Source organism: Chlorocebus sabaeus, chromosome 5 (genome assembly GCF_047675955.1).
Source record: "Chlorocebus sabaeus isolate Y175 chromosome 5, mChlSab1.0.hap1, whole genome shotgun sequence".
Taxonomy (NCBI): Eukaryota; Metazoa; Chordata; class Mammalia; order Primates; family Cercopithecidae; genus Chlorocebus; species Chlorocebus sabaeus.
In genome coordinates, this window is record NC_132908.1 from 28,250,261 (window position 1) to 28,491,284 (window position 241,024).

The following is a 241,024-nucleotide window of genomic DNA, read 5'->3' on the forward strand; positions in this document are numbered from 1 at the left end:
GGTGATCTGCTCGCCTCGGCCTCTCAAAGTGCTGGGGTTACAGGCGTGAGACTTTTTTTTTTTTTAAATACAGAGTCTTGTTCTGTTACCCAGGCTGGAGTGCAGTGGTGTGAATTTTAAATTTTTTTGTAGAGATGAGGTCTTGCTATATTGCTGGTCTTGAACTCCTAGCTTCAAGTGATCCTCCCACCTCAGCCCCACAAAGTGCTGGGAATATAGACATGAGCCACTGCACCCAGCCTGGTTACATAACTTCCATGTGCCTCAGTTTCTTCATCTGCAAAATGGGGCTAGAATACTTTCTTCATAGGATTTCTTTGAAGAGTCAGTGAGTGAACACATGCTAATCACTTAGAACCATGTCTAGCCCAGAGTAAATTCTCAATCAGTGTCAGTTTTTATTATGTATTATTATTATTACTGTAAAATACAGTATGTCATTATACTATGTATTGATTATTTGTTGTACATTTTCAATTTTTAAGAATTAGGCACTTTTAGTTATATTTTCAGTATTTTCTGTTTTTACCTTAATCTATCATTTCTGATTTTACCTTAATCAGGGATGTGGTATGCATCATTTCTGCCTTTTTGTGGCATGAAACTGGAATGGTATTTGTGAAATGTGTTTTAGTGCTTAAAAAGCTATGTTTCATTCTTTTTTTTTTTTGAGACAGAGTGTCGCTCTTTGCCCAGGCTGGAGTGCAGTGGTGCAATCTCGGCTCACTGCAACCTCTGCCTCCCAAGCTCAAGCCATTCTAGTGCCTCAGCCTCCCAAGTAGCTGGGATTACTTACAGGCATGTGCCACCACGCCTGGCTAACTTTTGTATTTTTAGTGGAGACGGGGATTCACCGTGTTGAGCTGGTCTCAAACTCCTAGCCTCAAGTGATCCATCCGCCTTGACCTCCCAAAGTGCTGGGATTACAGGCGTGAGCCACCACACACAGCCTATTCATCTTTTTTTTTTTAAAGACAGGATCTTGCTCTGTTGCCCAGGCTGGAGTGCAGGAGTGCAGTACATCATAGCTCACTGCAGTCTTGAACTCCTGGGCTCAAGCCATCCTCCTGCCCTCGACCCTCCAAGTAGCTGGCACTACAGGCATGACATACATCTATTTTTTATTTATTTAATTAATTTATTATTATTAAACTTCAAGTTGTAGGGTACATGTGCACAACGTGCAGGTTTGCTACATATGTATACTTGTGCCATGTTGGTGTGCTGCACCCATCAACTCGTCATTTACATCAGGTATAACTCCCAATGCAATCCCTCCCCCCTCCCCCCTCCCCATGATAGGCCCCAGTGTGTGATGTTCCCCTTCCCGAGTCCAAGTGATCTCATTGTTCAGTTCCCACCTACGAGTGAGAACATGCGGTGTTTGGTTTTCTGTTCTTGTGATAGTTTGCTAAGAATGATGGTTTCCAGCTGCATCCATGTCCCTACAAAGGACACAAACTCATCCTTTTTTATGGCTGCATAGTATTCCATGGTGTATATGTGCCACATTTTCTTAATCCAATCTGTCACTGATGGACATTTGGGTTGATTCCAAGTCTTTGCTATTGTGAATAGTGCTGCAATAAGCATACGTGTGCATGTGTCCTTATAGCAGCATAATTTATAATCCTTTGGGTATATACCCAGTAATGGGATGGCTGGGTCATATGGTACATCTAGTTCTAGATCCTTGAGGAATCGCCATACTGTTTTCCATAATGGTTGAACTAGTTTACAATCCCACCAACAGTGTAAAAGTGTTCCTATTTCTCCACATCCTCTCCAGCACCTGTTGTTTCCTGACTTTTGAATGATCGCCATTCTAACTGGTGTGAGATGGTATCTCATTGTGGTTTTGATTTGCATTTCTCTGATGGCCAGTGATGATGAGCATTTTTTCATGTGTCTGTTGGCTGTATGAATGTCTTCTTTTGAGAAATGTCTGTTCATATCCTTTGCCCACTTTTGGATGGGGTTGTTTGTTTTTTTCTTGTAAATTTGTTTGAGTTCTTTGTAGGTTCTGGATATTAGCCCTTTGTCAGATGAGTAGATTGCAAAAATTTTCTCCCATTCTGTAGGTTGCCTGCTCACTCTGATGGTAGTTTCTTTTGCTGTGCAGAAGCTCTTTAGTTTGATGAGATCCCATTTGTCAATTTTGGCTTTTGCTGCCGTTGCTTTTGGTGTTTTAGACATGAAGTCTTTGCCCATGCCTATGTCCTGAATGGTACTACCTAGGTTTTCCTCTAGACATACATCTATTAATGCTACCTTATTAGCTGTGTCGTTCAGATCAACCAGTTAATTTGCATATCTGTAACTACATCTGAATTTGTGCTCTCTATCTTTTTTTTTTTTTTGAGACTGAGTCTTGCTTTGTTCACCAGGCTGGAGTGCAGTGACCTCAGTTCACTGCAACCTCCGCCTCCCGGGTTCAAGTGATTCTCCCGCCTCAGCCTCCCAAGTAGCTGGGACTATAGATGCGTGCCGCCACACCCAGCTAATTTTTGTATTTTTAGTAGAGACAGGGTTTCACCACGTTGGCCAGGCTGGTCCTGACCACAAGTGATCTGCCCACCATGGCCTCCCAAAGTGCTAGGATTATAGGCGTGAGCTACCACACCCAGCCTGTCCTCTCTTTTCTACTTTCTAAATCTTCGCAATATCTACTTCTCCTTTTTGTGTTTGAATTGGGTATTTATTATTCCAACCTCTTCTCAAATTCCTGTTTGTTTTTAGGCTTAGTGCCTTACCTCTGAGATCTTCCCACTCTACCCTCCAAATCATTTTCATCGTCAAGATTCTGCAAAAAGATATTCAACCCGTGGCTCTGCTAGCCCCCTGGTGAGCCCTGTATCAAGTCACACTTCCCGTTGCTCTGTCTGTGAGCAGGAAGTGCCTGAAACCAGATGTTCTTTCTAGACATGGTCAAGATTCAGCCTCCTCACCTTTCCCTGTCCCTTTGGTCAACTTTGCTTTTCTTTCTTTTTTTTAAAGACAGGGTCTTGCTCTGTCACCCAGGCTGGAGTGCAGTGGTGTGATCATAGCTCACTGCAGCCTTGATCTTCCAGAGTGTGGGTGATCCTCCTGTCAGGCCTCTGAGCCCAAGCTAAGCCATCATATCCCCTGTGACCTGCACGTATACATCCAGATGGACTGAAGCAAGTGAAGAATCACAAAAGAAGTGAAAATGGCCAGTTTCTGCCTTAATTGATGACATTCCACCATTGTGATTTGTTCCTGCCCCATCTTAACTGAGTGATTAACCTTGTGAAATTCCTTCTCCTGGCTCAGAAGCTCCCCCACTGAGCACCTTGTGACCCTCACACCTGCCTGCAAGAGAAAAACCCCCTTTGACTGTAATTTTCCACTACCCACCCAAATCCTATAAAACGGCCCCACCCCTATCTCCCTTCACTGACTCTCTTTTCAGACTCAGCCCAGACTCAGCCTGCCTGCACCCAGGTGAAATAAACAGCTTTATTGCTCACACAAAGCCTGTTTGGTGGTCTCTTCACACGGATGCCCGTGACATTTGGTGCTGTGACTCGGATCAGGGGACCTCCCTTGGGAGATTAATACCCTGTCCTCCTGCTCTTTGCTCCATCAGAAAGATCCACCTACGACCTCGGGTCCTCAGACCAACCAGCCCAAGGAACATCTCACCAATTATAAATCAGGTAAGTTGCCTCTTTTTACTCTCTTCTCCAACCTCTCTCACTATCCCTCAATCTCTTTTTCCTTTCAATCTTGGCACCATCCTTCAATCTCTCCCTTCTTTTAATTTCACTTTCTTTCCTTTTCTGGTAGAGACAGAGGAGACATGTTTTATCCATGAACCCAAGACTCCGGCACCGGTCACGGACTCAGGAAGACAGTCTTCCCTTGGTGTTTAATCACTGTGGTGACGCCTGCTTGATCATTCACCCACGTTTCAGAGGTGTCTGATCACTGCGGGGATGCCTGCCTTGATCCTTCACCCTTAGTGGCAAACACCACTTTCCTGGGGGGCAAGCAGCCCCCAATGCTTTCTCTTCATGTCTCTACCCTTTCTTTTTCTGGGCTTGCTTCCTTCACTATGGGCAACCTTCCACCCTCCATTTCTCCCTCTTCTCCTTTAGCCTGTGTTCTCAAAAACCTAAAACTTCTTCAACTCACACCTGACCTAAAATCTAAACACCTTATTTTCTTCTGCAACACCACTTGGTCCCAATACAAACTTGATAATGGCTCTAAATGGCCAGAAAACGGCACTTTTGATTTCTCCATCCTACAAGACCTAGATAATTGTTGTTGAAAAATGGGCAAATGGTCTGAGGTGCATTACATCCAGGCATTTTTCACACTTTGTTCCCTCTCTAGTCTCTGTTCCCAATGCAATTCCTCCCAAGTCCTCCTTCTTCTCCTCCCGCCTATCCCCAGTCCCAACCCCAAGCGTCACTGAGTCTTTACAATCTTCATTTTCTACAGACCCATCTGACCTCTCCCCTGCTCCCCAGGCTGCTCCTCGCCAGACTGAGCCAGGTCCCAATTCTTCCTCAGCCTCTGCTCCTCCACCTTATAATCTTTCTATCACATCTCCTCCTCACACTTGCTCCGGCTTACAGTTTCGTTCCGTGACTAGCTCTTCCCCATCTGCCCAACAATTTCCTCTTAGAGAGGTGGCTGGAGCTGAAGGCATAGTCAGGGTATATGTTCCTCTTTCTCTATCAGACCTCTCTCAGATGAATCAGTGTTTAGGCTCTTTCTCATCAGACCCCACTAAATATATACAGGAATTCCGATATCTAACTCTGTCCTACAGTTTAACCTGGAGCGATTTAAATGTCATCCTAACTTCTACCGTCTCCCCAGATGAATGGGAAAAAGTTTTTTCTCTGGCCCAATCTCATGCTGACAACCATCGGCTCCACGAGCCAGACCTCCAGGAAGGCATTAGAGCAGTTCCCCGAGAGGATCCCCAATGGAACTATCAGGCAGATTCCCCAGGTATAGCTAGGCAAGATTACATGATTTCCTGTCTAGTTGAAGGGCTTAAAAAGGCAGCTTACAAAACTGTTAATTATGACAAACTTAAAGAAACTACCCAAGGTAAAGACAAAAACCCAGCCCAGTTCATGGCCCATTTGGCAACAACCCTTAGATGCTTTACAGCCCTAGACCCTGAAGGGTCAGAAGGCCATCTTATTCTCAGCATGCATTCTATCACCCAGTCCAGCCCCAACATTAAATAAAGCTCCAAAAATTAAATTCCAGCCCTCAAACCCCACAACAGGACTTAATTAACCTTGCCTTCAAGGTGTACAATAATACAGTAGAGGCAACCTAGTAGCAACATATTTCTGAATTGCAATTGCTTGCCTCCACTGTGAGAGAAACCCCAGCCATATCTCCAGCACACAAGAACTTCAAAATGCCTAAGCCACAGCGGTCAGGCTTTCCTTCAGGACTTCCTCCCCCAGGATCTTACTTCCAGTGCCAGAAATCTGGCCACTGGGCCAAGGAATGCCTGCAGCCTGGGATTCCTCCTAAGCCATGTCCCATCTGTGCGGGACCCCACTGGAAATCGGACTGTCCAACTCACCCGGCTGCCACTCCCAGAGCACTGGAACTCTGGCCCAAGACTTTCTGACTAAATCCTTTCCAGATATTCTTGGCTTAGTGGCTGAAGACTGACGCTGCCCGATTGCCTTGGAAGATTCCTGGACCATCACAGACCGTAACTCTTACGGTAGAGGCAAGTCCATCCCCTTCTTAATCAACACAGAGGCTAGCAACTCCACATTACCTTCCTTTCAAAGGCCTGTTTCCTTTGCCTCCATAACTGTTGTGGGTATTGATGGCCAGGCTTCTAAACTCCCCAACTCTGGTGCCAACTGGGACAATATTCTTTAATGCACTGCTTTTTAGTTTTCCCCACCTGCCCAGTTCCCTGATTAGGTCAAGGCATTTTAACTAAATTATCTGCTTCCCTGACTATTCCTATGCTACAGCCACACCTCATTGCCACCCTTTTCCCCAGTTCAAAGCCTCCTTGGCATCTTTCCCTTGTATCTCCCCACCATAATCCACAAGTATGGGACACCTCTACTCCCTCCTTGGCAACACAGATCATACAACCCTTACCATCCCATTAAATCCTAATCACCCTTACCCTGCTCCTCAATGCCAATATCCCATCCCACAGCATGCTTTAAAAGGATTAAAGCCTGTTATCACTCACTTGTTACAGCATGGCCTTTTAAAGGCTATAAACTCTCCTTGCAATTCTCCCGTTGTACCTGTCCAAAAACTGGACAAGTATTACAAGTTAGTTCAGGATCTGCACCTTATCAACCAAATTATTTTGCTTATCCATCCCATGGTGCCAAACCCATATACTTTCCTATCCTCGATACCTCCCTCCACAACCCCTCCACAACCCATTATTCTCTTCTGGATCTCAGACTTGCTTCCTTTACTATTCCTTTGCACTCTTCATCCCAGCCTCTCTTCGCTTTCACTTGGACTGATCCTGACACCCATCAGACTCAGGAAATTACCTGGGCTGTACTGCCGCAAGGCTTCATGGACAGCCCCCATTACTTCAGTCAAGCCCAAATTTCTTCCTTATTCTATATGTATCTTGGCATAATTCTTCATAAAAACACACGAACTCTCCCTGCTGGTCATGTCCGGCTAATCTCCCAAACCCCAACTCCTTTTACAAAACAACAACTCCTTTCCTTCCTGGGCATGGTTAGCTACTCTGCCTTTGGATACCTAGTTTTACCATCCTGACTAAACCATTATATAAACTCACAAAATAAACCTAGCTGACTCCCATAAATCCTAAATCCTTTCCCCACTCCCCTTACCATTCCTTAAAAAACAGCCTAAAGCTGCTCCCACACTAGGTCTCCCTAACTCATCTCAACCCTTTTTCATTACATACAGCCGAAGTGCAGGGCTGTGTGGTCAAAATTCTTACACAAGAGCCGGACTGTGCCCTGTAGCCTTTCTGTCCAAACAACTTGACCTTCCTGTTTTAGGCTGGCCATCATGTCTCCATGCAGTGGCTGCTGCTGCTTTAATGCTTTTAGAGACCCTCAAAATCACCAACTATACTCAACTGACTCTCTACAGTTCTCATAGCTTCCAAAATCTATTTTCTTCCTCACATCTGATGCATATACTTTATGCTCCCTGGCTCTTTCAGCTGTAATCACTCTTTGTTAAGTCTCCAACAATTACCATTGTTCCTGGCCCGGACTTCAATCCAGCCTTCCACATTATTCCTGATACCAAACCTGACCCCCAAGACTGTATCCTCTGACCCACCTAACGTTCACTCCATTTCCCCTTATTTCCTTCTTTTCTGTTCTTCACCCTGATCACACTCGGTTTATTGATGGCAGTTCCACCAGGCCGAATTGTCATTCACCAGTGAAGGCAGGCTATGCTATAGTATCTTCCACATCTATCATTGAGGCTACCACTCTGCCCCCCTCCACTACCTCTCAGCAAGCTGAACTCATTGCCTTACCTCGAGCCCTCACTCTTGCAAAGGGACTATGTGTCAATATTTATACTGACTCTAAATATGCCTTTCATATCCTGCACCACCATGCTGTTATATGGGCAGAAAGAGGTTTCATCACTACGCAAGTGTCCTCCATCATTAATGCCTCTTTAATAAAAACTCTTCTCAAGGACACTTTACTTCCAAAGGAAGCTGGAGTTGTTCACTGCAAGGGCCATCAAAAGGCATCAGATCCTACTGCTTAGGGCAATGCTTATGCTGATAAGGTAGCTAAGGAAGCAGCTAGCTTCCGATTTCTGTCCCTCATGGCCAGTTTTTCTCCTTCTCATTGGTCACTCTTACCTACTCCCCCACTAAAACGTCCACCTATCAATCTTTTCCCACACAAGGCAAATGGTTCTTATACCAAGGAAAATATCTCCTTCCAGCCTCACAGGCCCATTCTATTCTGTAGTCATTTCATAACCTCTTCCATGTAGGTTACAAGCCACTAGCCTGCCTCTTAGAACCTCTCATTTCCTTTCCATTGTGGAACTCTATCCTCAAGAAAAATCACTTCTCAGTGTTCCATCTGCTATTCTACTACTCCTCAGGGATTGTTCAGGCCCCTTCCCTTCCCTACACATCAAGCTCGGGGATTTGGCCCTGCCCAGGACTGGCAAATTGACTTTAGTCACATGCCCCGAGTCAGAAAACTAAAATATCTCTTGGTCTGGGTAGACACTTTCACTGGATGTGTAGAGGCCTTTCCCACAGGGTCTGAGAAGGCCACCATGGTCATTTCTTCCCTTCTGTCAGACATAATTCCTTGGTTTGGCCTTCCCACCTCTATACAGTTCTATAACGGACCAGCCTTTACTAGTCAAATCACCCAAGCAGTTTCTCAGGCTCTTGGTATTCAGTGGAATCTTCATACCCCTTACCATCTTCAATCTTCAGGAAATGTAGAATGGACTAATGGTCTTTTAAAGACACACCTCACCAAGATCAGCCTCCAACTTGAAAAGGAGTGGACAGTACTTTTACCTCTTGCCCTTCTCATAATTAGAGCCTGTCCTTGAGATGCTACAGGGTACAGTCCATTTGAACTTTTATACGGACACACTTTCTTGCTCTACCCCAACCTTGTCCTAGACACCAGCCCTCTAGGTGACTATCTTCCAGTCCTCCAGTAAGCTAGACAGGAAATTCACCAGGCTGCTAATCTTCTCTTGCCTACTCCAGATTCCCAGCCATGTGAAGACCCCTTAGCTGGACGATCAGTTTTTGTTAAGAACCTGACCCCTCAGACTCTACAACCTCGAAGGACTGGACCCTACTTAGTCATCTATAGTACCCCAACTACCATCCGCCTGCAGGATCCCCCCCACTGCGTTCGCCATTCCAGAATGAAGCTGTGTCCATTGGACAGCCAGCCTAACCTCTCTTCTTCCTCCTGGAAGTCACAAGTACTCTCCCCTACTTCCCTTAAACTCACTCGCATTTCTGAAGAACAGTAATAACCCTCATGAGTCTAATACATCCCTTCATTCTATTAAGTCTATTCATGCTTACCCTACTTTTTGCAACAGGGCTTTACACAGTCACCCCCACTACTTGAACTGTGCCCCAAAAACTTGTCATCTCTACTAACTTCTGTCTAGTCATACTCCTATTCACCATTCTCAACTACTCATAAATGCCCTGCTCTTGTTTACACTGCCGGTTTACATTGTTTCTCCAAGCCATCAAGCTGATATCTCCTGGTGCTATCCCCAAATCGCCACTCTTAACTCCCTCTTAGAGTGGACAGACGATCTTTGCTGGCAGGGCACCCTCCAATACTTTCACCCTGATGAAGTTCTATTCTTTACTTTTATACTCACTCTTATTCTCATTCCCATTTTTATGCCACCCTCTACCTCTCCCCAGCTATCTCCACCACACTATCAATCTCACTCACTCTCTCCGAGCCATTTCTAACCTTCCTTAGTGAACAATTGCTGGCTTCACATTTCCCTTTCTTCCTGTACCTACACAGCTGTCCCACCTTACATACAGACTGGGCAACATCTCCTGTCTCCCTACACCTCCAAACTTCTTTTAATAGCCTTCACCTTTACCCTCCTGAAGAACTTCTTTACTTTCTAGACAGGTCCAGCAAGACCTCTCCAGACATTTCACATCAGCAAGCTGCTGCCCTCCTCCGAACTTAAAAAACCTTTCTTATATCAACTCTACTCCCCCCACATTGGGACCCCTCACAACACAAACTACTATTCCTGTGGCCGCTCCTTTATGTATCTCTAGGCAAAGACCCACTGAAATTCCCTTGGGTAACCTTTCACCTTCTTGATGTTCCTTCACTCTTCATCTCCAAAGCCCAACTACACACACCACTGAAATAATTGGAGCCTTCCAGCTCTGTATTACAGATAAGCCCTCTATCAATACAGGCAAACTTAAAAACATTAGCAGTTATTTTTGCTTAGGAAGACACTTACCCTGTATTTCACTCCATCCTTGGCTACTTTCCCCTTGCTCATCAGACTCTCCTCCCAGGCCCTCTTCTTGTTTATTTATACCCAGAGCCATAAATAACAGTGAAAGATTGCTCGTAGACACTCAACGTTTTCTCATACACCATGAAAATTGAACCTGCCCCTCTACGCAGTTACCCCATCAGTCCCCATTACAAGCTCTGATGTCTGCCGCCCTGGCTGGATCCCTAGGAGTCTGGGAACAAGACACCTCTTTTAGTACTCTTTCTCATCTTTTTACTTTGCATTTCCAGTTTTGCCTCACATAAGGTCTCTTCTTCCTCTGTGGATCCTCTGCCTACACGTGTCTACCTGCTAATTGGACAGGCACATGCACACTAGTTTTCCTTACTCCCCAAATTCAATTTGCAAGTGGGACCAAAGAGCTTCCTGTTCCCCTCATGACACTGACATGACAAGAGTTATTCCACTAATTCCCTTGCTGATCAGTTTAGGACTTTCTGCCTCCATTATTGCTCTCGGTACTGGAATAGCAGGCATTTCAACCTCTGTCACGACCTTCTGTAGCCTCTCTAATGACTTCTCTGCTAGCATCACAGACATATCACAAACTTTATCAGTCCTTTAGGCCCAAGTTGACTCTTTAGCTGCAGTTGTCCTCCAAAACTGCTGAGGCCTTTACTTACTCACTGCTGAAAATGGAGGACTCTGTATATTTTTAAATGAAGAGTGTTGTTTTTACCTAAATCAATCTGGCCTGGTGTATGACAACATAAAAAAACTCAAGGATAGAGCCCAAAAACTCTTCAACCAGGCAAGTAATTATGTCAAACCTCCTTGGGCACTCTCTAATTGGATGTCCTGGGTCTTCCCAATTCTTAGTCTTTTAATACCTATTTTTCTCCTTCTCTTATTCGGACCTTGTGTCTTCTGTTTAGTTTCTCAGTTCATCCAAAACTGTATCCAGGCCATCACCAATCATTCTATACAACAAATGCTCCTTCTAACAACCCCACAATATCACCCCTTACCATAAAATCCTCCTTTAGTTGAATCTCTCCCACTCTAGGTTCCCACACCGCCCCTAATCCCACTAGAAGCAGCTCTGAGAAACATTGCTCATTATCTCTCCATACCACCACCAAAAATTTTCACTGCCCCAACACTTCACCACTATTTTGTTTTCTTCTTATTAATATAAGAAGACAGGAACATCAGGCCTCTGAGCCCAAACTAAGCCATCATATCTCCTGTGACCTGCACTTATACATCCAGATGGCCTGAAGCAATTGAAGATCCACAAAAGAAGTGAACATAGCCTTAACTGATGACATTACACCATTGTGATTTGTTCCTGCCCCACCCTAACTGATACATATATTCTTCCCCACCCTTAAGAAGGTATTTTGTAATATTCTCCCCCTCCCTTAAGAAGGTACTTTGTAATATTCTCCCCCAGCCTTAAGAATGTACTTTGTCGCCTATCCCAAACCTATAAGAACTAATGATAATCCCACCACCCTTTGCTGACTCTCTTTTCAGACTCAGTACACCTGCACCTAGGTGAAATAAACAGCTTTATCGCTTGCACAAAGCCTGTTTGGTGGTCTCTTCACAGGGATGCCCATGACACCTCCCACCTCAGCCTCCCAAGTAGCTAGGACTACAAGTGTGCGCTACCACACCCGGTTAATTTTTGTATTTTTAGTAGAGATGAGGTTTCACCATGTTGGCCAGGCTTATCTCAAACTCCTGACCTCAAGTGATCTGTGTGCCTCGGCCTCCCAATGTGCTGGGATTACAGGTGTGCGTCATCGCACCTGGCCATTGGCTCCAGTTCTATTTTGCAATGGTTCTCATCTTTTCCTATCCTTAGACTAAGTTTTTGAGGGCAAAAGATATTATGGAACCACCCACTATAGCTTATGTAGGCTTACTTGGCATTTTTATGACCAGGGAAAGGGGTTTTCAATTTGGGCTAAAGAGCTAGGAGCTAGATCAATAATATCTTCAGTCCTTCTCTCCATTCTTTCTTTTTTTCTTTATTACCTCTGCTTTACTCCCAAAACTAGTGGAAGGCATTCTTTGTCTTTTATCTTTCTTTTTTCTTTTTTTTTTTTCTTTTGAGATGGAGTCTTGCTCTATTGCCAGGCTGGAGTGCAATGGCACAATCTTGGCTCACTGCAACCTCTGCCTCCTGGGTTCAAGCAATTCTCCTGCCTCAGCCTCCTGAGTAGCTGGGATTACAGGCGCCCGCCACCACGTCCGGCTAATTTTTGTATTTTTTAGTAGAAACAGGGTTTCACCATATTGGCCAGGATGGTCTTGATCTCTTGACCTTGTGATCCGCCCACCTCGGCATCCTAAAATGTTGGAATTACAGGCATGAGCCACCGCGCCCTGGCAGCATTCTTTGTCTTGTCCACAGCTGAAGTTTCCATTATTTATTCAACCCACCTTCATTAAACTCCTTTTAATGTAGCACATACCATGCTCAATCTTGGGAATATGCATTTGGATAATTCAAAATTGTTGCCTTCAAAAAGCTGTAGTGAGAGAGATTACCTCATAAACAATAAGATCACAATGTGAGGACTGCTAATAGAGCTATGTGTAACAGAGCTTGGGGCTAAGCAGGAAAATTAGGGCATGCTCCTCAGAAGAGGTTCCAACTTGAGTTGGCCCTTGGAGAGCAAGTAGGAGTTTCTAAGGAAAACAAAAAGAAGCAGAAGGATGGTATTCCAGACATGCCCAGTAGTAAATTGTACTATTAGTTTGATGCAAACGTCTGTGGTTTTGGCCATTACTTTAATTACATTTGTACCAACCAAATACTTATCTGAAACTGCGTGACAAATGACCCTAAGCTTAGAAGTTTAAAACAACAGTAATCATTTCTTATCTCCCATGATTTCTTTTCTTAAATTTTAAAAAATTTTTGGCCGGGTGCAGTGGCTCAAATCTGTAATCCCAGCATCACAGTAGTAAAAATAACTGCGGTGGTTCCAGGTTTTACATCACACTGGGAAGAGAAAAAGAATCTTTGTCCTGAGATCCACTTTGATTAGTCGCATGCCCACACTTGAACCAACCACTTATGTCAGGGCGATAGAATACTCGCATTGTCTTAGTGTAGTTCACATGCTCCACCCTCAGACCTGGGGGCAAAGTCAGTTTTTCCCCCAACACGTAGTCCTCCAAGTGGAAATTGAGAGTCGCTGGGAAGGGGGAAACTGGATGCTAGGGAGATAACCACAAGTGTCCAACACAAAATCAATTGTGATGTGGTTCATCTAAGCACCATTCAGCGAGCCCCAGCCAGAGAAGATGTTGGGTCCTGGGATAAAGCCATGAGCAGGACATAGTCACTGCTCTCGAGGCAGCCATTTTTTATCACCCCCCAAGAATGTAAGTTCCTTAAAGGTAGGGAGGTTTCCTCTCTTGTTCACATCCATTTCCCCAAGCCTGGAGCAGCACCTGGCACATAGCTATTACCTGTTGAATGAAGAGTCTAGTGGAAAGATGGGCATAATCTCCAAGTCATCACGCCATATAGAGTTTAATGCTAGCTCTAGGGACTTTGAGGGGCCGGGGGTGTGATCCACCCTTTTACTTCTCCTCCTTCTCCTCTTTCTTCTGGTTGTGGCTCCCCCACTGTGAGAGATTGAGAGGAAATAATTGGAGGGATGGCAGGGGTTCCACATGCCTGGTGTCCATTTGTGGTTGGAAATGCCCTGACTCTCCCTAGACTCCAAGCTGGGTACATCTTTTGCTTGTGGTCCCCAGCAGCTGAAGTACAGCTGAGGTGTTCCTGGGGGTGCTATTTAGCTTTCCCATGGCTCTCTCCTCTGCTGAGGGCCACTTGGAGTGAGGGATGCCTGCCTCCCCTCAGGGCTTTGCTTTTCCCTTTCTCCAACCTCTGTGTTGCTTCCTGTGGAACCAGGAAGCCCCTGTCTCCCTCAATTTCGCTGCCTTATTTAAGGCACATAAAACTTTTCTGGAGGAAAGCTCTTGTTGAATCTGCAGCCTCTCCCCAAATCCCTAGGCCTGTAAAAGTCTGAATAGAGAGACCCTGAGCTGAGTGTGACAGTAATGATACTTATATCAGGTCAAGGATGCCTAAGGACCATGGCTACTTTGTCAAATTGTATAAGATGTTTCATCCAGAGCATGTTTAGAGTAATGATAATGATATTGTGGCAGAGAGAGCTGGTTGCCCCCATGTACTTTTCTCTTCTTCCTTTAGTAATGCAACCTCGTTAATTAGCACATAGATACTTAGGATAACACTACATTTCCCAGTTGCCATTGCAGTTGTGTGTGGCCGTGTGACTAATTCCTGTGAGATGTGAGAGGAAATGATGTGTGTAACATTTGGTCTCACTTTTAAAGGAAAGGGGCCTTCCCACCATTTTTTTTCTTTGTTATGAGACAGAGTCTCACTCTGTCACCCAGGCTGGAGTGCAGTGGCATGCTCTTGGCTCACTGCAACCTCTGCCTCCCAGGTTCAAGTGATTCTCCTGTCTCAGCCTCCTGAGTAGTTGGGACTACAAGTGCCTGCCACAATGGCTGGCTAATTTTTGTATTTTTAGTAGAAGCGGGGTTTCACCATATTGGCCAGGCTGGTCTTGAACTCCTGACCTCATGTGATCCACCCACCTTGGCCTCCCAAAATGTTGGGATTACAAATGTGAGCCACTGTGCCCTGCTTTTTTTCTTTTTTTTCCCCGATACAGATTCTTGCTCTGTCACCCAGGCTGGAGTGAAGTGGTGCAATCATGGTTCACTGCAGCCTGGACCTCCCAGGCTCAGGTGATCCTCCCACCTCAGCCTCCCAAGTAGCAGGGACCACAGGCACACACCATCATGCCCAGCTAATTTTTTTTTTTTGTAATTTTTATAGAGACAAGGTTTTGCCATGTTAGTGGGCTGGTCTTGAACTCCTGGGCTCAAGTGATCTGCCTGCCTCGGCCTTCTAAAGTGCTGGGATTACAGATGTAAGCCACCGTGCCTGGCCTCAATTCTTTCTTTTTCTTTTTCTTTTTTTTTGAGTACAGTGGCTTGATCTCGGCTCACTGCAACCTCTGCCTCCTGGGTTCAAGTGATTCTCCTGCCTCAGCCTCCCGACTAGCTGGAATTGCAGGTATGTGCCACCACACCCAGCAAATTTTTGTATTTTTAGTAGAGACGGAGTTTCACCATGTTGGTTAGGCTGGTCTTGAACTCCTGACCTCAGGTAATCCGCCTGCCTTGGCCTCCCAAAGTGCTGGGATTACAGGTGTGAGCCACCACTCCCTGCCAGGCACCACTTCTTTTTATCCTTCCTGTTAGCCCGAGGGTGGACTTGGCGGTGGGCTGTCTTTGACCAGGCAGATGAGGACAAAACCCTCAGGATGACAGAGCAACCTGCTGGAGGGAGCCTGGATCTCCAACACCATGGAGCCTCTGTAACCTCCAAATGCTGATGCTGGGGCTGTCACAGGACAGTCTAGGTTAAGCCTCTGTGATTTTGGGTCTTATTACAGCAGTTGAACCTTATTCTCCACCAATACGAATAATCATCTTTGTGGGGAGGGGGGCACATCTTACATGCCTGGCACTGTGCTAAGCTTTTCACATGCATTATTTAATTTAACCCTTACAAAAACTGTTAAGTCACACATCAGTTAGGGCCTTTTGGGGAAAAACAACAGAACAAGTAGAACATGAGATTTACTGAGTACCAAGTAGCCTAATCCAGGAATTAGTGGTTTTGTTTCCTGCCCTGCTCGGGTCAGGCCCCGAGCAACTTCTGCTTTCAAGGTTTGGAGGCAAGAGCAACTATTTTAGAGATGGTGAAATGGCTGTCCCTGCCCTGCAAGTCACCTCCGGCCAACCATGCTCTTTGTGTGACCTCGGTGGAAACACCTGGTACTCACAAAGCCTGCGGCAGAACAATTTCCTTGGCCTGCCAGACATTTGGCCCACTGCGTGTGCAACTGAGGTGGCAGGGGAAGCATCCAGAATGCTTCCCACTGAGCCACAGGCAGCTTTCAGCCACCAACCTCTGTGTGTCATCGAGGGTGTGCTAGCCAGGTCATCCATCAACCCAGCGCGGCTGGTAGAATGATTCCAGAGAATGTTGACTACATGCACTTTGACATCTACTATTATCTCATTTAACTATCACAATCACCCCAAGATGTTAGTACAATTATTGCCCCATTTTCCAGATGAGGACAGTGAGGTTCAGAGAGTAAGTTGTTCAAGGGCATACTTACAGACTTAGGATATTTTTATTTATTTATTTATTTATTTATTTAAGATGAGACCTTGCTCTGTTGCCCAGGCTGGCGGGCAGTGGCGTGATCTTGGCTCATTGCAATCTCCGCCTCCTGGGTTCAAGTGATTCTCTTGCCTCAGCCTCCTGAGTAGCTGGGATTACAGGCATGTCCACCATGCCCAGCTAATTTTTGTATTTTTAGTAGAGACAGGATTTCGCTATATTGCCCAGGCTGTTTTCAAACTTCTGACTTCAGGTGATCCACCTGCCTTGGCCTCCCAAAGTGCTGGGATTACAGGTGTGAGCCACCGTGCCTGGCATAGACCTAGGATTTTAGTGCCCTTAGTCTGACTCCAGACACAAAGGCTTAAGCAGATGGCTGAGGATGACATTCAGGTGGAACTTCTCTTCCTTTTTTTTTTTTTTTTTTTTAAGACAGTATCTCCCTGGGGGTTGCCCATGCTGGAGTGCAGTGGTGCAATCATAGCTCACTGCAGCCTCAGTCTCCTGGGCTCAAGTGATTCTCCCACCTCAGCCTCCTGGGTAGCTGGGATTGTCTCACGTGTCCATGTGAAGAGACTACTGAACAGGCTTTGTGTGAGCAACAAGGCTGTTTATTTCACCTGGGTGCAAATGGGCTGAGTCCGAAAAGAGAGTCAGCAAAGGGTGGTGGATTATCATTAGCTCTTATAGGTTTTGGGATAGACAGTGGAGTTAGGAGCAATGTTTTGTGGGCAGGGGGCGGATCTCACAAAGTTCATTTTCCAGGGTGGGGAGAATTACAAAGAACCTTCTTAAGGGTGGAGGAGATTACAAAGTACATTGATCAATTAGGATGGGGCAGAAACAAATCACAATGGTGGAATGTCATCAGTTAAGGCCATTTTCACTTCTTTCGTGGATCTTCAGTTGCTTCAGGTCATCTGGATGTATATGTGCAGGTCACAGGGGATATGATGGCTTAGCTTGGGCTCAGAGGCCTGACAGGATCACAGGAACTTTTCTTGACAGTCCAGTGGCATGGAAAAACAATATTTTGTTCTTGTTCTCACAACTTTCTCAGGAGGGCAGATCCTGTAGCAAGTTTCTTCGAGTGTGATGAGCAAAGCAAATTGGAGGAGCTCAGACAGAGATAAGTTGTCTGTGTAGACAAGGAAAGCAATTTGGAGAGGTGGGACCGGGAGATTTTGTTGGGAAGAAAGAAACTGTGACCCTGGGTGCTGTGCAGGAAAGGGAAAGATGAAGACCTGATACCTTCATTCTCTTGAGAGCAAAGCTGGAAAATGTTGAGGAACGTGGCAAAGAAGGTTTGCGAAGTTGAGTATACAGAGTCATGTGATGCAAAACCCACTTGTTTGAAGGAGCTGGGGCAGTGAGCCTGCAGGTCCCTGAGGGAAGAGTGATCCCATCAGAGGGAACAGCCAGTGCCATGGCCTTCAGGTGGCGGCGTGCCTGGCAGGTTTCAGGAACGACAAGGAGGCCAGGGTGACTGCCGTCCCAGAAAATGAGATAAATTCAGAGAGTTAAGGGTTGGGGCTGGATGACAGGTCATGCAGGTCATTGTAGGTTGTAGAAAGGACTGGCTTTTACTATCAGTAACATGGAAGCCTTCGCAAGGCTTTGAGCAGAGGAGTGGCATGATATGTCTTGTGTTTTGAAACAATCCCTCTGTCTGCTGTACGGAAAATTGACTTTGGCTGGGTGCGGTGGCTCATGCCTGTAATCCAAGCACTTTGAGAAGCTGAGGTGGGAGGACAGCTTGAGGCTAGGAGTTTGAGACCAGGCTGGGCAACTTGGTGAGACCCCATCTCTACAAAAAGATTGAAAAATTTATTAGCTGGACATGGTAGTGTGTGCCTGTAGTACCAGCTGTTTAGGAGGCTGAGGTGGGAGGATCGTTTGAACCCAGGAGTTGGAAAAAAAAGGCAGTCAAAGGACTGAGCTCTGAGATCCTTCTGAAGAGGTTGGGAGAAGAGGAGAATCAGCAAGAGAAACTGGGAAGGAGGGTCCAGGGCAGTAGGCGGGAACCAGGAGCGTGTGGGGTCAGAGGACAGATGTAGAAATCGGTTACAGGAAGCGAGGGCTGAGTGTCAGAAGCTGCCGCTGAGTCACTCAACATGAAGACAGAACTGATCACTGGAGGCACACAGGCAGCCTTGGTGACCTTGATAAAAATAGCTTAGGTGGAGTAGTTGCCGGGCTGGGGCCCAGGCTTGGTTGAAATGGGGTTAAGGGAGGATATGAGTAGTAGAATAGGGTGCAGCCAACACAGACAACTATTTTGGAGAAGTTTTGCAAAAGGGAAGTAAAAAATGGGTGGTGATTGATGAGGGGAGTGGAATCAAAGAAAGGCTTGTTTGCTTTTTCAGTAGGAGAAATGTATTGTTTCTGATGGGAACACCAGATTTCTATGTATGTATTTTGTATTATTTCTGAGGGTCTTATATACTTATTCCAGAGCCAACGCTGTACTTTTACCTACTGTGGCTTTAGAATATTGCTTTGATAGGGCACTGGTTATGGAATAACATGACATCGTAAGGTATGTCCCATTGCTTTATAGGCTGTTGCTGTGTGTTTTCTAGTCCAGTCAATTTTTGAATCAGCACGTCAAATTCTAGAAAAATTCTACTGGGTGAGATTACAATGAATTTGAGTAATTAAATGGAGAACCGACATCTGTACTGACATCTGTGGTCTTGTTATCCAGTTATCCATGAAGATGACATCTCTCTCTCTCTCTCTCTCTTTTTTTTTTTTGAGATGGAGTGTTGCTCTGTTGCCCAGGCTGGAGTGCAGTGGCATAATCTCAGTTCACCGAAACCTCTGCCTCCCGGGTACAAGCAATTCTCATGCCTCAGCCTCCCGAGTAGCTGGGATTATAGGCATGCACCGTGAAGCCCAGCTAATTTTTGTATTTTTTGTAGAGATGGGATTTCACCATGTTGACCAGGCTGGTCTCAAACTCCTGGCCTCAAGTGATCCACCCACTTCGGACTCCCAAAATGCTGGGATTACAGGCGTGAGTCACTGCACCTGGTCAATTATCTTTTTTTTTTGGACAAAATCTCGCTCTGTTGCCCAGACTGGAGTGCAGTGGCATGATCTCAGCTCACTGCAACCTCTACCTCCTGGGTTCAAGCGATTCTCCTGTCTCAGCCACCCGAGTAGCTAGGACTATAGGTGCACGCCACCATGCCTGGCTAAGTTTTGTATTGTTTAGCAGAGACAGGGTTTCACCATATTGGTCAGTCTGGTCTTGAACTCCTGGCCTTAGGTGATCCACCTGCCTCGGCCTCCCAAAGTGCTAGGATTACAGGTGACAGCCACCACGCCCAGCCGGCCAATTATCATTAGTAATGCCAACTAACTCACAGCTTAAGTGTGGGTATCAGAAGAGATCATATCTATGACAGTGAGTTCTAAAGCACTAGGCAAATGGTGTTGCTTTTACCCTTGAATACCCCACAAGTTGCATTATGTTCTATTTAGGTTGATTTGATGTTAGGAACACTGGTTCACTTAAAATCATTTCAAGTTAGGGATATTTTGCTGTTATGATTTGATGATAGGCTTCACCACTTCATGATTGTACTTTCTGCCCCCTAAAGTTAGATGTGGACTGGTGACTTGTTTGACTGATTAAATGTGAGCAGAATGGTATGTGTCACAGTCAGGTAGAGACATTTAAGAGGCTAAGTGTGGTGGCTCACGCTTGTAATCCCAGCACTTTGGGAGGCTGAGGTGGGAGGATCACTTGAGGTCAGGAGTTCAAGACCAGCCTGGCCAATATGTTGAAACTCCATCTCTACTAAAAATACAAAAAAACTAGCTGGGTGTGGTGGGGTGAGCTTGTAATCCCAGCTACTTGGAAAGCTGAGGCAGGAGAATCTCTTGAACCTGGGAGGCAGAGGTTGCAGTGAAGTGAGATTGTGCCATTGAACTACGGCCTGGGCAACAAGAGTGAAAACTCTCTCTCAAAAAAAAAAAAAAAAAAAAAAAAAAAAAGAAACATTTAAGAGCCTCATTGCATGGCTTTCTGTGTCATTGTTCTTCCAGAAGATTGGACGCCAGCACAGAGGCTCACACTTGTAATCCTAGACTTTGGGAGGCCAAGGCAGGAGGATCACTAGAGCCTCATTTCGAGAGCAGCCTGGGCAACAAAGTGAGACTCTGTCTCTAAAATTAAAAAAAAAAAAAAAAAAAGACTGGAATTCTGGGATAACACATGGAGGATAGCTGCCTAGAAATTTCTCAGACCTGCAGTGAATTTTGGACAAAGGAGAAGTGAACTTTTGTATTAGGTACTGAGACTTTGGTATTGCTTGTTACTGCAGTATAAACTAGCCTATCCTTACTGATATGGAAATCCACAATCCAGATTGAAAACTCATGTGAATCAGAGGCAGCTGCAGGTCACCTTTGTGCGTCTCTCTTCTGGGGATTATACTGTCTCTCAAGCAGAGTGTCTTCATCTCTGCAAGTTGAGTCTGATCTTTTCTCACTAATAACTAGCTTTTCTTGCTTATAATTTTAGTTTATACAAATCCTCTCCAGCCCTAAATCCGCATCCCAAGATTTCAGCCTCAGTTCCCACTGCTAACTGGGTGTCTTCCTTTCAGTCTTGGTTTTTAGTCCAGATTCATAAAGGAGGGAACCTGAATGGGTCCAGTTTATCTTTTTCATTCCATGTCACCTCATTCCTTCATTCAATTACTAATTTTTTCCAAATTTTATTGTAGCAAAATATATATAACATACAATTTACCATTTCAACCATTTTTTTTTCTTCTGTTTTTGAGACAGAGTCTTGCTGTGTCATCCAGGCTGGAGTGCAGTGGCATGGCTCACTGCAACTTCAGCCACCCGGGTTCAAGTGATTCTCCTGCCTCAGCCTCCCAAGTAACTGGGATTACAGGTGCACACCACCATGCCCAGCTAATTTTTGTATTTTTAGTAGAGATGAGGTTTCACCATGTTGGCCAGGCTGGTCATGAACTCCTGACCTCAAATGATCGGCCTGCCTCGGCCTCTCGAAGTGCTGGGATTACAGGTGTGAGTACGTCTGACCCATTTCAATCTTTTTGTTTTTTTAGACGAGTCTCTCTCTGTCTCCAGGCTGGAGTGCAATGGCACGATCTCGGCTCACTGCAACCTCCACCTCCTGGGTTCAAGTGATTCTCCTGCCTCAGCCTCCTGAGTAGCTGGGACTACAGGCACACACCACCACGCCCAGCTGATTTTTGTATTTTTAGTAGAGATGGAGTGTCACCATGTTGGCCAGGATGGTCTTGGTCTCTTGACCTCATGATCCACCTGCCTTGGCCTCCCAAAGGGCTGGGATTACAGGCATGAGCCACCGTGTCCGGTCTCAACTACTTTTATATTGAGACAGGGTCTTGTTCTGTCACTCAGGCTGGAGTGCAGTGGTGCAAGCATGGCTCACTGCAGCCTTAACCTCCCAGGCTCAAGCAATTCTCCTGCCTTAGCCTCCCAAGTAACTGGGACTACAGGTGTGCACCACCATGCTTAGCTAATTTTTAAAGTTTTTGTAGAGATGGAGTCTCACTATGTTGCTCACGATGACCTCAAACTCCAGGGCTCAAGTGGTCCTCCTGCTTCAGCCTCCCAAAATGCTGAGATTACAGGCATAAGCCACCATGCCCTGTCTTGTCTTAAGTATTTGCAAGTGTATAGTTAGTGGAATTAAATTTGAGTATATTTAGTGGAATTAATTAAGTACATTAATATTATTGTGTAACAAACACTATCATCTATTTCCAGAACTGTTTTTATTTTGCAAAACTAAAACTTGATACCCATTAAACCATAATTTTGCATTCTCTCCTCCTTCTAGCCCCTGGCAAACACCATTCTACTTTTGGTCTTCATGAATATAACTACGTTAGGTACCTCATTAAGTGGAATCATATGGTTATTTGTCTGTTGGTAAATGGCTTCACTTAGCATAATGTTCACTCATGCCTTCTTTAATGTCTTTCAGAAATGTTTTTGTAGTTTTAATTATATAAGACTTTAACATTCTGGTGGAGGTTAACTCCTAAGTATTTTATTCTTTTTGATATTTTTGTAAGTGAAATTGTTTTCATTTACTTTCTTTTCTTTTTTTTTTTTAGAGACATGTTTTTGTTCTGTCACCCAGGCTGGAGTGCAGTGGTGTGATCATACTTCACTCCTGCCTTGAACTCCTAGGCTCAAGTGATCCTCCCACTTCACCCTCCTCAGTAGCTGAAATTACAGGTGTTCCTTTATATATGTGTGTCCAAAAACATAAACTAATAATTTTAAAAAGTGTTTGTCTCTTAAATAATATATTAAAAAAAGTGGAGTTATACACCATTATTGCATTAGTCATAGCTTTTATAATCGCCCTTATATTTACCTTTATTGCAATCTTTTTACTTCAAATGGCTTTGAAGCTGTCTAGTGTCCTTTCATTTAAATCTGCCGGACTCCCTTTACCATTTCTTGCAGAGTAGGTCTAGTGGTAATGGATTATCTTAGCTTTTGCTTATGTGTAATGTCTTAATTTCTCCTTCACTTTTGAAGGGCAATCTTGCCAGATACAGGATTCTTGGTTGACAGTTTTTTTTTTTTTTTTTTAAACACTTTGAATATATCAGCCTACTGTCTTCTAGTCTTCAAAGTTTCTGATAATCTTATTGAGTCTCTCTAGTAGGTGACAAGTTGCCTCTCTCTTGCTTCTTTCAAGATTCTCTGTCTTTCAACAGTTTGATTATAATGTATCTCAGTGAGGGTCTCTTTGAATTCATCTTACTTGTGGGTACGTTGAGTTTCTTGGATGTTTACCGTCATGACTTTACCAAATTTGGGTTTTTTGGCCATTATTGTTTCAAATATCTTCTTTGCCCCTTTCTCTCCTCCTCTGAGACACTCACAATGCATATGCTGGTCTCTCCAATGGTGTCCCACAGGTCCTTTTAAGAGGTGAAGCCAGCTGGACTTCTGGGTCGGGTGGGGACTTGGAGAACTTTTCTGTTTAGCTAGAGGATTGTAAATGCACCAATCAGCACTCTGCAAGAATGTACCAATGAGCACTCTGTGTCTAGCTAAAAAATTGTAAATGCACCAATCAGCACTCTGTAAAAACACAGCAATCAGTGCTCTGTGTCTAGCTAAAGGATTGTAAACGCACCAATCAGCACTCTGTAAAAGGGACCAATCAGCACTCTGTAAAATGGACCAATCAGTGCTCTGTAAAATGGATCAGTCAGGAGGATGTGGGCAGGGCCAGATAAGGGAATAAAAGCTGGTCACCCCAGCCAGCAGCGGCAATCTGCTCAGGTTTCCTTCCACCCTGTGGAAGCTTAGTTCTTTTGCTCTTCACAATAAATCTCGCTTTTGCTCACTCTTTGGGTCCACACTGCCTTTATGAGCTGTAATACTCACTGCAAGGGTCTGCAGCTTCACTCCTGAAGTCAGCGAGACCACAAACTCATCAGAAGGAAGAAACTCTGGACACATCTGAACATGTGAAGGAACAAACTCTGGACACACCACCTTTAAGAGCTGTAACACTCACAACGAAGGTCCGCAGTTTCATTCTTGAAGTCAGTGAGACCAAGAACCCACCGGAAAGAATAAATTCCGGACACACTTTAGGTTCTGTTCACTTTTTTCTAATCCTTTTCTCTTTTTGTTCTTCAGATGTAATAATTTCCATGGTCTTATCTTCAAGTTTGCTGATTTGTTCTTCTGCCTACTCAAATCTACCTTTGAATCTCTTTAGTGAGTTTTTCATTTCAGTTGTACTTTTTAGCTCCAGAAATCTCTTTTGGCTTCCTTTTAGGTTTTATATCTCTTTATTGCAATTTCTATTTTGTTCACACATTGTTTTATTGACTTTCTGTTTGTCTTCCTTTAGTTCTTTGGGTATCTTTAGTACAGTCATTTTAAAGTCTTTGTTGAGTAGGTCTACTATCTGGTATTTTTCCTGGGTGGTTCCTATCAGTTTATTGTTTTCCTTTGAATGGGACACAGTTTTCTTTTAACTTGTATGCCTTACGATTTTGTTGTTGTTGTTGAAAACTAGGCACTTGAATCTAAGAATGTGGTAAGTCTGGAAATCAGTCTCCCCCTTCCTGAGAGTTTTCTGTTATTTTCTGGTATTATTGTATTTCTTGGTTGTGGTAAACTGTCTCTGTGCCAGGAATCAGCCTAGGTATAAACTTAAGGTCTTCTCAGGTCTTTTCTGTGCCTTTCCCTGGGCTTGTGTGGTGACTTTCTAAGTTTCTCTGTAAATTCAGTTGCTTTTGAATGTCCTAGTCTTTAAATATTTGGCTACCAAATGGGGAAAAAGAGAAAAATGAAGGGAGAAAAAGGCTCTGGCCCTTTAAGTCCCTGGACGTTGCTTCAGCCAGAGGAGGAAGGGCTTGCAATGATGGGGAGGGGCTAGTCCAGCAATGGCTGGCGCCTCCGTGTTTGCACCTCTGATATCAGAGGCAGCAATCAACAATCAGGGCACCCATCTCTGATATTTGGAGGATGGCATCTGATTGCACATCCTGGCTCCTATAAGCCATATAAGCTGCTCCTGGAACGCATGCACAGCTGCCTGCCAAGGGCTGGGGGCTGGGGGATGGGTAACAGTTACTGTGCTGGGAGCAGCCACAATTTACCATTCGAGTCTTCCTCAGGAAGTTGTGAGCCTTGAATAGACTCCAGAAATCCAAAATAGTTACATTGGACAGATTCTGTCACTGTAATTGCAGTCTAGGTGAGGAGATGGAATCCTGGTGCCTCCTACTCTGCCATCTTCCCAGAATTCTCTCTCTCATCCAATTAATTTGTATTGACTGTCTACTATGAACCAGGTACTATCTGTCCCCTGGGGATAGATTTATGAGCAAGACAGACAAGAATCTCTTCTCTCACAGATCTTATTTTGGGGAGTCAGATAACAGACAACTAAGGCTGGGCAAGGTGGCTCACACCTGTAATCCTCACGCTTTGGGAGGCGGAGGTAGGAGATCTGCTTAAGGACAGGAGTTCAAGACCAGCCTGGCCAACATAGTGAGACCCCTGCCTCAAAAAAATAGACAACTAAAATAGATAATATAATTTCATGTAATGATAAGTGCTATAAAAAAAATTTGAGTATCTGTAGCAGACACTGCAGTTGTTCCATCCATGTCCTGTCAGCATTTAACACTCTCATGTGAGCTGGCTTGGTTCCTGCTGACAGCACCTGCAACTACTCACCTGAGGGCTGTCTCTCGCTTCTCAGAGATAAGGATGGCAGAGTAGGAGGCACCAGGATTTCATCTCCCCACCTAGACCGCAATTGGCAGAAACTGTCTAATGTAACTATTTTGGATTTCTGGAGTCTATTCAAAAGCTCACAACTTCCAGAGGAAGACCTGGATGGTAAATTGTGGTTAATTTTGGTCAATCTCAGCTCTCAGCACTGTTACTCAGCTCCCAGCCCCCAGCCCTTGGCAGGCAGCTGTACATGCGTTCCAGGACCTGCTCATGTGGCTTTCAGGAGCCAGGATGTGCAGTCAGACTTCTGGGTGCAGGACAAGCTGGCAGCATCAGAGAATTGAGACAGCCCTAGAGAGCTGAAATAACACATACTGATACGAGTTGTGGATAAGAATCTCGTTTCCTTCCTCCGCAGGCAGGTAGCTCTGAGGCACGTTCTGCACTGGCTTCCGGAGTTCCTTAGTGTCTTGAGTGCCAGTTATCTACAGTGGTAATTTATTTATTTTTTTTGATGGAGCTGGAGTACAGTAGTGCAATCTCAGCTCACTGCAACCTCCACCTCCCGGGTTCGAGCAGTTCTCCTGCCTCAGCCTCCCGAGTAACTGGGGCTACAGGGGTGCGCCACCACGCCCAGCTAATTTTTGTATTTTTAGCAGAGACAGGTTTTGCCATGTTGGCCAGGCTGGTCTCGAACTCTTGACGTCAGGTGATCCACCTGTCTCAGTCTCCCAAAGTGCTGGGATTACAAACGTGAGCCACCATGCCCGGCCAGTAATTTAATTACATGTCTTTTATAAGCTCTTTCTTTCTTTCTTTCTTTTTTTTTTTGAGACAATATCTCACTGGAGTGCAGTAGTATGATCATGGCTCACTGCAGCCTCCAACACTTGGGCTCAAAATGTCCAAGGGACATTTTGCAAAGAGTGTTTTCAGGGATACAGTTTGATCTCCTACACCTGTTTGATACCTATTAATGTTTAATTAATTAATTAATTAAAAAAATTTAAGAGATGGGGTCTTATTATGTAGCCCAGGCTAGAGTACAGTGTATAGTGGCATGATTGTAGCTCACTGCAACCTCGACCCCTTGGGTGCAAGAGATCCTCCTGCCTCAGCTTCCTGAGTAGCTGGGTCTACAGGTGCACAGCATCACACTAGCTAATTAAAAAAAATTTTTTTAAGAGACGGAATCTTCCTATGTTGCCTAGGCTGGTCTTGAACTCCTGGGCTCAAGCGATCCTCCCACCGTGGACTCCCAAAGTGCTGGGATTACAGGCAATGAACCGTTATGCCTGGCATTCGCTCCTTTTCCTCACTTTCCCGCCAGTGTTTCCGGGATCACCTTCCAGATAAATTACTTACACATGAAGCCTTGTCTCAGAGTCCACTTATAGGGGAAACCAAGCTAAGATTTTATCAAGAGTGGGGATGGGGGACAGGTGGGAGGGAATAGCCAACAGCCTGTAGATATGTCCCCACCCACAGTCACCAGGTCAGGTGCACACTCGGTGGTGGCTCATTGAGAAAGCCTCTGCAGGTTGGACAGCCAGTCTGAGATCTTGCCTATGTTTTTACAGAGAGTGGATCCTTGGCCACTGTTCAGGGCAAGGAGGGGCCTCCCTGTCTGAGTTCGAGCAGCCCCCATCGTGGCCGGAGTGTGAAAACTTTTCCCAAAGCAAACCCAGCTGATCCACTGAACTCCTCCCCCAGCACCCTGGTTGGTATCTTTTCATCTTGGGCTCATGACTTAGTTCTTCCTTTCCCCGGCCTCTTTACCTGCTAACAAATACAGGTAACCTGTTGTTTTAAATTATCTATTGGTTTTTTTTTTTATGGTTATAAAAGTCTTTTTTTTTTTTTGTATAAAGGTCTTTTTTTTTTTTCTCTCTTTGAGACAGGGTCTTGCTCTGTTGCCCAGGCTGGAGTGCAGTGTTGAGGTCATAGCTCACTGCAGCCTCAAACTCCTGGGCTCAGGTGATCCTCTTGTCTTGGCCTCCCAAAGCACTGGGATCACAGGCATGAGCCACTGCACCTGGCCTGTATAAATTTTTTAAGTACAAATAATATAGAAAAGAAAATTAAAGTCATTTTATAGAAGATTGACTACAACCACAGATTCCTCCCATTGGGAGGTGGGATCTGTGTCCCCTTTGCTTGAACGTGGATGAGCTCTGTGACTGCCTGATCAATGGAATGTGTGGTACAGATGACTTGGTGCCAGTTTCTAGATCCAGACCTTAGTAGTCTGGAAATTTCTGCTTCCTGTCTGTTGAAACATTTGCTCTTGAAACCCAGCCACCACGCTGTGAGAAGCCCAAGCCACATGGAGAGGGCACATGGGGGTGCCCAGGTGATAGCCCCAACTGAGCTCCTCGCCCACAGCCAACTGCCAGCTGTGGGAGTGACCCATTTTGGGAGCCCAGCCCAGTTGAGCTTTGGATTACTCTAGCCCTGGTCATGATCTGACTGCAATCATGTGAGACCCTGCTGAGAACTGCTGAGGCCAGGCGATTCACAGATACACGAGAGATTATAATACGCTGCTGTTTTTAACTACTAAGTTTTGGAGTAACTCACTTTGCAGCAATAGATACTGGAACATACCTGTAATCCTTCCATCTTGGAGATAACGACTATTAACATTTGGTTTTCCTGCATATATATATATATATATATATATGATTTTTTTTGTATGTATGTACTTATTTATTTAATTTTAATTTTTTATTTTTCGAAATTGAGTCAAGCTGTATTGCCCAGGCTGGAGTGCAATGGTGCAATCTCAGCTCACTGCAACCTCTGCCTCCCAGGTTCAAGAGATTCTCCTGCCTCAGCCTCCCAAGTAACTAGGATTACAGGTGCCCGCCACCACACCTGGCTAATTTTTGTATTTTTAGTAGAGATGGGGTTTCACCATGTTTTGGCAGGCTGGTCTTGAACTCCTGACCTCCGGTGATCCTCCCACCTCGGCCTCCCAAAGTGCTGGGATTACAGGTGTGAGCCACCACGCCCTGCCTATATATATATTTAGAGACAGGGTCTGGTTCTGTTTTCCAGGCTGGAGTGCAGTGGTGCAATCATAGCTCACTGCAGCCTTGACCTCCTTGGCTCAAGCGATCCTCCCACCTCAGCCTCTTGAATAGCTGGGACCACAGGTTGCACCATTACGCCCAGCTAATTTTTATTTGAGACGGAGTCTCGCTCTGTCGCCCAGGCTGGAGTACAGTGGCCCGATCTCAGCTCACTGCAAGCTCCGCCTTCCTGGTTTAAGCCATTCTCCTGCCTCAGCCTCCCCAGTAGCTGGGACTATAGGCGCCCGCCACCTCGCCTGGCTAGTTTTTTTTCTTAATTTTTAGTAGAGACGGGGTTCACCGTGTTAGCCAGGATGGTCTCAATCTCCTGACCTCGTGATCCGCCCGTCTCGGCCTCCCAAAGTGCTGGGATTACAGGCTTGAGCCACCGCGCCCGGCCTCGCCCAGCTAATTTTTAAAATTTTTTTTGTAAAGTCAGGGTCTTGCTGTGTTGCCCAGGCTGGTCTTGACTTCCTGAGCTCAAATGATCCCCCTGCCTTGGCCTCCCAAAGTGCTGAGATTACAAGCAGGAGTCATCATACCTGGCTAGATATAAAAATTATAAACAGATAATTTTTAACCAAATGTACATAATTTTAATTGCTTTTTTTTTTTTTTCCCCAGCCAGCAAGCATTTTTTTCCATCTAGTTATCAGGAAAGTAGAACTAGAGGCAAAAGAAAATGTGTTGAATGGTGAAACCTTGTCTCTACTGAAAATACAAAAAATTAGCTGGGCGTGGTGGCACACGCCTGTAATCCCAGCTACTCGGGAGGCTGAGGCAGGAGAATCACTTGAACCCGGGAGGCAGAGGTTGCAGTGAGCCGAGATCACACCACTGCACTCCAGCCTGGGTGACAGAGGAAGACTGTCTCAAAAAACAAACAAACAAACAAACAAACAAAAAACAAAGAAAATGTGTTGAGAAAGAGTGAAAAAAATCGTTGGCTTGAGAATCACATTGGCGGTCACATAAAGGTGAGGTTTGTGTTCCGTGTGGGTGGAAGGATACCTATTTTCCTGTGCCTTTGAAAACAGAATTAAAAGTGACAGACACAGGGGAGGGTAAGGATATATGACAGAGTGAAGTATCATTGAACCATTCCTCTGTTGTTGAATATTCAGGTCTTTTTTTTTTTTTAACCTTTCACTATTAACAATAATGCTGCAACGAACAAGCTTGCATATATATATATATATATATATATATATATATATCTTTCTTTTTTTTTGGAGATAAAGTCTTGCTCTGTCACCTAGGCTGGAGTGCAGTGGCACCATCTCTGCCTACTGCAACTTCCACCTCCAGGGTTCAAGCGATTCTTCTGCCTCAGCCTCCCAGGTGGGATTATAGGTGCCTGCCACCGTGCCTGGCTAATTCTTTTGTCCTTTTAGTAGAGATGAGGTTTCACCATGTTGGGCAGGCTGGTTTCAATTGCTGACCTCAAGTAATCCACCCGCCTTGGCCTCCCAAAATGCTAGGATTATAGGCATGAGCCACCGAGCCCAGCCAAGCTTGTACATATACTTTTGACTATACTTCTTCACTATTTCTTAGGATAAATTACTAGTAGTGAAAATTCTTGGGTGAAGAGCTTGAGGCCTTTTTAAAACACACACACACACACACACACACACACAAAATAAGCTGGATGCAGTGGCTCACACCTGTAATCTCAGCACTTTGGGAGGCTGAGGAAGGAGAATCACTTGAGTCCAGGAGGTTGAGAACAACCTGAACAACATAGCAAGATCTTGTCTCTACAAAAAATAAAAAAAAAAAATTAGCTGGCCATGGCATGTGCCTGTAGTCCCAGCTACTCAGAAGGCTGAGGTAGGAGTATCACTTGAGCCCAGGAGGTTAATTGAAGCTGCAGTGAGCTGTGATTATACCACTGCACTCCAGCCTGGGAAGCAGAGCTACACTCTGTCTCTAAAAAAAGCACAAAATAATACTTAAAAAGCACAAGGTGTGCCTGTACTTGAGTTGTCCTTGTTGATGGCTACAAATGAGGACAGCTCTGACTGAAGGGTGCTCCCATTTCCATGGACTGAAGGAGGGACATTTTGCAAAGTGTGTTTCCAGGAAGACACAGAGTTTGACCTCCTACACTTGTTTGATTGGTATTAATGTTTGCTTATTTATTTATTTATTTATGTTGAGACAGGGTCTCACTCTGCCACCTGGGCTGGAGTGCAGTGGCATTATTAAGGCTCACTGCAGTCTCAAACCCCTGGGCTCAAACAATCCTCCTGCCTCAGCCTCCTGAGTAGCTAGGACTACAGGCATGTGCCACCATGCCTGGCTAATTTTTTAAATGTATTTTTTTTGTAGAGATGGGGTCTTGCTATATTGCCCAGGCTGGAGTGCAGTGGTGTGATCATAGCTCACTACAGCCTGGACCTCAGGCTTAAGTAATTCTCCCGCCTCAGCCTCTCGAGTAGCAGAGGATACAGGTGCGCGCCACCGTGCCCAGCTAATTAAAAATATTTTTTTGTAGAGACAGGGTCTCTCTATGTTGTCCAGGCTGGTTTCAAACTCCCAGGCTCAAGCAATCCTCTTGCCTTGGCCTCCCAAAGTGCTGGCATTACAGGCGTGAGCAACTGCACCTGGCCCGTATTAATGTTTAGAACATGAATTCCAGGAGGCAGGCTAAGTCTATTCAGCTTGTTCATAAGCTTTGGTCAACCCAAGAAACGAGTGTGTGACAAATGGCACCTTTTGGATAGTGGTAGTGACTTTGATGGTTTGAGCCAGGAAGCTGCGGAGGAAGGGTGGGCAGGCTGTGGGCAGTCCTGGGAGGACTGGGAGGAAGACCAGGCAGGGCTGTGTGCTCACTGAGCCTCCGCCCTCTTCCTTTCAATCTCCGATAGACTTCTGCCTCCTACTTCTCCTTTTCTGCCCTTCCTTGCTTTGGCGGCTTCCTTGGGGTTCCTCAGTGGCGCCTGCAACCCCCGGTTCACCTCCTTCCAGGTTCTGGCTCCTTCCAGCCATGGCTCTCAGAGTCCTTCTGTTAACAGGTGCATGGGGGTGGGGCGGGGGACTCTGGGTGGGGAGGAGGGGAACTTTTGGGTCTGTCATAAAGAGAGGGCCCAGAGTATGTAGGATTCAGTCTGGGGAGAGGCAAAGGGGATTTGGGGAAGGAGAAAGGGTTCAAGAAGAAGCAGGGAGAACAGCTAGACCCAGACAGGCTGGCCAGGGAAGCCTGGATGAATGACCACATTCATGGACTGTACAAGGCTGCTTGGTTGGTCCCCTTGCTTCACAGATGAGGAGACGGAGGCCCAGAGAGGAGAAGTGACATGGCCCAGGGTGCACAGCAAGTGTGAGACCCCCTTCCTGAGTACTTCCTCCTGGATCCCCTCTCACCATCTCCACTTTGCCTCCGGTTCCATTTTCCAAGGACCCGGGTACAAATGTTTGTTGAATGACTGATGAATCAAAACGATTTGAGTTTGTTTCCTTTTATGCTTGTATGTTGTGGAAAATGAAATTCTCCACAAAAGGGAAGGAAATGCTTGAGAGCTGCATAGGAAGGAAATTATCTAATTGAGAATGCATAGAAACTTCACTGTTGGGCAAATCATGATTGTGGTGACACTGGGGGAAGAGACCATTTGGGTGCTCAGAAGGGAGGCTGGAATTCAGAGCGGGACTGGACGTATCTCATGACAGCAGTTCTTAGGTCAGGAGTCAGCGAACAGTGGCCTGGGGGCCCGATATGGCCCACCACCTGTTTTTGCACAACCTGCCAGCCAGAGGTTGAAGATGAACACTGACAATCGATTTGATGATAGGGAGCATCACCCCCAAAGAATTCTATTTGTCCCATTCATAAACCTGTATTACGAACAAATTGTACTTAATCATTCGTTTGGAATTTCCCTAATGACAAATTTGTGGAAGTATTTTCTGTCTTGTTGTATGAGTACTTGTGCAACATATTCTATCAGCCTCTTGGCCTGCAAAACCTAAAATTTACTATCTGGCTCTTATAGAAAAAGTGTGCTAATCCCTGCCTCAGGCTATCAGAGCTGTACCTGGGAGGCAGACATCTGGATGCTGGGTTAGTTAGGGTGACTGAATGGACGGGAAAGGGAATGGAGCCGGAAGACACGCTGCTATCTCTCTCTCTCTCTCTCTTTTTTTTTTTTTTGGATACAGGGTTTTGCTCTGTTGCCCAGGCTGGAGTGCAGTGGCATGATCATGGTTCACTGCAGCCTTGACCTCCTGGGTTCAAGCAATCCTCCCACCTCAGCCTCCTAAGTAGCTGGGACTACACGCACTTACCACTACACCTGGCTAAATTTTTATTTTTTGTAGAGATGGGGGTCTCACTGTATTGCCTAGACTGGTGTTAAACTCCTGAGCTCAGGTGATGCTTCCACATCAGCCTCTTAAATTATTGGGATAACAAGCGTGAGCCACCATGGCCAGCCATTGCTTTCTTTTAAATTATTATTATTATTATTATTATTATTATTATTATTTTGTGTGTGTGTGTGTGTGTATGTGTTTTATTTTGAGATAGGATATCTCTCTGTTGCCCAGGCTGGAGTGCAGTGGCACAATCAGGGCTCACTGCAGCCTCAACTTCCTGGGCTCAAGTGATCCTCCTGCCTCAGCCTTCTAAAGTGCTAGGACTACAGACGTGTACCCCTGCCCCTGGCTGGCATGCTACTTTCCTCTGCTTCACTCTTCCCCCATTCTCCCTTTAGCCTTGACCTTATGTCATGGGTTCAACCTGGACACTGAAAACGTAATGACCTTCCAAGAGAACGCAAAGGGCTTCGGGCAGAGCGTGGTCCAGCTTCAGGGATCCAGGTGAGACCCTCAGATGGAGCCCCCTTTCTCAGTGCTTTCTCTCCAAGACTTACATACCTGAAAAAAATCAGCGATTTCGTTGAGTGATATTTTTGAATAGATAAATCAATTCAAAAGATACAATAAATTTATCTTTTGAATTTACAGTGTTCTAAATTCAAAAGATGCAAAAGGGCATAAGAGTAAAACTCTCTTTCTCACTCCCTTCCCCCAGTTCCCTTCCCAGGAGGGACCTGACGAATGGTTTCTTGTGTATTGCTTTGGGGAGACTCCATGTGTACATAACACATACACGTTCCTTCCCTCAGCCAACACACCATGTGTAGCACACATTGTACTGCAATTAAGGCCTGCCTGCAGGCTGCTGCCTATTTTTGTGAATAAATTTTATTGAAAACAACCCCGTTCACTTGTCACTTACCGTTTATTGCACCCCCCGCCTCCCTCCCTCCCTTCCTTCCTACCTCCCTCCTACCCTCTCTCATTCCTTGTTTCCCTCTTTCCCTCCTTCCTTTCCGCCCTTCTCTCCCTTCCCTCCCTCCCTCCCTCCCTCCCTCCCTCCCTCCCTCCCTCCCTCCCTCCCTTCCTTCCTTCCTTCCTTCCTTCCTTCCTTCCTTCCTTCCTTCCTTCCTTCCTTCCTTCCTTCCTTCCTTCCGTTTCTTTATTTCTTTCCTTTCTGACATGGTCTTGCTCTGTCACTCAGCCTGGAGTGCACTGGTGCAATCATAGCTCACTGTAGACTCAAACTCCTGTGCTCAAGCAATCCTCCCACCTTACCCTCCCGAGTAGCTGGGACTACAGGCATGTGCCAGCACACCTAGCTACTTTTTTGATTTTTTTGTATAGACGAGGTCTCACTCTGTTGCCCAATCTGATCTCAAACTCCTGGCCTCAAGTCATCCTCTTGCTTGGGCCTCCCAACTTGCTGGGATGATAGGCGTAAACCACTGTGCCTGGCTATGGCCACTTTTGAGCTGTAATAGCAGAATCCAGGAGCTGTGATAGAGACTGTATGCACCCCGAAGCCTAAAACATTTACCTTTACAGAAATAGTATTTGTGGAGGTGATAGTACCTTTCCAGAAGAAGGGGGCTGGTCTCTGCTCTTTGCTTTTTCTCCCATAATACAGCCTGCTGATTTGACCTGATAAGTCCATTAATTCCATGTTATGCTTGCATTGCATGCCATAAATTTGGAGGTACTATAATTTACTTTTTTTTTTTTTTTTTAAGAGACTCGCTCTGTCGCCCAGGCTGGAGTGCAGTGGCACGATCTTGGCTCACTGCAACTTCTGCCTCCTGGGTTCAAGCCATTCTCCTGCCTCAGCCTCCTGAGTAGCTGGGATTACAGGCTTCTGTCACCACGCCCAGCTAATTTTTGTATTTTTGTAGAGACGGGGTTTCACCATGTTGGCCAGGTTGATCTTGAACTCCTGAGCTCAGGTGATCCACCTGCCTTGGCCTCCCAAAGTGCTGGGATTACAGGCGTGAGCCACTGCACTTGGTTTGTAATCCCCTTTTACATTACATTAGATCTCTTGTTAATGAACATTTAGATTGTTTCCAAACTTTTGCTGTATGAACAATGCTGTCATTCTGCACATGTGCAAGCCTATTTGGAAGTAAAGGCTAGGACTGGGATTGCGGTATCCTGGGGTGCATGAGCACGTGCAATTTTAATAGATTTTTCCAGATCACCCTTTACAGAAGTGGCAACAATTTACACTCACACCAGAAATTCATGAAAATACCTACTTCCTCATACTCCCTCACTCATTTGCCAACTCAGTGTGCTATCAAACTTACTGATCTCTGCAAATTGAATAGGTGAGAAGTAGTATCTTAATTTAGCTTTAAATTGCTTCTTTTTTTTAATGAGAGAGGTATTTTCTGTGAACATGTTTTTCTTCTCTGTTGGCCATTTTTCAATTTTTTTTTTTTTTTTTTTTTTTTTTTACTAGTTTGTACAAGCTTTGAGTACACTGAAGGAAGTAGTCTGGGGTATGAGTTGTGAATCTCTCTCCTTTGTGTAGTATTTTTCTTTTGAATATGCTTATGGTAGTTTATCACATACAGAAATTTATTTATTTATTTATTTATTTATTTATTTATTTATTTATTTATTGAGACAGAGTCTCGCTCTGTCACCCAGGCTGGAGTGCAGTGGAGTGATCTCAGCTCACTGCAACCTCCGCCTCCTGGGTTCAAGCGATTCTCCTGCCTCAGCCTCCCGAGTAGCTGGGACTACAGGTGCATGCCACCACGCCTGGCTAATTTTTTTGTATTTTTAGTAGAGACGGGGTTTCACCATGTTGGCCAGTATGGTCTCGATCTCCTGACCTCGTGATCCACCCGCCTCGGCCTCCTGAAGTGCAGGGATTACAGGTGTGAGCCACCATGCCCGGTCCAGAAATTTATTTAAAATGACTGTGTGGAGGCCGGGCGCAGTGGCTCATGCCTATAATCCCAGCATTTTGGGAGGCCGAGCTGGGCTGGTCACTTGAAGCCAGGAGTTCAAGACCAGCCTGACCAACATAGCGAAACCTCATATCTACTAAAAATACACAAATTAGCCAACCATGATGGCACACACCTGTAATCCCAGCTACTCAGGACGCTGAGACAGGAGAAACGCTTGAACCCGGGAGGCGGAGGTTGCAGCAGTGAGCCGAGGTCACATCACTGTACTCCAGCCTGGGTGATGGAGTGAAAATCTGTCTCAAAGAAAGAAAATAAATAAAAATAAAACTAAATGAAATGACTGTGTGGGCCGGGTCCAGTGGCTCATGCCTGTAATTCCAGCACTTTGGGAGACTGAGGTGGGAGGATTGCTTGAGCCCAGGAGGCAGAGGCTGCAGTGAGCTATGTTTATGCCACTGGACTCCATCTTGGGTAACAGGGTGAGACCCTGTCTCAAAAAAGAAAAAAAAGAAAAAAAAAGAAAAAAAAAGTTGGCCTGGGACTGCAGGTGTGTACCACCACACCTAGCTAATTTTTAAAAACCTTTTTGTAGAGATGGGATCTCGCTATGTTACCCAGGCTAGTTTCAAACTCCTGGCCTCAAGTGATGCTCCCCCCTCAACCACCCAAGTTGCTGGGATTACAGGCATGAGCCATGGTGCCCAGCTTGAATTGAACTATTTTTACTTTTAAAATTTATTCACTTATTTTTTGGGACAGAGTCTTGCCCTGTCGCCCAGGCTGGAGTGCAGTGGTGCTATTTTGGCTTACTGCAACCTCTGCCTCCCGGGTTCAAGCAATTCTCTTGCCTCAGCCTCCTGTCTAGCTGGGATTACAGGTACGCACCACTACACCTGGCTAACTTTTTGTATTTTTAGTAGAGACGGAGTTTCACCATGTTGCCCAGGCTGATCTTGAACTCCTGAGCTCAGGCAATCTGCTCCCCTCGGCCTCCCAAAGTGCTGGGATTACAAGCATGAGCCACCGCGCCTGGCCCTATTTTTACATGACTTCTGGTTTTTGTGTGTCATTCTTAGGAAGACCTTTTCTCATTCTGAGTCTTAACATTTTTCCATTTTTTTCTTCACTAATTCTTCCTCCTAGTCATGGGAATTCAGGAATCAGGGTATGGGCCCCCACCTTCCTCTAGGTGGCAGAGCTTCTTCTGTGGTCTCCTTCTCTCCCCACATGTTGGAGTTTTCTCTATTTCCACTTCTCCCCACAGGGTGGTGGTTGGAGCCCCCCAGGAGATAGTGGCTGCCAACCAAACGGGCAGCCTCTACCAGTGTGATTACAGCATAGGCTCATGCGAGCCCATCCGCCTGCAGAGTGAGTCACCGCCCCGCCGGGCCAGGACTGGGATTCCCCCTGTGAACACAAAGGGACTTGCCAGGCACTCCTGTGTGCTGGAGGATCTGTGGTGGGGGCACAGGTGTCTGCCTCCCTACCCTCTCCTCTGCCTGCAGTCTCTCCCCTAGACATCCCCAGGCAATCCCTCCATGTTCCTTTCTTTCCCAAGATCTAGGATCCCCTTTCACTGTCAGACCTCCTTGTCTCCCACATGGAGGTGATCCCTGCCCAGCTCTTCCACAGCCTTCTCTGTCCCCACCGAGGGTGACCTTGCCCATATCTGTCCCCGCAGTCCCCGAGGAGGCTGTGAACATGTCCCTGGGCCTGTCCCTGGCAGCCACCACCAGCCCCTCCCAGCTGCTGGTGAGTGGCCCTGGATCAGAGGAGCATCCTAATGGGGGTGTTTGGGGGCCCATGCATGGTGGGGCGGGGGGTCTTGTGGAGGGTGGAGGTGTTGGGGTACAAGGACAGGAAGCAGGGGCAGCCCCTTCCACTGGCTCCTTCCCCCTAGGCCTGTGGCCCCACCATGCACCAGATTTGCAGTGAGAACACGTATGTGAAAGGGCTCTGCTTCCTGTTTGGATCCAACCTACGGCAGCAGCCCCAGAACTTCCCAGGGACCCTCCGAGGTGGGTTGCATTTGGCAGAGGGAACAGATGGGCAGCAAAAGACCAGGGGAGGGGGCAGGACTGAGGTGACATCTGCTCAAAATCTGGGCTCTGGGTGCAGAAGGGTAGGGGAAGTGGGTCCCATTGGAGAGGGAGGCTAAGGAGGTGCTAGGGTCTTGCACTTTAGGAAAACTCCTTGGCTAGGCACAGTGGCTCACACCTGCAATCCCAACACTTTGGGAGCCCAGGAGTTTGAGATCAGCCCGGGGAATGTAGCGAGACCCTGTCTCTAAAAAAAAAGAAAAAAAATTAGCTGAGTGTGGTGATGACCACCCGTAGTCTTAGCTATTTGGAGGCCAAGGTGGGAAGATTGCTTGAGGCCAGGAGTTCAAGACAAGCCTGGACAACATAGGGAGACTCTCGTCTCTACAAAAAAAAAAATAATAAAAAAATTAGCTAGGTGTGGTGGCACACACCTGTAGTTCCAGTTACTCAGGAGGATCACTCGAGCCTGGGAAGTTGAAACTGCAGTAAGCTATGATTGTACCATTGTACTCCAACCTGGCTGACAGAGCAAGACCCTGTCTTTAAAAAATGAGTCCAGGTCACACTGCAGAGCAGGGAATGGCGCAAGGTGTCGTTGGCAGGAGGTGGGAATCTTGGGAACCATCTTGGGGGGCTGCCTTCCAGACCCCTGTTCCCCAAACCTCCATTGATTGAGATTCTGAGCGACTGTATGGACTTTTTTTTTTTGAGGCAGAATCTTGCTCTGTCACCCAGGCTGGAGTGCAGTGGCACTATCTCGGCTCACTGCAACCTCTGCCTCCAGGGTTCAAGCGATTCTCCTGCCCCATCTTCCCAAGTAGCTGGGATTATAGGTGCCCGCCACCACGCCCGCCTAATTTTTGTATTTTTAGCAGAGATGGGATTTCACCATGTTGGCCAGGCTGGTCTTGGACTCCTGAGCTCCGGTGATCTGCCCACCTCGGCTTCCCAAAGTGCTGGGAATGAGCCAGGGAATGAGTGGTGGGCATGAACCACCGTGCCTGGTCAGGGTGCATGGATCTTTCCAGTTGCTTTTTCCCACTGCTTTGTTCAATGGCTCTGCCATCTTTTTGCTTGTCTTCATGTTGATTCTGGCACCATAGGCGAATGTTTCTCCCTTGCATGTTTTTTTTTTCTTTCTCAAGCCCTGTTCCTCTATACTTCACCCTCTACAGATAATCCTCCTTCCCCCACAGAGAAAACAAAAGCTTCGGGCATGGACTCCCTCCACTTTCCCCTTCTCTTATTTTATCTTAATAAACGGTTTTCCAGTCTTCACTGGAATTTGTTAGGCAAATTCTGAAAGAGCTATAACACTGCACTTTCTCCTTTTTCTCAAATTTCCATAAAGACAGCACTCCTGGCAGTGACTCACTGGTTTTAGAGGAAGACCTGTCTCTTCTCCGTTCCATGACTAAATTCTTCCATCTGGACTTTTGAGAGTCTCTCATGTACCAACTAAGGTGATCACCTGTCTTCCTTTTTTCTTTTTCTTTCCTTTTTCTTTCTGAGACAGGGTCTTGCTCTGTCCCCCAAGCTGGAGTGCAGTGGCACAATCTCAGCTCACTGCAGCCTCTGCCTCCCAGGCTCAAGAAATTCTTGTGCCTCAGCCTCCGGAGTAGCTGGGATCACAGGTGTGCATATGCTGATTTTTGTATTTTTTGTAGAAATGGGGTTTCACCTTGTTGCCCAGGCTGGTCTCAAATTCCTGGGCTCAGGAGATCTTCCCATCTCAGCCTCCCACAGTGCTGGGATCACAGGTGTGAGCCACTGCGCCTGGCCCAGCATCTCTTGAATCACTTGTTTTCTCTCTAGGACATTTAACTTCACCCTTCCTCTGGCTGTAAACATTCTCATTCTACCTGTATCTGAAAAATGATCAACCACCACAATTGATAGCCATGAAAATGATCTTCTCTCTTCCAATCTCCTCATCTCCTGCCATCTCTCCCCACCCTCACCACCCAAACTTCCTGAGTGCATTCTCTTCACCCCTGGCTGGCCTCCACCTCCCTCTCCACCTAGGGGCACTGGGTTCCGGGTTCTCTTTTCACCCACGTGTTCTTCTTTCCTGAAATCACCCAGTTCTGTGGCTTCAGCTAACACCTCTACCTCTTTAGACCTCACTCTCAGGGTTCAAGACTACTTCTTTAAAAATGTTTTCATTTATTAAAAAACATATAACACATACACTTGGTTCAAAATTCGAAAGGGTGCGGTAGCTCACACCTGTAATCCCAGCACTTTGGGAGGTCAAGTTAGGAGCATTGTTTGAGGCCAGGAGTTGGAGACCAGCCTAGACAACATAATGAGACACCATCTCTACAAAAAAAAAAAAATTAGCCAGGTATGGTGATGTGTGCTTGTGGTCTTAATTATTCAGGAGGCCTCCCAAAGTGCTGGGGTTACAGGCATGAGCCACTGTGCCCTGCCAATCTTTCTAAAATACAAAACAAATCATCTCACTTCCTTTTCTAAGAACCTTCTGTAGCTCCCCATTGCCTACAGATAAAGCCAAACTCCTTATTGGAGTAGAGAGGCGCTTACCCGCTGTTCTTTGCTTGATGCCACCGCTGGGTTTCCATTGCCATCACATACGTTTGCCCCTGTAGTGCTGTTTCCATCGAACAGCATTCCTGGATTCTGCCAGGATCCTTTTGAGGCCCTTGTCCCATGTATCAGTAGGAGTCTCAGCTGGGACCAAAAGCACATTCCAGTAATGTAACTGCCCAAGGGGTTCTCTTTGCCTGCTGCCTAGACAGAGCCGATTCATCAAGACAGCAGAATTGCAATAGAGAAAGAGTAATTCACACAGAGCCGACTGTGCAGGGGACCAGAATTTTATTATCAAGTCAAATCAGTCTCCCTGAGCATTTGGGGAGCAGAGTTTTTAAGGATAACTTGGTGGGTAGGGGGAGCCAGTGAGCGGGAGTACTGATTGGTCAGGGATGAAATCATCGGGAGTCGGAGCTGTCTTCTTGGGTTCAGTCGGTTTCTGGGTGGGGGCCACAAGATCAGATGAGCCAGTTTATTGATCTGGGCAGTGCCAGCTGATCCGTCAAGTGCAAGGTCTGCAAAATATCTCAAGTGCTGATTTTAGGAGCAGTTTAGGGAGGGTCAGAATCTTGTAGCCTCCAGCTGCATGACTCCTAAACCATAATTTCTAATCTTGTGACTCATGTTAGTCCCCAGGCAAGAAGGAGGTCTGCTTTGGGAAAGGGCTGTTATGATCTTTGTTTAAACTATAAACTATAAACTATAAACTAAGTTTCTCCCAAAGTTAGTTCAGCCTACACCCAGGAATGAACAAGGACAGCTTGGAGGTTAGAAGTAAGATGGAGTAGGTTTAGGTTAGATCTCTTTCACTGTCTCTGTCATAATTTTGCAAAGGCAGTTTCAGTAAGATTTATTTACAAAGAGGGGGGTTTATTTATAAAGGGAGTAATTATAAAACTGTGAGAGATCTAAGGGAGCCATCAGGGACTTTGCAAGCCTTGGGCAAGCAGGTCTGTTTTCACCCCTGGGCTTATGGGTTGAGGGGAGGGAGAGCTCACCAGGGTCTGGAGAGAGTCATGTGGGGCTGGCCTCCTTCTGAGGAACAGTTGGTCTTTTGTGAAGGACATAGCTGTGCCCAAGCAACCTCAATGGGAGAACACCCGGACCTCACTGTCCTCCTCCCTCCAGTCTTCTGTTGAGTCCCCTCGTCCACCAAATCCAATGGGAATCCAGAGGGCAACAGAGTCCTGGTAATGGGGTCCCTGCAGGTTGACCTCCCAGGCCACAGAGCTGAGTGGCGATGGGTAGAAAGTGGATTTGGGGATGGGGCAGAAGGCAGAGGAGCACATTCCACATCGCTTTATGTGTGTGTGTGCCATTCTCTTTTCTAGAATCTATTCCTTTTGTTTATCTGGCAAATGAATCCTTCCTTCCTTCCTTCCTTCCTTCCTTCCTTCCTTCCTTCCTTCCTTCCTTCCTTCCTTCCTTCCTTCTTTCTTCCTTTCTTCCTTTCTTTTTTCTTTTCTTTCTTCTTTCTTTTCTTTCTTTCTTGTCTTGCTCTGTGACCCAGGCTGGAGTGCAGTGGTGCGATCTCAGCAACTTTTTGTATTTTTAATAGAGATGGGGTTTCACCATGTCAGCCAGGCTTGTCTCGAATTCCTGATCTCAAGTGATCCACCTGCCTCAGCCTCCCAAAGTGCTGAGATTACAGGTGCGAGCCACTGTGCCCAGCTGGGCAAGTTATTTCCTGTTCTTCAAGATCCAGTCAAACATCACCACATTCCCTGATTCCCTTGGGCAGAATTAACGAAAATTTTCCATACTCATTTGCTCTTGTTTGTTTACTACTTATTTATTTTTTAGAGACAAGGTCCTTCTCTGTGGCCCAGGCTGGAGTGCAATGGCGTGATCATAGCTCACTGCAGCCTCAACCTTTTGGGCTGAAATGATCCCCCACCCTCAGCCTCCTGAGGAGCTGGGACTATAGACATGTGCCACTCTGCCAGGCTAATTTTTAACATATATGTATATATGTTATAAAAAATATATATTTTATAGAGACCCCATCTCTATAATATATATGTTTTTATATATTATATAACATATATATATATTTTATAGAGACGGGGTCCTATATTCTCATTGTTCAGCAGAGAGCTGACATACAAAATAGCCCAAAACACCAGTGTCAAATTACTTGATTCATACTCTTTTTCCCCTTCCTCAGGGTGTCCTGAACAGGACATCGTCTTCTTGATTGACGGCTCTGGTAGCATCAACCCACGTGAATTTCAGCAGATGAAGGATTTTGTCTCGATCATGATGGAGCAATTAAAAAAGTCCAAAACCTTGGTGAGGGTTCATGGGTAGGTTAGGGAAGAGCCCACACAGGGCTGGAAGATACATGGCAACCGGGCCACCACGTTCTCCTCCCAGTTCAACTGCAGACGTTGCCAAATTGACAATCGATTGTGGTTTGCCTTCCTGAGTCTCTTTTCTGCTCTACTGGATGCAGTCTCAGCATTCTTTCAGCCTTTTATAAAGCGGGCAGCTCTAATTGTTAAGGGTTGGCATGGCAGATGGAGCCCACATGTCATTGCTGGCTGAGTTCTATTTTCATTTTTATTTCTTATTTTTTTGAGACAGAGTCTTGCTCTGTCTCTGAGGCTAGAGTGCAGCGGCGCAATCTCGGCTCATTGCAACCTCCGCCTCCCGGGTTCAAGCAATTCTCTTGCCTCAGCCTCCCGAGTAGTGGGGATTACAGGCGCATGCCACCACGCCTGGCTAGTTTTTGTATTTTTAGTAGAGATGGGGTTTCACCATTTTGGCCAGGCTGGTCTTGAACTCCTGACCCCAGGTGATCCACCCGCCTCGGCCTCCCAAAGTGCTGGGATTACAGGTGTGAGCCACTGCTCCTGGCCGCTGGCCGTCTTCTAGTATTGAGGAGAGATGGGAGCTGCTGGCAGCTCTCTGTCCTGGTGAGGCAGGGGATTAGGGGCAGTGCAGAGGAGGAATTTGGAGACTGGAGTGTTTAAGATCTTTGTGGAGCTTGCTGGGAGATGTCTGAGAGGTGGGGGCACCTTCTCCAGCATCACACCAGCCACCCCCTCCGCAGTTCTCTTTGATGCAGTACTCCGAAGAATTCTGGACTCACTTTACCTTCAAAGAGTTCCAGGGCAACCCTAACCCGAGATCACTGGTGAACTCAATAACGCAGCTGTATGGGCGGACACACACGGCCACGGCCATCCGCAAAGTGGTGTAAGCTTCCCCACCTTCCCCTTTTCGCTTAGGATGGAGGGAGGAGGAGACACTTTTAGTTGGGCTTTGATGGATGAAGGGAGCCGTTCAGACAGGGGTGGTAGAGGATGCTCCCCCACGGGCAGAGGTGGGGAGGAGGGGCTGTGTGTGGTATATTCATCAAAGGACAAGTCGTGAGTGAAAGGTGGGAGTGGAGTGGGGAAGTGAGAAAAAGTGCCTGGAGGGAGGCTAGAGAGATCGGCTCAGGCCAGGGAACCAAAGGCGGCTTTACAGCCCGTGGTGAGACATCACCATGTCTCATTTTGGGAAGTTCGCTCTGATTTTGGGGTGTGTGTAGAGGCAAGGATGGGGTTGGGACAGAAGTACAAGAAGCACTGTAGTGTCCTAGAGGCACTGGGGAGCTGGTGCAGTGCTCTGGGAGAGGTTTCCTGAAGGCCAATTAAGTGTATATATACATAAATATATATATATATATATATATATATATATATATATATATATATATTTTTTTTTTTTTTTTTGAGACGGAGCAGGCTGGAGTGCAGTGGCCTGATCTCCACTCAGTGCAACTTCTACCTCCTGGGTTCAAGCAATTCTCCTGCCTCAGCCTCCCGAGTAGCTGGGATTACAGGCGCCCACCACCACCATCAGCTAATTTTTGTATTTTTAGTAGAGACGGGGTTTCACCATGTTGACCAGGCTGGTCTTGAACTCCTGACCTCAGGTGATTCACCCGACTCGGCCTCCCATAGTGCTGGGATTACAGGCATCAGCCATAAATATATATTTTTTTAAAATTCAAAAGTAATAATACTCAGTTGAAAACCCCAAATTATGCGAAAGTATAAAAACAAAAACCGTGAAGGCTTCCTTTCCCTTCCCTGCTGCTTTTCCAGGTCCTGGGGCAGTTGCATCTTGGTGCTAAGTCTCAGGGGAGACGGAGCCCCTCCGAGGCCTCACCTAGCTGTATCTGTGTCTGGGACTCTGCTGACATTTCCTTTCTGACGTTAATAGCATCTCTGGCTAGGTGCGGGGGCTCACACCTGTAATGTCAGCACTTTGGGAGGCTGAGGTGGGAGGATCACATGAGTCTAAGAGTTCGAGACCAATTGGCAACATAGTGAGACTCTATCTCTAAAAAGATAAAAAAATAAACCAGGTGTGGTGGTACATGCCTGTAGTCCCAGCTACTCAGGAGGCTGAGGCAGGAGAATCGCTTGAACCCAGGAGTCCAAGTCTGCAGTAAGCTATGATTGTGTCTCTGCACTCCAGCCTGGACAACAGAGTGAGTGTCTGTTTCTTTAAAAAAAAAAAAAAAAAAATTAGCATGTCATCTGCTTGCATTTGACTTTGTCCCTCCTCTTTCCTGCACAGACGAGAACTGTTTAACGTCAACCAGGGAGCCCGACAGAATGCCCGTAAGATCCTAGTTGTCATCACAGATGGAGAAAAGTTTGGCGATCCATTGGGATATGAGGACGTCATCCCTGAGGCAGACAGAGAGGGAGTCATTCGCTACGTCATTGGGGTATGGAATGCCGCTCTCAGGGTGATGCTTCTGTGGAGGGTTTCTATGTGGGTCCATCCTCCAATTTGCAAATATTAATAAAATCAAAGTGACATGAGAGCTATTGCTAGCTCATATACACCATATCAGCTATCTGTTGCCACATCAATGCTATGTAATAAACTATCCCAAAATTCAGCAGCTTAAAATAATAAGTAAGCCTGTGGGTCAGCCAGCCAAGAGTTCTGGTTTCAATGGCCTTCCTCAGCCATTAGCTGCAGGTTGGCAGGCTGCTCTGCTGATCTTGGCCAGGTTCTCTCTGCTTCTGAGGGTTGCCAGCTATGTCATCTGCTGGACCTGATGGCCTTGGGTGGAACCACTGGGGTGACTTGGCCCTTTGGCAACCTGCCTCTCATTCTCCAGGGCTAGCCTGGGCATGTCCTCATGGTGAAAACGGGAGCAAGAGAACAGTGGAGATGTTGCAAGTGCTTTTTCATGCCTCTGCATCATGTTTGATAACATCCATGGGTGTCATGAGCAGTGCAAGGTTAGAGATAACCAGGTCCATGCAGGTTTGTGTCTTTCTGCAACATCAGGCTTTCGTTGATCCTGTTTCAATCACAAATGCCACGAGCTGCATGGAATTCCCAAGGAGGCAGTTCTCCTTAGTGCATCCTGTTCACTCGGACACTCTGGCTCAAGCCACCCACGAATCAGTCAATATTGCAAACTATATATAATAGTATACTTAATCAATATATAAAAGTTATAGGTTAAACATTCCACAACAAACAAAGTAATGTTTGACATCAGAAGAAAAAGAAAGAGGAGAAAGGATGAATGAAAAGGACTCCTGGTCTGGGCCCAAGGGTCCTAGTCACATTAATCTTGCAAGGCAGAATCTCTGATGTGGCAGAGTCCTCGGCGGCAAATGCCAGACTCTCATCACAAGCGACTGCAAGGTGTGAGTTCCAACGGCTGCTTTGAGCTGGTGAAGGCTAGATTTCTTCTAGTCACAGAGCCCTCTGGTGAGAACAGACAGGGAAGAATGTGCTTGTTTGTGTCCTTATCTGGTTGGATGTAGTCTTTATTTGTTTGTTTTATGTATGTATTTATTTGTTTGTTTACTTACTTATTTATTTATTTTGAGACTGAGTCTCGCTCTATCGCTCAGGCTGGGGTGCAGTGGCATGATCTTGGTTCACTGCAACCTCCACCTCCCGAGTTCAAGCAATTCTTGTGCCTCGGCCTCCTGAGTAGCTGGGACTACAGACATGCACCACCATGCCTAACAAATTTTTTTTTTTTTTTGTATTCTTGGTAGAGATGGGGTTTCACTATGTTGACCAGGTTGGTCTTGAACTTCTGACCTCAAGTGATCCGACTGCCTCGGTCTTCCAAAGTGTGCGATTATAGGAATAAGCCATCGTACCTGGCCTATTTAAAAAATTTGTTTAAAACAACCTTATCCTTGTTGGCAAAGTGCCCTGTGAAATATACAATGGAGCCTTTTTCTAAGATGGAGTCAGTTATGTCAAGGGTGCTCTATATACAATGGGCTAAAGCAAGACTCATGCCTGAGCCCAGAGGTAATGAAGTGGGCAGATGACTCCACCAAGAGCAGGAGGGCACAGCAGAGCGCTAGGGAAAAAGGCCTGGATACAGGAAGAGGCAAGGAGTCAGGATCATCAGTGTAATCAAACTACGACAGCACCTGCGTGACACAGAAAGCGATATAACCATGGATACATGCCTTGGCATGTAGGAAATACCTTCATATAAAGACAAAACCTCACCTTCCTCTAGGCGGAGGTCAGCTCCACACGAGGAGACATGGCACAGCACATGGATCAGCAGCTGGATTTCTGCCCCAACTTGCTTCCTTAGCACAGTGCCTCATGCAGTGTACAACCTGCCCAACTATACCTGGCAACCCTGTCTCAGGGACCTTCTGATGCATTTCCTCACTTGATGAATAATGGTTCAGACTACTTTCCTGCAGAATTGTCTTTGTCAGATGATACTGCTACCCTCAGACCATGACTTGGCCTCTGTTCCTTGGTAACAGGTGGGAGATGCCTTCCGCAGTTTGAAATCCCGCCAAGAGCTTAATACCATTGCATCCAAGCCACCTCGTGATCACGTGTTCCAGGTGAATAACTTTGAGGCTCTGAAGACCATTCAGAACCAGCTTCAGGAGAAGATCTTTGCGATCGAGGGTGAGTCAGGCATCTGTGTTCCCAGAGCAGCTCCTTAGGCAGCCTTCCACCCCAGAACACATAGTCCCCTCTAGAATCCAGACCTTCCTAACCCTTGATATCCCCCAGCATCAACTCTCTCCACTTCCTTCAGCTCTCAGTCCCAGCCTCACTTCGTCAATTCCTTTGAAGTCAAAGAATCCATACTTTTACCTCTAATTTTGCAAATCTTGGCTATAGGCTGGTAAATTGGAGTATGGGGGTGTCAAATCCCACCCAGTGTTTTAACAGAAATTTGGTTGTGTTGCCAGCAGTCGTCTGTTTGGTTCACTATTATATCCCAATTGCTTAGAACAGTGCCTGGTACTCAGAAGGTGCTCAATAAACGTTTGTTGAATAAAAGGAATTGAGAAATTGGGGGATTTCATATACAGTCTGGGTTTATGGCTTATCTTGAAAAGCTGGAAGATTAGACACTTTGAAGACCTTGAAGACCGCATTCCCACTTGGCAGGAAGTGGCTGGAGGTGAATGGCTGTCACCCTTCTAAGAGGGACATATGCTGTCCAGCTTGACACAGATTCCGTCGGAGTCTCCTTTTGTCTGGCCACCAGAGCATTTGGGTTTTCAGTACCTATTCCAGGTTCTTCTGCTTTCTTTTCTTTTTCTTTTTTTAGAGACTGAGTCTTGCTCTATTGCCCAGGCTGCAGTGGAGTGGTGCGATCTCAGCTCACCGCAACCTCTGCCTCCCAGCTTCAAGTGATTCTCCTGCCTCCGCCTCCCGAATAGCTGGGATTACAGGCGCATACCACCACGCCCAGTTAATTTTTGTATTTTTAGTAGAGACGAGGTTTCAACATGTTGGCCAGACTGGTCTCTAACTCCTGACCTCAAGTGATCTGCCCATCTCAGCCTCCCATTATAGGCGTGAGCCACCGTGCCCAGCCTTCTGCTTTCTTTAGTGTAGAAAGTTCTCCTCTTCACAGGTACTCAGACAGGAAGTACCAGCTCCTTTGAGCATGAGATGTCTCAGGAAGGCTTCAGTGCTGCCATCACATCTGTAAGTGGCCCTTCATTAAATTGCGGGGGTGGGGCAGCGGGTAGCAAAAAGAAGAGATAGGAGAGATGCGGGGGTTTGGGGACTCTTCTCTGTGATAGGTACTTGGGAGGTAGCTCTGTGAGGGGCAGCGGTGGTCCCTTCTTCCTTCCTCATCAACCCTGTTCTACCTCTTTCCCAGAACGGCCCCTTGCTGAGCACTGTGGGGAGCTATGACTGGGCTGGTGGAGCCTTTCTATATACATCAAACGAGAAAAGCACCTTCATCAACATGACCAGAGTGGATTCAGACATGAATGATGCTTACTTGGGTAAGTGGGGAGGGCAAGGGTTGCTCTAAGAAGGGGTCAGGATTTGGCATAAGTCAACTAGCATAGATGTCTAGGTCTTTCATAGGTTCTTGGGATAGCTTTAAAGACAGAAGCTTCAATTTTTGTTTGTTTGTTTTTGAGGTGGAGTTTCTTTCTTGTCTCCCAGGCTGTAGTGCAATGGCACAATCTCGGCTCACTACAACCTCTGCCTCCTGGGCTCAAGCGATTCTCCTACTTCAGCTTCCCGAGTAGCTGATGTTACAAGAATGCACCACCACCGCTGGCTAATTTTTTTTTTTTTTTTTTTTAGATGGGGTTTTGCTCTTGTTGCCCAGGCTGGAGTGCAATGGCACAATCTTGGCTCACCACAATCTCCGCCTCCCAGGTTCAAGCGATTCTCCTGCCTCAGCCTCCTGAGTAGCTGGAATTACAGGCATGTGCCACCACGCCTGGCTAATTTTGTATTTTCAGTAGAGACAGGATTTCTCCATGTTGGTCAGCCTGGTCGCGAACTCCCGACCTCAGGTGATCCACCTGCTTTGGCCTCCCAAAGTGCTTGAATTACAGGCGTGAGCCACCGTGCCCGGCCTTTTTTTGTATTTTTAGTAGAGACCGGGTTTCACCATGTTGGCCAGGCTGGTCTGGAACTCCTGACCTTAGGTGATCCGCCTGCCTCAGACTCCCAAAGTGCTGGGATTACAGGTGTGAGCCACCGCACCCGGCCAGAGACTTCTAAATTGAATTGTAATTATGTTCATAAAGAGAAATATAGTGTAGGGATCAGTTACCCCAACACAGCAAGCATGGGGCTGCCCCAGTGCCTACTCAAGGAGTGGGTCTGTGTGGTGGAGGAGGGGTCAGGGAATGCACTTCACTTCTCAGACCCCCACCTTCAGGTTATGCTGCCACCGTCATCTTGCGGAACCGGGTGCAAAACCTGGTTCTGGGGGCACCTCGATATCAGCACATCGGCCTGGTGGCGATGTTCAGGCAGAACGCTGGCATGTGGGAGTCCAACGCCAATGTCAAGGGCACCCAGGTGAGTGTGGTTTGTGGAGCATGAATGTGCAAACAGAGGCGCCCTGGGGGCTTAGAGATTCCAGGAGGGGCATTCAGATGACATGCATGGCCCTCTTGTAAAGGAGCCTTTGGAGGCTGTGAGCTGGGAAGTTGTGGGATCAGCTTAGCATTTGAGAAAGCTGTGTCCTCAGCTTTTTAATGATAGATAACAACGCTTGCCTGTACAGAGCGCTCTATGGGTCTTCCTGTACTCAGAGCTGGTATTCAACCCATATATAACCAGGATAGCCCTGTTAGTTAATAAAATATTGAACTAATTCCGTATTCATTGATAAATGGTGGATTCTTCCTCAGCCATGCACTCTGGTGCTTCCCCAGTCTCTGTGGGCTTCCCTATGATCCAGCAACTATGAGGTCAGGCAGGACACTTCACAGACCCTCCAGGATCTGCTCCAGCTATGGCCCTGCTCAGTACCTGTGCAGCCCCAGATGTTCATTATTTTGAATATCACCCCTGCAAAAGCAGCATGGTCACATATTATGTGGGAACTAGTGAGTGAGGCAAAACTCTGTAGTCAAAATCATTCTTGCAAATTCCTGAGATAGGACTGCACCCATGATATGGTGCCTATAGTTTTTTATTTTATTTTTATTTTTTAAATTATACTTTAAGTTCTAGGGTACATGTGTACAACATGCAGGTTTGTTACATATATATACATGTGCCATGTTGGTGTGCTGCACCCATTAACTTGTCATTTACGTTAGGTATATCTCCTAATGCTATCCCTCCCCAGTCTCCCCACCCCACAACAGGCCCCGGTGTGTGATGTTCCCCACCCTGTATCCAAGTGTTCTCATTGTTCAATTCCCACCTATGAATGAGAACATATGGTGTTTGGTTCTCTGTCCTTGCAATAGTTTGCTCATAATCATCATTTCCAGCTTCATCCATGTCCCTACAAAGGACATGAACTCATCCTTTTTATGGCTGCATAGTATTCCATGGTTTATATGTGCCATGTTTTCTTAATCCAGTCTATCATTGATGGACATTTGGGTTGGTTCCAAGTCTTTGCTATTGTGAATGGCACCACAATAAACATATGTGTGCATGTGTCTTTATAGCAGTATGATTTATAATCCTTTGGGTATATACCCAGTAATGGGATGGCTGGGTCAAATAGTATTTTTAGTTCTAGATGCTTGAGGAATCGCCACACTGTCTTCCACAATGGTTGAACTAGTTTACAGTCCCACCAACAGTGTAAAAGCATTCCTATTTCTCCACATCCTCTCCAGCACCTGTGTTTTCTTGACTTTTTAATGATCGCCATTCTAACTGGTGTGAGACAGTATCTCATTGAGGTTTTGATCTGCATTTCTCTGATGGCCAGTGATGATGAGCATTTTTTCATGTGTCTGTTGGCTGCATAAATGTCTTCTTTTGAGAATTATCTGTTCATATCCTTTGACCACTTTTTGGTGGGGTTGTTTGATTTTTTTCTTGTGAATTTGTTTAAGTTCTTTGTAGATTCTGGATATTAGCCCTTTGTCAGATGGGTAGATTGTAAAAGTTTTCTGCCATTCTGTAGGTTGCCTGTTCACTCTGATGGTAGTTTCTTTTGCTGTGCAGAAGCTCTTTAGTTTAATTAGATCCCATTTGTCAATTTTGGTTTTTGTTGCCATTGCTTTTGGTGTTTTAGTCATGAAGTCCTTGCCCATGCCTGTGTCCTAAATGGTATTGCCTAGGTTTCCTTCTAGGGTTTTTATGGTTTTAGGTCTAACATTTAAGTCTTTAATCCATCTTGAATTAATTTTTGTATAAGGTATAAGGAAGGGATCCAGTTTTGGCTTTCCACATATGGCTAGCGAGTTTTTCCAGCACCATTTATTAAATAGGGAATCCTTTCCCCATTGCTTGTTTTTGTCAGGTTTGTCAAAGATCAGATGGTTGTAGATGTGTGGTATTTCTGAGGGCTCTGTTCTGTTCCATGGTCTATATCTCTGTTTTGGTACCAGTACCATGCTGTTTTGGTTATTGTAGCCTTATAGTATAGTTTGAAGTCAGGTAGCATGATGCCTCCAGCTTTGTTCTTTTGGCTGAGGATTGTCTTGGCAATGCAGGCTCTTTTTTGGTTCCATATGAACTTTAAAGTAGTTTTTTCCAATTCTGTGAAGAAAGTCATCAGTAGCTTAATGAGGATGGTATTGAATCTATAAATTACCTTGGGCAGTATGGTCATTTTCACGATATTGATTCTTCCTATTCATGAGCATGGAATGTTCTTCCATTTGTTTGTGTCCTCTTTTATTTTGTTGAGCTGTGGTTTGTAGTTCTCCTTGAAGAGGTCCTTCACATCCCTTGTAAGTTGGATTCCTAGGTATTTTATTCTCTTTGAAGCAATTGTGAATGGGAGTTCCCTCATGATTTGGCTCTCTGTTTGTCTGTTATTGGTGTATAGGAATGCTTGTGATTTTTGCACATTGATTTTGTATCCTGAGACTTTGCTGAAGTTGTTTATCAGCTTACGGAAATTTTGGGCTGAGATGATGGGGTTTTCTAAATATAATCATGTCATCTGCAAACAGGGACTATTTGACTTCCTCTTTTCCTAATTGAATACCCTTTATTTCTTTCTCCTGCCTGATTGCCCTGGCCAGAACTTCCAACACTATGTTGAATAGGAGTGGTGAGAGAGGGCATCTCTGTCTTGTGCCAGTTTTCAAAGGGAATGCTTCCAGTTTTTGCCCATTCAGTATGATATTGGCTGTAGGTTTGTCATAAATAGCTGTTATTATTTTGAGATACATCCCATTAATACCTAGTTTATTGAGAGTTTTTAGCATGAAGGGCTGCTGAATTTTGTCAAAAGCCTTTTCTGCATCTATTGATATAATCATGTGGTTTTTGTCTTTGGTTCTGTTTATATGGTGGATTATGTTTATTGATTTTCATATGTTGAACCAGTCTTGCATCCCAGGGATGAAGCCAACTTGATCATAGTGGATAAGCTTTTTGATGTGCTGCTGGATTCAGTTTGCCAGTAATTTATTGAGGAATTTCGCATCGATGTTCTTCAGGGATATTGGTCTAAAATTCTCTTTTGTGTGTGTGTGTCTCTGCCAGGCTTTGGTATAAGGATGATGCTGGCCTCAAAAAAAGTGAGTTAGGGAGGATTCTCTCTTTTTCTATTGATTGGAATAGTTTCAGAAGGAATGGAACCAGTTCCTCTTTGTACCTCTGGTAGAATTCAGCTGGGAATCCGTCTGGTCCTGGAATTTTTTTGGTTGGTAGGCTATTAATTATTGCCTCAATTCCAGAGCCTGTTATTGGTCTATTCAGGGATTCAACTTCTTTTTGGTTTAGTCTTGGGAGGGTGTATGTGTCCAAGAATTTATCAATTTCTTCCAGATTTTCTAGTTTATTTGCATAGAGGTGTTTATTGTACTCTCTGATGGTAGTTTGTATTTCTGTGGGGTCGGGGATAATATCCCCTTTATCATTTTTTATTGCATCTATTTCATTATTCTCTCTTTTCTTCTTTATTAGTCTTGCTAGTGGTCTATCAATTTTGTTGATCTTTTCAAAAAACCAGCACCTGGGTTCATTGATGTTTTGAAGGTTTTTTGTGTCTCTATCTTCTTCAGTTCTGTTCTAATCTTAGTTATTTCTTGCGATCTGCTAGCTTTTGAATATGTTTGCTCTTGCTTCTCTAGTTCTTTTAATTGTGATGTTAGCATGTCAATTTTAGATCTTTCCTGCTTTCTCTTGTGGGCATTTAGTGCTATAAATATCCCTCTACACACTGCTTTAAATGTGTCCCAGAGATTCTGGTATGTTCTGTCTTTGTTCTCATTGGTTTCAAAGAACATGTTTATTTCTGCCTTCATTTCGTTATGTATCTAGTAGTAATTCAGGAGCAGGTTGTTCAGTTTCCATGTAGTTGAGTGGTTTTGAGTGAGTTTCTTAATCCTGAGTTCTAGTTTGATTGCACTGTGGTCTGAGAGACTGTTTGTTATAATTTCTGTTCTTTCACATTTGCTGAGGAGTGCTTTACTTCCAACTATGTGGTCAATTTTGGAATAAGTGCGATGTGGTGCTGAGAAGAATGTATATTCTGTTGATTTGGGGTGGAGAGTTCTGTAGATGTCTATTAGGTCTGCTTGGTGCAGAGCTGAGTTCAATTCCTGGATATCCTTTTTAACTTTCTATCTCATTGATCTATCTAATGTTGACAGTGGGGTGTTAAAGTCTCCCATTATTATTGTGTGGGAGTCTAAGTCTCTTTGTAGGTCTCTAAGGACTTGCTTTATGAATCTGGGTGCTCCTGTTTTGGGTGTGTGTATGTGTGTGTGTATATATATATATATGATAGTTAACTCTTCTTGTTGAATTGATCCCTTTACCATTATGTAATGGTCTTCTTTGTCTCTTTTGATCCTTGTTGTTTTAAAGTCTGTTTTATCAGAGACTAGGATTGCAACCCCTGCTTTTTTTTGTTTTCCGTTTGCTTGGTAGATCTTCCTCCATCCCTTTATTTTGAGCCTATGTCTGTCTCTGCATGTGAGATAGGTCTCCTGAATACAGCACACTGATGGGTCTTGATTCTTTATTCAATTTGCCAGTCTGTGTCCTTTAATTGGAGCATTTAGCCCATTTACATTTAAGGTTAATATTGTTATGTGTGAATTTGATCCTGTCATTATGATGTTAGCTGGTTATTTTGCTCATCAGTTGATGCAGTTTCTTCCTAGCATCGATGGTCTTTACAATTTGGCATGTTTTTGCAGTGGCTGGTACCGGTTTTTCCTTTCGATGTTTAGTGCTTCCTTCAGGAGCTCTTGTAAGGCAGGCCTGGTGGTGACAAACTCTCTCAGCATTTGCTTGTCTGTAAAGGATTTTATTTCTCCTTCACGTATGAACCTTAGTTTGGCTGGATATGAAATTCTGGGTTGAAAATTCTTTTCTTTAAGAATGCTGAATATTGGCCCCTTCTCTCTTCTGGCTTGTAGAGTTTCTGCCGAGAGATCCACTGTTAGTCTGATGGACTTCCTTTTGTGGGTAACCCAACCTTTCTCTCTGGCTGCCCTTAACATTTTTTCCTTCATTTCAACTTTGGTGAATCTGACAATTATGTGTCTTGGAGTTGCTCTTCTCAAGGAGTATCTTTGTGGCAATCTCTGTATTTCCTGAATTTGAATGTTGGCCTGCCTTGCTAGACTGGGGAAGTTCTCCTGGGTAATATCCTGAAGAGTGTTTTCCAACTTGGTTCCATTCTCCCCGTCACTTTCAGGTACACCAATCAGACGTAGATTTGGTCTTTTCACATGGTCCCATATTTCTTGGAGGCTTTGCTCATTTCTTTTTACTCTTTTTTCTCTAAACTTCTCTTCTCACTTCATTTCATTCATTTGATCTTGAATCACTGATACCCTTTCTTCCGCTTGATCGAATCGGCTACTAAATCTTGTGCATGCATCACGCAGTTCTTGTGCCAAGGTTTTCAGCTCCATCAGGTCATGTAAGGTCTTCTCTATGCTGTTTATTCTAGTTAGCCTTTCGTCTAATCTTTTTTCAAGGTTTTTTGCTTCTTTGTGATGGGTTTGAACATCTTCCTTTAGCTCGGAGAAGTTTGTTATTACTGATCGTCTGAAGGCTTCTTCTCTCAACTTGTCAAAGTTGTTTTCTGTCCAGCTTTATTCCATTGCTGGTGAGGAGCTGTGTTCCTTTGGAGGAGAAAAGGCACTATGATTTTTAAAATTTTCAGATTTTCTGCTCTGGTTTCTCCCCATCTTTGTAGTTTTATCTACCTTTGGTCTTTTATGATGGTGACATACAGATGGGGTTTTGGTGTGGATGTCCTTTCTGTTTGTTAGTTTTCCTTCTAACAGTCAGGACCCTCAGCTGCAGGTCTGTTGGAGTTTCCTGGAGGTCCACTCCAGACCCTGTTTTCCTGGGTTTCACTAGCAGAGGCTGCAGAACAGCAAATATTGGAGAATGGCAGATGTTGCTGCCTGATCTTTCCTCTGGAAGCTGTGTCTTAGAGGGGCACCCAGCCATATGAGGTGTAAGTCGACCCCTACTGGGAGGTGCCTCCCAATTAGGCTACTCAGGGGTCAGGGACCCACTCGAGGAGGCAGTCTGTCCATTCTCAGATCTCAAACTCCATCCTGGGAGAACCGCTACTCTCTTCAAAGCTGTCAGACAGGGACTTTTAAGTCTGCAGAAGTTTCTGCTGCCTTTTGTTCAGCTATGCCCTGCCCTTAGAGGTGGAGTCTATAGAGGCAGGCAGGCCTCCTTGAGCTGTGGTGGGCTCCACCCAGTTTGAGCTCCCAGGCTGCTTTGTTTACCTACTCAAGCCTCAGCAATGGCAGATGCCCCTTCCCCAGCCTCACTGCCACCTTGCAGTTCAATCTCAGACTGCTGTGCTAGCTGTGAGTGAAGCTCTGTGGGCATGGGACCCTCCGAGCCAGGTGCAGGACATAATCTCCTGGTGTGCCGTTTGCTAAGACCATTGGAATAGTGAAGTATTAGTGGGGAGTGTCCCGATTTTCTGCATACCATCTGTCATGGCTTCCCTTGGCTAGGAAAGGGAATTCCCTGACCCCTTGCACTTCCCGGGTGAGGCAATGCCCTGCCTTGCTTTGGCTCATGCTCCATGGGTTGCACCCACTGTCTGACAAGCCCCAGTGAGATGAACCCAGTACCTCAGTTGGAAATGCAGAAATCACCCATCTTCTGCGTCGCTCACGCTGTCAGCTATAGACTGGAGCTGTTCCTATTCAGCCATCTTGGAACCTCCTCTGTCTGTAGTTCTTTAAAAAAAAAAAATTTCAGGCAGGGCATGGTGGCTTATGCCTGTAATCCTAGTGTAGCAGGACAAGCCATAGACAAAACGCCTCAAACACCGAGTTAAAGAAAGAAGGGCTTTATTCAGCCGGGAGCTTCATCAAGATTCTTGTCTCCAAAAACTGAGCTCCCCGAGTGAGCAATTTCTTTTCCTTTTAAGGGCTCACAACTCTAAGGGGGTCCACATGAGGGGGTTGTGATCAATTGAGCAAGCAGGGGGTACATGACTGGGGGCTGCATGTACCAGTAATGAAAACGGAACAGAACAGGACCGGGATTTTCACAATGCTTTTCCATACCATGTCTGGAATCTATAGATAACATAACTGGTTAGGTCAGGGGTCGAACTTTATCCAGACCCAGGACCCAGTGCTGGGCTGTCCACCTGTGGATTTCATTTCTGCCTTTTAGTTTTTACTTCTTTCTTTGGAGGCAGAAATTGGGCATAAGACAATATGAGGGGTGGTCTCCTCCCTTATTCCCCCTCTTTGAGACTCTCACTCAATAGTGGGAGTTCTCACTTTTATTCTCACTACCCATGTCTTCTTGCAAGACAGATCGATAGTGATTTATATAGTACACTTGTGCTGAAGCATTTTGGTGAACTAAGGTAGTGATGAAGCTTTTTATCATTTGAAGAAGTACAGGTAGCAAACAAGGGAGCAGTAAGCAGGTTTCTATTACTATTATAACTCCTATTATAAGAGTTTTAAATCTTCTTAGCACTGGGAGCAATTTTCTAAACATGGCCCCAGGATCAAATCCATGCCACACTTGCGCGGGCACATGTGCCAGTTTTGTCATATTTCTAACTACGTGTTCAACTACTTGCCTTTGATCATCTATGTGTAGACAGCAATTAGTAAGGTTAAATTTCCTACAGACACCTCTTTCAGCTGCTAGCAAGTAGTCGAGAGCCAATCTATTTTGATAGATAACATTTCTCATCTGAGTTTCTTGCCAGGCCAGAATAGTCAAGGCTCTGCCAGTCTTATTAGTGATTATTTTAAAGAGAGCTTGTAACTGTATGATTTGGTTGAGCATGTAAATTGGGGTTTGGTATCCCCATGAGCCGTCTTGTGCCTGAGTAGCAGGCCCATAATGTTGTATGATTAGGGGGGCCATTCATTATTTTTCCAATTTCCTATAGCTATGCTTTTCTTTTCATGGGAAGTATAGACAGGGAAGCCCAGGAGTTCTCCTGTGGGCAGTAGGAAGAAAGATGGTTTAATAGTGCCAATAACAATTACCTGCCCACTGGTCAGGTAATTTGGTATAAACTCTATGCCCACATATCCTGTATAATCCAGTGGGGACTGTCCAGTCCCAGTGGGACTCCAGGTGGGTTCACATGGTTGGCAACTTTAGGAATTTACTAAATGGATTTTTCTTAGTGTGGTTTGAACTCCACTAGGTGGCTGTTTTTGTCATACTATTATACGGTTTTTGCCCAAGGCAGCTGAATCTTCCCACAGGAAGGGTGAAGTCCTTCCCTACTCTTGCTATAGAGTATTGTCTAATGACTGAGGCTTTTAGGACCTAGAAGTTATCAGGGTGATTCTTTTGAGCTGGGAATTTGTCAGGAACTGGATCTTTAGGTACTAATTCTCGGGCTTCCCATGGCCGTTGATCTCCCATTACAGTTCCTCTACATACATAACATGAAGTGACATTGAGAGACTTGGCTACATGCCTAGCTAATTGCAAAAACAAATTTCTTGTTTTTCCTGGAATTTCTGGTACTGGCACATTCAGTTCATAATAGAAGGTTTGAAATACTGGCTCAGGATAGTGTTTATAAACTTCTCCTTAAACCACGATACTTACTCGAGGATCCAGTCCAGCCCCATATATTCCTAGGGTTACATGCTCCCCTTTTTTCCAGTGAGGATCAAGGGGATTGGTTATTACTAGTTATAAGGGGTTACACTGATCACTGGTACAGGAAGGGCTACTTTTCCCTTTCTGAAGGTAGACATGATTCTTTTTATTTTTTTATCCAAGTAGCCTAAATGACACAAGACCAGTATCCACATTTATTTCCACACAGTCCTAATTCGTGACAAATATACTTATTTTCTGCCATATAAGCCTCTTTCTTAATTAAGAGAACCACATCCTATTCCCAACTTATTACTATTAATGACAGTGCAGGCATCAAATTTCAAGGTCACTTGTTTGGGCACCCCTTTTTCTTCTGTTTTAGCTAACACTTTACTCGTGTCATTTATGAGCCCCCACCAGTCCTCAGTCCTTAATCTCATTTTAAAAACTGTGGTCATGGGAGTCTCAGATGGGTCATAACACACATCAGGTTGGTCATTTCCTGGGCTACATACCTTGTATAGAATAGCATTATACAAACAAGTTCTTTTTAGAGTCCCGGTACACTTATAATAACCGTAAAATAATAGGACCGTAGCAACTTTTGTCCTACCTCAGTGACTTGATGTATACGCTGGGAACAGTGCTCAGTCTGAGGGGAAGGTCAGTTGAAGACCTTACTGTACAAGTCCAAATTTTAAGGAAAATGAGTCCCGTGATGAGTTTCCTCATGCTTCGGCCGTGTGTGGACCAGTCAGCTTCTGGGTGTGACTGGAGTAGGGCTTGTCGTCTTTTTCAGAATCATTTTGCAGGAGTTGGTGAAGCTGTTCCTGTCCACGTACAACTCACAGTCTACTGATGTTCAAGGATGGTCTTGGAGGTTGGGCCCACTGGAATAAACTGAGTCCAATACCTCTGCACAGTTATGTTCAACTGGGCTCTCTGATACTGAGAGCAAGATGGTGGGGTTTAGGGTGTTGCAAACGTCAATGATTATGTGGGAATTTTCACATAACAAGCTTTGGTACTTGGTTAATCTAGCATTTGTTAGCCAATGATGTCCTTTGGCATTCATCAAAGTTACTACAGCATGGGGGCCTTTATATTCAGGTTTTGCCCAAGGGTTATTTTATCTGCTTCTTGTGCTAACAGGGCAATTGCTGCCAAGGCCCTTCGACTTGGGGGCCAGCCTTTGGAAACCCTGTCTAGTTGTTTTGAGAGATAGGCCCCGAGCCTTGGCCAGGGCCCCACAGTCTGGGTTAAAACTCCAACTGCCATTTTTTCTCTGTCTGACACATAGAGTGTAAAGGGTTTTGTCAGATCAGGTAGCCCCAGGGCTGGGGCTGACATGAGTTTTTGTTTTAACTCACGAAAAGCTTGATGCTGTTGGTGGTAATAGATGTAATTTATCCAATCTACATTTTTATTAACTGTCACCCACCAAAATATTGACTCAAATCCTGCAACTATTTGATTTCAAGCTTTAAATTGATCTGGTATTCCCCTTGGGACTCCAATTGTGTCTAAATAGATGTGAGAGTTGAAAGACCCATAAGGGGCTTCTCTCACTTTACGATGGCTTATTTTTCCTCCCTCTGGTTGATGAAATGCCAGGGTGAAAGGAATAGCCAATTGGACTAAGGTACAAGTGCCACTCCAGTTATTTGGGAGAGTGCCCAGTAAAGGTCCACCACAATACCACCACACATCTGCTCGGGGATGAACAAGGGCTGACTAATTGATAAGCTCTTGAAAATACTTAAGCTCACTGCATCCCTTCAGGTCTCCAAGGAACGCTAAGTTTCCTCCCTGTCGTGAGAGACACGAAATGAACTTAGTGTTGGGGGATGGAAGCTGGATGCCTCTCAGGGTCTGACCCACAGTGTGCTGGACTTTGGGATATAGCCAAGAGAGCTTGACATGACTTATTGCTCCAGGTTGTAGAATCCTGGAAAAGAGCTACCATGCAGCCCACGCCTGGTCGACTGGAGGACCACCTTAGTGGAAAGAGGACAATCTGGGCCTCTGGCCTGCCATGTGCACAAGCATAACAATTGCTTTTGTTTAACGTGCCAATGGAATATTTGATCGATTCCAACCAGGCATTTGCATCTTGGTATCCTGTCTTAATTGCCAAAGTTTAAGTCTCTAATTTCTAAGATCCTTTAGCGAAAATGAATGTATGATTTTAGGAAATTACAAAAACCAGTTGGGGCAGTCCATCCTTGCTCTTTCGTGGTCCACAGAACTTTGGACCAACTACAGCATAAAAGCTCTACATTGTGGGGCAAGACTCCTGGTTGACACTGGAGTCTTTACCAAAATTTCCCCAGATTAAATGGTCCTAATTTACTAATGCCCAGTCTGAGGAGAGTCAGGAGCGACAGAGGTACTTTTCTGAAGTAGAGAGCTGTCTTTGACTTGGCATGTCCTTACAGGGTATAACAAGGCAAGCATTAATTGCAGTAGTTTGAGGTGAAATTGGCTTGGTTATGTTAACAACTAGAGGGTGAGCAATAGAGCAAGGAAAGAAGAAAGAGTAATAGAATAGATGAAAGAGTTAAATTTTTCTTAGCTTTAGTTTGGTAGGGTTTTCCCCTGGGACTATGGCCCCCAACTCTGGAGAGGGTGGCGCTTTCTTGATTTGGGTGTGATGAGTCCATCCTTTTTTCGCTGTACAAACAGCAGTCTTGGTGGTTAGCAGCACAAAGTAGGGTCTTTCCTAGAGTGGCTCGAGTTTCCTTTTTTTTTCACCTTTGGATGAGAACGTGATCTTCAGGCTGGTGCTGGTTTACCAGAAATTCTAGGGGTGGTACATGTACTAAAAGACGTTTTTGGTTTTGAGGGAAAGGAAAGTGGAAGATAAACCAAGTATATAATTTTTAAGAAATTGACCTTTTATTTTAAATGTGGGGGCATCAGCAGTGGACTTCATAGTCCTCAGTGCCTTTCTACTGAGAAATTTCCTTTAGCACCTATTTTTTATTAGTTTTTAGACCAAAGAAGCCAAACACCATTTTATATTTGACAATGCTTCCTATATGATTTTTATACCAGATAAGCTAAATTTCACCTTCATATTAGTATGTTTTTAATGTTAAACTTAGTTTTAATAAAACTTTGTAGACATATTTATTCAATTTTTAAAGTCAGACCATAAGATAAGATTTTTATAGACCTTTTTTTAACCTTTTATAATCTTTGTTACAGAGCAGGTTAGTGCTTTAAGAAAAACCCATTGTGTTTTAATTTTAATATTGAGTTCACAGAAAAACTGGATGATTCCCCTTTAACTTTAGCTAATATGTTTACACACAGCATTTTCTTTACAATTAACATTTTAAAACTTGCTTAAACCTTCAAAACAAAAAATTTTTTTAACCTTTTAATGTAGGCAAAAATTTACATTCTTATGCCTCCTTGTAATCTTTTTACTAAAGGTATATTTTACTTTCCTTATACACTTTGGACATAAACTGTTTTTTAAATAGCACTCAGGAGTACTGTTTAAATTATACAACATTTCTTGCATAAATTTTTTATAACTTTTTTTTCTCTTTCATGACTTTCACAGACAATTCTTCGACCTGCTTCAACTTTCAGACTTATTACAAACATTTCTTTCTTTAAACAACCAATTAATTTATTTCAGGACAAGAATTTACCATATAACATTCTTTTTACATAAATTCTGCCCCCTCCCCTAGTTCCCCCCGCTTTTTTTTTTTTCTCGAAGATAACTATTCTTTTCCAAAGCGAACTTCTTTTATGCCTGTGGACTAGACTGTCTAGGGCCACAAGATTAGAAGTTACTATAATACATGTTAAACTTTAACTTTTAGCAAACTTTGCTTTTGTTGAAAATCTTGTAAGTTTGGGATTTCAATTATCCTTTGCTATTAATAAGACCTTGTTTAGTTCAAATTAACTTAGAATTAGTATAGATGGCTTTTTTTTTCCCCTTCAGTTACCCAGGAGGAACCATCTACAGTTCTGTCCTGAAGGGAGTTCCTCCTAGGTCTGGATGGAACTTTGTATGGTAATTAAGATTTAGATCCCCTGTTAGGAAACCTGCTGGGTTAAGGGAATTTTCAGTGGTTAATGTTAAATCTTTTTTTTTTTTTTTTCCTTAGGATACTTCTGAACTGGTGAACTGTGCTCACAATGAGGTTTCCTCTAAAAGTTATTTTTTTACTTTCTTCTGTTAGCAAAGCAGTTACTGCTACAGATTGAATGCATGTGGGCCATCCGTGGGTTACTGGGTTAAGGATTTTTGATATGAAGGCCTCAGTGCTTTCAGGATATGCCCTTGTTTACACTGACAACAAAGTGGTGTGGCATGTTATAGGGTTACGGAGAATACCTTCAATTATCAATTATAGGTTTTAAATTTACCTTGGCTTTTAAAGGAATAGGGTACACTGTTTTTTTCTTAACTACTTGCATGTCTCTCTTTCTCTCTTCCCTTCTCTCTTTGACTTTCTGTCTCTCTCTCTTTGACTTTCCTTTTGCCTGTGTCTCTTCCTTTCTCTCTCTGCCTCTGTCTTTCTCTCTCTCTCCCTTTGACTCCCTCTTTGTCTCTCTGTCTCTTCCTTTCTATCTCTTCCTCTCTCTCTTTGCCTCTTTTCCTCTCTATCTCTTTCCTTTCTGGTCTCTGCTGGTCTTTCCTTGCCTCTTTCAGCTGCTTATGCTGCTGTTCTCTCAACCACTGTGGTGGGAGGTGGGGGGAGGTCTAAAACTAGCTGTAACCAAGTGTCTATGTATGGGAACTGGTCTGGATGCCCTGGTTTACAGGTTATCTTGTGCCATACCTTTGAAACAAGGGACCTGTCCAGGCTTCCTTCTGATGGCCAACCCACCTCTTATGCTGGCCAGTCTGTCTTACACAAAGTTTTAAGTTTTCCTGGTGTCATAGTGCTCCATAGTCTCCCTTAAATCCTTTCTTGAAATTTTTCAACATAGTTCCTAGTGGGGTGGGCTTACTTTGTGCCTGACCCTTGCTTCCTTGAGACAAAACACCATGCTCACACCACACACACACCACAAAACAAAGAACGGGTAAAAAGGGCACACACACACTTTTACAGTTTACACCAAACCAGAATCAAAACCAAAATCAGAGTATCAAGAAATCCAAGCCAGGTCAAAACCAAAACCAAAGTATCAAGCAATCCAAGTCAAGACAAAAACAAAAACCAAAATGCCAGTACAGGCACATCATGGGTGATCAGGCCACACTTCCACTCAAACGGAGTGGGCAAGTTCCAAAGACCAGTCTTACCAAGTTTCAGATATCTGGACTCCAAGTGCCAGTTCCTTCCCAGTGTTCAGCCACTGCGTTGATCCTCTGTGGGGGCCTGCCACACACTGCTCTGGCAAGGCATTCCACCAGGGTAATTGCCTACCCAGGAGTGCTGTCAGCATCTGCATTGCTCAAGCTGGCCAGAGTCCCCGCAGGGATGCTCCACAGGGCAGGCCTAAGGGGCTGCCTTGACTGTCCATTAATCACCTCACTTCATGGTCATGGAACCAAGAAATGTAGCAGGACAAGCCGTAGACAAAACCCCTCAGACACTGAGTTAAAGAAGGAAGGGCTTTATTTGGCCACGAGCTTCAGCAACACTCAGGTCTCCAAAAACCGAGCTCCCAGAGTGAGCAATTCCTGTCCCTTTTAAGGGCTCACAACTCTAAGGGGGTCCACGTGAGGGTGTCATGATCGATTGAGCAAGCAGGGAGTTCGTGACTGGGGGTTGCATGCACCAGTAATGAGAACAGAACAGAACAGGACAGGGATTTTCACAATGCTTTTCCATACCATATCTGGAGTCTATAGATAACATAACCAGTTAGGTCAGGGGTCAATCTTTAACCAGACCCAGGGCGTGGTCCCGGGGTGTCTGCCTGTGGATTTCATTTCTGCCTTTTAGTTTTTACTTCTTTCTTTGGAGGCAGAAATTGGGCATAAGACAACATGAGGGGTGGTCTACTCCCTTACCAGCACTTTGGAAGGCTGAGGCAGGTGGATCACCTGAGGTCAGGAGTTTGAGACCAGCCTGGCCAATATGGTGAAAATCCATCTCTACTAAAATTAAAAAATAAAAAAAATTAGCCAAGCATAGTGGTGTGCGCCTGTAATCTCAGCTATTCGGGAGGCTGAGGCAGGAGAATCGCTTGAACCCGGGAGGCAGAGGTTGCAGTGAACTGGGATCATGCCACTGCACTCCAGCCTGGGCGACAGGGCAAGACTTTGTCTCAATTTAAAAAAAATAATTTCAATGTTTAGATTCAGGGGTACACGTACAGGCTTGTTACATGCAGCATTGCATGTTGCTGAGGTTTGGGCTGCAGATCCCATCACCCAGGTAGTGAGCATAGTACCTGTGGTGGTTTTTCTTTTTTCTTTCTCTTTTCTTTCTTTCTTTTTGTTTTCTTTTTTTAAGAGACAGGGCCTCACTATGTTGCCCAGGCTGGTTTTGAACTCCTGAGCTCAAGCAACATTGCCTAGGCTGGTTTTGAACTCCTGAGCTCAAGCAATCCTCCTGCCTTGGCCTTCCAAAATGCTGAGATTGCAGGTGTGAGCCACTGAGCCTGGACCAATAGGTGGTTTTTCAACCCACCTCCTGCTCCCCCATCTGGTAGTCTGCAGTATCTATCGTTCCAATCTTTATGTCTATGTATACCCGATGTTTAGCTCCCACTTATAAGTGAGAACATGCAGTATTTGATTTTCTGTTCCTGTGTCAATTCACTTAGGATTATAGCCTCCAGCTACATCCATGTTGTCGCAAAGGATGTGATTCATTCTTTTTTATGATGGTGTAGTATTCCATGGTGTATATGTACCACATTTTCTTATCCAATCCACCATCGATGGACACCTAGGTTGATTCCATGTCTTTCTATTGTGAATAGTGCTATGATGAATATATGAGCATGTATCTTTTTGGTAGAACAGCTTATATTCTTTTGGATATATGGCCAGTAATGGGATTGCTGGGTTGAATAGTAGCCCTGTTTTATATTCGTTGAGAAATCTTCAAACTGCTTTCCACAGTGGCTGGACTAATTTACATTCCTACCAGCCAACGGTGTGTAAGCGTTCCTTTTTCTGCATAGCCTCACCGGCATTTGTTACTGTCTTTTTAATAACAGCATTCTGACTGGTGTGAGATGGTATCTCATTGTGGTTTATGATTTGCATTTCTCTGGTGATTAGTGATAATGAACTTTTGTTTCAAATGTTTTTTGGCTACTTATATGTCTTCTTTTAAGAAGTGTCTGTTTATGTCCTTTACCTACTTTTTAATGGGGTTATTTGTTTTTTGCTTGTTGATTTGTTGACGTTCCTTATAGATTCTGGATTTCAGACCTTTATCAGATGTGGTTTGCAAATATTTTCTCCCATTCTGTAAGTTTTCTGTTTACTCTGTTGATAGTTTCTTTTGCTCTACAGAAACTCTTTAGTTTAATTAGTTCCCACTGGTTGCTTTTGTTTTTGTTGCAGTTGCTTTTGAGGACTTAGCCAAAAGTTTTTTACCAAGGCTGGTGTTGAGAAAGTATTTCCTAGGTTTTCTTCTATGATTTTAATAGTTTGAGGGCTCACATTTAAATCTTTAATCCATGTGATTTAAGTCTTTAATCATATTTAAATGTTTAGTACACCTTGAGTTGATTTTTGTATAAGGTGTAAGGAAGGGATTCAGTTTCATTCTTCTGCGTATGGATAACCAGTTATCTCCACAGTATTTATTGAATAGGGAGTTCTTTCCTCATTGCTTGCTTCATAGTCTTTATTGAAGATCAGGTGGTTGTAGGTGGGTGGCTTTATTTCTGGGCTCTCTGTTCTATTCCATTGGTCTATGTGTCTGTCTTTGTACCTATAGCCTCATACTATAGGTACAAATACCTGTAGTTTTGGTTACTATAGCCTCATATTTGGGTGGTGTGATGCCTCCAGCTTCGTTATTTTTGCTTAGGATTGCTTTGGCTATTCAGGCTTTTTTTTTTTTTGTTCCATATTGATTTTAGAATAGTTTTTTCTAATTCTGTGAACAATGGCATTAGTAGTTTGATACAAATAGCATCGAATCTGTAAATTGCTTTGAGCAGTGTGGTCATTTTAACAATATTGATTCTTCCAATCCATGAGCATGGAATACTTTTCCATTTATTTGTGTCATCTCTGATTTCTTTCAATGGTGTTTTGTATTTCTCTTTGTAGAGAACTTTCACCTCCTTGGTTAGCTATGTTCCCAGGTACTTCATTTTTCGTGTCTGCCTGTAGTTCCGTGTGTTTTTAAAATTTTTGTCAGTGGTTCTCTTTGACCTGTAATTAACGCATTGTATGAAGATGAAACCAGTTTGTCCTGATACTTGAACAGCTTGTCATAATTCTTTGCCAATAGTCAAATTCTTCACATGGTCTCTCTAAGCACATATTGGCCATTGATGGTGTCAATGCCTGATATGTATAAGGGATGGGGTGGGGAAGAAAGTGTAGAGGAATTACGAGAAGTCAAGTGTGGATTGGACGCCACTTCTCTGTTTTGGGTGTGTGGTCAGGACCACATGAGGAAGGCTGGCTGGTCAAATTCCCCACCCAACACAAGTACACGCACATTACCATTAAGAGTAATAGATGCTTAAACTGGGTCAGTCTGGGAGTTATGAGAACAAGTGGGAGGGGCACCCACAGAAAGGTGATAGGGAAGTCTTCTTGGAGGAAGTGGCAGCTAAGCCAAGGCCTGAGGCAGAAGCACAAGAAAAGTGAAAGGGGTGTGGGGAAGCAAGGGGCCAGAGGAGGGAGATAGAATAGAACGGAGGGTCAGAATATGGGTGTATGGAGGTGGGAGGAGTGGTGGGAGAAAACGGGAAGAAGGGTAGGTGCGGTTTATTCCAGACATGCAGGGCTTGTTCAACATCCCAAATATCAATATTGCAGAAATGGACAAGCTGATCCTGAAGTTCATATGGAAACAGAAGGGACCCATATGTTAGACTTATACCTAAATATTTCATGGCCTTTGCCACTATTGTAAATTGTACTGGTTTTTAAATTTAAATTTTCAATTGTTCAATGATATAGAAATACAACTGGCTGGGCCCAGTGACTCACGCCTGTAATCCCAGCACTTTGGGAGGCCGAAGCAGCTGGATCACCTGAGGTCGGGATTTTGAGACCAGCCTGACCAACATGGAGAAGCCCTGTTGCTACTAAAAATACAAAATTAGCCGGGTGTGGTGACACATGCCTGTAATCCCAGTTACTTGGGAGGCTGAGGCAGGAGAATTGCTTGAACCTGAGAGGCAGAGGTTATGGTGAGCCGAGATCATGCCATTGCACTCCAGCCTGGGCAACAAGTGTGAAACTCCGTTTAAAAAAAAAAAAAAGAAGAAGAGATACAACTGATTCTTACATATTGATCTTGTATTCAAAACGATCTTAGAAAAGGGAACAAAGTTGGAGGGTTCACACTTTACAATTCAAAACTTACAAAGCCATAGAGCCAGAAAATAAATTAGTGATTTCCAGGGGCTGGGGGTTGGATTGGGGATTGGAAGTACTGCAAACAGATACAAAATTTCTTTCTGGTAAGATGGAAATGTTCTGGAGGTAGTGGTGATGATTACACAACACTGTGAATGTACTAAAACCCAGTGAACCTTATACTTTAAAATGGTAAAGTTTATGGTCTGTACATTTAATCTAAATTATAAAAGCTACTTTGAAGAAAACAATGTGATTCACCATAACAGCAGATTAAAGAAGAAAAAACATGTAACCACCTGAACAGATATAGAACTAGAATTTGACAACATACAACATCCTTTCATGATTAAAAATACTCTCAGTGAACTAGGAACTGAAGGGAAACTGCCTCAACCTGAAAAAAGAGCATTTACAAAAATTCTCTAGCAAGCATTGTACTTAAAGTGAAAGAGAATGCTTTTCACCTAAAATTGGAAACAAGGCAAGAATATCTATTTTTATAATTCCTATTTAACATTGTACTGGAAAACCTAGCCAATGCAATAAAGCAAGAAAAATAAATACAGAGAGGAAAGGAAGAAATAAAACCATCTCTATTTGCAGATGATACAATTGCATGGAAAATTCCAAAGAATCTATTAAAAAGCTATGATAATAGGTTTTTTCAGTAAGTTCTCAGGATATAAAAGAAACATATAAAAATCAGTTGTATTTCTATAATATAATTGAACAACTGGAAATTTAAATTAAAAAGTACCATTTACAATAGCATCAAATACCATGAAATATTTAGGTATAAATCAAATGAAACATGTATGATAACTTTATGCTGAAAACTACAAAACACTAATGAGAGAAATAAAAGATCTAAATAAATGGAGAGATACACTGTGGTCATGGATTCGAATATTGGAGTTCCAATATTGTTAAGGTGTCAGTTCTTCCTGAGTTGATCTACAGATTCAATGCAGTAAAAATCCTGGATAATATTCTATTGTGCACATGGGAGTGCAGTTTATCTCTTCAGTATACTGATTTCCTTTCCTTTGGCAATATACCCAGCACTAGGATTGCTGGATCATATGGTAGTTCCATTTTTAGTTTTCTTGAGGAGCCTCCATACTGTTCTCTGTAGTGGCTTTACTAATTTACATTCCCACCAACAGTGCGTGAGGGTTCCTCTTTCTCTGCATCTTTGCCAGCATCCATCATTATTTGTCTTTTCGATAAAAGCCCTTTTAAATGGAATGAGATGATATTTCATTGTGGTTTTCATTTGCATTTTTCTAGTACACAAAGGAATATTATTCAGCCATAAGACGAATGATGTCTTGTGATCTGCCATAACAGGATTGGAACTGGAGGACATTATGTTAAGTAAAACAACCTGGGCACAGAAATACAAATAGTGCATGTTCTCATTCATGTGTAGGAGCTTAAAAAAAATAGATCTCATGAAGATAGAGAGTAGAATGATGGTTACTAAAGACTGGGAAGGGTAGTGAGGAGGATGGGTTAAAGAGGGGATGATTAATGGGTACAAAAATACAGTTAGGAAAAATAAGACCTAGTGTTTGGTAGCACAGTAGGGTGACTATAGTTAACAGTAATTTATTGTATATTTCAAAATAACTACAAGAGTGGAACTGGAATGTTCCCAGCAAAAGAAATGATAAATGCTTGAGGTGATGGATATACCAGTTACCCTGATTTGATCATCACACATTGTATGCTTGTATCAAAATATCACATGTTCCCTATAAATATGTGCAATTATTATGTATACATGAAAAAGTAAAAATCCTGAAAGTATAATTTGCAGAATTTAGCCAATTCTAAAATGCATATAAAAATTAAAAAGTTGAGTATTCAAAAGAATTTTGAAAAGAATCTTGATACGAACCATTAAGTAGCTGTCACTTTTTAATTTATTTATTTAATTTTAAAAAATTAGATCGATATTTTATTATTTTTTAACTTTTACTTTAGGTTTGAGGGTACACGTGAAAGTTTGTTATATAGGTAAACGCATGTCATGGGAGTTTGTTGTACAGAGTATTTCATCACCCAGGTATTAAGCCTAGTACCCAATGGTTATTTTTTCTGGTCCTGCCTCCTCCCAACTTCCACCCTCAAGTAGACCCCAGTGTCTGTTGTTTCCTTCTTTGTGTTCATAAGTTCTTATTGTTTAGCTCCCACTAATAAGTGAGAACATGCAGTATTTGTTTTTCTGTTCCTGTATTAATTTGCTAAGGATAATGGCCTCCAGCTTCATCGATGTTCCCACAAAAGACATGATCTTGCTATTTTTTATGGCTGCATAGTATTCCATGGTGTATATGTGCCACATTTTTAAAAATCCTATTTGTCATTGGTGGGCATTTAGGTTGATTCCATGTTTTGCTGTTGTGACTAGAACTGCAATAAATATTCATGTGCTTGTGTGTTTAATAGTAGGATCATTTATATTCCTGTGGGTATATCCCTAGTAATGGGATTGCTGGGTGGAATGGTAGTTCTGCTTTTAGCTCTTTGAGGAGTTGCCATACTGCTTCCCCAAGTGGTTGAGCTAATTTACCACTCCCACTAACAGTGTAAGTGTTCCCTTTTGTCCACAACCTCACCAGCATCTATTTTTTTACTTCTACTAATAGCCATTCTAACTGGTGTGAGATGGTATCTCATTGTGGTTTTGATTTACATTTCTCTAATGATAATGATATTGAGCTTTTTTTATATATGCTTGTTGGCTGCATGTATGTCTTCTTTTGAAAAGTGTCTATTTGTTTCCTTTTCCCACGTTTTAATGGAGTTGTTTTTCTCTTGTAAATTTGTTTAAGTTCCCTCTAGATGCTGGATTTTAGACCTTTGTTGGGTGCATAGTTTGTGAATATTTTCTCTCATTCTGTAGGTTGTCTGTTTACTTTGTTGATAGTTTCTTTTGCTGTGCAGAAGCTCTTATATTTAATTAGATCCCATTTGTCAATTTTTGCTTTTGTTGAGATTGCTTTTGGTGTCTTTGTCAGGAAATCTTTTCCTATTCCTGTGTCTAGGATGGTATTGCTTAGGTTGTCTTCCAGGGTTCTTATAGATTTGGGTTTTACATTTAAGTCTTTAGTCTATCTTGAGTTTATTTTTGTATATGGTGTAAGGAAGGGGTCCAGCTTCAGTCTTCCGCATATGGTTAGCCAGTTATCCTAGCACCATTTGTTGAATAGGAAGTGTTTTCCCCATTGCTTATTTTTGTCAAAGATCAGATGGTCATAGGTGTATGGCCTTATTTCTGGGCTCTCTATTCTGTTCCATGGGTCTATGGGCCTGCTTTTGTACCAGTACCATGCTGTTTTGGTTACTGTAGCCATGTAGTATAGTTTGAAGTCAGGTAATGTTATGCCTCCTTCTGTGTTCTTTTTACTTAGGATTGCCTTGGTTATTCAGGTTCCTTTTTGATTCCATATGAATTTTAAAATAGTTTTTCCTGGTTCTGTGAAGAATGTCATTGGTAGCTTAATAGTAATAGCACTGAATCTATAAATTGCTTTGGGAAGTGTGTCCATTTTAATGATATTGATTCTTCCTATCCATGAGCATGAGATGTTTTACCATTTTTTTGGTGTCATCTTTGATTTCTTTGAACAGTGTTTTGTAACCCTCGCTGTACAGATCTTTCACCTCCCTGGTTAGCTGTATTCCTAGTTATTTTATTCTTTTTTGGGCAACCGTGAATAGGATTGCCTTCCTGATTTGGCTCTCAGCTCTTGTTGGTGTACAGGAGTGCTAGTGATTGTTGTACATTGATTTTGTATCCTGAAACTTTGTCGAAGCTATTTGTCAGCTGATGGAGCTCCTGGGCCAAGACTATGAGGTTTTCTAAATATAGAATCATGTTGTCTGCAAACAGGGATAGTTTGACTCCCTTTCTTCCTATTGTATGTCCTTTTTTCTTTCTCTTGCCTGATTGCTCTGGCTAGAACTTCCAATACTATGTTGAATAGGACTAGTGAGCAAAGGTATCTTTGTTTTGTGATGGCTTTCAAGGGGAATGCTTTTGTCCATCCAGTATGATATTGGCTGTGGGTTTGTTGTAGATGGCTCTTATTATTTTGAGGTATGTTCCTTCAACACCTGGTTTATTGAGAATTTTTAACATAAAGGGGTGTTGAATTTTATTAAAGCCTTTTCTTCATCTATTGAGATAATCATGTGGTTTTTGTCTTTAGTTCTGTTTATGTGATGAATCATATTTATTGATTTGCATATGTTGAACCAACTTTGCACCCCGGGGATGAAGCCTACCTGATCACAGTGGATTAGATTTTTGATGTGCTGCTGGATTTGGTTTGCAGGTATTGTGTTGAGGATTTTTGCATTAGTGTTCATCAAGAATATTGGCCTGAAATTTTCTTTTTTTGTTAAGCTGACACTTTTTAGTTTGATGCTACCCCATTTGTCTGGTTTGCTTTTGTTGCCTGTGCTTTTGGGGTCATATCCAAAATATCATTGCTCAAAAGCTTGATGGTCAAGAAGCTTTTCCCTTTGTTTTCTTCTGGTAGTTTTATAGTTTCAGGTCTTGTGTTTAAGTCTTTAATCCATTTTGAGTTGATTTTGTATATGGTTTGGGATAAAGATCTAATTTAATCCTTTTGAATATGAATATCCAGTTCTCCCCACACCATTTGTTGAAGAGACTGTCCTTTCTCCTTTGCATATTCTTGGCATCATTATTGAGGATCAATTGACCATAAATGCATAGTTTTATTTCTAGCCTCCCTGTTCTGTTCCGTTGGTTGATGTGTCTGTTTTTATGCCACCACCTTGCTGTTATGATTACTAGAGCTTTCTTGACACAGTATGTTTTGAGATCAGGAATTGTGATGCCTCCAGTATTTTTCTCCTGAGGATTGCTTTGGGTATTTGGGGTCTTTTGTGGTTCTCTATAAATTTTAATATTTTTTTCTATTTTTGTAAAAAAATGCCATTGGGATTTTGATACGGATTGTACTGAATCAGAATATTGCATTAATACTCCAATCCATGAACATAAGATATCTTTCCATTTATTTTTGTCTTGTTTAACTTCCTTCATCAATGTTTTATAGTTTCAGTGTACATGCTTTTCACCTCTCTGGTTAAATTTACTCTTAGGTATTTTTTTTGATGTTATTGTAAATGAGATTGTTTCTTGATTTCTTTTTCAGAGAGTTCATTGTTAGTGTATAGAAGCACTATTGATTTTTGACATGGATTTTGTAACCTGTAACTTTACTGAATTTATTCATTAGTTCTAGTAGTTTTTTGGTGGAGTCTTTAGGGTTTTATATATATATATATGTATATCATTTTAAGTGTAAACAGAGATAAATTTCCTTTTTTATATCTGATTTGGGTCTCTTTCATTTATTTTTCTTGACTAATTGCTGTGACCAGGACTTCCAGTACTGTGTTACGTAGAAGTAGTGAGAGTAGGCATCCTTGCCTTTTTCCTCATTTTAGTGGTAAAACTTTCAATTTTTCACCATTGAGTATGATGTTTGTTGTGGGCTTGTCATATATGGCCTTTATCATATTGAGGTACATTCCTTCTGTAGCGAATTTATTGAGAGTTTGTATCATAAAAGAATGTTGAACTTTGTTAAATGCTTTTTTTTTTTTTTTTTGGTGTGTGTATATTGAGATGATCATGTGGTTTTAGTCCTTCATTCTGTTAATGTGATATGTCACATTAATTGATTTGCATATGTGGAATCATCCTTGCATCTTGCATCCCAGGGATCAATCACACTTGATCATGGTTATCATCTTTTTTTAACAGAGTCTCGCTCTGTCGCCCAGGCTGGAGTGCAGTGGTGTGATCTCGGCTCACTGCAAGCTCCACCTCCTGGGTTCATGCAGTTCTCCTGCCTCAGCCTCTTGAGTAACTGGGACTACAGGCGCCCACCACCACGCCCAGCTAATTTTTTTTTTTTTTTTTGTATTTTTAGTAGAGACGGGGTTTCACTGTGTTAGCCAGGATGGTCTTGATCTCCTGACCTCGTGATCCGCTCATCTCAGCCTCCCAAAGTGTTGGGATTACAGGCGTGAGCTACCGCGCCTGGCCAGCTATTATCTTTTTAATGTGCTATCAAATTCAGTTTGCTAGTATTTTGTTGAAGATTTGTCCGTTTATGTTCATCAGGGATATTGACCTATAATTACATCTTGTAGAATTTTTGTCTGGCTTTGGTATCAGAGTAATGCTGGACTCATAAAATAAATTTGGAAGTGTTCCTTGCTCTTCAATTTTTTTTACGTGAGTTTGAAAAGGATTGACATTAATTCATTTTTTTTTTTTTTTGAGATGGAGTTTTGCTCTTGTAGCCGAGGCTGGAGTGCAATGGCACAATCTCTGCTCACTGCAACCTCTGCCTCCTGGATTCAAGTGATTCTCCTGCCTCAGCCTCCCAAGTAACTGGTATTACAGGTGCTCACCACCATGCCCGACTAATTTTTGTATTTTTAGTAGAGACAAGGTTTCACCATCTTGGCCAGGCTGATCTTGAACTCCTGACCTTAAGTTATCCACCTACCTTGGCCTCCCAAAGTGCTGGGATTACAGGCATGAGCCAGTGCGCCTGGCAACATTAATTCTTTAAATTCACCTATGAAGCATCAGGTCCTGGGCTTTTCTTTGTTGGGAGGTTTTTGATTACTGGTTCAATGTCTTCACTTATTACTGGTCTTTTCAGATTTTTAAATTTCTTCTTGACTCAGTCCTGGTAGGTTGTATTTTTCTAGAATTTTATCCATTTCTTCCAGTTTATCTAATTTTTTGGTATTAAATTGTTCATAGTTATCTCTCATGATCCTTTGTAACGCCTCCTCTTTCATTTCAGATTTTACTTACTTGAGTTTTTTTTTTTCTTTAGTTTAGCTAAAGGTTTGTCAATTTCATTTATCTTTTTAAAAAAGCAACTCTGGCTGGGTGTGGTGGCTGACAGCTGTAATCCCAGCACTTTGGAGGCTGAGGTGGGGGGATCGCTTGAACCACCAGGAGTTTGAGACCAGCCTGGGCAACATAGTGAGACTCCACCTTTATAAAAAATAAATAAAAAAGTAACTCTCAGTTTTATTGACATTTTCTATTATTTTTCTAGGCACTATTTGATTTATTTCTGGTTTGATCTGTATCATTTATTTCTTATGCTGACTTTGAGTTTAGCTTTTTTTTCTTTTTCTATTTCCTTGATGTGTAAAGTTAAGTTGTTTCCTTCCTTCCTTCCTTTCTTCCTTCCTTCCTTCCTTCCTTCCTTCCTTCCTTCCTTCCTTCCTTCCTTCCTTCCTTCCTTCCTATCAAAGTTAAAGTGAAATTGTGTTTTTTATTTTTATTATAAATGGAATGCAACATCATGTAGAAATCAGAAAACACAAACATGTTATAAGAATAAAACAAAAAATTTCCATACCACCAGAAATGATCAATCAATATTTAGGTGATTTTTAATGTAGATGTTTAACTCTATGAACTTCCCTCTTAAATTTGCTTCTTCTGCATCCAGTAAGTTTTGGTATGTTGTGTTTTCATCATCATTTTTCTTAAGATATTTCTTGATTTCTCTTTTGATTTCTTCTTTGACCCACTAGTTGTTCAGCAATGTGTTGTTTAATTTTCACCTGTTTTTGACTTTTAAAATTTTCCTCTTGTTGATTTCTAGTGTCATAACCATTGGGTCAGAAAAAATACTTGATATGATTTGTTTATCTATTTATTTTTTTAAAATTTATTTTTGATAGAGTCTTGCTCTGTCACCCAGGTGCAGTGGCAAAATCTTGGCTCACTGCAACCTCCACCTCCCGGGTTCAAGCAATTCTCCTGCCTCAGCCTCCTGAATAGCTGGAATTACAGGTGGCCACCACCAAGCTTGGCTAATTTTTGTATTTTTAGTAGAGACAGGGTTTCACCATATTGGTCAGGCTGGTCTTGACCACCTGACCTCAGGTGATCTGTCCACCTTGGCCTCCCAGAGTGCTAGGATTATAGGCGTGAGCCACTGTGCCTGGCCAATACTTGATATGATTTAAATCTTGAATTTCTTAAGACTTGTTTTGTGCCCTAACATATGATCTACTTAGAAAATGTTCCACATGTGCTTGAAAAGACTGTGTATTCTGCTGCTACTGAATGGAATGTTCTGTAAATGTCTGTTAGATCCATCTGGTCTATAGTATTGTCCAAGTCTGTTGTTTCCTTATTGATTTTCTGTCTGTCTGAACTATTGTTGAAAGTGGGATATTGAAGTTCCCTATTATTATTAGAATATAATAATGATAATACTATTATTGTATTGCTGCCTACTTCTCCCTTCAGTTCTGGTAATATTAGCTTTATGTATTTAGGTGCCGTGATGTTGAGTACATATGTCTTCACAATTGTTATATTCTTTTGATTAATTGACTTATTTATCATTATATGATGACTTTCTTTGTCTCTTGTGGCAGTTTTAAGGAAAGGTCTATTTTTTCTGATACAAGCATAGTTCTCCCTGATCTCCCTTGGTTATCATTTGCATGGAATATCTTTTGCCATCCTTCCACTTTCAGCCTATGTGTGATCTTAAATCTAAATTGAGTTTCTTATAGGCAACATATAGTTGAATTTTACAAAATCCATTCAGCCACTCTATGTCTTTTGACTAGAGAATCTAATCTATTTACATATAAATTAATGATTGGTAGGTAAGGGACTATTATTGCTATTTTGTTTATTGTTTTCTGACTGCTTTGTAGTTCGTTTGTTTCATTCTTCCTTACTCTCTTGCTGTCTTCCTTTGTGATTTGACTTTTTTTGTTGTTAATACGTTTTGATTCCTTTTTCTATGTTTGGTGTATCTACTACAGTTTTTTTTTTTCTTTGTGGATACCATGAGGCTTACATAAAACATCTTTTAGTTATACCAGTCTATGCCAAGCTAATAACAACTTTGACCACATACAAAAACTCAACCCTTTAACTTCTCCTCCCCACACATTTTACATTAATGTCACACTTTATCAATTAATTTCCAATAAAGGTGCAAAGATAGTTTAAGAGTTTTTCACCAAATGGTTCTCGAACAATTGGGCATTCATAGTAAAAAAATAAAAATAAACTTCTATTCATACCTCACGCCATATAAAAATTAATTCAAAATAAGCAATTTCTTTAAAAGTTTAACATATGGTTATCATACTAGCAACTTCCCTCCTAAGGATTTTTTTTTTTTTTTTTTTTTTGAGACAGAGTCTCACTCTGTTGCCCAGGCTGGAGTGCAGTGGCATGATCTTGGCTCACTGCAAGCTCCGCCTCCTGGATTCACGCCATTCTCCTGCCTCAGCCTTCCAAGTAGCTGGGACTACAGGCACCCGCCACCATGCCTGGCTAATTTTTCTATATTTGGTAGAGACAGAGTTTCACTGTATTAGCCTGGATGGTCTTGATCTCCTGACCTCGTGATCAGCCTCCCAAAGTGCTGGGATTACCAGTGTGAACCACTGCGCCCAGCCTCCTAAGCCTTTACTTAAGAGAAATGAAAACAGATATCCACATGAAAACCTGTATGCAAACGTTTCTGGTCGCTCTATTAATAATCACCCCTTAGAAAAAACCAACATGTCCTTCAACTAAGAAATGGATAAACCAACTGTGGCACACCTATACAATGGGAATACTAATCAGCAATAAAAGAGAGCAAATTACTAATACATGCGACAACACAGATGAATCTTAAATGCATTATTGTAGGTGAAAGAAGCCAAATTAAAAAGGCCACATACAATATAATTCTATTTATATGACATTCCAGAAAAGCCAATAAGGGCAGAAAACAGTTGAGTGGTTGCCAGATATTGGTAGTTGGAGGGGAGAGATCGACTATGATGGGGCAGAAGGGAATATTTTGGGGATGAAGAAGCTATTTTCTGTTTTTACTGTGGTGTTGGTTATATGACTTTATTGTTTTTGAGACAGAGTCTTGCTCTGTCGCCCAGGCTGGAGTGCAACCTTCACTTCCTGGGTTCAAGCAATTCTCCTGCCTCAGCCTCCCAAGTAGCTGGATTACAGTCACCATGCCCAGCTAATTTTTGTATTTTTAGTAGAGATGGGGTTTCACCATGATTTCCAGGCTGGTCTCAAACTCCTGACCTCAGGTGATCCACCTGCTGGCCTCTCAAAGTGCTGGGAGGCATCCGGCCAGTTATATGACTTTGTATGTTTGCCAAAACTCATAAAACTATGTACTAAAAGCTGAATTTTATTGTATGTAAACTCTTCCCCAATAAATCTGACCTAAAAAACAATAAAAATTCTGTTGACTTTAGGATAAAGCTTAAATGCCTGTATTGAATTATCAATGAATCATCCCTCAATGGTGTATGAGGCAGAAATCACTTTGCAGAGCCGTGGCATGATGTCCCCTGCACATTCCCTTCCTAGAACTTGTCCCAGTTTGAAATTGCTGTACACATCTCCCTGTTAATCCATCGATTACTCTCCTCCCCTCCACCTGGCTGCACTGAGCTCAGGCCCTGGAAGGCGCTGTTTCTCTATTATCCAGCTGTGTGCTTAGCAATAAGAAACACGTTTGTTGAATGAATGAATGAATGAATGAATGAATGGGTGATTAAATAGGTGAATTTTATGGATGAATTCTACATATTGACCTTGAAGATATCCGAAACATCTTTTTACTTGTAGGTAAACAGCATTTCTTAATATCACAACAAATATTCCTGGGTAGCAATAGTTATTTTTAATCTAAGCCAGTTATTAGCCTTATTAGAGTGCCAACTTTGACTTTTTACCCCCTAAAGATTCCTAATATATTGAAAGGGTGGTACTCTGTCTGCTCTTCTAGAATTTTCTATCTGTATTTTCCAACCCAAATCCTTCTTTGCTGCCTTAATAATCTCCCAGGAATACCATCTGGGGTAAATCCTCACGCACTGCTCATTGACTCTACTATAGGCTTCTTTATTCTTTATCTTTTAAATTATTAAAAACATATGTATATATATGTTTTTATCTTTTAAATTATTCTTTATCTTTTAAATTATTAAAAACATATATATATGTGTGTATACATATATATATACACACACACACACTTAGAGATTGGGGTCTTGCTCTGTTGCCCAGGCTGGAGTGCAATGGTGACAAAGCTCACTACAGCCTTAAACTCCTTGGCTCAAGGGATCCTCCCACTTCAGCCTCCCGAGTAGCTGGGATTACAGGCAGAAACCACTCTGCCAGGCTTATTATATAGGTTCCTTTAGCTGGTAGCACATTCAAATGATAATTTATCATGAACCGTATAGAAGATCACATCTTCTCCAGAGGGATTCTCCAGCAGACATAACTTTTCTTCACAGAGAGAAAACCCCCACATCTGCTTTAGGTGGGAAGAGGTGTGTGATTATGGCCCTGTCTCTTTCAGATCGGTGCCTACTTCGGGGCCTCCCTCTGCTCCGTGGATGTGGACAGCAACGGCAGCACTGACCTTGTCCTCATCGGGGCCCCCTATTACTATGAGCAGACCCGAGGGGGCCAGGTGTCTGTGTGCCCCTTGCCCAGGGCGGTGAGTGGCGATGGGACCTGGGCTGGGTGGGGCCCGGTGTGGGTGGCGGGGTCGTCTGGGTTTGGGCCTGATACTGTTTGTGTTTAGCAGAGGGGTCGGTGGCAGTGTGATGCTGTTCTCTACGGGGAGCAGGGCCAACCCTGGGGCCGCTTTGGGGCAGCCCTAACAGTGCTGGGGGATGTGAATGGAGACAAGCTGACGGATGTGGCCATTGGGGCCCCAGGAGAGGAGGACAACCAGGGTGCTGTTTACCTGTTTCATGGAACCTCAGGATTTGGCATCAGCCCCTCCCATAGCCAGGTGAGACCCGATCACTGTCCTTGTCATGACAGTAGCCTCTTTGTTGATCTTTCTCCTTCTAATTCAGTGTGCCCACAGCTGCTAGATAAGTTCTCACAGTACTCCTTTCAGAACCTTCAAAAATAATAACATGTGACTGGGCCCGGTGGCTCATGCCTGTAATCCCAGCACTTTGGAAGGCTGAGTTGGGAGGATTGTTTAAGCCCAGGAGTTCAAGACCAGTCAGGGCAATATAGTGAGAACCCATCTCTCCAAAAAAAAAGAAAAAAAATTAGCCAGGTGTGGTAGCACACACCCATGGTCCCAGCTACTCTGGAGGCTGAGGCCGGAGGATTGCTTAAGCCTGGGAGGTTGAGGCTGCAGTGAGTCCTGGTCACACCACTGTACTCCAGCAGCCGGAGTGACAGAGTCAGACTTGCACGTGCATGCACACACACACACACACACACACTTCACAAAAATCTCAAAGACTCTTAGTTCCAGATTGATTATTTCTACATCAATAGGAGGTGCATGATAGCCTCATCACTCCCACTTTGTAGATGAGCAGAGCAAGGCCCAGCGATGGCACATGGCAAGCTAGCAGTATTGGGATGCAGGCATTCCTTTCTTCTGAATCTTGGTCCTGGTAAGGTGACCAAGAGCTCTAGTTTGCCTAGCTCTGTCCCAGATTTAGCACTGAAATCCCACATCCTGGGAAACCTATGAGGTTGGCCACCTTACAGTATTGCACACTTCACAGATGTGGAGTTGTGCAGTCACACGTGCCGCTATTTCAGAAGGGCCCTGTGCTTGGCTTCATGCTCTGCTATTGCCATCTTCAATTCTTAATAATTTTTCAACAAGGGGGGTCCTACATTTTTTTGCACTGAGTCTTGCAAAGCATGGAGCCCATTCTGACGACTTGTCACCCTATATTCTGGCCCTGACAACTGTTTTCCTCTGTAAGTTGGCTTTCTGTCTCCTGCCAGGTGGAGCTCACTGTCTAGAGGGACCCTTACAGTCTGGTTCCATCTTCCCTGTGTCATCCTCTTTCCCACCACAGCCACCTGAGACCGTCTAGTCTTCTGGCCTCTGGTCTCTGGGTTTTTACCAGCCTCACATTTTTCTTTCTTTATGTTTAAAAATTTTTTTATTTAAAATCTTAACAGATTTTAAAATGCACAATGTAATACTGTCATCTATTGGTGCAATGGTGTACAGCAGATCTCTTGAACTTCATCTTGCATACTGAAAATGTATACCCATTGATTAGCAACTCCTCATTGTTCTCCAGCCCCTGGCAGCCACCATTATATTCTTTGCTTCAATGAGTTTGGTTATTTTATTTTTTTATTTTTTGAGACGAAGTTTCACTGTGTCGCCCAGGTTGGAGTGCAGTGGCACCATCTCGGCTCATTGCAACCTCTACCTGCTGGGTTCAAGCGATTCTTGCCTCAGTCTCCCGAGTAGCTGGGATTATAAGCATACACCACCATGCCTGGCTAGTTTTTGTATATTTTGTAGAGACTGGGTTTTGCCATGTTGTCCAGGCTGGTCTTGAGCTCCTGGACTCAAGTGATCCACCTGCCTTGGCCTCCCAAAGTGTTGGGATTACAGGCGTGAACCACTGCACCTGGCCAGTTTGGCTATTTTAGATAACTCATATAAGTGAAACCATGCCATATTTATCCTTCTGTGACTGGCTTATTTCACTTAGAATAATGTCCTCCAGGTTCATCCATGTTGTCACAAATGAAAGAATATCTTTCTTCTTTTTCTTCTCCTCCTCCTTCTTTTTTTTTTTTTTTTTTTTTTTGAGACAAAGTCTTGTTCTGTCATGCAGGTTGGAGTGCAGCAGTGCAAACACGGCTCCCTGAAGCCTCAACCTCCTGGGCTCAAGCGACCCTCCCACCTCAGTCTCCTGAGTAGCTGGGACTGTGGGCCCATGCCACTCTGCCTGTCTAATTTATTTTTATTTTTTGTAGAGATGGGGTCTTCCTATGTTGCCCAGGCTGATGTCTTTCTCTTTTAACGCTGAATAGTATCCTACTGTATGTATATACCACATTAAAAAAATCCATCATTTCCTGGTAGAGAGGGGAGGAAAAAAATCCCTCATCTGTTGATAGTCATTTAGGTTGTTTTCACATCCTGGCTATTGTGAACAGTGCTGCAATGAACATGGGCATGTTCATATCTCTTTGAGATCATAATCCCAATTCCTTTGGATAAATAACCAGAAGGAAGATTGTTAAACCACATGGTAGTTCTATTTCTAATTTTTTGAGGAACTTACATACTGTTTTCCCTAGGGGTTGCACCATTTTGCATTCTCACCAACAGTGTGCAAAGGTTCCGATTTTTCCATGTATTTACTAACACTTGTCTTTTGCTTTTTTGACACTAGCTAGGCTAGCAGGTGTGCAAGTGATATTTCATTGTGGCTTTGATTTGCATTTACCTGATAATTAGTGATGTTGAGCATCTTTTCACGTATCTATTGGGCATTTTTGTGTCTGAAAAAAATGTCTCTTCAAGCCCTTAAGCCTATTTTTAAATCAAGCTATTAAGGCCAGGTGCGGTGGCTTATGCCTGTAATCCCAGCACTTTGGGAAGCTGAGGCGGGCGGATCACCTGAGGTCAGGAGTTTGAGACCAGCCTGGCCAACATGGTGAAACCTCATCTCCACTAAAAATACAAAAATTAGCCAGGCTGTGGTGGTGTGTGCCTGTAATCCCAGCTACTCGGAAGGCTGAGGCAGGAGAATCACTTGAACCCGGGAGGCAGAGGTTGCAGTGAGCCAAGATTGTGCCACTGCACTCCAGCCTGGGAGACAGAGGGAGATCCTGTCTCAAAAATAAAAAGTTATTAGAGATATATATATATATATTTTTTTTTCGAGACGGAGTCTGGCTCTGTCATCCAGGCTGGAGTGCAGTGGCCGGATCTCAGCTCACTGCAAGCTGCGCCTCCCGGGTTTACTCCATTCTCCTGCCTCAGCCTCCTGAGTAGCTGGGACTACAGGCGCCCGCCACCTCGCCCGGCTAGTTTTTTGTATTTTTTAGTAGAGACGGGGTTTCACCATGTTAGCCAGGATGGTCTCGATCTCCTGACCTCATGATTCGCCCGTCTCGGCCTCCCAAAGTGCTGGGATTACAGGCTTGAGCCACCGTGCCCGGCCTAGATATTTTGCTATTGAGTTGTATGAGTTCACTATATATTTTGGAGATTAACCCCTTATCAGATACATAGTTTGCAAATACTCTCTCCCATTCTGTAGGTTATATTTTACTTTGCTTATTGTTGCCTTTGCTCTGTAGAAGTCTCACTTGGTTTGATGCAGTCAGATTTGGTTATTTTTGTTGCCTGTACTTTTGGTATCATAGCCATAAACTCATTGCTCAAACCACCATCTTTACAGCTTCTCCTCTGAGTTTTATTCTAGATGTTTTACATTTTCACTGAAGTCTTTAATTCGTTTTTAATTGATTTTTGTGTATGATATAAGAGTCAAGTTGCATTATCTTGCATTTGTATATCCAGTTTCCCAGTACCATTTGTCTAAGAGAGTATCTTTTACCCATTGTATATTCTTGGTATTATTTTGGAGAATCAGTTGGACCCATATGGATGGGTTTATTTCTGGGTTCTCTACTCTGTTCCATTGGTCTATATGTCTATCTTTATGCTAGTACCATACTATTTTAAGTACTATAACTTTGTCATTTATATATAAAAAATCCTGCATTTTATTAGAGTCAAATAACATTAAATGAAAGACACTTACATTAGTTTTAGAAAATCCATTGATGTTGCCCAATTTGGCACATACTTGTAAAAGCAAGGTTTATTAACTCATATATTTGGAACTAAAAAGTATTTGAAGTTGATCACAGCATAATGAATCCTCAATTTCCAGAGTACTAGAGATGATTATATACAAAAATCCAGTAAAACTTATTTTACTAATTTACCAGTTCTATATCACTCCTAAATATCCCTAAAAATATGGTTTTATAAAAAGTAGTGTTCTATAATTCACAACTATGAAGAGCTTTATTATAATCCGAGTATGAACTGTGTATCACCCACATCATGGCTTCAGAAAACTATTGCTTTTCTTACTAACTTATTTAAGGTTTCAGTACATGAGTCAGTATGCAGAACTCACTATGTCGTGACTGTGATCTGTAATGATAAAAATATAGAACCTCTTTGACTTTAATCTAAAAAAGTCACCTTATCATAAAACAGTGTTAACATAATCAAGAATTAACCCTGACAAATAAACAAACCACTTCTTATGGCTTTTAAAAATAGCTCATGCTCATGGTTCTTTCAAAGTGATGTTGTAGCTACTGTCTTTTCTAACAAAGGAATATTTTCATCATAGCAACTATTTCTGAGCCAAAAATAAACCACACTAAAAACAGAAGAAAATTCTCAGTGTAGAAAGGAAAATGCTCATCTGTTGTGCAATAGCAGGCATTGGGCTCTGTGAGCACTTTTCAGACATCCTCAATCAACCCAACTAGAGGCGCTATTGAGTTTACCCAGTAAGTGCACCGTGCAATCTAGAGCTGTGAGGGCATTACTTAATTGGCCAAAGGAAAAACAATCTTTTCTTTTCTTTCTTTTCTCCTTTCATTTCTTCTTTTCTTTCTTTCTTAAAGAACAATCTTTTCTTTCTTTCTCTCTTTCTCTCTTTCTTTCTTAAGGAAGAACAATCTTTCTTTTTCTCTTTCTCTCTCTTTCTTAGGAAGAACAATCCTTCCTTTTTTCCTTTCTCTCTCTCTCTCTCTCTCTCTCTCTGTCTCTGTCTCTGTCGCTTTCTTTTTATTTTTTTGGGACAGGGTCTCCCTCTGTTGCCCAGGCTGGAGTGCAGTGATGAGATCACAGCTCACTGCAGCCTTGACACCAGGGCTCAAGCAATTCTCCCTTCTCAGCCACCCAAGTAGTTGAGAATATAGGTGTGCACCCCCACGCTTGGCTAATTTTTCAATTTTTTGTAGAGATGAAGTCTCACTATGTTGGCCAGCCTGGTCTTCTGGTCTTAAGCCATCCTCCTGCCTCGGCCTCTCAGAGTGTTAGGATTATAGATGTGAGCCACTGCGCCCAGCCAGAGCAATCTTCAAGTTATATACCAGTAATCTATATAGCTTTTCTAAAATTTAAGCAAGTACTGAATGGACTATAGTTATTATCTAAAATTTAAGCAAGTACTATACTGAACTATAGTTATTATATGATTTTAAAAAAATCAGTAGCTTTTTGGAGTACAAGTGTTTTTTGGTTACATGGATGAATTCTATAGTGGTGAATTCTGAGATTTTAGTGCACCTGCCATCAAAGCAGTGTACATTGTACCAAATATATAGTCTTTTGTCTCTTACCTCCTCCCAGACTCCCCTTCTCCAAGTCCTCAAAGTCCGTTGTATCACTCTTGTCTTTGCATCCTTATAGCTTAGCTCCCATTTTTAAATGAAAACATATATTTAGTTTTCCATTCCTGAGTTACTTCAATAATGGCCTCCAGTTCCATCCAAGTTGCTGCAAAATACATTATTTCGTTCCTTTTTATGGCTGAGTAGTACTCCATGGTGTGTGTGTGTGTGTGTGTGTGTATATGTATATATATAAAAAATGTTTTCTTTATCCACTCATTGGTCGATGGGTACCACAGGTTGGTTGGTACCATATCTTTGCAGTTGTGAATTGTGCTGCTATAAACATGCATGTTCATGTATCTTTTTCATATAATGACTTCTTTTCCTTTGGGTAGATACCCAGTAGTGGGATTACTGAATCAAATGGTAGATCTACTATTAGTTCTTTAAGGAATCTCCTTACTGTTTTCCATAGAGGTTGTGCTAATTTACATTCCCACTGGCAGTGTAAAAGTGTCCCCTTTTCACCACATCCATGCCAGATCTACTGTTTTATGACTTTTTAGTTGTGGCCATTCTTGCAGGAGTAAGGTGGTAATTCATTGTAGTTTTAATTTGCATTTCCCTGATGATTAGTGATGTTGAGCATTGTTTTCATATGTTTGTTGGCCATTTGTATATCTTCTTTTGAGAATTGTCTATTCATATCCTTTGCCCACTTTTTGATGAGATTATTTGTTTTTCCTTGCTGATTTGTTTGAGCTTCTTATAGATTCTGGATAGTAGTCCTTTATCAGATGCATAGTTGGCAAATATTTTCTTGTATTCTGTGAGTTGTCTGTTTACTCTGATGATTATTTCTTTGCTGTGCAGAAGCTTTTCAGTTTAATTAGGTCCCATTTATTTATTTTTGGTTTTGTTGCATTTGCTTTTGGGGTCTTAGTCATGAATTATTTGCCTAAACCAATGTTCAGAAGAGTTTTTCCAATGTTATCTTCTAGAATTGTTATGGTTTCAAGTCTTAGATTTCAGTCTTTGATCCATCTTGAGTTGATTTTTGTATAAGTTGAGAGAAGGGGATCCAGTTTCATTCTTCTACATGTGATTTGCCTTTTTTCCCAGCAACATTTACTGAATAGGGTGTCCTTTTCCCAATTTGTTTTCGTATGCTTTGTAAAAGATCAGTTGGCTGAAAGTATTTGGCTTTATTTCTGGGTTCTTTATTTTGTTCCATGGGTCTAAGTGCCTAGTTTTATACCAGTACTATGCTGTTTTGGTAACTATAACCTTGTAGTATAATTTGAAGTCTGGTACTGTGATGCCTCCAGATTTGTTCTTTTTGCTTCATATTGCTTTAGCTATTTGGGTTCTTTTTTTGTTCCATATGAGTTTTAGGATTGTTTTATTCTAGTTATGTGAAAAATGATGTTGGTATTTTGATGGGAATTGCATTGAATCTGTAGATTGGGCAGTATGGTCATTTTCATAATATTGATTCTTCCTATCCATGAGCATGTGTCCATTTGTTTGTGTCATCTATAATTTATTTCAGCTGTGTTTTGTAGTTTTCCTTGTATGGAGCTTCATCTTCTTGGTTAACTATATTCCTAGGTATTTTATTTTATTTTTGTAGCTGTTATAAAAGAGATTGAGTTCTTGATTTGATTCTCAGCTTTGTTGTTGTTGGTGTACAACAGTGCTACTGATTTGCATACATTGATTTTGTAACCTGAGACTACTGAAATTGTTTATCAGATCTAGGAATCTTTTGGATGAGCCTTTAGGATTTTCTAGGTAAATGATCATATAATTGACAAACAGCTCTAGTTTGACTTCCTCTTTTCCAGTTTGGACCCCTTTGTTTCTTTCTCTTGCCTGATTGGTTTGGCTGGGACTTTCAGTACTGTGTCGAATAGAAGTGCTGAAAGTGGGCATCCTTGTCTTGTTCCAGTTCTTAGGGGGAATGCTTTCAACTTTTCCCCCTTCAATCTGAAATTGGCTGTGGGTTTGTCAGATATGGCTTTTATTATTTTGGGATAAGTCCCCTCTATGTCTAATTTACTGAAAGTTTTATTTTTATCATAAAGGGATTTTATCAAATGCTTGTTCTGCATTTATTGAGATGATCACATAGTTTTTGTCTTTAATTCTGTTTATGTGATATGTCACATTTATTGACTTGCATATGTTAAACCATTCCTGCGTCCTTGGGATGAAACCGACTTGATCGTGATGGATTATCTTTTTGATGTACTGTTGGATTTGGTTAGCTAGTATTTTGTTGAGGATTTTTGCTTCTATGTTCATCAGGGATATTGTTCTGTAGTTTTCTTTTTTCTGTTATGTCCTTTTCTGTTTTTGGTATTAGTGTGACACCGGCTTTATAGAATGATTTAGGGAAGATTCCCTCTTTCTCCGTCTTTTGGAATAGCATCAATAGCATTGGTACCAATTCTTTGAATGTCTGTTAAAATGCAGCTGTGAAACCTTCTGGTCCTGGGCTCTTTCTGATTCAATCTCTCTGCTTGTTATTGGTCTGTTCATGGTATCTATTTCTTGCTATAGCTATTATATGACTAATCCAAGGTACCAAAAAGCATTTTTGCATGATTTAGTAGGCCATCCTTTTTCCTTGTGTCCTAATGAGGAAGTTTTTTGACCCTTCATAATTATCTTAACTAACAAGGATTTTTAGCTCCTCCTCCATCATTTTGTAAAATAATGATGATAATTTAAAACTTCCATCAACATATTAAATTTTCAAAATGAACCAACTAAAAACTACAAAAATCTCAAAGTTTGAGTTTTAAACTGAATATTTGAAGCTAATGTAGAAATTTTTGATAAGAATATTAGTGCGGACATATAAAACTCAAACCTTCACAGCTAATAGTGATGTCTATCAGCATTTTTAAGAGTGCTAATGCAAGGTAAGCTCTCTCTTTTTTTTTTTTGAGATGGAGAATTTTGACCTGTTGCCCACACTGGAATACAGTAGCATGGTCTTGGCTTACTGCAACCTCTGCCCCCTGGGCAAGAGATTCTTTTGCCTCAACCTCCTGAGTAGCTGGCATTACAGGCATGTGCCACCATGCCCAGCTAATTTTTGTATTTTTAGTACAGATGGGGTTTCACCATATTGGCCAGTCTCGTCTTGAACTACTGACTTTGTGATCTGCCTGTCTCAGCTTCCCAAAGTGCTGGGATTACAGGTGTGAGCCACCATGCCTGGCTGCAAGGTACTCTTAATGGCTTTTAAATCATGTTTAACAGAGAGTTCACACAAGTTAGTCCAATGTAGTTAGTATTAGTGTCCAATAATATATGAACATACTTCAAGACAATTGCTGCTACATTTTCAATATAATTATTAATTGTGGTCTGAAAAACACACATAAATGCAAGTGAGACTAAAAGTTGTGTCACAAAAAGAAAAAAAAAAGAAAAGAAATCCAACGGATCAATTAATGCTGTCAACAGAACAGGCAAGAATGTAACATTACATGTAATTTTTGTTTTCAAAAAAGACACTAAAATGCCACTAGATTAAAATGTATTTATTATTATTATTATTTTTGAGACAGGGTCTTGGTCTGTCACGCAGGCTGGAGTGAAGTGGTGCAATCATGGCTCACTGCAGCCTTGACCTCCCAGGCTCATGTGATCCTCCTGCCTCAGCCTCCTGCCTCAGCCTCCTGACTGTGACTGCAGGTGTATGCCGCCATGCCTGGCTAATTTTTAAATTTCTTTTGCAGTGACAGGGTCTCTCTATGTTTCCCAGGCTGGTCTCCAATTCCTGGGCTCAAGTGATCTTCCCACCTTGGGCTCCCAAAGTGCTGGGATTCCAGGTGTGAGCCACTGCACTCCTCCAGACTATAATTTATTCAGAACATCTTTAGTGTTCATTTGCAGAGATCTTGATCTGCTCAGTAATGCCTTCACAAGATCGATTATAGCCATCTTTTGCAGTGAGTGGGTAGGCTGGTCCTCCTGTGGTAGTAGGGGGCAGTCTTTTTTTTTTTTTTTTTAAATCTTCATGTTTTATTTATTTATTATTTGTTTTTTAAATTGTACATTGGATCAGGTGCAGTGGCTCATGCCTGTAATCCCAGCACTTTGGGAGGCCGAGGCAGTCGGATCACGAGGTCAAGAGTTCAAGACCAGCCTGGCCAACATGGTGAAACCCCATCTCTACTAAAAATACAAAAATTAGCTGGGCTTGGTGGCACGTGCCTGTAATACCAGCTACTTGGGAGGCTGAGGCAGGGGAATCGCTTGAACCCAGGAGGCGGAGGTTGCCATTAGCCAAGACCGTGCCACTGCACTCCAGCCTGGCAACAGAGTGAGACTCCGTCTCAAAAAAAAAAAAAAAAAAATTAAATTATACATTAAGCTCTGTGATACATCTGCAGAACGTGCAGGTTTGCTACCTAGGTATACAAGTGCCATGGTGGTTTGCTGCACCCATCAACCCGTCATCTAGGTTTTAAGCCTCACATGCTTTAGGTATTTGTCCTAATGCTCTCCCTCCCCCTTGATCCCCACCCCACAACAGGCTCCAGTGATGTTCCCCTCCCTGTGTCCATGTGTTCTCATTGTTCAGCTCCCACTTATGAGTAAAAGCATGTGGTGTTTGGTTTTCTGTTCCTGTGTTAGTTTGCTGAGAATGATGGTTTCCAGTTTCATCTATGTCCCTGCAAAGGACATGAACTCATTCTCTTTTATGACTGCATAGCATTCCATGGTGTATATGTGCCACATTTTCTTTATACAGTCTATCATTGATGGGCATTTGGGTTGGTTCCAAGTCTTTGCTATTGTAAATAGTGCTTCAATAAACATACGTGTGCATGTGTCTTTATAGCAGAATGATTTATAATCCTTTGGGTATATACTCAGTAATGGGATTGATGGGTCAAATGGTATTTCTGGTTCTAGATCCTTGAGGAATCACCACACTGTCTTCCATTATGGTTGAACTGATTTACACTTCCACTGACAGTGTAAAAGCGTTCCTATTTCTCCACATCCTCTCCAGCATTTGTTGTTTTCTGACTTTTTAATGATCACCATTCTAACTGGAGTGAGATGGTATCTCATTGTGGTTTTGATTTGCATTTCTCTAATGGCCAGTGATGATGAGCTTTTTTTTTTTTATATGTTTGTTGGCTGCATAAATGTCTTCTTTTGAGAAGTGTCTGTTCATATCCTTTGCCCACTTTTTGATGGGGTTGCTTGTTTTTTTCTTGTAAATTTAAGTTCCTTGTAGATTCTGGATATTGGACCTTTGTCAGATGGATAGGTTGCAAAAATTTTCTCTCATTCTGTAGGTTGCCTGTTCACTCTGATGATAGTTTCTTTTGCTGTGCAGAAGCTCTTTAGTTTAATTAGATCCCATTTATCAATTTTGGCTTTTGCTGCCTTTGCTTTTGGTGTTTTAGACATGAAGTCCTTGCCCATGTCTATGCCCTGAATGGTATTGCCTAGGTTTTCTTCTAGGGTTTTTATGGTTTTAAGTTTTACATTTAAGTCTTTAATCCATCTTGAGTAAGTTTTTGTATAAGGTGTAAGGAAGGGACCCAGTTTCAGCTTTCTGCATATGGCTAGCCAGTTTTCCCAGCACCATTTATAAAATAGGGAATCCTTTCCCCATTGCTTGTTTTTGTCAGGTTTGTTGAAGATCAGATGGTTGTAGATGTGTGGTGTTATTTCTGAGGCCTCTGTTCTGTTCCATTGGTCTATATATCTGTTTTGGTATCAGCACCATGCTGTTTTGGTTACTGTAGCCTTGTAGTATAGTTTGAAGTCAGATAGTGTGATGCCTTCAGCTTTGTTCTTTTGCTTAGGATTGTCTTGGCTATATGGGCTCTTTTTTGGTTGCATATGAAATTTATAGTAGTTTTCACAAGATCAATTACAGCCGACTTTGCAGCAAATGGTTAGGCTGGTCCTCCTGTGGTAGTACGGGGCAGTTTTTTTTTCTTTTATTTTGAAACAGTCTCACTCTGTCACCCAGGCTGGAGTGCAGTGGCATGAACTTGGCTCACAGCAACCTCTGCCTCCGGGTTCAGGTGATTCTCCTGCCTCAGCCTCCTGAGTAGCCAGGATTATAGGTGCCCACCACCACACCCAGCTAATTTTTGTATTTTAGTAGCGATGGCATTTCACGATATTGGCCAGGCTGGTCTCAAACTCCTGACCTCAAGTGATTCACCTGCTTCAGCCTCCCAAAGTCCTGGGATTAGAGGCGTGAGTCACCGAACCTGATCCTCTTTGCCCATTTTTAAATTGGGTTATTTGTTATCTTGCTATTGAGTTGTTTATATGTTATGGATATTAACCATTTATCAGTTATATGGTTTGCAAATATTTTCTTCCAGTCTGTAGGTTGTCTCTTCACTCTGCTAATTATTCCTTTATTGTGCAGAAGCTTTTTAGTTTGATGCAATTCCACTTGTCTGTTTTTGTTTTTGTTGCTTGTGCTTTCAGGATCATATAAAAAAATAATTGCCCAGACCAATATCACAAAGCTTTCCCTCTATGTTTCCTTCTAATAGTTTATAGTGTTGGATCTTACATTTAAGCCTTTAACTCACTTTTCAATTTTTTTTTAATTTTTAAATTTTATTATATTTTAGACAGAGTCTAGCTCTGTTGCCCAGGCTGGAGTACAATGGTGCAATTTTGGCTTACTGCAACCTCTGCCTCCCGGGTTCAAGAGATTCTCCTGCCTCAGCTTCCTGAGTAGCTGGAATTACAGGCGTCCAGCCACCACGTCCAGCTAATTTGTTGTATTTTTAATAGAGACAGGGTTTCACCATGATGGTCAGGCTGGTCTCGAACTCCTGATCTAAGGTAATCCACCCACCTCAGTCTCCCAAAGTGCTGGGATTACAGGCGTGAGCCACTGCTCCCAGCCCAACGCTTTTGATTTTTGTATTTGGTTTGAGATAAAGGCTCAGTTTTATTCTTCTGCCTGTGGATATCCAGTGTTCTTAACACCATTTGTTAAAAAGACTGTCCTTTCCCCATTGTATGCTCTTGGCACCTTCGTTGAAAATTCATTGATTGTAAATGCATGGGGTCATTTCTGAGCTCTCTATACTATTCCGTTGGTCAATGTCTCAGTTTTTATGCCAGTGTCATGCTGTTTTGTTGACTATACCTTTGTAGTGTATTTTGATGTCAGGTAGTGTGATACCTCTACCTTTATTGTATATGCTCAAGATTGTCTTGGCTATTTGAGGTCTTTCGTGACTTCATAATTTTAGTATTGTTTTTCCTATTTCTGTAAGAAATGCCATTGGGATTTTGGTAGGAATTACATTGACTCTATAGATCACTTTGAGTAGTATGGACCTTTAAAAAATATTCTTTCAATCCATAATATGAGATATCTTTCCCTTGATTTTTATCTTTTCTTTCATCAATGTTTTATAGTTTTAGTGCGCATATTTTTCACCTTCTTGATTATATTAACTTGTAAGTATTTTATTTTTTGATGCCATTGTAAATGGGATTAATTTCTTTTTCAGATAGTTTGTCATTAGTGTATAGAAATACAACTAATTTTTATATCTTCATTTTGTATTCCATAACTTTACTAAATTTGTTTATTAAATTTGATAACTTTTTTTGTAGAGTATTTGTAACAAGTTTCTTATGTATAAGATCATGTCAATTGCAAACAGAGACAATTTTTTTCTTTATTTCTAACTTGGATGCGTTTCTTATCTTTTTCTTGCTCAATTGCTCTGACTTGGACTTTCAGTACTGTGTTGAATAGAAGTGGTGAGTGTGGGCATCCTTGCCTTGTTCCTAATTTTAGTGGTAAAATCAATTTTTCACCACTGGGTATGATGTTAACCAGACACTTTTTATTTATGTTCTTCATCATGTTGATGTAATTTCCCTGTATTTCTAGTTTGTTGAGGTTTTTTAATCATGAGTGGCTATTCCTGTGGCCTGAATGTATGTGTCTTGCTATTCATATGTTGAAGCCATAAGTTGAATTCATATGTTGAAGCCTAATTCCTTGTGTGATGGTATTTGTAGATGGGACCTTTGGAAGGTGTTTAGGTCATAAGAGTGTGGCCCTCATGAATAGGATTAGTGCCCTTAGACAAAGCAAAATGATGGTTGCCTATGAACCAGAAAATAGGCTCTCACCAGATACTGAATCTGCTTGCCCCTTGATTTTGGATGTTACAAGTCTTGAGAACTATGAGAAATAAATTTCTATTGCTTGTTACCCATCCAGTCTATGTTATTTGTTATACCAAATAAGCTAAGGCAGATGTTTAATTTTATTAAATGCTTTCTTTTTTTTATTGATATGATCATGTTATTTTTATTCCTTATTCTGTTAATGTGGTACATCACATTTATTGATTTGCATATGTTGAGCCATCCTTGTGTGCCAGGAATAAAGCCCACATGGTCATGGTGTATGATCCTTTTGTGCTACTGAATTCAGTTTGCTAGTATTTTATTTAGGATTTTGGATCTATGTTCAATAGGGAAATTGGCATGTAGTGATCTTTTCTCATGGTGTATTTGTTGGGATTTAGTGTCAGGATAGTGCTTGCCTCATACAATAAGTTTGGAAGTATTCCCTTCTCTTCAGTTTTTTGGATGAGTTTGATAAGAATTGATATTAATTCTTCTTTAAATGTTTGGTAGAATTTGCCTGAGAAGCCATCAGGTCCTGGGCTTTTCTTTGTTAGGAGGACTTTGATTACTGATTGAATCTCCTTACTCATTATAGATCTGTTTAAACTTTCTATTGCCTTATGATTCAGGCTTGGTAGGTTGTATATTTTTAGGAATTTATCCATTCCTTCAAGGTTATCGAGTTTGTGAACATATAATTTTTCAGAGTAGTCTCTTATGATCCTTTTTATTGCTATGGCATCAGTTGTATGTTCTTTCATTTATAATTTTACTTATCTTTTGTTTCTGTTGTTTCTCCCTTTTTCCTTGGTCTACCTAAAAGCTTGTCAATTCTTTTTTTTTTTTTTTCTGAGATGGAGTCTTGCTCTGTTGCCCAGACTGGAGTGCAGTGGCATGATCAGAGCTCATTTCATTCTCCACCTCGCAAATTCAAGTGATTCTCCTGCCTCAGGCTCCTGAGTAGCTGGCATTACAGGCATGTGCCACCACACTTGACTGATTTTCATATTTTTAGTAGAGACAGGGTTTCACCATGTTGGTCAGGCTCGTTTTGAACTCCTCACCTCAGGTGATCCACCTGCCTCGACATCCCAAAGTGCTGGGATTGCAGGCATGAGCCACCACGCCTGGTCAAAGCTTGTCAATTCTATCTTTTTGAAAAATCAACTTAATTTCATTGATTTTTTTTCCTATTCTCTATTTGATTTATTTTTCTGTGATCTTTATTATTTTCTTCCTTCTACTAACTTTAGGTTTAGTTTGTTCTTTTATTTCTCATTCCTCAAGGTGTAAAGTTAGGTTTTGTAATTGAAATCTTTCTTTTTATTTTAAAGTTAGGTGTTTATCACTCTGAACTTCCCTTTAGTACTGCTTTTGCTGCCTCCCAGTAAGTTTGGTATATTATGTTTTTGTTTTCATTTATCTCAATGGATAAAAAAATTATTTTCTAATTTCTCTTTTTATCCATTGGTTGTTCAAGGGTGTATTGCTTAATTTTTACATATGTATGTTTTTTCCAGTTTTTCTTCTGGTATTGAATTTTAGTTTTGTTCCATTGTGGTTGGAAAAGATTCTTGATATAATTTCAATCATTTTAAATTTGTTAGGACTTGTTTTGTGACCTAACATGTGGTCTGTCCTGGGGAATGGTCCATGTGTGCTTGAGAAGCATGTATATTCTGCAGTAGTTAGCTTGTGTATTTTGCATATGTCTGTCTGTTAAGGCCATTTGGTCCATAGTGTCATTCAAATGTACTATTTCTCTCTCTCTCTCTTTTTTTTTTTTTTTTTTTGCCTAGTTGTTCTACTTGTTATTGAAGGTAGGATTTTGAAGTTTCTTACTATTGAATTGCTGTTTATTTCTCCCTTCAGTTCTGTCATTATTTGCTTTATATATGTAGATGTCTGATGGGTGTGTATATAATTAATTGTTACAACTCCTGGTGAAATGGCCATTTCATCATTATATAATATCATAATTTGTTTCTTGACTTAAAGTCATTTTGTCTGATATTAGCATGTCATTCTGCTCTCTTTTGGTTGCCATTTTCATGGAATAGCATTTTCTGCTCCTTTACTTTTATCCTAAGTGTCAGTAAATACAAAGTGGGTATCTTGTAGACAGCATATAATTGGATTTTGTATTTTTATTAATTCTGCCACTCTGTTTTGAGAGTTTACTTCTGTTTACATTTAAAGTAATTATTGATAGAGAAGGATTTACTACTGCAATTTTATTAATTGTTTTCTGTTTGTCATGTAGGTCTTTTGTCCCTCTTTTCTTCCTTGCTGTCTTCCTTTGTGTTTTATTGTTGTTAATTTTTGTATTAATATGCTTTCATTCTGTTTTCTTTTTGTCTATATAACTTCTGAAGGTATTTTCTTTGTGTTTTCCACAAAACATCTTATAATTATCATGGTCTATTTTAAGCTGATAACAACTGAACTTAAATCACATACACCCTATACTTTTATTCCCCACGACATGTTTTATGTTATTGATTCACAATTTACAGTTATTTATATTGTGCATCCAGTAACATAATTTTAGCTATAGTTATTTTTAATATCTTTGTCTTATAACTTTTATACCATAATTAAAAGTGTCCAATTCACTGGCATTAAGGACATGACAAAATCACTTTTAAAATTTCTTTAAAATTTATTATTTGGCTGTCAGTTTTTCAGTATTACTCTTGCACATACTTTAAAGAGTCAAAATAGTTCCAAAAAGCTCACTGTTAAAAAAACAACAATTTCCACATACACTATGGTTTTGGCTTCATTTCCCCTGCTCTTGACAGAACCACTTTCAGCTCTTTCAATTCTCTATCTGTTCAAATTACATAATAATAATTTTGCTACTTTTTGATTTTTGTTTTAGCACTGACTTCCCACCATGGAAGGTGGAGATTGATCCCTTTTTCAGTTTTCATTTTGCCACATAGTAGCACTCTTTTACCCCCATTCACTCCTCATGTTTATGTGATCATTTTGGTTAGATCAACATTCAGTATTTGCATTATTCTGACTACATAAATGAAATTCAGCTGAGCTGAATAATATACTTTTACTTTTCCCTGTACCCAGGGAAATGCAGGTAATTAATAGAAACTTGGGGTTGGGTGTGGTGGCTCACACCTGTAATCATAGCACTTGAGAGGCTGATAGGGCAGAATTGCTTGAGCCCAGGAGTTCAAGACCAGCCTGGGCCACAAAGTGAGACCCCCATTTTTATTTTTAAAGTTTTTTTAAAAAAGAAATTATGGGTATCCTCTTGAGGTTGTGGTCTAAAGGTGAATAATTCCTTGATAAGGTCTAAGCTGCCCTAGTTCCTTGGTTAGTTGCAAGAGATGAGACTTGAGTAGAGCTTAGAGAACCTCTGTCTGGGTCATGCTGGATGACTGAGTTATATATCTCCTGTCTTTCCTATCCCCTCTCTCTCCACCTCTTTTTTACCCTCAGCGGATAGCAGGCTCCAAGCTCCCTCCCAGGCTCCAGTATTTTGGTCAGTCACTGAGTGGGGGGCAGGACCTCACAATGGATGGACTGGTGGACCTGACTGTAGGAGCCCAGGGGCACGTGCTGTTGTTCAGGTGAGAATGCCTTTTGGAGTCAACCAGACATTCTCCCTTGAAGGAATGTTTCTTGTTTGAAGGTCTCTGATGGTTTTCTGGTGTCCCTGCAGGTCCCAGCCAGTACTGAGAGTCGAGGCAACTATGGAGTTCAATCCCAGGGAAGTGGCAAGGAATGTATTTGAGTGTAATGATCAGACGGTGAAAGGCAAGGAAGCTGGGGAGGTCAGAGTCTGCCTCCATGTCCAGAAGAGCACACGGGATCGGCTAAGAGAAGGTGAGTCTCAAGAGGTTAAATGACCGAGGACATGAATGGGTGCTGCAACCCATTCTGCCCAGCCTTCTGGCTGTCCTGAACTGAGTTCTCGCAGGCTCTGACAACCTTCTCCAAGACTTACCTGAGTGAGCAGGCTATTGCCCTGCTGGGTGGGGAAGTCCAGTGGACCTCCCTAAAGAGGTGGGCATGTGGCACTTCCTTACTTCCTCAGTTCTCTGGAGGACTGAGGTCCCCATGCCTGTGAACAAACAATGTTTTTGTTTTTTAATAAATGGAGAGAAAACCTATTTGGGGAGATTGAATTGATGAAGTTAAACAGAAATTTACAAAGCACTCACATACACATTTTATCACCGGTGACTTCTTCCCTTGTTCCTATTCTCAAAGAGTAGAATTGTGTTTGAGATGGGAGAATAGTAATGACAGTACTAAGAATAACTGTCTCTAGTAGTGACAGTAGTAGGAATAACTGTCTCTAGTAATGACAGTACTAGAAAGAATTGTATCCTCTTTAAAGGTAAAATTATTAGCTGGGCATGATGGCAATTTCTTGTAGTCTCAGCTACTTGAGAGGCTGAGGTGGGAGGATCATTTGAGCCCAGGAGGTTGAGGCCAGCCTGGGCAACATAGCAAGACCCATCCCTAAACAATGATTACCTTTCTAGGAGCAGTTTTCCTGGGCTGAGGAGATAGCATTCCAGATATGAGGGCAGCCAGCATGGCTAGAAATTAAGAGCAAAATGTTAGAGAGTAGGGAATTAAAGAAGAGTTACCCCCAAACCTACATAGAAATCCCCCTCTACTCTTTGGCTGACTCCTAAGACATGAATGCCCAGGTCAGTACTCCAAGAAACCCAGTAGAAAACAGCAACTGAAAAGCCAAAGAGCTGATCAGAGAATTCGGCAACTCCCCAGTGCTGGGGAGACAGAGATTTGAGAGGCCTTGGTAAATGCCTTGGTCTTTCCATTGAGACAACTGACTAGCAACCAAGAGAAACAATATACAATAGAAACAGACCCACAGGTGATTTAGAAATTAGAATGATTGGATAGGAATTTTAAAAAGGTAACTATAATTAATATCTTCAAGAAAAAAGGGAAAGGATGAGAACTTCATCAAAAACCTGGAATTCATAAAATAGAGTCAAATGGAAACTCTAGAACCAAAAAACGCAATGACTGAAATGAAGAATTCAGTAAATAGATTTATAGCAGATTAGAAGCAGAACAGGGAATTAGTGAACTAGAAGACAAGTCATTTGAAAGTATCTGGATAAATATGCAGGTAAAAAGAATGAAAAATACAGAAAAACATCATAAGAGATGTGTGGGATATGGTGAAATATCTAACAAACATGTAATTGGAATTACAGAAAGTGGTGGTGGGGGAGGAGAGAGAGAAAGAGAGAGTGAGAGAAAGAAAATAGGAAAGATGGAATAGGAAAGACAGAATAGGAAAGATGGAATAGGATGGAATAGGAAAGATGTTAAAGAATTTCCGACTTCACTTGGGAGCCGCCCCAGGCCAGGGGGCAACACAGCGTCCCCTCCCTTAGCCTAGCCGCGACCCAGCTTTAGGGCCTAAGGGCAAATCAAGCCCCTGGTCCTCCCGGCGCCGCCGTGTGCGCGGCCCGCCCAGGCCCTTGGCCACCGTCGCCGCGGGGACAGGCCGCCAGCCACAGAGGCCTAGTGTGGCCCCGCCCCTGAGCCCGCAGTAGGAGCGGCCTCAGCCAGTGAGCCGGGAGTTGTCCCCTTAGTCATCCCTCGCACTCGGAGGGCCGCTGGGGCAGGGCAGGCAGGCCTTCGGGCCGAGCGGGACCCGGGCGGTCGAATCCCTCAACTCCCGCGGGTGGCCTGGCGAGGGAAGAAGCCGAGTTCGGTTTCCTCAAAATTATAAAAGCAGGAAAACTCAAGACAAAGAAATACAACAAGGCTAGTGATTTCAGCAATATGGAGAATTGGCCAACGCCAAGTGAATCAGCGAACACTGGATTTCAGAGTGTCCTCAGCCAAGGAAATAAAAAGCCACAAAATAGAAAAGAAAAAGAAGAGAAGTTTGAAAAGAGAAGTAACAATGAGAGCAAAGAAAATAGGGAAACAAAGTTAAATGGTCCTGGTGAAAATGTCAGTGAGGATGAGGCTCAGTCAAATAATCAACGAAAGAGAGCTAATAAGCGCAAGTGGGTACCACTCCACTTAGATGATGTAAGATCAGAGAGTCAAGAAAGACCTGGATCCCGGAACAGCTCAAGATGTCAACCTGAAGCAAATAAATCAACACATAACAATAGGAGAAATGATACACGAAATTGGAGGCGAGACAGAGAAAAAAAGAGATGATCAAGATGAAGTTTCCAGTGTGAGAAGTGAGGGTGGTAATATCCGAGGTTCCTTTAGAGGTCGAGGAAGAGGCGGAGGACGGGGAAGAGGACGAGGCAAAGGAAATCCTCGACTGAACTTTGACTATTCATATGGTTATCAAGAACATGGTGAAACGACTGATTGACCATTTCAAACAGGACTTAATACCAGCATGATGTATTACTATGATGATGGTACAGGTGTACAGGTGTATCCTGTGGAAGAAGCATTGCTTAAAGAGTATATTAAGCGTCAAATTGAATATTACTTCAGTGTAGAAAATTTGGAACGACATTTCTTTCTTTGGGGAAAGATGGATGAACAAGGTTTCTTGCCTATTTCCCTGATTGCTGGTTTTCAGCGTGTTCAGGCTCTCACTACAAACCTTAATCTCATCTTAGAAGCACTGAAGGATAGCACAGAAGTAGAAATTGTGGATGAGAAAATGAGAAAAAAGATAGAACCAGAAAAGTGGCCAGTTCCAGCCCCTCTTCCACGCGATGTGCCACCAACAGACTTCTCTCAACTGATTGATTGTCCAGAGTTTGTACCAGGCCAAGCCTTTTGCTCATATACAGTCAGGGTGATGATCCTCTTAAGCTCTTGGATGTCATTTGATCAGAATATGCAGTGGAATAGGTGACTCATTGAAATGCCATTATAAATACTGGAACAAATCCTGCTGCAAAAATGAAAGCGATCAGACTGTCTTCTGTTCAAGAATGTCTATTCCCACCTCCTGGTGGAGGAAGTTGGGCCAACACTGCAGTGGAGATAACCACCTTTGCGATAATGAGAGACAGACCAGAGGACTGCTACTCTTTTTATAGGAGCTGCCTATTTCTGTGTAATTGGCTTGGGTTGCATGGGCTGCTTTTATTCATGGTGGATAAGTTAATTGTTATTGTTCTGGAAATACCACAAGAGTATGTTTTCTGTTTCCAGGGTTATGTACTTGTGTCCAGATGAATAAAGCAGAAAAAGGGGATTGAGTAGCATTTCCCAGATTCTTAAGTACTTTGCTATTTGATTTGCCTTTCAGTGTAGTGTACATTGCAAAACTCAGATATTGTCATGATGTTTCACTTGGACATAAGACTTATTAATGTGGACACTTAAGGGGTAAGGAATTTAAGAACTGGATGAAGATATTTCTTCCTTTACTCTTCAAAATGTATTTTTGATACATCAGTATGAGAGAACATCCCATCAACAAAGCATCAATGATGGACAGTCTCACAGTATTTTTATCTTATGCTTCTTTGTCAGGCTTCTGCTTCTAATCCCAGTAAGCAAGTTGGACAGGCATTTTAAAAGCTGAAGAAAAGTGACATTATTTTAGCTAATGGTTTTTCATTTATTTTTTGTTAAGATATAATGGGTGATTATATAAGTTAGATTTATTTATTGTATCAACTTGGGTCCTAGATGATAGTTTTAGCCAGCTTGTGAACACGCATTGGGTGAGTTAGCTAAAATAACATATACTTTCTCTACAGGGTAGGTAAGATAGGTCAGTCAAGTTGGTAACCGTTTATGCATACTAATCTGTCCATTAACCGTCCATTAACCATTTATGCATACTAATAAAATTATAAGAATAATATAAAAAAAGAATTTCCCCAAACTGGCCAGTTGCGGTGGCTCACACCTGTAATCCCAGCACTTTGGGAGGCCGAGGCAGGTGGATCACCTGAGGACAGGAGTTTGAGACCAGCCTGGCCAACATGCTGAAATCCCATCTCTACAAAAAATACAAAATTAGCAGGTGTGGTGGCACGCATCTGTAATCCCAGCTACTCAGGAGGCTGAAGCAGAATCGCTTGAAACTGGGAGGCTGAGGTTGCAGTGACCTGAGCTCGCCCCATTGCATTCCAGCCAGGGTGACAAGAGCGAAAGTTCATTAAAAAAAAAAAAATTCCCCAAACTGATGAAAGACATCAAGATTCTTTACAAAATCAAAGCAGGATAAATATGAAGGACATTATATCAATGTATGTTATAATCAAACTGCTGAAGACCAAAGACAAAGAGAAAAAAAATTTAAAGTAGCCAGAAAAATACAGTAAATTTTTTATTAAGTAACAGAATAGCTACCATTTATTGAGCACTTATTGTATAAAAGGCACTGTGCTAAGTACTTGATAAGCACTGTTTCATTTCCTTTTTATCATTGGGAGGGTGTCATTATTATCATTATTATCCTCACTTTAAAAATAAAGAATGGAGGCCAGGCGCAGTGGCTCACGCCTTTTATCCCAGTGCTTTGGGAGGTTGAGGCAGGTGGATTAGTTCGAGACCAGCCTGGCCAACATGGTGAAACCCTATCTCTATTAAAAATACAAAAATTAGCAGGACGTGGTGGCATGTGCCTGTAATCCCAGCTACTCGGGAGGCTGAGGCAGGAGAATCGCTTGAACCTGGGAGGCAGAGGTTGCAGTGAGCTAAGACTGCATCCCTGCACTCCAGCCTGGGCAACAGAGTGAGATTCTGTCTCAAAAAAGAAAATAAAAACTAAAAAGAAAGGAAGGAAGGAAGAAGGGAAGGAAGGAAAGAAAGAAAAGGAAGGAAGGAAAGAAAGAAAAGAAGGAAAAAAGGAAGGAAGGAAGGAAAGGAAGGAAGGGAGGAAGGAAAAGAAAGAAAGAGAAAGAAAGAAAGAAGGAAAGAAAGAAAAGAAAAGAAAGAAAGGAAAAAGGAAGGAAGGAAGGAAGGAAGGAAGGAAGGAAGGAAGGAAGGAAGGAAGGAAGGAAGGAAGGAAGGAAGGGAGACTCAGAGAGTTCAGACAACATACCCCAAGTCGCACAGTTGAGAAGCAGAGGAGCTGGGCCTCGAGCTCCCATCTGCCGAGCTCCGAGGTGCAGGCTGCTCACCCACTGTGCCCACCCTGTCCCTTCAGGGCAAATCCAGAGTGTTGTGACTTACGACCTGGCTCTGGACTCCGGCCGCCCACATTCCCGCGCTGTCTTCGGTGAGACAAAGAACAGCACGCGCAGGCAGACGAAGACCTTGGGGCTGACCCGGACTTGTGAGACCCTGAAGCTACAGTTGCCGGTGAGCAGGAGAGTGGCCAGAACCCTGTGTTCTCCAAGCATGGGGTGGGCTTGGGGAGCTAAGGAGGGCAGATCCCCAAATCCCGGCTCCCTCTTAGGATTGCATCGAGGACCCAGTGAGCCCCATTGTGCTGCGTCTGAACTTCTCTCTGGTGGGAACTCCCTTGTCTGCTTTCGGGAACCTCCGGCCGGTGCTGGCTGAGGATGCTCAGAGACTCTTCATAGCCTTAGTGAGTCCGGAGTTGGGGTCCTGCAAGGGGTGTGGAAGAGACCAGAGGCCAAGGTGGTTGAAACTCATTTTATTTGATTGCATCTAATTTTACTTCAACATTTTATTTTATTGTTTAATTTCACAACATTTGGTTATTTCCTTTCCTTTCATTTGATCATATTCATTTTTTTAAAGTTTCCCTTTGAGAAGAATTGTGGCAATGACAACATTTGCCAGGATGACCTCAGCATCACCTTCAGTTTCATGAGGTGAGTTTCCTTTCCTCCACACCTCCTCCAGAGGAGGACCTGGACCATGACCCGCTGTGTTCTCCTCCTGGCCCTCAAGGGAGCCGGGTGTTCCTGGGCTCTGAGGTCCCGTGTGGCTGCCCCTGTACTGTTGTCTCTCATCCAGTGCCTGAGTCTCCATTCCGCTGAAGCAGGCTTTGCCACAGGGAAGCCCCCAGCGTCCCACCCCTGGCCTGTCTTCTTCCCACAGCCTGGACTGCCTCGTGGTGGGTGGGCCCCGGGAGTTCAACGTGACAGTGACTGTGAGAAATGATGGCGAGGACTCCTACAGGACACAGGTCACCTTCTGCTTCCCGCTTGGCCTGTCCTACCGGAAGGTGTCCGGGCTCCAGGTAACCACATCCTTCTCAGGCTCCATCTGACCTTTGCTTCACCGTCCTCATGGCTGGAGGTGGATATCACCGCCTTTGCCTCCCTTGCCTTCCAGAACCAGCGCTCACAGCGATCCTGGCGCCTGGCCTGTGAGTCTGCCTCCTCCACCGAAGTGCCTGGGGCCTTGAAGAGCACCAGCTGCAGCATAAACCACCCCATCTTCCCAGAAAACTCAGAGGTCAGAACTCCTGGCTCCTCCCCTCCTTTTTTCTTTGATTTCTTTGGGAATTCTTTTCTTCTTCTTCTCTTCTTTAGTAGTGATTCCTTTTTGTACAAAACAGCTTTATTGAGATATAATTCACATACCATCCAATTCACCTATTTAAAGCATACATTTCAAACCCAGCACAGTGGCTCATGCTTGTAATCCTAGCACTTTAGGAGGTCGAGGCAGGAGGATTGCTTGAGTCCAAGAGTTTGAAACCAGCCTAGGTGACAGGCAAGACCCTGTCTCTACAAAAACTGTAAAAATTAGCTGGGGGTGGTGGTGCACACCTGTAGTCCCAGCTACTTGGGAGGCTGGGGTAGGAGGATCTTCTAAGCCTGGGAGGTTGAGGCTGCAGTGAGCTATGATAACACCACTGCACTCTAGCCTGGGCAACAGAGTGAGACCCTGTCTCAAAAATAAAATAAAAATAAAATAAAATAAAATAAAATAAAATAAAATAAAATAAAGCATACAGTTCAGTGGCTTTGAGTGAATTCACAGGGTCTTGCATCCATCATCATGATCCATTTCAGAACATCTTCATTACCTCACAAAGAACCTCTGTTCCTGTTGGCCCTCAACCCCAACCCTCCCATCTCCCCCAGCTCTAGGCAACCACTAATCTACTTTGTGTCTATAGATTTGCCTATTCTGGACATTTCATATAAATGAAATAATACCATATGTGATCCTTTCGCTAGCATAATATTAAGCAAGGACTTAGCAAGTATCATTCACATCGTTGTATGTGTCAGTACTTCATTGCTTTACATTTAAAAAATTTTTTAAATATATTTTTTGAGATGGAGTCTCACTTTGTCACCCAGGCTGGAGTGCAGTGATGCAATCTTGGCTCACTGCAACCTCCGCCTCCCAGGTTTAAGCGATTCTTGTGCCTCACCCTCCCAAGTAGCTGGGGTTACATGCGCCTGCCACCACGCTCAGTTAATTTTTGTATTTTTAGTAGATACAGGGTTTTGCCATGTTGGCCAGGTTGGTCTCGAACTCCCAACCTCAGGTGATCCACCTGCCTCAGCCTCCCAAAGTGCTAGGATTACAGGCGTGAGCCACTGCGCCCGGCCTTCATTGCTTTTTATTTGGTGAACAATATCCTGTTGTATGGATGGGCCATATTTCATGTCTCCATTAATCAGATGACGGGCATTTGGGTTATTTCTTCTCTCCTATTTCTATCATTGCTTCTCCTTTCTCCCATTCCAGGTCACCTTTAATATCACATTTGATGTGGACTCTAAGGCTTCCCTTGGAAACAAACTGCTCCTCAAGGCCAATGTGACCAGGTGCTCTCTGCCAGGCTTCTGCATGCAGTTGCCCTTCTGAGGCCCCAGCCCCTGGCCCAGGGTGGGCCTTTGCCCTCTGCCCACTGGTTCTCCCTTCAACGCATTTGTTCACTTAGCAAACGCTCACTGAGCACCCACCACGTGCTGGGTCTTGTGCTGAGTGCTGGTGGGACGGTGGTGGATCACACCATGGTGGTTCCTGCCCTCTCAGAGATGATAATTGTGTGGCAAAGACAGGCAAGAAAACTAGCCATTAATCTTGCATCTCAAATCCAGTATGAGATGCAAGATTAGATGGCGGATGGCCAGTGTTCTTGGGAGTCTGGTGTTCAGAGAAGATTCCTAAAGAAAATATATTTAGGAGCTGGATGTGGTGGCTCAGCCCTGTAATCCCAGCACTTTGGGAGACTGAGGCAAAACAATGACTCGAACCCAGGAGTTCAAAATCAGCCTGGACAGCATATCAATACCCTGTTTCTACAAAAAATACAAAAATTAGCCAGGCATGGTGGTGCATGCCTGTAATCCCATCTACTCAGGAGGCTGAGGCACAAGAATTGCTTGAGCCTGGAAGATGGAGGCTGCAGTGAGCTGAGATTGTGCCACTGCACTGCAGCCTGGGCAACAGAGTGAGACCCAGTCTCAAAAAAATAAAAAATAAATAAAATAAAAATAAAAAAAGAAAATGAAAGGGGGAAAAAAAGAAAATATATTTAGACAAAGCAAAACATGAACTGAGGGCGGGCATGAAGACAGAAGGCAGGAAGCAGGTATCAGGGATGGGAAGATCTGGGTGTGTTTAAGAGTGGCCTCAGCATGAAATGCAGGGTTGAAGGAGCTGGTGGTGGTTAGATACAGGCCATGTCCCAAAATGGCTGATGGGTGTTGCTAGGGATTTGCAGTTTCGCCTCTGGGAGTGACATAATCATATTGGCATGTTAGAACGATCACTCTTCAGGAGGGCTGATGATTGGGGTGGGAGCAGGTGTGAATTCAGGGACCAGTTAGAGGAAGGTGGCTGTAGACATCCAGGTGGAGAGGGATGGGCCTGGGCTAGGCAGGGGCAGGGGCTGGAGAACAGTGGGGTTTCAGACTCAGAGATAACAGAACTTGGTGGCTGACTGGAGGCAGGGAGTGAGGGAGAGGGAGGAGGAAAGACTGTCCGTTCTCAAGAGCTTGCTGGAGCTCTCTCTTTCCCTCCAGTGAGAACAACATGTCCAGAACCAACAAAACCGAATTCCAACGGGAGCTGCCGGTGAAATATGCTGTCTACATGGTGGTCACCAGGTGCTGGCTTCAGGACTTTAACTGAGCCTCCCTTCTGGGCTGGACATGACTGATCTGTGTGCAGGAGTCTGTGCATGTCTGTGTGTGTGTGTGTCTGAGGATCTATGTGCATGTGTGTGTGTGCATGGGTGTGTATTTGTGCATGTGTGTGTGAGTGTGAGGATCTATGCATGTTTGTGTGTATGGATGTGTATTTGTGCATGTGTGTGTCTGAGGATCTATCTGTATGTGTGTATGTGTGCATGGGCGTGTGTGCATGTGAGTGTGATCTATGTGCATGTGTATGTGTGCAAGGGTGTATATTTGTGTGTCTGAGGATCTATGTGCATGTGTGTGTGTGCATGGGTGTGTATTTGTGCGTGTGTGTGAGAGGATTCGTGTGCATGTATGTGTGCGTGTATTTGTGCATGTGTGTGTGAGGATCTATGTGCATGTGTGTGTGTGCATGGGTGTGTGAGGATCTATGTGCATGTGTGTGTGTGCATGGGTGTGTGAGGATCTATGTGCATGTGTGTGTGTGCATGGGTGTGTGAGGATCTATGTGCATGTGTATGTGTACATGGGTATTTATGCGTGTGTGTGAGTGTGAGGATCCTTGTGCGTGTATTTGTGCATGTGTGTCTGAGGATCTGTGTGCTGTATGTGTGCATGGGTGTGCATTTGTGCATGTGTGTGAGGATCTATGTGCATGTGTGTGTGTGCATGGGTGTGTATTTGTGCGTGTGTGTGTGAGGTGAGGATCTATGTGCATGTGTGTGTGTGCATGGGTGTGTATTTGTGCGTGTGTGTGTGAGAGGATTCATGTGCATGTATGTGTGCATGGGTATGTGTCCATGGGTATGTATTTGTGCATGTATGTGTGTCTGAGGATCTATGTGTGCATGTGTGTGAATGAGTGTGTATTTGTGCGTGTGTGTGTCTGAGGGTCTATGTGCATGTATGTGTGCATGGGTGTGTATTTGTGCATGTGTGTGTGTGTCTGAGAGTCTACATGCGTGTATGCGTGCATGGGTGTGCATTTGTTCATGTGTGTCTAAGTGGCCCAAATAGACACGCACTGTGTGTCCAGCATACATTGCTTCCCCCATCCTCCTGCACCCTACCACATCTCCACCCCCCAGGCCTTCATTACCCATGTGCCTGTTCGCTCCTTACACACTTAGCCTGAGACACCCTCCCAGGGCACCCATCATGTTTTGTCACCTCCTGTCCCTTCTTTCTCCCTTCAGCCATGAGGTCTCCACTAAATATCTCAACTTCACGGCCTCAGAGAATACCAGTCGGGTCATGCAGCATCAATATCAGGTGGGGAGCTGGGGCATCTTGGTCCTGAGAAGGAGGCTGGGGAGGAAAATCGATGGTAGACAATGCAGACACAGGGATGGGAAATGTGCACAAGGCGCCTGTGGTGTGCCGGACTTGGTCCACGCTGCTGTCAGTATGCATACATGCACGCACGTATGTATGTGACATGCACGCACGTAATTATCTTGTGTTACCTTCGTAACGACTCTGTGGGGCACTGTCATGATCCCCAGTTTACAGATGAAGAAACTGAGGCTCAGAGAGGTTTACAGAACACGCCCGAGGTCTCCCACCGAGTAAGTGGGAGACCTAGGACTGGAGACCAGGCCATGTGGCACTGGAATGAATATTAGGTGTACACTCTACTCTCTCAAACAGGAAGGGGCAGGACGCCCCGGCCTGTGGCCTGCCCCATAGGGAGGGGAGGTTGATTTTCCAGGCTGGTGGGGGAGGACGGCCAGAGCCCTGACCCCACCCTCCCCGGTGCAGGTCAAAAACCTGGGGCAGAGGAGCCTCCCCATCAGCCTGGTATTCTTGGTGCCTGTCCGGCTGAACCAGACGATCATATGGGACCGCCCCCAGGTCACTTTCTCCGAGGTGAGCGGAGCTCGGCCTGACTCCTGCAGCGCCCTGGGCCTTCCTCTCACCTCTGTCTCCACTGTTGGGTTTTGGAGCTGCTCCCCCTCCCTCCTGGACCCAAGCCATCTCACCTCTTGACAGATGGGCCCTGGCGCCTTCATCTCTGCCCCTTCTCAGTGCGTCTCTTTCCTCAGAGCCTCTCAAGTACGTGCCACACCGAGGAAATATTTCCCACCCCTCACACCGACTTTCTGGCTAAGCTTCAGAAGGACCCAGTTGTGGTGAGAAGCTAAGTCAGTCCCAGGGCCATATGGAGACCCAGTGCGCTTCCCTGCTGCAACCTGTATGGTCTCTGAGCACATGGGGAGGGGTGTTTTTTGCCTTCTGCTTCCTTACCCGTCCCCTCCCCTCCTGCGTTCCCCAGAACTGCTCCATCGCTGTCTGCCAGAGAATCAAGTGTGACATCCCGTTCTTTGGCATCCAGGAAGAATTCAATGCCACCCTCAAAGGCAACCTCTCATTTGACTGGTACATCAAGGTGTGTGGGGTTCTGATGCTTCGCCGGGCACAGGCGTGGTGCTCAGGGCCCAGGTGCAGTGCACACCCGCTCTCTTCCACAGACCTCGCATAACCACCTCCTGGTTGTGAGCACAGCTGAGATCATGTTTAACAATTCCACGTTCACCCTGCTTCCGGGACAGGGGGCGTTTGTGAGGGCCCAGGTACCTGTCTTGGATGCTGAGGAACTATTGGAGGGAGAGGGGCTGGGCTTGTGGAAATCTCTGGGGGAGGGGAGAGAGAGACACAAAGAGAGAGGGAGAGAGAGACACAGCAACAGAGAGACATAAGGAGAGAGACAGACATAAAGAGACAGAGACAGAGAGATAGAGACAGAGGGAGCAACAGATACAGAGACAGACACAAAGGAGAGAGAGAGAGACAGCGACAGTGAGAGATGGAGATAGAGACAGAGATAGAGACAGAGACAGATACAGAGCAAGACAGAGACAGAGACAATGAGAGATGGAGATAGAGACAGATAGAGATGGAGACAGAGACAGATACAGAGCGAGACAGAGACAGGGAGAGATGGAGATAGAGACAGATAGAGATGGAGACAGAGACAGATACAGAGCGAGACAGAGACAGAGACAGAGACAGTGAGAGATGGAGATAGAGACGCAGAGAGAGGTAGAAAGAGAGAAAGATAGAGGACAGAGAAACTGAGGGAGGAGGGAGAGGAGGGAGAAGAGGTGGGGGAGGAGGACTGAGGGCTGGGATTCTGGGGGACTTGAGGAGGGGTTCCCCACTTGATTCAAGGGTGCACACGGTGTGAATGGGGAACCCCTAGAAATCCGGAGTCGTCTCCCCTGACGTCCCTCCTTCCTCCCCCAGACGGAGACCAAAGTGGAGCCGTTCGAGGTCCCCAACCCCTTGCCGCTCATCGTGGGCAGCTCTGTGGGGGGGCTGCTGCTCTTGGCCCTCATCACCGCCGCGCTGTACAAGGTGCTCCCTTCCATTCCCCCACCCCCCCTTCCTCCTCTCGGGCCTCGCGCTGCAGCTCCGTGCCTCGGTTTCCCCGGCGGGGCTGCCAGCTCTGTGACTGGGGCGAGTCCAGGAGTCTCTCTGCGCCTCAGTCTCTTAGGGAGGTTGGCCAGGTTTATGCGCGGGGCGCGCTGAGAACGCCCCAGGTACAAACTCCACCAAATGCGGAGTCGCCCTCCTTGTTGTAGTTTGTTTCTCTCCAGGCCCTGAAGCGGATGTCACTCTCCTCCCACCCCGCCCTCCTGGGTCCCTTCTGTCTCCACCACGCGCTCTGGGACCCGTGCTGGCCCTCCCACCCCTCCCTCTGGTCTGCGGAGTTGCCCACTCCCTGGCTGTTGTCACCCTCACTGCCCTCCTCTGCCCCGCAGCTCGGCTTCTTCAAGCGGCAGTACAAGGACATGATGAGTGAAGGGGGTCCCCCGGGGGCCGAACCCCAGTAGTGGCTCCTTCCCGACCGACCGAGCTGCCTCTCCGTGGCCAGCAGGACTCTGCCCAGACCACACGTAGCCCCCAGGCTGCTGGACACACCGGACGGCGAAGTCTCCTCGAGACAGGACCAGCTTGGGCTTACATTTGTGTGTGTGCAAGTGTGTATGTGCATGTGTGTGAGTGTGTGCAAGTGTCTATGTGCAAGCATGTGGACATGTGTGCGTGTGTGTGCACTCACGCGTCCACGTGTGTGTGCAAGTATGTGTGTCCAAGTGTGTGCAAGTGTGTGTAAGCGTGTGCATGTGTGTGCTCAGGGGTGTATGGCTCATGTGTGTGACTCAGATGTCTCTGGTGTGTGGGTAGGTGGTGGCAGCGCAGCCTCTCTGGCAGAAGGGAACTGCCTGGGCTCCCTTGTGCGTGGGTGAAGCCGCTGCTGGGTTTTCCTCCGGGACAGGCAACGGTCAATCCTGTGGGTGAACACAGAGGGAAAGGCAGCAGCTCCTCTCCACTGAAGGAAGTGGGACTTCCTGTCGCCGGAGAGCCTGCGGGGCCTGCGGGAGCCAGCACAGCTTGGATGGAGATTCCGTGAGAAGCCGTGGGTGGAACCAGGAGCCTCACCAAACCCACTCCACACCAGCGCTGATGCCCAGTAAAGATGTCCACTGAGGAATGATGAATCTCCCTTTATGGATTCATTTATTATTTCAATGTGACTTTAATTTTTTCAATGGATAAGCCTGTCTACGGTACAAAAATCAAAAAGCATTCAAGAGTGTACAGTGAAAAGTCTCCCTTTCCAGATATTCAAGTCACCTCCTTAAAGTTAGTCACGCTTGTGTTTTGAGGTTTCCTTCAGATTCCAGGCGATGTGCAAATGTATGCACGTGTGCACACACATACACCACACATACACACACACAAGCTTTTTTACACAAATGGTAGCATACTTTATATTGGTCTGTATCTTGCTTTTTTCCACTAATGTTTCTCAGACATCGGTTCATATTGACATAAATTACTTTTTCATTCTTTTATACCGCTGCATAGTATTCCATTGTGTGAGTGTACCATAGTGTATTTAACCAGTCTTCTTTTGATATATTATTTTCAATCTCTTGTTATTGCATCAATGCTGAGTTAATAAATCAAATATATGTCATTTTTGCATATATGTAAGGATAATTTATAGGATATGTTCCTGGAAGTTTGGGTTCTCCCAGAAGCAAACCCAAGTATTTGAGTGAAACAAGCGTATTTAAGAGGTGGCAGGCCAGGCACGGTGGCTCACACCTGAAATCCTAGCATTTTGGGAGGTGAAGGTGTGAGGATGGCTTGAGCTCAGGAGTTCGAGACTAGCCTGGGCAACATATTGAGACCCTGTCTCCTGAAAAATTAAAAAAAATTAGCCAGGCCTGGTGTTACGTGCCTGTAGTCACAGCTACTTCGGAGGCTGAGGCAGGAGAATTACTTGAGCCCAGGAGGTCTAGACTGCAGTGAGCCATGATCGCACCACTGCACTCCAGCCTGGGTGACAGAGTGAGATCCTTTCTCAAAAATAAACAAAATAATAAAATAAAGGCCGGGCACGGTGGCTTATGCCCCTGTAATTCCAGCACTTTGGGAGGCTGAGGCAGGTGGATCACCTAAGGTCAGGAGTTTGAGACCAACCTGTCCAACACGGTGAAACCCCGTCTCTACTAAAAATACAAAAAAATTAGCCAGGCATGGTGCGAGGCGCCTGTAATCTCAGCTACTTGGGAGGCCAAGGAAGGAGAATTGCTTGAACCTGAAAGGTAGATGTTGCAGTGAGATATGATTGCATCACTGCACTCCAGCCTGGGCGACAGAGCAGGACTCCACCTTAAAAAAATAATAATAAATAAAAATAAAATAAAGAGATGGCTCCAGGAAATACCAAGGAAGGGAAGGCTGCCAGTAACAGGTGTATCATCCACAGAGAAGCTGCTGTGAGTTCCTGGAGCTTTATCCCACTGGGCAGTTCTGGGAAGCAGTGCAAACACGTGCCTCAGTATCACCCCACCCAAGGGAGAAGACTGGAGTGCGTAGACACCGATTCCACTTAGCTATTGGATGAGGGCTGCTCTTGGTGGGAAGTGTTAATTTCATACCACTTCTGGCCTGCCCTGAGTGTGAGCAGAGCGGGCTCTACTGGCCAGAGAAAGCAATACTAGTGCTGCCGGCTCCATGTCTGACAGGTGAACACAGCCCCTGGCACGGTCTTTTTGGTTCAGGTCAGGGCACCAGCAGCACTTGCTGCCAAGGTGTGTGCAAGTGACGTTTTGGTGGCGGCTTCCTCAGAGGGAGGACGCCCAGTGCCTGTCTCTCATACTTTGCAAACACAGTAAACACTACCCTGGCTGAACATATATCCTCTCTAATCCTCACACCAGTCCTTGGTATTTATATGAATTTCACTTATGAGGAAACCAAGGCTTAGATAGATCATACCGATTGCCTGAGTTCATACAGTTGAGAAGGAATGGAGCTAGGAATTGATCCCAGCTCTGCCTAGCTCTAAAGCTTTTCTCTTTTACTGTCCTGACAGCCTCAGAGGAATGGCCCCAGAGCAGGCATGAGGGAGTGTAGGGAGAGGGTGGCTGTTATTTAACTGTTATGATATTAGGTTAAAGCATATGAAATTGATGACATGTTTTTGGACTAAAATGGTTCTTTCTTTCTTTTTCTTTCTTCTTTCTTTCTTCCTTTCTTTTTCTTTCTTTCTCTTTCTTTTCTTTCCTCTCTTTCTTTCTTCTCTTTCTCTCTTTCTTTCTCTTTATTTATGTTTATTTCCTTCTTTCCTTCCTTCCTTCTTTCTTTTCTTTTCTGTTCTTTTCTTTTCTTTTCTTTCTTTTTGGTGGAGTCTCACTCTTTCACCCAGACTGGAGTGCAGTGGCGTGATCTCAGCTCACTGCAACCTCTCCCTCCCGGGTTCAAGTGATTATCTTGCCTCAGCCTCCTCAGTAGCTGGGATTACAAGTGTGCACCACAATGCCTGGCTAATTTTTTTTTTTTTTTTTTTTTTTGTATTTTTGGTAGAGATGGGGTTCCGCCATGTTGGCCACACTGGTCTTGAACTCCTGACCTCAGGTGATCCACCTGCCTCGGCCTCCCGAAGTGCTGGGATTACAGGTGTGAGTCACTGTGCCCGGCCAAAAAATGGTCATTTCATGATCTTCAATGAAATACAAGAAACTCACGACTTAGAGGGACACTTGTTCCACATGTGGCAGGAGGAGAGAGGGCTTACTCCTTAGGGAGGTGAAGGAAGGGTCCCCAAGGCAGGTGACACCTGATTGAAGCAGGGACAGAAGTCCTCCAGGCAGAGGGGAGGGCAGGGGAGGCTGGGAGAGTGGGCAGGGCTTGGGCACAAGTGCTTTATAAGCTGGAGCGAGGAGTCTCAATTTCACTCGAAGTGCAGTGAGATGCCCTCAAAAGGTGGCTGATGAGACAACGATCCTTTGTATCTGTGGGGGTGACACAATACATGGTCACCTTTAGATGGTTCTTTCCTATTTCCTCGCCTGACTTAAATAAAATCTGTTAAGAATTTCTCTCTTTCCTTATGTTGAAAGATAAAAGTCCTCAATATCTCCAGAAGTCCTGAATTGCTCTAGGAACGAGAGAGCTCCGTACCTCCAGTCGCCTGTCCTTTCACCCTCCATATCTGTAGTTGCCTGTCCTTGCAGCCTCCATGTCTGCAGCCACCTGTCCTTGCAGCCTCCGTACCTAGTCGCCTGTCCTTGCAGCCTCCATGCTGGTCCTTGCAGTCTTCGTACCTAGTTGCTTGTCCTGGCAGCCTCCATACCTGTAGTTGCCTGTCCTTGAAGCTTCCGCACCTGTAGTCGCCTGTCCTTGCAGCCTCCATACCTGTAGCCGCCTGTCCTTGCAGCCTCCGTGCCTGTAGCCACCCGTCCTTGCAGGGTAGTTAAAGTCCCGTGAACTCAGAGTTCACCTCAGTGTCTTCGAATAAGAAGCTTGTGTTGAATTCAGCCAGATAGGAGCTTTATGACGGGTTAGAAAAGTAAATCATTTCAAGTGACAAATTGCCCTAGCATGACCACAAAGTGACTAATACACAGGACCATAAATCTGGTAATAAGTCGCCAAGTCCAGGAATGTCTGTTTGCTTTTATTTTTGGGGATTTCTTGCTTCAGAATAAATGAATCCCTTCAGTATCTACCCTCCTTTTCCTACTTAGAGTAGAATCTTAATCTGGGCCACCATGGGAGATGGTTACAGTTCTGACTCCCAGTGAGTGGTGCTTCCTGGCCCCACACCCTTGCAGTGTGACATTGCTGCCCCTGACACCACATGGTGTGGCCTGTCTACCTCCTTGAATCTGGGCTGGTCCTGTGGTTTGCTTTGATTAATAGAATACAGTAGGAGTGTGATCATGTGAGTTCTGGAGCCTAGACCTTTAGGAGCACAGCAGCTCCTGCCCTGCACCCCTCGGAATGCTGAGGCCACCACGTGATCCATATGGCGCACTGGAGAATGAGTGGCCTCATGGAGGAGACAGCGGAGGCCACTGCCACTGTGCATGCGTGAGGCCACTGTGGTCCTTCCATCCAGCTGTCCAATACCTGCAGCCACTGGACAGTCCCACAGAACCGCCTGGATTGTCACCTCATGCAACTGTGAGAAATAATCATTTGCTGATGTCTCAGTCCTGCGTGGTGGTTTGTTATGCTGCAGTGGATGTTGCATTTAGCCCCTTAGTTACAGGGTGCATCTCCCCGCCTCCTGTGCAGCTGGCGTGGCTGCCTGGCGAGGTTCAGGCTGATGGGATGTGAGCAGCAGTGAAGTGAGCAACTTTGGAGCCAGGTCCTTTGAGGAAAGAAGTGTCCTTTCTTTTCACCATCTTCCCACTGGCTGGAGTGTCGGCATCACAGTGCACCATTTTGGACCTCGAAGATGAGTTTGACATTGAAGAATGCAAGAGTGGAACAGAGGAGGCTGGGTCCCGCCTCTGCGGAGGCACCATGTCAGCCCTGGACTCCATATTCTCATGCCATTATAGGAAAGAGACGAGAACACTGGTCTTGTTGAAAACACTATTACTCAGAGCCTCCGATACAGCGTTTATCTGTGTTGTCACTGATATCACCACCTTCCCAAAGATTCTGTTCTCCTACTTGTGGTAAAGCCTGAAGTCTTCTTCTTGTTCTTCTTCTTCTTTTTTTAGACAGTGTCTCGCTCTGTTGCCAAAGTTGGAGTGCAGTGACATGATCACAGCTCACTGCAACATCGAGCTCCTGGGCTCAAGTGATCTCCCACTTCAGTCTCCGCAGTAGGTGGAACTCTGTAGTTCCATGTGCCACCATGCCTGGCTGATGGTTTTATTTTTTTGTAGAGATGGGGTCTTGCTATGTTGCCCAAGCTGGTCTTGAATTCCTGGCCTCAGGTGATCCTTCCTCCTTGGCCTCTCAAAGCACTGCGATGACAGGCATGAGCTGCCACTCCCGGCCTCTGAAGGCCTCTTGATGGTGCAGCTACCCCAGCCCCTAGCATTTCAATACCTTTCCTCTCATGATAAGGCCAGAACTCAAAATAGAGAGTCCCCAAGATGGTCACAGGCGCAGTTATGTTTTCTCCATGTGTAGGACCTTCTGTGATGAGCCCACGTGGCTTGGTCTCTAGGGATTTACTCTCCACCTCTGAGAGCACTGTGGGGTAGGTCCCCTTCCTTCTTCCTTTCCCACCTGGTGGCAGGATGACTTGAGAGAGAAATAGGCCATGATCTGTCCCCCTGCAGATGCATGAGAAAGCTACTAGAAAGGTGCTTCCCTCCCTCTCTGCAGTGATTCCCAAGAGACGTGTGCCCGGACGGTGTGGATTTCCCTTTCCCAGAGAGAACACCCAGGCTTTGCTTTTGGAGATTCTTAACTTGTAATCGCTTCCAGTTCAGAAAAGAGATTCTAAACTCGCAGCCTTTGGGCCAAATCCAGTTCTCAGGTTTTGTTTGACCCACACAGTCTTGTTTGTTGGTTTTTGATTAGTTGTTGACGTTTTAAACTTGAGGAATTTCTGAGAGGAATCTGTATTTATAGCTTTTCTTGAAAAAGTGGAGGCCAGTCATGGTGGTGCAGTTCTGTAATCCCAGCATTTGGGAGGCCAAGGAGGGTGGATTGCTTAAGCCCAGGAGTTCAAGAGCAGACCAGCCTGAGCAACATAGCAAGATCCATCTCTTAAAAAAACAAAACAAAAGAAAACAAAAAAAAGGGGCCAGGTTCAGTGGCTCACACCTGTAATCCCAGCATTTTGGGAGGCTGAGGCTGGTGGATCACCTGAGGTCAGGAGTTTGAGACCAGTCTGGCCAACATGTCAAAACCCCATCTCTACTAAAAACACAAAAAATTAGCTGGGCGTGGTGTCAGGTGCCTGTAATCCCATCTACTCAGGAGGCTGAAGCAGAAGAATCGCTTGAACCCACGAGGTGGGGACTGCAGTGAGCCAAGATCACACCATTGCACTGCAGCCTGGGCAACAAGAGTGAAACTCCATCTCAAACACAAACAAACAAAAATTAGCCAGGTGTGCTGGTGCACACCTGTGGTCCCAGCTACTCTGGAGGCTGAGGTGGGAGGATTGCTTGAGCCCAGGAGGTCAGTGCTGCAGTGAGCTATGATGGCACCACTGCACTCCAGCGTGGACAACAGAACAATACCCTGCCTCAAACGGGGGGAAAAAAAGAAAGAAAGAAAGAAAAAGAAAAACTGAAACGTTCGGCAATATGAGGCTACAACAGAACCGCCCTATGAGGCAGGACACGGCTCTCCAATCACTCCGGTCCCCCAACTCCACATAGCACTCTGGCCCCTGAGCCTGGGCAGTTGTTTTTGAGGTGACTTTTGAGACCCTGACTTTCTCTGTAGCTCAGCTTCTGCTCCAGCCCACCCCCCATCTTGAACCTCACATTTCCGAGGTGAGCCACACTTCGGGTGACCAACACCCTTCTGAAAGTGAAAGGCATTGTGATTAGTAATTACCGGAGAAGCCCGGCTTCAGCATGGCCTATCTGGGAAGGTCGGGACCTGTCTGGTTCCCCTAACTCCCTCTCACCTCTCAACCTTCGCCTATGCTGTATCCTCTGCCCAGAACTCACTTCCTTTTCTCGTTCACCTGACCCCTGCCTCAGCGGAAGTGATCTTCCTCCAGATCCTCTTGATCCCCCAGCTGGGAGAAATTCTGCCTCTTGCTTGCTGCCGTGGCAACCTGCATTTCTTTCCCTGGAAACTGTACATTCCGAGGGGACAGGAAGCCCCATCGCACCCCTAGACCCTAGGACAATACCTGGAACATGTAACAAACAATTGCTGAGAAAGGGAATGAATGAATGAACAGACTTGGGTTTCCCCAGCTTCCTATCCTCTGTGCCCTCTTTGAGGAGAGACAGCTCTCAGTCATCTGTTTCCCTTCATCCTAACACGTCTTTACGACCATACAGTACCCAATGGGGCCATTTCACATTTTCATTTCTTTTTTTTTTTTTGAGACAGGAGCTGTCTCTTTCACCCAGGCTGAGTGCAGTGGTGTGATCACAGCTCACTGCACCCTTGATCTCCTAGGCTCAAGAGATCCTCCTGCCTCAGCCTCCTGAGTGATTGGGACTACAGGCCCACATTACTGTGCTAGTCTAATTTTTTATTTATTTTTTTGAGACAGAATCTTGCTGTGTCATCCAGGCTGGAGTGTAATGGCGCAATCTCAGCTCACTGCAACCTCTGCTTCCTGGGTTCAAGCGATTCTCCTTCCTGAGGTTCCTGAGTAGCTGGGATTACAGGCACCCGCCACCACGCCTGGCTAGTTTTTGTATTTTTAGGAGAGACAGGGTTTCACCATGTTGGCCAGGCTGGTCTCGAGCTCCTGACCTCGTGATTTGCCCACCTCGGCCTCCCAAAGTGCTGGGATTGCAGGTGTGAGCCACTGTAACTGGCCAGTACTAGCCTGATTTTTAAATTTTTGTAAAGTCAGGGTCTCACTGTGTTGCCCAGGATGGTCTCGAGCTCCTGAGCTCAAGTGATCCTCCTGCTTCCGCCTCCCAAAGTGCAGGGATTACAGGAGTGAGCCACTGCGCCTGGCACACTTCACATTTTCTAGAGCCCAAGAGACTGAATATACAAAGGGATAGTGGCCAGACTAGACATAAAAATAGACATCTGCCCCAAAGCCTGCCGCAACCAGCCCAGAAGGCCTATCAATAACTAACTATCAGCCCCATGTCCAGGACTTAATCAATAACTGATGGCTTCCCTAATTTTTGTCTCTGCTTCTAACTTAGGACCAACCAGACAAAGCCAAATATGTCCCCCAGTCAACTGCACAGGATGCCGGCTTCCAGTGAGTGACGTACAGCCTCCCAGGCCAGCAGCGTCTACTTGGGGCATCCCTGAAGCCTTCCCATTTTCCACTACAAAGCTTTCCTACTGTGCTGCCCATTTTTGAGTCTCTGCCAAAACGCAAGTGATGGCGACTGACTCCCTTGCTAGAGCCAGCTCTGAATAAATAGGCTTTGCCTGTTCTCGTTTGATTGATCTTTGTGTCTCTCTGCAATCATCTGGTCCAGCTACTGTGATAAATAGATCAATAGAGCAACTTCCTTTCTGCTTCCTCTGTGGGCATTCCCATCTTGGTGCAGACTTTAACAATTGCTAGAATCCTTTCCCTTATCTGCCCCCCATCCCCCACTGCCATTAAAGGATAAGATCCCTCTGCAGGCTGGGCTGAGTGAACGTGAACAGGATGCATTGGTTGCCAAGTTCTGCCATATACGCATTTGCCTGTTGAGGCCAATCATGCTACCATGCCAGTGCCAGGAGAGAGAAGCTGAGTGGGATGACCCCGCCTTACTCCTCCTCTTTGGAATTCTCCCTCTCTTAATTCACACAGGCATCTCCAGCCCAGACCCTCCCAGGCACGGCCCCACTGACTCAAGTCCTCGCAGAGACCCTGGATGTCTGCCCTGTTCTGTTCTCTCACCCCACCTTCCTAGGGATTCCCTTGCTACCTCCTTTTACCCTAAAAAGGGATTAAGATGAAATCATTCTGTGATCACTAGATGTTGTCTGTGCCTGAGACAGAGCGGGGACCCCTCTTAGAGGCCTGCTGGGTTCCCCAACACATGGAAATAAAGAAAAATCTTGAGTTTCTTCAAGGAGAATTCTAGATGCCTTGCTAATCCGGAGAAGTATATGAGCAGCCTGGTAAGCAGGAAGATAGTAGTCACTTCAAACAAGAAAGTGAGAGCCACAAGATGTGTGGTTCCCCAGAAAACCAAGGATTTTAACATACATCCCTGAGTTGTTTTTCAGAAACCTAGACCCCCACTGTATTAGTCCGTTCTTGCATTGCTATGGAGAACTACCTGAGACTGGGTAATTTATAAAGAAAAGAGATTCAATTGGCTAATGGTTGGTTCCTCATGCATTACAGGAAGCGTGGCTGGGGCGGCCTCAGGAAACTTACAGTCATGGTGAAGGCTAAGAGGAAGGAATCATGTCTTACAGGCTGGAGAAGGAAAGAAGAGAGAGCAGGGTGAGATGCGACACACTTTTAAACAACCAGAACTTTTGATAACTCACTCACTATCATGAGAACAGCAAGGGAGAAATCCGCCCCCATGGTCCAATCACCTCCCACCAGGCCCCTCCTCCAACACTGCAGATTACAATCCAACATGAGATTTGAGTGGGGACACAAATCCAAACCATATCACCCCCAGATGGAAAATGCCATCTGCTGGTATGTAGGCCACTGATAATGGAACTGAAGACTGAACTCTGATCACTATTCTTTGCTCTAAATTTCTTCCTGAGGGCCCTGGAGAGACAGTCACTCCCATAGGCCAGACCTTAACATTCCTTCCTGCCGACCCCAAGTTTTTAGTCAAAGCTTTGTTTCCTTAACCAATTGCAAACCAAAGAATCTTTGAACTCATGTATGACTTGTAAGCCTTGTTTCAAGATATCCTAGCTTTTTAGGCCAAACTAATGTATAACCTCCAGGTATTGATTTATGATTTTTGCCTATAACTTCTGCTTTCCTGAAATGTACCTCGCCCTTAAAAACTCTTGCTTGGAGGGTTAACATTGGGTTAACACCAATTTCTCAGTTGCTGTGTTGGTGCTCAAGGCTCACAGGTGTCCCCAGTCTCTGGAGAATGGTCTTGGCTGCAGGGGAGCCATACCTTCTCTTGGGTAGCAGTAGGATAAGCTGGAGGAAGTGGGGAAGAATGGCTGGTGGTCAATGATTGACCCACCCAGGGAGAACCAAGGGCCACACTTCAGACTCAAGGAGGGACCCCTTCATGCTCACAGCTTCTGGGAACCAAGCTGGAGTCAGGGTCAGGGGAGAGCTCCCTGTACTTAGCCTCTTTCCCCACTCCATCCTGCTTTCTTCTCCTCATCTCTCCAACAATGGGCATTGGACGCTGAGCAGATACAACCAGGGGTCAGTTCCTGTCTGTGGGTGTAGGACGGATGGGTGATGGGAGGGTGGATGGATTTGTGTGTGGACAGGTGGATGGATGGAAGGATGGGGTGGTGGGTGGATAGGCAGATGGGTGGGTGGATGGGTGAACAGGTGGATGGGTGGATGTAGGGGAACCTCCACCTTCAAATGGAAGCCTTCAAATGGAAGGTATGGGTGTTGTCACCAACAATGCAAACCCAAGCCCCTTCTGTGACCGCCGCTTTTCTATAATATTTCCTCTTCTCTCCCTTCTTCCCCGGTTTCTCAGTGACTTGTCTTCACTTCCCCTTTTCTCCTGTGTGTCTATTTCCCTGAATTTAAGTACAAATTAAATCCATATTCTTCTCATTCTGGTGAAACTGCTCGCCAGCGTGGGAGTCTGAGCAGGTACAGCCCTCATTTCTTCCTGGGCTTTGCCAGCAGGAGCTCCTTCCTCCCTTTTCCCTTTGCTTGTGACGCAGCATTTCCCTGTCCGCCAGGGATGCGTTGGCCACGTTCCCCAATTTCTCATTGCTTTCCTCTGCTTGACTTGTTTTCTGTTGCCTGTCACTCAAGTTAAATCCTTGTTTTATTCTAAATTCGCACCAATTCAAGTTAGTTTACCTCTTAGGCGACTCCTGTTTTGCTCCAGGTGGCTTCTGATTCATGCAATTATTGAGCAGGTCTGTGGGTGAGGGGGCTGAGCATTTGGTCCATTCTCTTCAAACCTGTGCAGTCTCTCCTTCACCCACCCATCTACCTGTTCATCCACCCACCTATCTACACATCCACTTAGCACCCCATCCTTCCATCCATCCACCTGTTCACCCACCCACCTACCCATCTACCCATCCACCCACCACCCCATCCTTCCACCCATCCACCTGTTCATCAACCCACCCACCCATCTACCCATCCACCCACCACCTCATCCTTCCACCCATCCACATGTTCACCCACCCACCCATCTACCCTTCCACCCATCCACCTGTTCACCCACCCATCTACCCATCCACCCACCACTCCATCCTTCCCCCCATCCACCTGTTCACTTACCCACCCACCCACCCATTTACCCGTCCACCCTCCACCTCATCCTTTCATCCATCCACCTGTCCACACACAAACCCATTCACCCTTGCATCACGTATCCATCCTACACCCACAGACAGGAACTGACCCCTGGTTGTATCTGCTCGGTATCCAATGCCCATTGTTGGAGAGACAAGGAGAAGTGAGATGCAGTATCTCCCTTCAATGAACTCTCATCTAGAGAGTGTCACCTTTTATTCTTCACTGAGAAAGACTGATTATTAACTTCCCATCCCCCACCCTTAGCTTAGAACAATTGCAGCAAATGCTGTTTCCCAGGCACATAACTGAGCTGCAATAGTGACTGGGACTGGAACTATCAGATCCTTGTATTGCCTGGATAACACTCTGCCATTCTTTCACTTCATTCATGAGCCAAGTACGGATTGTGTGCCTCCCATGTATCAGGCATTGTGTGAAGAACTGGGGATAAAAGGGTTAAAACTGCAGGGCATGGTGGCTCACACCTATAATCTCAACACTTTGGGAGGCTGAGGTGGTGGGGGTGATTGCCTAAGGTCAGAAGTTCAAGACCAGCCTGGGCAACATAGCAAGACCCCCAACTTCACAAAACATTTAAAAATTATCTAGGCATGGTGGTGCACACCTGTAGTCCCACCTACTCAGGAGGCTGAATTGGGAGGATCACTTGAGCCCAGGAGGTTGAGGCTGCAGTGAGCTCTGATCACACCACTGCACTCCAGCCTGAGTGACAGAGTAAGACTTTGTTTCTGAAAAACAAAACAATAAAAGAAATGTTAGAAGGACACAGCCCCAGTGTGTGGAAGGCAGCAGTCCCTGCCCAGCCCCTGGCGCATCAGGCACTGCCTCATTCATCTCAAGCCTCTCCCTCTGCAACTCATCAAGCAGAGCTAATCACTTCCTTCCTTGGGTCACTCTACTGTCTAGTAAAACTTCTGGGGTGTAATCTCCTTCTGGGGTGTGACTCCGTGAGGGCTGAGACCCTTTCCTGTTTGTCTTGCTTCTCACAGTGGCCAGCACAGAGCCTGGGTCATGTGGGCAGCCCATGTGTGTGGGATGAGTGGTTGAGAGAACAAATATGACACAAGCAGCCTTTAAGGCAGAGAGGAGGAAGTAAAGTCATTAGCAAAACAGTCAAGACTCCAGCACCTTGAGTCCTGTCCTCAGCCCGCACTAGCTGGGTGACCTGAGGCAGATGACCCAACTTCTCAGGGCCTCAGTTTTGCATCTGTTAAATAGGGGTGACAGCAGTCCCCGTCACAGGACTGCTGTGAGGGTTCGATTAGCTAGTATAAATAAAGCGCAATAGCAAAGACGTAGAATCAACCTGGGTGCCCATCCATGGTGGATTGGTCAAAGAAAATATGCTACACACACCATGGAATACTATGCAGCCATGAAAAAGAATGAAATAATGTCCTTTGCTGCAACATGGTTGCAGCTAGAGGTCATAGTCCTAAGTGAATTAACACAGGAACAGAAAACCAAATACTGCACATTCTCATTTATAAGTGGGAGCTGAATATTGGGTACACATGTACATAAAGATGGGAAAAACAGACACTGGAGTCTCCAGAAGGGGAGAGGGAGGGAGGGGAGCAAGGGTTGAAAAATCACTTTTCGGGTACTCTGCTCACTATTTGGGTGGCAGGATCAACAGAAGTGCAAACCTCAGCACCCCGCAATATACCTGTGTAATAGACCTGCACATGTACCCGCTGAATCTAAAATTTTATAAAAGAAGCTGAGTGAGGTGGCTCATGCCTATAATCACAGAACTTTGGGAGGCTGAGGCAGGCGGATCACCTGAGGCCAGGAGTTCAAGACCAGCCTGGCCAACATGGAGAAACTCCATCTCTACTAAAAAAAATTAATAAATAAAAAAGAAGAAAAAAATTGTTTTTACTAAGAAAATAAATAAAGTGCGTGGTGCTGTAAATGTCTTCATGGCAGCTCCTGTGTCGGCCGCCCGATATCTTTACCCCATCGTTATCCCATGCCTGCTTCTCCTTTCCGCCTCTCAAGCTTCCCAGATAGTGCTCCCAAACTGTCACCACACCAGAACGCCAGGCCTTCAGGGTGTTTTTGGAGCACAGCGTCTTCCCAAGTACCTCTGTATGTGTATATCTCTACACTTTAGAATTAAAATAAATTGTATTTTAAGAAAATGTGGGGGTGCAGCAGGGATTGTCCTTCAAAGAGAGAAGTGAGAGCGACTTCAGGCAGGTAGAGGAAGGGCAGAAACTTTAGGGTAACTCCACACGGGCCTCGTGGGTGAACATGGGGCAAAAACGGACCAGAAATCCGAGGGTTTCTGCCCACCAGGTTTCTGTTCTCTTCTTTCCACAGAAAACAAAGGACACAGGAGATAGACCCCAAATTTTTCAGTTCCACTTAGGCAAATCAGATCCGAATGAAGGCAGCAACATCCGATCTGGCTTCTCCATATCTACCTCCTCCCCTGTTTGTGTCAGAACCACACCCCCCTTGACCTGCTGCCCTGCTGGAATCTTTCTCAACCAGCGTCCCTGGGTTCAGGGATGGAGCAGGGACGGTGAGGATCAGCCCAAGACAGGCTGGCTGCTCTCCAGACTCCCCCAGACCCTCCCTCTGCCCTTGACCTCTTGCCATGAGCTCAGTCCGGGCTCTGAGCACCCCAGGAGGCTAGATGGGGAACTGGGCTCTGCTGACTCAGAGCCCCACGGGGCTGAGGAGATGGGTGACGGGCAGCCCCCTCCTTCCTCGCTGACATCATTTCCCCAGCTGCCATCCTTTCTCTGAAAACATCACAGTCATGATTCACTGAAGTGGGCTATGAGTTTTAGACACCCTGAGGTCCTGACTGCAGCCCCACGGCTCTCACCTGTAAGAAGGGGGTGGGGTGAGTTGAGGACACGTCCTACCTTCCTCTTTGCTGAGCCTGAGTTGTCTGTTCCAAAAGCGAGTGATCTCACCACGGCTTTCTTCCAATTCAAGTTCACCTTGGCTGAGCCCAGGGCATGGTGGAAGTTGGTGGGCAGCTTGGGAGGAGAGCGGGTCTTTCATGCATCTGGGGTCCTCCTCTCCTGCCTCCTCCTCCAGAGGTGGACCTCGACCCAGGGAAAGGGGGTGTCGAGAAGGCTGGGATCACGGCCTCCTCAAAGGTGAGGGCTCTCTGGCCCTCATCCTGCCCACAAGCCCAGCCCTGCACATCCCCAATTGCCAGTTCCTCTTTTATCCTCTCCAGAATCTGCACTACTTCTTCCTCTTTTTGGGGATTTTCTGTCTCTGTTTCCTTCTTGGCGTTCAACCCTCCATCTTCTCTCTCTGCAGTTTTCCTTGTCTTTCCCTTTCTCCAGGGCCCTCTCCCAGCCATGCTGCTTGGAAGCGTGTCCGAGGCTCTCACTCCAGGTGACAGCGTTGCCACCTTCCTCGTGCCGGACCCTCCTCTGCCCATGCCAGCCTGGCCTTCCCGCCATCCCGGTGTGGCCCACTCCGGGATCTCTGATGGCCTCTGCGACCAGAGCCGGGGACCTCCTCATCTCCTGCCTCACTGGATATTTGGCAGGCTGTGCCATGGTTCATGTCCCCTGTCCGGCCTGCCCGTCTCTCTCCCGGCCTCCTCCTGCCTCTCTGTGGGGCCGCCTCAGTCTTCAGCATCTCCTGCTCCGCAGCCACCACTGCTGTTTCCATGGCCTGCATGCTCCTCTCTCATCACACTCTCACCAGGACCTCGCCCAGCACTTCTGCTGATGGGCCCAGAATCCAAAGCTGTTCCTGAGGTCCAGACCCACACACCCAACTACCTCTGACCTCTCTCTCGGAGGCTCCACAGATGCCCTCTTCCCACCAGGACGGCAGTCACAGCACAGCAATGATCACAGCTGCCTGCCCAGGCTCCCACCCGCTCTCCCGAGCCCTCCACATGACTCAACTGTCCCAGCAACGACAAGGGGTGTGGACTTTCATGATCACTCCCATTTTGCAGATGAGGAAACTGAGGCACAGAGAGGTTGAAATAGTCCAAGCTCTTAAACACTACACTCTGTTTTCCTCAAAACTGAGGTTGGCCTAACTCCCACACTTCCTCCTCCATCACCTCTGTCCTCCCTGCAGTGACCGATCAGCCTCCAGCCCACCCCCACACTCACCAGCCTACCCACCCCACAGACCCCCAACATCTCTCTCCTGACAAATCAGTCTCCAGCTGCTTCCCAAACAAACCATGCCCATAAAACCCACTTTCTAAAATGAAAATGTGAAGATCTCAGTCCTCATGAATTCCCTTCAATGCTCCCGTCTCCCCTCAGGACAAAATCAATGTATCTTCACCGGGTTCGGTGGCTCACACCTGTGATCCCGGCACTTTGGGAGGCTGAGGCAGGAGGCTTGATTGAGACCGGGAGTTTGAGACCAGCCTGGCCAACATGGGGAAACTCTGTCTCTATTAAAAATGAAAAAAAAAAATATATATATATATATATACACACACACACACACACACACACACGCACATATATATATTCAGGTGCAGTGGTGCAATCCTATAGTCCTGGCTACTCGGGAGGCTGAGGCAGGAGGATCCCTTGGGCCCAGGAGTTCGAAGCAGCAGTGAACTATGATCACACCACTGCACTCCAGCCTGGGTGGCAGAGCAAGACCCTGTTTCTGAAATTTAAAAAAAAAAAAAAAAAAAAAATTGATGTACATTAGGGGGGCTTCCAGGGCCTGGGACCTGCTTCTCCTTCCTTTCCTCCCAGTGGCCCTGACCTTGTCTCTTACCACTTCACACCCTGACTGTCTGGTTCCCATTGCTGATTTCACACACAGACCCTCCTGTCCCCTGCCTCATCCATGTCTGGCTGCCCTGTCATCTCCCGACTTCGGTTGCTTTCAGTGCTCAGCTCAAGTGCCACCTCTTCCAGGAAGCCTTCTCAGAAAGCCACACCTTCTCAGCCTGGGTGAGGCACCCTGTGGTCTCTGCGCTTCCCCCTCACAGCAGGGGGAACTTGCTGTTTATAAATTTGCCTCTCCACTGACTCCAGGGCTGGGGCTTTGTGGTTTATATTTTCTTCCCCACCTAGCAGAGGGCTTGCGTCTCCAGGCTCAAATTAGGCATCTTGAATAAATGATGAATAAATGAGAGAATGAATGAATGAACAAATACTCGCTCTGTGCCCCTTTTAGGGTCTCGGATGCCCCACTCCTTGGCCCAGACTTTCCAGGCCAGAGTGAAGGGCTCCCACCAGGGTTTCCTTTAGGGTCCTGAGGGGTTGGCATCTGCCCCACCCCCCTCCAGTCTGGCTGAAATGTCAAGGTCAAGGGGTGCCTTCTGGCAGTCAAGGAGGAGCCTGGGAGGGGCAGAGCAGGGATTTGCATCCACCCAAGCAAAGGGCATCAAGCCAAGTCATCTGATGAGAGACTGCGGTGGGGCGGGGGGCGTGTGGGCGGCCGGCCCGTCCTCGGATCAGCTGCGTTCTCTGCCCGCCCCCTCTGACTCATGCTGACAACTTTCTTCCTGCCCCGGCCACCTCTCTGCCCACTTGCCTCCTCAGTACCCTGGTTCAGCTCTTCCTGCAACGGCCCAAGAGCTCAGAGCTCCTCGTCTGACCTTCTAGTCATGACCAGGACCAGGGCAGCGCTCCTCCTGTTCGCAGGTGAGCCTGGGCCCCAGTGAAGTAGGGCTGGGGACCCAGGCCCAAGGGGGCCAGGGCCCTGAACTGGGGGCTCAGGCTGGGGGCTTAGGATCTGGGTAGGAAGAGAGACTGAGTCAAGCATGAGGGGGAGGCTGGCACATAGGGTTTGAGATTTGGAGTTTGTGGAGGAGAGGATATTGATGAACCAATTTTGGGGGAGTTCCAGAGATGCTGGAAGAGACGCCAGTTGTCTCGACACTCCAGAGATTTTAAAAATAGATAGAACGTGCCAAGCTTGTGCTCTGTGGACAGAATGCTCTGGTACCCAGGTTTTCCTGGAGTCTGTCTCATAGCACTTGAGGGGCACGTTGGGGAAAGATCCTTTTTAGAGCCTGGGTACTGCTCTGCAGAAACGGAGAACTGAAACTCGATAGCGGATGGTGGGCAAGGGGCCTCCCTGGACCCTGGGAAGGAGAGAAGGGGATGAGCTGGGTGTCCAGAAGACCCAGGCACCCCGGGCATCAGGCTCAGAGGGGAGATTGGGGTGCTGGGGCAAGGGGTAGAGGGTGGCCAGGCAGGAGGAAGACCCTTCTCCAAAGCTCTCTTCCCACCTCTTTCCCAGCCTTAGCAACTTCTCTGGGTTTCAACTTGGACACAGAGGAGCTGACAGCCTTCCGTGTGGACAGCGCTGGGTTTGGAGACAGCGTGGTCCAGTATGCCAACTCCTGGTGAGGCCCAGGTGGCGCTGGCCTTCGGCTCCATCCATCCTCTCCCTGCTCACGGCCCCGTGCCCCTGGCCCTGCCCTGTTATTTGCAAACTCTCCTCTCTGTCTGGTGTAGCGACTGCCCTGGCTAATGAAGATTTGCCCTGAAAGCAGGCACAGCCTCACAGCTAACATTTACAGAGCAGTAAGTGCAGTGCCAGGCTCATCATAGGTGGACGCTGACTGAGTCCACACGACAACCTGTGAGTAGGAATCAGTCGTGCAACAAACACTTACTTGTTTTTTCTTTCTTTTTTTCTATACATTTAAAAATATAGAGAGGCAGGGTCTCACTATGTTGCCTGCGTTGGTCTCAAACTCCTGGGCTCAAGCGATCCTCCCACCCCAGCCTCCCAAAGTGCTGGGATTCCAGGTGTGAGCCACCACACCCAGACTCAACAAATATTTATTGTCTCCATACACCAGAGAATCCAACAGACAGAAATCCCTTCCACGTGGAATTTAAATGATGAAAATCCATCTTGCAGATGAGGAAGCTGAGGTTTAGAGAGGGAACGCAAACTCGCCAGAGCGGCAGCCGTGCCGCAGCATCCATACTCTCACCTGAAGTGTTCTTTGGCTCCTCGCAGGGTGGTGGTTGGAGCCCCGCAAGAGAGAACAGCTGCCAACCAAACGGGCGGCCTCTACCAGTGCGGCTACAGCACCGGGGCCTGTGAGCCCATTGGCCTGCAGGGTAAGTCACCGCCCCTCCTGGGACCCAGGGCAGGGCTACCAGGTTCCCCAGCTCCAGGGGCCCGTGGGGCTCACCGGAGTTTCACTTCCAACTTTTGCTGTGTCTGAGACCCTCGCCCTCAGACATGCTTCCTGGCCTCTTAAGGCCTCCCCGCTTATCACACCCCTGCAGCTCTGTCAAAACCCGACAGCTCCCTTCACCATCAGAGCTTGTCTCCCAGGTGGAGGTGACCCCTGCCCAGCTCTTCCACAGCCTTCTCTGTACCCCCGAAAGTGACCATGCACATATCTGTCCCCGCAGTCCCCCCGGAGGCCGTGAACATGTCCCTGGGCCTGTCCCTGGCGGCTACCACCAGCCCCCCCCAGCTGCTGGTGAGTGGCCCTGGGGCACAGGAGGCCTCTGAGGGAGGGAGGAGCCGGGGCCACAGGGGCTGGGAGTCTCTTGTAGGGTGGAGGTGCCGGAATTCGAGGGTGGGAGGGAGCAGGAGCAGCCCCCCAGCAGCCTGCTGTGTCCCCAGGCCTGCGGCCCCACCGTGCACCACGGGTGTGGGAGGAACATGTACCTGACCGGACTCTGCTTCCTCCTGGCCCCCACCCAGCTCACCCGGAGGCTCCCGGCGTCCAGGCAGGGTGAGTGTCGGGACCACCAAGTCTTTGAGGAGCTCACGCACATCCAATTGGGGGTGCGGTGGGCTAGAGACAGTCTTGCCAGACTGGATCAGAAAGAAGGGATCTGGAAAAAGAGTTACCACGTGTTGCAGTGGTTCCCGACGCTGCTGCCCGCACACCCTGCCTGTTCCTGGCACGCCGCCGGACCTTTCCTGTGACCTTAACCTCTCCAAGCATCCGTTTCTTCATCTGTTGGGTGGGGAGAATAACACACCCAGCACTGAAGTAACATAGGATGATTCATGGCCAGGGGCTAGCACAGCAGCTAGCACCAGGCGACGGCCCCATGAAGGCCAGCTGCTGTTATTTTTAGAGAAGAGGATCTATTTTCATCCAGTGGGTCCTGGGATATGACCAATTGGTTTGTGCAGTAGTTTAGGAAAGGTCAGTGAAAGTGCAGTGTGAGCAACGTGTGTGTGTGTGCGCGCATGTGTGTATACATACGCATGTGTATACGTGTGCATGCACACATGTACATGCATGTGTGCGCACGTGTGTGTGTGTGTGTGCGTGTGCACATGCAGGTTGAGACGCAGGGCCTGGCTTCCCTGGTGCTGATGGGGAAGAAAGACAAGGAAGCGGAACAGTGGGCTTTTCAGACCTGGCACGCTGAGGCCACCCCTTGGTTTCACATTTGCTCTCAAGCCCTTGGTGAGACTGACATCTGGTTGCAAATAGGGTGCACCTTCCAGCACCTCCGTGGGTCCAGACTCCATCCACAGGGGCCTGGGCACTCATCAGAATGCCCAGGACACCTGTCTCTCTGGTGGAGGCCTCTGGGGCAGAGGGGATGCTGAGAGGTCGCATGGAAGGGGGTCTCCTCTCCAGGTGCTGTAAGAGCGTCCTCTTCTCAGGACAGACGCTGCCTTCACACAGGAGGGGAGTGGGGGCCTGTATTTAAGCTGAGAACAGAACAGGTCCAGTGTGTGGCTGTTGCCTGTGATGATTTGTTTAAAATATTAACAATCAAGGCAGGAGGGTCGTTTGAGGCCTGGAGTTTGAGACCAGCCTGGGCAACATAGTGAGACTTCATCTCTACAAAAAATAAATATAAAATACAAAGTAGCTGGGCATGGTGTTACATACATATAGTGCCAACTACTGGGAAGGCTGAGGCAGGAGAATCGCTTGAGCTCAGGAGTTGGAGGCTGTAGAGAGTTATGATCGCACCACTGCACTCCAGCCTGGGTGACAGTGAGATTCCGTCTCAATTAAAAAAAAAAAAAATTAACAAACTACCATTCAGCACTGAGCAGTGAGGACAAACACTGGCCAGGAACTGGTGCCAGTTTGTATCATTGCTGGATGGAGTGACATTGAGGGAGGAAGGAGGAATGGGTCTAGGGAGGGGCACAGATATCCAGGGTGGAGGGGGAAGCCCTCTGCTTCCTACTATCTGATTTGGAGAAATCTTCCTGTTTTTTTTTCGAGACAGTCTCACTCTGTCACTGAGGCTGGAGTGTGTGGTACAATCACAGCTCACTGCAGCCTCCAACTCCGGGGCTCAAGTGATCCTCCCACCTCAGCCTCCAGAGTAGCTGGAACCACAGAGAAGAGCCACCAGGCCCAGCTGATTTTTAACAATGTTTAGTAGATGTGAGGTCTCGCTATGTTGTCCAGGCTGATCTTGAAATCCCGGGCTCAAGCAATTCTCCTGCCTAGGCCTCCCGAAGTGCTTGGATTACAGGTGTAAGCCACTGCACCTGGTCTGACCTTCACTTTTTTTTATCGACAGGGCTGGCTGCGCAGGGGTGAGCAGCCTCATCACAGACTTTTTTTTTTTTTTTTTTTTTTTTGAGGTGGAACCTCACTCTGTTGCCAGGCTGGAGTGCTGTGGCGCGATCTTGGCTCACTGCAGCCTCCACCTCCCGGGTTCAAGCAATTCTGCCTCAGCCTCCCATGTAGTTGGGACCACAGGTGCATGCCACCACACCCAGCTAATTTTTGTATTTTTAGTAGAGATGGGGTTTCACCATGTTGGCCAGGATGGTCTCGATCTCCTGACCTCATGATCCGCCCACCTCGGCCTCCCAAAGTACTGGAATTACAGGTGTCAGCCACTGCGCCCGGCCCATCACAGCCTCTTTATGCAACTTTAAGAGAATGAAGGGCCTTGTTCCAGGCAGGGGGTTAGGGAAGTCCTGCCCCGATGAGGAAAGGACCCAGGGTATGGAGTCTGACTCCCATCGCCAGACTAGGGGCTTAGGGGAGGATGAGTTTTGGGAGAGTGAGCTCTTGTGGCCAAGAGGCCATAGTCCTGGGCTCTGGGAGTGTCTCTTGGAGGATCGGTGCCACCTCCTTCCCCAGAGTGCCCAAGACAGGAGCTGGACATTGTGTTCCTGATTGATGGCTCGGGCAGCATCTCCTCCGACAACTTTGCCACGATGATGAACTTCGTGAGAGCTGTGATAAACCAGTTCCAGAGACCCAGCACCCAGGTGTGCCTTTGGGGCAGGGAGGCTGCTGGGGGCAGGTGCTTGGATCCTGGTGAAATGGCCTCAGCCCCGGCCCTGTGTGCTTCTTCCAGTTTTCCCTGATGCAATTCTCCAGTAAATTCGACATACACTTCACTTTCGAGAAATTCAGGCGCACCTCAAACCCCCTCGACCTGTTGGCTTCTGTTCACCAGCTGAGAGGGCTCACACACACGGCCACTGCCATCCAAAAAGTCGTGTGAGTCCTGACTTCTTCCAGGCACAGTCCCAAAGCACCCAGGTCTTCCCTTGGGCCTCATCTGTCTCCATGAGAAGGGGACAGGCAGGGACTGAAATCCAGCCCGTGATACCCTTGCCAAGCTTGGGCCTCTGGGTGGGACTAGGACCTCCCAAAGGAAAAGGCATCTTCTCATTTTCACAAGGGCACCAGGGGCTAGTGTGGTTTTGTTCACAGGCCTCTAAGATCTCTTCTTTCCTGATAGGCGCCAATTGTTCCAGGCCTCACATGGGGCCCGTGGGGATGCCACCAAAATTCTCATTGTCATCACTGATGGGAAGAAAGAAGGCGATAGCCTGGATTATAAGGATGTCATCCCCATGGCTGATGCAGCAGGCATCATCCGCTATGCAATTGGGGTAGGGCATGGGACGGCTTCCCCCTTCTCCCAACGGCTTCCTCTCAGGGCAACTTCCCTTTCTATTTATTTTCTTTTCTCTTTGAGACAGGGTCTTGCTCTATCACTCAGGCAGTGGTGCAATCCTAGCTCACTGCAGCCTCAAACTCCTGGGCTCCAGTGATCCTTCCACCCCAGCCTCCCCAGTAGCTGGGACCACCCGCGTGTGCCATCAAACCTGGCTATTTTTTTATTTTTTTGGTTGAGATGGGGTCTTGCTATGTTGCCCAGGCTGGTCTCAAATTCCTGGCCTCAAGCAATTCTACCACCTTAGCTTCCCAAAGCTCAGGGATTACAGGCATGAACCACCGCCAACAACATGCCTTTCAAGGATAGAAACACCAGCTCTCTCGGCTCTTACTGCCTTCAGGATGAAAACTCTGCCCCAGACTGGAGACCATGATCCTTTCTCCTAAACTCCCTGATGCCGCCCGGGCCTCATGTTTCTCCTGTGTCCACGGGTGTGATCATGTTGATCTTGTGGGGTTACTGGAGGATGTTGCACCCAGTGCACACAGGAACATTCGATTTATTATTTTTACTGAGTTGATCTTTTTTGGAGACAGGTTGGATCAGCTTTTCAAAACAGAAACTCTTGGAAAGAATTAAATGACATTGCATCGAAGCCCTCCCAGGAACACATATTTGAAGTGGAGGACTTTGATGCTCTGAAAGATATTCAAAACCAGCTGAAGGAGAAGATCTTTGCCATTGAAGGTGAGTCTGAAGGGAGCTCTTAGCTTGGGGACTCCTCAGTCGTAACACCTTTCCACTTAGAACCCAAGGCTCTGCGAAACAAGTAGACAGCAGCCCAGTTCTCCTGCTTTCCCGGGACCCCGATAGCCACGTCCGTCAGCTTGTCCCCATTGATGTCCCCCAGCACTGTCAGAGCCGCCCCAAAGTGGCCCCAGGGATGGCCCTGCCCCCCACAGAAAATGATCTCACATCACCACCGGCTCCACTGCAGGCCCAGCCCAGGAGACCCTTCCACCCACACTGGGACCTACCCAGCCCACGTCCCACCAGCCACTCACTCCCTTGGGCAAGGGGCACGCGGACTCCTGGCCCCCTTGGGTCTGCTCGTAGACCCGTGGGGGGCCCTGATGAGGACCAGATCGGTGCTGCCATCGCTGTCCACATCCATGGAGCAGAGGGGGGGGCCCTGAAGTTGGAGCTGATCTGGAGGGCAGAGCCTGTTCCCTGTCATAGGCATCAGCCCTCCCTGGGCCTCCAGTCTTAGCTTCTCCTAAAGCTGAAGTGTTCTTGGACCTGGCAAAGCCCGTCTCCCTCCCTGGCACTCGAGTGTCATACCTTCCCCCAGGTACAGAGACCACAAGCAGTAGCTCCTTCGAATTGGAGATGGCGCAGGAGGGCTTCAGTGCTGTGTTCACGCCTGTGAGTGGGGCCCCTTAGGCCGATGATGTGCGGTGAGGGGAGGCGGGAGCAGGGAAGGCCAGGGTGGGTGTCAGGTGGGTAAGGGGCGCGGGCGGCAGGCGTGTCTCTTGTACACGCTGTCTTCCTGCTCCGGCCTCGGCCCAGCCCTGGAATTCTTTCCTCCCAGGATGGCCCCATTCTGGGGGCTGTGGGGATCTTCACCTGGTCTGGAGGTGCCTTCCTGTACCCCCCAAATATGAACCCCACCTTCATCAACATGTCTCAGGAGAATGTGGACATGAGGGACTCTTACCTGGGTGAGAAACAACCAGGGGTTGGGGACAGGTGGGAGATGCGCTGCCTGGGGTGGGGTCCAGGGTTCTGGGGAGGGGAGAAGGGGGCTGTGCTGCCTGGGGTGGGTCCAGGGTTCTGGGGAGGGGAGAAGGGGGCTGTGCTGCCTGGGGTGGGTCCAGGGTTCTGGGGAGGGGAGAAGGGGGCTGTGCTGCCTGGGGTGGGGTCCAGGGTTCTGAGGAGGGGAGAAGGGGGCTGTGCTGCCTGGGGTGGGGTCCAGGGTTCTGGGGAGGGGAGATGGGGGCTGTGCTGCCTGGGGTGGGGTCCAGGGTTCTGGGGAGGGGAGATGGGGGCTGTGCTGCCTGCGGTGGGAGGCCTGAGGAGGGGAGAAGGGGGCTGTGCTGCCTGAGGTGGGGGTCCAGGATTCTGGGTGGGGGGAATGGGGGCCTTTGTGCTGAGACCTGGGCCCCTCAGGTTACTCCACCGAGCTGGCTCTCTGGAAAGGGGTGCAGAACCTGGTCCTGGGGGCCCCCCGCTACCAGCATACCGGGAAGGCTGCCATCTTCACCCAGGTGTCCGGGCAATGGAGGCTGAAGGCCGAAGTCACGGGGACACAGGTTGGGCGTGACAGGAGCCAGAGGGGAAGATGAGGGTGGGGGCAGTGGCCGGGGCTGGGGAGAGGATGGAGGGGCTTTGGGGGGCTTGGGGGAGGTCCTGGTACCTGAGGAGAGGTGGGACCTGCCCACAGGGCTGCCTCTGGCTGGGACAGGCAGCATGACCCAGGCTCTGCCCCCCAGATTGGTTCCTACTTCGGGGCCTCCCTCTGCTCTGTGGATGTGGATGGCGATGGCAGCACTGACCTGATCCTCATCGGGGCCCCCCATTACTACGAGCAGACCCGAGGGGGCCAGGTGTCCGTGTGTCCCTTGCCCAGGGGGGTGAGTGGCCGATGGGACCTGGGCTGGGTGGGGTCTGGTGTGGGTGGAGGGGTTGCCCAGGTTGGGCCTGGCATTGCTTTCATTCTGCAGTGGGAAAGGTGGTGGTGTGATGCTGTTCTCCACGGGGAGCAGGGCCACCCCTGGGGTCGCTTTGGGGCGGCTCTGACAGTGCTGGGGGATGTGAATGGGGACAAGCTGACGGACGTGGTCATCGGGGCCCCAGGAGAGGAAGAGAACCAGGGTGCTGTCTACCTGTTTCACGGAGCCTTGGGACCTAGCATCGGCCCCTCCCACAGCCAGGTAAGGCCGTGTCCCGCTTCTGTCATTAGAGCAGCCTCCTCCTTGCCTCTCCCGCTCTGTCATACAGGAAAACTGTCCCTTTTTACCTTTTCCTACCTCCCTTGCCCAGCTCTGAGCACCTTGTAGCAGTGGTACAGTCTCAGCTCACTGCAACCTCCGCCTCCCAGGTTCAAGTGATTCTCTGCCTCAGCCTCCAGAGTAGCTGGAATTATAGGCATGCACCACCATGTCCGGTGAATTTTTTGTATTTTAGTAGAGATAGGCTTTTGTCATGTTGGCTAGGCTGGTCTTGAACTCCTGACCTCAGGTGATCCACCTGTCTCAGCCTCCCAAAGTGCTGGGATTATAGGCGTGAGCCACCACGCCCAGCCCCTTGCCAGTTTTACAAGGTACACAGGTCAGGCACAGAAAACCCATTTTACAGATGGAATGTGGGACACTGGGAAGACAACAGCCTTGGTTTGCCAGAGGTTCAGAGTGGGTCTGGGATGGTGAAGGGTGCTCCGGCCTCTTGACCTCTAACCCGGCGTGCAGTCTCCGGGCTCCTTGCTGCTCACCACTTAGGTCCAGTCATTTCAACCTACCCTTCCACTCGCTCCTCGCCTCCCTGGATGCTACATGATTTTATTCCCTTCCTGCCATCAAGGTCCCACCATATACCCATCCCTGCAGCCGCCCTCCACCCAAGGGAACAGGGTTCCCTGAGAACAAGGGCTGCTTTCCTTGGCAAAAGTCAAGAAAGCCCTGTTAAAAAATAGGCAAAGGGGCCACTCCAGGTGGCTCACATCTGTAATTCCAACACTTTGGGAGGCTGAGGCAGGAGGATCACTTGAGGCCAGGAGTTTCAGGCCAGCCTGGGCAACATAGGAAGATCTCATCTCTAGAAAAAATTTTAAAAATTAAGCAGGCGTCGTGGTGCTGTAGTAACTGTAGTCCCAATTACTCGGGAGGCTGAGGTGGGATGATCACCTGAGCCCAGGAGGTTGAGGCTGCAGTGAGCTATGATTGTGTCACTTCACTTCAGCCCAGGTGAAAGAGCAAAACCCTGTGTCCAAAAAAAAAAAAAAAAAAAAAAGATTTGAATAGGAATATATATTTCTCCAAAGAAGAGGTACAAGGGGCCAATGAGTGCATAAAATGATTCTCAACGTCACTGGTCATCAGAAATCAAAACTATAATGAAATGCCACTTCTCACCTACTAGAATGACTAGAAACAAAGACGGATAATGACAGGTGTTGGTGAGGATTGGGAGAACCGGGCATCCTCCGGCACTGCTAGGGATGATGTAAATCCACGCAGCTGCTTTGGAAATCAGTCTGGCAGATCCTCAAAACATTAAACATAGGCTGGGCACAGTGGCTCACACCTGTAATCCCAGCACTTTGGGAGGCCGAGGCAGGTGGATCGCCTGAGGCCAGGAGTTCAAGACCAGGCTGGCCAACACAGTGAAACCCCATCTCTATTAAAAATACAAAAAAAAAAAAAAAAAAAAAATTACCTGGGCTTTGTGGTGGGTGCCTGTAATCCCAGCTACTCGGGAGGCTGAGGCAGGAGACTTGATTGAAGCTGGGAGGTGGAGGTTGTGGTGAGCCGAGATTGCGGCACTGCACTCCAGCCTAGGCAACAAGAGCAAAATTCCGTCTCAAACAAACAAACAAAAAGTTAAACAGAGTTGCCACGTGATCTGGCAACTCCACCTATAAAACATGCTAAGTGAGGGAAGCCAGACACAGAAGGCCACATGTATTCAGTCCAAATGTCCAGAACAGGCAAATCTGTAGAAACAGAAAGTAGATGAGCAGTTTCACAGGGCTGGGTGTGGGGGGAAGTCAGGGGCATGAGGGTGACTGCGAATAGGTATGGAGTCTCTTTTTGGGGTAGTGGAAATGTTCTAAAATTGATTGTGGTAGTGGTTTCACAACTCTGTAAACATACCAAAAACCACTAAGTCATGTACTTTAAAGGGGTGAGTTTTGTGCTATGTGGTCTATAGCTCAAAAAAGTTGTTACCAAAAAGAAAAAAGTGGCAGGGAAGGTCCCTGCAGTTCTGTCACACACCAGCTGTGTGATCTTTGACAGGAGATCACACACTGTCTCTGTGCTCAGTTTTCTCATTGGTAAAATGGTGATACTAATAGAACTAACCTTACTGAGCTGCTGCTGTGAGGATTAAATGAGTTAGTATGCATGAAGTGCTTATCACAGTGCCTGGCACACAATACGTGTCATGTTGTTATAATCTGTTTTAATTATCATTAAGATAGTTTAACAACTGGCCAGGCGCAGTGGCTCCCGCCTGTAATCCCAGCACTTTGGGAGGTCGAGGCAGGCAGATCACTTGAGGTCAGGAGTTCCAGACCAGCCTGGCCAATGTGGGGAAACCCCGTCCCTACCAAAAACACAAAAATTAGCTGTGCGTGGTGGCACATGCCTGTAATTCCAGCTACTCGGGAGGCTGAGGCAAGAAAATGGCTCGAACCCAGGAGTCGGAGGTTGCAGTAAGCTGAGATTACGCCACTGCACTCCAGCCTGGGTGCCAGAGTGAGACTCCATCTCAAAACAAATAAACAAAAAACACATAGTTTAACAACTGAAGGGGAATCTAAAGAAGAGGGTGAAAGACGGTTGAGAATCACAAGGGCCCACATGTCATGAAACCGCGAACAGTTCGTACCAACTCCCATGACCCATCACACACAGGCATACCTTGTTTTATGCGCTTTGCAGATACTGCCTTCTTTACACGTTGAAGGTGTGCAGCGACCCTGCACTGAGCAAGTCTATCAGTGCTGTTTTCCCAGCTGCACGCACTCACTGTGTCTCTGTGTTACGTTTGGTAATTCTCACGATGTTTCAAACTTTTTGAAATTATCATGTCTGTGATGGTGAGCTGTGATCAGTGATCTTCGATGTTACTATTGTCCTTGTTTTGGGGCACCATGAACCATGTCCATATACGAAGGCAAACTTCATAAATGTGTGTGTTCTGACTGCTCCACCACCGATAGCTCCCCTGTCTCTCTCTCCCTCTCCTCTGGCCTCCCTATTCCCATTCCCTGCAATGCAACAATATTGAAATTAAGCCAAATAATAACTCGACAATGGTCTTTAAGTGTTCAAGTGAAAGGAAGAGTCACATTTCTCTCACTATTTATTTACTGAGGCAGGGTCTCGCTCTGTCACCCAGGCTGGAGTACACTGGTGTGATCTCGGCTCACTGAAACTTCCCCCTCTGGGGTTCAAGTGATTCTCCTGCCTCAGCCTCTTGAGTAGCTGGCATTACAGGTGCATGCCACCCTGCCTGGCTAATTTTTGCATTTTTAGTAGAGATGGGGTTTCGCCATGTTGGCCTGGCTAGTCTCAAACTCCTGACTTTAAGTGATCTGCCTGCCTTGCCCTCCCAAAGCACTGGGATTACAGACGTGAGCCACCATGTCTGGCCACATATTTCACACATTAGATCAAAACCTAGAAATGATTAAGCTTGGTGAAGAAGCCATGTCAAAAGCCAAGATGGACTGAAGGCCTTTTGCACCAAACAGCCAAATTCTGAATGCAAAACAAAAGTGATTGAAGGAAATTAAGAGTGCTACTCCAGTGAACATAGGAATGATAAGAAAGTGAAACAGCCTAATTGCTATTACGAAGGAAGTTTTGAGTGCTCTGGATAGAAGATCAAACCAGCCACAATATTCCCTTAAGCCAAAGCCAAATCCAGAGCAAGGTCCAAATGCTCTTCAGTTCTGTGAAGGCTGAGAGAGGTGAGGAAGCTACAGAAGAAAAGCTGGAAGTCAGCAGAGGTGGAAGTCAGCAGGGTTCATGAGGTTTAAGGAAAGAAGCAATCTCCACAACATAAAAGTACGAGGTGAAGCAGCAAGTACAGATGGAGAAGGCGCAACAAGTTCTCCAGAAGATCTCTGATGAGGGTGGCTACACTCAACAACAGGTTTTCAATGTAGATGAGACGGCCTTCGATGGAAGAAGATGCCATCTAGAACTTTCAGAGAAGTCAATGCCTGGCTTCAAAGCTTCAAAGGACAGGCTGACTCTCTTGTTAGAGGCTAATGCCGCTGGTAGGACTTCAAGTTGTAGTCAGTGCTCATTTACCATTTGGAAAATTCCAGGGCCCTGAAGGATGATGCTAAATCCACCCTTCTGTGCTCTAGAAATGGAGCAAAGCCAGGGAGACAGCACATCTGTTTACAGCATGGTTGAGTAAGTGTTTTAAACCCATTCTGGAGACCTGCTGCTCAGAAAAATAGATTTCTTTCCAAAGTTTGCTACTTATTGACAATGCACCTGGTCACCCAAGAGCTCTGATGGAGATGTTCACAGAGATTAGTGTTGTTTCCATGCCTGCAAACCCAACATCCATTCTGCAGTCCATGGACCAAGGAGTAATTTCGACTTTCAAGTCTCATTATTTCAGAAATACATTTCATAAGGCTATAGCTGCCATACATAGTGATTCTTCTGACGGATCTGGGCAAAGTCAATTGAAAACCTTCTGGAAAAAATTCACCACTTTAGATGCCATTAAGAACATTCATGATTCACGAGAGGGGGTCAAAATATCAACACTAACAAGAGTTCGGGAGAAGCTTGTTAGTGGATTCTCGTGGATGACTTTGAGTGGTTCTAGACTTCAGGGGAGGAAGTGACTGCAGATGTGGTGGAAATAGAGAACCAGAATTAGAAGGTGGAGCCTGAATTGCTGCAGTTTCATGATGAAACTTGCACAGATGAGGACCTGCTTCTTACAGATGAGGAAATAAAGTGTTTTTTTTTTTTTTTAGATGGAATCTATTCCTGGTGAAGATGCTATGAAAATTGTTGAAATGACAACACAAGATTAAGAATATTACATAAACAGGCCGGGCACAGTGGCTCACCTCTGTAATCCAAGCACTTTGGGAGGCAGAGTTGGGCAGATCACCTGAGGTCGGGAATTTGAGACCAGCCTGGCCAACATAGGGAAACCTCATCTCTACTAAAAAAATTAGCTGGGTGTGGTGGCGGTTGTTTGTAATCCCAGCTACTCAGGAGGCTGAGGCAGGAGAATCACTTGAACCTGGGAGGCGAAGGTTGCAATGAGCCAAGATCACACCACTGCACTCCAGCAACAGAGTGAAAGTGTGTCTCAAAAAAAAAAAAAAAGAATATTATATAAACGTAGTCGATAAATGAGCACAGAATTTGAGAGGATTGACTCCAACTTTCAAAGAAGCTCTACTGTGGGTAAAATGTTATCAACCAGCAACCCATGCTCCAGAGAAATTTCATGAAAGGAAGAGTCCATCCGGGCAGCAAACTTCCTCACTCTCTTATTTTAGGAAATTGCCATAACCTCCCCAACCTCCAGGAGTTGCCACTGTGATCAGTCAACCGTGTCACTGTGTCACCATCAGCAAGACCCTCCATAGGCAAAAAGATTATGCCTTGCTAAAGGCTTAAATGATCGTTAGCATTTTTTACCAATCTAATTTTTTTATTTTTATTTTTGAACTTTTATTTTAGATTTAGAGGGGGTACACCTAGCCTTTCTAGACTCCCTCAGTAACTGGTAAATTTCTCTTTTTATTTTGTTATTATTCTTTTTTCTTTTCTTTTTCTTTTTTAAGTTTTTATTTTTTAGAGACAGAGTCTCATCGTGTCCCTCAGGCTGGAGTGCAGTGGCGCAATCATAGCTGACTGCAGCCTCGAACTCCTGGGCTCAAGAGATCCTCCTGCCAAAGCCTCCTGAGTAGCTGGGACCACAGGCACAAGCCAGTGTGCCGGGCTCATTATTATTACTTTTTTTAATTTGAGACGGAGTCTTGCTCTGTCACCAAGGCTGGAGTGCGGTGGCACAATCTCCGCTCACTGCAAACTCCTCCTCCCGGGTTCAAGTGATTCTCCGGCCTCAGCCTCCTCAGCAGCTTGGATTGCAGGTGTGTGCCATCACGTCTGGCTAATTTTTGTATATTTAGTAGAAACGGGGTATTACCATGTTGGCCAGGCTGGTCTGGAACTCCTGACCTCAGGTGATCCACCTGCCTCGGCCTCCTAAAGTGTTGGGATTACAGGCGTGAGCCACCGCGTCCATCCATTATTATTACTTTTAATGCCTGCCAGTTCCATTGGTCCACAGAGATTTAAAGGGCAGATTCTTCCAGGGAGCGGGCATAACATGACCACTGGGAATGAAGGTGATAGGTTCTACAGGGGAGGCAGTGCCCGGGAGGGTGGATCTGCGTGTGGGTGCGACCACTCCCTACTCCACCCCAGCTTTTTCTGTCCTTTGAAGAGACAGAGTGACAGCAAGAAACAAAAAGGGGACTTGGGCCTGGGGTCGGAGCGTCTGGTGTTAGGTCTGGAGTCGGCCTCTTAAAGGCTACATGGAGTTGGCACGGTCCCCAACCTCTCTCCTGCATCTTTGCAACCAGGGAGGTGAGGCTGGATGAGCTCCAAGGTCCCTTTCAGCCTTAATACTCATTGTGATACATTATTGACTGCTGGCCGTATTCTGGGTGCTGTTCTAAGAACCGTAGGAATTCCTCTCCTGCGCACGGCTAAATTCTGAGCTAATAGTATCATTATGTGAAAGATGAGGAAACAGAGGCACATAAAGATTGAGTCCTTGCCCACGGCCTCGTGGCTCATACGTGGAGGAGTCAGAATTGGAACTAGAGACTGATTGAATGAATGACACTTGGGTCACCAGGACTCCCTTCCGATCTCCACTCCTACATCTGTTTCTTAGCAATCATCTCCCAACTCCTACCTCCTCTTTTCAGGTTCTTCTTGGTGACATCTGTTCACAACTCACCCCTTCTCTCCCTTTCCCATGGTCCTACCACCATATTCCCCTTGTTACTTATTTCCAACTTCTTCCCCCACCTTCCAGCTTGATTCACCCTTTTCTCTTCTGGCCAGCGGATCACCGGCTCCCAGCTCTCCCCCAGGCTGCAGTATTTTGGGCAGGCGCTGAGCGGAGGTCAAGACCTCACCCAGGATGGACTGGTGGACCTAGCTGTGGGGGCCCGAGGCCAAGCACTCCTGCTCAGGTGAGAGCAGCCTTTCTCAGACGCTTCCCGGGTGGTCCTAGGTCCAGATGGGGGTGCCCATCCCCACTCCACCCCACATGGTGCTCCCAGGAGCCAAGGGCCTCTCCTCAGCTCGGTACTCTGCCCGCAGGACCAGACCTGTGCTCTGGGTGCGGGTGAGCATGCAGTTCAAACCTGCGGAGATCCCCAGGTCTGCATTTGAGTGTGGGGAGCAGGTGGTCTCTGACCAGATCCTGGGACAGTCCAGCATCTGCCTTTACATTGACAAACGTTCCAAGAATCTGCTTGGGAGCCGTGAGTCCCTCCCCTCCAACCCAGGACACCCTGACCTCTGGGGTCCCCCAGCCCCAGACGCCTTTCTCCCACCCTGCCCGTTGTCCTCCCAAGGAGTTCCTGTCTCTCTCAACGCCGTTTCTGTGACCGCCTACAGGTGACCTCCAAAGCTCTCTGACGGTGGACCTGGCTCTCGACCCTGGCCGCCTGAGTCCTCGTGCCACCTTCCAGGAAACAAAGAACCGGAGTCTGAGCCGAGTCCAAGTCCTCGGGCTGGAGACATACTGTGAAACCTTCACCCTGCTGCTCCCGGTGCGTCTGGGCACGAACATGGGTGGCGGCCGCGCTGGGGCTGGCAGAAGGCAGGGCAGGGAGAGAACGGGCTGCGTTCCAGCCTCCCTGTGGCTCAGCCCAGCGCAGGACCAGGCATGAAGGAGGTGCTTACTGCATAGCCAGTGAGTGAGTGAGCGAGCGAACAAGTGATGAGATCGGCTGCAACTGCCAGGGGCCACACGGTTGGATTTCAGGAAAGAGAATCGGGCAGCCTGAGCGAGCTCTGCGGCTTCCGGCTGGGCTTTTTTTCAGGCACTCACTGGACAAGCATTTATCCAGCTGCTCCTGGGAGATAGGCCCTGCCCTGGGGGCCAGGCGCATAGCGGTGGCCAAAACAGTCATTGCTGATCGGGAGGTCTGTGGGGAGGAGAAAAAAAAAATAAAGACAAAGCAGGGGAGAGAACAGAGAGGGTGTCAGGGAAGCCTCCTGAAGGCGGTGATGCTGAGCAGGCCCTGAAGGAAGTGGAAGCCACGTGGGAGCTGGGCAGGGGCAGGACGAGAACTGCGGGTGGGGCCGAGCGCAGCGCTCCCCTCACCCTCCGCTCTTCCCCACGCCCATCCCCCAGACCTGCGTGGAGGACCCTGTGACCCCCATCACCTTGCGTCTGAACTTCACGCTGGTGGGCGAGCCCCTCCCTGCCTTCAGAAACCTGCGGCCTATGCTGGCCACCGATGCTCAGAGATACTTCATGGCCTCCGTGAGTCCTGGCGAAAGGTCTCCCACAGAGGGCGCACAGCGTGGGGCCTGGGTCTCGGAGAAAACCCCCCCGTTGCCTTCCCACGCAGCTCCCCTTTGAGAAGAACTGTGGAGCCGACCATATCTGCCAGGACAATCTCGGCATCTCCTTCAGCTTCCCAGGGTGAGCGTCCCCACCTTAGACCTGCCCTACTGCCCCAGCCTCCTTCCTGGAATCTGGGACTCCTGTCTCTGGCTATCCTTAACATTGTCTCATCCTATACTCAAAACCCAGGTGTCCTGGCTGGGCACAGTGGTTCACGCCTATAACCCCAGCACTTTGGGAGGCCAAGGCAGGAGGATCTTTTGAGGCCAGGAGTTAGGGATCAGCCTGGGCAACAGAGTGAGATCCCATTTCTACAAAAACAAAACAAAACAACAGCAACAACAAAAGATCAGCTGAGTAGAGCATGTCTGTAGTCCCAGTTACTTAGGAGGCTGAAGCTTAAGGATTGCTTGAGCTCTGGAGTTGGAGGTTACAGTGAGCCATGATCACACCACTGCACTCCAGCCTGGGTGAAAGATCAGGACTGAGTCTCTTAAAAAAAAAAAAAAAGAAGAAGAAGAAGAACCCAGGTGTCCTGTCCCCTGTCTGTCTCCCACATTGCCACCCACCCCATTTTATCCCAGACCATTTCTAGCCTCAGTCACAGAATTATCTTCTCCTTCCCCACCCCTGATACCCAGCCTGAAGACCCTGCTGGTGGGGAGTAACCTGGAGCTGAACGCAGAAGTGATGGTGTGGAATGATGGGGAAGACTCCTACGGAACCACCATCACCTTCTCCCACCCGGCAGGACTGTCCTACCGCCACGTGGCAGACGGCCAGGTGCTCCCTCTGGGGAAGGAGGAGGAGGTTGGGCTGGGCACTAGTGTAGATTCCTGTGCGGTTCAGAGCCTGGGCTGGGCTTGGAGGTGGTAGTGCCATCTGGGGCACGCCTCCACTCGTGCAGTGTTCAACTTTGGGCGTCGCAGTTTAAGGACACTGACTATCAGGAATGATTTCCTGAGAGGCCACTAATGTGGAGACAGAGGGGACCCTGCCCAAATGTCTTTCTATTCCATGTTATATCAATACTCCTCTTTTGAAGGAAAACATATCTCAGCCTTCAAATATTTTAAAACACTATTCTGTAGAAGCAAGGGGTTGAATTTATTGGTTGCTGTACATTAAGGCTTGGCAACCTTTTTCTATAAAGGGTTAGATAGTAAATATTTCAACTTTGTGGTCCACGTGGTCTGTGTCACAGCTGCTAACCTCTGCTGTTGTGGAATGAAAGCAGCCATTGACATGAATGAGTTTATGAATGAATATACCTGCGATGCAGTAAAACTTTATGTATAAAAATAGGTAGTGTCTGTTGTTTGCCAATCTCTGTTTTAGAATGCAGAACTAGGACCACAGGGAGTCAAAGAGAACTAGATTTTTTAAACAAAAATATTATGGCCAGGAGCAGTGGCTCACGCCTGTAATCCCAGGACTTTGGGAGGCTGAGGCAGGTGGATCACCTGAGGTCAGGAGTTTGACCAGCCTGGCCAACATGGTGAAACTCCATTTCCATGAAAAATACAAAAATTAGCCGGGTGTGGTGGCGGGCGCCTGTAATCCCAGCTACTGGGGAGGCCGAGGCAGGAGAATTGCTTGAACCCGGGAGGTGGAGGTTGCAGTGAGCCGAGATTGTGCCACTGCACTCCAGCCTGGGCAACAAAGCAAGACTCTGTCTCAAAAAAAAAAAAAGAAAAAGAAAAATGTTATTATGAATAATTTAAAACATTTACAAAAGTAGAAAGTAGTTCAACAAACCTCCCCAAAACTTGTCACCTAGATTCAACAATTAGCAACATTTTTGCCACATTTGTTTCATCAATTGTTCCCCTTTGCTAAGGTTCATTCTTTCTCCCCTTCCTTCCTTCCTTCCTTCCTTCCTTCCTTCCTTCCTTCCTTCCTTCCTTCCTTCCTTCCTTCCTTCCTTCCTTCCTTCCTTCTTTTTGAGACAGGGTCTTGCTCTGTCACACAGGCTGGAGTACAGTGGCACAATTTCAGCTCACTGTAGCCTCGACGTCCTGGGCTCAAGCAATCCTCCCATCTCAGCCTCTTGAGTAGCTACAACCACATGCACACACACCATACCTGGCTAATTTTTAAATTTTTTGTAGAGTTGGGGTCTTACCATGCTGTCCAAGCTAGTCTCTAACTCCTGGGTTCAAGCAATCCTCCCATCTCAGCCTCCCAAAGTGTTGGAGTTACAGACATGAGCCACTGTGCCTGACAGGCTAAAGTATTTTAAAACAAATCTCAGACATGGGGGTCATTGTACTCCTCCTTATTCACTCTGCTATGGCTTGAATGCATCACCCAAAGTTCACGTGTTAGACACTTAATTCCCAATGCAACAGGGTTGAAAGGTGAAACCTTTAAAAGGTGATTAGGTTATGAGGGCTTTGCCCTCATGAATGGATGAATACTATTATCTCCAGAGTAGATTACTCATTTCAGGAGTGGGTTTCTTTTTTCCTTCCTTCCTTCCTTCCTTCCTTCCTTCCTTCCTTCCTTCCTTCCTTCCTTCCTTCCTTCCTTCCTTCTTTTTTTGACGGGGTCTTGCTCTGTTGTCCAGGCTGGGGTGCAATGGCATGATCTTGGCTCACTGCAGCCTCTGCCTCCCGAGTTCAAGCAATTCTTGTGCCTCAGCCTCCTGAGTAGCTGGGATTACAGGTGCCCACCCCCACGCCTAGCTAAGTTTTGCAGTTTTACTAGGGATAGGGTTTCACCATGTTGGGCAGTCTGGTCTTGAACTCCTGACCTCAAATGATTCGCCTGCCTTGGCCTCCCAAAGTACTAGGATTATAGGCATGAGCCATGGAGCCTGGCTCAGGAGTGGGTTTCTAATTAAAGGATAAATTTGGCCCCCTTTCCCTCTCACTCTCACATGTACTCTCTTGCTCTTCTGCTTTCTGCTGTGAGATGATGCAACACAAAGACCCTCACCAGATACTGGTGCCATGTTCTTGGACTTCCCAGCCTCCAGAACCACAAAGCTTCTATTGATACACTATCTAGTTTGTGGTAATCTGTTAAAGCAGCAGGGAACAGACAAAGATACTGTAGTTCTGAACAATGAGGACATCTTATATGACCTCAACACCATTATCACACCCAGTGAAATAAGTGATTCCTTGGTATTAAGATCATAGTCAAAATTCCATAATTGTCTCAAAAATATCTTTTTACTTCTGGTCTATTTGAACCAAAATTCAACCTAGGTCCACATATGATGTTTGGTTGTTATTTCTGCTGTCTCTCTTAGTCTAATATTCCCAACGGAAGTGCATTTTGATTAATGCATAAAAGAACGCACCAGGAAGGGCCATCCCTTGCATGTGAGGGGTGATCCCTGTCAATGAAAGTGCTCCTAGACATATCAACCAAATGTAATGTGTGGACCTTTGTTGAATATTGCTTTTAACAAATGAGCTGTAAAATAGCATTTTTGGAGACAATCTAAGAAAATAGAACATGACCAATATTGGTTTATTAAGGAGTAATTGTTAATTTTGTTGGCTGTGATTTGTTGGATCTTGTGGTTATGTTTAAAATACCCTTATCTGTTGGTGGTATACACTGAAGTATTACCAGATGAAACAATATGATGTTTGGAATGTGCTTTAAAGTGTTCAGAAAGAGAACATACTAGAAACAAGAGTAGAAAACTGTTGGTTACTTAAAATCAGTGATGCCTGTATGGGGGTTGATTTTCCAGTCTCTCTATTTTTGAATGTGTTTCAAAATTTCCATAATAAGAGGCCTTTAAAATAACAATAAAAAGGTGAACATTTTAATACAGCTGAGATTTCTACTTTGGAAGAAAGTTTGACCAGATAGCTATGGGGGAGCTTTTAAAAACATAACCGTGGCTGGACATGGTGGCTCATACCTGTAATCCTAGTGTTTTGGGGGGCCAAGGTGGGAGGATTGCTTGAGGCCAGGAGTTCAAGACCAGCTTGGGCAACATAGTGAGATCCCACCTATAAAAAAAAAAGTTAAAAAAATTACCCAGGCATGGTGGTGTGTGCCTGTAGTCCCAGCTACTCAGGAGGCTGAGGCGAGAGGATGGCTTGAGGTCAGGAGTTTGAGGCTGCAGTGAGCTGTGATTGCATCACTGCTCTCTAGCCTAGGTGACACAGTGAGACCTGGTCTCAAAAACGAACAAACAAACAAACAAAAACATAAGCTTAAGGCGGGCTCCAGGAAGCTTCATCACTACTTCATGGCGTGTCTTTGGAATGTTGTTATATTAGGTTGGTGCAAAAGTAATTGTGGTTTTTGCCATTGCTATCAGTTTCAACTAATATTCGCCTACTTTTTCTCATGCCTAGAAACAGGGGCAGCTGCGTTCCCTGCGCCTGACATGTGACAGCGCCCCAGCTGGGAGCCAGGGCACCTGGACTACCAGCTGCAGAATCAACCACCTCATCTTCCGTGGTGGCGCCCAGGTCAGCCTGGCTTCTGTCCCCTTGCCGCTCCCCTGCCCCACCCTGTCTTTACTGCTCTGTGACCTCTCAGTTCCTTTTCCTCAGATCACCTTCTTGGCTACCTTTGACATCTCCCCCAAGGCTGTCCTGGGAGACCGGCTGCTTCTGACAGCCAATGTGAGCAGGTGAGACTGGCCAGGCCAGGGGCAGTGCCCCTCATCTCCAGCCTCACACCCCATTCTCCTCCTCTGGGGCCTTTGGCAACTGGGTCTCTCCTCTTTCTCCAGTGAGAACAACACCCCCAGGACGAACAAGACCACCTTCCAGCTGGAGCTCCCGCTGAAGTATGCCGTCTACACTGTGGCTAGCAGGTCAGCAGGTACCCCACCGCAGGAAAAAGGGTTCTTCTCTCTGACCCGGATGGGGGTGATTCTTGCCCCCTGCAGCAACTGAACATGAGATGTGGTAGGTTTTGTGTGGCGGATAATACTGCCAGCAGCACTTACCAGTCAACACATTTGTTTTGTTTTGGTTTTTGTTTCCTTTTATCTTTGATTCAATTTTTATTATTATTATTGTTTTTTGAGACAGGGTTTTCTCTTGTTTCCCAGGCTGGAGTGCAATGGCACGATCTCGGCTCACTGCAAACTCTGCCTCCCGGGTTCAAGTGATTCTTCTGCCTCAGCCTCCTGAGTAGCTGGGATTACAGGTGCGCGCCACCACACCCAGTTAATTTTTGAATTTTTAGTAGAGACGGGGTTTCACCATGTTGGCTAGAATGGTCTCCAACACCTGACCTCAGGTGATCCACCTGCCTCGGTCTCCCAAAGTGATGGGATTACAGGCATGAGCCACCATACCCAGCCTATTTTCTAAATTTTTATTTCAACTTTGATGTTAGATTGGGGGGTACCTGTACAGATTTGTTACATGGGAATATTGCATGATGCTGAGGTTTGGGGTACAAATCCCACCACTCTGGTAGTGAACATGGAACCCGATAGGTAGTTTTTCAGCCCATGCCCCTCCCTGCACCCTCCAGTCCACAGTGTCTATTGTTTCCATCTTTGTGTCCATGTTTGCTCAGTGCTTACCTCCCACATGTAAGTGAGAACATGCGGTATTTACTTTTCTGTTCCTGCGCTAATTTGCTTAGGATTATGGACTCCAGCTCCATCCATGTTACTGCAGGGGACATGATTTCATTCTCTTCGTGGCTGCATGGTATTCCGTGGGTGTATATGCCCCATGTATATGTACATTTTCCTTATCCCACGGATGGGCATCTAGGCTGATTCCATGTCTTCGCTATTGTGAATAGCACAGCAGTGAACATATGAGTGCATGTCTCTTTTTGATAGAATGATTTATTTTGGGAAAGGGGGGATATATCCACTAATGAGATTACTCGGTCAAATGGTAGCTCTGTGTTTAAGTTTGTTGAGAAATGTCCAAACTACTTTCCACAGTAGCTGAACTAATTTACTTTCCCACCAACAGTGTGTAAGGGTTCCTTTTTCTCTGCAGCCTTATCAGCATCTGCTGTTTTTGACTTTTTAATAATATTCACTCTGACTGGTGTGAGATGGTTTCTCATTTTGGTTGATTTGCATTTCTCTGATGATTAGTGATGCTGAGCATTTTTTCATACATTTTTTGGCCACGTATAATGTTCTGTTTTTTACTTTTTTGTTAATGTTTTATTACTGAAACACCATATATATTCTTTTGAGAAGTGTCTATTGGTATCCTTTGCCCATTTTTTTTTTTTTGTTTTGTTTTTTTTGAGACGGAGTCTTGCTCTGTTACCCAGGCTGGAGTGCAGTGGCGTGATCTTGGGTCACTGCAACCTCTGCCTCCCAAGTTCAAGTTCAAGTGATTCTTCTGCCTCAGCCTCTGGAGTAGCTGGGATTACAGGCATGCACCACCACGCTCAGCTAATTTTTGTATTTTTAGTGGAGACAGGGTTTCATCATGTTGGCCAGGCTGGTTTCAAACTCCTGACCTCAAGTGATCCATCCACTCTGGCCTCCCAAGGTGCTGGGATTATGGGCATGAGCTATCATGTCTGGCTGTCAACAAGTGTTTATTGTGGGCTAGTTATGATAATAATTGTAACGTTATTATCATTATATCCCAGTTTTTTTTTTTTTTTTTTGAGACAGAGTCTCGCTCTGTCACCCAGGCTGGAGTGCAGTGGCCGGATCTCAGCTCACTGCAAGCTCCGCCTCCCAGATTTACGCCATTCTCCTGCCTCAGCCTCCCGAGTAGGTGGGACTGCAGGCGCCCGCCACCTCGCCCAGCTAGTTTTTTGTATTTTTTAGTAGAGACGGGGTTTCACGGGGTGAGCCAGGATGGTCTCGATCTCCTGACCTCGTGATCTGCCCGTCTCGGCCTCACAAAGTGCTGGGATTACAGGCTTGAGCCACCGCGCTTGGCCTATATCCCAGTTTTAATAGAGGTTACTGAAGCCTTTCTCAAAAGCACCAAGATTCTCTTGGCTTCCCCAGGAGATACGAGACATGTCCCTACCTTTGATGTTCTTCTAAGCCTCACTGGGGAGCAAAGTTATCCTGGTCCAAGCCCGAATTCCATCTAGGGCCACTGCGCTTCTGTATTGCAGGGGCGCAGGGGATGTGGGTTTCCCAGATGGGCTAGGACCTGTTGTAAGGAGAGGCCTCAGTTAACACGGAAGTGTCCACAGCATCGAGGGGCCCTTGGCATCTGGACTGGACATTTCTTCTTGTCCTGGGAATACACTTGTATCCTGCAGGGCTTTTAGAAGCCCCTCTTCCTCTTCCTAGTACCCTTGGGGAAGGATAGGGACAGATGACCTGCCTGCCACAGAGATTGTATGTCAGGGAGAAGCTGGATAAAAGTATAGGGCTGGCTGGGTGTGATGGCTCACACCTGTAATCCCAGCACTTTGGGAGGCTGAGGTGGGTGGATCATCTGAGGTCAGGTGTTTGAGACCAGCCTGGCCATGGCCAACATGGAGAAACCCCATCTCTACTAAAATACAAAATTGGCTGGGAGTGGTGGCAGGCACTTGTAATCCCAGCTACTTGGGAGGCTGAGGCATGAGAATTGCTTGAACCCGGGAGGTGGAAGTTGCAGTGAGCCGAGATTGCACCATTGCACTCCAGCCCGGGGGACAAGAGCGAAATTCTATTTAAAAAAAAAAAAAAAGGCCTTGAAATGCTGCCAGAGAGGATGAGATAAGGTGTTTGAAACTAAAAGGTCAAGTGTTTCAGCAGACACTTTCCTTTAGCCAATGCCTTCCTCAAATTTGCTATGTGCCAGGCATGGTGCTGCGGTTATTTTCCACACATTCATTTGACATTCATCGATGATTTACTGAGCCCCTAGTACCTGTGATCAAAACCAGACACGAACCCTTGCCCTTGTAGGGTGTGCCCTGTTGGATGTTCTGTGCCTGGTGTTTACCACTCTCACCTGCACCTGCACGCGTGGAGGCTTCTAGCCAGGTGCATGCTCTGAGCTCGTGTGCTGGAGTGTGCCCCAGGCTCTCATACCCCTTAACGGGGGACCCACAGGCAGGCCCCACCTCCTCTAGGCATGTGTGGTCCACAGCTCAGCCACACACAGCAGATGTGACTCTGTGGGTTGGGGCACAGGGAGTGCCAGGTTGGGGCATTTTGCGGGGAGGCCGAGGTGAGAGGATCGCTTGAGGCTGGGAGTTCAGGATCAGCCTGAGCAACATAGTGAGATCCCATCTCTACAAAAAATTGGCAGAGGAGGAATGAGGCTTCAGAGTAGGCGTAGTGGGCTGGCGTTTGGACTATGCCAGCTAGAGGACAGGTGCCGGAAGAGTGAAGCAGTGAGGCAGTGGTGAGACCGGCCACCCGTTGGGGGTCCCACCTGCCCACTGGGTCTCCGGGCTTGTGCCCAAAACGGGCTCAGGAGGTGTTAAACTGAGACTTCATAAAGAGTCTGCTGTGGGCCCTCCCTCATCTCCAAGCCCCAGGCCTGGAAAAACCAAGGAAATGGGAGAAAAGGGCCCCCAGGGAGGCATGTGGGAGACTGGGAAGGGGCAATGCTCAGTAGCATTTCATCAACAGTGTCAGCCTGGGTCACCCCAACCCTGTGCTGTGTCCCACAGAGCCTTGGGATCCTACATCCCCACAAAGGGCTGGAAGGAAAGCAGAGGGGCAGGCCCTGGCCCCTGCTCTCCTGCGGTCAGTGGCAGAGCTCTCTGCTCCGTTCATTGCACCGACTACCCAGCCCCACTGGCAGCCTCTTCTGCAGGCAGCTATGAGCTCTTTGCACTCATTTTTTTTTTTTTTTTAAGAGCCAGGGTCTTGCTCTGTTGCCCAGTCTGGAGTGCAGTGATGTGATCACAGCTCACAGCAGCCTTGAACTGCTCTTGGGCTCAAGCGAGCCTCCCACCTCAGCCTCCCAAGTAGTTGAAACTAAAGATGTGTGCCACCATGCCTGGCTAATTTTAAAAATTGTTTTGTAGAGACAGGGTCTCACTATGTTGCCCAGGTTGATCCTGAACCCTGGCCTCAAGTGATCCTCCCACCTCGACCTCCCAAAGTACTGGGATTGCAGGTGTGAGACACTGCACTCAGCCAATTAGCACTTGTTTGAAGTGCAGTGGCACCATCTCTGCTCACTGCAACCTCTGCCTCCTGGCTGCAAGCAATTCTTGTGCCTCAGTCTCCCAAGTAGCTGGGATTACAGGCACCCACCACCACACCTGGCTAATTTTCGTATTTTTAGTAGAGATGGGGTTTCTCCATGTTGGCCAGGCTGATCTTGAACTTCTGACCTCAGGTGATCCGCCTGTCTCAGCCTGTCAAAGTGCTGGGATTATAGGCGTGAGCCACCGTGCCTGGCCTCTAAACTCTCTCTCTCTCTTTTTTTTTTTTTTTTTGAGAAAGAGTCTTGCTGTGTCATGCAGTGGCATGATCTCAGCTCACTGCAACCTCTGTCTCCCGGGCTCAAACAATTCTCTTGCCTCAGCCTCCCGAGTAGCTGGGAATACAGGCGCACACCACCACGCCCGGCTAATTTTTGTATTTTTAATAGAGACAGGGTTTCGCCATGTTGGCCAGGGTGATCTTGAACTCCTGATCTCAGGTGATCCGCCCATTTCAGCATCTCAAAATGCTGGGATTACAGGCATGAGCCACCGCGCTTGGCCTCTAAACTCTCTTTTAACCGAACTCAGCCACAGCCCTCATTCCAGGACATGCCAAGGCCCCACCGACCACCTGTCCTCTCATGGTCTAGCCAACGCCTTCTGCAGATGCCCTGTGGTAGTTCACATCCACCTATGCCTCTTCTCTCTCCAGCCACGAACAATCCACCAAGTACCTCAACTTCTCAGACTCTGAGGAGAAGGAGAACCGTGTGGCCATGCACAGATACCAGGCAGGTGGTGGAGACACAGGAGCCTGGGCTGGGGTGGGAGGCTGGGAGCCAGAGACTGGGGAGGGATATGGGCTTTGGCGTGGGCTCTGCCCTTAGCGCCCTCTGTGCAGGTTAATAACCTGGGACAGAGGGACCTGCCTGTCAGCATCAACTTCTGGGTGCCTGTGGAGCTGAACCAGGAGGCTGTGTGGATGGAGGTGGAGGTCTCCCACCCCCAGGTACCCAAGGACTGCATGTGGCTCCTCCACGAATGCCCTTTCTACCTGGATTCCTTGGGCCCCATGTGAGTCTCTGATGTCCAAGCTGAGACACTTGTTCTCTGCATTTTCCCCAGAACCCATCCCTGCGGTGCTCCTCAGAGAAAATTGCACCCCCAGCATCTGACTTCCTGGCACACATTCAGAAGAATCCCGTGCTGGTGAGGAGGGCTCTGGGCCGGCCCTCACTGTAGGCCACACATCAGAGGAATTTGACCCAGGTGTTCATATTCCACATCCATCCTGCTGAAGTACCCTCTTGCATTCGGATGTGGCCACTGCCCTCAAATCACGCTGTGTAATGCTGCCTCCCACCTTCACACTCATCTTTCTCAGCCCCATGCTATATATCTGCCCCCAGGACTGCTCCATTGCTGGCTGCCTGCGGTTCCGCTGTGACATCCCCTCCTTCAGCGTCCAGGAGGAGCTGGATTTCACCCTGAAGGGCAACCTCAGTTTTGGCTGGGTCCGCCAGGTATGTGGGCGCAACGCAGAGCCCATGCCCCAGACTCAGGCGGGACCTGGCATGTCTGTGCCCATCTGCAAGCCAGGGCATCCCTGGAGCTCTGAGCCTCCCCCAGAGCCAGTTCCACAGGTTTCCCCCAACCCTTTTGCAGACATCGCAGAAGAAGGTGTCGGTCGTGAGTGTGGCTGAAATTACGTTCGACACATCCGTGTACTCCCAGCTTCCAGGACAGGAGGCATTTATGAGAGCTCAGGTAGAGACCGTGTCGGGGGCAGTGACCAGGCTGGACAGAGGGCCCCTAGGGCTACATCCGAGGTGCTGGGTAGGGGTTTGCAAGCCTTGGAGGAGGAGGGTGAAGGTCTCTGGGCAAGACAGCTGTCCCTCAGGGCATGGGTGCTGCTGCGTCTCACCTCTTGGAGCAGGGCCTGGGGAAGGAGGAGAGGGAGTTAACAGTTGGGGAGCCTGGGAGGAGTCTGGGATAGCAGAAGGATGGGAGTGCTCTGACGGGGTCACCTCCACTTCAGACGACGACGGTGCTGGAGAAGTACAAGGTCCACAACCCTACGCCCCTCATCGTAGGCAGCTCCATTGGGGGTCTGCTGCTGCTGGCGCTCATCACAGCAGCACTGTACAAAGTGAGTGTTTTATGCCACTCCTGACACCACCAGCATCTGGTCCCGCTCTTTTTGCAGAGTGAGAAAGAGCTCACTGAAGGCACTTTCTTACTGGGTCACTTCATATGAGAAACTGCCTCCCACCTGCAATGTCACCTGTCCCCAATGGCCCCCCACTTTGTGATTCCCAGGTTTCCTCTAATCTTTCTCCCTTTCTTTCCCGCTCTTCTCCATCATTCTACATGTTTCCCTTGACAGCAGACTATCATATAAAAGCACAGACCTGGGTTTGAATGTCGACATCACCACGGGTTCTTTTTGTCTTTGACCACAGGCCAGTGTCTGCTCCACTCTGGGCCTTGATTTCTCAATGTGAAAGTGATTCTACCCAGCTCATAGAATTTGGGCTAAATCCAGGCCGGGTGTGGTGGTTCATGGCTGTAATCCCAGCAGTTTGGGAGACCGAGGCAGGTGGATCACTTGAGGTCAGGAGTTAGAGACCAGCCTGGCCTATCTGGTGAAACCCCGTCTCTACTAAAAATACAAAAATTAGTTGGGCATGGTGGCAGGTGGCTGTAATCCCAGGTACTGAGGAGGCTGAGGCAGGAGAATTGCTTGAACTCAGGAGGTGGAGGTTGCAGTAAACCGAGATCGTGCCACCGCACTCCAGCCTGGGCAACAGAGTGAGACTCCACCTCAAAAAGAAAAGAATTTTGGCTAAATCTAGATGACATGATGCATGTAAAGTTCCTAGTGCAGTGCTTTGAACCTAGCAAGGATTCCAGAAATAGTGACCCCTCTCCCTCAGTCATCTCTTTTCCTGTCTTCCACTGAATGGACTTCCTGAGTTTCTTCCCCGTCCTCCCCCCAGGTTGGCTTCTTCAAGCGTCAGTACAAGCAAATGATGGAGGAGGCAAATGGACAAATTGCTCCAGAAAACGGGACATAGACCCCCAGCCTGCCCAGTGAGAAATCATCTCCTCTTTGCCTTGGACTTCCTCTCCCCCGCGAGGTTTCCCCACTTACTTACCCTCACCTGTCACGCCTGAGGGGAGGAACCATCCCAGCTCGGAGAGAGGCTGGGATCAGCCTGCTTCCTGTGTTTGGGAGAAGGCATCTTGCTTGGGAATGGGCCTTTGTCTTGTCAAGGTTCCAACTGGAAACGCTTTGGACAGGGTCCCTGTTGTGTTCCCCAAAGGGTTTGACTTGCAATTTCTACCTAGAAATACATGGACAATACCCCAGGCCTGGCACGAATGATCTTTCTTTTCTTTTCTTTTCTTTCTTTCTTTCTTTCTTTTTTTTTTTTTTTTTTTGAGACAGAGTCTCTTTCTGTCGCCCAAGCTGGAGTGCAATGGCGTGATCTCAGCTCACTGCAACCTCTCCCTCCCGGGTTCAAGTAATTCTGTTGTCTCAGCCTCCTGAGTAGCTGGGACTACAGGTGCCTGCCACCTCGCCCGGCCTCATCTTTCTAAAATACAGTTCTGAAACCGCTGCTCATCCCCACCTGTCTTCAATGGCTCCCCATTACCCTCAGGACAACGTCTGAACTCTCCAGCTTCCTGCGAGAAGTCCCCTTCCATCCCAGAGGGTGGGCTTCAGGGCGCGCAGCATGAGAGGCTCTGTGTCCCCTATCACCCTCGTTTCCAGTGAATTAGTGTCATGTCAGCGTCAGCTCATGGCTTCATCGTGGAGCTCTCAGTTCCGATTTCCCAGACTGAATTGGGAGTGAGATGCCTGCACGCTGGGTTCTGCAGAGCTGGCCTCCCGCGTGGGGCAGCATGGCTGGCTGGGAGTGAGGAGCACCCTCTAGGGAGGGGCATGGCCCCGGTGCAGCTGCAGCTCACCCAGCCCCAGGGGCAGAAGAGACCCAACCACTTCTATTTTTTGAGGTTACGAATATAGTAACTGAAGAAATGCCACGACATGATTTTTTTTTAAGTGTACTTTAAATGTTTGTGTTAATAAATTAAAACATACACAAAAAGACGCATCTACCACTCTTGGGATATATGTCAAAGGTCTAAAAAAAAGCCTTCTGTGGATGTGAGTCCTGAAGGATGACCTATGGGGTCCCTTTACCATGGTGGACCCTGACCAGTGGGCCAGGACAAGAAGTTAACCAGAGTAGGGTTGTGAATATCCCTCTTGGGAGTAACCTGACCTCTTAATCTGCTCATTCCACTATCAGGGCTGGTGCTGGTGGAGCTGTCGGGTGGAGGGGCATAGAATAGAGAAGGGACAACCCCCCAGTGGCTACTCTTCCACCTGGAAAGGTCTGTGGAGTGACCAATACTCACAAGTGTTTCCTACAAGTCCTAGGATATGTTGAAGGGCACACTGTCTGCATATAGTGAGTGGTTGAAGAGCACTTTGGGGTCCCACATTGAGAGCTGCTGCCCACAGTAAGGTCATTATGTCACAGTAAGGTCTGGCTATTATGTCACCATCCTGGCATAAAGTTCATCATGGTTCTTGGCACTGAGCTGGGGGCACACAGGACAAGCTATTCCTGTCCTCGGAGTGATGCCACTTGCAGCTGTCACCAGCAAGGGACCCGGGCCATGTGGATGTTTCAGTTAGAAAAACAGAAGGGAGGCGGTTGTGTGATTTGAAGGGAAGGTGGAAAGTGGCCCTTCGCCTCCAGCCAAAAATCTCTCTCCTGTACATCAGCAGAGGGTCCAAAATCCCTGTGGATTTTGTAGCTTTTGAGTCCCCAGGACGACTATTATGCAGTTTCCCCAGATAGGGAGTCAGATGATGAGACTTTGTAAGAATTCAGCTCTAGTGGCTGGGCACAGTGGCTCATGCCTGTAATCCCAGCACTTTGGGAGGCTGAGGCAGGAGGATTGTGCTCAGAAATTTGAGACCACCCTGGGCAACATATTGAAATCTTGTCTCTACAAAAAAATGTAAAAATTACCCAGGCATGGTGGCATGTGCCTGTAGTCCCAGCTACTTGGTAGGTTGAAGTAGGAGGATCATTTGAGCCTGGGAGGTTGAGGATAGAGTGAGCTGTGATTGGACCACCGCACTCCAGTCCAAGCAACAGAACAAGATCATGTCTCAAAAAAAAAAAAAAAAAAAAAAAAATTGACCCTAGAGTGGTGTTTCTCAAAATGTGTTCCACGAACCACTGGTGGTCAGTGACGGTCTTCTAAATGATAAGTTTTAGATAAAAAGAGCAAGAAACCCATACATTTCAAACATTTGAAACTGGTGATTTGCATAGAAATAGTGTTGCAGCCTTAATAATTGTGTGGCACATGGACTCCAGGGACTCCAGTGGGCTCTTGTCTAAGTTCAGGCAACAAGTTGTTATTTTCTATTTTATTTTATTATTATTATTTTTTGAGACAGTCTCACTCTGTCGCCCAGGCTGGAGTGCAGTGGTACGATCTCGGCTCACTGCAACTTCTGTCTCCCGGGTTCAAGTGATCCCCCTGCCTCAGCCTCCCAAGTAGCTGGGAGTACAGGGGTGCACCACCATGCCCATTTTTATTTATTTATTTATTCTTGAGACAGAGTCTCGCTCTGTCACCCAGGCTGGAGTATAGTGGCATGATCTTGGCTCACTGCAACCTCTGCCTCCCAGGTTCAAGTTCAAGCGATTCTCCTGCCTCAGCCTCTGGAATAGCTGGGATTACAGGCACGCGCCACCACGCCCAGCTGATTTTTGTATTTTCAATAGAGATGGAGTTTCACCATGTTGGCCAGGCTGGTCTCGAACTCCTGATCTCATGATCCGCCCGCCTCGGCCTCTGAAAGTTCTGGGATTAGAGGTGTGAGCCACTGCACTTGGCCTACGAGATGTTATTTTCTGATATTCTTCCTTTGTGTGTTATTGTGTACATTTATTACATTTGCATTTTCAGGGTTGGCTATTGTGTTGCATTAGCATAAAGACACTCCCACTGGTGCCATGACAGTTTACAAATACCATTGTAACACACTATAGCAACGGTCAGCAAGTTACCTCATATGGTTCTGGAAACTCCCCACTCTTTTTTCAGAAAGTTCTGAATAACCCGCCCCTTAATTTTCGTGTAATTAAAAGTCAGTGTAAGTACAGTTAGCCAGCAGCCCACTGGCTGCTACTGTGGGCTCACTGCCTGTGGATCATCCTGCTCTGCAAGGAACAGCCACCTTGCTGCCACTGCTGCTTCAATAAACCTGCTTTCTTCCACCACAGGCTCACTCTTCAGTGCTTTCCTGAGTAAAGCTAAGAACCCTCCCTGGTTAAGCCCCAGTTTTGGAGCTTGGCTGCTCTGCATCAGTAGGATGGGCTAACTACTTATGGTGCACTCAGGCTAAAGAGGCTGATGCTTGCAGGGTGGTATTCACAGAGCACACGGCAGTTCACAGGATGCCTCTCACCCTTGACTCACTGCTTAAGAAAGGAGGAAAAATGGTGAACAGGATCAAATCATGGCCATTGCCTATTCATCTTTTCAGTGTTGTATGGAGAAATAGGCAAGTAGGAGATTGCTTTTCACATTAGTGTCAAAGAGAAAGATCGTTACTTGGAACTTAAAATTTAATTGTGATAAAATATACATAACACAAAATTTACCATCTTAACCATTTTTAAGTGTAGCCGATCTCAAGAACTCTTTCTGTGTTGTAAAACTGAAACCCTATACCCATTAAACAACTCCCAATTCTCCTCTCTCCCTAACTCCTGGCAGCCACAATTCTTTCTATCTCTACGAATCTGACTGCTTTGGCATGTCATAGAAATAGACTCATACAGTGTTTGTCTTTTTGCGATGGGCATATTTCGCTTAGCATCTGTCCTTAAGGTTCACCCACATGGTACATGTGTCAGAATTCCCCTCCTTTTGAAGGCTGAATAATATTCCATTGTGTGTATACCGCATTTTGTTTATCCATTTGCCCATCAATGGGCATTTGGGTTGCTTTTTTTGGCTCTTGTGACTGATGCACTGTGAACATGGGTGCACAAATATCTCTTCAAGACCATGCTTTCAATTCTCTTGGGTATACACCCAGAAGTGGAATTGCTAAATCATATGGTAATTTTTTTTTGAGACAGAATCTTGCTCTGTTGCCAGGCTGGAGTGCAGTGGCACAATCAGAGCTCACTGCAGCCTTGATTTTCTGGGCTCAAGTGATCCTCTTGCTTCAGCCTTCCGAGCTTCTGGGACTAAAGGTGTGTGCCACCATGCCTGGCTAATTTTTAAAAGATTTTGCCAAGCACGGTGGCTCATGCTTGTAATCCTAGCACTTTGGGAGGTTGAGGCAGGTGGATCACATGAGGTCAGGAGTTTGAGACCAGCCTTGCCAACATGGTGAAATCCCGTCTGTACTAAAAATACAAAAATTAACTGGGCATGGTGGCACGTGCCTGTAGTTCCAGCTACAGGCAGAAGAATTGCTGGAACCTGGGTGGCAGAGGCTGCAGTGAGCCAAGATTGCACCACTGCACTCCAGCCTGAGCGACAGAGTGAGACTTTGTCTCAAAAAAAATAAATAAATAAAAAATAAATTGTAGAGATAGTGTCTCGCTGTGTTGCCCGGGCTGGTCTTGAACTCCTGCCCTAAAGTGATCCTCCTGCTTCTGCCTCCCCAAGTGCTGGGATTACAGGCATGAGCCACCATGCCCAGCCTAGCTAAATTGTCTTTAATGTTGCATGTCTGCAAAACGCACATCTATAAAGCCAGAAAAAAGTTGAGCATCCAACTTTTTATGACTTAACTCATGACCTGGCAATTTTTGCAGCAAGGAACATGGGCTGGTGGTTTTAGGATAACTGAGTGAAAAGAAAGAAATACATTAACTAGATTGGATGTCAAGTGCCTGCTGGTCGTGGGTGTTTTCTGCCGGCCCCTGTTCATCTGTGCCTGTTAGCCCACCCATGGGTAAGTGGGGCAAAATGGCCAAACTGATTCTCAGGAGAGGCATACATACAGAATCCAAGTTAGTCATGATTTCATTTCTAGCCTTAGTGAATGTGTACATTTTATAAACTTTATCAGCTCAGAGGGGAAAAACTGTCTCCACACAACATGGTTTATACAAACCTGTCAGGAATTCAGCATGATGAAGAAATGCACAAAGCAAGTGTGAACAGATAAGTAAAAGGATCTACTGAAAATCTTCAGGATAGTATATAGTGTGACATGACCAAGAATTTGAAGTCAACATCTGTATTTGTGCCCTCTGGACAAGGGTTTTATACCTGATGATATAAAAATTAATTCTGGGTCGGGCGTGGTGGCTCATGCCTGTAATCCCAGCACTTTGGGAGGCTGAGGAGGGTGAATCACCTGACATCAGGAGTTGCAGACCAACCTATATTAACTAATAATACAAAAAAAATTAGCCAGACGTGGGTGGCACGCACCTGTAATCCCAGCTACTCAGGAGGCTGAGGCAAGAGAGCTGCTTGAACCTGGAAGGCCGAGGTTGCAGTGAGCTGAGATTGCACCACTGCACTCCAGCCTGGGTGACAGAGTGAGACGCCGTCTCAAAAAAAAAAAAAAAAAAAAAAAAAATTAATTTCGAAGCCAGATGCAGTGGCTCCAGGTGTGGTGGTTCATACCTGTAATTCCAGTACTTTGGGAGGCCAGAGGATCGCTTGAACCCAAGAATTCGAGATCAGCCTGAGCAACATAGTGAGATTCCATCTGTAGAAAACAAACAAACAAACAACAACAAAAAACCAGAGGTAGGAGGATCACTTTGAGGCCAGGAGTTCGAGGCCGCAGTGAGCTATGGTCATGTCACTGCCCTCTAGCTTGGGCAACAGTGCGAGACTGTCTCGTCACAACAAGAACAACAAAAATTAATTCTACTTTAACTGTCAGTTTCATGATATCTTTCCATCAGGAAAAACCTTTTCTATCTGATGAACTATTGGCTAGGTTTTCTTTTTCTCTGCTTTAGACTAATGCATTTCATTACTTTCATTTGCAAACTCTATCCTTCTTATCATCTTTGTATTTTAGATGTGTCTATTGACAGCCTGGTTTCCCTCAGCGATCATTGTGATGATCAAAGTAGATGAATAGGTAAAATTTAATGCAAATATTCCAGGGTGTCTAATCCATACCCCAAACGGAGAAGGGGAGAATTGGAAGCAGGCAATTTGAATACATTACTATGGATGTATTTTTCTCATACAGGGGGAAAAAGTGATTTGGAGAGAGAGAATTATGAATGCATGTGAAGAATAAAGCCAAATTTCCTGTGAGGAGGGGAAGACCAGGAGAAACAAAACCAAATCCTGGCTCTGGCCTCTAAGGCATGGGGACATGGAGTTGTGCTCTCCAGCAGACACAGTTCATTCTGGAGAAAGGCTGCGAAAATATTCTCCTTCACACTGATTTGAAAACAATTACATAAATTTGTTGTTTTCTTATTTATCTAAGTGTAACTTTTAAAAATATACTGAGAGAAGACGGGCATGGTGGCTCACTCCTGTAATCCAGTACTTTGGGAGGTCAAGGCAGGTGGATCACGTATGGTCAGGAGTTCGAGACCAGCCTGGCCGATATGGCAAAACCCCGTCTCTATTAAAAATACAAAAATTAGCTGGGCGTGGTGGTGTGTGCCTGTAATCCCAGCTACTCGGCAGGCTGAGACAGGAGAATCACTTGAACCCGGGAGGTGGAGGTTGCAGTGAAACGAGATTGCGCTACTGCTCTCCAGCCTGGGCGATAGAGCAGGACTCCATCTCAAAAGAAAAATTAATTAATTAATTAATTAATTAATTAAAAATTTACTGAGAGCTGGTGGTCCTTTTAAGGGTGGAGCTGCCATCAAGTCCCCGGAGGATGCACTGAATTTGGGGGCATCACCTTTAGCTGCTGTGGACTCCGAGCCTTGGCAGCTCCCGCTCCAGGCCTGGGAGGAAGATGATTTCCCGGCAGCGTGCGGTGATTGTGAGCATTTGACTATCTTACTGCAGTTTTCCCTTATCACTGCTCTCCAAAAATGAGTGGAAAACAAAAACTTTTGCTGAGACAAGTGATAATATGAGTTAGGCGAAGCTGGAGAATTTTACAGTTGCTGATATCAGCAAATTGTGAGTTTCAAACACTGCTTACAGAAGGAAGTCCAAAATTAAAGGGGATATAGAAACGTGTAAAAGATGAGATGCAGTGAAGATGGAGAAAATGAATAGATCTTTAAATTTTTGAATTATGAAGAATCATCAACAAATTATTTCGTGGTTCCAAATACAGGGAGAAGTTCACAGATCCACAGAACTGATGACGGGGTCCTGCTGACTACAAACCCCTCAGCACAAGAGGGAGAAAGTTGCTGCTCCACTTTGCCTTGGCAGTCTTTGTAAGGCAGTAGATGAGTCAGCTTCAAAGTTAGCAATCGCACCCCTCGGCCTGGTTTCCCACAAGGGCATCATTAATGCATCACAATTAATTTCTTCTGTCCATTAAATGTCAGCTCTCAAGTAAATCGATGTAAAATTTTTTTACAGAAAACTGTTTCATATTATTTGCACTTGATGTTTAGTTACATTTTAAATATTTTGTTTGTCTCATGTTGTTTTGGTTTTGAGACAGAGTCTTGCTCTGTTGCCCAGGCTAGAATGCAGTGGCGTGATCTTGACTCACTGCAACCTCCGCCTCCTGGGTTCAGGCGATTCTCCTGCCTCAGCTTCCTGAAGAGCTAGGATTTCAGGCGTGCACCACCATGCCTGGCTAATCTTTGTATTTTTAGTAGAGATGGGGTTTCACCATGTTGGCCAGGCTGGTCCCGGACTGCTGACCTCAAGCTATCTACCTGTCTCAGCCTCCCAAACTGCTGGAATTACAGACATGAGCCACTCTGCCCAAATGTTTTAAAAAACTGTCACGTATATACACAAAATAATTTATGTTATAGGTAGGGATCTTGTCATATTTTAACCTTCAAAGTATATTCCTAGGCTTTTTTTATTTTTTATTTTTTATTTTTTATTTATTGAGACAGTCTTGCTCTGTCGCCCAGGCTGGAGTGCAATGGCGCAATCTCGACTCACTGCAACCTCCACCTCCCGGGTTCAAGCGATTCTCCTGCCTCAGCCTCCTGAGTAGCTGGGATTACAGGCACGCACCACCGTGCCCAGCTAATTTTTGTATTTTTAGTAGAGACAAGATTTCACCATATTGGCCAGAGCTGGTCTCAAACTCCTGACCTCAGATGATCCATCCACTTCGGCCTCCCAAAGTGCTGGGATTACAGGTGTGAGCCACCGTGCCTGGCCTATTCCTAGCCTTTTATATATAGAACTTTTTTTTTCACATTTTAAAGGAACATTTATGTTTAATCATGGAATATTTCAAACATACAGAAAATCACAGAAAATAAATAACAACCACTCATTTATCTTCTCCCCGACCCCATGTATAAATGTTAAAATATGTGTTAAATGCTAAATTTAACACATGCTAAAGGCTCCTGGCTGGATGTGGTGGCTCACACTTGTAATGCCAGTACTTTGGGAGGAGGAGTGGGGAGGACTGCTTGAGTCCAGGAGCTCAAGATCAGCACGGGCAACATAGTGAGATCTCATCTCTGCAAAAAACAAAAAAAGTTAGCTGGGCATGGTGGTGTGCATCTGTAATCCCATGACTGGGAGGCTGAGGTGGGAGAATTGCTTGAGTCTGGGAATTTGAGGCTGCAGTGATCCCTGATCATGCCACCGCATTCCAGCGTGGGTGACACAGCAAAACTTGTCAAAAAAAAAAAAAACAGTTTCCTCTCTGCCCCACTGTAGGCGACTACTCTTCTGGTCTCCATCTTCGTAGATGAATTTTGCCCATTCTCTAACTAGTATATGAAAGGAACCAGACATTAGGCATTCTGGCGTCTGGTTTCTTTCACTTAAGATAAAATTGAGTTAACCTGTGTTCTTGTACAGAACTGTAGTTTGTTTTTGTTATTTATTTATTTATTGTAAAGACAGGGTCTGGCTATGTTGCCCAGGCTGGTCTCGAACTGTTGGACTCAAGAAATCCACCTGCCTTGGCCTCACCAAAGCTCTGGGACCACAGGCATGAGCGGCGGCATCTGGTCTGTAGTTTGATCTTGTTTATTGCTGAGTAGTAGCCCATGGCATGACCTTGTTATTTTGGGTGTCCATTCTCCTCTGGATGGGTTCTGCTTTGTGAAACCACACCCTGGCCTAGCTCCCCTTCTCCCTGCCTCTCTCCAGGCTCACATCCACACACCGAGGCCTCCACCGCCGTTCTGCTTCCTGCCCTTCCACTCCTGTGGGACGTCAGAGAGCTACGGGGCTCCCTGGATACCAACTGGCTCTTGAGGCCTGGAGGCGGGTGGTCTTCTGGGAGAAGGAAGCCAGGTCCTTGCAGGTGGTGGAGGGGGACAGGATGAGGGTTTTTCCCCAGGGTGTCAGTGGCCCCTGCCCCCACTTCTGTTCCTTAACTAACCAGGGCCCTCCTACCCACTATGCCCCTCCTCCTGCCACGTGGAGGCCCTGAATCATTATTTCAACTAACCCCTGGGAGGGTGAGCACCTTCTGTGCTGTGTCTCCAACCTTTCACTTCCCCTCGACGTGCTGCTCAGGGATGACCTTCGGCACCGTGCTTCTTCTGAGTGGTGAGTGGGGCCAGGGGGCTGGGGAGAAGCTTGGAGGGATTCTGAGGGGACTCCATCTGGGAGGGCAGGCTGGGGGCTGGTGGACGGCTCCCACCACTCTCATGAGGAGCTGAGGCAGGGGAGTGCTTTGTGTGCGAGTGGCCCAGAGTCGGGAGAGCGTGACCTGAACGAAGAGGGGCTCAGGGGCTGTGCTCACGTGGCGACTAAGCTACCTCTTCAGTTGGCTATGTTGTCCCAGGCTTCCCCGCTCCCGCTGATGGGGTCCCTGGTGTGGGCGAGAGAGGTCTCCCCAGCCTCCCCCTGGAATGGAAGGCCACAGAAGCCACCAGGGAGGGAGAAAGGTTGGACATCATCTCCCTGGGCCTGTTTCCCCGAAGTCCTGACTGCACGTAGGGAAGAGTCCCCTTGCTGAAAACTGCATCAGAGCCACATTCATGTGCCATCAAGAATCAGGCTTGGCCGGTGCGCTGGCTCACGCCTATAATCCCAGCACTTTGGGAGGCACTTTGGGAGGGAGATGGACAGATCCCCTGAGGTCAGGAGTTTGTGACCAGCCTGGCCAACATGGTGAAACCCCGTCTTTACCAAAAATACGAAAATTAGCGGGGCATGGCGGCATGCACTTGTAATCCCTGCTACTTGGGAAGCTGAGGCAGGAGAATCGCTTGAACCCAGCATGGAGGTTGCAGTGAGCCGAGATTGTGCCACTGCACTCCAGCCTGGGCAACAGAGCGAGACTCCATCTCAAAAAAAAAAAAAAAAAAAAAAAGAGGCTGGGAGGTCCGAGGGATTGGGGCTTCTTCAACTCTCACTCCCTCTCACCCCCACCAAATATTCCTCAGTCCTGGCTTCTTTTCATGGATTCAACCTGGATGTGGAGGAGCCCACCATCTTCCAGGAGGATGCGGGCGGCTTTGGGCAGAGCGTGGTGCAGTTTGGTGGATCTCGGTAGGCCGCACTCACCCTCCTTCCCCAACCTCCACTGCATCATGTCCTGTGGATGGGTACACACGGGTCACCCCAGGGAGGCGTCCTGGAGGAAGGGCAGCAGGGGTAAGAAGTCTTTCCTTGGCTCCTTGGAGGCCCTGATACCAGCATGTATTATTCTCAATCCCAGGAAGGGCCACAAAACTCTAGACAAGACCCCACCTTATCTCAGGAGGGAGGCCTTGAACCTGCCTTCCAGGCAGGGCCCACTTCTTGGGGGCCAGTGCAGTCACACAGGGCCCACACTCATTACGTTTGGAGTTTAATGTTCTGCCCTTAACCTCTTGAAATTCCTGATGATTTTTATTTTTATTTTTACTCCAGTTCTGTTGCCCAAGCTGGAGTGCAGTGGTGCAATCACAGCTTACTGCGGCCTCAAACTCCCAGGCAAAGTGATCCTCTCACCTCAGCCTCCTGAATAGCTGGGACCACAGGTGCATGCCATCATGCCTGTTTTTTGTTTTGTTTTGTTTTGCTTTTTATAGAGACGGAGTCTTGCTATGTTGTCCAGACTGGCTGAACTCCTGGGCTCAAGCAGTCCTCCTGCCTGGGCCTCCCAAAGTGCTCGGATTACAGGTGTGAGCCACTCTGCCTTGCCAATTCTTAATGATTTTATCTGTGCATTTGTGTTTTGTAAGTAAAGAATGATGGCAGAGCTGGGCACCATGACTCACACCTATAATCCCAACATTTTGGGAGGCTGAGGCAGGCACATCATCTGAGGTCAGGAGTTTGAGACCAATTTGGCCAACACAGCAAAACCTCGTCTCTACTAAAAATGCAAAAAAAAAAAAAAAAAAAAAAAAAAAAATTAGCTGGGCATGGTGGCAGGCACCTGTAATCCCAGATATTTAGGAGGCTGAGACACGAGAATCGCTTGAAGCTGGGAGGTGGAGGTTGCAGTGAGCCGAGATCGTGTCACTTTACTCCAGTCTGGGTGACAGAGTGAGACTCCGCCAAAATAAAAAAAAGAATTATGGGAGAAGGGAGACGCACTGGGGGTTTGGAGCCTCAGCAGCAGCCCCACCTCCCACCACCTCCTAGGGAAGGGGTATCAGCTGCTGGCTCCCCCACCCACATGGGAGCAATGACCAGTGTCACCTTCCACCCCTGGCATGAGCTGGGTAAAGTCAGTTAGGTGCGCTCACCCTGAGAGTACCCTGAGGGAGTGGGACACTGCATAGCAAATAAAAAAACCCCAAGACAGGTAGAGGGAGAGAGCAGAAGAAAGGTAAGAGCCCCTCAAGCCCAAGAGACAGACCCCACATTTTTCTTTCGAATTGGGACCCACAAATGATGAGCCTGCCCCCGCTTCCTGGAGCTCACATTCTCCTGCCCCAGAGAGTTCCAGTCACAGTGTGACACAGGCGTCACCAAGGTCTGGGGGGCACAGACAGGGAGAGAGCAGACCCAGGAGGGCTCCACGGAGGAAGTGGTGCTGGCAGTGAGCCCCAGTGGACAGGAAGGCTCAGCTGGTCACAAGGAGCTGTGAGAGGTCACTGAGCTCCAGCTGCACATCCCTCTCCCTTCCTCACGTGACTGGCAGTCTGGGGGGATGGAAGCAAGTGCCAGGCACCAGGGTTTTGTTTTTATTTATTGCGAAATGTGGCCAACTGAAGTGCACGAATCCGAAAGACCCAATTTGATGAGGGATACACATGTTTGTGCCTGGGTGAGCCCCACCTAGGTCAGCTGCTCCTGTGTAAAATCCCACAGGCACAGGGCTGCTGCCATGGACCCCTTCTCATTACCCAACAAACCCAGAGAACCAGTGGTCAGACTTGTGTCACCATCAGTTTTTCAGGCCACATTTTAAAAAAAGAATACATTGGCTGAGTGTGATGGCTCATGCCTATAATCCTAGCACTTTGGGAGGCTGAGGTGGGTGGATCACCTAAGGTCAAGAGTTCAACACCAGCCTGACCAATATGGTGAAACCCCGTCTCTACTGAAAAATACAAAAATTAGCCTGGCGTGATGCCTGTAATCCCAGTTAGCTGGGTGACTGAAACAGGAGATTTGCTTGAACCTGGGAGGTGGAGGTTACAATGAGCCGAGATCACGCCATTGCACTCCAGCCTGGGCGACAGAGTGAAACTCCGTCTCAAAAAACATGTGGGTTGATGGGTTACACTAAAGGTTTGCTCATCGTTTGTATCAGCAGGTTCCAAACTGCTGCCTCTCTAGCCAGTGCTCAGATTTTCATCACAAAGCCTTAGGCATCCCCTGAATCATGACGCACAGGGATTGTAGCTTTCTGTAAAGAAGCGGCACCTAGAAGGAGCCCTCTCACATGGCCATTTAATGAAACCTTGCTTGGCACATTAACATACACCAGTATTTGTCTGTTTTTCTCACCGGGGTGAGGAGATTGTTGCTAGTGAGAAAACATTTCCGAAATTAAAAAACTTTCCCACTCAGGGATTTTTGCAAATAAACCATGGACTCTACATAACTCTAGATACAGTTATGGATCCTAGTACACTGCTTTACCAATTGAAATTGCTTATATAATATTTAAATTGATCCAATGAATTACAGAATCAACTATTGGTTTTGAAAGCACATGTCTTCAGGAAATCGTTCCAATTAACTTGAGATGATCTTATTTCTTGGGTGATTCAAAATAATGGCAACTCAGAAACGCAATGTACTTACCCATGATTGGGAAATGCCATTTTAGTCTTTAAATAGTTTTCTTTTTGGTGAATGTTAAAAAAAAATTCTAAACATAAATACACACATGCGTACGTATGCACACTCAAAACCAAATAAACCCCAGCATGACCCCTGGGCATCTGTGGGTTATACTCGGGCCCTGATTTCTGAATATTCTGCCAAATGGCAAACGCCAGGAGATTTCCCTCACAAAGTCTCACTTCCTCATGGAGGGACACTTCCTCGCCCCCAGTGCCCGCTGCTCCCACCCCTCCTGTGGCTACAGTGACATGGCCACGGTTGTGTCTCCAGACTCGTGGTGGGAGCACCCCTGGAGGTGGTGGCGGCCAACCAGACAGGACGGCTGTATGACTGCACAGCTGCCACTGGCGTGTGCCAGCCCATCCCGTTGCACAGTGAGTGACCACCTGGGAATCGGGCCCCTCAACCCTCCTGGACCCAACTGTGCCCCCGCTTAGCTTCCAGTCCAGACCCTCCCCGCAAATGAGTGTGTGCTGTGAGTGAGACCCCATGTGTCTGCCCTCGCAGTCCGCCCCGAGGTTGTGAACATGTCCTTGGGCCTGACCCTAGCAGCCTCCACCAACCGCTCCTGGCTTCTGGTGAGTGAGTGCTTTGGGCCACGGTGGCGGGGAGGGGGGTTGTAGAGGAGGAGGCTGGGGCTGGGGGTGGAGGAGGAGGGGGTGCTAGGGGCTCCTGGCTCACAGGTTTCTGCCTCCAGGCCTGTGGCCCAACCCTGCACAGAGTCTGTGGGGAGAACTCGTACTCAAAGGGTTCCTGCCTCCTGCTGGGCTCGCACTGGGAGATCCTCCAGACAGTCCCCGACGCCCTGCCAGGTAGGTCCCCGGCAGGCCACGGTTCCCTGTGGAGCACATGCTGGCACTGAGGGTGAGCAGGCATGAGGCCTGTGTCTGGGCCCATGTGCCCTCCCTGGAGGGCCAAGTGTAGCTAGGAGAGAAGCCAGGAGGGGAGGGCGGCTCAGGTGGGAGCCCTGCTGCTCCAGGGTAGAAGTTCTTTGTAGGGTTTTTCTTTACATTTTTTTTCTTTATAAGACAGGGTCCCCGCCGGGCATGGTGGCTTAGGCCTGTAATCCCAGCACTTTATGAGGCTGAGGTGGGAGGATCACCTGAGGTCAGCAGTTCGAGACCAACCTGGCCAATGTGGTGAAACCCCTCTACTAAAAATACAAAAAAAAAAAAAAAAAAAAGGTCGGCTGTGGTATGCACCTGTAATCCCAGCCATTTGGGAGACTGAGGCAGGAGAATCACTTGAACCCAGGAGGCGGAGGTTGCAGTGAGCTGAGATTGTGCCATTGCACTCCAGCCTGGGTGACAAGAGCAAAACTCCATCTCAAAAAAACAAAAAACAGAGTCTCTGTCAGGCTGCATGCACCACCACACCCTGTTAATTTTTTTGAGACAGAGTCTTGCTATGTCACCCAGGCTGGAGTACAGTGGTGCAATCATAGCTCACTACAGCCTCGAACTCCTGGACTCAAGTGATCCTCCTCCCTTAGCCTACCGAGTAGTTGGGACTGCAGGTACATGCATCACACCTGGCTAATTTTAAAACATTGTGTTTTTGTAGAGATGGGAGTCTTGCTATGTTGCCCAGGCTGATCTTGAACTCCTGGGCTCAAATAATCCTCTGCCACAGACTCTCAAAGTGTTGGGATGACAGGCATGAGTCCTCATGCCCGGTTTGAGGAGTGAAAGCTCTGATGGGGACAGAGAGAAAGTTCTGATTCAGACCAGAGAGGCCATGACCACAGGCATGCTGGGCCTTTAGACAAAGGTGGAGCAACAGCAGAAACATTCCCAGAGCAAATGGTGAGGGTGGAGTGTATGGAGGGGACTGAGGGAAGGGGAAGGGACATCCAGGGTTCTTGGGGGGGATCGTGCCCAGCCTGAGATGTCTGTGAAGCCAGGTTAGGGAGGTGGCACTTAAAAACAAGGGGTAAATGTCTTCTCACAGACGTCTCTGGAACTCATGAGGTGGGGTGCCTGATGCAAATGGGACTGGAGCATAAACCTGGTGCAGGCAAGGAGGGTGTGGGTCCAAGTGGAAGGGACCAGGGTCCACTGAGCATCACCTGTGTGCCAGGCGGTGCTGAGTACCTGGTAGGAATCAGCTTATTGCATCCTCACAACATCCCGGGTGGTGGGCAGGCCCGTTCCCATTTTACAGATGAGAAAACCAAGGTTCAGATAGATAAGTTCCCATCAATAGAAAGAGGCAGAACCCAGAGCTTGAGCCATCCTTGCCTGATTGGTGGGGTCATTTTTCAAAAGGACATGTCCAGGCTTCTGCTAGTGAAAGCCCAGGGGATACAATAAAAAGACCAAGAAAATAGAAGAGACATTGTGAGAGGATTTACTACAGACCTGGCTTGAGAGAGGATGAGAGGGTGGTTTCTTGATGCAGCTGAAAAAACAAGCACCAGTGTAAGACATTGGCTGCCCAGATGTGGGCAAAAAAGGGGAGCTCCTGGGGAATCCGCAACCTGCCCCATGGATATCAAGATTTGCTGGTGATTGAAGAAGCAGGAAGGGAGGTGACCTTCTGTTTCTCCCCAGCACCCTTGAAGCACCAAGTGGTTGAGCAGGTGGGGTGGGGGAGAGGAAAGAGGAAAAGGCATTTTTTTCTGCAGTGGTGGGCGCGGGGCAGAAACCACAGCCCTGCGGTGTGGGCCTCACACCTTAGTGCTCTGATGGCCTGATCTCCCACCGCCCTGTGGGCAGCACAGGATATGGCTGCTGGTAGAGATACCAACTGGGCCCTGAACACAGGCCACACCCCCCATGAGCCTGGGGACAGCATGAAAATTCTTGTTTGTTTATGTGCATATGATGTGTCCTCACGATTGCAGAGCAAACTCTACAGACTCTGAGGTCACCTGGGAATGTTCCTTTTTTTTTTTTTTTTTGCGACAGAGTCTCACTCTGTCACCTAGGCTGGAGTGCAATGGCACAATCTCGGCTCACTGCAGCCTCTGCCTCCCGGGTTCAAGTGATTCTCCTGCCTCAGCCTCCCAAATAGCTAGGATTACAGGCACCCACCACCATGCCTGGCTAATTTTTTTTGTATTTTTAGTAGAGATGGGGTTTCACCATGTTGGCCAGGCTGGTTTCGAACTCCTGGCCTCAAGTAATCCACCCACCTCAGCGTCCCAAAGTGCTAGGATTACAGGTGTGAGCCACCACGCCCAACTGGGAATGTTCTTGGGTGCCGCTTCCATGGGAGCGTGAAGGGTGGACGCAATGCAATCATAACAGAGGCCCAAGGCCAGCACAGGGGTGTTTGTCTGTCATCCCAGCGCTTTGGGAGGCCGAGATGGGTGGATCATTAGAGCCCAGGAGTTTGAGATCAGCCTGGGCAAAATGATGAAACTCCGTCTCTACAAAAATATACAAAAATTAGCCAGGCAAGGCGGTGCACGCCTGTAGTACCAGCTACTCAGGAGGCTGAGGTGGGAGAATTGCCTGAGCCTGGGGAGGTCGAGGCTGCACTGACCTGTGATCACACCACTCTACTCCAGCCTGGGTGACAGTGAGACTCTGCCTCAAAAAAACAAAAAATGAAAAACCCAGAGGCCTCAACCAATGCCTGGGGGGCTCAGAGTGCAGCTGGCCCTTCAGACACTGAACCAGTCATTGGTAAAGGCCCAGGTGCAGGAGGTGTCCCCGTGGGCAAGAGCTCCCCTCTGCCTAGCATGATTCCTGGGAAGGGACTCAGCTCAGAGCCAACTCCACATAGCTGGAAATGAGGACCTCCGATCTGACCGGGGATTAGGGCTGGGTCTGGGGTGGATCCCTGCCCCACCCCCACAGCATCCCTACAGGCATATCCTGCAGGCCTCGAAGGTGCCTGGCACATGGTGAGAATTGTGCCAGTGGTTGACCCTGGCGGAGGGCCAGGACTTGTCTCCAGCATCCATGTGCGTGTTGCTTTATCCTTGCAGTAATCCCACGTGGCACACTGCTATTACCTTCATTTTACAGAAAGGGACACTGAAGTCCAGAGGAGTTAAGTAATGTGCCTGAATTCACCAATTAGCACATGGCTGAGCTGGGGTTTAGCCCAGGCACACTGGCTCCAGAACACGCACCCTGAACCACTTTGCTAGACATTCACCCGTGATGCTTGTGGCACCCCTAGCATCTGTGTTTAATGAATATTTATTGATTAAACGAATGAGGAGCCCACCTGGGCCCTGGGTTCTCATCTCCCTCTTTCCAGGCCATGTGGGAGGGAGGGAGCAGGGGGCTGGGGTGGCAGATTGGGGCCTCCTCCAAGGAGGGGTCGGAAACCAGGTGGGGATGCCAAGAACAGCTCCCAGGCTCTGTTGAGCAGGAGCTGCAGGGCAGGGCTGGGCCCCCACAGTGCGTCTCCAATTCCTCCCCATTCCCCTACAGAGTGTCCACATCAAGAGATGGACATCGTCTTCCTGATCGATGGCTCTGGAAGCATTAACCAAAATGACTTTAACCGGATGAAGGGCTTTGTCCAAGCTGTCATGGACCAGTTTGAGGGCACTGACACCCTGGTGAAGACTGGGCACCTGGGGCTGGGGGTTGGGGGACGGGGGAGGCTGGCCCGGGAGAGGCATCCTGGGAGGGGGTGGGGGCAGGCTGGTGGAGTCGTATGCAATGGGGCTGGAGTGGAGGATGAAGCTATGGTCCCAGCGCAGGCCCAACTTGAGCCCTGACCTAGGAGGCGCCACCTTTTGGCATTTAATATGTATCCAAAAGCTACAGGAAATACAATGTTTCTGCTGTTTAAAAACATTGAAAGTGTTTAAAAAATAATTTTGCTATGAAATTTGACTGACTGGCCCGGCGCGGTGGCTCACGCCTGTAATCCCAGCACTTTGGGAGGCCGAGGCGGGCGGATCACAAGGTCAGGAGATCGAGACCATGGTGAAACCCCGTCTCTACTAAAAATAGAAAAAATTAGCCGGGCGCAGTGGCGGGCGCCTGTAGTCCCAGCTACTCGGGAGGCTGAGGCAGGAGAATGGCGTGAACCCGGGAGGCGGAGCTTGCAGTGAGCCGAGATTGCGCCACTGCACTCCAGCCTGGGCGACAGAGCGAGACTCCGTCTCAAAAAAAAAAAAAAAAAAAAAGAAATTTGACTGACTATAACTCAGTCAACTGATTGATGATTTATTGTATTTTCTATGTAACTAATAATATATTTTTATTATTTTATTTTCCAATAACTAGTGTCTGTGTATGTGCAAAACCCCCAATTTGTTGTTTTTTAAACAGGGTCTTGCTCTGTCACCCAGGCTGCAGTGTGGGGGCGCAATCATCGCTCACTGCAGGCTTGATCTCCTAGGCTCAAGTGATCCTCTTGCCTCAGCCTCCCGAGTAGTTGGGACTACAGGTGCATGCCACCATGCCTGGCTAATTTGTTAAAATTTTTATTTGTAGAGATGGGGTCTTGCTATATTGCCCAACCTGGTTTCCAACTCCTGGCTCAAATAGTCCTCCCACCTTGGTCTCTCAAAGTGCTGGGATTACAGGCATGAGTCACTACGCCCAGCCACAAATACTTGAGAATCGAGGAAATACACAAATTGATTTGATGTGTGATACATTTTTTTATAAGCTAAGGGTAGCAAATATTGTGGTTGGCAAGGTTATTTTTAGTAAACTGTGAAGGAAACATCATTTGGTTTAGATTTTCCAGTTTATATTTTGTATTTTTGGGCCAATGAATTTTCTTCTCTAGGTTTCAGTATATTATTTGTAGGGCCTCAAAACACATGGGAAATGGTTTGTAAATCCAAAATAATTCCAAAATAAAATTTATTAAAACTAAAAACAATATGGCTTGGTGTGGTGGCTCACACCTGTAATCCCAGCACTTTGGGAGGCTGAGGTGGGAGGATTGCTTGAGGCCAGGAGTTCGAGACCGGCCTGGGCAATATAGTGAGACCTTGTCTCTACCAAAACCAAACCAAAACAAAACAAAACAAAACAAAAAACAAAGCCAGGCATGGTGGCGTGTGCCTGTAGTTCCAGCTACTTGGGAGGCTGAGGCAGGAGGATCACTTGAGGCCAGGAGCTTGAGAGACCCTGTCTCTACAAAAAATTAAAATAAACAATAGAAACAGGCACTGAACCCTGGACCCTCCCCGCTGGCCTTTGCAGTTCGCACTGATGCAGTACTCAAACTTCCTGAAGATCCACTTCACCTTCACCCAATTCCGGACCAGCCGGAGCCAGCAGAGCCTGGTGGATCCCATCGTCCAACTGAAAGGCCTGACATTCACAGCCACGGGCATCCTGCAAGTGGTGTAAGCACTCCCAACCCCGGCCTGCCAATGTGGCTGCCACCCCCACTTCCTAACCCTGGCCCTGGGTCAGCACAGCTCTTCTCAGAGGTTGAGGGAGGCTCCGGGGAAAGGGGCTACTAAGGGGCATGTCAGGGCTGCAGGGAGAACCTCCCCCCGGGGTGCTCCTGGCTGCCTCACTGCTGGTCTCCCTAATATAGGACTAGGCTCCTCTGCAGCTGTGCCTCCCCTTTGCCTGGTTCTGCAGAGCCTGGATCCCAGAACCCCTCCCCACCCCACAGCAGCCAGAGGCCTGGGCTCTGGCTCAGACACATCAGGCTTCCATCCTGGCTCCCCACGAGCTACTCTGGGTGTAACCCTGGGAGTGATGGGCTCTAAGTCTCAGTGACTCTCAGATGAGGATAAGCTCACAGCTTAGGATTGAGATCATGCGTATGGGGTGCTCAGCTCGGGGCACACAGGAGGTGTCAGATAAATGCCTGAGGTGTTATCAGAGAATGGAGCAGTCAGGGACTCAGGAATTGTCACCCAAGGTCGTCCTGGTGCCTTTCTCCCTACTCACCTCCTCCCCTGCATCCCTCACCCCTGCGCAACCCCTGTGCTACTCAGGCACTCACCATGGGCCTGCCTTATGCACAAGCGGTCTATGCCTAAAATGATGTAGGAGGTGGGGCCCCCGAGAAGGGCATGTGGTTCTTGTGGGAAGGAGCTGGGCTGAAGGTCGGGGATCCTTGGCTTCCTGCACACACCCCTGGGAGCGGCCATGGGGTGCTGCTAGAATTTGGCTTAAGCAAGAGATGCTCCTGCCAAACGCACCATCTTTACTTCTGGGAGGATCTTCTGCCTTGAACGGTGGCCCCCTGTGACTCAGCAACCCAGAGGAAGGCCTCCGTCTGCCCTGTAAGATTAAAGTAACACAGGAGTGTCCCCCTCCCGGAGTCTCCACCTCACCCCTCAAAGTTCTTCCAGTGGTGGAGCCTGGGAGAAAAAATGAATGAGGCAGAGGTGACCAAGTGGTTCTCACCAACTCCAGTGATGCTCTCAAGCCCAGAGTGCAGGGAATTTCCCAGCAGCCTCTGCTCCCCAGAGCCAAGCCCATCTCAGGGCTGGACTCAGCCAAGGATTGGACCTCCCTGCCGCCGACCCTTCCCTTCCCTTCCCTTCCCTTCCCTTCCTCCCTTTCTCCTTCCCTCCTTTCTTTCTTCCCTTTCTCCCTTCTTCCCTTCCTCCTTTCCCTCCCTTCCCTCCTTCCTTCTCTCTCTCTCTCTCTCTTGTTTTTTTTAGACAGAGTCTCACTCTGTCGCCCAGGCTGGAGTGCAATGGCACAATCTTGGATCACTGCAACCTCCATCTCCTGGGTTCAAGCGATTCTCCTGCCTCAGCTTCCCAAGTAGCTGGGATTACAAGTGCACACCACCATACCCGGCAAATTTTTGTATTCCCAGTTCAAGCAATTCTCCTGCCTCAGCCTCTGAGCAGCTGGGACTACAGGCCTGCACCACCACGCCTGGCTAATGTTTGTATTTTTAGTAGAGATGGGGTTTCACCATATTGGCCAGGCTGGTCTCGAACTCCTGACCTCAAGTGATCTGCCCACCTCGGCCTCCCAAATGCTGGGATTACAGGTGTGAGCCACCACGCTCAGCCTCTTCCTTCTCTTCCTTCTTTTCTTCCCTTTCTTTCTTTTCTTCTTTTTTTTAAAAAGAAGTTTTATTACCAAAAAAAAAAAAAAAAAAAAAAAAAAAAAGGCAAAACCCAAATGGCAGTAACAGTAAGGAAACTTTTTTAAAAAGAAGTATTATATTACCCACAGTCCCTCTAGTCAACCACCCTACAGTATTTTAGTAACATCAAGGGATACTTGCAAGTGAATCAATAAATCTCAGCCGCATAGCACAATGCCACTTCCATCCTCATCTTTATTCAGGCTTATTTTGTATGGTCACATTCAGGGCAGAAACTATTTTCATCCTGTTTGGGTTTTTTCCCCACCTCATCTAGGTCCACAATTTTTTGTTTTCCTTTTTCTTTCTTTTTTTTTTTTTTTGAGATAGGTCTCACTCTGTTACCCAGGCTGGGGTGCAGTGGCACGATCATGGCTCACTGCAGCCTCCTCCTGACTCAACCTCCCGAGTTGGGATCACAGGTGCATGTCACCATATCTGGCTAATTTTTAAAAATATTTTTTGTAGAGATGGGGTCTTGCTATGTTGACCGGGCTGGTCTTGAACTCTGGCCCTCGAGAGATCCTCCTGCCTCGGCCTCCCAAACTGCTTTCCTTTGAAATGGCTGTGTCTACTAACAGGCTAGGTCATGACTGGCTAAACCTTTTCCCCAGTGTTGGATATTTGGGTTATTTCCAATATCATATTTGGCACCTGTGTGTATTTGCTCTGAGTTTATAGAGTTACATGAGCAGGCAGTTACTTTTTTTTTTTTTTTTTTTTTTTTCTTTTTTTGAGACAGAGTCTCACTGTCGCCCAGGCTGGAGTGCAATGGCGTGATCTCAGCTCACTGCAACCTCCGCCTCCCAGGTTCAAGCGATTTTCCTGCCTCAGACTCCTGAGTAGCTGGTACCACAGGCACGTGCCACAACACCTGGCTAAGTTTTGTATTTTTAGTAGAGATGGGGTTTCACCATGTTGGTCAGTCTGATCTCAAACTCCTGACCTCGTGATCCTCCCACCTTGGCCTCCCAAGGTGCTGGGATTACAGGTGTGGGCCACTGTGCCCGGCCGATAGGTACATGTTTAATTGTTTGTTACAGCTGTCATCTAATTAGTAGTCACCCACAGGCCATTCACTGTAAAAGCTTGACTTTGTTTAATCTTCGGGATAACCTGACACTACTTGTTTTAGTTATCTACTGTTGCCTAACAAACCATCCCCAAATTAAGTGGGTTAAACAACCCAGCACTAAGCTAGTGTCTGGTGCCTGGGGGGGATATGCTGGAAGGCAGGCTTGGTGGGGATGGCTGAGCCTCTTACTTCCGGTGGGTGGCCTTCTTCCATGTGACCACTCCATGGGTGCCTCCAATAGGGCAGCCAGACTTCTCTCATTGTGGCTCAGGGCTCCCAAAAGTGCAAAAGCAAAAGAAACCAAGGCTTCTGAGACCTATGATTGGCATGGTGTCACTTCCACCACATGCTACTGATGAGAGTGGGACTCAGCGAGGCCAGGTCCACTGTGGGAGGGAACCAGGTGTGGTTCACTGGGGGCCATCTTTAGAGACAGCTACAGCACAGTCATCCTCATCATACATGGAGAGAGGCAGAGGCCCGGAGAGGTTAAGTCCCATCCCCAAAGTGTGTCTGATTCCAAAGCCCCTGCTTTGAACCACACTTCCTCTGAGGAAGAGAGTTCAGCCTTGGATAGAATTTAGAAACAAAGAATGTGACTTCCTTTATTATTGATCTAATTATGGTTTGTGTGGCTTTCAAAAATGGCCAAATTAGCTGGGCACGGTGGCTCACGCCTGTAATCCCAGCACTTTGGGAGGCTGAGGCTGGTGGATCACTTGAGGTCAGGAGTCTGAGATCAGCCTGACCAACATGGTAAAACCTCATCTCTACTAAAAATACAAAAATTAGCCGGTTATGGTGGTGGGCGCCTGTAATCCCAACTACTCAGGAGGCTGACGCAGGAGGATCGCTTGAACCTGGGAGGTGGAAGTTGCAGTGAACCGAGATCACGCCACTGCACTCCAGAGCCTGGGCATCAGAGTGAGACTCTGTCTCAAAAGAAAACCAAAAATGGCCAAATCAGTTCCTTAACATGCCTGATAGAATGTGAGGGTGCCAGGACTCCGCAGCCTCTCCAGATGAGAGCACGGCAAATGATCTTTCCAGTAGAGTCACATCTCAGTAGAGTCATCTTCCTTTCCTCCCTGACAGGACACAGCTATTTCATCATAAGAACGGGGCCCGCAAAAGTGCCAAGAAGATCCTCATTGTCATCACAGATGGGCAGAAATACAAAGACCCCCTGGAATACAGAGATGTCATCCCCCAGGCAGAGAAGGCTGGCATCATTCGCTACGCTATCGGGGTGCGCCTCTTCTTCGCCCCTGCCCCAGGCTCAGGGGGCACCTCCTGCAGGTGCAGTGCTGCTGGGCTCCTCCTCCTCAGCTGCCTCTCTGCTGCAGGTGGGACACGCTTTCCAGGAACCCACCGCCAGGCAGGAGCTGAACACCATCGGCTCAGCGCCTCCACAGGACCACGTGTTCAAGGTGGACAACTTTGCAGCCCTTAGCAGCATCCAGAAGCAGCTGCATGAGAAGATCTATGCAGTTGAGGGTAAACGGGAGCAAGAGGGCTCCTGGTAGCCAAGGGGTCCCCACCCAATTGTCCCGCGCAGTCTTTTTTTTTTTTTTTCTTTTTTTTTCTTTTGAGACGGAGTCTCACTTTGTCCCCAGGCTGGAGTGCAGTGGCACGATCTTGGCTCACTGCAACCCCTACCTCCTGGGTTCAAGTGATTATCCTGCCTCAGCCTCCCGAGTAGCTGGGATTACAGGCATGTGCCACCAGGCCCAGCTAATTTTTGTATTTTTAGTAGAGGTGGGGTTTTGCCATGTTGGCCAGGCTGGTCTCGAACTTCTGACCTCAGGTCATTCGACAACCTTAGCCTCTCAAAGTGCTGGGATTACAGGCATGAGCCACTGCTCCTGGCCTGTCCCGCGCAGTCTTGATGGGCCATTCCTGTTCACAAGTCACTCAAAATTGCTCTCCAGAACCCAAGCCTCAGATCATGTTCTCCTCCCTGTGTTCTGAGTCCTCATGTGTCTCACGGCTTCTAGGAACTTCACTGACTTGTTTCCCTACAGGAACCCAGTCCAGGGCAAGCAGCTCCTTCCAGCATGAGATGTCCCAAGAAGGCTTCAGTGCAGCCCTCACAATGGTGGGTAGAGTCTGCCCTCAATCCACAGCTCTTGGATATCAATTCTGTGCTCACCCTGGGCTGGGAGCCAGACATAAACAAGATCAGACCCTGTCCTCAATTTCACCCTCTCACTGGGGAGAGGCCCCCACGCTGTATGTTAGGGGCCAGGAGCACAGCAGGGAAGAGGGTGGCCTGGGTTCCTGCTCTCAAGGATCACGTATTCTAGTGGAGGAGACAGTAAGCAAGAGCCTCTCAGACAGCACTGAGCATCAGGGTAGAGAGAGAGATGGCCAGAGGAGTCTCAGTAATGGAAAAGGCCAGCCCTGAACAAATCAAGGGAGACTGCTCTGGGCATGGGACAAAGCAAGTGCCAGGCAGACCTGGGTCCAGGTTCTCGGAGGGAGAGAGAGGGGCTTGCCAGAGCCCAGGGAGCCCAGGCAGCCTGGAAGCAGAGGGCTGGAGGCTGAGAAGGACCAGGTGGGATCAAAGATGTGGTTTCAAAGTGCATGTGTGTTCAAAGGATCCAGATTGGGCCGGGTACTGTGGCTCACGTCTATAATCCCAGCACTTTGGGAGGCTGAGACGGGCGGATCACTTGAGGTCAGGAGTTTGAGACCAACCTGGCCAACATGGCAAAACCCTGTCTCTACTAAAAATACAAGAAAATCAGCCAGGCATGGTGGCTTGCGCCTGTAATCCCAGCTACTTGGGAGGCCGAGGCAGGAGAATCACTTGAACCTGGGAGACAGAGGTTGCACTGAACCGAGATCGTGCCACTGCGCTCCAGCCTAGGTGACAGAACGAGACTCTGTCTCAAACAAAACAAAACAAAACAAAACAAAACAAAACAAAACAAAACAAACCCCGGACGGGTTTACTTCAGAGTAATTTGGGGGTGTCTAGCGGGTGGTGAAATGAAACAAGATTGGTCAGGAATTGATCACTGAAGGTAGGTCACACGTACTTGGGGGTTCATTATACATTGATTTCTACTTCTATATGTGTTCTAAATTATCCATATCAAAAGTTCAAAAAAGCAATAAAGAAAGTATACCCAGGAGGAAATGCCTGTGGCTCCCTGAAGGAGCTGAGGAAGACCTCACAGAGGAGGCGACATTGACGTGGACTTTTCCAGCCGGGCATAGTGACTCACACCTGTAATCCCAGCACTTTAGGAGGCTGACGTGGGAGGGTCACTTGAGGCCAGGAGTTTGAGAACAGCCTGGGCAACATAGTGAGACCCCGTCTCTACAAAAAATTAAAAAATTAGCCAGGCATGGTGGCACGTGCCTGTGGTCTCAACTCCTCAGGAGGGATTGCATGAGTCCAGGAGTTCAAGACCGCAGCGGGCTACGATTGTGCCACTGCGTCACAGCCCGCGTGACAGAGCAACAGCCTGTTTAAAAAAAAAAAAAAGGTGAAGTTGAAGTTGACTCTTCCAGGGAGGGGAAATGAGCTGAGTCCCTGGAAGGGGAGGGAGGTGTCCCGGCCAAAGGCTTGATGTGCTTTGGAACAGAGGGAGGCTCCATGGCTTTGCTGGGGAAGGGTCCTAGGTGCCACCGGAAGGGCATTGGCGATGGTTTTCCAGCAGGGGTGCCTGCACATTTGGGTTTGGGGAAGCCTGGCCCTGGGGCAGTAGACAGAGGGGCAGCGGTGAGCACAGCGGGGGCAGACAGGGTGGTGAGTGAGAGGAGAGTGAGCTGGCGGAGCAGTGGCTGTGGGGACAGAGGCTGCTGGTGAGGGCTGGGAAGACAGAGAAGAAAGGCCTGGATGGCAAGTGATGCGGGCGGCAGGCGTGTCTCTAGGACATACTGTCTTCCTGCTCCAGTCTCTGCCCAGCCCTGGAATTCTTTCCTCCCAGGATGGCCTCGTCCTGGGGGCTGTGGGGAGCTTTAGCTGGTCTGGAGGTGCCTTCCTGTATCCCCCAAATATGAACCCCACCTTCATCAACATGTCTCAGGAGAATGTGGACATGAGGGACTCTTACCTCGGTGAGAAACGGCCAGGGGTTGGGGACAGGTTGGAGGTGCGCTGCCCAGGGTGGGGTCCAGGGTTCTGGAGAGGGAGATGGGGGCTGTGCTGCCCAGGGTGGGGTCCAGGGTTCTGGGGAGGGGAGAAGGGGGCTGCGCTGCCTGGGGTGGGGTCCAGGGTTCTGGGTGGGGGGAATGGGGGCCTTTGTGCTGAGACCTGGGCCCCTCAGGTTACTCCACTGAGCTAGCTCTATGGAAGGGGGTGCAGAGCCTGGTCCTGGGGGCCCCCCGCTACCAGCACACCGGGAAGGCTGCCATCTTCACCGAGGTGTCCAGGCAATGGAGGCTGAAGGCCGAAGTCACGGGGACGCAGGTTGGGCGTGACAGGAGCCAGAGGGGAAGATGAGGGTGGGGGCAGTGGCCGGGGCCGGGGAGAGGATGGAGGGGCTTTGGGGACTTTGGGGGAGGTCCTGGTACCTGGGGAGAGGTGGGACCTGCCCACAGGGCTGCCTCTGGTGGGGACAGGCAGCATGACCCAGGCTCTGCCCCCCAGATCGGCTCCTACTTCGGGGCCTCCCTCTGCTCTGTGGATGTGGATGGTGATGGCAGCACTGACCTGATCCTCATCGGGGCCCCCCATTACTACGAGCAGACCCGAGGGGGCCAGGTTTCCGTGTGTCCCTTGCCCAGGGGGGTGAGTGGCTGATGGGACCTGGGCTGAGTGGGGTCCGGTGTGGGTGGAGGGGTCGCCTGGGTCGGGGTCTCACACTGCTTGTGTTCAGCAGAGGGTGCAGTGGCAGTGTGAAGCTGTTCTCTGTGGGGAGCAGGGCCACCCCTGGGGCCGCTTTGGGGCAGCCCTGACAGTGTTGGGGGACGTGAATGGGGACAAGCTGTCGGACGTGGCCATTGGGGCGCCGGGAGAGCAGGAGAACCGGGGTGCTGTCTACCTGTTTCACGGAGCCTCAGAATCCAGCATCAGCCCCTCCCACAGCCAGGTGAGGCCCCTGTCTTCAGCCTCTTCCAGTCCCAGCTCTTTCCCATGTCCTGAGTTCACTGAACGCAGCCTCCTGTCTCTGTCACCATTCCCTTCCTTGTTTCAGTGGTTCATCAGCTAAGCACACGTCTTCTCTCTTCTCTCCTCTGTTCTGGAAAGCCTTCCATCTGTGTGGGCAGCTTAATGGTTAGGAGAGCAGGTTTTGAGGTCAGAAGTCAGTTCAAATCCCTGGCCTGGCCAGCCATCCTGAGCTGTGTGGCCTTAGGCAGGTGACTGACAGCCTTGGTCAGCCTTAGTTTCTTTCTATAAAATGCAGAAATGATAAAACCAACTCCTTAGTCTTCTTGTAGAAATAACAGTGAGAGTGCTAAGGCAATCACCACTGCACTCACTGAAGGTTCATGAGTGACCTGACCAGGGATGAATACACAAATATATTCTACGCCTATTATTATGCTCTTAGTTCCTCACCAACCTTTACTCTCATGACGGGTTGGACCCAAAGAGCCCCATTCTCTGTTTGGGGATCCCAAGGTCCTCACCCTGTTTGCTTTCTGTCTTTTTTATTTTTTTTGAGACAGTCTCACGGTGTCGCCCAGGCTGGAGTGCAGTGGCATAATCTTGGCTCACTGCAACCTCTGCCTCCTGGGTTCAAGCAATTCTCCTGCCTCAGCCTCCCGAGTAGCTGAGATTACAGGTGTGTGCCACCATACCTGGCTAATATTTGTATTTTTAGTAGAGATGGGGTTTCACCACATTGGTCAGGCTGATCTGCTCGCCTCAGCCTCCCAAAGTGCTGGGATTACAAGCGTGAGCCACCCGGCCTATTTGCTTTCAATTTCTATCCCCACATCTCTCCTTTCCAATTTCTCTCTTCAGATCCTCTTTCACCACAATCTCTTTTCCAAATCTCTCTTCTCAAACCTTTCACATCGCCTCCGTTTGACTTCCGCCTCTCCCATCTCTCTGACCAGCGGGTCGCTGGAAAGATGAGCAGATGGAAGCACAGAAAGATTGAGTCCTTGCCCACGGCCTCGTGGCTCATATGTGGAGGAGTCAGAACTGGAACTAGAGACTGATTGAATGAATGACACTTGGTTCACCAGGACACCCTTCCAATCTCTACTCCTATATCTGTTTCTTAGCAATCATCTTCCGACTCCTACCTCCTCTTTTCAGGCTCTTATTGGTGACGTCTGTTCACGACTCACCCCTTCTCTCCCTTTCCCACGGTCCTACCTCCATATTCCCCTTGTTACTTATTTCCAGCTTCTTCCCCCACCTTCCAGCCTGATTTACCCTTTTCTCTTCTGGCCAGCGGATCGCCGGCTCCCAGCTCTCCCCCAGGCTGCAGTATTTTGGGCAGGCGCTGAGCGGGGGTCAGGACCTCACCCAGGACGGACTGATGGACCTGGCCGTGGGGGCCCGGGGCCATGTGCTCCTGCTCAGGTAGCAACTCCCCAACATCCTGCCCTCCCGTGCTGTGTCTGATTCACTGGTGCTGGCCCCCACTGCCTTGTTATCCTCCCAGAAGCCAGTGTTCTGTCCTCCCCACTACCCTGCCCCTCAGGAGTCTGCCAGTGCTGAAAGTGGGGGTGACCATGAGATTCAGCCCCGGAGAGGTGGCCAAGTCTGTGTATTGGTGCTGGGAAGAAGGGCCCAGTGCCCTGGAAGCTGGGGACGCCACCATCTGTCTCACCATCCAGAAAAGCTCACTGGACCAGCTAGGTGTGTTTCCCCCATAAAGGTGCCCCGGCCCCTCATCCCATTAGAAGCCCCAATGCCATCCTGAGGATGGGATGGGCCCAGGAACCAATCTCACCTCCACATCCACTCAACACCTATGCCAGAAACCTGGCTCATTCTCTCCCCTCTTCCTCACACCTGGGCCTGTGGGTTCTGTCTCCAGGGTTAACGTGAAGTCCACCCAGTTTTCTCCTGGGCCCCAGCCGCTGCCTTCCCCCAGCCCCTGATTCCCTTCCACCTACACCAAAGTCACGACATGAAGCAGTTACCATATCTCTTCTTGTACCCTCCCACCCATTTTCCACCGAGGAACTAGAGTCGACTGGTCCTAAAATGTAAATCTGGGCTCCTCACTCCCCTGTGTAACCCCCGCTTGCATTTACAAAGACCCCAGTCCTTCCCTCCAATGCCCTCTCTGACTTGGCCTCCTGGCCTCTCTGGCCTCATGGCATCCCACTCTTCCTTATTAGGCACGCTTTTCGCAAATGCGCCAGCTTCGCTCTCCCTTCCAGTCTTAGGCCCTATCTCCACGGTCCCAGACGTTCTCCCCACTCCTCACCTGGTTCCTGCTCGTTCTCTGGGTGGCTGCTTAGCCTTGGTCCATCTGGGATGGCAGCATGGCCAGGTCCAGCGAGCGTGCTATCTTTAGAACCACAGGAGAGCCTCCCCTTGCACTGATCACGCTGTGACATCACGGCCCATGTGCTTGGTTTCTCTCTTAGATTGTGAGCTTCGTGAGAGTGGGGCCATATCCATCTAGCTAGCTAATCTATCATCTATCTACCAAATCTATCATCTATCTATTATCTATTAATCTAATCTATCACCTATCTAATCTATCATCTATCTACCCATCTATCACCTATTATCTATCCTCTATCTATCTGATCTATCACCTATCTAATCTCTCATCTACCAAATCTATCATCTATTTTCTATCATCTATCACCTATTTAATCTATCATCTATTTATCTGTTATCTAGCCATCCATCCATCCATCCATCCATCATCCATGTGTCCATTTATCTTCTCCACATGTATCCCCAGCACGTGGTACAGTTCACGGCCCGTAAAGGTGTCCAGCAAACACGTATTGCATGAACAAATAAATGAAAACAGAGCATTCTAGGTTATTTCTGCCTTTTCATTTTCCACTCTGCCCTGCACTTCAGGTGACGTCCAAAGCTCTGTCAGGTTTGATCTGGCACTGGACCCAGGCCGTCTGACTTCTCGTGCCATTTTCGATGAAACCAAGAACCCGACTTTGACTCGAAGAAAAACCCTGGGACTGGGGGTTCACTGTGAAACCCTGAAGCTGCTTTTGAAAGTGAGGACTTTGGGTTCTGAGAAGGGGGAGGGAGGAGGAGCCCAAGGGTGGCCTGGAGCACCCCCGCTCTCTGCAGAGCGAGGTGGGATGGGTTAGGATGTTGGGGCTGGAGAGAGGAAAGCTGGGGCAGGAGCACCTGGCTCCACCTCTTGGAGGGGCACTGTCAGGGCAGTGGGGAGTGGATGTGGCGCAGGAGGACTTGTGGAGTGTGGAGGACTGCAGGTTCTTGAAAGCCTGTTCTCCCTCAGGATTGTGTGGAGGACGTGGTGAGCCCCATCATTCTGCACCTCAACTTCTCGCTGGTGAGAGAGCCCATCCCCTCCCCACAGAACCTGCGCCCTGTGCTGGCCATGGGCTCAGGAGACCTCTTCACTGCTTCTGTGAGTCTTCCAATGAAGTCCCAGGGATGTGCTGACTTCATTTTGTCTCCATGCACTTAAGAATCCACTGTAGCTCCCAATCACTCAACCACATCCAGCCCAGAAACCTGACTCCAGTCTCTCCCCTCCTCCTCACACCCAGGCCTGTGGGTTCTGTCTCCAGGACTGACCTGAAGTCCACCCCATTCTTCTCCTGGTCCCAGCTGCTGCCTTCCCCCAGCCCCTCGATTCTCTCCTACCTACACCAGAGTCAACACAAAGTGGTTTCCCTATCTATTCCTGTACCCTCCCACCCATTTTCCATAGAGGAGCTAAAATCAACTGGCCCTAAAATGCAAATCTAGGCTTTTCACTCCCCTGCGTAATCCCCCTTGCATTTACAAAGACCCCGGTCCTTCCCTCTGATGTCCTCTCTGACTTGGCCTCCTGGCTTCTCTGGCTTCACAGCATCCCACTCCCCCTTAGTAGGCATGCTTTTAGTAAATGCACCAGCCTTGCTCTCTCTTCTAGTCTTAGGCCCTGCTTCCACCTCACATCCCAGGCGATTCCCACTTTTCCCTAGCACAGACTCTCTTGTTCATTTCCATATCCCTCCCAAGTTTCCTCATTCCTACCTCTGTGCCTTTGTTCCTTTCTCGCCCCTCATTTGGAAAACACTGCCTTCTGCCTTCTCTTCCCCTCTCCCCGCGAAGCTCCAGCCTCACCTCCCTCTCTTCTGAAGGCCACACTCAGCAGCTGCCGCTCCTTCTCTGGTCCCTGTTACACCAAGGTGGTGCCATAGCAGGTATCACACAGCTGTTATAACCATCTGCATCTACATTTGAGGCTGTCTTGGGACTGTAGTTTCCTTGAGCATAGGAACCATGTTGAATTTGCCTGTCGTTTCCACCTTCCTTCAGCCCTCACCCAACCCAGAACCTGCACAATTATTGGCACTTAATAATGTTTGTGGAATAATTGTTCCAGGATAAGCTGGATGTGACTCAACTGAACTTTATGTCCCTTGAAGCCAAGGATCTTGTCCTATTTTTCTTTTATATGCCAACCTCCAAACCGCACCTGCACCCCTTGTTGGTGTCTAGCAAAGTGCTGGGGGCAGTGGCTTAGTAATGCTCAATGTTGGTGGGTGCTTTGAAGGAGGGGCTTGGAGAAAGACTAAGACGTCAGATGGGAACAGAATGTACTGTTTTGCTGCAGCTCCCCTTTGAGAAGAACTGTGGGCAAGATGGCCTCTGTGAAGGGGACCTGGGTGTCACCCTCAGCTTCTCAGGGTGAGCTGTAACTCCTTTCATATCCGGACACTCGGGCTTCCAAGTCCCCCATCCTCCTGGGATGCTTGTGCTGCTCTCTGGCTCTCTTTCTAACAAAAGTGATGTTGACTGGGGTGTTATCGGCCCAGAGTGCCAGAGTTTCCAGGGCTGCCCTGCCTTTCCCAGTTCCCGTCTATTTCCAGTGGAGTCCCACTCCCAGCCTTTCCCTTCAGTGGAGTCCCACTCCCAGCCTTTCCCTTCAGTGGAGTTCCACTCCCAGTCCTTTCCCTTCAGCCTGAAGATCCTGACCGTGGGGAGCTCCCTGGAGCTCAATGTGATTGTGACTGTGTGGAATGCGGGCGAGGATTCCTACGGAACTGTGGTCAGCCTCTACTACCCAGCAGGGTTGTCCCACCGACGGGTGTTGGAAGCCCAGGTAACAACTGCTGTAGGCTCTAGTGGGAGGGGGCCTCTCCCCTGCCCTGTAGCCCTGGGAGTTAGAGAGTGTTCTTCAAAATTCTTCTGTGATGATATGTTCTCTCTCTCTCTCTCTCTCTCTCTCTCTCTCACACACACACACACACACAGAGAGAGAGAGAGAGAGAGAATGAGAAAGTGCATAAAGCATATATACAGTTTAATGAATAATATTAAACAAACCATAGAGTTAACATCCAGGTCAAGAAATAAATCGCTGCTAGTATCCCCAGAACCCCCTCCCCGTGTACCTTTCCCCATCACAGCTCCATCCTCTCCCCAAAGGTCATCACTATTCTGACTTTGTGGTCATCACTTCCTTATATTTCTCCCTCTCTCCCTCCATCCCTCCCTTCCTCCCTCTCTTGTTTTTTCTTGTTTTTTGTTTTTTGTTTTTTTTTTTTTAGAAGGAGTCTTACTCTGTCACCCAGGCTGGAGTGCAGTGGCACAATCACCACTCACTGCTGCAGCCTAGACCTGCTGGGCTCAAGCAATTCTCCCACTTCAGCCTTCTGAGTAGCTGGGCCTACAGGTGCACACCACTACGCCCAGCTAATTTTTAATTTATTTACTCTTTATTTTTATTTCTTTTAGAGACAGGGTCTCACCATGCTGCCCAGGCTGGTCTCAAACTGCTGGGCTCAAGCAATCCTCCCGCCTCAGCCTCCCAAAATTCTGAGATTACAGGCGTGAGCCACCACGCCTGACCATGTTTTTCCTGTGTGTGGGTCTTGTTTAAGAAACACTTCCAGGTTATGAAAATAGCCCCCTATATTATCTTCCAAAAGCTTCATGGTTTTGCTTTTTCACATTTAAGTCTTTAATCCAGTTGGAATTTATTTTAATTTATGAAGTGGGGTAGGGATCCAATTTATTTTTCTTCTTTTTTCTTTCTCCTCCTCTTCCTCTTGTTCTTTCTTTACTTTTCTTTTCTTTTTTTTGTTTGGGTCAATTTTCCTGGCATTGATGGAAATTGATTGAAAAGTCTGTCCTTGCCTGGGCAAGGTGGCTCACACCTGTAATCCCAGCACTTTGGGAGGCCAAGGCTGGTGGATCACCTGAGGTCAGGAGTTTGAGACTAGCCTGGCCAACATGGTGAAACCCCATCTCTACTAAAAATACAAAAATATTAGCCAGGCATGGCGGCAGGCACCTGTAATCCCAGCTACTTGAGAGGATGAGGCAGGAGAATTGCTTGAACCTGGGAGGTGGAGGTTGCAGTGGACCATGATCATGCCATTGCACTCCAGCCTGGGTGACAAGAGTGAGAATCCGTCTCAAAAAAAAAAAGAAAAGTCTGTCCTTTTCCCTACTGCTCTGCAGTGTCACCATTGCTGTGTGTATCAAGCCCACACCTGCATGCGGGTAACTTTTTAAAATTCATTCCCCTCTCCTAGAAGCAGCCCCATCAGCGTGCCCTGCGCCTGGCATGTGAGACAGTGCCCACTGAGGATGAGGGCCTGAGGAGCAGCCGCTGCAGCGTCAACCACCCCATCTTCCATGAGGGTTCTAACGTCAGTGCTTCCCCCGAAATCCCCATCACTGTCCTCCCTTGTCCCAATCCGTCCCTCACTCCACCATGCCCTTCCTTTTATCCCCATTCTTTCCTTCTCCTTCCATCAGAGCACCTTCATAGTCACATTCGATGTCTCCTACAAGGCCACCCTGGGAGAAAGGATGCTTATGAGGGCCAGTGCAAGCAGGTGGGTACAGGCCAGGGTGTCCCCCACCCTCCATCTCATGCCCCGGCTAGAGACCCCTCTCCTGGATTCCTTCCCATTGGTCGCCCCTTTCTTTCTCTAGCGAGAACAATAAGGCTTCAAGCAGCAAGGCCACCTTCCAGCTGGAGCTCCCGGTGAAGTACGCAGTCTACACTGTGATCAGCAGGTGCCCAGTCCCTGGCCCTCCCCTTGGACTTCTGGCCTTCCTCTACGCCTGGTACTCCCTCTGAGTCCCAGCTTGCTCTTCCAATGATGCACATCTAAGCTCTCCTGTTTTGGGATGCCTTTGTGGGTGAACAGCCATATATAATAACGTTTATGCTGCATAAAGATGTTTCTGGGCTGGACGTGGTAGCTCACGCCTGTAATCTCAGCACTTTGGGAGGCTGAGGCAGGTGGTTCAACTGAGGTCAGGAATTTGAGACCAGTTTGGCCATCACGGTGAAACTCCATCTCTACTAAAAATACATAATTAATTAGTTGGGCGTGGTGGCACGTGCCTGTAATTCCAGCTACTCGGGAGGCTGAGGCAGGAGAATCACTTGAATCCAGGTGGTGGAGGTTGCAGTGAGCAGAGATCATGCCACTGCACTCCAGCCTGGGTGACAGAGTGAGACTCTGTCTAAAAAAAAAAAAAAAAAAAAAAAAAATTAGCTGGGCGTGGTGGCACATGCCTGTAATCCCAGCTACTCAGGAGGCTGAGGCTGGAGAATCTCTTGAACCCAGGAGGTGGAGGTTGCAGTGAGCTGAGATCGCGCCACTGCACTCCAGCCTGGGCAACAGAGCAAGATTCTGTCTCAAGAAAAAAAAAAAAATGTTTTTGTCAACAATGGACCCACATTTACTATAGATGGTCTCCTAAAATTATAATGGAGTTGAAAAATCTCCTATTTATGCCATAACAGTTGTAACATTGTAGTGCAACTCGTTGCCTTTTTTATGTCTAGATACACAAATACTTTCCACTGTGTTACAACTGCCTACAATATTCAGTACAGTAACATGCTGCACAGGTTTGTAGCCCAGGAGCAATAGGCTACACCACATCACCTAGCTGTGCAGTAGGCTCTACCATCTAGGTTTCCATGAGTGTAACCTATGATGTTTGCACAAGGATGAAATTGCCTAAGGCTAGGTGCAGTGGCTCACACCTGTAATCCCAACACTTTGGGAGGCTGAGGCAGGCGGATCACCTGAGGTCAAGAGTTCAAGACCAACCTAGCCAACATAGTGAAACCTTGTCTCTACTAAAAATGCAAACATTAGCCCAGTGCAGTGGCACATGCCTGTAATCCCAGCTACTGGGGAGGCTGAGGCAAGAGAATCGCTTGAACTTGGGAGGCAGAGATTGCAGTAAGCTGAGATCATGCTGCTGCACTCCAGCTCGGGGGTGACACAGGAAGACTGTGTCTCAAAAAAAAAAAAAGAAAAGAAAAGAAAAAGAAAAAGAAATTGCCTTACGATTAATTTCTCGGAATGTATTCTTGGTGTATTTGTACCCTAATAATATATACCATAGCTCTTGCTGCTTCTCTCAAACCGACTTGCTGGTGGGACACACACACTTTGCCACGGCTGTGCCTTTCCCCCTCTGCCTCCAAAAGGAAGGCTTCCTTTTTTAACATGAAACACATCCTGTCCTTTGTATTAAAAGTGAATGTGCTGAAGCAAAGCTGCTAGATGGAGATCAAGGCTTTTCTGAGCACCCTGAATTGGGGAGCTTGTGCCCAACAGGATATGGTCTGTCACCACACAGTGGAAAGGAAAGGTCGGGTTTCTATAAAACTCAGAGTGGGGCAGAGGTGTGAGAAACTGTTGGGAAGGTCTCTAAGAGCCCGGCCGAGGCAGCGCAGGAAGGGCAAGTGTAGGGCTGAAGGCAAGAGGGCTCTTCAGGTGGGTGCAGGCGCAGGGGCAGGCCAGACTGGACGCAGAGCAAGGCATCCCACACACTGGGTTGAAAGCCTGTAACATTGCTGTGGGACAGAGTTTGCTGCTATTGCTTTTTTTTTTTTTTTTTTTTTTAAAGACAGTCTCGCTCTGTCACCCAGGCTGAAGTTCATTGGTGCAATCTGGGCTCACCACAACCTCCACCTTCCAGGTCCAAGCGATTCTCCTGCCTCAGCCTCCAGAGTAGCTGGATTACAGGCATGCACAACCACATCTAGCTAATTTGTTGTTGTTGTCTGTTTGTTTGTTTTGAGACAGAGTTTCACTCTTGTTGCCCAGGCTGGAGTGCAATGTTGAGATCTCCGCCTCCCAAGTTCAAGCAATTCTCCTGTCTCAGCTTCCCGAGTAGCTGGGATTACAGGCATGCACCACCATGCCTGGCTAATTTTGTATTTTTAGTAGAGACAGGGTTTCTCCACGTTGGTCAGTCTGGTCTCGAACTCCTGACCTCAGGTGATCTGCCCGCCATGGCCTCCCAAAGTGCTGGGATTACAGGTGTGAGCCACCACACCTGGCTGCTGTTGCTTCTGATGTATTAAGTTGTTAGGGGAAGGAACGAGGGAGATCAAGCAGTGTCATTGTCTTTTCAAGTCATACGTATGTTTCCTTTTCTATCCACAGGGAAATACTTACAATAAGAGCTTACAGTTATATATACCAATGTCAGGCATCGTTGTATGTTGCTGTTGTTTTAAGGTGGTTTTCTTGCATCATCTTAAGTACTTTATATGTATTTACATTTATTTAATCCTCACAATAATTATATTGTTATCCCGATTTTCATCAACAAAGACATCAATAAGTGAAATACTTTGTTCCTGTCAATCTCCAAGTGAGCAGCAGAACCAGGAATCAGACCCAGACAGTTTGGCTGCAGAGCCCATGCCTGTGCCGTATATGGCATGCCTCTCCAAGCACTGGGGAAAGCTGAGTGGGTTACTTCGATCTGAAAACAGGCTTAGGCTGCACATGGTGGCTCATGCCTGTAATTCCAGCACTTTAGGAGGCTGAGTGCTGGGATTATGGGTATGAATGTGAGGGTGGCTTGAACCCAGGAGTTCAAGACCAGCCTGGGCAACATAGCGAGACTCCATCTCTACGCAAAAAAAATTTAAAATGAAAATAAAATAAAATTTTAAAAATGAAAAGAGGCTTAGAACTAGATTTTTTTTTTTTTTTTTTTTTTTTTTTTGAGACGGAGTCTTGCTCTGTAGCCCGGGCTGGACTGCAGTGGCCGGATCTCAGCTCACTGCAAGCTCCGCCTCCCGGGTTTATGCCATTCTCCTGCCTCAGCCTCCGGAGTAGCTGGGACTACAGGCGCCCGCCACCTCGCCCGGCTAGTTTTTTGTATTTTTAGTAGAGACGGGGTTTCACCGTGTTAGCCAGGATGGTCTCGATCTCCTGACCTCGTGATCCGCCCGTCTCGGCCTCCCAAAGTGCTGGGATTACAGGCTTGAGCCACCGCGCCCGGCCCTAGAACTAGATTTTAAGGTGAGAAAACAGAAGCACAGAGAGAAGGGTTTCGGGTGGGAGGCACAGAGGAAAACCGGCATACTTAGGGAAAAATAAACCCCTAAGATTTATGGAGGACTCCCTGTGTGCTGGGCACTACCAAGCCCTGGTCACAACTCTCCTACAGGGAGGTGCTATGGTTCGCATCCCCATTTTAAAGAGTGAAAAGCTACAGGTTCCAGAGACATGAAGCGGCTTGCCTCAGTGACTCAGGTAGGAAGTGGTCGACCTGAGATGTGAACCCAGGCAGTTTGACACTGGAGTCCGTGTTTTTAGTCATCAGGCTGATGGGGGGTGGGCTGCTGGGGCCGTTTCTGTGCGGCTGGGCTGGCTGCTGCGTGCGAGGTGCAGGCCCCTCTGCTGCTCTGCTTACTTTTGCTTTTTGTTTGTTTGTTTTGAGACAGGGTCTCACTCTGTTGCCCAGGCTGGAGTGGTGTGAACGTAGCTCACTGCAGCCTCGACCTCCCAGGCTCAAGCAATCCTCCTGCTTCAGCCTCCTGAGTAGCTGGGACCACAGGCGTGTGCCACCACGTGCAGCTAATGTTTGTTTGTTTGTTGGTTTGTTTTTGCAGAAATGAGGTCTCTCTATGTTGCCCAGGCCAGTCTCGAACTCCTGAGCTCAAGCGATCCTCCTGCCTTAGCCTCTCTAAGTGTTGGGATTACAGGCGTGAGCCACCTTGCCTGGCCAGCTTGCTCATTATTACTAAAACCAGGGAGTATGGCTTAACTTGAACCCCCAGTGCCGACCACACAGCCTGTGTTTGCTGAAGGAAGTCTGGGTGGAAAGACCCCACCTGCTTCCTGGAACACTGATGTCCCTTCCATAGGCTGTGCACAGGCACCATCTTCCTTCACATTTACTCACCTGCCCCAGGACAGCCGAATCTATTTTCTTCATTCCCACCATGAAGTGGCCCTCACTCCATGTCTTCCTGAGTGATCCACCTCTCATTCCTAGAGTCCCCTTAGGCTAACTTGTTCTGCTGCAATCTCTGTAAGCATTACCAGAGGCCAACCACTAACGATTAGAGAAAGCAATGCAAATGCCTTTGCCCCATGTAGGAGAGGTGAGGTTTAAGTTGGGTTTTTAAGTGTAAATTTCCAAAACGGGAGATAGTAAGAACATTCCAAGGAGAAGAGCTTCAGCAAACTCATGAGACTATGAAAGAGCCAGAGGTGTGCAGGGCAGAGCTAGTGGATCTGGGTGATGGGGGCAAGGGACATCGGAGGGAGAGGAGCTGAAGCCGAGGCAGCAAAGTTTATGTGGGACCATCTTTTATTTGTTTATTTTGAATAGGGACGGGGTCTCACTATGTTGCCCTAGGTGGTCTGGAACTCCTGGGCTCAAGCGATCCTCCTGCCCCAGACTCCCAAAGTTCTGGGATAACAGGCATGAGCCACTGCACCCAGCCAAATAATGTCCATTATTATTTCCCTGAGAAATGTGCCTGGCCAAACTGAGCTCTCTGCAGTAGGACAGGGCACAACTGGGGACAGTTTCAGGGCTGTTTTTCACCCACAGGCTCTCTCTCCAGACAGGAAGAATCCACCAAGTACTTCAACTTTACAACCTCTGATGAGAAGAAAATGGAAGAGGCTGAGCATCGATACCGCGTGAGAGTCTAGGGAGTATCCTTGTCCGCCTTCCACAGTGTGGATAAAGTTGGAAGTCGGTGGAGAAGACGGAGAGGAGCCTGGGGTAGGGCCAGGAGGGAAGTGGCATTTGGGAGGCTCCAGAGACCACAATAACACTCTGCCTTGATTTCCTGCAGGTGAATAACCTCAGCCAGCGAGATCTGTCCATCAGCATTAACTTCTGGGTTCCTGTCCTGCTGAACGGGGTGGCCGTGTGGGATGTGGTCGTGGAGGCCCCATCCCAGGTACCTGCCTGCCTCTCCTCTCTCTTCAGACTGGCATCCCACAGCACGGCACTGCCTCTTACCAGGGACATGTTGCTCATTCTGTGGCTAACTGCTTCTCTCTCTCCCCAGAGTCTCCCCTGTGTATCAGAGAGAAAACCTCCCCAGCATTCTGACTTCCTGACCCAGATTTCAAGAAGTCCCGTGCTGGTAAGAAAGTCCCTGAACCCCCACCGCAAGATCAGCCCCCACCAGGGATATCGAGAAATGTACCGCTAGGCCGCAGAGTTCTGTGCATGTCCTATAACTGTTTATCTGTTCCCCACCCCAAACCTGACCATATTTTTACCTATGGTTCCCTCCTCAGTGAAGAACCCCTCAGCTTCACCCCTCTTCTGCCCCCAGGACTGCTCCATTGCTGGCTGCCTGCGGTTCCGCTGTGACATCCCCTCCTTCAGCGTCCAGGAGGAGCTGGATTTCACCCTGAAGGGCAACCTCAGTTTCGGCTGGGTCCGCCAGGTGTGTGAGGGCAGTGGCAGAGCACCTGCCCTGGACTCAGGCAGGACCTGGCATGTCTGTGCCCATGTACAAGCCAGGGCATCCCTGGAGCTCTGAGCCTCCCCCAGAGCCAGTTCCACAAGCTTCCCCCAACCCCTTTGCAGACATCGCAGAAGAAGGTGTCGGTCGTGAGTGTGGCTGAAATTACGTTCGACACATCCGTGTACTCCCAGCTTCCAGGACAGGAGGCATTTATGAGAGCTCAGGTAGAGACCATGTTGGGGGCAGCAACCAGGCTGGACAGAGGGCCCCTAGGGCTACATCCGCAGTGCTGGGTGGGGGTTTGCAAGCCTTGGGGGAGGAGGGGTGGGGGTTTGCAAGCCTTGGGGGAGGAGGGTGAAGGTCTCTGGGCAGGACAGCTGTCCCTCAGGGCACGGGTGCTGCTGTGTCTCAACCCTTAGAGCAGAGCCTCAGGGAGGAGGGGAGGGAGTTAAAGGTTGGGGAACCTGGGAGGCATCCGGGATGGCAGGAGGCTGGACGCTCTCTGATCTCTGAATCAGATGGAGATGGTGCTAGAAGAATACGAGGTCTACAACGCCATTCCCATCATCATGGGCAGCTCTGTAGGGGCTCTGCTACTGCTGGCGCTCATCACAGCCACACTGTACAAGGCAAGTGTTTTATCCCACTCTTTTTTTTTTTTTTTTTTTTTTTTGAGACAGAGTTTTCACTCTTGTTGCCCAGGCTGGAGTGCAATGGTGTGATCTTGGCTCACTGCAATCTCCACCTCCCGGGTTCAAGTGATTCTCCTGCCTCAGCCTCCCAAGTAGCTGGGATTACAGGTGGCCTGCACCATGCCTGGCTAGTTTTTTGTATTTTTAGTAGAGACGCAGTTTCACCATGTTGGCCAGGCTGGTCTCAAACTCCTGATCTCAGGTGATCCGCCTGCCTCAGCCTCCCAAAGTTCTGGGATTACAGGCGTGAGTCACCACATTCGGCCTTATCCCACTCTTGACACCACCAGCATCCAACCCAAGCCCTTCTACAGACTGGGTGGTATAGTGAGAACTCAGACTGTGGAGGCAGGCAGGCCTGGACACACATTTTGGTTCTATCATGTACTCACTGTTTAATGTTAGGCAAGTTGCTCCACCTCTCTGAGCGTGTTTCTCTCTCTCTCTCTTTTTTTTTTTTTTCTTTTTTCTTTTGAGGTGGAGTCTCACTCAGTTGCCCAGACTGGAGTGCAGTGACACAGTCTCAGCTCACTGCAACCTCCACCTCCCAGGTTCAAAAGATTCTCATGCCTCAGCTTCCCAAGTAGCTAGGACTATAGGCACACGCCACCACACCTGGCTAATTTTTGTATTTTTAGTAGAGGCAGGGTTTCACCATGTTGGCCAGATTGGTCTTGAACTCCTGACCTCATGTGATCTGCCCACCTCGGCCTCCCCAAGTGCCGGGTTTACAGGCGTGAGCCACTGTGCCCCACCATTTCTCATTTTTGAAATGATAATAATGCTTATATCACAGAGTGGCTGAAGTGAGAGAGAAATGAGGCCAGGGCATGTGCACAGATCTGCCTGGATCTATGCTGTCCTGCCACGGGTCGTGTGTGTACCTACTGTGCTTGGGGCCAGCAGATGCTCAATATATGATAGCTGTTGTTCACATAAAGGTTCTCGCACACAAATGTAAGTTAGCTTAGTTGTTGCCTCCTCTCCTCTCTCAGCTTCTTCTTATTCCCAATTTTCTTCCCTGCCCTCTTACCCAGCTTTTCTTTCTTTTATTTCTTTTTCTTTTCTTTTTTTCTCTTCTCCTTTCTTCTTCTTTTATATGGAGCCTTGCTCTGTCGCCCAGGCTGGAGTGCAGTGGCATGATCTCGGCTCACTGCAACCTCCGTTTCCCGGGTTCAAGCGATTCTCTTGCCTCAGCCTCCTGAGTACCTGGGATTACAGGTGCACCACCATGCCCAGCTAATTTTTGTATTTTTAGTAGAGACAGGGTTTCACCAGGTTGGCTAGGCTGGTCTCCAGCTCCTGACCTCAAGTGACCCACCTTCCTCAGCTTCCCAAAGTGCTGGGATTAGAGGTGTGAGCCACTGCACCCGGCCTTACCCAGCTTTTCTCATTTATTTCCCCTGATAGCTTGGCTTCTTCAAACGCCACTACAAGGAAATGCTGGAGGACAAGCTTGAAGAAACTGCCACATTCAGCGGGGAAGGTTTCAGCTGTGGGGCGCCAAATGTGCCTTTGTCCTAATAACTCACTTTCCTGTTTATCTCTACCCCTGTGGGCTGGTCTTGCTTGCAACCATAAATCAACTCACATGGAAACAACTTCTGCATAGATCTGCACTGGCCTGAGCAACCTACCAGATGCTAAGTACCTTCTGAGAGAGGTAGAGATTGTAATATTTTTGCATATCTGTCCACCTTTTTTAGTGATGACCCACTTTTTACAGAAACAGGCATGGTGCCAACATAAATTTTCATGTGCGTAAGAACTGTCACACGAAACGAGGATGTTTATAGCACACTTTCCTTGCATGGAAGAGCTATAACCCAGGGACCTGAGTGCCTCTCTGGCAATAGTTGGGGGAACCTGTTTGTGGGCATTGAAAAAGTTTTCTCACTTTCTATGGTGATGGGAGCCTGAGGTCATCTTTTCTTGATGGGGCTGAGAGGCGTCTCAGGGGAGAGAGTCAAAGAGTGTGTGTGTGTGTGTGCGTGCTCATGCACGTGCACGCAGGATGCATTGGTCATGGGTTTCTGCACACACTTCAGGTTCCTCCGTAATGGTAAGTGGGCAGGTTGTCCTAGGAGGTGAAGAAATGTCCAGAGCTCATCTGAACTCCTGTCCCCCTTGAATGGGGTATTCAGAAGCCAGGAAAGCCAGGCTTGGAGCACGTGATTTCCCAAATAGAAGACCCATTAAGGAAGATTATAGAGAATGACCAAAAGATTCCAAATCCAGCATTAGGTCCCGAGGGCTCACACACAGGACTGTGGAGCCTCCGTCTGAAATCCAGATAGCTGGGGTTCACAGACACCAGCGGCTCAGGTGTCAGGCAAGAAGTGGGACTTCAGGATCTGCAGCCCTGGGCTCCCAGGGGGGCTCTGCGAGCTGCCTGAACTTGGACAAGTCATTTAATTCCCGAGAATCTCAGGTCCTCCTCTGGAGAAGGGGAACTAAAATTATACCCTACTCCCAGCGTTACTGTGAGGATTCAGTGTATGGGGAAGCCCATTACAGCCTACAGCTCTAATTTTTAATAGGTGTGCGTGAGACAGAGGCCTCATTATTACTAGGTGAGAGAGAGGGAGCTGGGATCGCCTACCTGTGCATGGAGGAGGCTCCCTCAAGCACCCCAGTATCAGCGACGTGGGAAAAGCACGTGGAGCTCCCACCGCACACGGCGCATGCGCGGAACAGGCGCTTACCAAGCTGGGCGCATGCACGAAGCGGGCGCCTCCGGGTGCACTCCCAGTGGCCCTGCCCTCCCCATAGAGCCTCAGACACGAAGCTTCACACCTTTATTGCGCCTGGGAGCGTCCGGGGCCTCAGGGGTGTTCGTAGCCAGTGGGCAGAGGGTTGACGTGGCTGTTGTGGAACAGAGTGTGGTTACCGTCCCCCCAGGGGAAGGGCTGTGGAGAGAGCGGAGGAGGGAGCGCACGTGAGCGCCGTGAGTCCGGAGTCCGCGCCTCCCCCGCCACGCGCCCCACGCTCCCCATGCACCCCGCAGCACCCCCGGGCCGCCCGCGCGCCCGTCCCGCGTACCTTGGTGCGGATGCGGAGGTGCTGGTAGGGACGGAACTCGGGGCGCGGGCGGTGGCCTGAGTGGAGATAGGCGTTGAGGGTGCAGAGGGCCACGCTGGGCAGCGCCAGCACGAAGGAGAGCAGACGCCAGGTGCGAGCTGCGGACGGAGAGGGGTGAGCGCGGAGGGCCTGGGGCGGCGGGCCCGGGAACAAGTGGGCGGGGTAGGGGAGCCCCGGGATCCGCCCGCTCCCCATTCACCTGCTGCCCCTTCGTCGCCTCCTTTGGCAGCGCTGGCCAAGCCCCGGGTCAGGGGCCTCAGAGGCAGAGCCATGGCGGTGCGGGGAGCTGGGAACCAGCGCTGTCCTCACTCCCTTTACCGTGGCCTGGGGTCTCCTCCCCTCTGTGGGCCAATCACCTGTTGAGTCTGGAGCATGAGCGGCTATTTTTAGGGGTTTCTATATTTAAAATGGGTCCTGACTAGCTTGAGATCGTCTCCAGACAGCTGTTGTCCTGTGCCTCTTATTTTGGCAAAGGGGCATTTAAAGTACAATATGCCATTCTTTTTATATAGTTGCAGGGAAACTATTTTGTTCCCTATTCTATGCCTGGTGGCTGGCACACGGTTGGGCTTTAATAAATATTTGTAGAATGAATTAAGTGTCTTTTTGAGTCTCAGTTTTTTCAGCTGTAAAATGTATAATTCGTACCTGAAAAGATTTTTTAAATAATGGAGGCGGGGGGATCTCACTATATTGTCCAAGCTGGTATCTTAGCTGTTGTGTCCAGACGTATCTCAGCTGTTGGTGGTGAAGGAGGTGAAGACATGACTCAGGGTCAGTTTCTCTTGTGACCTCTTCCTGGAATGCTGCATACTGTGACCACATTTTCTAAAGCAAAGATTGATTACAACATGTGATCTACTAAGTATAAATGTTTATGGGGGGCCTAGGGACAGTGTATTTGGAATTGTCCTGGAAAAATTGTCCTGGTGTGGAACTCTTGAGCTCAGGTGATCCTCCCGCAGTGCTGGGATTACAGGCATGAGCCACCGCACCCGGCCCTTACATGATTTTTATGAAGTTTATGTAAGGTAGGAATGTGTCAACCTGGATTTTGTCAGGTAACAGTAGTTCAGTATATGTATTAGTCACAGTTCTTTGCAAAGAACAGAACTCACTCTCACTAGTTTTAAAAGATAGGTAATTGAGAATCTTAGGTAGCTCACTATGTCTGGTATAGCCAGAGAGGCCTACAGTCTCCACAGTCAGAAACAAGTCATTCCATTGGCCAGCTGCAGTGACACCCCCACAGCTCACACTGCTGGAGCCTGGATGCCAAAAGCTTCATTAAGGCTGCCCTGGAAAGCCAGAATCTTCCAGTCTCATCCCCTCTTGAAAACGGATGATTCATGTAACCTGTATCCTGGGTCGCTCTTTTCCGAAAAAGAATTATGTGATTGCACCAACTGGCAACCCCTAGGTGCCCCAGCTGCAGGAGGGGTTGGGAAACTGAGCTCTGGATTCTGCCTTAGGGAGGCAGGAATTGTAGGGAAAATCTCCAGGTCTAGGATGAGTATTCAAAAGGTTCCAGGCAGCCACAAGCCTGACAGGTGTCTACTGCAAAGTGCATTATTTCAATCTGAAAAATACAACTGCTTGGAGAAAGAAAGCCTACACAGGGCTGGTGTGAACCTTTATCAAAGCAGGTCACAAGAAAGCCACAAGACCAGGCAGGGATGACATCTGCCTGTTCTGTCCTCAGCACCCGGCATGGGCCTTGGCATGAAGTAGGTGTTCTAAAAATATGTATGTAATGAATGCTTGAACCTTGTTACTTTGGTTAACCCTACAGCAATGCCTTTTCAGAATTACAATCCAATAGGAAGCTTCCAGCTTTCATCAAGGGCTGATGTACTAATATGAACTTAATATATAAAAGAAAAATGAATTATATAGACATATAATCTGAATTTAATATATAAAAGAAAAACGAGGAAGGTACACTTTCAAGAAGGGGCTCTATACCAGTTTCTTGTTGGTAATAAACTGAAGAGTAGGTTCCACCCAACTTTAGCTGCTGCTGCTACTTTTTTGAAAAATAACCTCCTTGAGCAGTCAAATGTTATACAATGTTACAAAAATTATTCCTGAGCTCTCACTGAGCTATAACAGAATTCTTCCTACAGTTGTTTTCCCAACTGGACTTTGGCATTGTTGCAGAGAAGATGGGGCCCTATTCCAGTTAAAGATACCTGGCATCTCCCTCTACACATAGCGCCCTCCCTACATATGTAAGATAATGGCTCCTGGAGAAAACAGATATGAAGACAGGTATTTTTACTTGAAAAAGTTCTAGAGGCCGGGCATGATGGCCCACGCTTGTAATCCCAGCACTTTGGGAAGCCGAGGAGGGCGGATCACTTGAGGTCAAGACTTCAAGGCCTGCCTGGCCAACATGGTGAAACCCTGTCTTTACTAAAAATACAAAAATTAGCTGGGTGTGGTGACATGTGCCTGTAGTCCCAGCTACTTGGGAGGCTGAGCAGGAGAATTGCATGATCCCAGGAGGTGGAGGTTGCAGTGAGCCAAGATTGTGCCACTGCACTTCAACCTGGGTGACAGAGTAAGACTGTCTCAAAAAAAAAAAAAAGGAAGGAAGGAAGGAAGAAAAGGTTCTGGTCCCTCAGTTTTGGTGGTTGTTGCCAAACAATTCCCTGGGAATTCCCATCCCTTTGTTCTCAGCTTGGGAGCTCCTATGGAGAGGTTTTCTTGCTGAGACATTGAGAATGCCCTGAGGAGGGCCACTCCTGTCCTGGGCTGCTCAGGTAGTCTGTGCTTTTCTGGGCCTGTCACGATCTTACCTGCCTCTCTAGAAGGTGTGCAGAGCTGTCTCTTCCAGGCTATGCCCTCACCATTGTTTTTGTAAGTTCTCACTCACACAGTTCATTAACCTGGCTGCTGCCAACACTTTCAGTTTCTAGAGGTTTAATTTTTCCTCCACTTTAGGCAGAGGGAAGAACAAACTCACCAGGTGCTAAATCAACCCCAGAGGGCAGCATCTCAGCCTCTTTTCAGACGTATCTCAGCTGTTGGTGGTGAAGGAGGTGAAGGCATGACTCAGGGTCAGTTTCTCTTGTGCCCTCTTCCTGGAATGCTGCATACTGTGACCACATTTTCTAAAGCAAAGATTGATTACAACATGTGATCTACTAAGTATAAATGTTTATGGGGGCCCTAGGGACAACGTATTTGAAATTGGAATTGTCCTGGAAAAACAACTGTATGGTGATACAGGACATGGGTTAGCTAGAATGAACAGGTAGAGAGAGTTGGAGCTCAGACAGCATTGGGGTGGGGTCCAGTGGCAACAGAGGCATAGACGCTAAATAAACAGGGCTCTGAGCTCCCTCTGCACTTGGGAGGGGCCAGCAGCTATGTAATAGTGGATGTCTACTGTTTTGTGTCATATGACCAATATATCTATGCCTTTGTTTCTGATACTGACACACACCCTCCTGCCCACCTTATTCTCAGTTCACAGTTCAAGTGGAATGGACTCCCTCCTCTAGCTCCAAGAAGGGCCACATGATCCAGGCCTACCCAATCAGAGCATTCTATTCTCCAGGCCACAGTGATTTTTTTTTTTTTGAGACAGACTCTCACTCTGTCCGCCAAGCTGGAGTGCAGTGGTGCAGTCTCGGCTCACTGCAACCCCTGTTGCCCATGTTCAAGTGATTATTCTGCCTCAGCCAGCCTCCTGAGTTGCTGGGATTACAGGTGCACACCACCACGCTTGGCTACTTTTTTGTATTTTTAGTAGAGATGGGGTTTCACCATGTTGGCCAGGCTGGTCTTGAACTTCTGACCTCAAGTGATCTGCCTGCCTCGGCCTCCCAAAGTGCTAGGACTACAGGCATGAGCCACCCAAAAAAAGAGCCCACATTGCCAAGACAATTCTAAGCCAAAAGAACAAAACTGAAGGCATCATGCTACCTGACTTCAAACTATACTACAAGGCAACAGTAACCAAAACAGCATGGTACTGGTACCAAATCAGAGATATAGACCAAGGGAATAGAACAGAGCCTTCAGAAATAATACCACGTATCTACAACCATCTGATCTTTGACAAACCTGACAAAAACAAGAAATGGGGAAAGGATTCCCTATTTAATAAATGGTGCTGGGAAAACTGGCTAGCCATATGTAGAAAGCTGAAACTGGATCCCTTCCTTACACCTTATATAAAAATTAATTCAAGATGGATTAGAGACTTAAATATTAGACCTAAAACCATAAAAACCCTAGAAGAAAACCTAGGCAATACCATTCAGGACATAGGCATGGGCAAGGACTTCATGTCTAAAACACCAAAAGAAATGGCAACAAAAGCCAAAATTGACAAATGGGATCTAATTAAAGAGTTTCTGCACAGCAAAAGAAACTACAATCAGAGTGAACAGGCAACCTACAGAATGGGAGAAAATTTTTGCAATCTACTCATCTGACAAAGGGCTAATATCCAGAACCTACAAAGAACTCAAACAAATTTACAAGAAAAAAAACAACCCCATCAAAAAGTGGGTGAAGGATATGAACAGACACTTCTCAAAAGAAGACATTTATGCAGCCAACAGACACATGAAAAAAAGCTCATCACTACTCGCCATCAGAGAAATGCAAATCAAAACCACAATGAGATACCATCTCACACCAGTTAGAATGGCAATCATTAAAAAGTCAGGAAACAACAGGTGCTGGAGAGGATGTGGAGAAATAGGAACACTTTTACACTGTTGGTGGGACCATGAACTAGTTCAACCATTGTGGAAGACAGTGTGGCGATTCCTCAAGGATCTAGAACTAGAATTACCATTTCACCCAGCCATCCCATTACTGGGTATATACCCAAAGGATTATAAATCATGCTGCTATAAAGACACATGCACACGTATGTTTATTGCAGTGCTATTCACAATAGCAAAGACTTGGAACCAACCCAAATGTCCATCAATGACAGACTGGATTAAGAAAATGTGGCACATACACACCATGGAATACTATGCAGCCATAAAAAAAGATGACTTCATGTCCTTTGTGGGGACATGGATGAAGCTGGAAACCGTCATTCTCAGCAAACTATCACAAGAACAGAAAACCAAACACTGCATGTTCTCACTCATAGGTGGGAATTGAACAATGAGAACACTTGGACACAGGAAGGAGAACATCACACACCGGGGCCTGTTGTGGGGTGGGGGATGGGGGAAGGATAGCATTAGGAGATATACCTAATGTAAATGACAAGTTAATGGGTGCAGCACACCAACATGGCACATGTATACATATGTAACAAACCTGCACGTTGTGCACATGTACCCTAGAACTTAAAAGTATAATAAAAAAATAAATAAATAAAAATAAATAATATATTAATCACTAATATTAAGATAACACAATATTATTCTTGTCCACACCAAGAATATACCTTGTATATTATTATTACTTCGCTAGTATACCTTTGCCTACTACCTACCTAAATCCTCTAGTTATTTTAGAGAGACAGGGTCTCACTCTGTCGTCCATGCTGGGGTGCAGTGGCCTGATCATAACTCACTGCAGCCTTGAACTCTCTGACCCAAGCGATCCTTCAGCCTCACCCTCCTGAGTAGCTGGGGCTACAGGCCAGCGCCACCACACCAGCTCGTTTTATTTTTATTTCATAGAGACACGGTCTGGCTATGCTGCCCAGGTTGGTCTCAAATTATTTGGGCTCACGTGATCCTCCCACCTGGGTCTGCTAAAGTGCTGGGATTACAGGCATGAGTCACCGCCCGCAGCCTCACCTGCCTAAATCCCTTAATGCACAAGGGAAAGGAGCGAGAATTCAGGGGAAAACAAAAAACCAAACACACAAAATAGCCCCCAGCACTTCTGAGAAAGATCTGCGGTACAGAAAAGCCGTCCTGAGCGGATCTGTGTGGAGGGAGGGGACTGCATCTCAGATCCACAGTCCACCCGGGCCTGCAGCACGCTGGTTCTACAGTATTGGGCCAGGTTGGACCTCCAGCTGGAGGCCTTCCACACCGGAAACACTGGTAGGGCTCCTCTCCAGTGTGGGTTTGAGGGCGGCGGAGGAGCTTGGCACTGTCGCCGAAGCCTGGCTCCGGCCTGGCAGAGCGGTCAGGCCGCTCTGTGCTGCGAGGCCTCCCGGGCTGGCTCAGGGTAGCCTGGGGCCTGAACCGTCTCCCGCGAGTCCCGTCCCGCACTCGCACAGCTTCTGGGCCCCTTCGCCCCCTCCTGCTGAGCTGCCAGCTGGGTGGTTGGCGGAACCTGGGCAACTTCCAGGCCTCCCGGAGGCACTGCAGGCACTGCGGGCAGGGAACGGCAGCTCCCGGGGTGCAGGCGCTGGGGCTTGGCCAGGTGCACGTGCTGGGCAGCCGCGGCCGCCCTCCGCACCCAGGTGTGGCTTTTCGGCGGAGTGGGTCTCCCTGCGCTCGACCAAGGAGGAACTCTGGATGCAACAGAGGCAAGGCTGCTCCCCGGCGTGGGTGTGCGGGTGCGGGAGAAGCTTCCCGCACCCGGAGCAGGAAAATCTGGCGGACACGGCTGCCCCCAGTTCCCCACGGAGGGCGGATTCGCATCTGGACTTTGCAGGGGATCTGGAAGGGGTGAGTGGAGGAGGGCTGAGGGCGGGCTGCTCCATGCTGGGGAACATGGGCGATGAGTGAAGGAGACGAGATGGGGCGCGAGGAGGAATCTGGGGAAGGCTGGGTGGAACCAGAGGCTGGAGACTGAGTGGGGGGGACAGGATAAAGGAAGGGAAGTCGAGGCAGGAGTGTGGATGGGGGCAGATGTTGAAGGAAGGACCCGGGGCTCCCACAAGGCCGGAGCCCGGAGGTGCTGCCCGGGGCGACTGAGCTGGGTGCGAGGCTGACGCTCTCCACGATTCCACGCCTGCAGGGCTTCTCCCCTGGGTGCGGGAGGACACGCTGGGAGAGGGAGGTCTTCTCACTGACGCTGTCACCGCAACTGCAGCAGCGGAAGAGATGCTCTCCTGTGTGAATTCACTGATGGCGGATCAGCTTCCACCGGTCCCCCAAAACTTGCTGGCCCTGGGGACAGAGGCAGGGCTTTGGCCGAGCCAGCAGCAGAGCTGGCTGCTAAGCCCTTGCCACACTCCCCGCAGACGAATGGCTTCTCCTTAGTGGACTCGCTGGTGCTTGATGAAGTTGGAGCGGACACAGCAGGTCTTGCCGCGCTGGGGACAGCGACAAGGCCTCTCGCCAGTCGCTGCGGACCCACCGGTGCTGGAGCAGGGATGCACTCTGAGTAAAACCCCTCCCGCAGGCCCCGCACTTGCAGGGCTGACGGCCCAGGTGAATCTGATGGCGCTGCAGCAGGTCGGAGCTCTGGCTGAAACGCTTTCCACAGTCAGGGCAGGGGGAAGGCTTCTCGCGAGCACGGCTTCGGAGATGACCGCTCAGGGAGTAACTGCGCGGGAGGCTCTTGCCGCACTCGGCGCAGCTGTGGGGCCTCTGCCCGACTCAGGATTCCGGTGGCCAGTAGCTCACAGTCTGGGAGCAGCACCCAGCCCCAGGCCTCAAGGGCTGTCTGGAGAGTTCTCTAATGTAAGACTCTGGGCAATGTCATCTGAAGGTGTTTCCTGAGGCTCTCAGGCATGTCCCTGGGTGTTACCCTCACTAAGTCCGTCCTCTTGGATAAGCTGATCCTCACTGTTGTGCCCAGTTCCTGCGGAAGGAAAGATTTCAGATCCTGAAACCATCATTCTCTCCAGACGGAGAGAAAACCACAGAATTTTACTACAAACTGCAAAGGAGACTGCTTTCCGAATCCTATAATCAATGCTTCTTTATTATTATTTTACTTTTTCCTTTTTTTTTTTTCTTTAAAGACAGGGTCTTTGTTACCCAGTATGGAATGCAGTGGTATGATCTCTGCTCACTGCAACCTCTGCCTCCCCAGCTCAAGTGATCCTCCCACCTCAGCCTCCCAAGTAGCTGGGACTATAGGTGCACACCACTAGGCCCAGCGTTTTTGTTTGTTTGTTTGTTTGTTTTTGTTTTTTTTTTTTTTGGTAGCAGCCGGTTTTTATAATGTTGCCCAAGCTGTTCTCCAACTCCTGGGCTCAAGCGATTGGCCCGCCTAGGCCACCCAAAATGCTGGGATTACAAGCGTGAGCTACCATGCCCGGCCTCCTATAATCAATGCTTTTTTTTTTTTTTTTTTCCCGAGAGGGAGTCTTGCTCTGTCACCCAGGCTGGAGTGAAGTGGTGCTATCTATCTTGGCTCACTGCAACCTCCACCTTCTGGGTTCAAGCGATTCTCCTGCCTCAGCCTCCCCAGTAGCTGGGATTATAGGTGCCTGCCACCATGCCTGGCTAATTTTTTTTTTTTGTATTTTAGTAGAGATGGGATTTCACCATGTTGGTCAGGTTGGTCTCAAACTCCTGAGCTCGTGATCTGCCCACCTTGGCCTCCCAAAGTGCTGGGATTACAGGCATGAGACACTGCACATGGCCAATCAATGCTTCTTAATAGTAAGATTTATTTTAAAATTTGGATTGGGGTTATAAGACTTTTAGTAGTCTCGGATATTACCATCTTTATCCTGAATGAAAGTGTAGCAAGAGGCTGGGCACAGTGGCTCACACCTATAATCCCAGCACTTTGGGAGGCTGAGGCCAGAGGATCCCTTGAGCCCAGGAGACCAGCCTGGGCAACAAAGCAAGACCCTGTCTGTATTAAAATTACAAAAGTGTGGTCAGGATCATTTCCTCATTAACCTTGAACATCCAAACACAAACCATCAAAAAGAATCAACTTCAGAAAGCCATTATTGCTTTATTGGTTACGGTGATTAAAAGAAGGGGGCCCCTCGGGTCACAAAGATAATTAACTGATTTGTCACAAACCATATTGAAACTCTTTTTTAAAAAGGGTATAGATAACTTTGTAATTTACAATTTTAACAATCAAATTAGCCAAGAGTAGAGTTTGCAATAGGACTAGAAAATATTCCAGTGGCTCATATATAAGTAGGTTAATTTTATCTTAATTTTAGGCCTACTAGGCCTATCAGTCTGGATTTTTCCATTACTTGGAAATGGGGGCTGAGGAACAGATGCTTCTGGCCACTCTGAGCCCTGGCTTGATCCTTGGGACTCATCTCTCTCTCTCTCTCCCTGTTTGTGCGTCACCTCACCGCGGATACCTGGCTCTTATCTCAGGACCTGACCTCCCACTGAGCTCCAAGCCTGCAAAGCATGCTGCCACCCAGGTATTTCCCCTTAACATCCTGCCATCACTTCAAATATAATACCCCTATGCCAAAAAATCACTGACTTCTAATTTCACTTTTGTCGGTGGCACCAGTTTCATTCTCTTGGACACCTAAGCTTAAAAACGGTGGAACTTCTTTTGAATCATCCCTCTCCTTCCTTCCCTAGAAGTGAGCTACCATCAGTCACCCGGGAAATGCAAATTAAAACCACAGTGAGTGCCCTTACGCACCCACTAAAATCAAGCAGACTGATGATGCTAATCGTTGCTGAGGATATGGAGTCTCACACGTTTGCTGGGGAAATGTAAAACGGCCTGGGCATTTTGGAAACCAGTTTCGGTTAACAGTAAATTAAATGTACACTTACCACATGAGTCAATAATTCTACTCTTAGGATTTACCCAAGGAAAATAAAAATGTATGTCCACACAAAGACTTTTTCACAAATGTGCATATCAGCTTTATTCATAATAGGCATAAGCTAGAAACATCCAAATGCCCATCAGTGGGTAGAAGAATAAACAAAGTGTGGTTTACCCATGTAACAGAATACTAGCAACAAAGAGGAGCTGCTGTTACCTGCAAGCAATGGATGAATCTCAAAATTATTGAGAAGCCAGAAACCAGAGAAGCCAGACACCAGAGAATGCATAATATGAGATTCAATTTCTGTGAAATTCTATTTCTACAAAAAGCAAAACTTATTAATAGGGGCAGAAAGTAGACCGTGGTTCTCTGCGGCTGGGTCAGGGAGAGAGCAGCTGACTGCACAGGGCATGAGAGGGTGATGGCAAAGTTCATTTACATCCTGAATGTGGTGATGGTTATACCCGTGTATACATTCCCCAAAACCCAGCAACCTGTACACTTAAAATGGGTGTGTTTTATATATAACTTATACTTCAGTAAGGTGTCGACACAGATAGGCTAAGCTTTTTCAGAGATGTAACACAGGTAGACAGGAGTATCAGTGCTGATTGGCCAGCTATCTTTACAAGATTTTATTAAGCTATAAATAAAATGGAGTTGAAATAGCCAGGATTTACCGTGTACTTACTATGTGACAGGTACCATTCTGAGAGTTTCCACATATTGGTTAGACCTCACTACAACTCTCCAGAACACTAACGATTACCCCATTTTACAGATGAAGAAACTGAGGCATAGAAAGGTTAAATAATTTTAAAAAGCCATACATATGGTAAAAAAATTTTTGGCTCCAGGGAGCTTCCTCTTTACTACTACGCCACAATACTTCTCATTAGGACAATTTTGAAATAGACACACCCCTTCCTCCATAATTTCATCTCTACAAAAAATATTTTCACATTTGCATATTTTATTCAGGTTTTGCCAACATGCATACTCATTTTAACTACTCCATAATCATAGTTTAGACACAGAGCAAGAGGAAGCCATTCCAAGCAACAGTCTAATTTTGCTCTCTGAAAGATATACATTTTTTTAACTTATGAACATTTCTCATTCATTCATATTCTTTCATAATGATCTATTTTAATGGCTTTTTTGTTTGAAATACCATGTTATATTGTATTAATTTCCTTTATTATTGGAATAGATCATTAGTAGAGATAATGCTGTAATGAGCATCTTCATGGAATGCACAGAGCTTAGTTTTTTCCCCTGTGGAATCTTTTTTTTTTTGAGACGGAGTCTCGGTCTGTCACCCAGGCTGGAGTGCAGTGGTGCAATCTCGGCTCACTGCAAGCTCTGCCTCCTGGGTTCACGCCATTCTCCTGCCTCAGCCTCCTGAGTAGCTGGGACTACAGGCGCCTGCCACCACACCCGCCTAATTTTTTTGTATTTTTAGTAGAGACGGGGTTTAACCGTGTTAGCCAGGATGGTCTCGATCTCCTGACCTCTTGATCCGCCCGCCTCAGCCTCCCAAAGTGGTGGGATTACAGGCGTGAACCACCGCGCCTGGCCTTCCTGTGGAATCTTTTATGTAGGAATCACTCCCAGGAGCGCAGCTGCTGCCCCGTATAAGAAAGGGCCTCTGGCCTCAATAAAGCAGCAGCTTTTATACCACTGAATGAGCTACTGTTCAATTTGCTAGTGCCTGAGACTGGTCCAGACTCCAGCCATTCATGGTCTTGAGGGCCCTAGGAAGACCAAAGCAATTTCCGCAACTCTCCTCTGGGAGTCAAGGGGGACATGTTACCGAAATCAGTCCTTGTGCCAATTGAAAGTACCACAGGCTGCCAGAAATTTCCATCTAGTTTTCCACTATCACCCAACATTCTTCCTGTGACTATAACTCCTCTCCTACATTTCCTGTCACCAGCCTTGCCCAGGCTTTCCTGATCTCATCCCTAGATGAGTGTGTGTTTTCCAGTTGGCCTTTTGTGATTTGATTCCCCTCTCTTCCAATGAATGATCTGACACAAGGGCTGTCCAGCATGTTTGTTACTGTAGGGCAGTGCTTCCTGTTTTCACAGCATGGAACCCACAGAAAATGTTACAATTTGACCAACTCATAAAGGGTTGAGACTGCTCCCTACTGGGGGTGCCCGGCCCAGCGCTTCGGGCCACCCTAGGCCCTACCTATCTGCCTCAGGGGTTAAAGCAGTGGTTCTCAGCACTAGCTGCACATTAGGATTACTTGGGAGCTTTCAAAATTATTTTGCCTGTGCTGTACCCAGGAATAACAACATACAGCAAAGGTTAAGAACCTTTTTAGCTAAATGGTTATCTGTTTATCCTCAGTTACCTCCACAGCTTATCCTTCTACTACAGTGCCTCCTGAGGAATGGGCACACCGTACGGTATTATTATTATTATTATTATTATTATTATTAGAGACAGACTCTCCCTCTGTTACCCAGGCTGGAGTGCAGTGGCACCATCATGGCTCACTGCGGCCTCGACCTCCTGGGCTCAAGCGATCCTCTGTCAATCTCCTGAGTAGCTGGGATCACAGGTGTGCACCACCACACCTGGCTAATTTTTTTTTTTTTTAAATAATTAGTGGAGACAGGATCTCGTTATGTTGCCTACGCTACTCTCAAACTCTTGGGCTCAATCGATCCTCCTGCCTTGGCTTCCCAAAGTGCTGGGATTACAGACGTGAGCCACAACGCCCAGCAGAATACAGAAGTAAAAAACTAAGGTCAAGGCCATGTACTGAGGTGTTCAAGGCTCCGAATTGCTGGACTCAATGTCACAAGATAAATTTTAACCTCACCAAACCCTCTCAGCTTAAGCGTATCTGCTAAGTTCTGAGAAAGAAAACGGGGCGTGTGAAAAGATGGGTGTTCATGCCTATGTGTGTGTTGGGGGCGGCGGTGATGCGGTTAAGGGCAGAACTCGGGGAAGAAGGCCGGGATTTTAAGGCGGGCAGGTGTGCTACAGTCAGCACTGCCGGAGAATCTCTGGGTAACGGCTCCAGCAGGAGAATGAAGGGTGGACGGCCGCAAAGGCGGCGGAGGTGCTGGCCGCCCCTTCCCTCCTGATAAGACCGACGTGCTTGTGGGGTCCACGGAACGCCCCACCAAGCCTCGCCTGGCGCGGGGTCGAGGGGCTCGGCGGTGGCGCGTGTTCAGAGGCGGAGGCAGTGGGCCCGGGCTGCGGCCCTTCGCTTTTTTTTTTTTTTTTTTTTTTGAGACGGAGTCTCGCTCTGTTCCCCAGGCTGAGATCTCGGCTCACTGCAACCCCTGCCTCCCGGGTTCAAGCGATTCTTCTGCCTTAGCCTCCCGAGTAGCTTGGACCACAGGCGTACGCCACCGCGCCCAGCTAATTTTTGTATTTTTAGTAGAGACGGGGTTTCATCATATTGGCCAGGCTGGTCTCCAACTCCCGACTTCGTGATCCGCCCGCGTCGGCCTCCCAAAGTGTTGGGATTACGGGCGTGAGCCACCGCGCCCGATCCCTTAGCTCGCTCTTACCCGGTGAGGTCCCGTGCCCGCGTACCTCCCGCATGGCACTTGGGCGTGCGGCCGAGCCGGGAGTGCCCCTGCCCCGCGAGCCGCCCCCGAGGGACACGGCGGATCGGAACGCAGCCAGGCACGTAGCTCCGGGAAGGGGACGCGGCGAGGACCCGGCCGCCGCGGGGCCTGCGGGGAAATGTGGTCCCCGCAAGGGACCCTGGGAGCTGGAGGCGTCCAGGCCGGGCGTCCGGGGCCCACGCCCCAGGACTAGGATGACGGGGGTCTCGGGCGTCCTCCCTAGCTTCAAGCCATAGGGCGCTCCGTATCCAGCCCGCCCTGCTTGCCTCTCGCTTCCCCCAAATACTGCCCCGACCTGTCCCCTTGGCCCCCACCAAGACAGGTAGAAACGACCCAGGAAGTGAGGACGCCGCAAACAGCCGCCGGACACCCAACCTCTCCACTCCCTGACCAGGCTAAGGGAGTCGGCGCCACGCGCATGCGCACGCCCCGGCCTCACCGCCTCCCACCTTCCGCGCCCCGACGCGCGTCTTGCCGGGGAACGCAGGGAAGCGAATGACGGCGCGACGGCGACCCCTAGGGGCGGGAGGAGGCTCCAGGAGCCGGGCTGGGGAGCTCCATGGTGCAGGTTGAAGGGGGACATTGGGTCACTGGGCTGGGATTAGGGTAGGGCGAGTGAGGCACTGGCCTCTGGCACAGAATTTAAGGAGGCACCCCAAAATTTAGTAATCAAGATAAACAGACTGGGCGCGGTGGCTCACGCCTGTAATCTCAACACTTTGGGAAGCCAAGGCGGGAGGATTGCTTGAGGCCAGGAGTTAGAGATCAGCCTGGGGAACAAAGCGAGACTCCCATCTCTACAAACAAATTTAATATTTAGCCGGGCTTGGTGGTGGGCGCCTGTGGTCCCAGCTACTCAGGATGCTTAAGTTGGAGGATCACTTGAGCCCAGGAGGTTGAAGCTACAGTGAGCTATGATGGCACCTCTGCACTCCAGCCTGGGCAACAGAGCAAGACCATGTCTCTAAAAAAAAAAAAAAAAAAAATAGCCAGACGCGGTGGCTCACGCCTGTAATCCCAGCATTTTGGGGAGGGCAAGGGTAGTGGATCACTTGAGGTCAAGAATTCGAGAACAGCCTGGCCAACATGGTGAAACTAAAAAAACAAAAATTACTCTACTAAAAATACAAAAGTTCGCCGGGTGTAGTGGCACACACCTGTAATCCCAGTTACTTAGGAGATTGAGGCAGGAGAATCGCTTGAACCCAGGAGGTGGAGGTTGCATTGAGTCAAGATCATGCCACTGCACTCCAGCCTGGGTAAAAGAGTGAAACCCTGTCTCAAACAACAACAACGACAATAAAACAAAACAAAAGTATATTATACACACACCCTACTGAGTTTGATTCCTGTTCCACCAGTTAATAGCTGTGGGAGTTTGGGCAGTTCGGTGAGTCTAATCTCTGTATCTCAATTTCTTCATCTGTAACATGGCAATAATAACAGCACCTACCTACCTCATAAGGTTGCTGGGAAGATTCAAGGAGATAAGCCACGTGAAGAGCTTAGCACAATGTCTGGCTCATGGTAAGTGTTCAGTGAATGTTAGTCAGTTGGTAGCTATGGCAGCCATCTGCTGAGATAGTTCCCAGTGATCCTACTCCTGGTGTTCACACCCTTGTTAGTACCTTCCCACAGTGCACCAGGGTTGGTCTTTGTGACTTGTGGAATACTACAGAAGGAGTTTCTTTCTTTCTTTCTCTTCTCTTTCTTTTTTTTTTCTCTCTCTCTCTCTTTTCTTTTCTTTTTTTTTTTTTTTGACAGAGTTTTGCTCTATCACACAGGCTCTAGTACAGTGGTGTGATCTCAGCTCACTGCAACCTCCATCTCCTGGGTTCAAGCGATTCTTGTGCCTCAGCCTCCCAAGTAGCTGGGATTACACACACAGCCACCACACCTGGCTAATTTTTGTAATTTTAGTAGAGATGGGGTTTTGCTATGTTGGCTAGGCTGGTCTTGAACTCCTGTCCTTAGGTGATCCACACACCTCAGCCTCCCAAAGTACTGGGATTGTGGGCATGAGCCACGGTACCTGACCAGAATTACTTATAATTAGGTTATAAAAGTCATGACAGTGAAAACTTCCCAACTTATTCTGAGGCCAGTATTACCCTACTGTCAAAATCAGACAAAGACATCACAAGAAAACTAGAGACTAATATCTCTTATGAATATAGACATAAAAATCTTCAACAAAATATCAGAAAATAAAATTCAGAAATATATAAAAAGGATAACCAGGTGGGATTTATCCCAGGAATGCACAATTAGCTTAACCTATGAAAATCAATTAATACACTACATCAATATAATAAAGGGAAAACATTAATTATTATTTCAATTGGTGTAAAAATCATTTGACAAAATTCAGCACCCTTCATCATAAAAATAGCAAACTAGGAATAGAAGGAAACTCAATTAACGTGATAAAGGTCATGTATGAAAAATCCCACTGCCAACATCATACTAACGGTGAGAGAATAAAAGCTTTTCCCCTAAGATCAGGAACAAGAAAGAGATACCCACTTTTGCCACATCTATTCAGCCTTGTACTGGAAGCTCTCACCAGTTCTTGCCTTGAAGCTCTTGCCATCAGGCAAGGAAAAATAAAAAGCAAGCAAATCAGAAAAGAAGAAGTAAAACTATCTCCATTTACAGATGAGGTAATTTTATAGAAAATCCTGAAGAATCCATGAAAAAAGAATCTTGTTAGAGCTAATAAACAAATTCTGCAAAGTTGTAGCAACAAAATCAATACACAGAAGTCAGTTGTGTTTCTACACTCTTGATATATTCTATATTCTAGTGTAGTCTATTTTCTGCTGCTATAACCACGCCACAGATTTGGTAATTTATAAAGAAAGGAGATTTATTTGACTCACAGTTCTGCAGGCTTAGAGGTCCAACAGCATGGCACCAGCATCAAGGGTTATCCATGGCAGAAGGTGGAAGGGCACTGTATTAGTCTGTTTTCACACTGCTGTAAGAAACTACCTGAGACTGGGTAATTTATTAAAAAAAAAAGAAGAAGAAGAAGAAGAAGAGGTCAGGTGCGGTGGCTCACGCCTGTAGTCCCAGCACTTTCGGAGCCAAGGTGGGCAGATCACTTGAGGTACAGAGTTCGAGACCAGCCTCGCCAACATGGTAAAACCCTGTCTCTACTAGAAATACAAAAAATTTAGCTGACCATGGTGGCAGGCACCTGTAATCCCAGCTACTCAGGAGGCTGAGGCAGGATGATAGTTTGAACCTGGGAGGCAGAGGTTGCAGTGAGCTGAGACAGAGCCACTGCACTCCAGCCTGGGTGACAGATTGAAACTCGGTTTCAAAAAAAAGAAAAAAAAAGAGGTTTAATTGACTCATATGACTGGGGAGGCCTCAGGAAACTTACAATCATGGCAGAAGGCAAAAGGGAAGCAAGGCACGTCTTACATGGCAGCAGAAGAGAGAGAGAGCAAAGAGGAAGAGCCACACCAGATCTCCTGAGAATTCGATCACGAGAATAGCAAGGGGGAAGTCCATTCCCATGATTCAGTCACCTCCCACCAGGCCATTCCCCCAACATGTGGGGATTACAATTAGAGGCAAGATTTGGGTGGGGACACACAACCAAATCACATCAGGCATGCAATCATGTGAGATGTGAGACAGAGAGAGAAATGGCACTGAATTTATCCTTGTATCAGGAGCCCACCCCTGTGATAACTAACTCATTCCCATGATAATGGCATTAATCCACTCATGAGGACAGACCTTTCATGACCTAATCACCTCATAAAGTCCCCATCTCTTAATATTGTTACAATGGCAATTAAATTTCAACATGAGTTGGAGGTGACGTTCAAACCATAGCACTCTCAATAAAAATTATACAATAGGCAGGGCGAGGTAGCTCACTCCTATAATCCCAGCACTTTGGGAAGCCCAGGTAGGCAGATCACCTGAGGCAAGGAGTTCGAGACCAGCCCGGCCAACATGGCAGAACACTGTCTCTACTAAAAATACAAAAATTAGCTGGGCATGGTGGCACACACCTCTAATCCCAGCTACCCGAGAGGCTGAGGCACGAGAATCCCTTGAACCCAGGAGGCAGAGGTTGCAGTGAGCTGCAATCGTGCCTCTGCACTCCAGCCTCAGCAACAGATGATCCCTATATCATAACATATATAAAAGTTAACACAAATTGGATCATAGACCTAAATGTTAGAACTCTTAGAATCTTTATAACTTTGAATTAAGCAATGCTTTCTTAGGCATGACACCAAAAGCACAAGCAACAAAAGAAAAAAATACAGAAACAACACCATCAAAATTAAAACCTCTTGTGCTTCATATGACATTATTCTTTAATTTTTTTTCTTTTTCTTTCCAAATACCCAGACTTCAAGGAGATTCACAGGACATTATTAAGAAAAGGAGAAGATTAAAAAAACAGAAAAGAAAAGGAGAAGATAACCCACGGAGCAGCTGAAAATCTTTACTAATCATATATCTGGTAAGGGATTTGTACCTAGACCATATAAAGAGCTATTGCAACTCAATGACAAAAAAGACAAATAATCCAATTTAAAAATGGAATTAGGCTGGGCGTGGTGGCTCAACCCTGTAATCCCAGCACTTTGGGAGGCTGAGGTGGGCGGATCACCTGAGGTCAGGAGTTTGAGACCAGCCTGGACAACATGGTGAAACCCCGTCTCTACTAAAAATACAAAAATTGGCTGGGCATGGTGGCATGTGCCTGTAATCCCAGCTACTCAGGAGGCTGAGACAGGAGAATCACTTGAACCCGGGAGGCGGAGGTTGCAGTGAGCCAAGATCTCGCCACTGCACTCCAGCCTAGGCAAGGGAGCAAGACTCAGTCTCAGAAAAAAAAAAAAAAAAAAAAGAAAGAGAAAAAGAAATTAGTCAGTCAGGTGTGGTGACCTGGCCTCTAGTCCCAGCTACTCAGAAGGCTGAGAATCACTTGAACCGTGGAGGTGGAGGCTGCAGTGAGCCGAAATTGTGCCACTGCACTCCTGGGCAACAGAGGAGTCCCTGTCTCAAGAAAAAGAAAGAAAAAGAAAAAAAATTAAATGGGCAAAGGACTTGAATAGATAGTTCAAAGAAGTTATATAAATGGCCAATAATTACATGAAAAGATCCTCAACATCATCAGTCCCCAGATAAATGCAAATCAAAACTACAGCGAGGTGCCACATCATACATATTAGGATGGTGATAATAAAAAAGACAGGTGATCAGGCCAGTAGCGGTGGCTCATGCCTGTAATCCCATCACTCTGAGAGACCGAAGTGGGCAAATCACCTAAGCTCAGGAGTTCGAGACCAGCCTGGCCAACATGGTGAAACCTAGTCTCTACTAAAAACACAAAAAATTAGCCGGGCATGGTGGCGGGTGCCTGTAGTCCCAGCTACTCAGGAGGCTGAGGCAGGAGAATCGCTTGGACCTGGCAGGTGAAGGCTGCAGTGAGCTGAGATCACACCACTGCACTCCAGCCTGGGCAACAGATGGAGACTCCATCTCAAATAATAATAATAATAATATTTAAAAATAATATTTTTTAAATGATAATATTTACAGGTGGTGGCTCATGCCTGTAATCCCAGCACTTTGGGAGGCCGAGGCAGGTGGATCACCTGAGGTCAGGAGTTTGAGACCAGCCTGGTCAACTTGGTGAAACTCTCTCTACTAAAAATATAAACATTTGCTGGGTGTGGTGACAGGCGCCTACAATCCCAGTTACTTGGGAGGCTGAGGCAGGAGAATCACTTGAACCTGGGAGGCATAGGTTGCAGTGAGCTGAGATCACGCCACTGCACTCCAACCTGGTGACAGAGTGAGACTCCATCTCAAAAAAAAAAAAAAAAAAAAAAAAAAGACAGGTAATTAACAAGTTTTTATGAGAATGTGGAGAGATTGGAACCCTCACACATGGCTGGTTGGAATGTAAAATTGTACACTAACTTTGGAAAATAGTCTGGCAGTTCCTCAGACGTTTAAACATAGAGTTATATGATCCAGCAATTTCCCTTCTAGATATGTAACCAAGAGAAATAAAAGCATATTCCACAAAATACTTGTACATGAGTATTCATAGCAGCATTATTCATAGTAGCCCCAGAGTGGAAACAACCCAAATGTCTGTCAACTGATGACTGAAGAAACAAAAGTGGCATATCCATGTCTTAGTCTGTTTTGTGCTGCATCATAGAATACCTAAGGCTGGATAATTTATAAAGAATAGAAATATTTTTCTTTCAGTTCTAGAGGCTGGGAAGTCCAAGGTCAAGGGCCCTGCATCTGGTGAGGGCCTTCTTTCTGCCTCATCCCACAGCAGAAAGCAGAAGGGCAAGACAGTGCAAGACAGGGGGTGGGGTGGGGTGGGGGCAGAACCCATCCTTGATAACTAACCTACTCATGCAATAATGCCATTAATCCATTCATGAGGGAAGAGTCCACATAACCTAATCACTTCTTAAAGTTCCCACCTCTCAACAGTTGCATTGGAGGTTAAGTTTTCAACACATGAACTCTGGGGGGACATGTCCAAACCACAGTAATCCATAAAGTGAAACCGTATTATTCCTAATAAAAAGAAATGAGATGCTACGCTGTGGATGAACCTTGAAAACATTATGCTATGTGAAAGCAGCCAGACACAAAAGATCATGCACTGTATGATTCCATTTATATGACTTGTCCAGAATAGGTCATCTGTAAAGGTAAGATGTAGAGTAGTGGTTGCCTAGGGTTGGGGGACAGGGGGTGTTATGGACTGAATGTTTGTATCGCTCCCAAATTTATACATTGAAGTTTAACCCCCAGTGTGACTGTATTTGAAGACAGGGCCTGGCTGGGCATGGTGCCTCACGCCTGTAATCCCAGCACTTTGGGAGGCCGAGGCAAGCAGATCACCTGAGGTCAGGAGTTCGAGACCAGCCTCGATGGTGAAATACCGTCTCTACTAAAAATTCCAAAAAAATTAGCCGGGTGTGGTGCCAGACGTCTGTAATCCCAGCTACTTGCGAGGCTGAGGCAGGACAATGGCTCGAACCCAGGAGACAGAGGTTGCAGTGAGCCGAGACCGCGCCATTGCACTGCAGCCTGGGCAAAAGGAATGAATCTCCCTCTCCAAAAAAAAAAAAAAAAAAAAAAAAAGATAGGGCCTGTGAGAAGGTGACCTTAAATAAGGTCATCAAGACTAGGGACTTCCAAGAAGAGTGCTGGCGATTAAGAGAGCTGGGGCCAGGTGTGGTGGCTTACACCTGTAATCCAACACTTTGAGAGGCCAAAGTGGGAGGATCCCTTGAGCCTAGGAGTTCGAGACCAGCCTGGGCAACATAACAAGACCTCGCCTCTATTTGTAAATTCAATTAAAAAAAAAAAAAAGGGAGAGAACTGCAAGGAGATAAAATAAAAAAGAAAGAAAGGGCCAAGGCTGGGTGCGGTGGCTCACACCTGTAATCCCAGCACTTTGGGAGGCCAACGGGGGCGGATCACAAGGTCAGGAGATCGAGACCATCCTGGCTAACACGGTGAAACTCTGTCTCTACTAAAAATACAAACAAACAAAAAACTAGCTGGGTGTGGTGGCATGTGCCTGTGGTCCCAGCTACTCAGGAGACTGAGGCAGGAGAATCACTTGAACCTGGGAGGTGGAAGTTGCAGTGAGCCGAGATCGTGCCACTGCTCTCCAGCCTAGGCGACAGAGTGAGACTCCATCTCAAAAAAAAAAAAAAGAGAGAGAGAGAGAGAAAGGGCCAAATAATTCAGTTCTAAGCTTTGGAATTTCTTTTTTGTTGTTCTTTTTTATTTTGAGGGGAAAATGTTGAAGCAATTTAAAAGTGTACCGTAGAGAATAAATATAGCGATACTGTTACTAAAAAAAAATCTAAAAACCAAAAACCCGAAACCCAAGAACAAAACCTTCCCAGGGTGCTGACAAAGCCCCGAATCTCCAGGCTGCAAACATTCTCCCAGCTGCTCATTTGTGAGGATCCAGTGACGAGTGTCCACTGCTGGTAAGCGAGGGCATCTGCTAGTGTGAAGCAGCTATGCCGAGGGTGCGGCGAAGCCTGTGATGGACGCAGTTCTCTGCGCTCTGCCCTGTGCTCTCTCTGATGTCTTCCACGCCCCCACCTCTTCACCCTCCCCGGGGCTTTCTTCTCTACCCATCTAGGGACTACAGCCCAGAAAAATGCTGCCACACCACACATTGCATTTAGTTGTCACAACTCTCTAGTCTCCATTATTCCAGAGCATCACCTCAACCATTTCTTGATTCTGATTACCTTAAAACTGTTTGTTACACACCTGTAGTACCAGCATTTTGGGAAACTGAGGTGGGAGAACTGCTTGAGTCCAGGAGTTCGCGGCCATCCTGGGCAATGTAGCAAAACCCCTGTCTCAACAAAAAAATTTAAAAATTAGCTGGGTGTGGTGGCATGTGCCTGTAGTCCCAGCTACTTGGGAGGCTGACACAGGAGGATCACCTGAGCCCAGGAGGTCGAGGCTGCAGTGGGCTGTGGTCGCACCACTGCACCCTAGTCTGGGTGAGAGGGTGAGACCCTATCTCAAAAAACCATAAAAACCTTTTTGTTATTGAGATGGCACTGCTCCAAGGCCTTCTAGAGCTAGAGAATATATGGACATTTACACACATCTGCATGCACACACACATATACACACCCATACTAATTTCTATGTCTATCTAAACACCTTCTGAAAATCCTGAGTCTACTCCTATACCTCCAGTTCCAATTCGACACACAAGCGCCACCCACATTCTCGCCCTTTCCTGATCTGTGTCTCGGTTTTCTTTGACACTGAGAAGCCTGACTGTCGTTATCTTTCATATGTGTACTTATTTGACCAATAACTGGTGGAAGCAGTTTCTTATCTCTCTTGCCATCTCCTTCCCGTGGCTGATGCCCTCCTAATCCTATCAGGTTCTGCCATGGGGAGCCAGGCCACCCTCTCGTGTGGACACCCTCCCCCCGCCTGCTGGAGCTCTGATGTGCACTCTGGCCTCCTGCGTCTCACTCCCCACATCCAGCAGATGCCTCTTTGGCTCTGCCTGCCCCTAGAGGCTATAAGACAGCATTGTTCAGGAAAAGGAGGAAAGGGAATGGGTGTAGGAAAGGAAGAGCAGATCTCCTTTGAAGAATTCTCTTTAAAATATATATATATACACACACACACACACATACACACATACATATATATATATGAGACAGGGTCTCACTCTGTTGCCCAGGCTGGGGTGCAGTGGCACAATCCTAGCTCACTGCAGCCTCAAACTCCTGGGCTCAAGCTGTCCTCCTGCCTCAGCCTCTTGAATAGCTGGAACTACAGTGAACATCACCACACCTGGCTAGTTTTTTAATTTTTTCTAGAGATGGGATTTGCTATGTTGCTCAGGCTAGTCTCGAACTCCTGGGCTCAAACTGTCCTCCCACCTCAGCATCTCAAAGTGCTGGGATTATAGGTGTGAGCTACCACCTTTTTTTTTTTTTCTAATTTACTATAATATTTCTAGTAAGCCATTGGCTTAGAAACCAGATTCACTAATTCATTCATTTACCCTTTCATGATACAAAATTTTTTAACTGAGCGAGGTCTTTCCTGAGAATTGAGGGCATGAGCTTTGGTGCATGGACTTGGAAATCTCTGCTTCCTGAACTCCTAGGGGCTCCCTTTACTTCATTCACTCCTGGAGCTCAGCAAGGTTCTGAATCAGGGAGGTTGGCCAGCATGGGAGAGGTCACCCACGCCAGGAGGTCTCAGTACCTCTCTTTTTATCCTATCACTTGGGAATCCTCTAGGATCTGTGTCAGGGAGTCTCTGGTTAACCCTGAGACATGAGTGGTGCGGCTGAGACTTCTGGGGTCCAGGAGAGGAGGAGTCTGGGATTCTCTGTTGACAGGATTCCTGGAATCCCAATCCTGGCTCCTTCCAGCCGATCCTAGCAGGAAACACTGGGAGCCTGGGAGCCTCTGGGTCCGAATTTTTGCCCAGATGATGACTGGAGTGGGGTTGGGGTTGCCTCTCCTTCATGATGAATGAAAGTTCTCCATTCTCAAGTTATTCATGAGGGCATGGCCCCAGATGGAGCTGCTGTCTCCCCTCCACCCCCTTCCAACTCTGAGTGGCTACAGCACAAGAGCCCAAGCGCGCCTGGGGTGGAGGGAGGTGAGAGGCAGCATGTCCATGATCTGGAATACCGTGTGTGGGGATACAGTGGAAGGAGAGAGGAAGGGAGACCCCATGGGCACTTCCCAGGCACCAGAGACTCATTCGCAGGCACCAGAGACCCATTCCCAAGAATCAGAGAGAGCCATTCCCAGGCAGCAGAGACCTATCTCAGAGGTCCTCACACCCCTGAGATTAAATCAGCCAGGAGGTAGGGTGGAGAGGGCAGTGTCCTATCAGGTCTGAGGAGGTTGTCAACTTCCTGGACTTCTTGCTAAGGACTCCTCTTCCCACCCTTCACGGTAGCTGACGTCAGGGAATCTGTGGGGACAAGACTTTCTTTTAAACGCTAATCTGCTGACTAACCCTGAGTCTGGGAATGCCTCCAAAATGTCAAGCTGATGTTTTTTCTTGTTGTTTGTTTGTTTTTTGAAACAGAGTTTCACTCTTTCTTCCAGACTGGGGTGCAGTGGCACCATCTTGGCTCACTGAAACCTCTGCCTCCTGGGTTCAAGCAATTCTCCTGCCTCAACCTCCCAAGTAGCTGGGATTACAGGCATGTGCCACCATGCCTGGCTAATTTTTATATTTTTGGTAGAGACAGGGTTTCACCACGTTGGGCAGGCTGGTCTCGAACTCCTGACGTCAGGTGATCTGCCCACCTTGGCCTCCAAGTGCTGGGATTCCAGGCGTGAGCCACTGCGCCCGGCCCTCATGGGTTACTCTTTATGTAGAAAGACCTCTTCACTGTAAGTTTCCTCCAAAACAACCCTTGTGCTATTCCAGAAATCAGACGCTGTGACACTCACAACCACCTAGACATTCCTTCCAGAGCATGCATATTTTTTCCCCACGATATAAGTCCTGGGTCTGGGGTCTTGCAGTGCAGAGACCTCCATTTCGCAGGTAGACCACGCTTCTGCCTGTAAGTTTCCCTAATAAATCACCCAATACCGGCAAACTGGATTGTCTGCCTCCTTTGGTTTCTTGACTCCATCAGCATTTAGAGTCACTTTACATGACTCTTTTTCAGAACTGAATCCTTGACCTCCTTTTTGCAGGTCTTGGATCTGCCAGCCATCCCCTTCCGAAATGGACCCTGGTCTCTGTCCCTGGCTAGGGATTCACCTGCGCCCATGGCTGAATAGCCCTGGGGCCTTCAGCCCTGCAGCTGCGCTGGGGTAGAAGGTAGGCAGGGCTGCCCTGAGCCAGCCTCCCCTCCTCAGCCCTTCCTGGGACAGCTTCCCCCTCTTCCTCCACTCCTTTGGGAAAGGCACCCAGATCCCAGGAAAGAGAAGCTGCCAATCACCTCGGCAGTGCGGGGCCCTTTCTCGTGGCTCTCTATGCTTGCCCCTTGTGGGATGTGGGGGACTTAGCAGGGACAGTGCAGACAACAGTCTCTGTCCTCCTGGAGAATGCCTGTGGGGATGTCCAGGGAAGGAAGGGAGGGAGGGAGGGAATCTGGCCTAGGACGGGGGACACTCCTCCAGCATCCCAAGTACCCCTCCAAAACTGCCTGCCTCACCACAGCTGAGCTTCCAAGTGGGTGGGCTCCAGTGGCCACGTCCACCCCACAGCACCAGCCTCTGTGTGTCTCACCAGGCTCAGAGCCAGGAACCTGGGACCCGGGACTGGGTGAGCTCAGAGACGTAACTGTGACTGTACTGGAGTCAGTCTTATGCCCAGAGCTAAGCAGGAGCAGGGCCAGCCCAGAGGAGACGACGCTACCCCCTCCAGTCTAGCGTTTAGAGTACCTCTATATTGGCTTGCTTCCTACAGTCGCTCCGGGAGGAATGTCTGCCAGGGACCCTGACCTCTGACACATGTATGCGAAGGTCTGCCTTGCCTAGCTGAGCTGTGCACTCTGTCTCTGCCTCCCTTCAGATAGGGAAAGGAGCTTCAAATTAGGGGGGTGATGTCATAGCAGGGAGTGGAGGTGGGGTGACAGGGGCTCAGGGAAGGAGGTCAGGTATTTCATAGAGGAATTCTGGGGGAGAAGAAGGAAAATGGCAGAGTAGGGAACAGGGAGAGGTGAAGGAAAGGGGAAAAGTGGCTTCACTGCATGGAAAAGTCCTTCTCACCCACAGTGGGGTGGGATGGAGACTGTAACCTCAAGTGCTTTTCTGCAGGGGACAGGCAAGTAACACATATGAAATGCACTGAGTCAGGGATGCAAGAGGGAGTGTCCCTGTCCCCATGTCCAGGACAGCCACTACTCGACAAATTGCTCCCATAAAGATCCAATGTTCCAGCATCTTTTGATACAAATAATAAAGCAGGCTGGGCGTGGTGACTGACGCTTGTAATACTACCACTTTGGGAAGCTGAGGTGGATTGGGGAGGGAAGGGCCAGGGCAGGGGATCTTTTTTTTTTTTTCCTGAGATGAAGTCCTGCTCTGTCACCCAGGCTGGAGTGCAGTGGCAGGATCTCCGCTCACTGCAAGCTCTGCCTCCTGGGTTCACGCCATTCTCCTGCCTCAGCCTCCTGAGTAGCTGGGACTACAGGCGCCCGCCACCACGCCCAGCTAATTTTTTCTATTTTTAGTAGAGACAGGATTTCACCGTGTTAGCCAGGATGCTCTCGATCTCCTGACCTCGTGATCTGCCCACCTTGGCCTCCCAAAGTGCTGGGATTACAGGCGTGAGCCACCGTGCCCGGCCGGCAGGGGATCATTTGAGCCCAGGAGTTCAAGACCAGCCTGCAACCTGGCGAGATCCTGTCTCAAATAAAAAAAAATAAGAGTAAACAACAAACCAAACCCCAGAAATCGACTGTGATGTGAAATCTCCTTATTTAAACGTTGGCTCTTTAAAAAAAAAAAAAAAAAAAAAAAAAAAAGACCAGGTTAGGTGACTCACACCTGTAATCCCAGCATTTTGGGAGGCCAAGACTAGAGGAACACTTGAACTCAGGAGTTCAAGATCAGCCTGGGCAATCTTGTGAGACCCCGTCTCTACAAAACATTTTTTAAGAATCAAAAAAATCAGCCAGGTGTGATGGTTTATGCCTGTAGCCCCAGCTCCTTAGGAGGTTAAGGTGGGAGGAACACTTGAGCCCAGGAGATTGAGGCTACAGTGAGCCACGATTGCACCACTGCACTCCAGCCTGGATGACAGAGTGAGATTCTGTCTCAAAAATAAAAATAAATAAATAAACAGGCGTGGTAGCTCACACCTGTAATTCCAGCACTTTGGGAGGCTGAGGCAGGGGGATCACTTGAGCCTAGAAGTTTCAGACCAGCTTGGGCAACACAATGGAACCTCAAAAAGTAAAAATCTTGGCTTGTTTGAAAATACACACACACACACACACACACACACACACACACACCCAAAACTAATGTGTTTCGCATCTGGGGTTTGGGCACTGGGTCACAAGCTTGGACAGTGAAGCTGCTTCTAAACCCAGCACAGGGTACAGTGCATGCAGGACATGGGATATACTCCTGTTAGATGAAGCCCGTCCCTCTGCTTCTGAAGTCTGGCCTGCCTCCCTGTTCTGGTCAGAACCTGTTGTATGCAATTGGAGAGGAGAGGGGTTCCAGGAATACCTGCCCTAATGTGAGAAATTAGCTTACAGGTCTCTGAATCCTCCTTCCATCGCTACTCTACCCATACCTAAGCAGTTACGAATTTTGCAGAGGTCTACAACACTTGACACTTACTCAAGGCGACTCTGAGGAAACTGAGGCTTAAAGGCCACTAGTAAGCAGTGTAAAAAGGACCTACCTGATCATGACAATTATTCATTAGTGCCTACTATGCATGTGCTGGGCTCAGGCCCTTCACTCAAACCCTGGCTTGTACTCCCTGAAGGGTCCTGGGTGAGGAAGAAGTCAAGAATCCTGTACCTCATCACTGACCGTCTGCCAGGGGCATGTGCTGCTCCCAGCCTGAGATGAGTGCTGTTCATTACGTCATCTCCATGAAGCCTCCCGCATTTGCTCCAGGGAAGGCCCCTTCGCCACCCTGGCATCATTCACTCTGTGTTGTTGCTCATCCTGAGTGTGTTTCCTTCAAGGGGCAACAAGCTACCCAAGGACTGAGGCTGCTACCTTCATTTCTGTAACCTCAGTGGGGAGCTCTCATGTGAGCTGCATGATGCTTGCTAACAGAGCTCTAGGCAGGAGCGAGAGGGAAACTGAGGTCTGCCGAGTCATCCCTGGCCCAGCTGCTTCGTGCATGTGCGGTGTTCCCATGGCATCTTTACCACAACCTCCATCCCTGTTTTACAGATGAAGAAACAGGCTCAGAAGAGGAAGACGTGTCTAAGGTCACACAAGCCTTGACACCATGAGCTAGAAGCTGAGGGCGAGGTCACTTCACATCCCTTCCCTTTAGCTTCTACTCTATGTGAGTAGTGTCCTAGACACAGAAGGCCTGATAAAAGATGGCAAAATTGCCAGGCGTGGTGGCTCATGCCTGTAATCCTAGCACTTTTGGGGGCTGAGGCGGGTGGATCACTTGAGGTCAGGAGTTTGAGACCAGCCTGGCCAACATGGTGAAACCCTCCACTAAAAATACAAACACTGGCTGGCGTTGTGGCGCATGCCTGTAGTCCCAGCTACTCGAGAGGCTGAGGCAGGAGATTTGCTTTAACCCAGGAGGCGGAGGTTGCAGTGAGCTGAGATCGTGCCATTCCAGCCCGGGCAACAGAGTGAGACTCTGTCTCAAAAAAAACAAAAAAAAACCCAAAAAAACAAAAGATGGTAAAATTTGGGGGCAGCAGACCAGATGCCTGGATTGATGGTAGGACTGTCCCACAGGGGTGGGCATTAGGTCCTTGAAACAGACAACTCCCTCCCCTAGCAGGGAAGGGAAGGGCCTTACAGCTTGGTCTCTGCTCTGAGCACAGGTAGGTGCTTGGGAAGCCTCCCCCCGGCTCCCACATACCATAAGGACCAGCCCCACAGGGTTGGTGGGTTTTCTCCCCGTGTGTGGAGAACAAGAGATCATAGAAATAAAGACACAAGACAGAGATAAAAGACAAGACAGCTGGGCCCAGGGGACCACTACCACCAAGACACGGAGACCAGTAGTGGTCCCAAATGCCAGGCTGCACTGTTACTTACTGGATACAAGACAAGGCGGCAGGGTAAGGAGTGTGAGCCATCTCCAATGATAGGTAAGGTCACGTGGGTCACATGCCCACTGGACAGGGGGCCTTTCCCTGTTCAGCAGCCAAGGCGGGGAGAGAGGGTGGGGGAGAGACACAGAGAGAGAAAGACAGCTTACGCCATTATTTCTGCATATCAGAGAATTTTAGTACTTTCACTAATTTTGCTACTCCTATCTAGAGGGCAGAGCCAGCTGTACAGGATGGAACATGAAAGTGGACCAGGAGCATGACCACTGAAGCACAGCATCACAGGGAGATGGTTAGGCCTCCAGGTAACTGCAGGTGGGCCTGATGTCAGGCCCTCCACAAGAGGTGGTGGAGTCGAGTGTTTTCTAAACTCCCCGGGGAAAGGAAGACTCCCTTTCCCCCGTCTGCTAGGTAGCAGGTGCTTTTCCTTGACATTGACGCTAAGGCTAGACCACGGTCTGCTTGACAATGGGCGTCCTCCCAGACGCTGGAGTTACTGCTAGACCAAGGAGCCCTCTAGTGGCCCTGTCCGGGCATGACAGAAGGCTCGCACTCCTGTCTCCTGGTCACTTCTCATCATGTCCCTTCAGCTCCTAGCTCTGTATGCCTGGCTTTCCCTAGATTATGATTGTAGAGCAAGGATTATTATAATATTGGAATAAAGAGTAATTGCTACAGCTAATTATTGATATTCACATATAATCACATCTATGATTTACATCTAATATAACTATTCTTATTTTTATATATTGTCTTTATTATACTGAACAGCTTGTGCCCTCGGTCTCTTGCCTTGGCGCCTGGGCGGCTTGCCGCCCACACATACACAACGTTTTACCAGTAGAAATGTATGTTTGGGCAATGCCCAGGCAAAAGGGCCACATTCAGTCCCCAGTGTCCACGCACAAGTGACTCTTCACCACTCTTCCCTCTCTTGACAGAGTGGCAGGAAAGGAGCCTGGGGAACTTGGAAGGGAAAGGGATAAGGAAGGAGAAGGGGCCTCTTGCCCCTGCCCAGAAATGCAACAAAGCATCTCCTGAACTCAACATACAGGTCTGTTCTGGGGGTCCCATCACCATAGTATCACCCATAACGAGTTGTCACGTGCTGAGAGGACTTTTGAAGGGCTCACACACCCAGGGCTCACACAATGGTCCCAAGTTCAAATTCTCTGGCCCGTCTGCCAGAACACAAGCTCCCTCATGGTTCCCTCTGGAGGTTAGGAATGCCCTGCCACGGCACTCCTCACAGGAGCTTGCCTGATTTCTGGTCCCACTCCTCTGGGAAGAGGTACCTGTTGTTCTAGGTGTGATTAACCCCATCAGTCCCTAGGCTGTGAAGCGATTGCATCAGCTACTGCCAGATCTGCAGGCAGCTGGGTCCATGATGGACCCACGCTGGGTCCAAAACACTCTCCTGCCATCCCAAAAGTCTCCCTTCAGCTGGTCGACGTTCTGCCTTTGTAACTTCAAAGAACAAACCTAAGCTCTCTTAGCTGGGTGGGCTCTTTGAACGCAGTGATCACAGACGGGTCTAGTGTTCAGATTCTTCCAGACTGGGGCTCCTTTCTTTAAAAAAACATTTATTATTTTTTTGAGACAGTCTCTGTTGCCCTGGCTAGAGTGCAGTGGCATGATCTTCGCTCACTGCAGCCTCCACTTCCCAGGGTTCAAGTGAGTCTCCTGCCTCACCCTTCCGAGTAGCTGGGATTACAGGCGAGAGCCAACACGCCTGGCTTGTTTTTTTTATTTAGTAGAGACAGGGTTTAAATACGTTGGCCAGGCTAGTCTCGAACCCCTGGCCTCCAGTGATCCGCCAGCCTTGGCCTCCCAAAGTGCTGGGATTATAGGCATGAGCCACCACGCCCAGCCCAGACTGGGGTTCCTTGACTCAGCAAAGGGTTGGGCAAAAAGATGTGGAGACCCCCTACTCCGCCCCAACCAAATCCCATCATTAGCTCTAAAATCAACAGCCCTAGGGGAGCAGAAGGGGGTCTGCTTAGAGACCTGGTTCCTTCCATTTCCTTGAGGTCCGAACCAGAGTCAGAGCTGAAGTTTCAGCTAAAACTGAAGCCAGGGCTATTGGCAGAGGCTGCCGCCCTGCGTCCGCTGGTGCTGGCCCAGGTTGGAGCTTCCAGCTAAGGCCTTGCCACACTGCAGGCAGATGCAGGGCTTCTCGCCGATGTGGGCTGCCTAGTGGACGAGCCAGGTGGGAGCTCTGGCCGAAGCTCTGGCCACACTCACCACCAAGCATCAGGTTTCCAGACTTTGTGACTGTGCTGGTGCCGCAGCAGATTCCAACTGTGCACAAAACTCTTACTACAAACAAGGCATTTAGAGGCCTTCTCACCCATGCGGACCGCAGGTGCTGCAACACGTTGGAGTTAAGCCTGAGGCTCTTTCCGCAGTCCCCTCAGCGGTAAGGCTTTTAGCGGTGTGTAAGCGCTGGTGCTGGATCAGGTTTGAAGTGACGCTGAAAGTCCTACCACACAAGGCACAGGTGTAGGGCTGAAGCGATGGTCACACTCAGGGCAGGAGTATGGCTTTTGACCTGTGTGTACCCAGTGGTGCTTAACCAGATCAGAGCCACATCGGAAGCTTCTGCCATACCCCGGACAATGGTAAGGCTTGTCACCAGCGTGGCTGCCTTGGTGGTGAATGAAGCCGGGGAGGTAGGCTGTGGTCAGCCCACACTTCCGGCACTCGCAGGTTTTGGGGCTTCTAGACGGTTGCTCTTGGCAAAGGCTTCTTCCTCCCCAGGGCCAGAGGCTGACCATTTTCCAGGTGGGCAGCTGCCCCTGCCACACCAGGAAGGGCTGCTCAGGCGGAGCCACCTCGCAATCTAGGGGTGACCTGGGGGCTCCCCGGGACGCTAACGTTCCGCTCCCCCGCCCCGTCCGGATTCTCCCTTGTCTCTTCTGGCACAGCCGACTGCACTGCGGAGAAGAACTCCCTGTTTCCTAGACGCCCGCTCCTGAGCTCACGACCACGTCCAGAGCGGAGGACACTCGGGACACTGGGGTCCAGCTCCGGAAACGGAAAATTCCACAAGCCCGTCACCCTAGGAAGAGGCAGCGAACGTTCTCGGTAGGTTTAACCCTCTTCTTTAACCCGCGTCTGCGGTGCGGTCAGGACCTCGCACTTTCGGCCCGGCTCGGGGTTCTCGGAGTCGGTCCTGGGGCCGGGCCGCACCACCGCTGGGGGGCAGCGAAGCGAGCCTAGAGGAGGAAAGGCGGTCCCCGCCGAGTGCACGCCGGGGGCGGAGCACGGCACGAAGGCTCCGTGGTCGGACGTCTGGGCTGTCCGGAGGCCCCGGCCCACCTGCAGGGCCTAGGAAGAGTTTCCTGCGCGTCCCGAGGTAGGCGTGCGAAGCTCGGCGCGGACCACACCTCCCGCATGCACCACCCGCGCGTCCCAGGTTGCGCAGCGATAAGGGTACTGCCGCACCTTCTTTGCAAGGACAGACTTCCGGGGTCCAGAACTACAACTTCCGACTTGCATCGCTGCGACGGCGCTATTTAAATAGCGTCAGCGAGGCGGTGCCCGGCGACTCCCCTGTCTTCCAGTTCCGCTCCCTGGGATCAGCGGCGAGAAGCGGGGCGGAGTCTGAGGCCTGAGCCAAGATGGCGGCTGCGAAGCCAACCCTCACGGACTCGCTCTCGTTTTGCCTCGCGCAGCTCGCGGCGGCGGCCGGGGAGGATCTGGGTGGGGAAAAGGACCCAGCTACCAACGAGACACCCCTGGGCCGCGCGCTCCTAGCCCTCCGCACGCGCCACATCAAGGCAGCGGGGGGAATCGAGCGCTTCCGGGCACGCGGCGGGCTCCGCCCCCTACTCGCGCTGCTACGGCGAGCGGCTGCAGCGGGTTCCGCCCCGTCCCAGGCAGGCCCCGGCTCCGCCCCCTCGGCCGCGTCAGCAGCTTCTAGCCCCGCCCCCGCATCGGGCCCCGCCCCCTCTGTGTCGTCGTCTACGCCTTCACCGCCAGTGCGCCTGCGCAAGACGCTGGACTTGGCGCTTAGCATCCTAGCCGATTGCTGTACGGAAGGGGCGTGCCGGGCCGAAGTGCGCAGACTCGGAGGCATACTCCCTTTGGGTAAGTGCTCCGCCTCTGTTTCCTAGAAAGATTGGGTTTGCAATTCGCTTGCTGTCTGGGCCGGGAGTTTGGAGTTCTTTGTGTCATATCCCGGAATAACGTGCTTTGTGATGGCGCACCGCTCCTGTTTCTCAAGCTGTTGTGCCCCGTGGCGTCACTGCTCTCTCTTTAGATGAGAGAGAGCCCTCCCAGACCAGATAATTATAGCCATTATCTAGGAATTGGTTGTTGAGGACTTCTTTCGAAGCTAGACTAGCGGAGGCCAAAGGGTTATTTGGTGACTTTTCCAGATGATTCTTATTCTCCAGTTATGATGTTCATAGCAGATATTCAGTGCCCACTATGTGTCCGGCCCTGTGCAAGGTTCTGAAGTCCCACTGTTGAGCTGGAAGGTGTAGTGGTTCAGAAAGGGAGTTCTGCAAAAGTCACCTAACCCCTCCGAGGCTAGGATTCCTTGTAAAACGGGACAGCGATAGCTACCTCAGAAAATCAAAGTGGGGAGAAAACGAAGTACAAATATAGTACGAATATACAAATATTCTAAGCATGGGGACTTCAGGTTATTAAAAACTAGCATAAGCTGGGTGCAGTGGTACACGCCTGTAGTTCCAGCTACTTGAGAGGCTGAGGCAGAAGGATCCCTTGAGCTTGGGAAGTAGAGGCTGCAGTGAACAGTGACTGTACCTGTGAATAGCCACTGCATTCCAGCCTGGGCAACATAACAAGACCTCATGTTTTAGAAAACTAAACAAACCAGTAGTCACTTAGGAAGCAGGAAAAAAGAAATAAAAATAATTAAAACCAGCACAGTAAGAACAAATCCTAGCAAAACATAAGCTTTTCTGTTTACCAGCTAAATTGGTGCCTCCTAGTGGCAGTGTGTGAAAGCAGTTTACGTGTCACTACCTGCCTTCCACAAAATTAAGCTAGTTTTGATGACATCTTAACTTTTTGGATAAAGGGAAGCATTAATGTATTTAAAATTTACATAAAATGCATCTGGACCATCTATATTTGATAAGAGCCTTGGTTATTAACCCCCATCACTCAGCTACTATTTTTCATTTTAAATGTCTTCTGAATCTATCTGCTTCTCTCTCTCCCTACTTCCGTTGTGTGCCCAGAGACTGGTACCTCTGTGCTGTGTGATGCTGGTAGCTGGGTTGGTTCAAGCTATTGTCTTTTCATGCTTGGGCTATTATGATAGCCTTTTGACTCCTCCCTTCCTATTCTTTCCCCCATAATGCATTCTCCCTGTGGATGCCAGATTGTATCATGTCACTCCCCTTCATAAAACCCTTGTGTGGCCCCCAGTGCCTTCACATTCAAGTCCTGATCCCTTGGCCTGACATTTGAAGCCTTTCACAGACACTGCATCTTACCTCTGGGCCTTTGGAAAGGCTACTTCCAAACCTGAAATGCCTTCTCACTCCCCCATCCAGCGTGCTTCTGGCAAATACCTTCCTGTGTACCCCTCCAGACCCAGCTCGAGTGTTAGCCTCTTCCTTTTATTTATTAATTTTTTTTGAGATGGAGTCTTGCTCTGTCATCTGGGCTGGAGTGCAGTGACACGATCTCAGCTTACTGCAACCTCTGCCTCCTGGGTTCAAGCAATTCTTCTGCTACAGCCTCCCAGGTAGCTGGGATTACAGGCGCGCACCACCACACCTAGATAATTTTTTGGTAGAGATGGGATTTGGCCCCGTTGGCCAGGCTGTTCTCGAACTCCTGACCTCAAGTGACCCACCCACCTTGGTCCCCCAAAGTGCTAGGATTATAAGCTTGAGCCACTGTGCCCTGCCGAGCATTAGCCTCTTCTGAAAGCCTTCCCAGCCCTCTCAGGCCACATTCTTGAGGTGACTGATGAGAGAGACAGTAAGGGGTAGAACCCTCACAAGACCAAACTGTCCTTGCAGTGACCATTCTTCAGTGCATGAAGACAGACAGCATCCAGAACCGAACGGCCCGTGCCCTGGGGAACTTAGCCATGGAACCTGAGAGCTGTGGGGACATCCACTGTGCTGGTGAGAGGCTGTGAGGGTGGGATCTGCTAGGGCTCGGATTGGAAGAAAGGCTTGAGTGTCTGTCCTTGTTCACCCTCTGTGCCCCTCTTTCCTGCCTTCAGGTGCTGTTCCCCTCCTTGTGGAGAGCCTGACAGCCTGCCAGGACTCGCAGTGCCTGCAGAGTGTGGTGCGTGCCCTCCGCAACCTGGCAGACTCACCCCAGCACCGCCTGGCCCTGGCACAGCAGGGAGCAGTGCGCCCTCTGGCCGAGCTCCTAGCCACTGCCCCAGATGCTGCACTGACCTCAGCCCTCGTCCGTGCCCTCCTGGAACTCAGCCGAGGCTGCTCCCGGGCCTGTGCTGAGCAGCTAAGTCTGGGTGGGGGATTGGGCCCACTCGTCAGCCTGGCATCCCACCCCAAGCGGGTAGTACGCGAGGGAACCATTCTGATCCTCGCCAACCTGTGTGCCCAGGGTCTGATTCGGCCTGCACTGGGCAATGCTGGTGGGGTGGAGGTGCTGGTAGATGAGCTTCGGCAGCGCCGGGGTCCTAATGGAGCTAGTCCAGCCTCCCAGCAGCCCCTGGTGCGGGCTGTGTGCCTCCTGTGTCGTGAGGCCATCAACCGGGCCCGGCTGCGGGATGCTGGTGGCTTGGATCTACTGATAGGCCTGCTGCGGGACCCTCGTGCCAGCGCATGGCACCCTCGTATTGTGGCTGCCCTTGTGGGCTTTCTCTATGACACTGGGGCCCTGGGCCGGCTCCAAGCTCTGGGACTTGTGCCTCTCCTGGCTGGGCAGCTGTGTGGTGAGGCTGGTGAGGAGGAAGAAGAGGGAAGAGAAGCTGCTTCCTGGGACTTCCCTGAGGAGAGGACCCCTGAGCGGGCACAGGCTGGAAGCTTCCGGAGCCTCAGGTGAGTCCCTGCCTCAGGGCTTGGGAGGGTGAGCAGTGTGGTGGCATGGGGTTTGTGTCTGTCTTGGTCCTCTTCACTACCTCCACCCCCTTTCTGTCTGAATAAGACTTTTATTACCCAGACTCCTGATTCCCACACAGTCACCTGCCAGTTCCTATCTAACACACTCTACTCCCCTGGGTCTACCTTTTTTTTTTGGAGACAGGGTCTCACTGTCATCCAGGCTGGAATGCAGTGGTGCCATCTCCACTCACTGCAACTTCCGCCTCCTGGGTTCAAGCAGTTCTCCTGCTTCAGCCTCACGAATAGGTGGGATTACAGGTGCCGGCCACCATGCCCAGCTTATTTTTATATTTTTAATAGAGACAGGGTTTCACCGTGTTGGTCAGGCTGGTCTCGAACTCCTGACCTCAGGTGATCCACCCGCCTCGGCCTGCCACAGTGCTGGGATTACAGGTGTGATCCTCTGCACTGGCTGGATCTACCTTTTAACCTTGGTTCCACCCCAGCACCTTTGAACTTTGGGCCCCAGACAGGTTCACTGGGAGGTGGGATATACCCTGATTAAGATGATGGACTCTGGAGTCCAAGTTCTTACTCTGTTACTGTCACTCATGAACAGAAGCGTCACAGGAAAGCTGAGGAACTCTTTTTATTTTTTTGAAACATTAGAGTTGGGGGTCTCGCTTTGTTGCCCAGGCTGGTCTTGAACTCTTGGCTTACAGTGATCCTCCCAGCTCAACCTCCCAAAGTGTAGGGATTACAGGTGTGAGTCACCATGCCCGGCCCCCGGCGCTTCCTATTTCCTTTTTATTTTCTCCGTGACCCCTGTACTCTACACTGGTCCCACACTAACATAACTTATGGTACTCTTCTTGTCTGCTTCTTCTCACTGGAACATAAACTCCAGGAGGACAGGCACTTTGTTCAGTGCTTCTACCCAGCATCTAAAGAACAGCTTGGCACATGACAGGCATCAGTAATTGCTGAATGAGGTTTTAGTCCTATCCCCTCTCACTTCCATTTATCCCCTTTCTTCACCCTCCTCTCCCCTGGCTTTTCCTCCGTCCAAGACAGCTGTTAGCTCATGCAGTGGCTCACACCTGTGATCCCAGCACCTCGGGGGAGGCCAAGGCAGGAGGATCGCTTGAGCACAGGAGTTTGAGACCAGCCTGGGCAACATAGCAAGACCCATCTCTACAAAACATTTTAAAAATTAGCTGAGTGTGGGGGCACACACCTGTAGTTCCAGCTACTTGGGAGGCTGAGGTGGGAGGATCGCTTGAGCTCAAGAGTTCAAGGCTGCAGTGAGCCAGGATCCCACAACTGCATTCCAGCCTGGGCTACAGAGGGAGACCACGTTTCTTTAAAAAAAAAAAAAAAAAAAAGACCGCTTAGGCCTCTTGGACTCTGCCCCTTCACCTTGGCACTGGGTTCAGTCTCCTTCCTTTCTTCCCTCCACAGGTCGTGGCTGGTCTCCGAGGGCTATGCCGCGGGCCCTGATGACATCTCCCGTGACTGGTCTCCTGAGCAGTGTCCTCCACCGGAGCCTGTGGAGCCGGCCAGCCCGGTCCTCACCCCAACCTCGCTGCGAGCACCGCGCACCCAGCGCACTCCAGGCCGCAGCCCCGCCGCCGCCATCGAGGAGCCTTGGGGACGTGAAGGGCCAGCCCTGCTGCTGCTTTCACGCTTTTCCCAGGCCCCAGACCCAAGCGGGGCACTTGTGACCGGCCCAGCCCTGTACGGCCTGCTGACCTATGTGACCGGCGCACCGGGCCCGCCCAGCCCACGTGCACTGCGCATCCTGTCACGCCTCACCTGCAACCCTGCCTGCCTGGAGGCCTTTGTGCGCAGCTATGGCGCAGCGCTGCTGCGGGCCTGGCTGGTGCTGGGGGTGGCGCCCGACGACTGGCCGGCACCACGTGCCCGGCCCACTCTCCACAGCCGCCACCGTGAGCTGGGTAAGTTCCCACACCCACCCGTCTCCTTGCCCCCGTGCGAGTCCCCGTCCTCCCCCATGGCTTCCAGGGGCTCAGAACCTCACCTTTCCACTCATCTGTCCTCCCCAGCCCGTCCTCCAGACAACCCGTCACCAGAGTGGGGTGGGGAGCAGGACGTTCTGGTCCCTCCATGGGCCTACAGGCAGAATTCTGCTGTGTGCTCTGCCCAAGCCCTGGGGCCTAGATACCCTAACTCCAGATGCAGCCCCACGCCCCGGATCCGGGCCGGTCTGTGCTGCTTTCTTGGCTCTGCCATTGGTTCAGCGCTGTCCTGACTGCTCCCCACCGGCACCCTGACCTGTGAACCCCGGCCTCACCACCAACCCCAGCACTGCCAGGGACTGCCCTGTCTGCTGTGCCCTGACCACAGGCTGCTTCAGGGGCCCAGACTTACACCCTGACCATCCCACCTTCTGTCCTTGTCCTGGACCTCAGGTTCCCAGTGTCCCAAGCCCAGCACTGCCTCTTCAGTGCCCTGATTTCTCACCCAGAGGTTTTACCCTCCTTCATCTCATGGGCCCAGAGTCCTGTCTCAGACCCCAGCTCCCAGCCTGACAAGCTTTCCACTTGCAGGGGAGAGGCTACTGCAGAACCTGACGGTTCAGGCTGAGTCGCCCTTCGGGGTCGGGGCCCTCACGCACCTCTTACTCTCCGGGAGCCCTGAGGACCGCGTGGCCTGCGCGCTGACCCTGCCCTTCATCTGCCGGTGAGTGGGAAGTGGGTGCCTTGCCGGGCTGGGGAGGAGTGCTGTGTTTCCCAGGCCCGTTTCTCACCTTCTGAAAGGCCCTCTCTTCCCTGTAGGAAGCCCTCTCTGTGGCGCCGGCTGCTCCTGGAGCAGGGTGGCCTCCGGCTCCTCCTTGCGGCGCTGACCCGGCCGGCCCCACACCCGCTCTTCCTCTTCTTTGCCGCGGACTCCCTTTCCTGCCTCCAAGATCTGGTGTCTCCCACCATGAGCCCAGCCGTCCCACAGGCAGTCCCCATGGACCTAGACTCACCGTCCCCTTGCCTCTATGAACCTCTGCTGGGCCCAGCCCCTGTCCCACCTCCCGACCTGCACTTCCTGCTGGACTCAGGCCTCCAGCTCCCTGCCCAGCGAGCGGCCTCAGCCACCGCCTCCCCTTTCTTCCGGGCCCTGCTGTCAGGCAGCTTTGCAGAAGCCCAGATGGACCTGGTGCCCCTGCGAGGCCTGTCACCTGGCGCAGCCTGGCCTATCCTGCATCATTTGCATGGTTGTCGGGGCTGTGGGGCTGCCCTGGGGCCCGTGCCCCCTGCAGGCCAGCCCCTGCTGGGCTCAGAGGCCGAGGAGGCACTGGAGGCTGCTGGCCGTTTCCTACTGCCCGGGCTGGAGGAGGAGCTGGAAGAGGCTGTGGGCCGCATCCACCTAGGACCCCAAGGTGGCCCAGAGTCAGTGGGTGAGGTGTTTCGCCTGGGCCGGCCCCGGCTGGCTGCCCACTGTGCCCGCTGGACACTGGGGCCAGAGCAGTGCCCGAGGAAGCGGGGTCTGGCCCTGGTGGGGCTTGTGGAGGCAGCAGGTGAAGAGGCAGGGCCCCTGACAGAGGCTTTACTGGCCGTGGTGATGGGGATTGAGTTGGGGGCAAGGGTCCCTGCCTAGACTGTTGAAGTCCCCTGGGAAGGGGACCCAAGGATGAATTGGCTGTGAAGGAGCCGCCCTGAGACTGGCAAGGGAGGAGGCTGAGCAGAAGGAGTCGTCATGGAGGAGCGGTGAGAACATGGAGCTGGACCCCAGGATGACGATCTGAAGACCCGGGAGCGAGAAGCCAAGGCCAGGGTCTGGGCGTGGGGCCCAGAGAAGCAGAACAGCCCAGGGCCCCAGGTGCCTGGCCTGGCCCAGACCTCTGGAGTTGAGATTAAACACTTTGGAGTTGGATACCTGTGTCGTGTGGTGTGTCTGCTTCTGTTTCTTCGCCCACCAAGCAGGGTCTGTTTCAGGTCTTTGTGTGTGGACATAGACCACCCTTGCATGTGACAGTTATAAGTATTGGGACAGGGTTGAGTTCCCAGGCTGCTGCTTAGGATGTGGTTTTGGGCCCCAGGGGAAGCCTGCTTCCTGCTGTCAGGGCCTCACTGCTCTGACATAGCAACCCAACTGGACACGCAGACCTTGCTCAGGGCTGAAAGGGTTGTGCTGAGGGAATGCTGTTAGTCTGATGATGTGTTGAAGGCCTTTGCATTACTGACTGTTGCCCATCTTGGGCCCCCATTCTCTGGCTCCCTTTTCATCTCCTGGGCCATGTGCCCTACTGCTGTCTGTCTGAGGGAAGACCTGCTGTGGAGGGAATCTCATGCCCAGAGACAGACAAAGACCTGTGCTGGCATTGAGGAGAGGAAAGGGCTCACATTGCTTTGGTCTCCAAGGCAGGGTCTCCATCACCTGGCTTCCAGATCTTTTTTTTTTTTTTTAAACTATTATTTTGCTTTAGATTCAGGGACACGTGCATGTTTGTTACACGGGTGTATTGTGTACTGGGGGGATTGGGTTTCTAGTGAACCCATTACCCTAAGAGTGAACACTATACCTAATAGGTAATTTTCCAGCCCTTGCCCCGTACCCACCTGCCCCCTTTTTGGAGTCTCCAGTGTCTATTTCCATCTTCATGCCCCTGTGTACCCATTGCTTAGCTCCCACTTATAACAGAGAACATGCAGTATTTGGTTTTCTGTGCCTGGGTTAGTTTACTTAGGATAATGGCCTCCAGCTCCATCCATTTTGCTGCAAAGGACATTATTTCTTTTTTTAAGGCTGTGTACTATTCCATGGTGTATATGTATCACATTTTCATTTTTTTTAAAAGAGACAGGGTCTTGCTATGTTGCCCGGTTGGTCTCAAAATCCTAGGTTCAAGCAGTCCTCCTGCCTCAGCCTCCCAAAGTGCTGGGATTTACAGGCAAGAGCCACTGTGCCAGCCAACATTTTCTTTATTCAGTCAACTATTGATGGATACTTAGGTTGGGTCCATGACTTTGCTATTGTGAATAGTGCTGCAATGAACACAACGAGTTCAGCTGTCTTTTACATGATTTCTTTTCCTGTGGGTAGGTACTCGGTAGTGGGATATCTGGGTCACATGATAGAGTTGTAGGTCTTTGAGAAATCTCCATACTGTTTTCCATAGAGGTCGAGCTAATATACATATCCACCAACAGTGTATAAGTATTCCCCTTCCTCCACATTCATGCCAACATCTGTTGCTTTTTTACTTTTTAATAATTGGCTTGCAGATTTTTGACTTCTCAGTGGCAGGCTGATTTTGGAGAGAGCTGCACTGGGCCTGCCAAGGTCTGCTTCTGGGCAGCTGAGGTTGACACTTGCTGTCTCTGAGCCTCTGTGAGTGTTGGTCCAGGTCTCTGGTTTTCAGGCTATGCATTAGAACCAAGCAGAGAGCTTTGAAAAACTATCGATGCCTGGGACCTTTTTACTCACATTGGACTGGGCATCAGTATTTTATTTTATTTTTATTTTTGGAATCTTGCTCTGTCACCCAGGCTGGAGTGCAGTGGTGCAATCTTGGCTCATTGCAGCCTCTGCCTTTCTGGTTCAAGCAATTCTCGTGCCTCAGCCTCCCAAGTAGCT

The 241,024-nt window shown here is 47.4% G+C and overlaps 6 protein-coding genes and 1 pseudogene across 10 annotated transcripts; 5 read left to right on the top strand and 2 right to left on the bottom strand.

The window, feature by feature from the left end:
• Positions 1-31,412: 31,412 nt before the first annotated feature.
• On the top strand, positions 31,413-111,279 carry ITGAM (integrin subunit alpha M). Of its 2 annotated transcripts, none has more exons than XM_007990737.3 (30): positions 31,413-31,601; positions 33,300-33,405; positions 37,090-37,193; positions 37,507-37,577; positions 37,726-37,843; positions 42,591-42,715; positions 43,479-43,624; positions 44,999-45,152; positions 47,200-47,350; positions 48,315-48,388; positions 48,567-48,696; positions 49,593-49,735; positions 79,331-79,471; positions 79,559-79,771; positions 96,778-96,908; positions 97,001-97,164; positions 102,422-102,576; positions 102,674-102,805; positions 102,982-103,055; positions 103,285-103,426; positions 103,522-103,644; positions 104,896-104,975; positions 106,179-106,262; positions 107,492-107,567; positions 108,057-108,164; positions 108,341-108,427; positions 108,571-108,684; positions 108,767-108,868; positions 109,542-109,652; positions 110,060-111,279. In XM_007990737.3, the coding sequence occupies exons 1-30, from the start codon at positions 31,574-31,576 to the stop codon at positions 110,129-110,131; spliced, it is 3,459 nt and encodes a 1,152-aa protein (XP_007988928.2). In that variant the 5' UTR covers positions 31,413-31,573; the 3' UTR covers positions 110,132-111,279. The 2 variants fall into 2 exon arrangements, with proteins under 2 accessions (XP_007988928.2, XP_007988937.2); XM_007990746.3 differs by having other exon boundaries at positions 31,414-31,601; positions 79,562-79,771.
• LOC119621156 (la-related protein 1B-like) lies at positions 99,039-100,395 on the top strand (annotated as a pseudogene).
• Positions 111,280-127,151: 15,872 nt separating the features above from the next.
• Positions 127,152-157,005, top strand: ITGAX (integrin subunit alpha X). Of its 2 annotated transcripts, XM_007990761.3 has the most exons (31): positions 127,157-127,301; positions 127,903-128,008; positions 128,635-128,738; positions 129,039-129,109; positions 129,256-129,367; positions 131,714-131,844; positions 131,934-132,079; positions 132,324-132,477; positions 133,082-133,232; positions 133,837-133,910; positions 134,077-134,206; positions 134,655-134,797; positions 134,978-135,118; positions 135,209-135,418; positions 142,337-142,467; positions 142,598-142,761; positions 142,898-143,052; positions 143,640-143,771; positions 143,860-143,933; positions 144,497-144,638; positions 148,184-148,300; positions 148,385-148,464; positions 148,567-148,650; positions 153,601-153,679; positions 153,790-153,897; positions 154,014-154,097; positions 154,298-154,411; positions 154,554-154,655; positions 154,927-155,037; positions 155,888-155,981; positions 156,340-157,005. In XM_007990761.3, exons 1-30 carry the CDS (start codon positions 127,265-127,267, stop codon positions 155,963-155,965), a joined length of 3,465 nt encoding a protein of 1,154 aa, XP_007988952.3. In that variant the 5' UTR covers positions 127,157-127,264; the 3' UTR covers positions 155,966-155,981; positions 156,340-157,005. The 2 variants fall into 2 exon arrangements, with proteins under 2 accessions (XP_072871429.1, XP_007988952.3); XM_073015328.1 differs by lacking the exons at positions 153,790-153,897; positions 154,014-154,097; positions 154,298-154,411; ... (2 more) ...; positions 155,888-155,981; positions 156,340-157,005 and adding an exon at positions 148,891-148,988 and having other exon boundaries at positions 127,152-127,301.
• An 8,446-nt stretch (positions 157,006-165,451) lies between these two features.
• ITGAD (integrin subunit alpha D) lies at positions 165,452-199,082 on the top strand. Of its 3 annotated transcripts, none has more exons than XM_007990759.3 (30): positions 165,454-165,605; positions 166,448-166,553; positions 169,563-169,666; positions 169,800-169,870; positions 169,990-170,104; positions 173,684-173,814; positions 175,424-175,569; positions 179,461-179,614; positions 179,712-179,862; positions 180,390-180,463; positions 182,307-182,436; positions 182,646-182,788; positions 182,969-183,109; positions 183,201-183,410; positions 184,728-184,858; positions 184,980-185,137; positions 186,329-186,483; positions 186,732-186,863; positions 188,061-188,134; positions 188,408-188,549; positions 189,988-190,104; positions 190,214-190,293; positions 190,394-190,477; positions 195,306-195,384; positions 195,543-195,650; positions 195,762-195,839; positions 196,035-196,148; positions 196,292-196,393; positions 196,688-196,798; positions 198,272-199,082. In XM_007990759.3, the coding sequence occupies exons 1-30, from the start codon at positions 165,455-165,457 to the stop codon at positions 198,383-198,385; spliced, it is 3,606 nt and encodes a 1,201-aa protein (XP_007988950.3). In that variant the 5' UTR covers position 165,454; the 3' UTR covers positions 198,386-199,082. The 3 variants fall into 3 exon arrangements, with proteins under 3 accessions (XP_072871428.1, XP_007988950.3, XP_072871427.1); XM_073015326.1 differs by having other exon boundaries at positions 189,991-190,104; XM_073015327.1 differs by lacking the exon at positions 196,688-196,798 and having other exon boundaries at positions 165,452-165,605.
• A 504-nt stretch (positions 199,083-199,586) lies between these two features.
• Positions 199,587-201,275, bottom strand: COX6A2 (cytochrome c oxidase subunit 6A2). The gene is made up of 3 exons (XM_037989609.2): positions 200,142-201,275; positions 199,904-200,040; positions 199,587-199,770 (listed from the first exon to the last, which is right to left on the bottom strand). Exons 1-3 carry the CDS (start codon positions 200,212-200,214, stop codon positions 199,687-199,689), a joined length of 294 nt encoding a protein of 97 aa, XP_037845537.1. The 5' UTR covers positions 200,215-201,275; the 3' UTR covers positions 199,587-199,686.
• Positions 201,276-206,102: 4,827 nt separating this feature from the next.
• On the bottom strand, positions 206,103-213,734 carry ZNF843 (zinc finger protein 843). Its single transcript, XM_073014935.1, is given in 8 exon segments — positions 206,103-206,690; positions 206,692-206,929; positions 206,931-207,023; positions 207,025-207,065; positions 207,067-207,260; positions 207,263-207,364; positions 213,117-213,259; positions 213,601-213,734. Coding segments are annotated over 8 exon segments (1,533 nt in total).
• Positions 213,735-229,997: 16,263 nt separating this feature from the next.
• Positions 229,998-239,320, top strand: ARMC5 (armadillo repeat containing 5). Its single transcript, XM_007990783.3, has 6 exons — positions 229,998-232,520; positions 234,437-234,544; positions 234,646-235,432; positions 236,897-237,393; positions 238,006-238,138; positions 238,234-239,320. The coding sequence occupies exons 1-6, from the start codon at positions 232,052-232,054 to the stop codon at positions 239,042-239,044; spliced, it is 2,805 nt and encodes a 934-aa protein (XP_007988974.1). The 5' UTR covers positions 229,998-232,051; the 3' UTR covers positions 239,045-239,320.
• The last annotated feature ends 1,704 nt before the right edge of the window (positions 239,321-241,024 follow it).

Coding starts and splice junctions, on each gene's coding strand:
- ITGAM (XM_007990737.3), top strand. CDS start 31,574: ATGGCTCTCAGAGTCCTTCTGTTAACAG. Junction 33,406..37,089: donor GTCCAGCTTCAGGGATCCAG/GTGAGACCCTCA, acceptor TTCTCCCCACAG/GGTGGTGGTTGGAGCCCCCC. Junction 107,568..108,056: donor TCATGCAGCATCAATATCAG/GTGGGGAGCTGG, acceptor TCCCCGGTGCAG/GTCAAAAACCTGGGGCAGAG.
- ITGAX (XM_007990761.3), top strand. CDS start 127,265: ATGACCAGGACCAGGGCAGCGCTCCTCCTGTTCGCAG. Junction 133,233..133,836: donor GAAGATCTTTGCCATTGAAG/GTGAGTCTGAAG, acceptor ACCTTCCCCCAG/GTACAGAGACCACAAGCAGT. Junction 134,798..134,977: donor CCGAAGTCACGGGGACACAG/GTTGGGCGTGAC, acceptor TCTGCCCCCCAG/ATTGGTTCCTACTTCGGGGC.
- ITGAD (XM_007990759.3), top strand. CDS start 165,455: ATGCCCCTCCTCCTGCCACGTGGAGGCCCTGAATCATTATTTCAACTA. Junction 183,411..184,727: donor TCAGCCCCTCCCACAGCCAG/GTGAGGCCCCTG, acceptor TCTTCTGGCCAG/CGGATCGCCGGCTCCCAGCT. Junction 185,138..186,328: donor AAGCTCACTGGACCAGCTAG/GTGTGTTTCCCC, acceptor CCTGCACTTCAG/GTGACGTCCAAAGCTCTGTC.
- COX6A2 (XM_037989609.2), bottom strand. CDS start 200,214: ATGGCTCTGCCTCTGAGGCCCCTGACCCGGGGCTTGGCCAGCGCTGCC. Junction 200,041..200,141: donor AGGCGACGAAGGGGCAGCAG/GTGAATGGGGAG, acceptor CTCCGTCCGCAG/CTCGCACCTGGCGTCTGCTC. Junction 199,771..199,903: donor ACCTCCGCATCCGCACCAAG/GTACGCGGGACG, acceptor CTCTCTCCACAG/CCCTTCCCCTGGGGGGACGG.
- ARMC5 (XM_007990783.3), top strand. CDS start 232,052: ATGGCGGCTGCGAAGCCAACCCTCACGGACTCGCTCTCGTTTTGCCTC. Junction 237,394..238,005: donor CAGCCGCCACCGTGAGCTGG/GTAAGTTCCCAC, acceptor TTCCACTTGCAG/GGGAGAGGCTACTGCAGAAC. Junction 238,139..238,233: donor ACCCTGCCCTTCATCTGCCG/GTGAGTGGGAAG, acceptor TCTTCCCTGTAG/GAAGCCCTCTCTGTGGCGCC.